This window comes from Mauremys reevesii, linkage group 6 (genome assembly GCF_016161935.1).
Source record: "Mauremys reevesii isolate NIE-2019 linkage group 6, ASM1616193v1, whole genome shotgun sequence".
NCBI classification, from domain to species: domain Eukaryota; kingdom Metazoa; phylum Chordata; order Testudines; family Geoemydidae; genus Mauremys; species Mauremys reevesii.
Genome location: NC_052628.1, coordinates 90,952,157 through 91,192,511, shown reverse-complemented (window position 1 = coordinate 91,192,511; position 240,355 = coordinate 90,952,157). Strand labels below are relative to the sequence as shown.

Here is a 240,355-nt window from a genome sequence, read left to right as displayed (position 1 = left end):
CATATGACTCCCATGATACATTGTGTCAGTTCAACCTATGGGAGTCCATGATGCATCATGGGAGATGGGCCATGCTCCCTGCCCAGCCTATAGAGAAGAACAGGAGCCTGAAGCACCCAAACTACAATGCCCATGAGGCACTGCAGCAGCTGATGCAGGCACAGATTAATATGGAACTGACCCAAAACTAAATATTTCAATTTGGATTCAGCTGACTGACCCAAATGGAGAAATATTGCATTTTGAGTCAGGGAAACAATCATCTAGGCAAAAATCTTTGATTTTGCAGAAACATGCATTTTCCGTTGAAAAAAAATATTTTGATGGAAAATCCCTACCAGATTTAAGTACCTGGCACACAGCCAGCCAGCAAGCCCACGGCTGAGCTGATGAAGCACAGGAGAGGCAAGAGCTAATGCAACTTGGTATGCTACCCTTTTACACAGAAGGTGCCAGGCCCAGCATTCTGGGGCTGCAGAGGAGATGCTGGGAAGACAGCATCCCACTTACCTCCCCAAAACAGGCCCCTGGGACAGGTTGTATTGCCCCCTCAGCCCATTCCCAGAAGCATAGTTGCCCTCTCAGGAGCAGTTTCTCACCCAGCAATACATTTTTAAAAATTAAATACAAATTAAATAATCTAAAACAGCTCCCAGTTTAGCTTTTACACTAAAAAATTAGTTGCAAATGGTGTAAAGGTGTGACACTGCAGCATGGAGACTTTGTAGGGAGAACCGCAGTGCCCTTTTCCCTTCCTCAGTTGGGTGTTCCATCTTGATCTCCAAGGGATGTCTTACTATCTTTTACAAATTAAGAGTGAGTTGGGAGAATTTAGAGTATTTTATTTCATTAGTGCTGTCCATGCCCAGTAGCCTATGCCAGGAGTTTCCTGGATAATCACCCAATTTTGAATACAATCTATGTGAAAGCTTTTCTTTTTCTGTTTCTCCAACTTTGCTTCCTTGCCCTGTAAGATAACAAAGTAACAAAGCTCTATGGAATACTGTTTCCAGTCCCCTAGTGACGAAACATGGAATGACCTTCCCAAAACCCGAAGGTGGAAGGGGATCTCAAGCACCACTTCTATTTGAAATGAATGGAAAAAAATAAACAGCACTCTTTTTTGAAAGTAGGTTCCATTTTCTGTCAAAAATGAAGGGCTATTTGAACTCCCTTCCATTTCTGGTTTGTGAGGGGTACTTTATTAAGCAGTATTAAAGCCTACATATTACCTGCAAATATATTTATCTAATATTCTCTTTGTCCTCTCTGATCCCTCCACCCCCAAAAACACAACTACATTTACAATGAATTGCAAAGGTTTTCACAGCACTTCAGTCCCTAAAGTTGCTGGTCAGCAGGAGGGGAGAGGCGAAAAGGTTGCTGGTGGATAGGGAAGAAGATGGTTAGAAGTGTAACTGCCTCTGCAGCTAAAACTTGTATAAATGAAATAAATTATAAAGCAAAGGTAGTGAGAGGGCAATGGTGGGTTTTGCCTTTTTTTTTCTTTCAGATTTTGAGTGATAGTTTCAATGGTGAAGTGTGGCTGCGAGACCAAAAACACCCAACCTTCCAGAGAGAATGCAGCTTTAGACAGACTATATTCCTAACCATAATAGAAAGAATAAATACCAGGAATTAGTTGTTCAGGAGTTACTCTGCAAATGTTCACTTGTGGTATGCACCCACTTACTCCTGCCCTCTACCATTGAGCTTTAGAAATGTTCTGGAAATCAATATTGATTTGGGCTATACAAGCACATTCCCAGTAGATGCTACAAAAGCACTCAAAAGTCCTCAGTTCCTTCCACTTAACCAGGTACCAAGTCCCACAAGGCTAGAACTCAGAAGAGGGAAAGCTGGGTGGTTAGCCTGAATAGACAGAGACAACACTATCTAAAAGACACAATTATTACTAATCTTTCTTCTTGTAGGTAGCATCTGCATATTCTTTACTTATGCTGCTTTCTAATACCCAGGAAGATGGGCAGTGAACTTCTGGAACAAGTTTTGCAGAACTGCTCTCCAAAAATGAGAAACAGAGATAGATGCCAAGTTGAGGGATATGCTGTGTAAGTGTGAGAACAGGACTCCAAGTAGAAGCCCTGCAGATTTCTAAGATTAAGACATCACAAATACAGACTATCAATTGTTGCCATAGTCCTAAAAGAATAAACCTCAAGCCCTTCAGCTTCTGTCACCCTAATGTATGTATAACGTCTCAATGTGCAGCTTAATCCACATAGGCACTGAGTAGAAATGGCATCCCTCTTACAATGATCTTCAAAGGGTAAGCAAGATTGCACATTTGTTTTTAAGCAAGTAAATTCAATATTTGGGGAAAGTCAACTCAGTCCTGGGGAGACAGACCATTTGTAACGACCAAAGGTTAAGCTTAAAAGCCTGATCTTCTGATGAGGTGCACGGACAGAACCGTATGCCCATACAGAGCCCCACTGAAGTCAATGGGAGGCTTCCTGCATATACCACTGCAGGAGTATACTGCACATAATGAGTCTCCATACTCATTCAGTCCCTCTGCCAAATATTATTTCTATTATATGGACACTGGTCCTCAAGGAATTGACTAATTCCAAGAATTCATTTCACATTCAGGTTGATGTCTGTTGATTACTTTTGATCCACAATGACCAGGATTCAAGCCAGTTATCTAGAGGTGTACAGTTCTCTATTCCTTTACCAACTCCCTCAGTCCCACCCTTCTTATTAAAAGGGACTCTCCAGTCAAAAGGTGTTATTTTTAAAAATTATGGACATTTTAGAACTGAATTTTTCAGAATCTAGTTTATGTTTTGCTGTTTATGCTATTAATTTTTTTACATTGCTCTCATTTGGGAGAATTAAAATAGTTATGTGAGCTTCACTTTCAGGTTCTCATTTGCTTAGGACAACAGTGCAAACACTTAAGTGGAAAGGATGTCTGTTTTAAACAGTACGCTACTGAAAAAAAACTTTTCTTTGGCATTTAGCTTTATAAAAGTTTTATGCAAAACCTACATCCAGGGCTAAATTTGACCTGACAGTGGCCTGTTAAATAAGGCTTTAATTTCTAAAATGTGACTTTTGTCACATTGCAAATTAAGTAGATGCCAGTCAAACTAATACCATCCTTCAAATGGCTCCTTCAGTGGTGAAAATAAAGATGTTACATATTGCTGTAGATTTTCAGAGAACATATGGGAATGGCTCATTTTCCTAAAGATTAGTTGGAAAAGGTAACTGACAGCAGTCTTCCAATTTTATACAAATCTGTACCTTTTACAATTTTGTATCACAGATTAGTTAAGCAGAGAAGAATTTCAACCAGCTGACATATTCGATTTCAGGAGTTCACAATTACTGTTGACAGCTGTAACTATTAAACATTTATACTTAAACAGATATGGCCAAAACCCCACCAAGAAGCCAGCAAATTTAACAGCTATGTCATCAGAGATCTATCCTTCACTGGGAGTACAAAACCATGCCAAAGAAACTAGAGCTGTTAAGAATAGATGAGTTCAAGTGTAAAAACCTACAGGAATAATTTCCATACCCACCACCAAAAACAAATGACATTTAGCTTGATGTTACTTCCAGAAGCTATCCTTTTTGTAGCTCTCCAGAAGAGAGAACACAACTGTTTTTGAAGAGAAATACAAACAAGGCTACTGGCCCAAGTACAATTTTTGTTTAAAAAGCTAAAATTTGTATTTGTCCATATGGAGAGGGGAGGAAGGGAAGAGGTAGTGGTGTGGGTGTGGTGTGTGAGTAAAGGTTTTGGGATTAGGAATCCACTCCACCCTGCTGAAATAGAGTTTAAGGGGAAATGTTAATATACATAATACTATAACGTCTAGTTACATAGTGTATGCTATTTTATATTTAATAACCACAAGAAAAAACTGTGATACAAGGCTACACCACACTAATTGAGAGTCTGGTGACATCACATACCCTTCTGCCTCACTCATGTAGTTACCATCTCAATAGAACCACTTCAAAGCTATCCACTGTAACTTTATCTTCAAGTTACCTGTGCAATGTATTAACCTAATATACATCACAACTTTAGAAAACTTCAACAAAAGTGGATTTGACCAAACGTAACTCATTTGGAAGAAATAAACTGACAGCTAAAATTTCCTGATGTGGTATGTTGGATATAGCAAAGTGCAAAAGATCCAGGTTTCTAGGGGCCCTCCCATTAAGACAGCCAGTGCGAGTTAAAAATGAGATTTTCTTTGAAGGAATAGATGTCTAGAATAGATCTAAGAAAATATTACATATATTTGAAGGTAAGTTTCTAAAAAAAGAAGCCCAGCTCTTCATTGTCAGTTCTCTGCAGGTTTCCCTCTCAGATTCAACCACTCTGTTTTCATAAATACAGTCTCACAGACCAGTAGCTCCAAAAGACTCTATGGAATTCACTACTGATCCATTTGCTCAACTTGTCGACGTCGCCTACGGAATGCCTTTAAGTTCCATTTGGTTGGTTCTAGCATAAAAGGTCCATTGTAGACAAACAACACTGTCATTTTTTCAGCATAGGTGAGATTCTGCAGGAGCTGTGAAAAATGAAAAAAAAAAAAAAAAAAGTCACACTGAGCAACACCTCTTATACCAAGCATCGCTTTTGTATTAGTTAAAATAGATTAACATTTCCCCCAAAAAACCTTTGCATGGTGCTTTTACCATTGTTTGCCACTGACCACATATGCATGTCTCCCAGTGCCTGGAGAATCTGGGATAAGGAAATGAAAGGGTAGAAATAACAAACACCACCACCATTTTTCCACTCTAAGGCCACGTCTACACCACAGAGACTACAGTGGCAAAGCTAAAGCACCATAGCTACTCCAGTATAATCCTGTAGTGTAGATGCAGCCTAAATCAACGGAAGGGGTTTTCCATTGCTGTAGGAACATCATCTCCCCGAGTGACGGTAGCCAGGTCGACAGAAGCATTATTCCGTCAACACAGCTGCATCTACACCAAGGGTTAGGCCATCATAGCTACATGGCTCAATTTTTCAGACCCCTGAGCATCGCAGTTATGTCATTCAAAGTTTTAAGTGTAGACCAATCTTAAGTTATGCCAGACACTGAAGTTTAGGTGACCAATGAAAAAAAGTTGGTTTTTGGTAGATCCCTTGACTGCCATATAATCAGATAATTGGTTCACATCAGCTAACATCTAAATAAATTAAGTTTTGGGATGTAGGAGAATGTTACCTTAATACCTTAACTGGTGATCAAGCAATTTACCCTATAATCTCTCCTAATTTCCTGTAGTGAACAGTGTAGGTACTTGCTGAGACTGCATTAAAGAAGACAACCCCATTGGTCCTTTCAAACCAAACCTCCCAATTCTGCCAAAGTACTACAGATAAACAAACTTGTAAATAATGTTCCTTCTTGGGGCTGTTGTTTGGGTCAGAACAAATGTAAACCATTCAGCTGGCTGCCACAGGCACAGACAGTATGTTCCCTGGTCAGTTAGTTCTCCGCAGCCCTCCTTCCAGAGAGTGCAGCACAATCCCCTTTCAGGCTCGGTAAGCCATCAGCCTTGTGCTCAGGCTTGAATAGTCTTTCCTCCCTAGGTGCAGGGTTGTCTGCAGCCCTCCTTCCTAGGACTGCAGCACTGGCCTTCCTAAGCTCTCCCTAAGCCCTCAGCCTGACTGTTAAGGTAAGTTGTCTCACCTTTATCTTTCTCCTTGTTTGGGCTACATAATTGCCTTTTAATCCTTATCCCTGTCTCTTGAGGGTCCCCTAGTTCCCAGCAGTGTGTACTTCAGCTTGTTTGTACAATCGATCCTTCCAGGGAACCACAAGTCCCAGAATGCCTGTTCTTAAAGAGGCTGAGCCTTGGAACAGAGTTGGTTGAGCCCAGGCCACAACTATCCTTAAAGGAGACAAACTGCCCTGTTATAGTATTTTTATTTCATCCCTATCATAGTCTCAAACGAACAAACCAGAAGACATTTATATAGCACCTATATCAATACTATTTATTCTTTTATCAAAGAAGTTGAGAGAGTCTCTCTCTCTCTCTCTCACACACACACACACACACACAAATGACTCTTTTTGTTTAGTTTTCAGTTACCCACCTTTGGTGTAATAAAGAAATACTGAGAAGTGCTCTCTTTACAAGCAGTCTTCACAACCATTTCAAAAACTCTCCTCTCATTGACTGGGTCCATTCCCTTAAAAAAAAAAAAAAACATATATACTTTTACAGTCCCTCTGGTCACTCTATGAACTGTGGAATGAAGTCTTGTTTCACGCACTAGCAACCTTACCTGATTTATTTCATCTACAACCCTGAAAGGACATCTGTTGAGTTCCTGCAGAGCCATCAAGTACAGCATAGTCGAAACACTTCTCTCACCTCCACTCTGATGGTGAGGAGTCAGTTCATGCAGTTGGGTATTACTACGGAATTTAACTCTAATTCGAATCCCATATTTGTCATACTCCTCCTGTGAGAGTAGGCAGGAAATGTTAGACATCTATAGCTTCCTATAGTGTATCCTATTTGACAATGCAGCAAAAGTGAAAGGAAACCATTTTATATATGTCTTACATTAGGAGAACGAAGTGTTCAGGATCAGTTATATATAAACTCTTTCATTCTGTTTTAAACTATGGTTTCTCTCTTAGCATTGATCTATTCTTTTTACAGATAGAACTTTTCTCTAACCTATTCCCCAGCTAACCGATTTGATGTGTAATTTTAAAAAGGGCAAGTTACTAGAATTTTTGTTCTTATAATTACTTTTTTCCCCTACACCCTTGTTAGTAAATTATTGTATAGCAAACAAAATATTGGCAGCAAGGTGCTTTATAAATAAAACCATAATTGAATACAAAAGTTAGTGTTTCATGAGAGGTTCTGTTGTAATAATTGGTCCTAGAAATTTACCCTAATTGTGAGCTCAACAGGAAAAAGTGACTGAACGTTTATAAAATGTCACAAAAACCTGTAATAATAAATGTTGATGGGAAAAGGTGCAAAAAGGAGACAGCAGAATTGAATTAGTTTAAACAAAAAGGCCTCCTGATTTAACTCAAGGACTGCATTAAGATTATACCTAGTAAACATTCAAGTGTGGAACTGAAAATCAATTGCCCAAAATTGTTGTGTCGGAAATTAGACCTACTAAGTGAACAAAATAACGAAGGGTAGGCTATTCTGCCCATCACTTCTTTCTGGGGTTCTTGAAAAGAAAAGAGTTTTGGGGAAAAATTAGCTGAAGAAGCTGTCTGCCAACAACTGCTCTAGCGAGCCTCACCATCATGGCTGCCACCCTAACCATTTCTTGGGGTCCACTGTAACAACGCTGAGCTTTTGTCACCCTAATCCCAAGACATGTCCTGACTAGACTGGGCCAGAAAGAAGGACCCACATGAAATCACCTCCACCGGCTTTGGCTGAACCCCAACCACTACCTGTGACGTGAGACTTTGTTGCCCCTCCCCATGTGTCCCTTTCCCTTCTCCTTCCCCATCTTATTTCATCTCTTCTCTACCCCTTTCATTTTGCCTTCTGTTTTAAAAGAGTATGGCTTAGCTACCCCAAACTGTATATCAGGGGTAGGCAACCTACGGCACGGGTACTGAAGGCGGCATGCGAGCTGATTTTCAGTGGCACTCACACTGCCTGGGTCCTGGCCACCGGTCCGGAGGGCTCTGCATTTTATTTAATTTTAAATGAAGCTTCTTAAACATTTTTAAAACCTAATTTACTTTACATACAACAATAGTTTAATTATATATTATAGACTTATAGAAAGAGACCTTCTAAGAACGTTAAAATGTATTACTGGCACGTGAAACCTTAAATTAGAGTGAATGAATGAAGACTAAGCACACCACTTCTGAAAGGTTGCCGACCCCTGCTGTATATTTTGCAATTCTCCTGTAAGCCAGTGACCAAAAAGGCAGTCAAAAGCAATGACCTAAACAGCCCCAGCTAATAATGTGTTTTTCCAGCAGTGAGAGTCAACACCAGAAACAGAAGCTGCATTTTCTATTTTTGCTGATCTTTTCTTTCCCTCTGGTGTGTGTGTCTTCTTTTGTCTTCTAGGAAACAACGGCTTTAGCAACAGCAACAATAATACCAGCTACAAACCATCTCAATTTTTTCTCCTTTCCCCCTAAAAGGAGTTACCACCATCTAAGAGACTGTCAAACAAGGGAGGTTTCCTTTCTAAAAATCTCTCTACACCTATGATACTAAGCATTTGTGAGGTTGCTGTATATACCAAACCCCAAAAGTTCTTTTAAACTGTTCAATGTTGGGCAGTTTCAGGGTCATGTCAACACCTTTGACTCTTTGGAACCATGTATTTCATTGGAATTAATACAACAGTTCCCAACTTACCCACAGAGAAGACCCTATTTATTGTACCTGACTGATCACACCAAGCCACAATCATTAGTCAATGGTTTTCACATACTGCATTGATACACTGTGATCTGCAAATCTGGGCTGGTGATTTCTGTTCATCTAAATGGATTTTAGGATAAGATGGACTTGAAGCTGTTCATTTAGGTACTATTAGAAAAATAATTCTACTTCATAAGGTTTTTTTATGTCCGCTTGTCCAAGAGTCCATGTACTCAATTAACACAATTCTGTGTTTCTCATTCTTCATTTCTCTGTCAAGAGCCATGATCTTTTTTCAGAAGATTCTATTAATATCATAATGGGTTTTACGTGATTATACGTTTAAAAGCAATTTTTAAATTATGCCTCTTCCTCTTTTTTTGAGCCTTTTTTTTAGAATGGTACCAGCTGAACGTAAACATGATTTCATATTTGTGCATACTCATTTCTGTTCCTCGGCAGTTTTACTGTTGTTGCAGACAAAAGATAATTGTTAATCGTGTATTATACCATGCTGACTTTTGCACAATAAGAAGTTCTGTAAAAAAATTTAAATGAATGGAAAACTTCTTAAGGATAATTTCCTTTCTGTTAGCAGTGTCTCCCACAGTTCTGGAATCAGGATTGCTCTTCTCTGTGCAGCTCAGAGGCGGATCAAGCGTTTTGGCGCTGCACAGTTTGGCCACACACCTTTTGCTCCTGCTTACTTCCAGATAAGTTATTCCTAAACTTGCATATCATTAAAAAATATTCCAGAGATCATGAAATAACTATGTACATTAGACCAAGAGGAGGATCATGTGGTAATGATTCTACTTAATATCTGATCCTTGACTCATGACTAAGGCTGAGAGTTTGTCACGGAGGTCACAGATTCTGTGACTTTCCGTGACCTCTGCAGTGGCCGGTGTGCCTGGCTCGGGGGCCGCCTGAGCAGCTCAGGCAGCCCCTAGGCCAGTCACACTGGCCACTGCTGGGGCAGTCTGGGGTCACTGCGTCCCCCCCCCCCCCGCCACTGCCCAGCAGCGGGAGTTTGGCTGTAGGAAGGGGCAGAGGCACAGGATGGGGTGAGGCAGGCTCTGGCCGGCGACATTTCCCCTCCCTCAGCTCCTAGGTGGAGGCATGGCCAGGCAGCTCTGCGCATTGCTACCACCCCTGCAGCTCCCATTGGCCACGGTTCCTGGAGCTGAGGAAGGGGGAATGTTGCTGCTTCCAGGAAGGTGTGGAGCCATGTAGGGAGCCTGCCAGCTCCCCCCGATCCAGCAGTGCCCCCGGACCACCCCCCCAGCACCCGGGGCACTCTTAGGCCGCGCCCCCACCCCCAGATTTAGTCAGGGGTATATAGTAGAAATCATGGATAGGTCATGGGCCATGAATTTTTGTTTACTGCCCCTGACCTGTCCATGACTTTTACTAAAAATACCTGTGACTAAAAACAGCCTTACTCATGAGCCGTCCAGGGTGGGTAGAATTGTGGAAGATGCTGCAAGCAGAAAGGAAATTATTGGTAATAAATTTTCTATTCTGCAGCCCTCATTCCACCCAGGAGGTTGCTAACAATTTTGTGGAGTGTGCCTTGATCCATTTTGGGATAGGAATCTCTGATGATTTGTAGGTTTCCACAATACGGAGTCTAATCCACCTAGTGATGGAGGACTTGGAAGTTCTGAGTCCCTTGCATGTCAGGTGAAAAGACACAAATAGGGAGCCCTATCTCCTCATGGATTCTCTACACTTGAGATAGATTTTTCAATGCTCTTCTGACATCTAAGGTGTGCCACGTTGTTTCAGTTGGATGCTGTGGTTTTGGACAGAATGAAGGAAGCACAACCTTTTTGGAGGCATGAAAGGAAGAATTTACTTTAAGTAGAAAGGAATCAGGTGCCCTGAACACCACCTTGTCCTCATAGAAAAGGCAGTAAGTCTCCTTGTCTGGCAGACATGACAGCTACTAAGAAACAAGTCTTAATGGATAAATAAAATGCTGAAACTGAAGTCAGAGGCTCAGAAGGATGACTTGTCAGGGCCCTCAAAACTTCCCATTTTGGGAAGAGTGGCCTGACCACTGGTCTGGCTAATCGGATTGCTTAAGGGAATCTGGCTGTCTGTGAATTGTCTGCTAGGGATCCCAAGGATCCTGTGAACAGCATGCTATTAAAGGCAGACAGCTGATGCCCAATGGTACTGTCCTGAAGGCCTCTGTCTATACCAGGGGTATATAGTGGTGTGCCAAGTCTTCATTTATTCACTCTAATTTAAGGTTTTGCGTGCCAGTAATACATGTCAACGTTTTAAAAGATCTCTTTCTATAAGTCTATAATATATAACTAAATTATTGTTGTATGTAAAGTAAATAAGGTTTTTAAAATGTTTAAGAAGCTTCATTTAAAATTAGATTAACATGCAAATCGCCCTGGATCGGTGGCCAGGACCCGCGCAGTGTGAGTGCCACGGAAAATCAGCTCTTGACTAGCAATTAAGCTGCAGCATCATCCTGTAATACAGAATAACTAAGTCGATACAATTTTTTAATGCTAAACAGCAAGCAACCATGAGCTGTTAACTAACTACTAGAACTAAAAGGACGAGGAAGAGCCAAGGTTTCTGTTTCCATCTACTGCAGTGATCAAAAAGGAACTTGGGGTAAGATCAAGGCTGTGGTTCCTTGTATCCCCTTGGTTCTTGTGATGAAGCATGTGGGTGGCTCCAACAGTCATTGCTCTTTCCAGAAGGTTCTGCTTTGACAGAGAGGGTACATGCACATCCAGAAAGTTGGGATCTAGAAAGGTTTAGACATCCTTAAGAAGAATCCGATAGACAAACTAATCTTTGAAATAAGTGGATTACTCAGCTCCATCTGGCTTTGAAAACTTCTGATAAGACTGACTGTTATACAGCTGGTGGTCCTACTTTCATTTGGTTGAGACACAAATTAGTTAGTTCTGGTATTTAAAGAGAAGTTCGATTTTCATGTATTATTAGTTATTATTCATAGATATGGAAATGTAATCATACCTCATTTTCTGTATGAAGATCAACTTCACCAGCACACTGCATAGAACTAAAAAAACTACTGAACTTTTCATTAATTTGTTCAACCAGCTGTTTCAAAGGTGTTAGCCACCTTTCTTTAACCTAAAAATAAAGAGACTAATGTAAAACAACCTCTGAAAGAATTTACATTTGAAGCTATAATTAACAAAATACCAAATTTAACGATTACTGTAAAATTTACATTAAAAATTGCCCACAAATCTCCATACCTACCTTCATAGATCAAGTAACCACCCAAAACAGACCAAGAAAACTGTTATATGCAGCCAGGCACTCAGATACCACAGAATATGGTCTGAAGAGAAAGTCTGGGATATACACCTTAACACATTCAAAACTTTCACCAAACAAGGACACTCCACCAGAGGAGTAGATCGCATCACTTGGGCCACCCAAATACTCCAAGAGATCCTGCTTCAATACAGAAATAAAACCCACTCCAAATGTACACCTCTAGTTGTTACCTACCACCCCATATTGGAACCCACACAAGATATCATCGCACAACTACAACTCATGTGGCCGTTAAAAAAGCTAATGCGGTCTTGGGATGCATTAGGCGAGGTATTTCTAGTAGAGATAAGGAGGTGCTAGTCCCGTTATATAAGGCATTGGTGAGACCTCATTTGGAGTATTGTGTGCAGTTTTGGTCTCCCATGTTTAAGAAGGATGAACTCAAACTGGAATGGGTACAAAGAAGGGTCACTAGAATGATCCGAGGAATGGAAAGCCTGTCATATGAAAGGAGACTTGAGGAGCTCGGTTTGTTTTCCTTAACCAAAAGAAGGATAAGAGGAGATATGATTGCACTCTTTAAATATATCAGAGGGATAAATACCAGGGAAGGAGAGGAATTATTTCAGCTCAGTGCTAATGTGGACACAAGGACAAATGGATACAAATTGTCAGTCAGGAAATTTAGGCTTGAAATTAGACGAAGGTTTCTAACCATCAGAGGAGTGCAATTCTGGAACAGCCTACCGAGGGAAACAGTGGGGGCGAAGGACCTCCATGACTTTAAGATTAAGCTGGATAAGTTTATGGAGGAGATAGTATGATAGGATAACGGGCTTAGTCAATAGGTCAATTAAGTGCCACATTGGTAATTAGTACAATGGGTCAATGATAGGATATTGTTAGCCTTTTTCCAGAGGGTATAGCTGGAGAGTCTTGCCCGCATGCTCGGGGTTCAGCTGACCGCCATATTTGGGGTCGGGAAGGAATTTTCCTCCAGGGTAGATTGGCAGTGGCCCTGGAGGTTTTTCGCCTTCCTCCGAAGCATGGGGCAGGGGTCGCTTGCTTAAGGAGTGGGTGGATTGGCTTATGTGGCCTGCATCTTGCAGGAGGTCAGACTAGATGATCATAATGGTCCCTTCTGATCTTGAATTCTATGATTCTATGAACTACAACTCATACTCGATGGCATGGGCGGCGTGGAGCCCCATTTCAGGGAGGCTAGACCCTGGCTCCGCCCCTCAAATCCCCCTCCCACCTCCCAGCTGGAGACCCCCACTCCCCCCGTGACCAGAGTGCCCCAAGACTCCCTTACCCCACCCCACAGGGCCCAAGCCCCGAAACCTATTCCCCCATCTGTGGCCAGAGGAGCCCCAGGCCAGCCAGAGCCCTGAGCACCCTCCCAAACCTGCTCGGAGGAGTCCCTGAGCAGCTGGAACCCCCTGCACCTGTGCCTCCCCTCTGCAGACCCCAAGCTGCCCCACAAAAATTCAAAAGCTCTTCTCTTCTTCTCTCTTCTGGAAGGAAGAAGAGCTTTTGCTATGCCCCATGCAGGTTCTGGGGTGGCTGAGGAGGCGGTATGTGTTACTCAGACAGCATCCCGGGTTCATCAGTAATCCCCCTAGAGTCCAGTGAAAGTACTAATAAACCCAGGAGCACATACTGCTGCCTCAGTTGCCCCGGAATCCGCATGGGGCATAATAAAAAGCAAAAATTTCACCCGCTAAACCTGCAGCCGGGGTTCTGAAGCAGCGGCTGCGCTAGGGGAGGCAGAGCCTCCCCTGACATATTATACCCGCTGCCCATGCTCAATGGGGACCCCATCCTGAAAAATCTTTCCTGAACCCCCTCTTCTGGCCTTCAAACAACCCACACAACTTCTCCAAGCTCATCATCAAAAGCAATCTCCCCACAGATCAGGCCACACTAACTCAAAGCAGCACCAGACCTTGCCAGAATAGATGCAAAACCTGCACATACATCTGCACTGCTACAATGATCAACACCCCTACAAAACATCTTTCAAGAACCCTGGGTCCTACACACGTGGAAAACCTCATCCAGTATACTAAAATACCCCAATAGCAACTATTTGGGTGAAACCAGACAATCAATACGCTCTGTAATGAACTCACACAGGCAAATGATAAAAGATAAAAACACCCTATCATTTGTGGGTGAACACTTTTCACAAAGCAATCACTCTGTATCTCACCTATCAGTCCTCATCATCAAAGGAAACCTGCATAACACTTTGAAAAGATGAGCCTGGGACCTTACATTCATAAAACTTTGCTAGATACTAAAAATCATGGAATGAACTGAGACACTTGATTTATGGCTTATTATAACAATCTGTAATCCACTAACACCTGCCACCCCCAGCTACTTCCCCGACTTCCTTTCCTCCCTATGACTGGAGGGGTGTTAACAGGCACTTTATCTTGAATGGTCCCTTGAAATGTGTTAACTACTTATGCTAAATTAACAATCTGTTCCACCTTGTATTTAACAGTGACACTCTGAGTTAGGGCTTGTCTACACTGGCAATGTTAAAGCGCTGCTACAGCAGCGCTTTAACGTGGCTTGTGTATTCGCAGCAGAGCGCTGGGAGAGAGCTTTCCCGGCGCTCTAAAACAAACACCTCCAAGAGGGACGTAGCTCCCAGAGCTGTCTACACTGGCACTTTACAGCGCCGAAACTTGCTGCGCTCGGAGGGGGGAGGGGTGTGTTTTTTCACACCCCTGAGCGAGAAAGTTGCAGTGCTGTAACCTGCCAGTGTAAACAAGCCCTTAGTTTCCCAGATCTGAAGAGCTTTGTATAAGCTTGAAAGCTTGTCTCTTTCACCAACAGAAGTTGGTCCAATAAAAGATATTACCTCATCCACCTTGTCTCTCCAACATCCTGGGACCAACATGGCTATAACACTACTGCATACAGCGGTTGCCAACATTTCATTTTTCCTAGCATCAAAACTTGAAATGTCTTTTAAAATGAATATGGTGCATTTTAATAGAAGTATATGCCCATTTATGTTTCTCCTACATTCATTATACTACAGTAATGATTTCATATATTACCTGTGAAATGTTTTGCCTATAGCTCTCCAATTCGTTTTTCTTTTCCTCTAGTTCTTCCGTTACTTGCTGTATTTCTTGTGCCCTTCTATTATATTCTTCAACAACCTGTCAGGAAAAAGCATCATCCTTCAAAAATATAGTCTTTCAAATTGACAAAATAGATATTTATCAATTTAAATCTTAACACTTGTTTACATATAATTAAGTAGTGTATGCTTATACATTTATACATTAAACAGGACATACTGGTCTCTCTAAAGCAAAGAGCAACTAAGCCATGGCTGTATTTCAGGTTAACCCAACTATTTTTCTCTAAACAAAAGGCAGAGAACATGCTGTTCCTTTGGAAGAACCTACTTAAAATTCTAATAGATTCAGAATCTGGCATTTATAGCACATTGTTCCTGCTGTCTAGCTTATTATTACCAAGAGTTCTAGTACAGAGTGGGAAGCAAGTACAATACTGGAGGAAACATACTGAAGCATTTAGGCCTGTGAAGCAGGAGGCTCTTGATTTCTCTTCATTCAGTAAAGCATCAATTTCATCCAATGTGCTTGGAAGGTCCTGGAATGCCTACAAGAAGCAAAACAATCTATTCATTAGATAGTTTAATGTTGAGAGAGGCTTGAAATATGACTAAAAAGTAGCAAGAAATTGGACAATCAAGGACACGGCTAGTCACTAGATCACTTTTTTAAGACACAATCCATTTAAATTTAAGTGGCTAGATTATCTCCTGAGAAGTGCTTGCTGTGGGGGGATGAGGGAGGGTTGTTGGGAAGCTAACTATGGCTCCCTAATTCTCTGCCTGTGCAGGTATAGCCCCAACCCTGGTGCAACTGCTCTAACCTTGTCACCTGGCAATGGTCCATAAGAGCCCCACTACCTGAGAACTGTTGGAGTGCAATGGCACTCTAGTCATGCATCCAGAAAGGGGATGGTAGTATAGGAGCTGGCTATGCCAGATGAGAGCTTCCCCACACAGGAGGAATACTCAGCTGCCCAGATACATCCAGGATCTGGGCCTTTCATGTTGGAATAGGAAGGAGAATCTGGCCCAAATTTCTTTCCTGTAGAGTGGGAATTTTGATTAATTAATTAACCTGATAAATTCTCTCCCTCCCCTATTGTGTATACAGAATAACAAGAAAAAACCTTTTTGTGATCATGGGATATACCAGTTTTCAGAACAGTGTAAAAATGAACTAAACTTAAAATACTATTTAATTCCTGGGGGGAGTGGTAGTTAAGTTTATATAGCACCTGCTTTACAGACATGGTCCCTATTCTTGAGAAGATGACAATTTAAGGGCACAATGATCATGCAAATCGTTACATGAACAGTTCTTTATATTGAAATAAATGGCAATACTGATGCAAGCCTTATTTTAGAGATGCATAAACAAATGACGGGCAAAGGGGTTAAGTGGAAGACTGAATTAAAAATAAAGAAAAAGGGAAACTTCTTTTGAGAGAGGTGCTTTCCAGACAAACATTCACCTCCTGCCCAGAAGAGATCATAATGAATACATGACATAACAAGGGAAGACAAAACAGAAAGGCCGAGGTAGCGTGCAGGGTGGAGCGGTCAGAGACAAGATGAACATTCAAGAAAGTTTACTTGCATGTATTTTTTAAAGCATTTATAATCAGGATGATTTTAAAGTGAAGGAAAAGGCGGAGGTGGCATTAAGGCGGAATTGGAGGAAGGGGAAGAGTTAATAAGAGAAAAGAATGGAGGAAAGGACAGACAAAAAGAGGCAATAGGCCGATGGAGAGGAGATAGGGAAGGTAAAAACAAAGGGAGGGAAGACTGTAGAGGAACACCGTGGGCAGGAAAAGTGAGGGCAACAGCAGAGGGAGGAACTACAGCAGGGGTGGGCAAACTTTTTTGCCCGAGGGCCACATCTGGGTGGGGAAATTGCATGCAGGGCCATGAATGTAGGGCTGGATCAGGAGGTTGGGGTGCGGGCTCCATCCTGGCACTGCTTACCTGGAGCTCCCTGCCTGCCTTAGCCCCGCACCGCTCCCAGAAAGGGACGGCACCACATTCCTGCGGCCCCTCGGTGGTGGGGGGGGGAGGGAGGGAGGGAGGCAGAATGCTCCGTGCGCTGCCCTCGCCTGTGGGTACCTCCAAACCTCCCATTGGCTGTGGTTCCCCGTTCCTAGCCAATGGGAGCTTTGGGGGAGGTACCCACAGGCAAGGGCAGCACGCAGAGCCCTCTGCTGCGCCCCCTCCCTCAGGGGCTGCAGGGACGTGGTGCCAGCCACTTCCAGGAGCGGCACGGGGCCAGGGCAGGCAGGGAGCCTGCCTTAGCCCTGCTGCGCCACAGGTGTCGCAATCCTGTGGACCGGATCTGGCCCGTGGACCGTTGTTTGCCCACACCGGACTACAGCAACCGGAACAGGTGGAAATTAGTGCAAACAATCAATCAACAGAATGTCCAAAGTTCAGGTTATAGAAGGGTTCTAACTCTGTTCTGTGTCCAAAACTTCAATTGGAGCTGCTGGGTGCTTAACATTTTTGAAAATTGGACCACTTATTTAAGCACTCTTTTTGATTTTCCAGCCTATTACTCCCAATATCCCCCTAGAAAAACCTCATCATATTACGCACATAATCCCAGGATAGAATCTCTCTAACATTTTTCTGACTTTTAATACATTTTCAAGTTATGGTGTTTAAAATATTTTCCTGTCACAGAATGAAGTTTTCCCCAACATATTTTGCCTCAACATACTTCCAAAAGAACATGTCTTACAAACTCCAGATTTGTTTTATTGAGAAGTGGGTTTTGTTTGTTTTTAAAGGGGGTGGGCAGAATTACAAAGCTATATAACAAGGATCTTGAAAAAAGGGTGCACTTGCCCCTTATTAAAGTTGTCAGGAAAGAGATTAACCAGAGGATCAAAACAGGGATCTAGTGGCATGATCCAAAGCCCATTGACTTCAGTGGACTTTGGATCAGGCTGAAAAGCAGAAAGGCAGGGTAGAGCCCCTAAGGGGAAGAAGAAGTGCTTGCTCTGTCTTGCACTCCACAACTGTAAGAACCTGGGGCAGGAAGCAAGGAGAAATTGGGAACTCACCCTTCTGGCTTTCACAAACGGATTATTTTGCTTTAGGTGCAGGTGCACTAAAAGAGCATAGTTCTGAATATTATAAATGAACAGTCTTAGGTAGCGAAAGTATCTCTTCATGTTATACCATTACACCAGGGCCGGTGCAACCTATTAGGTGACCGCGCTAGGATTTGGGGGCATTTTCTTCATGGCGACTGTGGCAGTCGGATCTTTGGCTACCCTGGTCGCCGCCGGCATTTAGGCAGAGGGAGCTGGGGCAGGAGGGCGCGGGGAGGGCCGTCTGCAGCACGTAAGGGGGGGAGGGGCGGCACGCAGGGAAACTCCTCGCCCCAGCTCACCCCTGCTCCGCCGCCTCCGAGCACGCCGTCGCTGCTTCACTTCTCCCGCCTCCCAGGCTTGCGGCGCCAATCAGTTTAGGCACCGTAAGCCTGGAAGGCGGGAGCAGCGACGGCGTGCTCGTGGAGGAAGCGGAGCAGGGGTGAACTGGGGCGGGGAGCTGCAGCATGGCTCCCCGGGGGGTGGGGGGAGCTACCGCAGGGGGGTGCCTCAGGGCGGAGGGAGGTGTGAGGAGCTGCTGCAGGGGAGGTGCCTCAGGGTGGAGTATTGTTTTTAATACTTACAGTCTGAAAGTCTTTTGGAATTTCTTGATCAGGGCTGAGATTACACGCATGTCTAGCTTTCCTCATCAGTCCCTTGCACTTCTCCAAAAGAACACGCTTTTTTTCACCCAAGTCAGAAACTTGTTGCTAGTATAGAAGAAATAAAAAGATGTTTTATTTTAAAGAAAACTCCATTGCCTTCAGTTACAGTCAACTGATCTGTGACCCTGCATGAAGTTCAATTGTCAGAGAGAGAGAGAGAACTACAGAAGGAAGTTTAATGACAAAAATGATCAATTTCACACACTCCAACTCCACCATCTCCATTAGAACTAGCATACTGGATGTAATCATGTCAGATTCAGAGAGTTGGTTTGTGAAATCATAGCAGATTGTTTACAGGGGTTGAAAATAATCCCTCCCTTCAAAAACAACTATCTTCTGGCTTTTTTAAATTTTTGTTTTTTGTTTTTTTAACTAAAGGGATGGCAGAGCTGAGTGAATGAATCAAACTGAGCGCACAATTGTAAAATATATGAATGTGTTTTTCACAAAGAGAGCCACAGTTTTGATCTCTGCCTAGGTCCAGATGTAGATCTCTGCTTTAAAATCTGGTGGTGGAAGAGATGGACTATTGCAGCGTTCATAGAATCATAGAATCTCAGGGTTGGAAGGGACCTCAAGAGGTCATCTAGTCCAAACCCCTGCTCAAAGCAGGACCAAACCCAACTAAATCATCCCAGCCAGGGCTTTGTCAAGCCTGACCTTAAAAACCTCTAAGGAAGGAGATTCCACCACCTCCCTAGGTAACCCATTCCAGTGCTTCACCACCCTACTAGTGAAAAAGTTTTTCCTAATGTCCAACCTAAACCTCCCCCTCTGCAACTTGAGACCATTACTCCTTGTTCTGTCATCTCCTACCACTGAGAACAGTCTAGATCCATCCTCTTTGGAACCCCCTTTCAGGTAGCTGAAAGCAGCTATCAAATCCCCCCTCATTCTTCTCTTCTGCAGGCTAAACAATCTCAGTTGCCTCAGCCTCTCCTCGTAAGTCATGTGCTCCAGCCCCCTAATCATTTTTGTTGCCCTCCGCTGGACTCTCTCCAATATATCCACATCCCTCTTGTAGTGTGGGGCCCAAAACTGGACACAGTACTCCAAATGAGGCCTCACCAGTGCTGAATAGAGGGGAATGATCACATCCCTCGATCTGCTGGAAATGCCCCTACTTATACAGCCCAAAATGCCATTAGCCTTCTTGGCAACAAGAGCACACTGTTGACTCATATTCAGCTTTTCGCCCACTGTAACCCCTAGGTCCCTTTCTGCAGAACTGCTGCCCAGCCATTCGGTCCCTAGTCTATAGCAGTGCATGGGATTCTTCCGTCCTAAGTGCAGGACTCTGCACTTGTCCTTGTTGAACTTCATCATATTTCTTTTGGCCCAATCCTCTAATTTGTCTAGGTCCCTCTGTATCCTATCCCTACCCTCCAGCGTATCAACCACTCCTCCCAGTTTAGTGTCATCTGCAAACTTGCTAAGGGTGCAGTCCACACCATCCTCCAGATCGTTAATGAAGATATTGAACAAAACTGGCCCCAGCACCGACCCTTGGGGCACTCCACTTGATACTGGCTGCCAACTAGACATGGAACCATTGATCACTACCCGTTGAGCCCGACCATCTAGCCAGTTTTCTATCCACCTTACCGTCCATTCACCCAGCCCAGACTTCTTTAACTTGCTGGCAAGAATACTGTGGGAGACTGTATCAAAAGCTTTGCTAAAGTCCAGAAATAGCACATCCACTGCTTTCCCCTCATCCACAGAGCCGGTTATCTCATCATAGAAGGCAATTAGGTTAGTCAGGCATGACTTGCCCTTAGTGAATCCATGCTGACTGTTCCTGATCACTTTCCCCTCCTTTAAGTGGTTCAGAATTGATTCCTTGAGGACCTGTTCCATGATTTTTCTAGGGACTGAGGTGAGACTGACTGGCCTGTAGTTCCCTGGATCTTCCTTCTTCCCTTTTTTAAAGATGGGCACTACATTAGCTTTTTTCTAGTCATCCGGGACCTCCCCCGATCGCCATGATTTTTCAAAGATAATGGCCAATGGCTCTGCAATCTCATCGGCCAACTCCTTTAGCACCCTCGGATGCAGTGCATCCGGCCCCATGGACTTGTGCTCGTCCAGCTTTTCTAAATAGTCCCGAACTACTTCTTTCTCCACAGAGAGCTGGTCACCTCCTCCCCATACCGTGCCGCAGAGTGCAGCTGTCTGGGAGCTGACCTTGTCTGTGAAGACAGAGGCAAAAAAAGCATTGAGTACACTAGCTTTCGCCACATCCTCTGTCACTAGGTTCCCTCCCTCATTCAGCAAGGGGCCCACACTTTCCTTGACTTTCTTCTTGTTGCTAACATACCTGAAGAAACCCTTCTTGTTACTCCTAACATCTCTGGCTAGCTGCAACTCCAAGTGTGATTTGGCTTTCCTAATTTCACTCCTGCATGCCTGAGCAATACTTTTATACTCCTCCCTGGTTATCTGTCCAATCTTTCACTTCTTGTAAGCTGTTTTTTTGTGTTTAAGACGAGCAAGGATTTCACTGTTAAGCCAAGCTGGTCGCCTGCCATATTTAGTTTTCTTCCTACACAACGGGATGGTTTGTTCCTGCAACCTCAATAAGGATTCTTTAAAATACAGCCAGCTTTCCTCGACTCCTTTCCCCGTCATGTTATTCTCCCGGGGGACCTTGCCCATCAGTTCCCTGAGGGAGTCGAAGTCTGCTTTTCTGAAGTCCAGGGTCTCTGATCTACTGCTCTCCTTTCTTCCTTGTGTCAGGATCCTGAACTCAACCATCTCATGGTCACTGCCTCCCAGGTTCCCATCCACTATTGCTTCCTCTACTATTTCTTCCCTGTTTGTGAGCAGCAGGTCAAGAAGAGCTTTTCCCCTAGTTGGTTCCTCCAGCACTTGCACCAGGAAATTGTCCCCTACACTTTCCAGAAACTTCCTGGATTGTCTGTGCAAGCGTTTCTTTATTTTGCATCATGCCTCCCAACTAGCACTAGTTTTTCTACTAAACATGACAGAGCCATCTAGTAAATAGGATTTGCATTATGAGGAATATTTAAGTTGAAACTATACAGTACAAACAGATTAGCTGTATGTTAAATAGGAAATAATGTATTTTTCTTCATCTCTCATATGCTACCTTTACTATTACAGGCAAAAGATACTAAGTAACAGTTTCATAGTAATGACTAAGCAAATTTAGAAAAATAGTGCTACATGTGTCTGTCAATCAAAGCTAGAATCTCTTTACATTGTAAACTCCTCGGGGCAGGGACTAAGATCTTGTTTTCACTTTTGTTGAAAGCACAAATAGTCAATTATATCCAATTTTCATGTAATTTTCATACATTTACACTCCTACATAAACCAGGAATCACATGGGACAAAAATGGGACCAAAAATGTATTAAATGTATACAGTTAACTAAAGACTCAATATTGTGTATTCTACTGGATGAAGTGTCTGTTTCACATTTTAAAAATATACTGACAACCCTACCGAGAGGGTACTTACAATAAAACTTGTTTAAGTTACTCTCTGTCAATGTAATTAGATTAATTCATATCACTGTTCTAAATAACATAACACAAGTAGTAGTAACAGTTATACTTAAGACAAATGCAACCTCAATTCTTGCAGGTGTTCAAGAGTTTGGCATACATATTTTTGACTGACATTTTCTACACTAGGTATCAATCCAAAGGAGAAGTTTTTCTTCCCAAAGCATGTGTAATATACATTCAAACATTTAGGCTCTGCATATGGTGGGGGCAGGGAGGAGGTTGAGAGAGTCAGACAAAAACATATTCCATAAATCCTGAGCAGAAGTGTTCACCTGCATAGCTTGCAAACTTGGCTGTTTTACGGACAATAGTGGTTCAGTATTTCTGAAGTTAGACAAAGCTGGGCAAGTTAACCTCAATATGCTTGTTGTTTCACCCTCTGTAAAATGGAAATCATATTTCTCTATCGCCCTTAAAGAGGTGTTATGAGATTTAATAAATTTTTCTAAAGTGTTTTGATATCTTCAGAAAAAAGTGCAATAAAACCACAAAGTATAAAAATACCCACAGAGTTAGGGACCTTCCACTTAAGGACAAAATAAATGTTCATAAAATTAGTTCAACAGTTATAAAGTTATGAAAGTTTAAATCAGCATGTTAAAACATTCATGCTAGGCTTTTTAGATTAATTCAGTGCTAGTTTGGTTTGAGACTCTGAATCATATCAAGCTCTGTTGTTTGTATACTGAGGACCATGTAATAGCTACTGTCGAAGAAAAACTAAATTATTTCCTGGCCTCCACACTACCTTGAACGTTAGTCCATTCAGCTTTTAATAGTCAGAATTTTAAAATTTCTGTACTAATTTTCTAAAAACTAGGCTAGTTTTGTAGATCTCATTGCAACTTAAAAATCAAGCAAGGCATGACAACTATTTTGAAGTCTTGCGACTGAAAAAAAAATCAAGCAAGGCATTAAAGACTGCATATGTAAAGTTGTAAAGAACTACCCAGTCTGAACAGGTATTTTATAATGATATAAAAAGTTCCCCATTTTAAAGTAGAAGCATAGGAGAAAGTTAAGATGGAATTTTCAACCCTCTATGTAGGTATTTTTAAAGCACAAATTACTGCAAATTCTTGGCATTAATTCTACCTTTTTTTAGTTCTGAAAATTTGATTTCTCTAATGTTGTGTTAATGCTTTGGGGGGGGGGGCACTGTGTGCATATAGACAGAAAGGAAGAATTCATGATGGTGTGGTGTAGCATAAAACTTATGGTCATAAGTTGGGGATGGCCCAATTACTCACAAGCCAAAAGTGAGTTACACAGGTCACTCAAAATGAGTGTCAATGAAACCTACATCCCTCACCACATCTGCTCCACTATGTGTTTATTCATGCTATATGTTACAGAAAAATATTTAGGAACATTTTAGTGAGTTTTCAAAATGTAACCGGACTATTTTTTGTATCCCAATACTTTAAAAGCCAATTGCCTTCATTACCATGAGTCCAAACGTACGGGGTTCAAAAGAAGCCAAAAAGAACCTGTGAAAATGACATATCGTTTTTCTGTAAATAAAAATGTCAATTTTATAGTCTGTCATCTCTAGCAATTCCAAGGCTAGAAGCTCCCATTTATAACTCTGCAGGGCTGCATGGAACAGGCCTTAAAGCGATGTTTTTAGGCACATCACTGAATTTTGCCATCACTGAAACATATTGGGGCAGGCTGATTTTTTTAAAAAGAAAAAAAGTAGGTGTTTGAAGCTGTTCTGGGCTACGAGTGTTAGAATAAATACCAGGATAAATGGATTAGTAGGTAGGTGAGGCATTCAAATGTGTGTGATAAATTCATTTATCATATGACTGATATTTATTACCTGGCTATCACATGAGATGGGTATTTTCTCACACATGCGTAAGTATGTATATAAGTACATACATGTGGAACCTTCTATAGACCCATCCAGTTATGATGTGTTCGAATATTTCATGGAAATGCTAACATTTGGCAAGTACAGTTAGTTAATCCCACCCTGTATATAAGGGATGTGAGAGTGCCCCTCTGGGCACAGGGAATTACTGTCTGGAATAGATGGGTCCTAGAGGGAAATTCTAGCTTAAGGGAGAAGACTTAGGGTGAGCTATGTGTTACTGTTATTTCAGCTGACAATATAAGAACTAATTCAGGAAGAGAGGTTAGTTTGGGCAGTGAGGGAGAGAGTTCTATGCTAGAGTGGCGCTAAGGCATAGTTACTGAGAGGCATGCTACTGGATACTAGAACCCTCTGGCATTCTATTTTCATAAGCAATTTGTATTCTTTTATGTTCATAAGCAGTGCAATTGTTTTTTTGGGAAATGAGAAACTAGTCAAAGAAAATATAGTAACCAGTAGCCAATATTTTCCCATGCATGTGTGTTTGAATGCATTCTTAGTGACAGTATTTAAATAATTAAAGATGGGCAATTCATACAGAAGGAAAACAGAATTTGCATTTTCTTCAAACTTGGCCTAAAAGAAAAAACAACAACGTACATACTGAGTTTAATACCAATCATTTAAAAAAATTACACCAAATGAACCTAAAAATTAACGAGCTATCAAAGCAAGACAATTAACAAGTCTCTTTCAATCATCATAAACACAAAGGCGACTGTGCCAATTATCCAATGAGCAGATGGGGCTAACAATCCTCCCTACTGTTCAATATGGGTCATAAACACGCACTTGCTTCTCATGCTCATTAGACAAATTAAATACAAAAAGTTGTTAAAATAATACTAAGGTTCTGACTTGAGCTGCCATGACAAACAAAAAAACCCCACAAATCTGTTGCTACTAACGTGTCACATTCTGAAGCATACACTTTGGGAAGGAAAATGCATTTCAATCCAAGTGTCTAAAATATACTCAATGTGCTGCTATTCCCACGGAATCCCAGTGCTGACAACTCACACATGAACATATGCAGCCCTCTTTCCTCTGGAAGAGGGAATGAATTGGGTTTTATGGGCCATTCTGGTCTTATAACAATATTTTAAAGACTAACAACTTTTAGTAAAAGAAACATTATTAATAAATGCAATATTAGCAAGAGTTCCCCGGATTTCTCACAGGAGCGGCACCAGAAATTTTTCACATGGTATGCAGAACTGAACCACTCTCACTTTAACTCAGCACGGCGCCACTCAAGTTTGGCCCATCCACCCCTCCATCATGACCGGGACAAATCTCAGCCAGTGGCATTGTGAGTCACTGTGCAGTGTTCCAGTGTCACTCAGGTTGGGATGCCTGGCACCGGAGCAGCTCTACCCCACCAATGGTACGCACTATGTGTAATGTGCATATGGCTGCAGGCACCACTGGTTTGGATTTTTTTTTTATTGTCCCCTGCTCTAATCTTCACGAATGGCAGCAAGAGTAACATGTGATCTGTGGCTGTCTGTTGATTATTTGGCAATTAATTTGATGTTTAATCATAATGTGTAGGTTTTAATTTAGTTTCACTACATAATTTCTGTAATACCTCATACTAATTACTACTTTGTGCACCAGTCTCTGTACCTTTGCCTGCAGTTTCTTGAAAACTTTATATTATTTCAACTTTTCTGCTGCATGCAGTTGTCAAACAAGTGATATTGATTCAGGTCACAGGTGAACTGAAAATATGGGACCCCTCTTGCACACACAAATTCTCACTTTGTACTTGCAGGATCAGGTCAGAAATTATGAAAGTTCTCATGTCTACCATATATGCTAAATTCCTCCATACAATTAGTTTATGTGAAACATTTAGCGCATTACTTTTAAATGTTAGAAAGTCAGAGTGTAGGAGAAATGGCAATGGGGAAGAAACTTGCTCCCACTCATTCCGCTAGGCCTCCCCAAAGGTAGGAGTTTAATAAAAAGGATAAGGAAAACAGCTATGGAGAACTAGGGTCTCAACCCTATCCTATTTGAATGTGCTTTCCTCCAGATCTTCATCAGATCCCATTTGGGTCAGTCCACTACCAAGTGTCAGTTCTGGGAGGTTGGCCCCAACTGGAGCTACTCACTGGAGGAAGATGACATTTCTAAATGACAGATTGGGCCAAAGGGGCCCACTATGCAGGATATTATGCCAGTTCCACACTGTTTAAAATGTTTAGGGCACATCTTCACAGAAGAGGCAGCCATCTTGGTTAGCATGAGGATGCAAAGCTCCTTTTCACCTGGAAGGGAAAGGGACTGGAGAACTGATGCAAGCTTCAGAAAGCACAAAACCTTAGCAACAGGAGTAGAGATACCTATTACTAAGAAAGAGAACAGAAGCAGCCCATTCCTGAGTGCAGAGGCCTCCGGGCAAAAAGTATGTTTTCAAAGTTGATTTACCAATACATCAAGAAATAAAAAGCAAAGCTTACCTCTAAAGCTCTTAGTTGTACAGTTGCTGCTTTATAATCAGATTCTAGTCTATTCTTCTTGGAATTCACTGTAGTGCTCTGAAGAACCAAATCCACTTTGAGGATGTTCAGTGTTATGCAATTCTGCAGAGCAAAAAACCATAAATCGCCTTTGTCGTGAAACACTCGAAACTGATACATTGTCAGCAGCATCAGGCTTTGCAAACCAGCTTACAAGATATCAATTTTTATACAAAGTTTTGGACTCCAGATTCAGCTCTCCAACCCAATTTTGTTTTCAGTTTGTTTCTTGAAGCAGCAAGGTGCTTGTTTGTTTAAGAATTTCTTGTCTCTCCCACACAAGGAAGCTAAACTTCTAATTTATTTTGTAGCAAAAGCAGAGCTTTGCTGGTGTGCACGATGTGCAACTAAACATATATATTTGGTTTTTTTTAACATTACTTACAGCTGTGAAGGTTATGTAAACAACATCTAGGCAAATGCTCTGCTTCAAAAGTTACAAAAATTATGAAGTAATTTTTTTAAAAACCTAAGATTACATTATTTGAAAAAGCAGCAAAGAGTCTTGTGGAACCTTATAGAGTAAGAGACGTTTTGGAGCATGAGCTTTCGTGGGTGAATACATCCGACGTGGATGCATCCGACGAAGTGGGTATTCACCCACGAAAGCTTATGCTCCAAAACGTCTGTTAGTCTATAAGGTGCCACAAGACTCTTTGCTGCTTTTACAGATCCAGACTAACACGGCTACCCCTCTGATTATTTGAAAAAAGTGTGTAATTTTTAAAGGTTACAGCTATTTAAGGAAAAACAAGAGCTAGAGTTCTGTAACAAAAAGAGGGAAAAACAATTACTTGTTGTGTCACGCTTTGGGGTTCACCCAGGCCAACAAGGAGTTCACACTCACCACCTGCTTTGCAATTCTGGTTGCCTAGAATACTATGCTGCTGTGGCTCACAGCCCTGACACCAACAGCCAACATACAAGCATGCAGGCTTTCACCATCCAGTTACTCTTTGCAGAAGGACCTCAACAACCCTTCCAGCACCAAGTGCTCCCCCAAAACTTCTTTCTGCAATATCTAGTCCTTCTCACTTGAACGCTCACAAAATCTTATGAAGTTCACTGCTCCTTTAAAGAGACCGTACATAGCAGCAGCCTGTTAATTTGGTTGAGCATTTTACTTTTCAGTATGAAACACGGTACTGAGATGGTTGTGTAGCCTAGACTGTTGTATAATCGATATACATTCCTGTGACACATAATTAACAACTATCATTCTTCCATGCAGCTGGGCAATCAAATACCTTCCAATATGTATTGCTGAGGAATAGAAAGTATATTAGAGAGCCAGTTTGCTATGGGGTAGCGGGAAGAGAAAAATAAAAAATACTCCTCCACACAAGGGGTTCACAGGTCTATAACTGTACATGCCACTTTAGTTGTGCTGTTTATGAGAAGCAGAGGAACACTAACTACATGTTGACTGATAAACACAGTCATCCTAGAGTGTGCTGTTGTTCTTATAAACTGATATTTTTAAATTTAATTTAGAAAATTGTTCATAAAAATAATATTCCTTTTGAAAAATTAGTTGCTTAATAACAGCATATCACCTATAAAAAATACTTTTTAAAAGTAATTTACAAACCCTGGGAGCCCACCGTGCCTTAAAATTGGTTATCTTCTGCAATTCTCTGTGGTTTTCAAAGCTGCTTCAGCCAGATGATCCTACATGATCTGTGAAAGACTCCAACCACTGCCATTCAGGGCTTATCAATACACTCCAAAACAACTCATCTGTTTGACATGATAAGCAGAAACTTCTTTTAATGCTGGCTACTCAATGCAGTAGAACCAGCATTATTTCACAGGCAACACCCAAAAAAAAAAGGATTAGAGGGGTCGCCATGTTAGTCTGTATCCACAAAAACACTCACCCCCAAAGGTGGTAGGAAACAATTGAAGACTTTCACAGAACACGGAAGACCATTTAGCACAAGCAGCCCCCCCAAAGGTCCTGGGAATTGAAGAAGATAACTAAGGACACTAGGAAGTTCAGACTTGAAATTAGACGAAGGTTTCTAACCATTAGAGGAGTGAAGTTCTGGAACAGCCTTCCAAGGGGAGTAGTGGGGGCAAAAGACATACCTGGCTTCAAGACTAAGCTTGATAAGTTTATGGAGGGGATGGTATGATGGGATAGCCTAATTTTGGAAATTCATTTGGCAACTGATCTTTGATTATCAGCAGGTAAGTATGCCCAGTGGTCTGTGATGGGATGTTAGATGGGTTGGGATCTGAGTTACTACAGAGAATTCTTTCCTGGGTGCTGGCTGGTGAGTCTTGCCCACATGCTCAGGGTTTAACTGATCGCCATATTTGGGGTCGGGAAGGAATTTTCCTCCAGGGCAGATTGGCAGAGGCCCTGGAAGTTTTTCGCCTTCCTCTGCAGCATGGGGCACAGGTCACTTTCTGGAGGATTCTCTGCAGCTTGAGGTTTTCAAACCACAACTTGAGGACTTCAATAACTCAGACATAGGTTAGGGGTTTGTTATAGGAGTGGGTGGGTGAGATTCTGTGGCCTGCATTGTGCAGGAGGTCAGACTAGATGATCATGATGGTCCCTTCTGACCTTAAAGTCTATGAGGAGTGGGAAGAATATCTACTCTGATTATTAAAACTTAAGGATTTTATTTTATGGTTCTCTACCTTTCCCAAAGAAGTGGCTATTACCATTTATACAACAAAGGTGTACACAATATTTATAATATGTATGACTTATTTGCTATTCCAAGGAGTTTAAAATTATTGAAGGGCCACAGACAAATTGAAAACTAGTCAGTTCTTTAAAAACCCGAGTTCAAAGTAATTTCAGCTACTGCACCTGACCCCCCGTTGATTTTTGTGATTTTACAATTGCATTTTACAATTTGTAAAAAAAGGGCGGGATATGTCTCAGGTGCTGTGTGAAAAACCCACCTGAAGTAGACAAATTAACTATGCAGAGGAAACACAAATGAAACATGCACAAATGCTGTCAAAAAGACAAAAACAAACAAACTAGAAAAAATTACAGAAAAGATTTTTCTTTTTGAATTATCATAAACTGGGGTATTTCTTGTAGGACCAAGAAAATATGTTCATATAGAAGTAACAATAAGAAAGGGGTCTAAGGAAAATAAAATTAATTGAAAAATGTATATGGGGATAGAAGAAATTTGGTGAAAAGGTTATATACTGCACATATGTTTGCTAGGCAATTTCATGGGCTGGAAGCCTCTTTAGCCAGGAAGATGGCAGCTTTTATCCAAGTCAGTTTATAATATTTAAGTATCCATGTAGTAAACTGTGCACACCAACAACAGAAAGTGGAGTGAGTTTATACGGGCTATGTTCAAACAAAGCACATATTCATGTAGCAGAAGTACCGGTAAACGTAGCTCTTTTAACAATAAAAACCTACATTTCAAAACGCCTCCCACTATTGAGGCAGCTCCACTTCTCCCCCCCCCCCACCGCTTTTTTATTTTTAACGATACTAGCCCTTCACGACAAGGAAAATGTGTATAAAGCTAAGAAGGAGCCATACCTTTATGAGCTGCATTAATTCTGTAACAAGTTTTGCTTTTTGGACATTAATTTCTTTGATCCTAGCATTTGTTTGTTGAGACTCCTCTTCTAGATTGATGGCATCTTGCTCCATCTGTTTCAAACTATGAAAGAAACCAATTTATTATTAATACTGATTAAATCATGCTGAGATACCCAGGTTCTTAATCCCAAAGGATCCATCATAAATGAATACATTGAAAATTAGAAGAGGTCCAACTGCCCTTACTAAATAAAGAAAAAGGGGAAATGATTTTTCTGCCTCTTGACTTCCTCCCCCTCCCATCCTAAAGGATTCTGTAAAAAATTCAGCAGAAAATGTTATCTGTAAAAGGGATCTCATTCTTTACTATGGTTCTAAAACAAATCTTACATTCCTCCTCCATTTCCTTTTTCTATTGTCTGTAAGCAGACTAAATGCAGGTCAGCTTTCCAAAAAAGGTGATAATGTTGCTCTATGGATTAGAACACCATCTCAAACCCAAAACTGAATTTATCCTATTTCAGAACTTAGATTCTTCTACATGATAACGGTACAGCTATCAGATACTGTCTTTTGACTGTTAAGACAGAGTATGTATCACTAAGAGTATGTCTGCAGTACAGATGCTACAGTCACACAGCTATGGTGCTGCAGATGTGCTGCTGTAGCACTGTAGCGTAGACACTTCCTACACTGACAGAAGGAGTTTTTCTGTTGATGTAGGTAATCTACCTCTCTGAGAGGCAGTCGCTAGACTGATGCAAGAATTCTTCTGTCAACTTAGCTGTGTCTACAGTGGGGGTTAGGTCAACCTAACTATGTTGCACAGGATGCAAAAACTTTCAGACCTGAGTGATGAAGCTAGGTTGACCTAAGTTTTAAGTGTAGACTAAGCCTAATTTTAGAGTAAAGACTCTTCCAACATCCTTGTCATTATCCCCAAACCAAGCATTTTCAACCCAAGGAATTCAGAATTAAGATTACACCTATAAGAAATCTGAACGGGTTAAGGCAAGTAATGCACAATTAAGACACTTAAGTAATCCTAACTGTACCCTGTAATGTCGTTATTCAGTGAGCATATAATTACAATTAAGGCATTTTAGAGTGTGTTCCCAAAAAGATTAAACTGATTTTTTCCCCCTTCATCGCATCATTACAAGGCAGAGTTAAGGCTGTTTTCTTTCATTTCTGTTATATGTATTAATTTATGAAAAACAGCTACTTATCTTCTCTTATTGCACTCACTGCAGAAGAGAGTTTGGAAATTTTGGCCTATGTTTTTAAGCCTGGTTTCCCAAAGTTAAGCACTTAAATAACAGTGGCTTGATCTTCAGAGATGCTGAGTATCTGCACTCCCACTGACTTCAGAAAATTTAGCCACTTATTTAGGAGTCCAGTTTCAAAATTTTGGTCAAATATTTTAAGAGTTTTACACATTAGCACAAAGCTTCAAAAATCCTCTTTTTACTGACAAAAAATATTTTCTCCACTATATGATAAACCTTAAGAAAAAAAGTGACTGAGTTTTCTGGTACTGAAGCAGTGCAACATACAACTGATTAGGAGATCTGAATTAAAGAGAAACTTCAGGATTTTGTCTTCACTGGACTAATGGAGATTAAGCAACAGGATTAGTTTCTGGGAGGAAGGTTTAACTTGCTATAACCCATTCTGGCTGAACAACAAAGCAGAACTGAATCTGAATTTAGAAACCACTGTCTATACTTTATCCTCTAATGATGTCCTAGGAAAATGAAGCAACACTGTAACACTAAGATGCAAGGAGGCTACATGACCACATTTAAGTCAGTGCATTTATCTTTGTAGTACTTGCTATAATGTACTTTATTTCCCATCTCATCAGCAAAAAAAGAATATAATGGTGTTTCATGAGAGTACTAAGATAATATTTGAAGATGAACCCTTTTAGGGTTGAGGCTTCAGTTTGGTTTTTCAAGTGTTTATGAAACAAAGACCAGATAACATCTCTGTTGATCATGTAAAATTGTGTGATAATCTTGTAACAGACCAAAACACCCATGGGAAACTAGATTAAGGGTTTGTCTATACACAAAGGTTGTACTGCTTTAACTATATTGGTAGTTAAAGTGTACAACCACATAGTGCAGATGCATGTATACCAGTATAAAGGTGCTTATATCAGTATGCTTATTCCTATAAGGGAAAATAAATAAAACTATTAGGAGTATAAAGGTACCTTTATACTGGTATAACAACATCCAGTATAATTATTTTATTTTAATCATCCTCCTCCTCGCCCTTCTCATTTGTATCAGAAACTGTTTCACCAGTATACAAAACTGTGTGTAGACCAGGCTTAACAGAACTAATATATCCTCACTGGTGACCTCAATCACAGATGAACCTACCTATATTTCAAAAGTGAAAGGTGTGAGAATCAAGCCTCTGCATCACCTATACCACCCCATTTCTGAAGCCCAGCTGCCAACTAGTTCTTAAGAATAAATTATATCTTATCAGAATCAATGGGCTAGGGGTAGCCAAGACACATTTTAGGGATTGCTTGTTATTTCCATTTTGTTATTGAAATGGCCCTAGTCACCAACATACAAAATCATAACTGATGTTAATACTTCAGACTTATTTCTGTATCTTAATGCTGTCTCAGCAAGAGAAAATATTTGCAATCAAACAGGCTCATCAGAAGTCATACCTATCATGTTTCATACTAATTTTTGATTCCAGTTGTTTCCTTTTGTTTTTTCTCTCCAAACGTTCCTTCTTTTGCTGTCTCAGCTCATTATCTTTGCGTTCCAGACCCTTCTGCCTCTCAGATAATGTATGCAATTGAGAATCTCGTAACTGGAAAACTCTATTAATATCCTATAGTAAATAGTGACACAAAAAATCTTTAATATTCTCATTACAATCATACCAGATCCAGGCCAAATAATACAGTTTTATTGAACAAAAAATTGGCAGTATTTCAATCTATGTACTTCAGAATTTTTTTCTAAACACTAAAATAAAACAGCCTACCTTTAGTTGGTTTTCCAACTGCCTTCTTTCATCTGCATCTACTGTGACAGTGAGAAACTGCGCTGGTCTCAGGGATGTGTTACTAGAAATAGTTTGGTTTGTATAAGCAGACACTCTCACTGAATACCTTTCTTCTGCTGTGTAGATTTGCTTAAATTTGGTTTCTTGTATGACCTAAACATGAAAAACAAAGCCATTTGACAAAAATCTTATGTAAGGCTCACCTATTCTGAACAAGGAAGATTATTTTCAGAATAGGAAATAAACTAAATATGATTTGGAGTGGAGATACTAAAATTAGCCAAGTTTCTGGTGTATGAACATGCATTGCATAAAGGAGATTCAACAAGTTTGTTGCATCATTGAATTTGAAGTTTTTGCCGACTGAATTAAAGTAGCAATAAAAAAAAATACATCACACTCATTCTGTGTTGTCATACAAAGTAAAACAACTTCTGTGATGAGTGAATGACTCCTGGATAGACACAAAACTATATAGGTAGTTCTTTCAGATTTTTGGAGAAGAAAGATGCTATATAAATGTCTATTATGGTATTCCAAAGAGTTACCGTTTGAGGTAAGTCCCAAAGCAAAACTGAGACTTTGGTTAAGAACAGATACCTGAAAGGAGGTGTGGAATTTATCACTGAATTTATCATTATTCTTTTAAAATCTCATACCTTCCCTGATATCTGGTACTTCATGATTCACTGAAGACACTCAAGATGGAGACATCAGAAATAAGGGAAGCCTCATTACAACCCATGGTACTGCAATATTTCAGAAGGATTATGTGACATCGTCAATGAATCACGATGAATCAAGAAGTTCCCAGAATGGAAAATAATTAGAAAATTATTAATTAAAAATCTCTGTACAAAATTCTCCCCACAACCTGGATACTGTGAGGTTACTGAGTACTGAAATCTGTGCTTAACTAAGTCTTCATTTTGCTTTGCAGTTCACCTTAAGGTTGAGAGGGCAATTCCATTCTAACTCTTTTTTCTCCTTCAGGTCTATGAGTAAACCTTCCCATGCTTGGTCTGAGCTCAAAAATTAATTTGTTTGCAACATTTTAGTAAAATTAATTTAAGTATTAGAGTTATTATGAGAGCATGAGGAATATCACACATTTCACTGAAAAAAACAGTTGTGGTGCCCAAATAACTCAAAACAGCCAATATAAAATTCACATAACATCTCACATAACTGTGGTCCACACAGCAGAGGAAAGAAAATCAAGCCAAGTTTAAGTGAAGGAAAAAGTTTAAAATTATTAATGTTTGAAATTTCATGTTTGTGTAACCACAGTAGAAAAGTTATTAGCTCCTGTTCTAGGCTACAGAAAGTATCATTTATGACTTCAAGTTGTATAAAATATTAAAGTGCTACAAGAGGAGTTTTTGTTTCAAAATAAATAGCTGATCACATAATCAGTAGGTAAATTATTGTTGACATTTTGGAACTGGTGGGATTCTCTCACCTGCCACCATGAGTAATGAATTGGGAGTGTGACAGTTCCTTGTCGGGGTAGTGGGGAGAGAGAACCACTTGATACTTGAAAGCATTCCCTTCATAGATATTTTAAAACTGCTGTTCTACCCCAGGTATATCATGAACACATTAGGTTGGTGAACTGGGGGCTCCTTTTCATCCATACCCATAGGATGAGTTGCCAGAAGAGGAGAAAAAAAGTTTTTTGGACTTCTTTCACCTTCCAGTAAGTGCCCCCAGAGGATATGCAGAGAAGTGTCATTTCTCACATGGGAAGCACAATTCCCAGCAGAGTTGAGGAGCAGCTGCCAGCTCTCCTCGGCTAATGCACCCGAGATGTGTTTTGGACATAGACGTGCACTCCAGCAAATCTTAAGCACGTAACAAGTGAATCCTCTTTCCTCCCCATCAAAAGGATTGGCTTCAAGACCAGTAGATAGCTCCTTCGAAATAAGGAGGTGAAGGGGAATTTCTTATCTTCTGCCATCTCATCTACCCTGCTGTTCTCTCCCTAACATATGAGAGAGGAGAGAGAGAGAGATAACCCCTCTCCCACAAATAAGGGACTAGCTTCCCTGCCTGCAGACCTTATTCCTTGAATGAGCATTAATTTTCCCTTTCTCCCTATTGAGGAGAACAGGCTCCCTTAGAAAATGTGAATTTCCAACCATAACCCAGAAGAAAAAGCCATTTTTCACTTTGGAATTCCATTCTCTGTGCAAGGTGAAAAACAACTGTTCACCATAAACAGAACTACTGGTGCTGAAGGGAGTATTTCTTATTACAGTTGCAAGTGCAAATCTTAAATGCATAAGTCAGCACTGAGTGAGATATGGAGGGAAGGAGAGAGAGAGAGTGCGTGCGCAGGCTTCCCAGGAAGGTGACTCTTTCTGTCAGCCCATTTAAAACAAGTCTAAATTTCTTGTATCTCCTTTATCAAAACAAATAATACAATGAGGAGGTTACAAGACTATATTAGATACAAGACATTTCAAGCAGAAAGTACCTTCCAATTACTGCTCTCAATAGTTCACTGTTTCAAGCTGGGGTCATGAGATTTCCTAGCTCCAAAATGAAAACATTTATTTTAAAATTTGGAAAGCTAATAAATGTTTGTAATTTATTTTACTTTAAAAGTACCCAGAAACTTTCAGGCCTGGCCACCCAAAAAGCTTACTTGGTTACTACAAAACAGATTAATAGTTTTGACTTTTTACCATAATAAACCTCTGAGTTTTAGAGATTTGATTAGTGCATTACTAGGGTACGATGAACATTTAACTTCCTGTGAAGCACTGCAACCAATAGTTTGCTCCAATGTGTTAAAAATCTACTCATTATGTAAGCCACTGGTCTTGGTTTTCTCCCCACTAAGTAGGTGAAAAGTTTTATTTGTATCCAAAATGAACTTTTTTCATGTCGATTTTGCAGCAACTTTCTTAAATATGGTCTTCAGAAAATCATAGTCCTACTCATGTTATTTAGCACCTCTCACCCTTTCAATCATGCTTCTGGTCTTCTCAGTTCCCACAGGGACATCATGAACACGATACTGGGAACAAAGGTAACTCATCACAGGATGAGGAGCATCAAATAACTCTCGCAAATAAGAGAAAACACCATATTGGCTGAGGAAGAGAAAAGGTGAAAATCACAAATAGATCTTTAACCAGTTTTGTTTATGACAAGTTAGCACAAATATTCAGAAAGAAAAAAAACATTAGATCTTGAGGTAAGAGTTTGATTTGCAATAAAAAGCATGGTGCACAGCTACATCATTTTGCACTAAGACCAAAACATTCAATGTTGACAATAGTTTTAAAGTTAAGTATTTTATTACTTACTGCAATTCTTCAACTGATCTTGAAGGTCTATTTTCAGCACATGACACAGTGGGTGCACATACAGCATTAACTTTTAATTTCTGATGGTCACGCACCTAAATGTTACACCAAACAAGATATTCAGTAACAAAAAACAAGAGTTTTGAGTGAAATTAAAATGATACTAATGTATGAAAAAGATGTATTTCATAGAAGCAAACATTTCCTTTATATTGACTTAACCTCACAACCATGCATTTGAAATTATTCTGACTCCCACATGATAACCAAAGTTATTTACATCCACTGAGGCTTTCTTTCTCTCTACATTCAGTTAGCAGAAAACTGTGGTCAGTTGGCCAGTTGAAAGAAAGAAAAGAAGAGTCCTCCTTATGGTTTTTTCCCCCCCATTAATGATCAATCTCCTTTGCAATTTTGCGTTGGAGACCTTCAAAATCCTGGACAGAAATTAGTTACTGTAGCAAGATCTTTTCTGCGTCAGCATCTGGGAAATATGTAATATAGATGTGAACTAACCCCTCCAGAGGTTTAACTGATCTTTTTATCAATTCCTTAAATATATACATTTTCAATTTCAATTTACTAGACAAGACAAAATATCCAGTAAAAAAGGTGTCTCAACAAAAAGGTGAAAGGAACACAAACCACTAAAACATATGCAAGCATCCACAAAAACCCACAGCTGTGGTGCCCCAACCAGCTGAGTTCTCCAAAAGCCACTACCTAACTACTACCATGTAGGAAAAGCTTTTCAAGAAAATACATTAGTCAAATCAACAGCAGTCATTCAGAGCCCACTGTCCCACCTAAGTAGCTGAGCCAGGTATGAGTCAGATGCACAAGGATGCAAGAGCAAAAAATCCTCCTCTCTGGATTTTGAAAAATCTTGCTCTTTTATTTAAATTATGCAAGAGAAAAGTCAGGTGGGAGTCTGCATATCTGTGGTCTCAGTACAGTTTACAAAAAAAAACCAACCTGATCTTACCTAGCAAATGTATTATTACATAGTGCATAAATTACTTAGTGGTCATAATAAGTATGCGCTAAACTGGAGGGTTCCTGCATCAACATTATTTATTTTAAGCTACATTTTTAGCATGTTATATGACTGAGTACTTGCCTCCCGAAGAAATATTTCCATATCTTCTTGACTTTCAAAAACAAAGGCCCTCATATCATTTGCTGAAATGTGATTTTCAACATATTTAGCATGTCTATTGTCTTTCATGTTTATCTGCTCAGATAAAAAGACAAAGGAGGATCATGGAGTGATGTAATATAATTATAAAAGTAAAACACATTAAAAACAATAAATAACATAAGACAGGTAATATCCAAGCCAACATTTAATAAAACAAAGGCAATACTTTGTTCTAAGGCAGGGGTAGGCAACTTATGGCACGTGTACCAAAGGCAGCACGTGAGCAATTTTCAGTGACACTCACACTGCTTGGGTCCTGGCCACCAGTCCGGGGGGCTCTGCATTTTAATTTTAAATGAAGCTTCTTAAACATTTTAAAAACCTTATTTACTTTACATACAACAATAGTTTAGTTATATATTATAGACATATAGCAAGAGACCTTCTAAAAACGTTATAATGCATTACTGGAACACGAAACCTTAAATTAGAGTGAATAAATGAAGACTCAGCACACCACTTCTGAAAGGTTGCCGAACCCTGCTCTAAGGAAAGGTGGAAATATCAGAAAACTCCAGATTCATCGCTAGGATATTCATATGCAGTTCTCATTGATTTCACTAGTAGCCAGTGAGCACATCTAAACATAAATATAGAAACTCAAGGCCCTGTGAGGAGACAGATGATTTGGAATTTACTAGAAGTTAATCTGGTTTTCTCGAAAGAATTCTCAGACAAAACAAATCCATTGTTTAAGATGAAGGAAGGTTTTTGTACCTCGGTAAAATATGGTAATACTAGGAACATATCAATACACTAAAATTATATCATACTATTAGCTGTAAAAGGATCAAGATATGTTTGAGAAAACCAACACACACTACTATATAACTCTATTAAATACAGTGGCAATTGACCAAAGTTTGATTGCTTCCACTAGTGATTTCAGAACTGGTGAGCTAATTTTAATTGATTTTAAAGTTTCAGATGTTCCTAAAACTCTCAAAGAAACAGGATTAAATTGTACAGTAGAGATTAGGGGGGAAAGATTCAGATGTTCATGAACACTGTGAAGATTAACTAGCCTTGAAGGAGAAAGGTAATGGCCCTCAGATCAAGATATCTTTTTGATTAACTTGACCTGACAACGCTATATACAGTAGGAGCGAATGATCTGGAAAAGGCAAAAATAATATTTGATTCTGATAATGCAAAACCATTTCTGGCATTTCCAAAACTAGCACGAAGCAGCAAGTTTAGAAGGATTAGTTAAACTTAGTTACTGACTTCTGAGTACCTAAAACTATATAAAATGAACATTACTGACAACTATTAGCAATAATAGGAAAGTCTGGCCAAGAAACAAACCAAGACTGAGCACAGACTGAACGCCTCTATGCCTGCAGCTAGATGTAGAAAAGAAGCAAGTGAAGCAGGTGGGGAGCAAAAGTCCTCTTAAAACTTCTGTTCTGAATATTCAGAACTATGAGAAGGCTCGCATATAATCCCAACCACCACTGCTTTCTTAGAAGATTCCCAAATTTCAGAGGAATACAAGAGGGATATATCTCACCAGCTGGAATCTGTAGAGGCCACCTTGAAGGGCAGTTCCATTGGAAACCTATATGTTGGATGGCTGAAAGCACTCTGTGTTCATCCATGTAACAACATACCCAAGGTACAAAGGAGTCTAGTAAAACTTTCACACTTGTTATATTACTTGCATGAAAAAAATTACACATCTTAACCAGCTGCAGACTTTGATTTAAATGAACTCCAGTTTGCTAACTCATTGTAAAACAGTAGATAAGCTAGGGAGCCTCTAGATTTTAGGTTTATAATAGAAATAACAACCAATCCAAAATTTAATTTTTTTAAGACACACTATTAGCCACTAATTAGTATTATACTCAAGCGAATTTTCTTACTGCAAGCATCATGGGTTCACAGACACTTCTTTTAAATCGGTCTTTGTTCTCCCTTAGCCACAGAAGAGCATTGTGTGTGTCTCGGTATCTCCCTCTGAGCTTATCTTCCTTCAGATTCATCATATTGTTAAATTGTACAATGCGATCAGTTACTCCTGTAATTTTGTTTAAGAAAGTTATATTAAGTCAAGCCTACACATCACAACTAAAGATTTCTAATGTTTAATAATGATAGTGCTACAGTATTATGGTTAGGAAAGAGCGTTTCTTATTTTCATACACTTATGACCAGTATCTCATCCATTCTAAAGCATGTACACTATTAAAATTTTAAATCCCAGAGCTATGTGAAATAAACAGAAATGTGCTTCAAAACAGAGATTAACAATATCCAGGTATAAATATTAATATTCAAATTAATTTTTGCAATGGGCCTATTCTAGGTGCAGAGACATTCAAGTAAACAATTGCCAAATAATACAGCCAAAAATCCTGGACTGCCACTATCTTAAAAAAAAAACCCAAACCTTCTCCTCCAATACTAGAAAAAGGGAGAAGGAAGAGAATGAAATGTTATACTTGTGGGGGGTAGGGTGATAAGAAACTTCTATTTCAGTACTTTTCTATTTATTTATTTGGTGACAACAGAAGAATGTTGCTGTAATGCAAGAATGGTGTGGGAGGGTTCTTGCCACCCAAGAGAGGAAAGGGAGAACTCATTCTCCCTCTGAAGACACACAGAAGAAGCATTCTTCATGTCATCCCCTTTTGGGAGGGACCTTGAGGTTTCCACATGATAATAAGAAAAAAATACTACAAAATCTTCCAGGAACACACAGAATGTTTTCAATCTATAGTCTCCAACAATGGGGAAGGAGGACAGTCTTGTGCTTAAGACACTGGACTGGGATTCAGGAGACAGGGTTCAATTTCCTATTTTTCTAGACCTCACTAAGCAGGACAATCAGTCTCTCTGTGCCTCAGTTCTCTATTGGGGTACTGCAAGGATAAATCCATAAATACATGAGAGGTGTTTTGATACCATAGTGTTGGGGCCATACAGACAAAGAATGTGTGGAAGCAAGTTAATCAAGAAGAGCTCTAAAAAGATAAATTTTAATTCTAGCTCTCAAGTTACATCAAGACAGAACTAACACAAAAGGCCAGGCTAATATTAAAAAGTGCAGTGTAATTCGTTAAGGATAGGAAAGGCTGGCCTCCAAGTTCATCTAACAAAGGCAGAAGAAGAAACAGTCACTAAAATATTGCCATTTTACACACAGCATCTTGGCACCATGCCACATTTAATTCTTCTAGTTTAAATGAATACCATCAATTTAATAAAATGACCATTTCTGTCTGAAGTTTTTTTTAACTTAATGTTACAAGTAACATCTAAATTTACTATAATAAAGAAAAACCCTTCTGTATTTTGTTTACTTTATGCATCTGATGTGACTGAAAAGTCAGTTTCAGCATTTCTCCTGTACAGTCTATCAGTTTTCCTTTCGTTTGTATGGGGCTTTCACATAGTAAGAGAGAAAAAATAATTTACATAGAAAAATTCAATTGGAAAAACATACAGACTGGAACATCTGTGAGGAGCACGTTTATTGAAACTACGTGTAATCATTTCTTTTTGAAAGACTAGTTTTCAAGTTGATGGTGTCCCTTCAAAAACAAGCTATCCCTGTCACTTTTACAGGCCTTGAACAGATGAAAGCACTATAGAGATGTACTAAGGTTTGAAATGATCTAGTGTCTCAGTTAAGTCACTTCAACACAAAAAGATTGCATGTAGTAACCATTGTAGGGAAAGAATCAAGCAATCTCACTTTTCTTTTCCCTCTCTAGGTTCTCTCTCTCTCTTCGCAGATCACTCATTTCACCATCAATATTTGCCTTTTCTTCTTGCAACTGTCTCAGCTCATTGTTAATAGAATCAATTTGTGGTTGAAGATTCTCAGAGTTTCCTGTACTGTTGAGCTCATTCTGCCAGTCCTCTATCATCTTACGAGCGTTGTGTATTCTCTTCTGTCGATCCATTTCTTCATCGTTTTTTATTCTCAAAGCTTGCTGAATTTCTTCAATCTAAGAGAAACACAAATGTTTTCCCAGAATGGCATTTACAAATGAATTTTTGCATATACAACAAAAGGCAGATAATTACAAAAGATTGTTGTAACAGATACTGAAATGCTGATGTAGTCAAGCAGGTTTAAAAATATAAGATCTCATCCTTGCTCAAAAACCCACCTAACTCAAATTGGTGCCTTTTAAAGAACAAATGTATTACAATCCCAATGTTTAAACAGATTATTACAGATTCTTAGCCCTGGTCTACACTGGAAGGAGGGCTCGGGGTGGGGGGGGGGTGAGGGGGGGATCGACCTAAGATATGCAACTTCAGTCAGCGTAACTTAGGTAAACTTTACCTGGCTGTGAGGATGGCGGCAAGTCAACTGCTGCCGCTCCCCCGTCGACTCCACTTCCGTCTCTCGCGAGCTGGAGTTCTGGAGTCGACGGGGAGCGCGTTCGGGGATCAATTTATCCGCATCTAGATGAGACGCAATAAATTGATCCCTGATAGATCGATCTCTACCCATCAATCTGGCGGGTAGTGAAGACCTGCCCTCAGATATATGTTTATCTAAAATTATAGTAAAAGTTGCATGCTACTGGATATTTTGAGAATTAGTACAAGATCGAATAAATTCAACATAACAAAATGGAATATGCAACTTGAACTCTCCCCCTTATGTTTAATTTTCATATTCATTGACTGAGTGCTTAGATAAGGAACCTTAATGTTGCATTAACAACTTTTTGCATTTAATTTTTTTAAAACTGTATACATATAGAAGCTCTCTGATTAGCTAACACAAGCAACTATTCTGTTTCTTCATCTGGTTAGACTTAAGGCACCAGGGTACAGTGGATAACAGTAAGTGAGCATAAGAAAACATTCTAATGTAGCAAAAGTATTCAACAAAAGCAAAAATTTGTAATATGCATACTGTATACAAAAAGTACATTCCTTATAATAGAACATTGCATCTAACTTGAGAAGACAGCTGTTCCATGACAGTGCTCTGTTCTACTGATAAACTTCATTTTCCTCGGGGATAGCAATTTTAAGGAACTCCGCAAGTCTGAGTGCTGAGGGTGCTGGGAGATGCAATGAATCACTGCATCTCCTGGATACTCTGTCCCTGTTGCCTCCGAATTTGACTCTGTACACTTTGGAGGGGGCTGTACCAATCAGATGGGGGTCCTTGGAGGAGTGGAGGCTGCAGACAGCTTGCAACACTACATTTCATCTCCAGTTGAACTTTCCATCCTGAGTGGCTGAAATATGGGTGTCACTGATGGAATCCAAACAGTGACTCAGCCACAACAACACTAAATTCCACAATATTTACCTGAACACTTCATGTGATGTATTTAGTATTATATCAATGCTCCACAGCACCTGCAAACAAGAATTAAAAAAAAACCCACACACTTTAAGGTTTTCTTACTTGTTTGTCTTTCTTTTCCATAGCATCTTGTTTTTGTTTACATTTTTGAGAAGTGTCTTTGATTTCAGCAGTCTGCATACAACAAAATTAAACGAAAAAAAGCAGGAAATTAGCCATAATTATTTTGTATATGTAACTTTTTTTAAATAATAGGAAACATGCAAAAATCAGACTTTGGAAGGACATTCTGTTTGGAGCACCAAATATTTACCTACCATAAAATTTATTTTGACAAAAGCTGCACATTCATCAGAAGGAAATTGTTTCTAGACACTAACAGTTGTTTTATTTCATTGTAATTAGTCTAACAATGTTTACTACATTTATATTGTCTATAGTTTGTACAGAACTTATACTTGCAAGTGGTTTAGGAGCTACAGAGCTGCACATTTGGATATACTTGCCAATAAAGAAAGGCTCACAACATAATTCTGAAATTAAAATCACAATGCTCTTTAAGGATTGTAAATAAAAGAATTACATTTAGACTGTTATATTTTAAAAGGTGGCCTCCTTCTCTGTCTCCAAAACAACTTTCCCAAGGAAGATCTAATTGACTTAGTGCTCAACTGTTACAACAATCCCAGAGTAAGTGGCAGTGTATTGTTGCATTGTCCCAAGAGCAACCCAGGAGAGAATCTGGGACTCAGGGAATAAGTCTCACTCCCAGGTCTTCTGCAGCTCAAGGAAGAGATTAAACTGTACTGCATCTATATTCTGCACATCTATGCAAGCTGACATGCTTGAGAGTGAGATGGGGTATTGAGCCAATGTCTCTCCCCTGCCCCCACTTGTGAGAAGAAAGGGTGTGTGGCATGGCAGCTCTGTAATCTGTTCCCTGACTGAGATGCTATCTGTCACGTGGGTAACTAGTGAGGGGCCATAAGGAGGCAACTTGCGTTCTCTTAAGCCACTCCACCGCCATCCTAGACAGGCCACACTTTGGCTTCGTAAATCTTTCTTTTAAAAAGGCATTTAAAAGGGACCCCACCAATCTGAGATTTAATGAGGTTTTTTAAAAAAATATACTAAAGTAGTTTCAGGTACTATGCATGTCTGAGTCCTTCTGGCAAATTTTGTTATTTTAAATCACATTTTCCTACTTATTAATTTTTTAAAATGTGTCTAACACTCCCCTGCAACTGCATTCAAGACCCATGCAAACAAGAGAAGGAAGTAATTGACTATACAGGGAAAACAGTGAAAATGACTACACACAAAGGGCATAAACTCCATTGATCTCAATGAGTGTCTTGAATTCAATGAGAGTCCTTCCAGTGACTTCAATGGGCTTTGGATCAGAGTCAAAGTACTTTCAAATTCACAGAGTAAACAGGAAAAAAACCCTAGAAAAATACCTCCTCTACTTTTTTAACAATCAGTTATTGCACTTAGTAAGTGACGATAATCTGAGGAGTTGCTTGCACAACAGTTGGTAAAAAGTTTTCAGATGCAAAAGTGGATTTTTTTTTATGTTATGGTGCCCCTTTAAAAGAAATAGTAAGTGTTAAGTAAAACAGCTAAAGTAAGATGTATTTTGGATACCTGAACTTGTGAATTAATAACAGCACCTGTGTGACAACACCACTGTCTAGTGGAAGTATACTGCACTGACACACAAGGATTCATCTGTAATCCCCACCTCCCTGAGCCACCAGAGCGGGGAGGGGGAATCACACTGGCATATAGGGGAGTGATGAAAAAACTCCTGTGGCAACTGTTTGGTGAAACTCAAACCAATAAAAAGAGGGAAGAACAATTCAGAATTCTTTTGCCAGAAGGAAGATCTGACAAATGCAGGATGGTAGTGAGCATCAGCATACTGGGATCAGAAAGAACCTGGAAGGATGGCAATGGATCCAGAATTTAGAAAAATTGGGAAACACAATCAGAAGTAGGGTGTCCAGTTTTGAAAGGAGGAGGGAATCAGGAAGGAGAGATGCTCCTAAAGTATTGTATTTTTGGTTGTAGTTAGGGAAAGATGCACAAAAAAGTAGGAGGAGAATGAAATGGGTTTTGTCTTGTTTTAATGCATTTAATATATGCTCACGCAAAATAAGTTCTTCATCCCTCTGTGTTCTACTGGACTCTAAATTCTGACAGAGGTATCAAAAAACATTAAGGATGATTTATCAATATTTTACAGACAAACACAATTTCTCTAAAGAACCAGAAGAATGAAATATCTGCCTGGTATTATGAATGAAATGAAAGTACTGTATGGCTGCATATGGATGGGAGTTTAAAAATACTGTATTGGAGGCACATCACAACAGGAAGATACACTTCTACTTGGCTCCCTCAGCAACTGGTATCTAGCAAACTTAAGAGTTAAATCTTACCAATAACTTATTTATTTTGAAGATAATATTTAAGACTTCAGCCAATCCTACAATGCCAAAGATTAAGAAGAAAGCCAGCTATTAAGATTTCATGTGAAATTGCCCACTGCTGAGATGAAGGATCTACCATCTTACTGTGAAGCAATTACTGTTTCTGCTCCTGCTGAAAAGTGGACTAAATCAAAGAAAACCTGCCTTGAAACGTAATTGAAAACGTAATGCCTGTTTCCAAAATGTGCAAGAGGCAATAGCCATTATGGATGGGGAAAATGAATTCCATCAACTTCAGAGTACTGCAACTGGAAGCTGAATAGACAACAGTATTGAAATTAGACCCTTCAGTGCAGAAGCCACTACACGATAAATGACCAGAAAAATGACTTTTGGGGCTAACGTTTTAAACAGATCTCTCTACCTGGCTTTCACATGGAAATACTAGAAACGTATTGCCCTGAACTACAGTAGTTACCTACATGATAGATAGCATGTCAGTCAGGGAACAGGTTACAGAGTTGCCATGCCACACCCCCTTTCTTCTCACAGGTGGATGGAAGGAGAGAGAATGGAGGAGGTGGTGGGGGAGGGAAATTGGCGCCACACCGCATTTCACTCTCGGGTATTGCAGCTTGCACAGATGTGCAGGATATAGATGCAGTACAGTACAGGGACTACTACAGATGATAGAATCTTTATTGAAAGAACATAGTCCACTGCAGTAAGAGAAATACCAAAGAACCCCACCTATCAACTACAAAAGCTACTACACCTCTACCCCGATATAACGTGACCCAATATAACGCAGTAAAGCAGCACTGGAGGGGGGGGGCCTGCACGCTCCGGCGGATCAAGGCAAGTTTAATGTAACGCGGTTTCACCTATAACGCGGTAAGATTTTTTAGCTCCTGAGGACAGTGTTATATCGGGGTAAAGGTGTATTTTTAAAGCAGGGATAAGGATAGAATCTTATGTGAGATATGCGAGAAATTGTCTTTAGAAAGTCATATTGTGTTCTTCCCTAGACCTAAATCTCAGTATTCAGACAGAGAGAGGATTATTAGTACTAATTTAAGACCCCAATCCTGCAGCTGACTGTACACATTTGGTCCGAAGCACCTACACATAGTCATTCACAGGATCAGGGCTTATTACAATATTGAAAATATTGATGCCGTAATCCTCTTTCTCCCCACCCAAAAAACCCCTCAAGTAGGCATTCTAGAGAGAAATATTTCTCTTCTGAACAGTTAGCTGCAAGACTTTAAAAAAAAAAAAATCCAAACCCCTCAACATTTTCAAGGTCAGCACAGGGACACTTGATATCAACTGGAAAATTAATTCTAACTAGCTTATGACAGACATTGTTAAATCACATGTACATTTGATTTACATTCATATTTTATATATGTGAATAACCAACTTTTTTTTATCTGCCTTTCAATTTTTTATGACCGAGAAGAAATATATTTTGTATTAATTTGTCAAATTTTTTTTTTAAAAATAGGTCCAAACAGCCTCCTCCTGTGTAAAACCCTTTGAAGCTCTCCAAGGGGAGGAAGACTCAGCAAGGTTCCCCTCATGGATTTTTCCCAAACTGTTCTAGGGGGAAGGCTTTCTCTTAACTTGCAAAATTAGCAGGATTTTATTCCTCCAGATCCTGCGATTCCACCTAAGGCACAGGGTCTTCCCACGCATAGACAATCTGCTTTCATTCCAGCTCTCCAGTCTCTGATCCTTCCTCTAACTTCACCTTCCTTGTCACCCCCTTAGAATAGGATTCTTAGCCAGAGCAGAACCACAGAAAAGTTAATGTAACATCAGATGCATTAATTTTCCTACAGATTTGCTTTCAGACTTGCCTCCTTCGAACCAGAGATGTCCAATACTACACAGGGCTTTTTGCAGGCCTGGGTGGAGCAGTCGGGACACAGACATGAGCATGCAGAGCGAGATCTCAGGGAAACAGTCAAGCTTGTAAATGTTTGATACTGATGTCAGGCATAAATGGCCTGAAGAAAATCCTATTACACAACTGGTCATAACATGCCTGAAACTGAAATAGAACTTTAAAGTTGGACTGCTTCCACCCATCGCCAAACTGAGGATAAACAGAAGATCACACAGTTCTTGGACCAAAAGTATGGATTTATATTGCTTCCCATAACAAAAATAAGTGTCAATCCTTTGATTACAATTATGGAATAACAATGTTTTCTACACATAGATTGTTCATCTGAACATTGTAATTGAAAGGAAATTCAAAAAAGTTAGATACACTATATTGATATAGTGAAGAGATTTTAATCTTTAAGAATGTGTGCAGTTTCTCTGACATTTTAGGAGATGACAGCCATGTGAAGTAGCCTGTGTTAATGTGTACTATTAAACTGGCTGATTCTTTAACATAAAGCAAAAAAGAATGTGAGCATGGTCTTCCCATGATGGTACAAGCACTTTAGTTACTGCCCCCACATCTTCTTCTATTGATGCCAGTGAACATTCTCTGGCAACAAATCAAGGAGTTTTCACATGCCAAGAAAAGGCAGGGTGAGGGTAGAGTGAAAATCAATTACCAATCCCCAAAAGGGAACTACTGGCACAAACAAACAATCAGTAAAACAATATCAGTAGCTCTATGGCAATACTTACAAAATACTAATCCTGCAACTGTGTTATGACAATGAGAATTTAATTTGATGATCAGGAATTATTCAATTTGTGTGGTCCCCATTAATGTAATATATAACCCCTCCACACATACACTTTTCCTCACAACATAGCAACATTAATACCTCCCCCTTACAAATGGAGCACTGAAACAGAGATAATGAGGGTAAATTCCTGGCACCATTAAAGTCAATGGAATCTTTGCCATAGACTTTCGTGGAACCAGGATTTCATCCTAAGTGACTTGCCCAAGATCATACGGAAAGCGTATGGCACAATCAGGCACAGAACTAATCTCTCTTAAGTTCCAGTCTGTTGCCTTAACCACCAGACCATCCTTTCTTCCCCAGAATAGAACAGCGCTCCTCAATCTTGAAGAGCGCTGTCATCAAAGCGAGTCTTAGGCCTGGTCTACACTACGCATTTAAACCGGTTTTAGGAGCGTTAAACCGATTCAACGCCATACCCGTCCACACTAAGAGGCCCTTTATATCGATATAAAGGGCTCTTTAAACCGGTTTCTGTACTCCTCCCCAACGAGAGGAGTAGCGCTAATATCGGTATTGCCATATCGGATTAGGGTTAGTGTGGCCGCAAATCGATGGTATTGGCCTCCGGGCGGTATCCCACAGTGCACCACTGACCGCTCTGGACAGCAATCAGAACTCGGATGCAGTGGCCAGGTAGACAGGAAAAGCCCCGTGAACTTTTGAATATTATTTCCTGTTTGCCCAGCGTGGAGCTCCGATCAGCACGGGTGGCGATGCAGTCCGAAATCCAAATCCAAAAAGAGCTCCAGCATGGACCGTACGGATGTGATTGCTGTATGGGCAGGCAAATCTGTTCTATCAGAGCTCCATTACAGAAGACGAAATTCCAAAGCATTTTTTAAAAATCTCCAGACAGAGGCCACAGCAGGGACTCAGCTCACTGCTGCGAGACAAACGTAACGGAAAGCCAAAGAATCAAATGGACGCTCATGGAGGGAGGGAGTGGGGACTGAGGACTCAAACTATCCCACAGTTCCTACAGTCTCCGAAAAGCATTTGCATTCTTGGCTGAGCTCCAAATGGCTGTAGTGTCAAACACATTGTCTGCGGTGGTTCAGGGCATAGCTCGTCAATTTACCCCCTCACCCACCTCCAGAAGTAAAAGGGAAAAAAATCCTCTCTTGACTCTTTTAAATGTCACCCTATGTTTACTGAATGCTGCTGATAGACGCGATGCTGCAGCAGTCAACGGCAGCATCCTCGCCCTCCCCCCCCCCATGGGTGGCTGATGGTACAATATGGCTGATATCCATTCTCATCATCAGCCTTGTGGCAGATGGTGCAGTGCAGTAGGACTGCTATCCGTCCTCATCATCAGCCCGTGAGTGCTCCTGGCTGGCCTCCGGAGAGGTCAGCCGGGGGCGCCTGGGTAAAAAACTCCTGATCATTCCTGGTAGATGGTGCAGTACAACTGGTAACCATCTTCATCATAGCAACAGGGGGCTGAGCTCCATCAGCCCCCGCCCTTCATGTGTAAAGAAAAGATTCTGTTCTGCCTGGACTATCATAGCAGCGGGATGCTGGGCTCCTCTCCCCAACACTGCTTAATGTCCTGTCTGGACTATCATAGCAGCTGGAGGCTGCCTTCCCCTCATATCTCACTAACAAGTCACTGTTTCTTATTCCTGCATTCTTTATTACTTCATCACACAAATGGGGGGACACTGCAACGGTAGCCCAGGAAGGCTGGGGGAGGAGGGAATCAACAGGTGGGGTTGTTGCAGGGGCACTCCCTGTGAATGGCATACAGCTCATAATTTCTGCGGGATCTGACACGGAGCGGTTGTGCTCTCTGGTTCTCTGATACACTGGTTCTCTAGTACACTTGCCCCATATTCTAGGCAGGACTGATTCTACTTTTAGATACCGTAAAGGAGGGATTGACTCGGGGAGTCATTCCCATTTTTGTCTTTTGCGCCCCCGGCCAATCTCAGCCAGGGGCACCTATGACAGCAGCAGATGGTGCAGCACAAAAGGACTGGTAACCATCATCTCATTGCCAATTTACAAGGGCATGGTAGATGGTAAAGTACGGCTGATAACCATCTCTGCTATCATGCAAAAGCGAATGAATGCTGCTGTGTAGCGCTGCTGAATCGCCTCTGTCAGCGGCATCTAGTACACATACGGTGACAGTGACAAGAGGCAAAACAGGCTCCATGGTTGCCATGATATGGCGTCTGCCAGGGCAATCCAAGCAAAAAGGGCGCGAAATGATTGTCTGCCGTTGCTTCCCCGGAGGAAGAAATGACTGACGACATTTACCCAGAACCACCCGCGACAATGATTTTTGCCCCGTCAGGCACTGGGATCTCAACCCAGAATTCCAAGGGGCGAGGGAGACTGCGGGAACTATGGGATAGCTACGGAATAGCTACCCACAGTGCAACGCTCCAGAAATCGACACTAGCCTCGGACCATGGACGCACACCACCGATTTAATGTGCTTAGTGTGGCCGCGTGCACTCGATTTTATACAATCTGTTTTACTAAACCGGTTTATGTAAATTCGGAATAATCCCGTAGTGTAGACGTACCCTTAAACACACCAAATAATATCAGCACAAAATCCTGTGTTAAGGCAATATCACATCACAACACATAAATTGTAAATTAAATCAATCCAACCATAACAGAATTCTAAATTAAATCAACTGTAAAACAATGTTAGAATATCACAGTGAATATTCGATTACTCTCCCATTTGGAATAAATGATTTATTTCCTCTACCACCTCCTTACTTTTTTGCTGATAGGAACACAGATGGAGTACTACTGAACTACAGGCACAGTTTAGACCTACCTAATTTACACACACAGGCCTCGATCCCACAATGGAACTACTCACTTGCATAAAGATTAGCGAGTGTTTATAGAATCAGGGACTGGATTTGTTAATCTGACTTCAAAAACAGATGTACTGATTCAAGTATAAACAACGAGGAGTCCTTGTGGCACCTTAGAGACTAGCAAATTTATTTGGGCATAAGCTTTCGTGGATTAGAACCCACTTCATCAGATGCATGGAGTGGAAAATACAGTAACAGGTATAAATACACAGCACATGAAAAGATGGGAGTTGTCATATCAAGTGGGAGGTCAGTCTAATGAGACAATTCAATTAACAGCAGGATACCAAGGGGTCAGTAGGTTTTCGGTATAGGGTGCTGGTTATGTGACCATTGCTTATTAGCACTGTAGTGTCTAGGAAGTGGATCTCTTGTGTGGACTGGTCCAGGCTGAGGTTGATGGTGGGGTGGAAATTGTTGAAATCCTGGTGAAATTCCTCAAGGGCCTCCTTCCCATGGGTCCAGATGATGAAGATGTCATCAATGTAGCGCAAATAGAGTAGGGACGTTACGGGACGAGAGCTGAGGAAGCATTGTTCTAAGTCAGCCATAAAAATGTTGGCATACTGTGGGGCCATGCGGATACCCATAGCAGTCCCACTGACTTGAAGGTATAAATTGTCCCCAAATCCAAAATAGTTGTGGATGAGGACAAAGTTACAAAGTTCAGCCACCAGGTTTGCTGTGATAGTATTGGGGATGCTATTCCTGACAGCTTGTAGTCCATCTTTGTGTGGAAGAATGTTCATGTAGAGAGCTTCTATATCCATAGTGGCTAGGATGGTGTTTTCTGGAAGATCACCAAAAGATTGTAGTTTCCTCAGGAAGTCAGTGGTGTCTCAAAGACAGGTCAGAGTGCTGGTAGAGTAGGGCCTGAGGAGAGTTTACATAGCCAGATAATCCTGCGGTCAGGGTGCCAATGCCTGAGATGATGGGGCATTCAGGATTCCCAGAATAAATGAACACAAATCCGATATCAGGAATTATAACATTAAAAAACCAGTAGGAGAACACTTTAATCTCCCCGGTCACTCAATAACAGACCTAAAAGTGGCAATTCTTCAACAACAAAAATTCAAAAACAGACTCCAACGTGAAACTGCAGAACTGGAATTAATTTGCAAACTGGACACCATCAAATTAGGCCTGAATGAAGACTGGGAGTGGGTGGGTCATTACAAAACCTAATTTTTCCCATACTAATTTCCCCCTACTGTTACTGACACCTTCTTGTCGACTGTTTGAAATGGGCCATTCTCATTTCCACTACAAAAGTGATTTTTCCTCCGTTGGTATCCTACTGTTAATTGAATTATCTTGTTATACTGACCTTTCACTTGATTTGGCAACTCCCATCTTTTCATGTGCTGTGTATTTATATCTGCTACTGTATTTTCCACTTGATGCATCTGATGAAGTGGGTTATAGCCCATGAAAGCTTATGCCCAAATAAATTTGTTAGTCTCTAAGGTGCCACAAGGACTCCTGTTGTTTTTGCTGATACAGACTAACACAGACAGCTACCCCTCTGAAACCTAATTCAAGTATGTCGCTCAGTTAGCTGGTTTGACCCTTTTCCATCACTTTTATCATTTCTATCACCTCCTCAGCTTTGGCTCCCACATTTACATAGCACATAACCCATAATGAAGAATTTATTTTCTGTACAAGTTAAAACAAAGATGCTTAATATATTTTCCTGTGTTTTTCACACAGAGCATAACTTTTTCATTAATACAGCCCTATATTTCTAAGAATTATGGCAACAGTTGTTCACAGCAGAATTCCTTCCTGCTTTTAGAAATCAGTTAATTAATTAAAAATGAGAAAATGATTAAAACTTAGCAGGATAATACCAAGCTGTGCAAATGCAGCTTTGCATTTAACAGTATGGAGGACTGTACAGCATTATGAAAATTAATCTCAGGCTTCCAGCTGTTAAATTCCCTCTAAGGGAACACAAACTTTTACAATAAAATTGAAAATAGTTCAATTTGTTTTTAAAAAAAGTTAAGACATTTTGAACCACAGAAGCAAAAAAACAACAAAAACACTTAACCTTTCCCCCACCCCAAAGAAAAACAACAAACAAACAAACTTTGAGCAGTATTGTGGAGCATGAAATCCAAATATACTTGCATTTATTTATTTATTTGTAATGGACTAGTTTAGCAAAAATGTTTTTGTTGTCTTTGAAGTAATATAACAGTAGACTCAGCCTTTAACAGAAAATGATAGCATGCACTTATCTGTTAAAAACACATGATAAAAGAGTAGAGCTAATTAAACTTTGTTACAAATAATAGTTGTTAAAAACTTAGGTCCCAATTCTGCAAGTTCCCCCATGTGGGCAGACATCTTCAGGTGTGTGTTCATTCAGGCGGGAGTTGTAAGCAATCAAATAATTTGGACAAATAATTTTCATTATATCAGTTATTCATTAACTGTTTGCTTTGCCTATTTGTTATTCATAGACTCAAACTGTAAGGCCAGAAGGGACCACCATGATCATCTAATCTGACCTTGTGCATATTGCAGACCACTGAACCTCAGCCACCCAGTCCTCCCTTGTAATAGCTCTATAAACCTCTGGTGAGTAACTGACATCCTCAAATAATGATTTAATTTAAAGACTTCAAGTTACAGAAAATCCACCATTTAATCTAGTTTAAACCAGCAAGTGACCTGTGCCCCAATGGGCAGAGGAAGGTAAAAAAAAGTTCAGGGTCTCTGCCATTCTGACTTGGAGAAAAATTCCTTTGTGATCCCAAATATAGTGATCATTTGGACCCTGAGCATGTCAACAAAACCTACCAGCCAGACACTTGGGAAAGAATACACTGTAGTAACTCAGAGTCATTCCCCTCTAGTGTCTGAGCTCCTGCAGTTGGGGATATTTGCTACTAGCAGTTGCAGATGGGCCACAGGTATTTTAGACCAGGGGTCAGCAACCTTTCGCATGCTGCCCATCAGGGTAATCCTCTGGCGGGCTGAAGGAGCCTCATCCTGAGTCTGGCGTGACGGACCACGTACGTGCACACTGACATATGGCCCATGAGTTGCAGGAAAACCCTGGCTTTTGTAACTGGGAACCTCGTGACCGAGTTGATGAGACCCTTTAGGGTCTCGAACCTGTCTGGTAGGAGAGAGGCCCTGGCCGACACTGCATCCAGGAGCGCCCCAATAAACTTGATGCATTGGACAGGGACTAACGTGGACTTGGTATTGTTTACAAGCAGGCCAAAGGCGGTGCACGTTAACAGGAGGAGCGGTACATGATCCCTCACCTGCGACCGGGAGGTGCCCTTGACAAGCCAATCGACCAGATATAAGGAAATATCTGGACCCCCAGCATCTGAGGTAGGCCACTACCACCAACATGCATTTTGTAAACACCCTGGGGGCAGTGGACAGTCCAAACAGAAGACCATAAATTGGCAATGATTGTGTCCCACCACAAACCGGAGGAAGCGCCTGTGCCCCTCGAATATGTGGATGTGGAAGTACACGTCCTGTAGATCGAGGGCAGCGTACCTGTCCCTGGGATCCAGGGAGGGGATGAAGGAGGCCAGGGAGACCATGCGGAATTTGAGTTTCACCATGTGCTGATTTAGGCCCTGTATGTCCAGTATGGGTCTGAGCCCCGCCTTTAGCCTTCGGGATAAGGAAGTAATGGGAGTAGTACCCCTTGCCTGTGAACTCCTCGGGCACCGCCTCTATTGCTCCTAGTTCCACGAGCCGCCCCACCTCCTGCTCGAGCAGAGCTTTGTGAGAGGGGTCCCTCGGGGCGCATGGGGACGGAGGGTGGTTGGGCGGGGAGGACGTAAACTGGAGGGTGTAACCCTGGGAGATGGTGTTGAGGACCCATCCGTCCGAGGTGGTCCGCGACCATTCTGGGAGGAAAGCACATAACCGGTTGGAGAAGGGAAGCTTTATTGGGGTTGGATCCCTGATAAGGACTGGCGGGATGCCCCCAAGCGTCCCATCAAAACTACCTTTTCCTTGCCGGCTTGCCCTTAGAGGTTCCAGCCTACGAGGGCTTCTCTTATAGTCCCGCTGCTTCTCATGGGCGGCCTCGTACTTCAGGAGGGCAGCCAGGGTAGAAGTCTGCTGCGGCTTAAATTTAGGTTTTGCCGGCGCCAGGACATATAGGCCCAGTGTCTGGAGGGTCATGTGGGAGTCCTTCATGCCACGCAGCCTTGTATCTGTTTCCTCTGCAGACAGGGCTTTCCCATCAAACGGGAGGTCCTGCATGGAAGACTGCGCCTCGCTGGACAGCTCAGAGAGTAAGAGCCATGACGCCCGTCTCATGGACACCACTGAGGCCATTGATTGTGCGGCCGTGTCCACAGCATCTGAGGCAGCCTGTAGGGGAGCTCAAGCTGCCGTTGCCCCTTCCTCCATGAGCACCCTGAACTCCTTCTTATCATGCCCCTGGAGGGAGTCCTCAAATTTGGGCAGGAAGCCCCACAGACTGAATTTGTACCGGCCCAGGAGAGCCTGATGGTTCGCCACTCGTAACTGGAAACTCAAAGACAAATACATTTTTCTTCCGAAAGAGTCCAGTCTCCGAGAGTCTTTGTTCTTTGGGGTCGGGGCTGGCTAACCTTGTCGTTCCCTGATGACCAACTCGACCACCAGGGAGTTGGGTGCCAGGTGGGTATATAGGTACTCATGCCCCTTAGCGGGTACGAAGTACTTTCGCTCAGCCTTTTTTGATATAGGGGCCAACGAGGGCATTGTTTGCCACAGGACATTCAAAATCTTAGCCACCCCTTCATGGAGTGGCAAGGCCACCCTACCCGGTGCTGATGGGGACAGCACATTAAACAGGGAGTCCACAGGCTCTTCCACCTCCTCTGCCTGGAGGTGGAGGCTTGCTGCCACCCTCTTTAAGAGGTCTTGGTGGGCCCTAAAGTCCTCCTGCGGTATGGAGGGGGGCGGGGCCGCAATCGCCTCCTCCGGGTGGGGGCGAAGAGGCCAGGGCGGTGCTCTCAGTGTCAGCCAGCACCAGAGGATCCACCCCCTGGTCGGACTCCAGGCATGGTGCCGAGGACGTGCGTCCCACCAACCCCTTTGTCAGGGGTCTAGAGATGGATGCCGACAGAGCCTCCAAAGCTTTGGCCACCGAGCGAGCTCCCACCGGGGGCTACGTCGGAGGCCACGGTGCCCACTGGTACCACTCGGCTGGCCATGATGCTCGGTGCCCCTGCACTTGCTGTGGCACCGCCGGGGCTGGCTGTCCGGGTTGCCCGGTTTGGCTCGTCGAAGGGCGGCTATGAGCGGAGACCTGGCTGGCGTAGGATCCGCTGCTGTCTCTCAATCAAGAGGAGTGGCAGTACTGGGATCTTCAACGGTCACGGGACCGCAATCTTGACATGGAGGACCGGTACCAACGGTAATAGCTGCTCCACGAACGGCCTCGACAGGCGGACCCACGACAGCAAGACGACGGTGATCAACGCCCAGGGCTGCGATGTCTCGGCAGAGACTCGGAGTGGAAGTCCGAGTGGGAACGGCATCGACAACTGTGCCGTGACCAACTGTGGTACCTTTTTTGGGACGAGGACCGACAACAACATCTGCCGCAGTCCTGTCGATATCTGCTCTCTGAGGAGGACTGGTGCCACGAGTTCCGGATGGATGGAACTCAGCCCGACAGTCTAGCTGGCGTCGGGGCAATCCACGTGGACTCTGCCCCAAGTGGACACTGGGCAGTGATCAGCATCGGGAACGTTCCCTTGACTGAGACCGGTACTGAGCCAGGGGCAACTGTGGAGATCCCAGCGGCGGCTTGCCTCTGGAGCGCAGGATCGACATTGGCGGGGCTCCGGGCACCGGCATGAACATGACGTCCTGGGCCACTTGGAGGGCTTTGGATGTGGAAGGCATCCGGACATCTGGGGAGGCCTGTTCCGAAGAGGCTGGGCTACTCCACTTTACGTGAGTCGGAGGCCAGGGGATCGAGGACTGCCCGACATGGGCCTAGCCTCTTTCCCAGACTTCCCTCGGTGCCACTGCAAGGAAGGAGTCTTGGTCCTCTTGGCGTGTCCCGTGGATGGGGAGCAGTGCTTATTGGTCGAAGGCACCGGCTGATCGCCGCATACTGGCACCGCAGTGCCCAGTATCAGCTCAGAGCAGCGTGCCAGGGTCAGGGTCAGCGCCAACTCCATCAGAATGGCCCGGAGCCTAATGTCTCTTTCCCTTTTGGTCCGAAGCTTAAACGATTTGCAAATTTTGCACCTTTCGTTGATGTGGGTCTCTCCCACATCAATGAAAGGTGCAAACAGTCTGTGTGCAGGTCGCTCCTCGGCACAGAACACCGACAAGAACCACAAGACTTAAATCCTGGGCTCGGGGCATGCCCCAGCCTGGGCTCACTGACTAACTAAACCAGCTAACTAACTACAGGTACTAAATGAACGAACAGTTCTGGGGACAAGCTAGAGCGAAGCAGAGCAGTTCTGACGCACCTTCACTGATGGCAAGAAGGAACTGAGGGTGGGGGGAGTGCGCAGCTCCTCTTATACCACGCCAGGCAGGTGCCGTTCCAGGGGCCGTGGAGGGCGCTCCCCCCCTACGGGTAGTGCTAGGGGAAAAACTTCTGGCACCGGTGCACGTGGCGAGCATGCACACCTACTATGGAATACACATGAGCAATCACTCGAAGAAGTAGTTAACAAACACCAATTTTAGTGCAAAGGCAATATTTAGTTGCATACCATTATGTTTCAATAGTTACCAACTAAGGAGAATCAATCTTTCTTTCGGAAAATAACTAAAAAGTAAAAATGTAAAATGATTAAACCATCAGTTTTAATCAAGGTTTCCTGATCACTGATTTAAATTGTGATTAAAATTGGTGATTTAGAATGCTTTAAGTCAAACCACCCTGCTCACCACTTTTTAAAAGAACAAATAGCAAATAATGAATACAGTACATCTGATACTCGGGCTAAAATACATGGAGGAGGACCAGTTACTATCTGACAAACTCTATCATATAGGTATTCATAATAGGGTTAAATGTAGATGGAGTAGCAGCTAAGGAAATCAGTAAGGCCAAAATATTCAAAATTGGATGCATAAAGCTAGCTACCTAAACTAAATTGGCCTGATTTTCAGGAGGTGCTCATCAATCAGAGTTCCCAAATTAAGAAATGAAAGCGCTGCAGGTGCTTGGCACATCTAGAAAAAAAATCAGGCCAAATTAATTAGATCCCTAACTTTATGTACCTAGGTCTGTATATGTTGGCCTAAAGATTTTTAGTATAAGAAAACCATATGGCTGTGTCTATTCCTATGGTGCTTTTACAGTAGTGCACCAAATGTGATCATGGAAAGTGAACTAAGTAGTACCTAACTCCACACAGCCATATTTAATTTCCTTTTAGGGAGGAGAGGCACAAAGAACAGAGCAGGAAAAATGAGGGCAAAAATACTTTCATTAAAATCTCTTCTAAAAACATGCTCCTTCTACTATACAAAAATGAACATATTCTGATTGCTTCATATTCCATTTTCAGCTTTATTAAACACATGGAATGTCTAAATACTTTAAACCGAGAATCCAAAATACATACCTTCTCTTTGATTTTTATATCCAAATTCCTCCATTGCTTTTCAACTTCTTGGATTTGCTGTGTCATTGGAGACTTTGTTTGTTGTAGTTTTTTTAATTCTTCCTTTGCATGGTCACGGTTTTGTTTCACCTCCTCATGCTCTTGGCGAACGTTTTCATATTCCTTGCAAGAGTTTCAAGCAAAACAATGAAAGCCTTTTATCTTCTGAGTTTAGCTGGATACACATATTATGCCCTTGCAATGCTCATGTTTAATTCAACAAGAATCATGCAAAAAGTCTGTTTTACAGTGATGGAGTTCCAGTACTGGTTCAATTAACTTGCTAGATATGGATCAGCTTGACCCTGAGATACAATGACCAACCTATTTCCTGCTGATCAAAAGCATGCAATGGCATTTGAACAATTTTGCTTTAAAGTATGAGTGTAAACATCCAATTATTCTGTGAATATCCTGACTTGTGTGTGTGTCCTGGACAATACTGAACTTGGGGAGTTTGTCCTGGTTTCGGCATAGCCCAGCAGTTGACAACTTCAACCCATCATTCCACTGCAACTCCCAACACCAAGATGAACTTGGAAACTCTACTGGTATCTACAGGACCCTGAAATGTGAGTTCAAGAGCAAAAGAGTCTGAGGTACTCCAGACTCTGGGGCATACAAAAAATGGAAATGCTCATATTAGGATTTCAGACTATTATCTATTGCTTTTGCTGTATGTGTTGCTGCCTTTTCCCACCTGGATATTAATTTTTCTACTTGTAAACAGAGAACATTTTTGTATTGCTGCCCAAGTTACTTTGAAACATTCTTTGTCAACCCCTTCCAAAATGGTCAGTCTCAGAACAGCAACTTAATCCCCTGGTGACACTGACAGATAAACAGTTTGCTCTCCAGTTATTTTGTTGTTTAAGATTATTGCAGGGACAGATTCAAAGTCTTGGGATGCACCTCACAATGCCACATCCTTGCTGGAAACATCTAGATAGCCTTGGCCTATGGACAATGCAGCATCAAACGTTGAGACCCAAAGGGTATATAAAGGAGCCATGGGCCTGCCCTGCCCCTCAGTTTCTTTCACTATTTCAAAGTACACTAGGAAGGCTCAGAAATAGTTGGGAAGGAGGATTGATCATGTCAATTAACCTACACAAGCTAGCACCTCCAAGTTATTCAGTTATAGGTGAATATTGCTTTTTCAAATATTTTCTTAAGAGATCTATTCTCTGTGAATCTGATTAGCAAAGATTCTTGTAAAGGTGGGTAGGAGGACCTAACTAAACAAACAAACATTATTCTACCAAGTTGAGTGTCAGATCTTAAGATAAATCTAGAATGACATGTATATGTATGAACCACGTCATAGCTCTACAGATGCCAAGTATGGGAATGTTTCCAAGAGAAACTGTGGAGATTACAAATAAGCAATGGAATGTACATTAAGACTTTTGGGAATCATAACCCTCACAAGATCATAACACTTTGTAACTACACCGCCATCCCGCTATAACGCGACCCAATAGAACATGGGTTCGCATATAGCACAGTAGCAGCGGGGCTCCAGCGGTGCTTTAAAGGGTCCGAGGCTCTGGCTGCTGTGGGGAGCCCAGGGCCCTTTAAATCACCGCTGGAACCCTGCCGCCTCTACCCCAGGGCTACAGCAGCGGGGCTTGGGCAGCGCTTTAAAGGATCCAGGCTCCCCGCAGTGGCCAGAGCCCGGAGCTCTTTAAATCACTGCCAGAGCCCTGCCGCTGCTACCCCAGGGCTGCGGCAGTGGGGCTCGCTGGCGGGTTAAAGGGCTTGGGGCTCTGGTTGCTGCAGTTCCCCACGACCGCATTATATCAGGGTAGAGGTGTATATATATTCTCTATGTAGGTAATTTTATAAAGAATCTGTAGGACTACTTGATGGGTTTATTTCCACTGAAGGTAGTAGCTAAATGCTCTTTTTACACCTAGGCTATATAGTGAAGTTTTCCCCAGCAATTAATGTAGTTTTGGGGGGAAAAGAGGAGGAAAGTCAAACAGGTGGTTAATAAAGGGATATCAGAGTAGATCCATAGATTTCAAGAATGGGAGGGGCCATTATGATCATCTAGTCTGATCTCCTGCATAACAAAGGTCACAGTAATACCTGTACTGCACCCAATAATTTGTGGTTGACCTAAACCATGTCTTTTCTAAAGGTCATCCAAGCTCCACCACCACCACCACCAGCATTGCAGTGAGAGCTCATGTTCAGTTAGTTATGAATAATGACTGCCAGGTCATTTTCAAAGTCACTGACTTCCAACATAGTCCGGCAACCTGTAAGTATCTAAACTACCTTAGATAATCATTTGGACTACGTACAAAATCACCAGTGGATCTTTATAGAGAAACTTGATAAAGTGAAACAGTAGTCCAATAAACCGAGTTCAGCCTGATACTTGAGAGGTTTTTTTGTGTCAAAAGATAATCAAATATCATCAGAATAGTAGTAGATGTTGGGTTAATCTGGTTTTGGGCTGCCCACACAGAGAATCTCTTACATTTTGCAGCACGTTTATCTAGCAGAGTGTTTACAAATCTGCATCAGTATCAGCTGCACCTCCAAAACACACTAATGATTCTGTCCTGTTAAGATTTTAAAATCCAAACAGGAAGTTGCAAGGATTTTTAGTCCAAGTGTAGCATGCTGTCATTTTCTGTGAAAGAAGAGTGGGAATTAGTGAAAAAGAGGATGGAAGCTCCAGGTTAGCCCCCAGTTGGAGTTATTGATATTGGATATACCAGAAGCACCTTTTCTCCATCCTCTCCAATATTCTGTTATTCTCAGGATCAGCGGTATTGGAGTTAAGGCATAAAGAAAGGAAAGCATGAAAGGAGAAATAATGTCTTCCTCTTTTGAAGACAGTGTATGGCATCCTCTTTCATTGCCAATAGATCTATCTGTGGGATTTTTTCCATCTCAGAAACAAGGAACGAAGCACTTTGTACTTTCAAGACCATTTGTGCTAGAAGGTGAAATTTCTGCTGAGACTGTAGACTAATGTACTCTATATGCCTCACAGGCCAACAGTGTTAAGGACACGATTTTAAATGCACTACCTTCTCAAGGAATAGCTTTATTACAAGAAGCAGATCTGGCTCAACCCTGGTAGATGATATAGTTCATCTTCATGCTACTGCCTGCTAAATATTTGTATTACCTGATCCTGTATTTGACAGATAACAGCCTTGAGAGCCAACTAAACCACTTGTCCCAGTATAATGGTATGTAACCTGGCATCTGCCAAGTTACAGAATTTGAATTGTGACTTAACTAAGTGAGCATTCCAACCCATGGCAGAGACATTACTATACTGGGATTCAGTGGTTGGAAAGGTTCGGGTCTTCTCTGTTCAAATCCACTATGCAAGTGAGTTCAGTGTTCTGAGGGATAGCCACTAGCAGGTAGGGGTCAGGCTGACTGCTTCTTGTCCACCTTCAGACCCAAATATTCAGGATGGCAAAAGCATAGTCAATGCTTTCTACAGAGCTCTCAGGAAAATTTAAGTGTGCAGGTGTGTCTCAGCTGTGTGAATCTACAAAGGCATAACTCAAAGAACCATTTATTTCTAAACGTAAAAGTCAATTCAGAAATGTGTGTTATAACAAACAATTAGTTTTCCCCTTAGTCTCTATTGATTAGCCTTCAAAGTACTGCCCCAATAACAGTGATGTCAATGCTCTTTCCTGATTAACTGTGCACAGCCTGTAGCTGTCCTGTTTAAACAGATACTTTTTACGCCTTAACCGAGTTATCCCCTACCACTACAGGAGAAATTCACTTCACCCACATAAAAGAAAAGGACAAAGTTCATCCTCCACTGCCAGGTTGGAAGGCTATAGCCCATGTCCTTCAGTAGCTGTCCTTTCATAGCATTTGTACTGTGGGTTGGGACACCTGAGTCACATAACTATGAATCCTGTTGCCTTTCCTCAAGTGTACTCATCAATGGCTGGCATGGAGGCTTCTTCCTTAATGTACAGGGAGCTTCTCTGTGGTTGCTACACCTGCAACTCCCCTCATACAGCGCCACTACATGGCTAACCTACCGTAGAGGGCCAGGCTTTCTGCACCCTCTGTAAATTTCAATCACTGTAAATGAGATCCAAAAATTTGCCACATATACTTCATTAATTAAAGTTTCCTTTGTGGGCTTAAATGAATGGCATGAAAGCAGAGTAAATATAATAATGACATAATGCCTCAAAATTCTAAACAACCCCAGCTTAATTGATGGCTTTGATTCTCCAATTCTGAGTCAGTTTTGAAATATCACATTTTGTAATTCAAAATAATTCAGACTCTTGTGGACATAAGAAGGTGGCTATTAAAGCAAGCCAAAATGATTTACCTTTAACCCAGCACATCTCTTATTTATTTTGATTTCTTTAAAGCACTTATCTCCAGCTCTAGGCACTTGTATGACAAAACATTTTGTGAAACTCACTGCAAGACTTACTTCTGAAGCAACAAAAAGACCCATCATTCATTATGCTGTAGGGCACAAGGTGATCAGCTGCTTGGAAATACCACTACCCCATGATACAGTACTGAACGATTGGTCTAGCGGAGGGAGTCACTCTGCCTTCCTTTTAAAGCATGAAGTACAAGCCATTGCTGGAAGCAATAGGTGCAACTAGGCAAAAGCTAAGTGAGGCCAGGGGTAGAACACAATGTTTCAGGACAATTATATACTTTCTGTAATATTGGTAGTGCTTGGGCTATTCTGGGGTGGAAAAAACTTATTTCACTGCATAGTAACTCTCTCTTTTTAAAAAGATGGTGGGTTTATAATAGTTTTTCAGAAAAATTTGAAAAAAAAAACAAACTTACCATCCACGGTCTTTTTCTCTCAAGCATCTCTATTAAATCTAGATGACGCTTGCGTTCATAGTATCTCTCCACATCTTGCTTATACCGTTCATTTCTTTGCTTCATTTTCTCCAAGAAATTAGTTTTCTCTTGCAATGAATTCTGTCAGAAAATATATTTTACACTATTTACTTTGCTCTACTAAAATAACTAAATACAAAGGGGTATGCAGAAATTATGAAAAGTATGTCAACGAGAAGAAATTAAGAATTAGACAGAAGTGTAAGAACAGTAGCTTTTTGTGTTTTCATTGCAACTGAATTTCATTTTTCAAAAAAGGGAGAGTCAAACCACTAGTTATAGCCATCAGTACTGGAAGATGCACGAGAACTTTTCCCACATAATTGTGCCATGGAAACTCAAGTTTGATATAGGTAATGAGATGCAAGGTGAGTGAGCCAATAACTTTTATTGGACCAAGTTCTGTTGGTGAAAGAGAGACACTTTCTAGACTACAAACTCAAAAGCGTGTCTCTTTCACCACCAGAACCTGGTCCAATAGAAGATATTACCTCACCTGCCTTGCTTCTCTAATATCCTGGGCTCAACATAGCTACAACAATGATGCAAATAATAACAAGTAATAAGAGTAATTCAAACACAACTTAATCTTTAAAAAACAAACATTTTCTGATCAAACAAATTATTCTCTACTGGTCAACAGGAGAGGGGGGAAACTATTTTTCATTATTGCCTTACACATTTTGTTCTTTCTTGAATGAATTCTTAACTGAACAAAATATCTCTACTTTCACTACTAATTAGAAGAGATATTTTATAACTATTAGTTTTGCACCTCTATATAATTCCTTTATCTATCTTATTTAGTTAGATTAATAGGTTATCACAGAGACTATAAAGATATTATATGGCAAACAAAGTGACATTTAATTATTAGCTTGGTATCTCCATAGTACCTAGTCAATGTCACTGTTTGTCATATAATATTCTATCCCTTAAGTTAGGATCTGTGTGCATGCCCCCATTCAGCCCCATTTCCCTCACCATTTTTATTCTTTATAACTAGAAAATAAATTATGTAAACTTTATTCAGAGGACAGGGAGAGCTGAGATAGGGTACTGTTATGCTGTTAAGCATTAATGGGTGTAATTAATTAGTTGTTTGATCTACAGACAATGGCATAAGTGATTGAAGCTGTAGCTGTACTAATGAGATGGCAGAGGCTTCATGTGCACCCATTTTTTCCCTTTGAGTTTTCAAATTTTCCCCCAAATCAATAATGTTCTGGACACTTATGCCTAGAACATTCCCGGAAATTTTGGACATGACTGGATGTGGCGTTCAAATATTATTGTATTACATACAGAAGACAAATGCCACTGAATTGAGTTTAAGGCCTTTGCAACCGTGGCCAGTTAACTCTACATTGACAGGTTTCAGAGTAGCAGCCGTGTTCGTCTGTATCCGCAAAAAGAACAGGAGTACTGGTGGCACCTTAGAGACTAACAAATTTATTTGAGCATAAGCTTTTGTGGGCTACAGCCCACTTCATCAGATGCATAAACATACAGCAAGAAGATATTTATACATACAGAGAACATGAAAAGGTGGAAATAGCCATACCAACTGTAAGAGGTCAATCAAGATCTACTAGGTAGGTACTTACCTCAAGTTCTCTCTCTCTCTCTCTGAAGTTTTTTAGTTCACAGTGGAATTGGTACATTTCTGGTGGGCCAACTGATTTCTCTGTAGCTTCAAGAAGCTCAGTCTTGGACAGTTTTGCAAATTCCCCAACTTTGTCCTGCAAAGCAGAAACCAAAAACCAATGTCGTCACAGGTCTGTTATAATATTGCAAAAAAGTAATATTTTATTGCAATATATTGGCCTATCTCAAGCTAATATGCACATACAACATAGAGTTACATGTCAGACAGCTTTGGAAGTTAGTTAACAATTTTTTATTAAATGTGCACCTCAGTTATGTATTACAGCCAGCCCTGTAACTCTGTTATAGTTAGCATATGATCTATTCATATGCATATAGTTAGCATATGATTTAGTCATAGTTTTCCTTGCTGAAAAATCTAATTGTTATCAAATTTTGTCCATGGCTTTCTGAGAATCGCTTTGAACACTTCTCCAAACAAAAACAAAAACACCCTGGAAAATCTAAGTGCTCAAAATTTCACTCTGCCACATTCCCAGAATTTGTTCTAAGGTCATTTTCCTGCTAAGGTCTAGTCTACACTGAAAAACTGATTTTAAACAAATATTAGCTACTGCATTAATAAACATAGTTTAAAGACCACCTGATTAAAATATGTCGGCCAGCATGTTTTAAAAAAGACGGTTACTCACCGTTGTAACTGTTGTTCTTCGAGATGTGTTGCTCCTATCCATTCCAATTAGGTGTGCGCGCCGCACGTGCACGGCTCTTCGGAAGATTTTTACCCTAGCAACACCGGCGGGCAGGCTGGGCGCCCCCTGGAGTGGCACCGCTATAGCGCTAGATATATACCCCAGCCGGCCCGTCCGCTCCTCAGTTCCTTCTTGCCGGCTACTCCGACAGTGGGGAAGGAGGGCGGGTCTGGAATGGATAGGAGCAACACATCTCGAAGAACAACAGTTACAAGGGTGAGTAACCGTCTTTTCTTCTTCAAGTGATTGCTCCTATGCATTCCAGTTAGGTGATTCCCAAGCCTTACCGAAGCGGTGGGGTCGGAGTGAGACGTGGCAGAGTGTAAGATTGCTGAGCCGAAGGCTGCATCGTCTCTGGATTGCTGCACCAACGCGTAGTGGGAAGCGAAGGTGTGGACAGAAGACCAGGTGGCCGCTCTACAGATGTCCTGGATGGGGACATGGGCCAGAAAGGCAGCAGACGAGGCTTGAGCTCTCGTAGAGTGAGCGGTGAGATGGTTAGCTGGTATACCAGCAAGCTCGTAGCATGCTCGGATACATGCAGTGACCCAGGAGGAAATCCTCTGAGAGGAGACCGGCTTGCCTTTCATACGCTCCGCAACTGCTACGAATAGTTGGGGCGAACGCCGGAAGGATTTTGTTCGCTCTATGTAGAAAGCAAGGGCCCTGCGGACGTCCAGGGTGTGAAGCTGTTGTTCCCGACTCGAGGCGTGAGGCTTCGGGAAAAAAACAGGAAGAAAAATGTCCTGGTTTAATTGGAAGGCCGACACCACCTTAGGGAGAAAGGCCGGGTGTGGCCGAAGCTGAACCTTGTCTGCGTGAAAGATGGTGTACAGTGGACCAGCCGTCAGGGCATGAAGCTCGGAAACTCGCCTCGCTGAGGTTATGGCGACGAGGAACGCTGTTTTCCACGACAGATGGAGCAGGGAACACGTGGCCAAGGGCTCAAAGGGGGCTCTCATGAGCCTGGTCAAAACCAGATTCAGATCCCAGGACGGAGTAGGACGCCATACTGGCGGGAACAAGCGATCTAGGCCTTTGAGGAAGCGGGAAACCGTCGGATCGGAGAAGATGGACCGGTGACCGACGGGCGGCCGAAAGGCGGATATGGCCGCTAGGTGCACTTTCAACGATGAGACCACGAGACCTTGCTCCTTAAGTGACCAGAGGTAGTCCAGGATCGTTGGTATATGGACGACGAACGGATTCAGGTCTCTCTGATCGCACCAGATTGCGAATCGCTTCCATTTTGCGAGGTAAGTCGAGCGAGTGGAGGGCTTCCTGCTCTCTAGCAGGACTCGCTGGACCGCCACCGAACAGGCACGCTCCACGTGGGTCAACCACTCAGGCACCAGGCTGTAAGATGGAGGGACTGCAGGTCCGGGTGGCGGAGCCTGCCGAAGTCCTGCGTTATCAGATCCGGCCACAACGGGAGGGGAATGGGATCCCGAACGGAGAGCTCGAGCAGCAGCGTGTACCAGCGCTGCCTCGGCCAGGCCGGAGCAACGAGTACGAGGTGGGCCTTGTCCCTCCGAAGCTTCAGAAGCACCCGATGTACGAGCGGGAACAGAGGGAAGGCATATAGGAGGTGACCCGTCCAGGAGCAGAGGAGTGCGTCCGACAGGGAGCCCGGGGTGCGACGCTGGTAAGAACAGAACTGGTGGCACTTCCTGTTCTCTCTGGAGGCAAACAGGTCTACTTGGGGAAACCCCCACCTGCGGAAAATTGTGTACACCACATCTGGACGCAGCGACCACTCGTGTGAAAGGAACGACCTGCTGAGACGGTCGGCCAGCGTGTTCTGCACTCCTGGAAGATAGGACGCTACCAGGTGAATCGAGTGGGTTACGCAGAAGTCCCACAGGAGCATCGCTTCCGTGCAAAGTAGGGAGGATCGGGCCCCACCCTGCTTGTTGACATAAAACATCGCCGTTGTGTTGTCCGTCAACACCGCGACACAACGCCCTTGGAGACGGGAGCGGAAGGCTTGACACGCGAGGTGAATCGCCCGCAGTTCCCTGACATTGATATGTAAGGAGAGCTCTCGGGGCGACCAGAGACCTTGGGTGGGCAGGTCGGCTAGGTGTGCCCCCCACCCTAGCTCTGAAGCATCCGTGGTCAGGGTGACAGATGGTTGAGGAGGGCGGAATGGGACTCCGGCACACACCACTTCTGGGTCCAGCCACCAGGTGAGCGAAGCGAGGATCGGCTTCGTGGGCGTGACTACCATATCCATGGAGTCGCGGTGGGGCCGGTACACTGACGCAAGCCAAGTTTGAAACGGGCGAAGGTGCAACCTCGCGTACAGAGTGACGAACGTGCACGAAGCCATGTGGCCCAGGAGGCGAAGGCAGGAACGCACCGTTGTAGTTGGAAAGGATTGTAGGCCCCGAACTAGGGAGACCAGAGACTGATGCCAAGGTTGGGGCAGGCAGGCCCTGGCCAAATTGGAATCCAGGACCGCTCCGATGAACTCCACCCTTTGCGATGGAGTCAACATTGACTTCTCGGCATTTATCATAAGTCCTAGGCGCTGAAACAGGGCTAGGAGCGTGGTCATGTGACTCGCTACCAGTTGGCGGGATGGTCCACGGACCAGCCAATCGTCGAGATACGGGTAGACGTGTATCCGACGACGGCGGAGAGCCGCGGCAACCACTGCCATACACTTGGTGAAGACCCTCGGCGCTGTGGAGAGGCTGAAGGGGAGCACTGCAAACTGGTAGTGCATGCTGTTGACGACGAAACGCAGGTAGCGTCGATGAGGAGGGTAAATCGCAACATGGAAATATGCGTCCTTCGTGTCGAGGGCGGAAAACCAGTCTCCTGGATCCAGGGAGGGGATGATAGTCCCCAGGGTCACCATGCGAAACTTGAGCTTGAGCAGGTACCTGTTGAGCTCTCGGAGGTCGAGTATGGGTCGTAGACCTCCCTTCGCCTTGGGGATTAGGAAATATCGGGAATAAAATCCCTTGCCTCGCATATCGCTCGGCACCTCCTCTATGACACCCAAGCTCAGCAGAGACTCGACCTCTTGTAAGAGGACTTGCTCGTGAGAGGGGTCCCTAAAGAGGGACGGGGCGAAACGAACTGAAGACGGTAACCGGACTCTACCGTGCGTAGCACCCAGTTGTCCGTTGTAATCTGGGACCACGCCGGGAGGAAGTGGGAAAGACGGTTGAAAAATAACGGGGAAGGATCCGGTGAAGAGACTGATGGGCCGTCCTCGGGCGTCCCATCAAAATGCCTGTTTCGGCCCTTGAGGGGCTTTAGAGGGCGCCTGGGACTGGGTACGCCGATTGCCCGATGGTCTATGGCGGTTCAGTCTGCCTCTGCGTCCATTATCAGGCCTCGACCTGGACTGATTAAATGGCCGATAGGGCTGCTGCCTGAAGGACCTCCGCTGGGTAGCAGGCGTGTTCATGCCCAGGGTGCAGATGGCAATACGGCCATCCTTAAGGGTCTGGATTCTGCAGTCTGTTTTCTCTGAGAATAGGCCCTTGGTACTGAAGGGCAGGTCCTGCAAGGTATACTGGACTTCTGGCGGCAAGGTAGACGACTGCAGCCAGGAGATCCTCCTCATGGTCACTCCTGATGCCAAAGTCCTGGCTCCGGAATCTGCAGAGTCCAGTGAGGCCTGGATGGAGGACCTGGAGGCTTTCTTGCCCTCTTCTAGCAGGGCAGAGAACTCCTGCCTGGAGGATGTGGGAATCAACTCCGTAAACTTAGAGAGGGCCACGAAGTTGTCGTAGGCATAGCGGCTAAGGAGAGCCAACTGATTGGATATCCGTAGTTGAAGGCCGCCAGCCGAATAGACCTTCCGGCCCAACAGGTCCATCCTGCGCGCGTCCTTGGACTTCGACGCTGGCGCGGGCTGTCCATTTCTTTCCCGGTCATTCACCGACTGCACAACGAGGGAGTCTGGGGCCGGGTGTGTATACAGGTACTCGTACCCGGTCGGGGGCACTGAGTACTTTCGCTCCACGCCTCGAGCAGTGTGAGGGATGGACGCAGGTGATTGCCAGATTGTAGTGGCATTTTTCTGAATCGTGCGAATGAAGGGCAGGGCCACTCGCATCGGGGCCTCAGCTCCAATCACATTAGTAACCAGATCCTCGTCCTCAGTGACCTCTGCGACCGGGAGGTTGATGGCTTGTGCCACCCGACGGAGGAGGTCCTGATGGGCACGCAAGTCAATCGGTGGGGGATCCGATGATGAGGACCCCGCCACTGCCTCGTCCGGCAAAGAAGACGAGGAATGGCCCTGACCCATGGCTTGTAACTGTGGTTCGCCCATGGGGTGCGAAGCCTCCGCCTCTACGGGATGTTCCGCCGGTACAGGTGGCGGCGGAACCTCAACCGGAGGTGATGGAGGGGGCCTGCTGACAGTGGCTTCCGGCACCCTGTGGTCGGAGGGCCTGGGTCGCTGGAGGGAGGGGGCGCCTTGAGCCTCGTGAAAGGCCCAGGTGGTCCAGAAGCCCCATTGCTGTGGACCGTGGTCCTGTCCTTGGGGATCTGCCCGGTGATCTCCACCACTGCCCTCGTGCGAGGCGACCGACGGTTGGCGGGAAGGCCACGGGGGGGCAGAGGCGCTCAGGGACTGCGCCGTCGATGCCACTAGTCTGTCCGTGGACAGTGCTGGGGACCGGTGCCGATCGTCGCGGTACCGGGAGCGAGAGCGGGACCGTCAACCGCGTGAGTACCGGGAGGTCGACCGCGATCTCGACCGTCGTCGACGGGAGCGGCTCCGAGAACGGTGACGGGATCCGGACCTTCTTCGGTGCTGACGTCCGGAGACCGGGACCGGGATCGCCTCCGGGAGTGCGACCGGTACTGCGATGAGGAGCGGTACCGGGACTGCGACCAGCGCCGAGACGGAGAGCGGTACCGTGATGGTGACCGCTGGAGCGCTCCGTGCTGAGGACGACGGCGGAGCTGATGGTGTCGACACCGCAGGGGTAAGCGCCAATTCCATTAGGAGCTGCCTTAATCTAATGTCCCGCTCCTTTTTCGTTCTAGGCTTGAACAATCTGCAAATAGGGCACTTATCTGGTCGATGGGCCTCACCAAGACAACGCAGGCAGGAGTCGTGAGGGTCCCCAATAGGCATGTGCCGCTGGCAAGCCGCACAGGGCTTAAACCCCGGTGTCTTGGGCATACGCCCGCACCGGACGGGAAAAGAGGGGCTAAGCCCCCCTAATTCCCCTTAATCTACCTAATAACTTACTTAACTAACTACTACTATATACACTAACTACAAAACTAGAACCGAGGTGAGCTAGGGATGTGGAGGACAAACAAGCACTCCACTGTTCCAACGGCCGTCACGGGCGGGAAGAAGGAACTGAGGAGCGGACGGGCCGGCTGGGGTATATATCTAGCGCTATAGCGGCGCCACTCCAGGGGGCGCCCAGCCGGCCCGCTGGTGTTGCTAGGGTAAAAATCTTCCGAAGAGCACGGCGCGCACACCTAACTGGAATGCATAGGAGCAATCACTCGAAGAAGAATGACTTTTTACCCCTAGTCTAGATAGCGTCTAATTAAACTTGTCTGTTCTCAAGTTCAGACATGCTAGGAGGCCAACTACCTAGATGATGGAGCTCTCTGCTACTTTTCTTTTCCCAAACATACTCAGGTTCCCCTTGGCTTTGTTCTGAGAATGTATCATATATTTAAAGATACTTAATACTTTAGATTATTTTTCATCCATAGACTCAAGGCACTTTCCAAACTAGGGCAAATATCATGACCCCCAATTCAATGAGATACAGGGGGGGAAAGTAATTTGCCCAAGATCACATAACAAGCCTAGTGCAGGCCTCCAGCCTCCTAAACTTGATCCCTATCCATTGGACCATGCCGTCTCCAACACATGCTCTCTTTTTTATGGAAGATTACCTAATTTGACAAAATCAGTGAGCCTTAAAACATTATGCATGCCATACACACCCGCACACACACAAAAATATTAAAAATCATTCATGATGCAATGGTTAAAATTGGGGTTTTTTTTGTTTTTACCCTTTCTGGCCTTCCAAAGAGCTACCTCTAGTCCCTCTACTGAAAGGCCACATTTAAAAAGTCACAATCCCCTTCTCCCCACCCCCATCCCCAATAAATTAGTACTCAATTTGTATCTATTATTGTCTTTCCTACCTGAGGAAGAAACTGGCACAGATTGCCCACTTGGATATTTAAGGCTGCAATCTGCTCCTCTACTATTTTCAGGGTTGAAGGCTTTTTATTGACAAACCACACTGATGCATTGTTTGCTACATGAATCTCACGTGTGATAATGAGATTTTTAGGAGTCTTAAACCTGATTAATAGAAAAAAAAGATGTTAAGTGTTTACACTTATAGCAACTTTGGAAATATACATACAGACTGCACTGGTAACACATCTTGTTGCTTTAAATAAGAAAGCTCCAAAATTTCTGATGGCAATGACTCTATCACTAGCAAGTGAATAATAGGTTTCAAATGTTAAAACAAAAATTACTGGATACTAGAGATAGCCAAATTCAGGAATGTAATAGGAACTGCTGCATATTATCTAATGGTACAAGGTGCCGAGTTAATCCTACAAGCCATTACTCACAAAAATAATCCCTGATCACATGACTAGATCCATTAGTTCCTGAAAAATCTTCACTCAACTGAAGCCAATGAGATCATTCATGTGAGTATACTACTCATGTGAATGTATCAGTGTAACTGTTTCAAAAACATGTGTGAACAGTAGCAATATTAACAAGTTCTAAAGTATAGTAAATGGATTTTTTAAAAACACACAGCTATAGTTTAAAACATCTGAAATGTCTCTGTTACTGCATAGTACAGATCTAGATGTGTATGTATATTCCATATGTACTGTACTCATTCCTGAGGAAAACAATAATCTTATACTACTAAACTAACAATTATTACTTAGTTTTTATTTTCTGTTTAATACACTAAAAGTACAGTATACCAGATACCTCACAAATAAATATGCAAACAAGATCCCTGTACTGAAATGCTTACCATCTAATTAGCAAAACAGGGGGGATGAGATGTATCAGCAAGCAAATAAGCAGTGAAGTCAGCATTCGATCTTGAAATTGCCATTAGTTTGGTTTAGTTTATTTTTCTACTGTCTATTCAGTTAACACTTCTTTAAAAGGGGAGAATTAGGTTTATAAGGCCTTTTGGAAAAAGTTTATTTTAAGCAGGGACTTAAAGGAGCAGAGCTTGAAAGAGAAGGTGGGATTCCAAGCTTGAGGGGCTGCATGGAAAGCAGCACTAAGATGTGAGTGGGATAAGGATGTGAATACCTTTTTCGTGAAGCCTATGCCTTTCCTTGTAAATGCCTACCATGTCATTAATGATATTCCATTACCGTCACAGTCAAGAATGCTTCACCACTGTATACATGATTATTTTGATTTTAGTTATGATCCTAGAGTCAAATTCACCCAAGCTGGCACAGAGGGGTACACATTTCAAGTTCTAAAGGGCATTAGGTGTCCCATCAGTAAGTAGTCCCATATTTGATCACTTCCTCATTCTAATCTTTCATCTGAAAACTTCCCTGTTAAACAAAGTACTGAATTAGATTTAGACTTCTGCAGCTAACACAGCTAACGGTCTCCATAGATCATTAGACCCTCTCCATACTTCAAGTGAGATATGATTGGGTTACTTAATCTATCTCCTTTGACCTGCCTTACTACTTCCCAGAGAATAGTGTGACCTGGAGACCCATTGCAGCACCAACTGCCCCAGATTGTCTCACTTTGGCCCTTTTCACAAGACTGAATGTCCAATAATATAGCTTTGTATTTGGGAGCCTAATCCCATTTTATCTTGATCACTGTATTGGACAGGGCTCATGAAAGGTCTGTCCTCTGTCCCACTTCTTATCAAAACAGCATCTTTAAATACTATGCTGAGATTCACAAAAGGTTATATGCTGCAATACAGTTAATTTGTAAGACAGGTAGTATCTTTATTAGATTGATCTTTTCTAAAAGATTTAGGCTAGATTTTCAGATGTGCTCAGCACCCACAACTGGGATCAGGATTTCAAAAGAGCGTGGCTCCCATTTAGGCATCTGTATGAACTGGCCAGGTTTCCTAACAGGCTTAGCCCTGGGTGTTGTCAAATTTTCAGAAATCTTCCTCCATGGTGGGTGAGCATTTGAGAACTCAGTCAGCCACTTCATTTGGGTGTTAAATGGGAACTAAACAAGTTTTGAAGATTTGAGCCTGGAAAAGCATTAAGGGGATCTCTTTAAGGCTTACAGGCATCCTTTGACTTTGGCAGTATAGTCAATGTGTGTCCAAGATCACCTCTTCATTGTGTGTTTTGAAAATCCTCTCCCCTCCATTAAGTAAAAGATTATCCTTGGCCACAAAGGTGGTCTAAGTAATTCATTTCGGCAGAATTTAAGTTATTTTGAAGATCTAGCCATTGAAGCTGATCATTGCCCTAGTTAACCTTCAGAAAGCTGTCTTCACAAGTCCACAAACAACATTAGTATCCTCGTGCTACTGACAACCTTGCTGAACAGAATGACCAAATTCGTTAATGGGTCAGAAATTACTATTAAGATCCCTGGAGGAGAGTAATTAAATTGTCAAGAATCACTTTTACTCTGCTACTTGGGAGCACTAAGAACAAGCACAATAGCTATTTGGGATAAGGGTAAGGTGGGAGAGAGAACTCAGAAACTGAAGAGCTAGTCTTCACTTCCCGCACTATGCTCTCACAACAGCCAGGAAGCTCCAGGACTGCCCGGGGGGGGAGGCAAGTGGGGCAATTTGCCCTAGGCCCCACAGGGCCCCCCATGAGAATATAGTATTCTATAGTATTGCAACTTTTTTTTAAATGGAAGGGGCCCCCGAAATTGCCCCAGGCCTCCTGAATCCTCTGGGTGGCCCTGGGAAGCTCTGGGTGAAGGAAGATAATTCCTTCTCCCTTGCAGCCTACAAGGGGAGATACATCATGGAGAACAATGAAGGAATTCCAATTGATCAGAAACTCCTAGCCACAGACAGATGTAAAAGGTGGAGTTCCACCACCAATTTCTGGGAACAGCACCCTCTCCGTTTATAGAAGAGGGGAAGGAAGGAAGGAAAGATTTTTACTAGTGCTTTGCTGGTTCATCCCCATACCTATATTTTATATTAGCCTTTGGCTATTAGATAATCCTCTGGATAGTAGGCGTCTAAAATGTCTCAAGCCCTGTATGCACCATTTAACCTGATATCTGGTTCTCTGCATTTGATCTTAGATAGATTTTTCCTACACTTTTGTTAAATCAAGAACATTACAGAAATGTATAACTTTCACAGAGTAAACTGGATATAATCTACAAAAGATACTATTCTGGACTCCAGTGATCCTATTCATCCTTTCGCTGATATTTCACTTTGTGCTCTAATTGTGGTATGCCATTAGCCTGTCCCTTCCTCTCCCCATTCATAAAATAGCATTTTACTCTAATGGGTAAGTAGCAATTCTACAAAAAAGGTCATTTTTTTTGGAGATAAATGCACCCAACCTACACATACCTCTCTCATTTGGAAGCTTATTTTACATATGTTTAGATGAGGTATAATCTGGAGCTGCCAAGTAATGCTATAGATCTACAGGTGAGATGAAACAGTGGTTCCCAGAATGAGGAAAGTGTCAATTTTTTTTGCACAGTTCCAGAAACACTGCAACATGACTATAACTAAAGTTTTAGTTTAAGTTAATTTCAACGCCTTAGTGTGGTGTTTACTGATCAAAGGTACCAAAGGAAAGTGTACAGAGATTTTTTATTGGTTTTGCATGGGCAAGTATTTTTTTTCCCAAATGAAGCTGTCTAGATGTGGCAAAAATCAACATTCTGCAACATAACGTGAAATGTTTTCACATTGCATCTTCTTAATTGTCAAAATACATATCACACGTAATAACAATATTTCTATACTTTCAATTAATTTGCTGACCATCTCAATCTCACACTGACAATTGCATGCCATTAGTTTGTACCAGGTAATGGGCACATATAAACATACATGAATTCCTAATTTAATGCTTCTCCATTGTAAGTTTTACTACATACAATGTATCATCTAGTCTGCCCAATGGAAGATGTTAATTTGTAATTGCCTTTGCATGTACCACTAGCCTTTGAAATATTCTATAAACTAGCTTTTTAATTCAGTGACACTTATACACAGGTCAGTATTACTGTTAGATGACAATACACAGCTTCATACAAGGCTTCAGTCAAAGTGCTCACTAAACAAAAATGGTAATTTTGATAGTAACATTTAGAACTAATTCACATCTAATTTAGCACACGTCTGTATACTTGTACAAAATGAAAAATGGTGGCAATGTTAACAATATACTTTGGGAATTTTATTTCTATAGGAAAATTACAGTATATGAAGACATGGAAGTACAAGCCCCTTTAAGCGTCCATCAAAGATGATGTGCCACCAATGCTCTGTCACAGGGGCTGCTTTCAGAAATATGCAAGCAAGTTGAATTTGGCATGTCAGAGTTATACTGAACCAAGGAAAGAAAAACAGACTGAATCTGATCAAAGACCATCACGTTCACCTGCTTCTATTGCCACCACAGCAAGCACGTCCTGCAGCAATTGGTCCTGTTGCACTGTTTGCTTGAGAAAAACCATGCAAGATAGACAAGAGAGCAACAAATCTAATGGAGGCAGCATTTCAAAGAGGAGATGACGTTCTGCAGAATATCTGTGGAAGACTTAATTGCTAAGGATGCAGTTTATCACTCAACATGCCTTTCTTCCTATTTGAGTAAAATGAATTAAAGCAAAACCATCTAGTTACACTGCATCAATATTCACCTTCCGACATTGCATTTCATCACCTGATTGAAGAGATAGACAATAATCTTATGTACCAGAAGGCTCTTCTTTTGTTTAAGCTGCTAAAAAGATATTAAGCTCTGCCTTCTTCAGATGTAGAAACTGCAAGCTATTCTAGTAGCAAATTACAGACAAAATTAGAAAAACACTATGGTTCTGTAATTTCATTCCATGCACAGCATGGACAAGGCAAGTCTACCATTGCTCTGTGGAGAACAGTAACATTAGCTGATACTATTCAAGCTGCTAATAATCTGAAGCAGGAATTCAAGTCATCCAAAGATTTTGGGGATGTTCTTTTGGTGAGTGAGCCTGATGAACTACTTTCAAACGTACAAGTGGTTTTGCATAATGCTGCTTCAATCCTTTGGTCTGAAATAGCTGAAATGAAAGCCTCAGAATATTATCCAAAGCCAGATGATTGTCATTTACCGAGGTCAGCTACTTTTGTGCCCCAATTGGTATAGGAGTTTGTCCTTTGGTTGATAAAGAGGTATTTAATTCAGCCAGCAATGAATATCATCCTTCAGAAGATACTCAAAGGTGCTTCTCAATTGCAGAGTGCATATATTTAACAGTTCCACAATTATCACACCATGAATTTGGGTCATCCAATTAACTGATATACTACAGCTTCATAATTGATGCAGAATCCATGATGAGCTGAGGTGGTCTATCACTGGTGCTCCAAAAACTGAAGGAGAAAAACTCCAGGTGGTGTGTTCATTCCAAATGGAGTTGTACCACTTGATGCCACTGTAATTCTCATCCATTAAGGAGACGATAATATAGGGAAGGGGTGGCCAACCTGTGGCTCCGGAGCCACATGCGGCTCTTCAGACATTAATATGAGGCTCCTTCTATAGGCACCAACTCCTGGGCTGAAGCTACAGGCGCAAACTTTCCAATGTGCTGGGGGGTGCTCAATGCTCAACTCCTGGCTCTGCCCCCACTCCACCCCTTCCTGCCCCCTCCCCAAGCCTGCCGTGCCCTTGCTCTTTCCCCCTCCCAACCCCGAGCCTCCTGCACAGCTCAAAACAGCTGATCAGGAGGCACGGGGAGGGAGAGGGAGGCACTGGCAAGGCTGCTGGGGGGCTGCTGACATATTACTGTGGCTCTTTGGCAACGTACATTGGTAAATTCTGGCTCCCTCTCAGGCTCAGGTTGGCCACCCCTGATATAGGTATGTCTACACTGATGGAAAGAAGGCCTTCTACTCAATGGCTAGAGTGGTATTTGAAGAACAGTCTGCAGATATCTCTTATGATGCTGGACTACCATTGAACCATGGGAAAGAAAAGACACTTTCTCCAGGCAATCAGAATTTCTTATGCAATCTGAAACATTTGAAAAACCTAGAACACCTCCAGAACAGAATACGCATGAAAAAGTATTTGAGAAAAACTCATTACCTACAAATGAACACTGGCTGAGATCTCTCCTGTGGTCTTTTAAGACTACTACCTCGTGATGTCCTACCAATACCAAATGACAATGATATTGTGAGAGAGACAAGGTGGGTGAGGTAATATCTTTTATTGAAGCAACTTCTGTTGGTGCGAAACTTTCAAGCTTACACAGAGCTCTTCTTCAGATCTGGGAAACAATCAACTAACTAATGAACGCATATTTCAAGGGATCATTAGTGTAAGCTTGAAAGTTTGTCTCTCTCACCAACAGAAGTTGGTCCAATAAAAGATACTACCTCACTCACCTTGTCTCTCTAATATCCTGGGACCAACATGGCTATAACACCACCGCATACAACAATGGGTGATACAATCACTTGAATGTGAACAGTATTTTGGACTGGTTTCAACCACAAGCTTGCACCAAAGAGCACCTACACGGCTGGTGCATATGCACTAACTCTAGCTCCAAAGAGCAAAATATGCCACATTTATAGGCAAGCGGCAGATATGATTGATTTGGTTGACTTAACGTACTACTGTGGATGCCAAACCAGCTGCCATGGCCACAGTCTACACCAAAAAAAATACTGAAATGTAAAGAAATGTCAGCAGCTCTAGGACAACAGCATTCTGTTCAGACCAGGGATTCAGACCACTTATGTTGTTGCTCAGCAAGTGAAATGGACCTTCCTAAATGAACTTGGTACCAATGTGATTCGCTTATGTGTTTTCACACCCTGTACTGCTTTATTGCATGTCCTGGAAAATTTTGAGGAGACTCAGGATTGCTAGACCTTGTTGATTCTGATGTACATATAGTTTGCACTGCAGATCAAATGCTTGCTGGCAAGCAATTCAGCCATGCTCTATGTGGCTTGACTCTAGCATCTGAGGCCTGGAGCATGCTGTATAAATGTATTATTAGATTTTGTTTTATCCTTTAGATGGTTATTGTAAGGCTGTGAGGTCAAAGAAATCCAATTTTATGGCCTGAAATATACAGAGTCATTAAACTAACAGAAAAGAATGCAAATATTTTGCAGTGGTCATTTTAACATGTTGATGGTGTCACTGTTTACCCCCATTTCTATGATAACAGAAATGCCATATCTCTCCTTAAAGTAGACACAAGCTTTCAGATAATGTATGACTTCAAGTTAAGCATGTAGACAAGTGTTTGCAGCAGAAGTTAACATTTTTATTATAAACTATTTCTAGTGACAAAATCTTACTTCCAAAACAAAACGTATAAGTATAGTTTAATTGTTAAGTGATTAAAAATAAATAAATACTGGCCAAGTTTTTCAAAAACAGGATGTTAAAGTTATGCTTCTAAATGTTTAGGCACCATATTTAGGGTGGTATTTTCAAAAGCATGAAAAGTAACTTTGGAGCACAATTCCCAATGACTTCAAACCCTGATGAAGGAGTATAGCCTACTCAAAAGCTCCTGAGCTGTTTTAACTTGCGGAAGTTCAATGTATCAGATGGCAGAGTTGGTTTCAATGATCATACAAGGGCTCTTTGTATCAAATTTTGCATTTGATTGAATTGTTCCCCCAGTAAGGATGTTACTCAGACCCTATACTTGTCATTTTCAGCACAAATTTTTGTAATGTCAGATTTTTCAGTAAAAGAAGTCTCCGTAAATAACTTGCTTTAGGAAGGGCAGTACTATCTGTCCCTGAGATTTTATTACATTTAAGCCATTTGACAGGCTATTTTTATCACATATAGCATCTGCATACCTTGTTCAAATAAACATAACTATGCGGAGAATAAACTAATTGAGGTTTATTCTTCCAAGAAGATTCACTTATCCCATCAGTAATGCACAGGGTTTGCAGTCTACTTTTTGACTAGCCTCAAATGTCTCAAGTCCACTTCCACTGTATATATGCATGTCCCAATTGTGCCACTTTCCTCTGCCTTTCTTTACCTTCTTGTACTAAGATCTACCTTGATTAATTTTGATATGGTGCTATTATTCCTTGTTCTTTTCTTACCACTTTCTGCCTCTATTTACAATATTTTGTATCATCAGAAGCTGGGGATCTATCATATTCAGTTTCTTTCTCTTCCTCTTGTCTATGTATTCCTTGAATAGCCTCCTGGATTTTGCTAATTCACTCTTCCTGTACTACCCACACTGTGATAGGCCTCTCTCTGAGACAGCATTCTCTGCATGACAGCAAAATTCTCATTCTCTGATGTGTTTGGAGAGACTTCTGTTTACACCTGCATTGGTGACTGCATTCGTTTCTTCTCACCTGTCGGGTTTTAAGAAGAGAGTGTCCCTAAACTATGCTGTACTAAGTGTCCGCCTTTCATTCATTTGCCTGTGTAACAGGGTAGTCTGACTCCTTTAAGGGAAGTTTTGTTCCAGGAAAAGCCAGTTCTGTTCTAAAACTTGGAATTGTGGGATCTGCATTTCCCCAGAAGGAGACTGAAAGAAGTATTATGATAGAGGCTGCTCCATAGTAGCTTACCAGTGAGAGACTGGCTACTCAGTCTTCCTGCTTACTTGAGTCTATCACTTGACTGAACTACATATTTTGTTACCAATAAGTGACATGGCAGGCAGAATTGTAGAAAAGAGATCTTTATTGCATATGCTGAATGGCCAGAGTTAAATGTTGAGGCTCTAGAGTTTCTGGGCAAACAGCTTAACCCCACCTTGCCTTCTTGAGCCTGGTGCACACGCAAGTAGGTCTTTGACCCTCTTCACCAAGTTCCATACACCCCTTGCATTTTCCCCATGTTATGAGCAAATTAACATACATAATTAACTTCCAGTTCCACTTATACTATACTGCCTGTTCTTAAAGGGGTTAATCCTTAGAACACGGTTGGCTAGCTCCATTCCACAAGAAAACATAATGCTCATCTCTGTTATAAAACCACAGTATCTTGTCTTTAAACTGTATGTTACAACATGTAAATCCTCAAACACACCAGAAGAGGAAACTAAGACATACAAAGAAGAAAATCTCAAAAAAAATCTACTTCACCCCAGTAGATCTTTTAAGTCCCACCTTTTCCTATTATTGTTCATTCACCTAAGGTGTTGTCTGGTATTATATTGTCCAGGTGAAAGACTGTTGCACCATCTTTAACAAACAAAACACACATCTACACCACCCCACACCTTGTTTCTGGTAATGCAGTCCTTGCTATCTTCCTTTTATATTATCCTACAAATTACTCATGGAATCTTGTTATTAGGATGATGGTTGTACTCTGTTTCCATGCTCAGGAGAAAACAACAGATTCCCTTTCATTAGCCATGATTTCCCCCATTACAGTTTCTCTCCTTTGATTTAAAAAGGAGAGCAACAGAACCTCATCTTGAGCTAAGGAAGCAATCATTCCATATTTCTTCTTTCTTTCTTTCTCCAACTCTGCAACAAGATTCCCACCCATCACCAAGCCATGCAGATGTTGGCAGGTCAGTTATTCCTTGTCCTAGAACCAACTTCTCTACCAAGGTTCACTGTTTCCTCAAGATCTAGGATAACCTCCTTCAGTTCCCCGCTCCCACTAGCCTCACAGCTGTCACCTTGGCATCTCTTTCCCACCCAAGCAATGTTTTTACTAGTTTATCAGCTTCTAATATCACCTCCTGTGCTTGGTTTCAAAGAAGTCTCTTCGGAATGGATCAGTCTTTGTTCAGCCATCCCATCCAGGTTTGAGGCCAACTGTTTGGTCCCTTTTAGTCTACAGGAAATGTTATGCTACCTTTTATTACTTTACCCTGCCTCTCCTCCCTCCCTATTCTTCTGTCTGTTATCTTTTCTGTTTGTTTGATGCAGTCTAAGTTCTTTGGGGCAAAGACCCAACAAGTACTATGCAAAGATATGTTGCAAGGTAAGGTTGGAGAAAGGTTCCTGGAGAGTTTTACTTTTATTTTTTATTAAATATAGAACAATTTGGATATAATTACATGTTATATTAATGGTTATAAGTGTTTACATAAAACAGCATTTGCATCACAACATTAAATACACCAAAATCTAACATGATTAATCAAGGCACTTGCTTTCTATATACAACTTTTCTTTCCTTTTCTGCATGCCGGGAGCCTCCCTTAAAGATTAGGCAAGCTGCAGCAGAAAATGACAAATTGTTAGCTAGCTAATGGATCATCTCTTACAAACCAGTTATCTGACACTTTAAAATTTATTATACTAAGCTTGTGCTTCAAGAAAGTACTCTTTACACACCACAAATCACCAGTGCCTCAACAGATGCTGTCTACAAAACTTTTTACAAATCTGTTTATTAAAACAAAAACACAAGATAAAGTCAGCAAAAAATGGTTTTAGTACTTACAGTTCAATTTCAACCAAGCCTTTTGAGCACCCTCGCTTTACATACAGACCAACCTGCAGAGCAAAAGTTACAGGAACCAGTATTTTAAAATATTAAATAAAAAATGTATCTATTAAAAATATATTTAAAAATCAGACATAAAAATTTAGATTTAATGACTGATTTGGAATAGGTATGCCAATAACTAGTACCAATTTACAATGCTGTCATGCATACAATTCCCTCATACGCAGTTACAAAAAAGATTATGGCTGGGCAATCACTAGAGAAATCCTGTTACGAGGAAATTAGAATTTTATACAAAACTACTGCCTCCCTCCCTCCCTAAAGCGTCAGTTTCTTCTACAGGGGAAAGAGAGAGTATGGCTCTTTTTTGTCTAAAGAGCTCTACAACAGTTTTTTGTACTTCATGATCTGCTCCAAGACTGATGCCTTATAATACACTGGCCCTTGAATCAAGTTACACAGAAGAAGGAATTTCAGACTAAGTCATATTGCCTACTGCTAGAAAATACAAATGAATGTGATTAAGAGATGAGTACACTGATTTGGCCCCAAGCCCATCTATTTTTACAAAAAACTGAACCCCTTGGGCATGGGGAGGAAAAAGTCATTAAGACGTCTGGAACACGTAAAGGGATTCAGCCAATTCCTGACAGCTGTATAAGCCATCCATTATCACTAAACCAACTTTAAATATACCCTCTTAATTTTCAAAAACACACATAAAAAGGTCAAACCAACAAATAAGTAGATTAGAAAACCCTACTGCCTATTCAAAAGGTCCACTTTCAATATATCATAAATACACTACACCTTTATAAAGGAGAAGTGTATTATTAAAGAAAAAAATGAAATTGTATTCACCTGTAACCAAAGTTCTTAAAGATGGACTCTACATATTCATATTCATGGAATACGCTGACAGTGCAGCTCTGATGGTGGAACCTTCTTTTAGCAGTGCTCATTGGAGCATTTTATTATCAGGGCTGCAATGTCACTGCAACATATGAACAGGATGAGCAGAGCCCACCCAAAGAAATACATTTAGGGATTCTCTACACATGGAGTTGTTCCCAATTAACCCCATATGTTGACATTCTTACTCCGGAATAAGAATTGTTCCTGCTTAGTTGAACATATATCTAAAATGCATTAAGATAAACAGGTACAAGGCACTCTTTCTGGATTAAGAGTGTTCATATTGCCAATAATGCTGTCAATAACACATTTCAACACTCTATAAGGCTCTACACCAAAAGCATTATGTACCCCAAAATCATCTAATTTGCTCTCTAACACAACACCATTTGATATCAACCATCAACAGATAAGCACCTCAGACTTTCACAGATTCCATGCATTTTGGAAGTTCTGATGAAAAAAAATACTTAAGTGATTAAAGTAGTAAAGTGAAACACTAAAAAGTTAGAAAATGTAGTAATTAATACTATTCCTACATGCTTCAATTTCTCTAAGTAGGCTGTGTTAGTTGGAAAATTTAAAGAGGTCCCAACAAGAATCAAGTGCTTCCAGACTGAACACAAAAGCTCAGTCAGGTTGATAAGCAGAAGACCAACGTTACAGCTGCAGAGCTCTTTGTAGAGCTACAGCAGAGCTGGACAATTAAGAGAGGTTTTGTTTCTGCAGCAGATTGACCTGCTGAGGTATTATTATCCACTTGGAGTTTACAAACCACCAGGATTACGGTTATTCCTGCTGGACTGGGCCCTAAATTATTAAATTAAATGTCTAGATCTCAAAAATTCGCACTCACCTTGTCCGCACGCCCTATGAAAGAAGGTTTTCCTGCCAATCCCAGACAAATGGCACAAACAATGCTTGACTTTCCTGTTCCATTAGCTCCTACTATCATGTTTAAATGGGGTCCTGGAGATACTTCACAATTATCATATGTTCTGAAAGAAACCATCATTTTAGGCTAATAGACAGCGATATAGACCAGAAAAATCAATCACAGTTTCATGCAAAACAAGCATATTTGCCTCAGCGCCATTCTGACATTGTTTAAAATATGATAAAGCAATACTTCTAAGATTGAAGTCTTTTCTAAATATGGTTTTCTAGAAAAGCTCAACACATGGCAAAAAAAACCTAATCCCATATCATTTAACACGGTGTAATGAAAATATACCAGCTGCAGCACATATCTATCCTTTACCATGATGACTGGGGAGAATGAAAAGCTTAGAGTAAAATCCTGGCTCCACTGAATCAACTGCATAGCCCCCTCCCCCTTAACATCAATGGAACCAAGATGACATCCTTAATATTTCACCCGTCAAAATAAAAAGCAAAAAAAAAGGTTAGTCTTTTAGGGAAAACATACAAGTTGTGGGGAGGGATAGCTCAGTGGTTTGAGCATTAGCCTGCTAAACCGAGGGTTGTGAGTTCAATCCTTGAGGAGACCATTTAGGGATCTGGGACAAAAATCTGTCTGGGGATTGGCCCTGCTTTGAACAGGCAGTTAGAGTAGATGACCTCCTGAGGTCCCTTCCAACCCTGATCTATGAATTCTGCAAGGCTGATTTAAACACTTTTTGTTCAGTTGATTGTTTCTAAGTCTGTCAGATTCAACTCAGGTAGGCAGAGGGCTGCCTCCTGTAGTTGCAGCTCTTAGAAGGCATAATCTGTACTAAAGGCCTGTGTGATACCACAGCAAGCCAGATCTAATATCTGCAGCATAGTTCCCAGCTTCTGTCAGTAGACTGAAATTTCCAGTCCAATATGAAATTTGTGATACATTCATTTAGTTACATCTGAGAATTGTAATGAAAACTAATATTAAAGAGCTCTTTGGGGTAGAGACAATGGTTTTGTTACATGTTTGTACAGTGCCTAGCACAGTGAAGTCATGATCTATTACTGGAGTTCCTAAGCGCTAATGCACTACAAATAATTAATACACTTAGTACGATCAGTACTGTACCTCCTGTGCCATTTATTTTTACATTAAACTCAATACCTTCTACTGTCCGTTCATTTTCAGTTTTCCAAACGCCAAAGAGATTTTACTGACAACACTTAGCCACACTGTAGAAGAGCTCAGGGATAAGTAATGGCTTTTCTTCATGTATAGTGCTACAGCTACACCACTGTACCACTTCACTGCAGATGCTACTATGTCATCGGGAGAGCTTATCTTGTTGGTGTAGTTTGTCCACCTCCCCGAGGGGCAGCAGCTATGTCCTGGGAGAAGCTCTCCTGTCAACACAGCACTGTCTACCCAAGGGGCGGGGGGTTAGATTGCAACAGTTATACTGACAGTAGTCTGTAAAGCAGAGGTTGCCTAAAGGATTTGGCTGCTGGGGCTTTTGGCACCTGAAGAGGAGTGGGAGACAGGCTGTGGAGCAGACAAATAGTCTAAATAGTTCTTCTTTAAATGATCAGCAGTTGACTACTTCAGGCTGAGGCTTAAACTGCCATACTTTAGGTGTCAGTTTCAGGCCCCAGCCATAATGCTAAACAGTTTTTCCCGGAGGTGTGGAACACGAAAGGCCTGGGAAGGACACAGCGGAAGCTAGCCAGTACACGGCACTTTGCCCAAGCTGTTTGTGAATGACGGCCAAGTGCTGTCCAACACTGAAGGTACAGCCAGTGACACACACGCTGCCCCAGTCTTATAAGACGGCCAACACCCAGCCACTCTAGTCTCATGACGCCACTAGTGCAGGGGTAGGCACCCTGCGGCACATGAGCTGATTTTCAGTGGCACTCACACTGGCCAGGTCCTGGCAACTGGAACCAGGGGCTCCGCATTTTAACTGAATTTTAAATGAAACTTCTTAAACATTTTAAAAACTTTATTTACTTTACATCCAACGATAGTTTAGTTAAACATTATAGACGTATAGAAAAGGACCTTCTAAAAACGTTAAAATGTATTACTGGCACGCAGAACCTTAAATTAGAGGGACTAAATGAAGACTCAGCACACCACTCCTGAAAGGTTGCTGACCCCCTGCGCTAGTGCGAGGAACTAGGCCGGCCCCAGTAGCCAGAGCCCCAGCAGTTAGAGCCCCCCCCCCCGGGGGGGGAGGCAGAAGCCGCAACGGCCAGCGAGCTCTGCCCACACGTCTGGGGGTGGCAGGCCCCCGCGTCCCCACACCGGAGCCGGGCTCCCTCCCACTATCGCACGTGACAGCAGGGGCGGCGGGACGGCGTCGCCAGCGCCCAGAGTCCCGTTTACAACCCAGGCCGGACCGGGCGAGCCTGGCGTGATCCCCTGACTCCCGGAGCTGGGCCCTCAGCCGAGGGCCAAATACCCCCGTCCTCACGGCCCAGCCCCACGGCCGCAGTCCCCCAGCACGAGCCGCCTCCCCTCGCCCCGGCAGCAGAGGACGCCGCACTCACAAGAAATTCTCCATAGTGACCCTGACTATAGAGCCCTCCACGAAGGGCGACCGCGGCTGCCCCCGGCCGCTTCCCTCTGGCCCGGCAGCCCCCGAGCCTCGCTTACTCCACCCGGCGCCGCTGTCGCTAGTGGCGGCCCCGAGTTTCCGTTTGCCCGGGGCCGCCATCTTTGCGCCAACCTGAAGCGCCGCCCACCACCTGAAACTTTTGTCATCCGCCGTTAAGATGAAAACGAGTCCGACACGCGCGCCCTATTCCCATTGGTCGATAGAGTGGGACGGAAGGGGAGAGGCATAGTCCATTGGCTAATGAAACACCAGGCGTCACGTGAAACGTCACTGGTTGAGAGATGGCGGGGTGGGGCCAATTCATGACTTTCAGTTCAGTATGAAGGGTCCGTTCGCGCGAGATCGATGGGAGGAGCCTTCCCGCAAGCCGGCTTGGGCACGTGGTGCATTTGTGACGTTGATTGTTGCGGGCTCTCTGATAGGGCTTCTCTTTTAGGATTTTATATGGCGGGGGGGGGTAATAGCGTCCCAACTTGAACCCTTGTCTGTGCGTAGACAGCGCGCCTCATTTGCATACGACGGAATCACGGAGGTTTGTCCCCCACCTTACAAGCAAACTGCCTACGCCTCGCAGCCTGCTGTGCAGCCATCAAAGACTACACTGCCCAGCACGCAGCGCGGCAAGGGCGCACCGCCGTTCCCTGTGACCGGCGGAGCATTGCATGCTGGGAGGCGTAGTTCTCTCGAGCCTCCTGCCCCTCCCCTACTCTGAGGGCTGCTGCTCTCTGGTTTGGGGTGAGAGGCGGTCTCTGTTTTCCCTGGCGGGGATGACTGCCCCATGCGCTAAGCAGGCTCAGCCTTTCGGGCTGGGGAAGGAGGGCAATTGCTCACCCCAGCAGCTGCCTTTACCCAGGGGCACGAGGCAAGCCTGAAACTGCCTAGACCGGTCTCCGACACTGGGTTTCTGGATTAAAGTGGTGACAGCAGCAGCCCTTGCTGCTGTGCAATGTGCCAGGGCAGGCCCCAGCAGGCTGCTGCACCGCTTGTCCGATGCTGCTTCGGTGGAGGTGGTCAGTTACGCTCACGTCACGGCGCTGACACCTGTGGGCAAGGTTATAAGTGTTGTATAAAAATGCTAGACTTCTAAAGACTATGATGGGTGAACTGGAGTGCCTGGTAGTATTAGGTGAGAATATTGATGTAAATGAAACGTGGTGGACTTCTGATAATCCATGGGACACTAATACCACTGTATAAAATATATAGGAATGACAGACTAGGTTGCACCAGGGGAGAAGTGGCACTATACACGAAAGAAAGAAGAGAGTCAAATATAGTAAAAATCTTAAATGAATTAAACTGTATGCTAGAATCTCTATGGATATAAATTCCATACTTGAATAATAAGAGTATAGCAGTAAGAATATACTACCACCCAGCTGACCAAGATGGTGATTATAACATGCTCTGGGAGATTAGAGAGTCTATCAGAATAGAAAACAGTAATAATAGGGGATTTTAACTAGCCCCATATTGACTGGGCACATGTCACCTCAGGACAGGATGCTGAAATAAAGTTTTTGACACCATAAATGACTGCTTCTTGGAGCAGCTAGTCCTGGAACCCACAAGGGGAGAGGCAATACTTGATTTAGTCCTATTAATTTCATTAAGGCAGTCCTGTCGTACCATGTGCCAGCAAGAGGATCTTCAGGAGGGAAGGTGATCTTATATTTGGAGAAGCAAGGGGCAGGAGAGAAGCTAGGAGCAGGGCTCAGATGATTTAGGGTTAGTCAGATGAAGAGTTCCTCGCATGGAGATAGGCTATCAGCTGGTCTCTTAGTATTGTTTGCTGACATCATATCCGTTTACATTTTGAATATAGCTCAAAGTGCCATTTTTAATTCACTCCTCTATCCCCTCCCTGATATTTGAAATTGGGAAGCGTAAAAAGTATTGCTATTACAAAAAAAACATATTAAGGTGATTTCAAACTGAGGATGGTGTTATTGTCTTTTCCACAAGATGGCAGCATAATCTAGCAATTCTTCCACAGAGAAAGAATTTTAAAGGCATAGGGGATATACAGTAATTAATAAACAACTCCTTCAGGAATATGCATGATTTAGCTATTTGCAGTCAACTAGGGAACAGGGGCAGAGATAACCAGCTTCCATTTTGAAGGCTAATTGTATGGAAAATTAGTCATAGGGATTGTTCCTAAAAGTCATTGGTTATTCAACATCCTTTCCCCCACTTTTGAGGAGGACCCTCAATAGATTCATGTTAGGGATGGGTACGGGTATTCCACCATCACTATTGGAACTGGCAGGATTTCCACCAATGGCATTAGGGTTTCTGGAAGTTCCTTTCCTTACAGCTGAGCTGACACTCTCAGCTGCCAGTGTAGCTTCCAGCCATAAAGAGTGGGGCAACTAGATTAATGAGTTACATGAAAGTAAAACTGGAGTAAGAGTGGTGAACCAGGCCCTTATGTTAAACCAAGATTAATCTAATACTGGGCCAGGATCTGGTATCATTTACACTAGTGTAAACCCAAAATAACTGTATTAAATTTGATATAAACTGGATTTACACCAGTGTAACTGATAAGAATTTGTCCCTCTTAAGTAATAAAAATATGCAAAAAGATGAGGTAATAGAACATACACATACAAACAGCAAAATAAAGAAGACAATATTACAAACAAAGGGACAATGGAAAGGTCTGTCCTGCTCTCAGGACAATGCCAGTTTTACTGCAATACAATTTGTTTCCAGAACAACCAAATATAAACCATTGAGTGTTTGGGATCCCGTAGTTGCTTTTGAGGGCTGTTTACAAAGGTATACTGGAATAGTCCACAGAACTGGGCTCATAGCAGTTCCATGCGGATTTATTTTTAAGGCTTCTGAAGAGATTTTTATATGTCTGATTTATATGACATCACAGTTTACATATCAGCCTCAATTCTTTGCTTTGCTGTGGTCCAGTTATGCTGCTCCAGTGATGCAAGGTGCCATATAATAGATGAAACTGGCCTCCAGGTCCAGGATATTCCCCTGGTGTACGTGGTTTCCTACTTGGCAGAGACTGATGGAATGACTATACTGTCTCCCTCCCCTATCACAGCATAGAGACTCGCCAGTTGGGGGAGTATTGTGCATGCTGCCTCTATTCTTAATTGGCCATGGCCATCAAAGGGTCATGTGCTGCCCTGAGGCTGTGAATTCAGGAGGCACAAAGTGGCTTAACGGCACCTTTTCTCTTCCCAGTGCAGTGGTTTTCAATCTTTTTTCATTTGTGGACCCCTAAACAATTTCAAATGGAGGTATGGCCCCCTTTGGAAATCTTAAGACGTAGTCTGCCGACCACCCACTGTTCTATGGTAACAACAACATTTTGTGGACCCCTTTGACATAGTCTATGGACCCCATGTTTAAAATCACAGGAAGGATTGGTTAATTAACACATCTTAAGATTTTTGTTTAATGTATATATTGTATTCAACAAAATCAAATCCTTTGATTGTGCCTCCAATGTTAAAAAAAAATACACCAAAAACCCAGCTGACTGGAGGCATAAGGTAAATCTACACAGCAAAAATAAAAACCCTGCAGCAGCGATTCTAAGAGCCTGAGTAAACTAACTCAGTCTTGCATTATGGGGTAAAAATAGCAGCATAGATGACTTTTGGGCTCGGGCCGGAGCCCAGGCTCTGAGACCCACCCCTATCACCAGGTTTCAGAGTCTGGGCACCATCCCAAGCCCAAACATCTACACTGCAATTTTGAGCCCTGTAGCGCGAGCCCCACGAGCCCGAGTCAGCTGACGCAGGCTATGAGATTTGCTGCCTCAAGTCTTTTGTGCAGTGTAGACTGATAGAGGGCCGTATCTTCAGATGTGGCCAAGGAATGTTCAGTGCATGTTGTGGAGGTGGGGGTAGTGGATTGGACTCTAGATGCAAATTAGAGCAGCCTGAAGGTTATTCCAATATGCACCAGGTGCCAGCAGTCCCAAAGGACCGTTACAGCAGCTGGGGATCACGGGTGTACAAGAGAGCATTGGCCACTCCTGTTTCCTGGGCCACATACCCTGTTTCAGCAGCCAGAATGGGGATTGGAATAGGAACTGTTACAGTGTCTACATACAGAATCCTCCTGTAGCTGGTTACATTGGCTTTTGGGCTGCTCTGGGCTCCTGCAGTGCCAAATGTACTGGAGAATCCAGCCCATAATTTGTTCTGAAAATTCTAAGCTTGTTTGCATATTATCATGGCAATAACTAGAGAACATAGTGTTTGAAGTAGAGCAATAAAATAAGACATTATTCAAAATTACATTTTATTAGATAGTTTGGTAATTTTAAAACAACCATATTGTAATACAAACACACATATGTCTTAAGAGTTAACAGATTATGTGAATTAAGTTTCTTTTTAACATAAATGCAAAACATCTGTGGTTGGGTAAAGTATATAAAAAGTGTGAGTGTAGAAACTGACATTTAAAAAATGAGGCCTGCAGTCCAAACAAAGAGTGCCTCCTCTATTGCATACAAACCAATAGCAGTGTATTTTAATATAGTATTAACTTACACTGAATCACACTGGAACATTGATGGAAGTCCTTTTGTTATGCACATGGATGGCAAATAGATTCATTATAGTAATTAGTCTGGCAAAGAATAGTGAAAAATCCATTCATATGGAACATTTAAAGTATTACCAGTAAGAGACTACATTTTCCCAAAGAGATTTGTCATCATGAATAATTGCTTTCAATGTGTAGGATATTATTAATATCCAATATTATTTACTTATTTCAAAATATTTATGTCTTGAAATAAAAACAAAACCCACTTTCTACCCAACACAAAACATTCATTGAATGCAGATTTAAGATAACACAATATCTGATTTTAATTGTGCCCTTTTTACCTTCTTCTCTTTACCTATGCGACAAAAAAGATTTACCAAAAAGCATTAGTATTTTATTGCTTGATCTGTGCAAAATGGGAAGCCTTTATATAATAACTAATATCACATGCAAAAGAGAAAAAATCCAATAAGAACAGTCTAAGAAGCCCTGAGTCAGTAACTTTGTTACAAAGGCCAAGGACAGGAGTGTGCCGAGTTCTTCCTATACATTGGTGACATATTCAAAATAGTCCAGTATTTATCGTTTTATACAAAATGGGGGAGGGAGAATTGTGTAGTTTCTCACATATAACTTACATGGTGCTTCATTCATTTCAGCAGAACTTACTTAATACTCAATTTCATTTAAGTCATCAGAATCCCCGGATGAATGCTGAGTAATTTCTCCCATTTCTAGAACAGAAAAGAGGGAAGAGTATTAAATGTTTGTTTATCACTTTTACATACACAGAATTGAATTGCCGTGTTGGACTTTGAGCAAGAAACTGGGCTTACACCCATGTGCCATGGGATCTTTACTTACCACAAGCTATCAGGACTCTGGTTTTACATCTCATCCAAAAAATGGCTCCTCCAGCAGCACAGTGGTTCTTAACACCACACTACTGTGGAACTGATTCAGTGTTGACTCAGAAAAATAGCACCGACTCACTAAAACCACTACCTGTAGTACCTAGGTGTCTCCTAAGAGAATTATAAGTATAAAATTTACCGTTACAGGGTCCAGCCTGGAACAGAATATCATCTATAGCAATGTCACTTCTTATTGACACTCCACGAACTGCTTCAATAATAATCTGTAAAAACAACCCATATGGTTTTCATAAATATCACAGCTAGAAAAAAGTAAATCTTTTTAAAAATGCAAAACCCTGATGCAGGCTATTTTAAGATATAATGCAACCCTAATGCTGTTCTAAGAAAAACTTATATGTTCAGTGATTAGCATATTTTAATATACTTCATTCTAATTGGTTAGAGAACTGGGATGCATGTGACACCCAGAAAAGGCCAATCAAATCTCAGAATATGGTATGGAACTGTTTTGTCCTAAGGATGACTGATAAATAATCAGTTAGTTTTAATGATATAATGCTTCTCTTGTTTTTTCATTGCCTGAGTGTTGTCCTTATCACCAGGCAAGTTGTGAGGGCAGAATTTTTTGATAAACCAGCAAGTTCTTCTTCTTACTCCTGTAGTTGAATTTAGCTCTTAATAAAAAGCAAAAATTTTTCTAATTAATCTCTAGATATTTAAGACAAAATGAACCCACCAGTATACGTTTTCTATTAATAGTTAATGCATTTTGGGGCTAATCTTGCCTCCAATAGACATTAGAAATGTTACCACTGACTTTAATAGTAGCAGATGCAGGTTCTTATTGTACACACCAGAGTTAAAATCCTGGCCTCATTTAAGTCAATTGCAAAGCTCCATTGACTTCAACAGGGCCAAGATTTCACTCCAGAATTACTGAGGCACAGCCACAAGAGGAAACACAGCAAAAGGGGTCTCTGTGCATTGTTACAAATGTTTTTGATAACAAATAAAAAAAATTTGTTGTTTAAGTTCTAAGTGTATGAGGGATTTTTTTTTTATAAACCAAATATAAGCTCTAATACCCTTGGGTAGCTAAATTCTTCTAAGCAGCCTATCAACAGAGAATTCTTGTCAGCAAAAGTATGAGTTCTCCTTGATAATAAGCAATTGTCTCTATTCTGGATAGTTTACAAATTGAATTAAGCATTGCAAAGGAATACAAGGTGGGCATATTTCGTTTGGTTGTGTGTATGCATCTTCTTGTTTGTTTCATTTACACAAGGGCCAAGATGGAGCAATTCTGGTGAAAGCCAGGAGGTCCTGAATAGTAAGAGAGAGTGATAGGATAGTCTATTTTTCATCCAAGTTACATAGTTTTAGAGGTCCCTCTAAGAAGGCTGTTGGTTAAGGAGTGTGGAATAACTGAATCTAAAGATGAGTTGCCAGATGAGGTCACATAATAGATGACCAATGGTTGGACAGATGAAATTGTAAACTAAGGGATGTGCTCCGAGACCCATAGAATGTGCATCTTAACCAAGAGAGATGCATCATTAATGAGTCTAAATTTCAATGAATTGAGAGTTTATTGATCTATAGTGACGGTGAAAGAGAAATCTAAAACCAGCTGTGGAGAAGAAATACAAGCAAAGATTAACAGAAATAGTAAAAAGGGACTGAAAGATTTTCCTCCTTTAAGATTTGTATGGGCATATCTATGCAATCAAGGTATTTGGGTCAATAAGGGTCTAAGTCATTTTTGTTGTCATCTTCTGTAAATCAACATACAATTAGATTTAATAATCATTAGTAGTAAAATATTCCAAGTAGCACAACCTTGTCTATTACATCATCTTCCAGTTGTTTCACTTCCTGTTATAACTTGCACCAGTTCATTTCTAACCTTCATATCTGGATATTCAAAACTGGGGTTTGGTTCAAATACATCTCTAAATTTAATGTCAGTGGGGCCCAGACTTTCATAATTATGCACACACTTTCATGGCCCACTTGCACATGCAATGTAACTGTATGAGCAAATGAGCAGTTGGACTTGCACAATCAATTAATGTAATTACATGGGCAATCATGGTAATTTTGGCTTCAAAAAAGGCATGCAAATATGCCTGCAATGGAAAATGTGCAGTTCAGAAAATCTACATCTATCAAGAATGAATATTATTAGGGTCCGGTCCCATGAGGTGCTGAGGGTCCTCAAATTGCACTGAAATTAACCTGGAGTTTAGGGCAGATGGCGCCTCTCAGGACTTGGCCCCTAATTGGCAGTTACATCTTCAGCTCAAGCTTTGTGCCAAACTCAGAAAGCCACATCCTTGAAGAGGCCTTGAGAATTGTACCGTAGAGTTTTGCAATTATGCCAACTCCAGAGAAGGTTGTTTTGCAGTTGGAGAAAATAAAACATTTATGAGCTTGAGATAAAAATGAGATCTAGAAGATATAGCTAAGACCACTCGCAAGAAAGGGTGGAACAATATCATTTAAATTAATATATACAAAAACAGACATGATCAGTAATATAAATTGAGACATTCATGTTTGCAACCCACTTATGACTGTATCTGGTATAGTCCCTCCCTCTTATAAACTGGGAAAAGTTCTCCAGTATTTCACCTTGCTCAAATGAAATGCCACATGCAGCACCAGTCAGTGATCCTGAACAAGAAGCATCTCAACACTTCCTCTGTCATGGACAGAAGAGGACTCAAGCTCTGAATAGACTCATGAATTTGATTTCCTCCCTCCTCTAAAATCTCCAGATCTCATTGAAACCCCACCTATGTCAGTTTTTAATCCTGAGTTCAAGTGGAGCCCAGTCTCTGAGCTAAAAAATGAATCCCAGAGAACAGTGCAATTTAATCTTCCATGTGGCTCAGTCTTTTGCTTACCTGATGGTATTTATCACATTCATATTCTATCAGTCCCCTTAGCCATGTGATGCTCTGTTCACCTCTCCTCCTCCATAAGAGGGTTTCTTCACTATCACTTTCCTTTTTCACATAAACATTTAACAATCCAGTCCCAGCTCCATGCATGTGATAGAAAAATGTCAAGCACTGCTTTCCGGAGATCCCTCTTAGTGACCTTGAAGTCAGCCGTGCTTTCTGTCCATAGATCATATTGGATGCCTCTATGTACATGTAGTATCCTTAAAAAGATACAAGACCAAATAGTAGTAAAACAAAATGGTTCTTTCTCTCAGTATGTTCAATAATAAGCCTGTGTGTGAAACCTGTTTAATAAATGTACGCTCTTGCTCACAATACAGTTCAGAAGTGGATGACTCTGTGTTAGTTATCTAGTAAAGCAGAGTATATGAATGATTAATGAAAAATAATTTTAAATTAATATATACTAAATGAAAAAAGTGTACACAAAGAAATAATCTAACATGAATGGTGATAAAGGGATAACACTGGAAATAATAAAGGCCTGAAGTATATAAATATGGAAATATATATTTAAAATATACACTTTAAAATTTTTGCTTATGCAGTAGAGTCGTACTGGTGGAACTGAGCGGAGATTTTTTACCTTGGTGTATAGTACTTGAGTATAGTAAGAAATACTGATTTAGATCAACCTCTAATAATTCAAATAATGCCATGAATTTAACAGAAGTAGAGATTTAATTATGTTAATATATGGACCAAATTCTGCCTTCAGATGAATGAACAGGGATCTTTCTGACTGCAACTGTTCTTAACCCAGGGGTATGGCATGAGAGAGGCAGAATTTCACTGATCTGAGAGTTTATTGATCTCCTGGAGTACAATGGGAGTTGTGTACATGCATCAGAGGTCAAAATTTGGCCTATATTTAGAATTGCTGCTTTTGATAAATCTAACGCATAAAAATAAGTCTTTGCCACAGAAGACATCAATCATGTGTCTGTTTCAGTGAACAAGATGTAAAGATACAAGTTGAGAGAACTTATTAGCCAGAGTGCATAAAGGATTATGCTCTGAAGTCTGAATTGTGGGAAAATTGGTTATTAATTGGCAGAAGACAAACGATTTTTCCTCTGAGGGCCATCACACAGCTATTTCAAGCTGGAGCATACTGATATATCAGAATACTGGGAAGCTTCCCAATGTCCCATCTGTTATGCATGCAACTATATTGCATGTTGAGGCACACACTCCACCAGTAACTGGTAAGTTAAAATTTTGCAGCAGCTGTTCCTGTGGTCCCACTGCTCCCTTCTTGTCATGTTGGCAAGGAAAAGCTGCCATTCCACCCCTATGAATAATAGAGTTTACAACACTTTTGGGGAGACAGGGAATTCTTAAGGATCAGTGAGACAGGAGGAGAGCACAGAATGGCAGGAACAGCTGGTAGATGCTCTGAATGTCTTTGATGATATTCAGAGTCATATTATCTAAAATCATTCTGAAGAGGTCCTCTGTGGCCAAGATTTTTTTTCTTTTTTTTTTTTTTTTTTTGGTGGTGAGTGGCAGCAGGAGAGAGGAGAGAAGATGAGCAGGGGTGGAAGAGTAGAAGAATATCTACAGCTGCGGATCTTCAAACAAAAGCACATTCCCTGTAATCTGTCAGAGGAAATTCCCAGGGCTATTATACAGAACTGAATGCATGCTGGTTACAGAAATTTTAACTATTGTTTTGCTTAAAAATTATTCTTGAAGTAAAAATCCATCCAAACTCAGAACTAGTGTCATTAGAGTAAGTTAATATAACAAAGCAATGAAGTCCTTGGTTTCAGTTTTGAGAGCCAAATCAAGTTATAAACTAGCTGGAATGTCTAGATCAGATCTAGATTTCATTATCCCGTGTTTGTAAAGTTCCCAGTATATTTGGGTGAGCTAAATAAGTGAAACAATGATCATCATTTTGAAAAATATTTTTATGTGACAGAATTAAGACTGACAGACCAAAATTACTCTCTTTCAGCCCCTTTGAAAATCAGGACACCATCCTCTTGGCTGTCTCAATGGTTAGTGGTTTATACAACCAGACAATAGAGCTGAGTTCAATTTCTGCTTCAAAGATCATGAGCACTTTGAAAGAGCACACTCATTTCCTAGGGTGGAGAATCTCTCTACAATGTCTCCTTCAGCAAGTCGATGGGCTTCAGTCTTGGGAAATATGGGGCCTGGAATATGTACTAGAAAGGGGATAATAGATGACACCATGTAGAAAATCCGGCTGGGGGAAAAACAGTAAACAAATCTGCACCCTACATTTCTTTATGACAGTGGTTTTCAACCAGTAGTCCACAGACCCCTAGGGGTCCAGAGACTATGTCTAAGATTTCCAAGTGTCCACACCTCCATTCAAAATTTGTAGGGGGTCCACAAATGAAAAAAAGATGGAAAACCACAGCTTTATGACAATACAGCCTGGTTATGAAACAAAACAAAGCTGGCAAAGCTGATTTAGTGTAGATTACTATATATAGAAAAGGAAGGCTGTCTAGTACAGTGATAGTCTACACATACCTATACAGGTACCACAACCACATTTAAAAAATATTCAGTCAAATGGGATTTATAAAAAACACTCGGAAAAATATTTACCCTGTCTTTCTGGCTGAATTCATGCAAATCTAGTTTATGCAAAAGAATTGGGTGTTAAAGATGGCAAAGACCTACTGGTATTAGGTCATTAGTTCATAGCCTGCCAGAGTAGGATTGTTTCCTATGCTACATTTTCTAGCATTTTTCCCAATTTTAAATGGACCAAGAAATAAGGCTTCTGTCATTTCCTTTTGGAAACTATTTCACCGTATTGAAGGCATCATCATTAAGACATTTTTTCCTGTTATTCAGCCTAAATTTTCCCTTTGCATAATTTAACCATAACAACTGCATCAAATATGCTCAAACTTATAACCAATTTGGTTGCTTCCATTTTTCATTTCTAATATCATAGCAGGAGTTTGATTTGAGCTTTGGCATTCCTGAAATGTATTAATACTTCTGCCTACATGTAGCACTGGCTAGCATTGATTGTGGGAGAACATAATTGCTTTGAAGACTGAAAACTACAAGTGAGGTTAAAACTCTTCCATGTATATTCTCAGTTCAATGCTCAGGGCTTTGGCCATGTAGTCTACATTGACATGAAGGGAAATTGTGTAGCTGAAGCTCTGTAAACAATCAAGAATATTCTCCTCCTCCATTAGCATCTCTTTCCTTTCCTGCATTAACACAGAATTTTCCAATCCTGCCCAGGATGTAGCTACTGGAAGGGCTTTATTAGGAAGTGGAAAACTGATGCTCTGCTGAGTATACATTTCTTCTATGCACAAATATCCCTCTAGATAGAGTGTGATTAGAGAGAAGGCAAGGCTCTTATTCTTTTGTTAACTAGAAACAAAATAGTTTTGCAGGTGCTCTTGAATGCAGCTGTATAATACTCTACCTACTCAATTGAAACAACTATGTTTAACAATGTTAGTATGGTTTAAATTCAGCTGTACACAGACTGAGTTATAACCATGTTTGGCAAGTCATTTTGGACAATCCCAAGCTGTGTTATAATCAGGCTAAAAATATGTTCATCATAGCATCAGAATTGTTATAATTCAACTCAGCTACTGAGTTTAAGCTTTATTGCACGCATTTCAGCCCTGTGCAAGAGGCCCAACAGAAGGCACCACTTAAGTCTGCTAAAGTATTCGGAGAGTTTAAGCAGTTATGAGCTGGGTGAAACCTTATTAAGGGTTGAACTTATCCTTCAGTTGATATATCTGTAAGCAAAAACCCTACCAAAGACAAAAGGTGTGCATGAAGCTGCCCAGGAGTTTTTGGCTGAGGCAGGGATGGGAAAACGTTTTGGCCCAAGGGCCACATCTGGGTGGGGAAATTGTATGCAGGGCCATGAATGTAGGGCTGGGGCAGGTGGTTGAGATGCAGGAGTAAGTGTGGGGTGTGGGAGGGGGTGAGGTTTGCAGGAAAGGGCTCAGGGCAAGGGGTTGGGGTACAGGAGGGGGCTCAGGACAGGGGGTTGGGGTGCAGGAGGGGTACAGAGTGCAGGAGGGGGCTCAGGGCAGAGGTCTGGGGGCTTGGGTGCAGGAGGGATGCGGCAGGAAGCTCAAGGCAGGGAGTTAAGGGACTCAGGGTAGGGGGTTGGGGTGCAGGACAGGGGCCTCATGGCAGGGGGTTAGGGGTTCAGGGCAGGGGATTGAGGTGCAGGAGGGGTTTGGGGTGTGGGCTCCAACCTGGTGCCACTTACCTTGAGTGGCTCCAGGGTGGCAGCAGTGCGCAGCAGGGCTAAGGCAGGTTCCCTGCCTGCCCTAGCCCTGTGCTGTTCCCAGAAGTGGCCAGCATGTCCGGTAGCAGCTCCTGGGGGAGGGGTGGGGCAGCCAGCTCTGCTGCGCATTGCCCTTACCTGCAGGTACCATCCCTGAAGCTCCCATTGGCTGCGGTTCCCCATTCCCAGCCAATGGGAGCTGTAGGAGGTGGTGCCTGCAGGTGAGGGTAGTGCACAGAACCCTCTGCTCTCCCCCAGGGCCCACAGGGACGTGGTGCCAGCCTCTTCTGTGAGCGGCACGGGGCCAGGGCAGGTAGGGAGTCGGCCTTAGCCCTGCTCCGCCATGGGGCTGGCGATCCCATGGGCCGGATTAAAAGCCCTGACAGGCCGGATCCAGCCTGTAGGCCATATTTTGCCCTCCCCTGGGCTGAGGGATGTGTTTGTGCACACACACGTGTAGAGATTATATAGAAACTGAGGTTAGACAAAAAAAGAGCAGCCTGAAGGAGCAGCTGAAAGCACAGTGGCTGACCCTGGAAGAAACCTCAAAAGAGGATTTGGGATCAAGGGTGCAGGCTAAAGAATGCTCTTAGTGCTGCGAGTGAAGGAAGCTGTGTCCTGCTATTTGATTCCCTCTGCGGTTCAGGGACACAGGACTTTGTACATTCTTTGTAAATAAACAAAGCTGCATCAAACAAATACCTATCAACAATTTCCACTCCCAACCAGAACACCTACAGGGCCCAAACTTTGATGAGCTGCTTAGGTCAAAAGGGGGCCACATAGTACATAGGCCTTAGGCTGGCCTTCGGCACAGTGATGAATTTAATCCATTATGCTGCAGACAGCAGAATTACTTTTAAAGACTTACACTGGTGTAAGTGAGCCATAACCCATACTATATTAAAGCAGCCAGGTGACAGCAAGCACATGAAAAGTCCTGCTAATTAGATTGCTCCTGGTGAATTGATGTAAAAGGCAATGTGAGGTGGAATTCTCTTCTTCAGGACAAGCAAGCTTTAACTTAGACACAAGGCAAACTGCTTTATAATTTAGGTCTGGTTAGGGTTGCCATAATCTTTTTCATGTTTTTGTGAATCCTTGAATATTTTAAAAAGTAAAAGGACACTATGAGTCCACTCTCTCCTGTTTGAAATTACTTCTCTATAATTAATAAGCTAGTTAAGGGCAAAAATTCTAGTGCCTGCACCTTTGTTCTCTGAGGTAAACAGCTATTCTGTGTATTTTATAAACAGCTATTCTGTGTACTTTATAAACAGCTATTCTGTGTACTTTATAAACAGCTATTCGGTGTACTTTATAAACATAAACATAAGGCATCCTTCAGATCAAGCAGGGAGACAATATATTGGAAAGTTTTATACTACTAATTTTCTGACTCATGGAAAATACTAATATGCATCCTGTTTAATATAGCCAGTTAGTTATCTGATTGTTTTGGGTGGAGAACATGCAGTAACCATTTAGGTTGGTCCTTTTAGTCTCTTGTTTTAGTCTTCTGAGATCTAGGAGGGTAGAATCCTTCAGATTTTGGAAGTATAGAAAAGGAAATAAAAACACTTCAGATGAAAACAGAGTTGCCAGCCATGGAGGATGGACTTGTTGGGGCTGAAATTTCTCCCCTGTCAGGGCAATTGGGGGTCAAGAGATACAGAACAGCTCCCTTGATTCCCCAGGCCCAAATATCCATAGGGTATTTTTTTGTTCCTCATCTCTGGTCTCTTCTCTCGTCCTTGAAGCAAGGAGTTCATGCAAAAGGGCTGAGTGCCCACCCCTTTATCTTGCCTCTTTCCCCCCTGTGGAGGCCTCACAGAATCTACTGCAGATCTTTAGTGACTGTGGAATTGGGTCAGAGTCTAGGCTTAGTGTGAAGTATAGACATACCCTGTAACTCCCACATAGCTGCTATATCTTCAGAATCTGTGAAACTAGTGCTAAGCCCCATATGAAGGGATAAGGGGCTCCTTTCTCTTATATAAGACAGGGCCAGGATTTGGCATTTACGGTCAAATTCTTACTTTGTCTGCACGTATGTGTCTATCACTGAAATCAGCATAGCCCTGGCATACACATACAAGTTCTAAATTTTCACTTAGCTTTTACAGCTTTCAGTCACACCCTGGATCAAATCATTAGCTTGCCTAAAGCAGCATAGCTCTACTGAAGTAATATAAAATAGCTGTTTTGAAATCAGTGGAGGTATGCTGATTTACAGCAGCTGAGATTTTCACCCTCTGTGCATATCCAAAGCCTGTTGCAGAAAGAAGAAAAATAAATTAATAGAAAAAAAAAAAGCAAAACCTACTTTATTTGCATTTTGAAAACACCACGTTTTGTCTAGCATTTATGTGAACATTTATTATAGTAACTAGAAAGTGTGTTTAATACTGACAGACCAGAAAGCCAAGCTCTGTTTAGCCACAGAAAATTTAGAGCACAGACACTGGTAGTTTGCACTTCCTCATCGATATACCCAAACACTGTTCTGACGGACTACTGCAAGACGGGAAGGGTCCGTTTCTGCATTTCCATTCAATCACTGATCTCTCTATTACAAACACCAACTAACAAAGGTTGGAACTCTGATGCTATTTGTGTTGTGAACACCTTTCGCCTCTGACAGCCAACTCATTTCACACAATCCAAATAAAGATGAGAAAGAGAATAAGAAACAGAGCCTATCATCTGATCCTTCAGTCCCATGGTTGATACTGTCCAAGAAGTTGCCTCAGTCTCTATATTATAAAATCTTATGTTGAGAGATTTAAAAATACTTTGTATCATTCACTTAAAATTAATTTCCTTTTTAAACTAAAGTCTGCAGTAACATCCCACCCCAGCACAGAGAACAGGCAAGTCAAAAAGGTAATCTCTCAATGTGCATGCATTAGCTATCATTAATGGAATATATGCAAGAACATCCAGAGAAAGACAGATGCCCGAGTTCAAAAATGAAGGGAAAGACTATGCTCATCACATGGTGTTAGAAGCACCCTTGACTAAGCTGTGTTAAAAGTGGCAATGATGGCTGCCCTAAAGCAGACTGTATGTTCAAGAATGAGGAAAGGTGCTATCTAGTCCCATGTAATCCAGAGTAAAAGAGGCAAACCAACAAGTAAAGAAGTGGCCCAGAAAGAAGAGGCTGATACTGCATTACTCTGCACTAAATTCCAAGGGGTCACTTACCAGCAATATCCCAGATGCTGTAAGTGCACCCATATGCTATCCATGTCTCCCATGTTCACTATTATACGATTTCATTTGACTTTACCTTAAAATTTGTAGTGCAATTAAACTGCAGCAATCATCATCACACATATTGATAAAGGGATGAGGGCTGTTAGCAACGGGTACTTGATTTGTAAGAATAAGTCAAATGATGAGTGAAATTAAAAATAATTTGCCTACCACTGAGAAGTCTCTATGAATGGGCACATAACAGAGATTAAAACATTATCTTCCCAAACATAGCTTATCTGAAAGATCCTACTATGAATATAACAGATTTCTTGCTTGTTTGTTTTTTCAGATTTTTGTTCTGAATAACTATTTTGGATATGAAGGGTAAAAACCTTTTTACTTTCCTCTAGAATATCATTTCAAAGGACATTCATTTAACTGTCACTCTGCTCTGAAAGTTCAATGTGAAGTTTAACTCACCTACCCCAGTAGTGTGGTCTCCTTTTGGTCCAGTGTAAGAAGTGGGAGTTTGACCCCTCCTCCTATGCCAACTGCTTCGGTTTCTTCTCTCCTGGGTAAATGCACACTCATCCTTTTCAAAAGTACATTCTCCAGGAAAAGATGACCACATCTCTGCAGTGAAAGAACACTGAGTTACATCTGAAACTGTATGGTTGGATACATTACTTATATAATCTATTTTATCCATCCATTTACAATGTCTCTTTATGCATAGCGATATTTATGATATACACACAGTGTACGGGAGAGAGCGAGCTCCAAATTGGACCACCAGGTAAACCCTCTATTTTCACAGCTTTGATCCTACTCTGGATCTGAATTTCACAATTTGGACCCTTCTCTAACATCTATTAATATTCTTTTAAACAACCCTGCTGTTCACCTGATAGGTCATCCGCTTGCTGTGGCCCTGATCCTGCAATGGGATCTGCTGGTGTCAGGGCCGGCTCTAGGTTTTTTGCTGCCCCAAGCAAAAAACAAACAAACAAACAAAGAAACTTTGAGAGCGCAAGAATGCCAGAATGCCGCCCCTGAAATTGTGCCGCCCCAATCATCTGGAATGCCGCCCCGGGAATTCGGCCACCCCAACCACCCAGAATGCTGCTCCGGGAATTCGGCCGCCCCAAGAACATGCTTGGTTTGCTGGTGCCTAGAGCCAGCCCTGGCTAGTGTAGGCCCTTCCACCAGTGTGACAACCCAATGAGTTTAATGGGATCTGGGCATACATAAGGGACTGCACTAGTAGATCCTACCATACGATCAGGGCCTATGTTATCTGAAGTCAAATGGAAAAGATTTAGCCTGCTGAGACCACAGTATAGGATTCTATGTTTCCTTTATTTCAGCTGATAATATCACAACAACATGCATTCCCTAAACTACTTTAGCTGTTTGGAATATTATTGCATGATGCAGAAGAAACAGACAACCCAGAATTCAGATCCTGGCAGGAATGTAAAAGGAGGAACTGCCTTTCAGCTATTCTGTTTTAATTTATTCATGAATAGTTTAACTTGCTTTTACCCTAGACTCTCCCTTTATTCCTCAACCACTCTGGCCTGTTGGGATATTGCAGACGTTTTTGCTTGTATCAGCCATGAGTCCCTACATGTGAAGTAAATAATCCATATAGGAATATCAGTTTAAGTATGTAAGCAACATGATAGTGTCTGTGAAAATTCTGTCTAAAGTACAGTATAAGAAACATGTATTTAGTCATATACTGATTGGATTTTACTGCTCCTTCTCCAAGCCACTTTTCCCCTTTTTATTCAGCCTGCAGTGGTGGGAAATGGGAGTAGTACCCACTCCTAGTCTCTCCAAACTGCCCCTTATATCCTAATCAAAATAGCTCAGGATTAAAGTAAAATCATCATAAATACCAGTACAAAGGTTGATTCTGATTTTTATTGTAAAGCAGACTTTTAGGACCAAATTTAGCTCTGGATTACGCACATACAGCATCCACTGGAGACAATGGAGTTAATCAGGATTTACTCTGGTGCCAAAATTTGGCTCTCACAGTACATCAGTGAAAGCAGCTTTACTTCAGTACTTGACTGACATCCACGAACACCAGTGTTAAAGCTAGCTATGGAATGAGAACTTAATATAATTTTGTTAGGAAAATGGACACAAAAGAAGGCTTTTTATAGCAAGGGCTGAGATTGGACAGTGGCTGTAGCAGAACAAAAACGTATCAGATTTCAAATGCACATTGTCTTACCAGTGGTTTGGCAGCTTCCCAGGCTCACTGATATGTCATCGAGTGCCACCAGCCCACAGTCCCAAAAGCTTTTGCACCAGCTCAAAAACACCACCTGCAATTTATGAAGAACATGGGTCTCAGGTTTATTTAGTGAAACCTGGCATTGTAAGCAGTCCTGAAATTTTAGACTTTTCTTGGTGCATTAATAATTTAAGTGCTGAAAATTTTTTCCCAATAATTTTTGTCATGTCAATGTGATTAAAACATTTAAATTAACTGATTTTTAGACATAAAAATATCTGTCAGTACCAATAGAATAATTTTTCTCCATTTAATTTTTTTAAGCTAATGATCTCTGTCTAAAAATAGATGCCACTAATTTAAGTTCTCTCCACACACAGTTATCATTTTATTAAGGCACACATCTTTATTAATATAGGAGAAAGAAAATCTCTACACTTGGATCTCACTTCATTAAATTTCCTCTGCAAGAAAAAAAAACAGCACAATTTTAGATTGTTTTCTATTAAACTAAAAGAAAATTTTCACCCCAAGAATGGTTAGAGTTGAATCAAAATATGGGCAAAAAGGCATATTACAGGTTTGACAAGATCCATGTTATTCTACAATTTCTGAAAATGAGGAAATATAATATAGCCAAGAACAGAAGGTTTTTATGATTACATTCAACTCTGATAAACTGAAAAATTACATACCGTATTCTGGTTTTACAGTCTAAAAGTCTAGCATTCAGTGTGGTTTCATGCAAACCACAATATTATAGTGACTGTACACATCACTCTAGAGCACTGGGATTTTGAGTTCTCTGGGTCATGTACACAATGCTCTGGTGCATTTAGCCAGCAATTCAGGGGCAGACGCAGGCCTCAATGCAGGGAAACTGGTGTTTCCAGAAGGTTGCTGTAGAGCAGGCAGAGAAGGGGACTCCACATCCCTCTGAATGGACTCTCCACTTACTTCTCACAGGCCAGTGCAGAGTGAGGGTTAGATGGGGAAAGAGGTATGACTAGTTGGTCTATAATTACATAAATCCAATGATCACCAACTATCAACTAAGAGGGGTTGCAGCTCTTATTACAAACAACTCAGGGACCATAATAGCAACTGTAGAAATGCTGACTGGCTGTTTCACACCATGCCTGTGCATTGTGAGGATGGATACAATCCTTCACAACTCCTGCATATCAGTAGATTCCATGCACAAAGCCTGTTTACTTGTGTAACAAGTTTCAAACATTAAAGGGACATTTTCTCCTAAAGAGAAACATGATTCTGGGGGAATATCCTGAATGACATGTGCTGCTGCGATACATTAACATTCCATTAGTGTAATGGATGTACTTGGTACATTCAACAACTTAGCAACAGTCTTCATATGCTATTACACAAGAGGGACTCCTCAGATGAAAATGTTTTAGTGCCAGCTCTTTCATACTGTGGGGACAGTCCCCACTCCTAGGGTCTAAAACTCTTCTCTTACTTTTTTATTTATAGTCTTGAAAATAAGAAAATATAAACTGCTGCATGGGATTTTCTGTTAGTCTTTGTATGCTTCTTCCAGCACCAACTAAAGTTGCTCTCACACACGCATCGCAGCAGCAAGCACAGAGCCGGGTTTCTCCTCCACTAACTTCTCCTGACCATCGGGGGCTGCTGTGGTGTCAGCACTGAGGGCAGGGAGATTTCTTCTCCACTCTCAGAGCTGCAGGTGCCTGGCTAGGATGGTGCCAGTGTGTGAGGAGGAAGTGGCAGCAGCTGGGATGGAGTTAAGAGAATGGAACGGGAGACAAAATGGGCGAAGCAGTCTGGGAGGGACAGTGTACTGCTGTGTCTTTGCTCTCTGAACAACATGGATCAAAAGGGAAAAGCTTGGGGGCAGAATAAGAGAATGGGGGATTGGAGCAACAAGCTAGGGGAACAGGGTCCCTTCTGAGCCCTTGTAGCCCCATTCTACAGCCTTCCCCCCACCCCTCCCTCTCTCTCTCTCACACACACACACGCACACACACACAGTTGCACCTTGCACCCATGCTGAATGTTCCAGTGAGAATGCTGCTTGAGGACAATACAAAATGGCACTGGCATGATTGGCAAAAATAAAGCCATTGGGAATTAAAAAAAATGTTATGGATGCACCAGGGATGTAAAATGTTAACAGGTTAATCGATAAGGATGAGTCTTATTGGTAAGGTATTCCAGTTAACATTTAAACTCTGCTGCAGGATCCCAGCTGTCACGCTGCCCCACACCCCCGCCCAGGGTCCCAGCTGCTGCACCCTCCCCCCCACCCCCTGGGTCCCAGCTGGTGGCCACAGGTCCCGACTGCCGGCCCCACCCCCAGGGTCCTGGCTGCTGACCCGTGCCCAAGATCCCGGCTGCCGGCCCTGTGCCCTGGTATGGGGCAGCAATGGAGTCCCCAGCGTGGGGCCGGCAGATGGGACTCCAGGTGCCGGGCCAGCAGCGGAGTCCCCGGTTTGGGGTGGCAGGAGAGCCCCAGACACACACGATGGCAGCCGGGACCCCAGATGCACAGGGCAGCAGTGGAGCCTAATGGTTAAACATTTAACCGGTACCATTTTAACAGTTTAAACGTTTACTTTTTTTAAACGCTATGGGATGGCCACCAGAAAAGGCCCAGGTATGCTTCAAAAATAAAGACATACAGTACTGGGCTTATAGAAATTAAATTGCTCCATAAAATGGGATTCTCTACAAACCAGATCATATTACTATGCAGCCTGAGGTTGAAAATGCTAAGCATGCTCCATAGTGCCCATCTGGGTACTGAGAAGTGTAAGAGGAGTCCAAGATGTCCTATTTTGGCCAGGCACGAATTCTTCCATGAAAAATAAAGTATTCAAGTATGTAATCTGCAATCAATCCAGCAAACAGAATGCAAAAGAACCACTGAAACCATGTGAGATTCCTGATTCCTCGGATCAAGGTTGGTGCAGAACTATTTGAATTAATCAAAAAAATACAAAGCTTATTTGCTGTACATATTGCTGCAAAGCAGTAGATGGGCAAATACTAAAAATTGTGTATCTGACCGTAACAGAAGTAATTTGCTGCCATCGTTTTTGGGAAACTTTTCAAAGCTATTCCACTGCAGGGGTCAGGACGAATTTTTCCCCCAATGCACAATTGGCCAGATGTATTCTGAGGAAGGAGTAGGGGTGGGCTTTGCCTTCCTCTGAAGTGGCAGAGCATGGCCACACCTAGAGATGGATGATCGGGCAAGTGTTCTGAGATGATACAGAAAATCCTCTTCCTAGACGCCTGGCTCTTTTGTCTTGCTGACATGCTCAGCATCATACTCATCAGCAGATTTGGGGTCAGGAAGGAATCCTGCTCTGATTGAAGTCAATGGAAAAATGTAATTGGCCGCAGCTTTAGGCCCAAAGTGTTGAAACATTGTTTCACTGTTAAGAATTGTAAAATCTGGACTCATCCATTCACATGCCACTTTCTTGAAGTTGGAGCTTGGGGGTTTTATGAAAACCATCTCTGTAGCCAAAAGTCATCCACACTGAACTTTTTATTTTATAGTGATAGATGTTAACATATGCCATAGTGGTTATATATGTCATTGTGTCAATTATTCCAAGGCACTGCATTTTTAATGAATAGATTGTTCTTGTTTCTTGATAATTGTCTTATCATTTGTTTAATCATATTAGGATGAAAACTTTCTCTCTCCATAGCAAAAGGTTTCAAAAGCAGGATTGGAAAGAGATTGGAACCCTGCTCTAGTCCACTATGCATTGAGCTGTTGTGACCCCTTGTGATGAGGCCATGACTTAGTGGCTAGGTATGTTTCTCATGGCTGATTCACACTCCAGTACAAACTGTTAATGCCTCAGCTGCACATTTGAAGTTCCCTGCTCACTTACAATTTTTGGCTTATGCTGAAAATTAGTTGTTATAAAAAACCATGTATATACTTTTAATCACTTTTCACTGTTTTTAACAGGACCTGTGGTGCCTGCTAATATAGTAGTTAAACAGGGTAGTGCCAAGTTGCTTAACTATGTAATACTTATTAAAACCTGCAAATGCATTATGAACAGTCAAATAACCACACTTAAATCTTTAAAGAATACATGAATTCAATTGCCTGGCATTGAGCAATTTTTACTGTTCAAAAGCATTTTATATTCAAACACCCGTAGTCCCAGCACTACAGATTGTTTATTTTGTGAAACATATAGTTGTGGGGCATCACAAGGGGTCACAACAGCTCAATGCATAGTGGACTAGAGCAGGGTTCCAATCTCTTTCCAATCCTGCTTTTGAAACCTTTTGCTATGGAGAGAGAAAGTTTTCATCCTAATATGATTAAACAAATGATAAGACAATTATCAAGAAACAAGAACAATCTATTCATTAAAAATGCAGTGCCTTGGAATAATTGACACAATGACATATATAACCACTATGGCATATGTTAACATCTATCACTATAAAATAAAAAGTTCAGTGTGGATGACTTTTGGCTACAGAGATGGTTTTCATAAAACCCCCAAGCTCCAACTTCAAGAAAGTGGCATGTGAATGGATGAGTCCAGATTTTACAATTCTTAACAGTGAAACAATGTTTCAACACTTTGGGCCTAAAGCTGCGACCAATTACATTTTTCCATTGACTTCAATCAGAGCAGGATTCCTTCCTGACCCCAAATCTGCTGATGAGTATGATGCTGAGCATGTCAGCAAGACAAAAGAGCCAGGCGTCTAGGAAGAGGATTTTCTGTATCACCTCAGAACACTTGCCCGATCATCCATCTCTAGGTGTGGCCATGCTCTGCCACTTCAGAGGAAGGCAAAGCCCACCCCTACTCCTTCCTCAGAATACATCTGGCCAATTGTGCATTGGGGGGAAAATTCGTCCTGACCCCTGCAGTGGAATAGCTTTGAAAAGTTTCCCAAAAACGATGGCAGCAAATTACTTCTGTTACGGTCAGATACACAATTTTTAGTATTTGCCTGACCCCTGCAGGCAACAGGCTAATGCCCTGAAGTGTGAGATTTGATTATAATCATTGTCTTAATACAGAGCTGCAAGTGTTAAGAGAATGATGAGGGCAATGCAAGCAATCCTGTTCTCCCCATGGCCCATAAAACAAGGGGATAAACAGAGGGACTCTTAGATTCAGACTCTCAAGGCCAGAAGGGATCATCCAGCCTACTCCCCACCCCACATACATAGTCTGTACAATTTCTCCCAGAAGATGAATGAAGGTGTATCTTTTTTTAAAAAGCGTAATCTTGTTTTAAAGATTCCAAGCAATGGTGAGTCCACCACCTTCCCTGGTAAACTGTTTCAAAGTTTGATTCCCTTCCAAAGGATGCTACAAAGTTGCATCTTATTTCAAGGCTAAATTTATTTAACTTCAACTTCCAGCTATCAGATCTCGTTATGCTTTAGTCATCAAGGTTGAAATCCCCACCCAAACTCTTATGCTCAGATCTCTTTTCTGTGTGTAAGCACCTATACACAGCAATCAAGTCCCCACGCTACCTTTTCTTTGATAAGCTGAATACGGGGAGCTTCTTAAGCCTGACTGCATCAGGTTTGTTTTCCAGGATCTGACTCACTTTTGTGGCCCTCCTTTAAACTGACTAGTATTTCCACATCCCTCTTCAACTGCAGACACAATAACTGGACACAGTACTCTAGCAGTGGTCTTACCAATGCTTTGTAGAGAGGCAAGATCACCTCCCTTGGTAGTCCCCTTTTTTACATCCACAATTAACCCTTTTTGCCACAGCATTGCATTGAGAGCTCATATTAAGATGCTTTTCTTTGACGATCCCCAAGTCCTTCCCTGAGTCACTGTTTTCCAAGATAGAGTCATGTCCTACAGGTATAACCTGCATTCTTGATTCCCAGATGTATTACTTTGCATTTGGCTCTTTTAAGAGACATTTTGTTGGACTGTGACCACTTAACCGGGCAATTCAGATTACTCTGAAAGAGTAACCCATCTTCCTCATTATTTACTACCCCACCAATCTTTGTGTCGTCTGCAAATTTTACCAGCAAAGATTTTCTATCGTCATCTAGGTCATTAATAAAAATATTAAATAGTACTGGACCAAGAACTGATCCTCGGGGAACCCATTAGAAACAGCCCTGCTCGTCGATATCCTTCAGTAACAACTACATTTTAATATCTGTCAGTGAGCCGGTTTTTAATCTATCTAATGTGTGCCCTGTTAATTCCATATAAATGCAAATTTTTAATCAAAATGTCATGTGGTATTAGCTCAAATGCCTTGGAGAAATCTAATTATCCTGAATCAAAACAGTTGCCTTTATCAACCAAACCTGTAATCCTGTCAAAAAGAGACAACAGGTTTGTTTGACAAGACCTACCTTCCATGAAACCATGCTGACTGGCATTAATTATATTTTTCGATATACAGTTACCCATTAGATCTCACAGAAAGCAGTATGATGTAGTGCTTTTACAATAGGTATTGGCCAGTCAAGGATTTAACTGAGTAAGTGCTCAACAATTCCCCCAAAAGATCCATTTATTTTAGTTCAGCCTTTTAGCTTTACCCAGCAACAAAGACTATCAAATGTGCAGTTCTGTCCCAGTGTCTGTATGTGTACCTTTAACCTTGCTAAATTCTACCCTTGGTTTCTGAAGTAGTGAGTGACATGCTGCTGCCACGTGGCTTAATGTTTCCATGGCTACTTTGCTGGCTTATGCTCAGGAAAAGTGGATTTTCCAACACAGAAGTGGCATAATGCAGTGTGTGCAGTTGTGTGGTGTTCTCTTGACTAATTCTGTGTTTCTGAAACCTTTCATTAGTTACATTCCTTGTGACATTGTGAGGAATGGGGTAGAAGACATTTTTCTTTAGCAGACCAAATATATACACCCCTTACTTGTCCCTAACGTCTTTAATTGTAATTTTGCCCATTTAAGCATGCTTGCAGCTCACCTGTCAGTTGGATGGTATCAGACGTTTTTCAGTCTTTTGCTTATTTTAATTTCAGGTTTGGCCTCTAAATCTGTCCTTCATACTGCACCTAGATCAGTGGTCACCAATCGGTCGTCACGATCGACTAGCCGATCCTAGAGGATCTCCCAGTCAATCACGATCTCCAGCGGTGCAGTGTGGTCGCCCCTAAGGCAGATTCCCTGCCTACCCCGGCCCCATGCTGTTCCCGGAAGCGTCCAGCACAGCCCCTCGGCCCCGGGGGTGGGAGGGCGGGAGGTCTCCCTCTGCGCGCTGCTCCTGCCTGCAAGCACTGCCCCCCGCAGCTCCCATTGGCCGGGAGAGCTGCAGGGGTGATCCTTGCAGAGAGGGGCAGTGCACGGAGCCACCTGCTCCCGCCCCACGGGCGCATTGGCCCCTTCCAGGAGCGGTGTGGGGCCAGGGTAGGCAGGGAGCCTGCCTTAGCCTCACTGCACCTGCCAATGACTGGGAGCCGCTGGAGGTAAGTGCTGCCCGGCGGGAGGCTGCACCCCAACCCTCATCCCTGAGCCCCCTCCCAGAGCCAGCACCGTGTACCCCTTCCTGCACCCCTACACTCTGCCCCAGTCCAGAGCCCCCTCCGGCACGCAAACTCCCTCCTAGAGCTTGCACCCCTCACCCACTCCTGCACCCCAACCCCCCATCTAGGCTCAGCCCAGAGCCCTCTCCCACACTGCAAACCCCTCAGCCATAGGTGCTAACTTTGTGGGTGCTCTGGGGCTGAAGCACCCATGGGGAAAAATTAGTGGGTGCTCTGCACCCACTGGCAGAGAAGCTCCCCCCTCCCAAGGGCACTGTGTCCCCGCTCCTCCACCTACCTCCCAGCGCTTCCCACCCAGCCACCGCCAAACAGCTCTTTGGCGATGTGCTGGGAGGGAGGGAGGAGGAGGGGGAACCTGGCACGCTCAGGGGAGGAGGCAGGGCCAGGGCACAGATTTAGAAAAGGAGTTGGAATAGGGGCAGGGAAGGGGCAGATTTGGGGTGGGGGCAGGGGGGGAGTCAAGCACCCACCAGCAGGAGCAGAAGTCGGCGCCTATGCCCTCGGCCCCAGCCCAGAGCCTGCACCCCCTCCGGAATGCCAACCCCCTGCCCAGCCTGGTAAAAGTGAGTGAGGGTGCGGAAAAGTGAGCAATGGAGAGAGGGGGGTGATGGAGTGAGCAGGGTGGGGGTTTGGGAAAGGGGCAGTGCCTTAGGGAAACCCACGATCTACCCCGCCCCTTCCCCTAGATTCAAAAAGTGATCTTGGGCATAAAAAGGTTGGAGACCACTGACCTAGATGATGACTGACTGTGATCAAATTTGAGCCTTGCAATATTTACATTTATATTAATTTTGACTTAATTTCTTTTCACAGGGTAATTCTTCCCTACACAATCCCCAATGAATTAATGCATGCCATAGAGGAGAGAAAGAGGGCAGAGTGCTCAGCTCATGTTTTCTTTATTTAACATGACAGAGGATGAATATATTTATTATTTCAGTCTAGAATTATTAAAATACCTCGAGTTTGTCTGATATCCTGGCAGTTAAATTAGGAAACATTACTGGATGCAGTCAGTCGTTGTCGTCAATATTCTTGAAGTTAAAAAGTGCTTTCCTCCTTTACCTCTGCTTTTTGCAGTGAGTAATGGGAGAGGCCCAGGACATTATTCAAGCATCTGTTTACAAATCTTTGCATCAGTTTCTCAAAGCATGTTTGATTTATGTTCCAGTGCTTACTTAATTTCCTTGGTCTACAGCATCAACAAAAAAATCAATGATCAAGTCTTGTAATTTATCAGCCACGTAACAGTAATTGGTACAGAAGACGACAAGTATCAGAGGGGTAGCCGTGTTAGTCTGGATCTGTAAAAGCAACAAAGAATCCTGTGGCACCTTATAGACTAACAGACGTTCTGCAGCATGAGCTTTCGTGGGTGAATACCCACTTCTTCAGATGCAAGTGGTGGAAATTTCCAGGGGCAGGTTTATATATGCAAGCAAGAAGCAAGCTAGAGATAACGAGGTTAGTTCAATCAGGGAGGATGAGGCCCTGTTCTAGCAGTTGAGGTGTGAAAACCAAGGGAGGAGAAACTGGTTCTGTAATTGGCAAGCCATTCACAGTCTTTGTTTAATCCTGAGCTGATGGTGTCAAATTTGCAGATGAACTGGAGCTCAGCAGTTTCTCTTTGAAGTCTGGTCCTGAAGTTTTTTTGCTGCAGGATGGCCACCTTAAGATCTGCTATTGTGTGGCCAGGGAGGTTGAAGTGTTCTCCTACAGGTTTTTGTATATTGCCATTCCTAATATCTGATTTGTGTCCATTTATCCTTTTCCTTAGAGACTGTCCAGTTTGGCCGATGTACATAGCAGAGGGGCATTGCTGGCATATGATGGCATATATTACATTGGTGGACGTGCAGGTGAATGAACCGGTGATGGTGTGGCTGATCTGGTTAGGTCCTGTGATGGTGTTACTGGTGTAGATGTGTGGGCAGAGTTGGCATCGAGGTTTGTTGCATGGGTTGGTTCCTGAGCTAGAGTTACTATGGTGCGGTGTGCAGTTACTGGTGAGAATATGCTTCAGGTTGGCAGGTTGTCTGTGGGCGAGGACTGGCCTGCCACCCAAGGCCTGTGAAAGTGTGGGATCATTCTCCAGGATGGGTTGTAGATCACTGATGATGCGCTGGAGGGGTTTTAGCTGGGGACTGTATGTGATGGCCAGTGGAGTCCTGTTGGTTTCTTTCTTGAGTTTGTCTTGCAGTAGGAGGCTTCTGGGTACACGTCTGGCTCTGTTGATCTGTCTCCTTATTTCCTCGTGCGGGTACTGTAGTTTTGAGAATGCTTGGTGGAGATTTTGTAGGTGTTGGTCTCTGTCTGTGGGGTTAGAGCAGATGCGGTTGTACCTCAGTGCTTGGCTGTAGACAATGGATCCTGTGGTGTGCCCGGGATGGAAGCTGGAGGCATGAAGGTAGGCATAGCGGTCGGTAGGTTTTCGGTATAGGGTGGTGTTAATGTGTCCATCAATTATTTGCACCGTAGTGTCTAGGAAGTGGACCTCCCGTGTAGATTGGTCCAGGCTGAGGCTGATGGTGGGGTGGAAGCTGTTGAAATCGTGGTGGAATTTTTCCAGAGTCTCTTTCCCATGGGTCCAGATGATGAAGATGTCATCAATGTAGCGTAGGTAGAGAAGGGGCGTGAGTGGACGGGAGCTGAGGAAGCGTTGTTCCAGGTCAGCCATAAAAATATTGGCATATTGTGGGGCCATGCGGGTGCCCATGAGCGGTGCCACTGATCTGGAGATATATATTGTCATCAAATTTGAAATAGTTGTGTCTGAGGATAAAGGCACAGAGCTCAGCACCCCGTTGTGCTGGGGCATCATCAGGATACTGTTCCTGACAGCTTGTATTCCATCAGCGTGTGGGATGTTGGTGTAGAGAGCCTCTACATCCATGGTGGCCAGGATGGTGTTTTCTGGAAGGTCACCAATGCATTGTAGTTTCCTCAGGAAATCAGTGGTGTCACGGAGATAGCTGGGAGTGCTGGTGGCATAGGGTCTCAGTAGAGAGTCCACATATCCAGACAGTCCTTCAGTGAGAGTTCCAATGTCCGAGATGATGGGGCGTCCAGGATTTCCAGGTTTGTGGATTTTGGGCAGTAGATAGAATAGCCCTGGTCGGGCTCTAAGGGTATGTTGATTTGTTCCGGTGTTAGTGTAGGGAGTGTCCTGAGTAGATGGTTCAGTTCCTTAGTGTATTCCTCAGTGGGATCTGAGGGCAGTGGCCTGTAGAATTTGGTGTTGGAGAGTTGTCTGGCGGCCTCCTTTTGGTAGTCAGACCTGTTCATGATGACAACAGCACCTCCTTTATCAGCCTCTTTGATTATAATGTCAGGATGGTTTCTGAGGCTGTGGATGGCATTGCGTTCTGCACGACTTAGGTTATGAGGCAAGCGATGTTGTTTTTCCACAATTTCTGCCTGTGCACGTCGGCGGAAGCATTCAATGTATAGGTCCAGGCTGTCATTTCGACCCTCAGGAGGAGTCCATGTGGAGTTCTTCTTTTTGTGCTGTTGGTGGGAGGGTAACTGTGTATCAGTGCGCTGTTCAGTGTTGTCCTGAAAGTATTCTTTGAGTCGGAGACGGCGAAAGTAGGCTTCCAGATCGCCGCAGAACTGTATCATGTTGGTGGGGGTGGCAGGGCAAAAAGAGAGTCCCCGAGATAGGACAGACGTTTCTTCTGGGCTGAGTGTGTGGTTGGATAGATTGACGATATTGCTGGGTGGGTTAGGGGTACCACGGTTGTGGCCCCATGTGGCAGGTAGGAGTTTAGACAGCTTACAGTTGAAGAAGACAACATATTTATATTTAATAGAAACACAAGCATGCAAGTAATTTGCAATGATGATTCAAAACTCATCTCTGCCATGATATAGAGTTGGGTTTTAGTTCACAGGTAATATTGAGTTAGGTTGAATGATTCCCTGTTCTCTTTTTCTGTACCTGTACCAGGAGGATTGAGGGTGAAATCTGTATATATGAAGTCTACCTGCTCCTAGAGGGGGAGAGGAAATGGTAGGACCTGCTGTAAGTCTCTTTGCCAAGGAGGAAACAGGCAGTAACCCTGATCTTTCAAAAGCACCTGACATAGAAGCCTGCAAAAGAAGCCTTAAGCCTAAGAAGCGCTAGGCAAAGGACCGTTCGGGAACCCTCCATGAAAAAGGCAAAGCTCTGAGAAACAGGAAGAAAATCCAGCCAGATCATGATGTAGCAGAGGAAGCTGGGTTTTTCCTTTTGCACTGTTTGTTTACCTCAGAAAGGAGAGCTTTGGTTCAGGTAAAGAGCTAGACCACCCAATCAGGCAGGAAAGTGAGGCACACTGGCCCAATCTGAGGATGGGATGGTAAAACTGTGCCCTGGAAGCAGGTTATGTTGCCAGAGACTGACATGCAGTTTAACCTGCAGTAGAGCTGACTATTTGATCAGAGCCTAACAAAACCAGAAATTTTTGTGCTGTAAAATGCAATTGTACTATACACTACTGTACACTTTTGTGAATTTGAAAATAACTTTCAGATAATGTTTTCAATTATGTTGCTGCTGAGCACTCCCTCTCACTACCCAGCAATAAGTTTCCCTAGTGTCAGTGGCTGTCCCCCAAGCTGATGACTTTGTCACTGACCACTGCTTAGACTTTGGAAAACACACTGCTGTGCAATGTACTCTAAAAATAATGGCATGTGAATGGCTGGTAAACTCAAATCCATCAAAGAAATCTGAACCAAGGATTTCAAAAATTATCAGGGATTTTTAAAATAAATATATTGTAAACCTCAAGACTATGAGCAAGAAAAAGATGTTTTTGTTTTAAAACTTAAAGTATGAAGAATTTAAAAATATTTGGCATTTAGTCTCAATTTTTAAAACAGAACCTCCAAGTGCTGAAAAAATGTTAAATTAGCAAAGAAGGTCTGAACTATTTCATTCTGCTGAAGGGCCCAGTGCTGAGAAGTGCTGAGCACATTCTGGAGAGTGCAGAATGCCCTTAATTCCCACTGAAGTCTAGATGAGGCAGTTCAGCCCCTCACCGCACACACTCAACATCTTGCATGATTAGGTCCCTTAAGCTCAATTCTACTGAAGTCAATGGAAAGCCTGCCATTGACTATGAGGAGAGTTGGGATGGGCCTTACATTAGTAGGAAAAATTATCAATATCTCTTTGCACTATGTCAAGTTTATAATCTTGCCAAATCCAAATATTGCATTCTGATACAAATAAAAATGTGCTAAGGTGTAATGAGCCAGTTCATAATGTTTTCACAAAACAAAAGGTTGGGCCTGATTCTTCACTCTATTACACTTGTGTAAAACCAGTGTAACTATGTTAAGATAAAGTTTCACTAGTATAAAACTGGTCTAGCAAAGGGGAGAATCAGGCTAATTGGCTCAAGGCTTGTCTACACTGAGAAAGTTGTGTCAGTTTAACTTTAATAGGTTTTTAATCGAACTGGTGCAAATAGCTGTATGGACATTTATTTCAGTTTAGCCCAGGTTTATTTTGGTTAGCTAAAATGATAGAAATTGATATATGCTTAACTGAAATAAGTCACTCAAACCACAATAAGAATGTCCACACAGTTTAACCAAGTTGTCTTTAAAAAAATCACACTAAGTTGAATCAGTGCAACTTTCTCACATTACAGATTACTCAGATAAACTGTGTATGCAAATGCTATGGATTGTAAAGAGCAAAATAAATTGATCTGAAAAGCTGGTGCATATTGACTTGGGAAAGCCTGGTAACATCAGCTAGTAACATTTGGACAAATATTTCTGAAATGCACTTCTGTCCAAGTACAAATAGATTGCAGAAATGAAGAAGGAAAATGGGAAGCTCACAGAACAAATTAAAGCCACATCTATATTCAATGGATTACATTATCCAGCAGAGAATGCTGTCTGTAAGGAAAAGTAAATAGACTAGTGATACGTTATGAGTCCCCCAGAGCCCTGCTAGATTTCCCATGTCCTAATATTATGAGTTTGTTCCCTCTTTAATAAAACTGTTTGGTTCTTAGATTTTTGTGGGGGTAGGGGGTGCACAGGGGGAGGTTTTGCCCTTGAACAGAAGAGTACTGTCCTATATTAACATGATAATATCACAAGCTGTGTTAGACACACAGAACCTCTTGGAAAGCAATATTAAGTGCAGAGAACAAAACTGAGCAAGCAAATAAATGTCAGTTAAGTAGTGCAGAACAACTAGGTTGGCATAATGGAGATAAAATATTCAATCTTCATCTAGCTGCTGTGATGAGTGTAGGAGGATTTATATTTCCTAAGTTTTTAAATGATTATTTTCTCTAACAGTTTTTCTAAGGTGTTATTTTCAAAAAAAGTGTACATCAAATGTCACAGAAAAGTGGATATCAAATACTGATAACCATATTTTGAGAAATCTTACGTTAATTGAAATTGTAACCATGGATTCTCAGAATGGGATTTTCAATGGCTGACGTTTTAGGGTCATTTTCTTTGTTTTTGGGGTGAGGTTAGTTTCCCTGCTGCTTTAAGTTGAACATCCACAAGGTCTCATGAAACAGCCATCACCCTTCCAGCTCAGAGACTGCGTGGGAGTTACATGTTAGGTAGTCATAAGGCTTTATGCCCTTTTTCACTTGATGTTGGCTGGAAAACTGCCCTTTATAAATGGTGACTTGGCTGTGATTGTCCATGCTTTCATGACTTGCAAGATGGGATTATTTCAACTCTCCATATTTAGGTATACAAAGACATTGACAAACTTTGTTAACCCAGAATGCAACAGTCCAGCCGATCAGCAACACCAGCCACCAAGTGAGCATCAGCTTGATGCTGTGTGTTCTACACTGGCTCCCTACAGCATACCAGATCAGGTTTAAAATCTCAGTTCCAGTCTTCAAACACATCTGTGGAACTGGTCCAAGGTATGCAAGGTTTTGCCCTTGAACAGAAGACTACTGTCATATATTAACATGATAATATCACAAGCTCTCTTTTTCCGTGTTAATGATCTCCCCTGGTGGTTGTGTTTCTAAGGAACTAAGAATTAATCTATATTCCCATCAACTTAAAGGGTGAAGCTCATGAAAGCGGGAGACAGGGATTTCAGTGAAACAGTGTGGCTTGCCCCTTAAGGACTAGACGTCTGGGGCCAACCAACCATAGTTACCAAGGCAGCACACCTGAGCAGGGATCTGCTGATTCCCTTATAAATGGGTAGCAAAAAGGGGCAGAGGAAGAGTTCTCAGGGAGAACAGAATGAAGTACAGAGGCTGCTGGAAGTGACTAGGCTCCAGCAGGGCTGCCCAGAGGATTCAGGGGACCTGGGGCAAAGCAGTTTTGGGGGTCCCTTCCATAAAAAAAGTTACAATATTATAGAATACTATATTCTCGTGGGGGCCCCCTGTGGGGCCCGGGGCAAATTGCCCCACTCCCCCCCACCTTCTGGGCAGCCCTGGGCTCCAGTGGAGAAACCTGGAACTCGGGACTGAGACTACCAGCAGGAAAGACCTGGAACAGACCTGATAAGGAGGTAAATAGATGGACTTGAGAATTTTGGTTTGAATGTTTGTTAAATTAATAAAGTAGAATCTGAGAAGGGCTGTGAATGGACAAAAGGGTTTGAGAGTTATTGAAGAAACACCTTGAAAGAGAAAACAGATGGGGGGGGGACTGCTTGCAGGGCTGCCCTGAGGGGGTGCCCTTGAGATGGCAGGCCTGTTGAAACTCAGCAATAAGGACAAGGTTTTAGAATTCATTCCTGGAGAATAGAATGATGGCTAAATTCACTGCCCTCACAATGGTGTGTGAAACTTACTTGTTTGATTTTGCTTTCCCACAACTATAACTAAAACCAACTATGATGAGGCGTGAAGAAGGAAGAAGAGCAGAAATGAAGACAAGAAAGAAGAGGGAGGGGGGAAGGAAAGGTGAGAAGAAGAAAATAAAAACTCAAAGTGACCTCTGCTATGCTGGAGGGAGGGGGAGAATTAGGTCACTGTTCGGTGAGTTTGGTTTTAAATCCATGGAACACACTCAGATACTACAGGGATGGGTACTATGATAAAACCCTGTGTGAATGGCTAGATAATATTAAAATGTTAGCTTTCAAAAGCTGCTCAGAGGTTTGGAATGTTCTATCAGTCCTAGCAGCACTGCTTTAACTGGGCAGAATTGAGGTGAGTAGGTTAACTTGAGTTCAAAAGTTTCAACTTAATCTAGGGATGTAGAGTTTATTCTATGTTAAATAAAATATTCTTTCCATGGTTACATGCACACAAATGTAAATTCAAGCTGTGTTGTGCATGTTTGGAACACATTTGTTTTAAGTGGATTTACCCACTGTGGTGGGGTGGCTGTCCCACCCCTATGTGAGAGGGGGCTAGAGTAGGCCAGAGAGGCCGTGCAGGCTGGCAGCATTCAGGAGAGGGCTTACTGAGAGCCAATCAGGGCCAAGACTGGAGACAGCCAATCAGGGCTCAGCTGGGCCATACATAAATGCTGCCCAGAAGAGCAGGAGGCAGTCTGTCCCAGACTTTCATGGGGGGAAGGTCTGTCTCCAGAGCAGGAGACCAGCACCTGGGACATCTGAGTGCTGGGCAGGCTCGGGGGAGTAGAAGGGAATTCCAGCCGCTACCTGCCAGGCTGCAAGCCCTGAGGGAAGGGCCTAGCTGGTGCAAAGGGGCCAAAGGTGAAGTGGTCCAGGGACAGATGGACAAGGGGAGAGAAGGAGAGCAGGGAGGCTGCCACTAAAGGGTCCCTGGGTTGGGACCCAGAGTAGTGGGTGGCCCTGGGTCCCCCCCACTTCCCCCTTGTACTGCACCTGACCATGCAGTAGGGTGGCTAAAACAAACGGCAACTGGCCCTTGAGACAAGGGGCTAGACTTTGGAGGTTGTGGTTAGTCAGAGGCCAGTGCAAGGACTGTTGCTAAAACACACACATCCCCAGAAGGGGGTGGGGATGGACTAGGGGGCACTGCTGGAGGGCCGCCAAGCAGGGAGCAACAACACGGGTCCAGACAATGGACAGAACACCAACAGCAGAGGGTGCTCCCCATGAACTGAGCTAATTCCCGGAGATAACCAGTAGAAGCACCACGGTGGTGAGTCCCAACCCCGTCACACCCCCGCACATCCCACCACATTTAATCCACCCTGTCACATTAATACTGAGATAACAGATTTGGAGTCAATTTCACTAAAATGAAATGCATTTCAAAGAATCCAAACAGCTCAATGTCATTTTTCATGCTACCATAAACAAAACCTTAATAAGATGATGGGTTTGATTCATGCCCATAAATGCCAGGATCTCCCCTCTGACCTCCTCATCCTCACATTTGTTCATAAGCATTGCAAAATTTGAAAATGGTAGTTTTTATGTACAGAACCATATGCACTTACACCACGAGCTAAGGACAGAGTAAGAAAGGGCAACTGAAGTTCCTTCCTTTTCTGAGGTTAAGTCCATCTGTTAACATTATTCAATGTAAGCTTTGTGTTCTATTTGAAGTATGTATATTAAAATTTATGACTTGCTTGGGTGATTCATATCCATCTAACATTTGGCATGATACTTTCAAAATGCCTTCTGGACAGCGGCAAGCTTCCTGCTCATGGAATTCAAGCCAGCAAACCACTCCCAGACTCCAGTTTGCTAATTCAAAAAGAACCGTTAAAATTATACAAACCAGGATCCTCAAAAGTAGAGAGCCTTTTATTAGGCTGAGACAAGTGCTAGCTTCAACAGACAAATACCACTTTGTCCCCAAAATTCATCAGAAAAATCTCAAAACATACCTTAAGTTTTGGGGAGTAATGTTTGAACCCTACATCATTCCTTATAGTGAGGAGAAAGATGAAGGAAATATGCAATCAGAAGTTTTGTAACTATCATTTTCTGGCAATAGGAGTTTTATAACTTTCAATATTCTCTGGCCAAAGAAAGGAACAGCATAAAGATCTGAGTCTCTGACCTTATTTGCCATTAAGGGGCATCCAAGAGATTACATCACCAGAGGCTGTTTGCTATTTCCACAGACACTTACTTAGCCAACCTATTAAGTAACATCCATCAACCAAAAGCTTGATCAAGCAAATTACCATGCACATTTAAAAGTTCTTAACTTTTCAGTCTAGACCTGTTCTGTCTCAAAAACATACATGCATCAACTATATTTTATAAATAAAATATGCAGAGCTAGTCACAGTGCCTATTAAGATTGCCCATCTCCCATAAGACAAGACCTTGTTTTCAGTTACTTATATCTTTGCCAAACTCTAACCATTTGGGCTGAAATTTTCCCTGCCAGGTTTTGGGGACTGGCTGGGCAAGAAGACTGGGTCTGGGAGAGAAGGAAAGATTGAGACGGGGAGTCTGGGACTAGAATGAGAAGCCTGTGGAGTGGAGGCTGGTCCAAGGACTTATGGATGAGGAAGAGAAAACTGAGATGTGACAGGCTGGAGGGGATGAGGCAGAAGGGATCACATACTGGGGGGAGGGGAGGGCCAAAAAAAAAAAAAAAAAAAAAAGAGAGAGTCTATACCTCACAAAGTACTTTCCTCCATAGCCTGGAATGGAACCCAAGATTCCTGTGTCTCACCATTCCCCTGATGTCAGCAAATATCTGATGATGTACTAGCAAAGTCTGTGCCTAATCCTCCTCTAGAGCTGGTCCACACAGAAGATAACCATCTATTGTTATCAGTTAAATCTGTTAGTTCAAATGGCAGAGGTCTGTGTGATGGATCTAAAAATTCCATCCCTGCTGATGACCCATGTGTCCATATGATGCTACATAAAGGAGTTTTTCTTCAGTTTGCTTTAAAAACAAACAAACTAGGAAATTACACACAAATTGTGTAAAAAGAGCAGTAAAAGGTTTCAAAGCCTACCACTCACAAGTTAGGAAATGCCAGAATTAAGGTTGCCTATACCACCTTAATTGAGCCTTCTTTGTGTGTCTGCATTATGGTAGTCTTTAATTACTTGATGACACATTGGGTGACCCCTGCATCATCCAGTGCATCGAATGGAGTTGCTCTGGGAATGAATCGGGATTGTATAGTAAAAGAAAATGTCTGTGGGGCCCCTGCTTGGTTTGTTGCAGAAGCTAGAAGGTGCGTGGGTAAGGCAGTTGAATACTGCCCTGGAGAACTGGATTCTATTCTTGCCTCTAACACAGAGTTCCTGTGTGATGTTGAGGAATCACTTAAACCAGACATATCGTAGGCGGTCACTAATTGTGTGTTCCTCATTTTCTGGATACCTAACTTGTAGAAGTGCTGAGCACTCACAGAGGCAACTGAAGTCAATTGGAACTGTGCTTTGAATACATAACATGCTGTGTAATGTAAGTACTCTGAAAAAATCAAGTCCTAGGTGTCTCAGATTGGGCACCCAAATTTAATGGATACATTTGACCTTAATCTCTTGGTGCCTTAGTTTACCATCTATGAAATGGTGATAATAATAGCCCATCATCTCACGAGGGTGTTATGAAAATAAAGTCATTAATGTTTGTGAAGAACTCAGATGCTATAGTTATGAGCACCATAGAAAAACCCATGAGGAAATTAATAATTCTGTCTTCATAGCAGGCTTTGAATAGTTTCCAGTAAATGAGGCCTGGGGCCATCCACTGAATAATAAAGAACAAAATATTGAATAGCTACTCAGTAAATGAGCACCATCCATCGTGTGTCCTGAGTGAGGCAGAGGTCCTGTCAAAAGAAATAGTATGTGATTGTGTAATTAAAGACTCTAATACATATGCATAAGGAGACCAAATTAAGCTTGCAGAGGCAACCTTAATTCTGGCATTTTCTAACTTTTGGAGTATTTGACTTTGCAACCTTAAAGTTCTTTTAATATAGTTGTGTGTGTGTGTGTAATATTTATACACATGTATACATATGCCTTGTGAAGGCATTATAGATATTGTCTTCAATAGGCTATTTGTCTAATCAAGAATTTGTAAAACTAAACTATATATGGCCATAGAGAAAGCTGTAAAGCAGTGGATTCATTTTACAATTAAGATATTCCGTTTGTTACTTATACAGCAATGACAACTACTGCATCATTAAGATTGGGCTTACAGTGGAAATTAAGTTGCAATTTTGCCTTCCAGTCAACAAAAAAGTCATATCAGCCTTAAAATGAGTAGGCTGAGTCTACACTCAGGTAGGATTTTTTTTTGCAATTTTAAGTAAATTGGATAAAGAGTGCCTAAATTATGAAACCCTCAGGATAGGTATTCTCCACAGCTCAGAAAATCTTGTGAGAGGAAGACAGAAATAAACCTTAAGTTCACAGGACTAACATTGCTAAGGCCTACTGCACAGAATAAAAATTTAGCTGATTGCAAGTCTAGTTTCAGAAGTCATTAACTTCTGAACATGTAATACTGCTCTACTGAGCTGAATACAGAACATCAAAGAACTGCTGAAGACCCAAGGTTTTGTTTAAAAAAAAAGTAAGCCTCTAGTCCTTTCTCTTGCAGATAGATGTGTCCCTATGTAAATCTATCAATGGGAAAAGGAATACTTTCCCACCCAAAAACTTCTCTGGGCAGTGACTGAGACTCCTAAGACTTGCCAGGAGGCCAAGGAGCCTGAGCCTTCAATTGCACTTTGGGTTTCTCCCACCCCCTGCAGGTTTCAGGAGATCCAATGGAAGATAGGAATACTCCCTTGATCGCTTCTGAGCCAGTCTAACCCTGTCTACAGACATCCTGGAAATTATACATGCAAACTGTATTTTGGTTATTTATTTGCTAATCAAGTTTTTAAAAGGTTTTTAAATGCATTAAACAATTTTCCAAACAATTTTAAAAAAATCAAAACGAGTTTCTAAAGATTTTCCAGATAAGTCATATTAAAAGAAATCGAACTGGGAATATATTTCTTCCATTGTCCTAGGAAAATTATCGGAGCCATTTTCCCATCACACCATTTGAAATATATCATGGAATTTTTGCATTGTTTTCCATATTAATCTGAAAATGCATAGAAGAATCTCATTACTATTTATTGTGACTTTGCAATTATAGCAGTCATCTGACAGAGCCTGATACTCTGTAGTTAAGGTTGAGACTTTCAGTACAAAAACCACTTTTCACATGTTCATAAGATTATTATTTTTAAATTCTTCTTTTGGGGTGTGCTTGGTCTCAGCCCAAGGAGAAATTTTTCCTAGAAAGTTTAAACAAAATAAATACCTTTAGCCATTTAACTATAGGAAGGTGAAAAAAAAAACATTTTCCCATTGTAGGAATGTTTTAAGATGCTGTTAGCTTACGCACAACTCAAATGGCTGAGTTTCAAAATCTACCCTGTGTATGTTTTTGTTGGGTTTCACACATGCACAGTAGTAATTTTTAGCTCTCATTTGAAGTGATTGTACTAACAGCACTACAGAATCAAATCTGCACTTTTTTACTCACATAAATAGTTGAAGTAGTCCCATGCAAGTGGTTAATGGGACTGTTCGCAGAGGAAGGAACTACTCAGGTAAAGATTTACTAACCAGACCCTTTGTTAGTATCATAGCTAAAAACCTATGTAGAAAGTTTCACAATAGGCAGATTTCAAGGCAGAAGATTCCTTTATGCTTTTGTAGAGCTTGTGCTCTCTCCAGGAGGGAAGCCATTGTACACTAAGAACATAAGAACATAAGAAAGGCCGTACCGGGTCAGACCAAAGGTCCATCTAGCCCAGTATCTGTCTGACAGTGGCCAATGCCAGGTGCCCCTGAGGGAGTGAACCTAACAGGCAATGATCAAGTGATCTCTCTCCTGCCATCCATCTCCATCCTCTGACGAACAGAGGCTAGGGACACCATTCTTACCCATCCTGGCTAATAGCCATTTATGGACTTAGCCACCATGAATTTATCCAGTCCCCACTGTGTCTGATAATATGGATAGTGCATTGCAGTACTCAACTCTCAGGGGAGCAAAGACAGAAATGAGTAGCAAGATCTGCATCTAAAAGATGGGCATACCCCTAATCTAGTGCAGACTGAATAAAAATATGCTGGCCTCACCTGTCAGAAGACCCTTGCACTGCAAACCTACATAACAAATGGCAGCTTGCTCCCTCAGTTAAGAACATTAATATAACCCACACCAAATCTTACAGTTTCTTCCCGTCATCTAATGTCACCTTAGTCTTGTCTGCTTGAAGCCTCAGCCAGTTAGCCTTAATCCAGGCCCCAGTTACATACATACCATTCTATCACACTAGCCTGGTCATTTGCCTCCTGGCAAATGTCATCAACATATTGAAGGAACTATAACCCATGTCTCCTCACAGACACTTTTTACAGCCTGGTATGTACCTTGAACAAGAGTAGTAGCAAAAACACATCCGCTCAATACTCAGCACTTATGCCCCGCGGGGTCTCTTATGCAGTTACACAAAGCTACTCCACAGTATTACTCAAAGAAAGGATCAGAGCCAATCACAGAAAGCAATGGAGCCAATCACAGGCAAGTCTATCTGCTACTTGTCAGGAGAATGGACATATTAGCACACTGACAGATCTACTGGTGCCAGGCAGCAGGGTACTGTTCTCATCTATTGCATGGGGAGTGGTGTCCTAAACCTATATCACCACTGTGGTTTCTATAAACTTCCCAGACCTAAAATTAGACTGGCTGGAGTCAAGGAAATCTGAGGCCTCAAAATATCAGCAAAGTTAGCCCATGAAATCCTGCATTTGGGCACTAAAACTGATATTTAGTAGGTGCATAAAGCAGACGTCTATCTGGGTGCCTGTCTGGGATTGGAGTCCACATATGAAATTGGGCATACAGTCATTGTGTATACACACACCACACAGCTTCCCCCCCACCCCCCCACACACGTATTCAGGGCTATATGGAATTAAATTGACTGTTTGCTAAAAAGAATGGCAATACCATGTGGCAGACTTGTAAAGACAGGACCATTTTAGGGTTCAACCAGCAGCATCTCATCTTGTCAAATTTTCATGTCTGTACCACAACCTCTTAAAGTTTTAAGGAGCACTGTAAAAGTATTAATGTAGGTCAGGATCTATGACTGCCTGTCTCCTTCTGCATTATCATACTGTTCCTGAAGTTCAATTCCCTTCTACTACTGGTTAGTTGTAGAAGCATCAGGAAGGCATTAACATTGTTTAAGTTTACTATCAAACTCTCAAAATCTAAAATAGTGTCATCCATCTTTTTCATACCATGATCCAACATTCAGCTGCTCACAACTGGTTCTCCTGAAGTGTCCCAAAATCCTTTGCACCATTTGCAATGATGTTCCAAGGGTATGTCTACACTACAGCTGGGAGATGTGATTCAGAGCTTGGGCAGACATATGCTGGCTCTGTTTGAGCTAGCTCTCTAAATATAGCAGGGCAGCTCTGGCAGCATGGTCAGTAACTTGAGCTAGTCACCTGAGTAGAATCCCACCTGACCCTCTGTGTACACACTCAGGTGGCTATCCCAAGCTGTCACCATGGCCACATTGCTATTTAACATGCTAGCTTGAGCAGAGCTAGTGTGTGTATGCCTCCCAGTGCTGGAAATCACACCTCCCTGATATTGTGTAGACAAACCCCAAGAGAGGAACAGTGATAACTGATGCAATGACTTCTAGGCTGAATTTGATGTGAGGATTCTCTAAGTCAAATTAACGTTGGGGGAAAAAGAGAAAAGTAGGAGTGTGATGACCTGCTTGAGGGTTGGTGTGGATGGGTCTGAGTAAAACTTTGTTAATTCACCTATTTTTGGTACAAACTCCAACCAGATTCCACAAAACCTTCACCAATGTCTGAACTTGGACTGACTTCTGAGTTCAGGTTGAAACTTGGTAGTTTTGACTAAGAAACTAAGAAATTCAGCAGTTTGAGCAGAAATTTTTGCTTTTGAGGTTTTGGGCTTGTTAAATCTTGAAAATGAGAATGGCAGCTGCAAATCCCCTTGTAGCGGGGTGGTCACCCTGCTCCGGCCCTGAAGGGGTTAAAGCAGCCCTGGAGAGGGCTGTGGCTGGAAAAAGCAGCCACAGTTGGGGACCATGTCCCAATCAGGCCACAGCTGGCCCTATAAAAAGGGCTGTGGGCCAGGTGCTCAGAAGAGAATCTCTCTCTAGCTTCTGAGAGAGAAGGACCTGGCTGCCAGGGAGTTGAAGGGTACCTGAGGTGGAGCAGTGCTGGGGAAGGGCAGAGGGAGCTGGGGAGCTCCAGCCTGGCAAAACCCCAGGCTGTAGGCCTTGCTGAAAGGGGCCTATGAAAGGTACTGGGACTACAAAAGTCTAGCCTGGGAATAGGCAGAGGCAGCTGGTCTAACCCCCCTTGCCGATGATGAATGGTTTACAGACTGCAGTCTGCCCCAGAGAGCAGGGGCTAGATGGAGACTGGCATTAGCCACTGGGGCAAGGTGGGGATAGAGGGTGGGGGTTCCCCTGAGAGGGGGGACCCAGAATGTGGGGCACTGCCAGGGGGGCATGTAGAGGGGTTCAGCCGGGGCTTGTCCCCTTCTGGGGCGGCTGGGAACCAGGCCGCCTTGCAATAGGGCAGCACCCCAAGATAAAGGGGCCCTGGGGTCTGGGTGGGACATGGGGGCCTGCGGTAGGTGAGACACCGGCCTGCAGAGGGCGCTCCATGCTGGAAGAGCTAATTCCCAGGACGACCAGCAGGAGGCACCATGCTAGTGAGGCGTTGCCCTGCCACATCCCTGTGAAGCAAAACTAAAATGATATGTACATGGAGCCCATGAGAATCAAATCCACCGAGTTGCACACAGCTATAGCTGTAACTCAGACTAATATCCTCTGGAATAAAGTGAGCACCAGGATTACTCAGATGGCAAACTTCTTGGGGCAAGGATTCTCTCTTCATTATCCGTATGTAACGTGCCTAACATAATAGGGCACTGATCTTTGATTGATGGCCTGGAGGCACAACCTCAATACAAACAAATAGTAGGATAAACCTGCTAACAAGTGCCCTAAGATTCTGACCATCTGCTGCAAGCTGATTGCCCTCCACTCCATCATTGACTTCACTGGAAGCGAACGACTCTCTCAGCACCTTGCAGTGTTGGGCCAAAGATGATTAACATTCCCTCTAGAAAGGAAGTGAATCAAAAATCTCCATCTACACCTTTGAGAAAAACACACACAAGAAATGCTGGTTGTTACCTTGCAAGGCATAGGCTTTTTGAAGGTGATTTCAGCTTGAGTCCAGACTCCCTTTGGGGATTCCAAGACAGACCAGATTTTCTCTTGAACCACATGATTCTCCTCAAAGATATAAACAGCCAGGGTGTCGCTCATTTTGAAAAATCCATATACGGCATAATAAAACCGCAGACAATACTGCAAGTTTCCTGGCAGCGAGGGGCCATACAGACGTCCAATGTACCCAGGCTGTGAGGTAAACTTTGTATTCGCCAATAAGTAATAACCTGTGAAACAGTGCAATTATTGAGTCTTTCTAATAAACAATTCACAAAGCCTATTCACAGGTAAAAGAAGCTTTAGTCATTTCAGCAGATTTTGGTGCTAATGAGAGTTTCCACTAGCAGGTTAATAAATTATATAAAACCCCTGTTTGTAGTGCTCAAATCAAAATCCTAAATAAACTCCCTGCCGTTACAAATTTAAGACTGCACATGGCCAGATTCCAGTCTTCACTGGAGATTAACACTTTGCAGAATTACCTTAAAAAACCCTCAATTTTATAGTATCCTGCTGACTCAATTTCAGGGCTACCACTCCCTTATCAGAGGAGGTAATGCTAGGGCACTTGGCACGTTATTCACTGCCAGGTCCTCACTAGATAGTTCATACAGAAGATGCAAGCCTCTCTGGTAGCTGTGGTTGAATGGTGGTGAATGCTACACAAAAAGGTGCTATATGAGCAATGTCAGAAACCACAATGTAAAAAGGATATTCCCCAAACAACCATATATCCCGAGCCCCTGCCTTGGAGAGGTAAGAGCACTACTGGTATGCAATTCTTGCTTTTTGAATCAGTAGGATGCTTGAATAGAGTATATATTCACGTGCCTAACACCTCTCCTTATTAAAAAAAAGTTACACAATTCCTATTATAAATTCCTACAAGTAGTTCATTGCATGCTTTGAAAAATAGTATGGGACAGATCCTCATTGGGCATACATTTGTGTTGACTACCTTCTGTCTAAATAAATTTCTCACCCCAAAGGTCCTTTGCAGCATTTTCCACCAAGTCTGGTTGAGATCCCATTTTTATGAATGTAATCACACTGCCTGATTACTTCCTAGATGCAGGATAAAGGGGTGTCTTCCTTGCCTCCTGCATATACTCCCACCCCAAGTCCATTTTCTTTGCACACAGCTAGGCTAACCCCCATAGCTTGTTTTTCCCCCCTTGTTGCTCCTTTTCCGTTGACTCTCTATGTAAATGGGTCTTCTATTGTGTTGGCTTACAATGCTTAATTTACATTTCGACAGATATGCATCTTATCTCCACTCTGGAAGAAAACCTGTTTTCCTCTTTGGTTGTGACAGATGTTAAAATATATTTTCAGTACATATACACAACTCTTTAACTATCATCTGTACAGACATCTTGCAACAATTCTGAGGATCAGTATGACAACTGTTTATTAAAGGATGCACATGACACTCTCTGGTGAAACAGAATGTACATGACAAACTCGGGAGACACCTGTACTCTGAATGCACCCACTCTGTGGCCCTTTGCCAGCTGGCACTAACAGGTTCTTGGGTTACAGAACTGCCCCTGGGGCAGCATCTCTCTGCCCTACTCCCAATGCAGAGCAGTATGTCAACTGCATAGCCTGTTCTGGAATGAAGAGTAATTTAACGTTCAGATCCCGTTGGACTTTTCCAGTTAAATGAACTTTTGATTTACCTAATCCAGTAGTGTGATCTCCTGTCCTATACGCATTAGGCTTTACTTTCACTCTGCTCCAGCCAGGGCCATCCTTGTGATCCTGATAAAAATGACACAGATCTTCCTCAAAATTGCAGCTTGCCTCAGCAGGATTGAAAGAAAATCCTGCAAAAAGATAAACATACTGTAGTATGCATAAGTATTTGAAGAACAAGAATGCCAAAATGTATTCTAACTCTGTTTGTTCATGACTAGTAATTGTCTTCTGCAATACACTCAAGCAGATACACACACACACTTTATACATATGGCACATAGTCAGGCTGACATCAAACTATCATTTTTGTATGACAAATGGATCCTATTTTCTTATCTTTTGCCAATGGGGGAATATACCTCTTTCATAGTCCCCATAAAAATAAATAGGCAAAAGATGGAGAAATTTTATTTTCTTTTGACTTCAGGATGTAATGCATAAAGACATCCAGACATTTTTTCTGTCCTACTCTATTCAAAAGATATCCAGATAAAAAGTGTGTGTATAATATTTAGATTTCCAGTGTGATAAATCTTAAATATTTGTCTTAGAAGGTTATTCATTCATTTTAACAAACCCTCCTTTCCTAAAGGTAAGTGTGTGTGTGTGTGGGGGGGTTTAATATTTTTTATTTATGGCTACTGACATCTGGAGCTTTGCTCAATTCACATTAGTATTGCATGTTTGACTGCACAAAGGAAAACATCACTATAAATGGTGTAATTTATTAAAGAGTTGAGCTAATCTCTTCAGCCACGTTGACGGCTTTTTGGTTTTCCTGCTGTGTGGAATTCAAAGGCCAGAATTTTAATCTAAAAATATCCCCACCCAGCAGGCTGCTTCTAAGAAAAATGCTTCTCTCTCAAAGATATTCACAGATCATTTTTACAAGTTATTGGGGGGGGGGGGGAAATCAACATGTGGCAATCAGGTGATGTTCCTATAGGTGGTAGGTCATGTCTATGTGAGCTCGGTGGTGGCCTGGCTCAGTCCTCCCTAGCATTACAGTACAGTAGCTAATACAGAGATTGAAAAGTTTGCTTGCTACTGCCAAGTAGGAGCTTTCCCATAGTAAGTGTGGGGATCCATGCTATCAATTTCTGCTGAATCTAAGCTTTAGTTTAGCAAAAAGGAAAAAAGGGTTCTAGCCCTTGTAGTTGTAAAGATAACCTTCTGAATGTGAACCACATGTAAAGTAATGCAGTTCTATCATCCGGAGTCTTCAGACATATAGTTTCCATGCCTCTACTACTGCTCATGGTTTTCCCAAGCTACAGAAGACTGAAAACAGACCAGCCCTATCAGCAACCAACCCTATTGCAGCAGCTAGGAGGGCGAGGGAAGATTAATGTTTTGGAGATACTACTCCTTACAACAGCTGGAAGACCCTGAGTAGAAAGGAAAAACAGAAAGCAAGTGCTCCTCCTCCTTTCCAGCAGACAAACAGGGCTGTGGTGGCTTTAAATTTAACAGATACCTACAAGCCAGCTGTGAAAGATGGAGGTGTCAAACAAGGTACAAGAACAGCACTTGGAAAGAATCCCTGCACCCTGACTCTGGATGCTGATTTAACTCAGCTTTTCATTAGGGCATTGGCCTGAAGAGCAAGGCCCCATCTTTTGAATCAGCCTGTGGCTAGTAAGTTTAGTCCTCTGACTAATGGGTGGCTGGTAGATTTTTGAAGACCTGAGGTAATATTTGTGCACTTTTGAATTAGGACTCCTAGAAAAAAAAAATCAAACTTAATGTCACTATTGTACAACAAAGGATTTCAGATGGAGCTGACACATACAGTCCCCTGGACAGCTGGAGGCAGAGAACCACTAAAGCCAAGCAGGAAGAGAAAGCAATTTCAGAAGTACTCAAAGCAACTAAAGATGGAAATATGGGAACTGGTGACAAGACTGAAGTGTTAAAATGTAACTGAACATATTTCAACAAAACACCAAGGAAATTACTGGCATGAATTTCTCACACAGAAAAACTTAATAGGCCAAAATCAGACCTGGCGTAAGTGGATGTACGTCCACTGACAACCTAGAGTTCCATGCACTTACAATGGATAAGAATTTGCATCAGGATATTTAGAATAAACTGTTTGTGGTGTTCTAAAAGGTAACAGACTGTATTTAGCCCATCAAGTAAACAACATCTGAAAGTTAAAATAGAAAAGGACAATACATTACAGCATAAGTAATAAATGCATCAAAGCGCAACATTATTGCAAACATAATCAAGAAATCAAAATACATAAATCCCAAGCATAGACTGTTACAAAAATGAGTAAAACCAGAACAGGAGGAGAGAAGATAGTGATACAAAAAACTACATTCAATAAACCAAGACTGATAGATTAGCAACACATCTGGGACCTCAGTCTCATGCCCTCCGCAGAACACATCTTTAAGCTGTGCAGATAAAGTCTGCAAAGACCATGTACAGATGTAAAAAAGGAAGAAACTGTTTTCCACTAGATCAGTACAAAATGTTTTTTTTTTCCTTCCCATTTCAAAATAAGTCAAAATTGTGACCAAAGGTTTGATAGGAAATCGTTAATCATTTTGTTAGAATGTTACTTAGCAATGAAAAGCAACATTCAAACTAAACAGTATTTGGCTAGTCCAGGGACAGACACTGTATCTGCCAAGGGCTGAATCCTGGCCCTAACTGCCCCGCAACAACAATCATTCGGATCCAGCTTAGTTCTGTTGTTGTGGAAACCTAATAAAATCCTGACAGAACTCCCCTCTCAGAGGCAACTAGTCACTCCATCAACTGAGGGAAGTGAGTAGGCCACATGACCCCAAAAGGTATCTTCCAATTTACAACTCTGAAATGGCATACCAGGCACGTAGAAGGATAGGACATGTCCCAGTGTTAATCATTGTGGGAAGGATACAGCCCTTGCCAGTCACCTGTGGCCTCCTCCCACATAGCACCTTGTTTATTTAATTTTGGGCACCTGTCCCAGTCCCATGCTCCCTCAGAGGCATGCTGTACCAGCTTCAACCTCTGTGGTAATTTGTTTAACCTCGGAGATAGAATCGCAGCATTCTAACTAGTATTCCTGTTGCAGCATGGAGCATGCAACTTGTCTGGGAGGAAGGGCAGACCATTCTATTTTGGATCAATTGCCCAAATGAATGACATTCTGTAAATATGTTGTAAAAACATTCATAGATTCCAAGGCCAGAAGTCTGACCTAGAAGTCTGTCATAGAAATTCCTCTAAATAATTCCTGTCTGAACTAGATCATATCTTTTAGAAAAACATCCAATCTTGATTTCAAAATAGTGGTGGATTCTCCATCACTGACAACTGTTAGTAAATGGTTCCAATGGTAATTACCCTCACTGATAAACATTTATTTCCAGTCTGAATTTGTCTAGCTTCAACTTTCAGTCATTATCTTGTTATATTTTTGTCTGCTAGATAGAAGAGCCCATTATCAAATATTTGTTCCCTTTGAAGGCACTTGCAGACTGTGGTCAAGTTACCCGTTAACCTCTTTAAACTAAATAGACTCAACGAGCTCAGTCTATCACTAGAAGCATGTTTTCCAATCCCTTAATCATTCTTGTGGCTCTTCCCTGAACCTTTTCTAGATTTATCAACATCCTGCTTGAAGTGTTGACACAGTGTTCCAGCAGTGGTCACACCGGTGCCAAATACAGAGGTAAAATAATCTTTATTCCTACTCAAAATGTTGTGCTTTAGTTTTGAAGCACTGGTGATCTACAGATTCACAGATTTTAAAGTCAGAAGGGACTACTATGATAATCTAGTCTGACTTCCTGCATAACTCAGGTCATAAAACCCAACCTAGTAATTTCTTCATCAAGCCCATCACTTCTATTTGAGTTATAACACACCTTTTAGAACAATATCCAGTCCTGAATTCAAAACTTCGTATGATGGACAATCCACCATATCCCTAAGTATGTTGTTTCAATGGCTAATAATAAATAATAATAATAATAATACCTAGTTCATATATAGTGCTTTTCATCATCAGATCTCAAAGCGCTCTACAAAAGGTAAATTACCCTCACTTCTGATCTGCATGTATCATTTATTCTACAATCCCATTTTATTTCTTAAAAGGAGGAGGAGCCCAGCGGCATTGCTAAATTGCATGTCACTAGTATATTCCAAGACTGACAAAAGGAGGCAGAGAAAGGGAGAAAAGCTATGGAAAGTAAATACCCAAAAGAATTCATACCTGTCTGATTGCTGCAATAATCTGGAGAGAAAGAAATGTCATCAAGAGCAACGTAGCCTCCCTTGGCACTATTGAAAGCAACTTCAAAAATAACCTGAAAAAAATAAATGGCAATTTATTACTTATCTATTGTGTATGTCATTACAATGTGTTAACACAGCTTCACCATCTGGAATTCTGATCAGATTACTTAGAAAAACTACCAAACCTCTTTGAGAGGATAGTGCAGGTATTGGGATTAATTTAGTTATATCACAGAACACTGCGAGTCAAATCCTGGTCCATGCACATGAACAGGGGGGAAGTCAGGAATGGAATCTTCTTCTCATTCTGTGAAGCATCAAGAGTCAGCAAAGAATAAACACCTTCTACTTGATATTTCTTTTGGATATCCTTGAGATTTAGAATAAATAATAGAGCTCAATTTTAGCTTTGAGAGACAGTTCTGTTAAGGGGGGTTGAGGAGGAGTAAGATCTATGCTGTGGTTGCTAGAGGCATCCTATCTGAACAGGGGAAAGGAATAATGCACCCCAGAGAGTACACTCAGGTGCATTAGCTACCACAACTTTTAAAAGTGCATTTATTTTCAAATGAGATTGCAACGGGGTAGGCCACGATAGAGGGCAACTGTGCCTATTAGTCACCCCTACCACTTGGCTTGGCCATTTAAATGTTCAGAAGAGTTCAAAAGATACATATAGAGACCTAAGAGTCCTGGGAATAAATGGTGCTTAGGGAAGGAATCAGAAGACTGTACCTTTAAAGGCCCAAATCCTGCAGAGAGGGCAGGGCAAGGAAGGGGTTAGAAGAAGGGGAGCAGTATAAAGACTTCCTCCTCCATCACAGCAGGCAGATGCTGACAGCAGAAGTCTAGCCTGACGAACCCTCCAGACTGAAAGGAGTACCAGGAAAGGTGTTCAGCTGAGGGGAGCTGGCACAAGGCCTTGCAACTGACTAATCTTAGGCAAGAGGCGTGAGGCACACCCCCAGCTCCAAGGAGAGGGCTGAGGGGGAACTCCTGTTCATAGGAGAGAGCTACTGACTGCCTTGAAGAAAGGGGCAAAGAATTGCTAGCAGTACAGTCCGTCTGCTGCAGAGAGGAACTGAGACTGGCCTGTAGGAGATGCCTCCCGAGCTAGTCCCAGGAGAAGCTGTGAGGAATCAGAGTCAATGCAGGTACAACAGAGCCTGCTGATCTTATGAGGATGCTGATGTGTGAAGTAAAGGGAAAATGGTGGTGGGATTGAAGGAACAGTCCTTAACTGCCTAAATAAATGTCCCCAGGCTGGAATCCAGAGGGGAGGGCAGACAGGGTTCCCAGACCAAGAGGGGAAACTCAGGCAAAGATAAAAGAAGCCAAGAATATCAAGCACCAGATAGAGGTCAGGAGATGGACTTTGAGTTTCCTATTTTGGGGACTGTTCTATTAACCCTAGAAGGGAAATGAACTGAACAGAGACCTGGTAGGAGGACTAGGCCATACATAACAAACCAACAAAAAGGGGGTGCTAGACTGAGACACTGCCTGCAATGCCACACCTGGACACTAGGAGGCCCTCTGAAGGTAAGAGACATGATGACAGGGATACACATGTTCTATTTCAGTGGCTCTCAATCTTTTACTGGTGACCCCTTTCATAAAGCAAGCCTCTGAGTGTGACCCCCCCCTTTATAAATTAAAAACACACTTTAACATATTTAACACCATTATAAATGCTGGAGGCAATGCAGGGTTTGGGGTGGAGGCTGACAGCTCACGACTCCCCATATAATAACCTTGTGGCCCCCTGAGGGGTCCTGAGTCCCAGTTCTATTTGATTTTATGACATAGTAGAGAAGAAGCGGTACATCGGCAGCACTGACATATGGAGCTGAAATGCAAACTGTGAAAGATATAGCTATACTGCACAGGTATTTGATTGTCTTACCTCCATTGGGTATGGTGCATCAAAATTAACCTCTGCTAAACTCCAGTCTGTATTCATTGTACTGTCTATTTTCCAGATCTCTTCATAAAAGCCATTTATATCTCTCATATAGAGAGTAAAAACAATGCCGCTCTCCTGCTGAAGTTGGTAATAAAATGATAAGCAGCCAGACATGGGGGTTGTTGTCTTAGGTGAAACCAGCTGGGCCACTTCTTGGAAATGCTTGACATAAATAGAGTCCACATACATGTAGTGACCTAAAATATATATATAAAAACTCTTGAATATACATAATGGTGAAAGTGACAATTAAATAGATGTATCAATAGATGTGCAGAAATTTGATATGCTGCTCATCTACATCATACACATTGGATAACTACTATGATGGCCCCCTTAGAAATGCTAATAGTAATACTCTCTTCACTTGAGAGATTACAAATGTTGCTTCCTTTTCTCTTCTCTCCTCCTCTTCTGCATAGTCCTATGAATGGCATATTGGTGGGTTGTGATTTTGAGAGACTGGGATTCCAGAGGTAAATAAACCAATCACAACCCTTACCTGTTGCCATCTCGAGTCATTTAAGCCTTCAGTTTTACCTTAGATTGAAAAAACATCTGCTCTCCAAACTCACAAATGAAAAGATTAATAAAACAGACACTTACCATGTCCCAGTCAGATTAGAATGGAAAAAGTAGGTTACTTCCTGCACATACACATGATGAGAGATTCTCAATTAGTGTAAATTGATGTATCTACATTGACTTCAGTGGATTTATGCTGATTTACACCAGCTGAGAATTTGACCCTTTATATGTATTTCTGTTTATCTGAACTGCATGTGCGTATGCCTACATGTATATTTACATTCTCTTTCTCTGATGTACACCCAGAGTTGGCACAGTTATAGGACATAAAATAATATAAACCTCATCTCTAATCAGTATATAATGGAAAAATTTTGCTCAGCAGGTTGAAAATATATACAACAGTGGAGTAAAATGCCACAGCCACAGAGTTAAAATTTTAAGGGTTTTGTGTTGGTTTGTATAAACTTGTTTGGTTTGTATAAACTTCATCTTGGACTATGAAAAGGGCTAACTTGGCCATCACTGCCTCTTTTAATAGTCTGGCAAGTTCATGCCTCGCCACCATCCTCCCAACCTAGGTTTCATTTCGACTGCAGTTGGCTTAGAGCATTATTGATGCTTCATTGTTTCCAGGCAGTGTTACAAGTTGTCACAGCTTAACTTTCACAGTTTGTGGCAAGCTCATCCACAAATGGTGAAAGATTCTCAACAATGAGTCACCAAATGTAGGCTACTGAAAGTGTAACATATTAAACTCAAGTTAAATTGGTTACCAATTGTTTAGCTGTCTGGGGGCCGAGCAGTATTAGACTGATACTCTGTACTCAACTCATACAATTGTGGGAGTGGAGGGTGAAAGGTACAGTGACATGAGTTAAGGAAGTGTCATCCATCACTTAATTTCCTGGTTTTTTGTTCTGTCGCACACTTCACATTGTTTAGGATCTGAATTATAAGTCTTGCCTATTGCTTCCCTTAGAATGCCCTCAACTTCTTTCTTGTAACATCAACAAGGAACTACAAAGTCTGCCCTGTCTTTGCTATTATAGTGTAAAAGAGGCACTTCGAACACAGTGGTGAGCAAAGTTTTATGTGCAGGGAGAGATCTGAAGGATCCTCTAAGCCTTTAAAGTGCTTTGTGTTCTATGACCTACAAGAACAGAACCCTAGTTAAGTTAAAGAAATAAAAGCCTTCTAACCCCATCTAAGTCGATGTCATAAATGAGTTGTGTTTCATCCCCTATGCTTTCTGCTCACTGAATTCTTCCATTCAGTTTCAATGATAAGCAAATGCTTGGAATATGTATGGGTCAGCATTACAAGGATGAAAATGTTTCTATAACTGGCAGCACGTTGTCATATACCATAATTTTAAAATCCAGACAATGAGTTTTTACTATCTGTAAACGTATAACAGTTGTCCTAGATATAATTGTGGGTGGTTTCTTTTTTCTTAAACTGACTACAGAGAACAACAATCATGTATAAAGATTTCAGAACATTTCTTAACTTTTTCAAGTTAACTGAATCACTGATGAGTTTTAATCTCTTCTTTCATGTCTTTTTTCTCTACAAATGACAGTCAGAACAGGATCCCAATATAAGATTTTTAATGTGTGAGTTTTACACAGATTTTATACCTGAATCATAGTCACTGCTCTAAATATAACAGCATTACTTTCTTTTGTTGTACTATCAAAATCAGTAGATCACATGAAAAATCAATAAAGTCTGTTAAAACGGCAAAAGTAACAGATTTCAGAGTAGCAGCCATGTTAGTCTATATCCGCAAAAAGAACAGGAGTACTTGTGGCACCTTAAAGACTAACAAAATTTATTTTAGCATGAGCTTTCGTGGGTCCATGGGCCCATCTTAATTATCACTTCAAAAAGTTTTTTTCCTCCTGCTGATGATAGCTCATCTCAATTGATTAGACTTTTCCTGTTGTTATGCATACTTCTACCTTTTCATGTTCTCTGTATGTATAAATATCTCCTGTCTGTGTTCCATTCTATGCATCCGAAGAAGTGAGCTGTAGCTCACGAAAGCTCATGCTAAAATAAAAGTAACAGACTGCACTATGATTTGAATACGACACCTGCTCTATTTTTAGAGCACAAGTTAGAGTTTAACTAGCTTTTGCATTCGTGTTCCTTCATTCAAGTTACACGGGTACTTTTTAATTTTCAGAATCTACAGCCAAAATTTGTAGAAGAGTTTGCTAATTTTGTGTGCCCCAGTTTTTCAATGCTCAAGTCAAGATACCTTGTGCCTGATTTTCAGAAGTGCTGAAGACCTGCAAATCTCATTGGGGTTGCATCTTAAATTCATCCAGAGACTAAAGCTGTTGCAAAATGCAGCAGTCTCCTCTAGTCTAATGTTACAACCTATAAAAGTGGTGACAGATATCTTGGTCTTGTTTCCCTTGTAAGGGGGGGGTATTTATTTAGAGCAGGACCCATTTACCAGGATACCAGTTCTTGGAGCAATGTATAAGACATTCACTTGCCTTCTGAATTTTGGGCCAAATCCATATGGAAAATACATATGAATATGTTCAACACAGCCCACTTAGAAATGGCCACTCAGCCTGGTATAATTCCTAATACCTGCTGAACAGAGCTTTTGGTAATACATACGGCTTTAAGGAGAATTAGATCTTTTAGTCTCTCTTACCATTAAGGGAGGAAAGTCAACTTTTTCCCCCATGCCAAGTTCCTTGTATATTTAAAAAGGAAAACACATCTGTTATATGTCTGAGGCAACTGCTTCACAAAATATCTCTAATATTTACAAAGCAGTGTCCAAGTAGAAGCTTTTTTCATATCAAAAGCAACTCAGACTTCTAACTTTTCATTAAAAAAAGTTTGTAGCAATTTGCTGTTCTTTCAGTAAGCTATAAGGCCCTTACATCTTCTCAAGTCTGGAGTGGATGAAGAGCGGAATGTAAAATATGAACAGAACATGAGACTAGAGTAAAAGAGCACAATACAAAATGAGGAAAAGTTGCCATGAGAGCGATACTTAAGGCCTAATCTTTCAAAGACTTACACACATGCTTAGTTCTACACACTGAGCAGACTGCTCTTAAACAGTGGCGGATTTAGAGTTAGTGGGGCCCTGTGCTCAGCTTCATTTTTGGGGTTCCCCCCTTGGGACCCAGCCATGAAAAAGAACATTCTCTTATCCCACCCCCACCCCCCATTTTTCTTCGTCCTCATATTATAAGTAATGGGAAGTAAATTAAAATAAAGTGAGGTACCTTGATTGGGGAAGGGGGTTGTGGTTCAGGAGGGGGTGCTGTGGGTGGGCTCTTGGAGGAAGTTTGGGTGTGGGGTGCAGGCTCTGGGCTGGGGCAGGGGGTTGGGATGGGATGTGGGAGGGGCTGACGTGTGCGGGCTCTAGGAGGAAGTTTGGGTGCAGGCTCTGGGCTGGGTCAGGGGCTGGGGTGCAGGAGAGGGGGCAGGGTGGCAGCACTTACCTCAGACAGCACAGCTCTCAAAGTGACCAGGACACCCCCCCCCTCCGGCAGTACCTCCTAGGCGGGGGGAGGGGCAGGGGGTCTCTGCGCACTGCTGCCCACAGGCACCATCCCTGCAGCTCCCATTGGCCACAGTTCCTGGCCAATGGGAGCTGTGGAGTCTATGCTCGGGGAGGGGGCAGCGTGATGAGACACACACACACACACACACAGGCCACTTCTGGGAGCAAAGCTGTGTGGAGGAAGGGAGGCAGAGTGGGCAAGGAGCTGCCTTAGCCCTGCTCCACTGCTGCAGAGCCACCGCCTCCACCCCAGCCAGGGGTGTGCAGAGACATGCCAACAGTCGGACGTTTTCCGGGAGCAGTGTGGGGCCATCGGCCACGGCATGCAGGCAGCCAGGACTCGGGGGCAGGTTGTCAGATATTTGTCTTGCATTTTTGGGGGGGGGGGCCCTGTGCCACCGCACAGTTTGTTTCATGGTAAATCCGCTCCTGCTCTTAAAGCAGACTGCTCACAGTGCACAAAGTTAAGTATGTGCCTAAAAATCTTTGTAGGATCAGGGCTTAAATCACTGAACAGACGAAAGGGTTTTAGTCTCCTATTAATGCTGCAGATACAATTGATTACAGAACACATCAGTGATAATAGGACTTACATATGAAAGTTACCTGACCACTGAAAGTAAAACAGACCCAAAAGAATGATGGGAATGAAAGAAAATGAAGACAAGAACTTAATGAGAAAGAAACAGGATCAAAACTTTTAGAATCATAGATGTTAGTGATAGAAAATGCCTATTAAGTTATCTAGTCCATTCTCCATCTGCCAATGCAGGATTGTTCCTTACGGTATTTTCTCCAATACTTTGTCCATTCTTGTTTTAAATATCTCAAGCCATGTGATCCCACATTCCAATGTGAGAAACTTAGAACAGGAAAATGTTGGAATGAAAAATAAATGGACTTTTTTCCAGTCACATACAATATTAAGAAGTAGATGAGGGGAAATACCTCAGAGAGTACGTGAAACACAACCTAGGAAAGGAATGGAGAATAGCTGGCCTTTACACCACCTTTCTGTCCCCCTCAGCCTAGATCTGAAGGAAGTAGCCTCAGGAGGAGTGGCAAAAAGGGGAATTATGAGTAGCAAGGACCTGGCCTCCTAACTTTCTCTTAAAGCACAGACCTTCCTTTGCAGCATATTTTCCACAATATTATTTGCCAACCATTTATTTTATTTTTCATTGACAAAATGGTAAGCAAAAGTAAAGAAGTCTTAGTTTATCTTTTGATCATGTGACCTGGTTGGGTCCTTTAGATGCTACTGCAAGCTAAAAGTTAGATGCTTTTGTGGGCAAAGATTATTATTAGTTTAGATAATCTACTTGTTGCTTACCCAATTCGCTGTTAAGCGTGTGGTCTCTGGGAAAGATGGATTGCGAATTTCGAATATTGCCTCCACCAACAAACCAGTTTACATTGGGGTTCCATTGGTTCATGAAGCCACAAAGATGATTTTCTTCAAAGTCACATTCTGCAATTGCAGATAACATCAAGATCACATATGTTCATTACAGAAGCAGCAAGAAAGGCTATTGTTAAGCATCCACTTTATTGTCTTAGTAGAGACCACATATTAGCCTTCTGTAATCTAAGAAAAAAAACAGCTACAGGGCTTACTAGCTAGCCAAAGGAAGCAATGTAAAGTGCTATGCTACCACAGCCACTGACCCTTGATGTGTGCTATGAAGCAGTGTGTCACATCCTGTTCAATCCCACTTGTTCTTTTGACATTTGCTAAGGTATCTCGCTAATTGCTGAAAGTTAGCACCAATTAAAATATTGCAAATGCCAAAACAGGGACTCAGTGTACTACTTTCAGGGCTGTCAGACCAGAGCTCCCACTGGTGAACCACAGTGGGTCCAAGAGAGACTGGAATGGAGCTCAATTAAATGGGGTGTATGTGCAGGGAGCTACAGTGAGGGGCTGGCTGGGGTCTGTAGTCACATAGCCAGGTAGACAGGCTAGGAAGGGCAGCTGGATAGCTGAGATTTATAGCAGTGACTGTTGTAACTGGAGCTGGGCTGGCACTGTAAAACGGAAAGGCCCACTGTCTATTGAATGTTCATTGCAGAGCCAAACAGATGTAATGATTATTTTTAAACTTCATGTTTAAAAAGTAGCCTGCCCAAAGAAGAGTAAAGTATGTGTGAATTATCAAGCATGTGAGGCTTGTGATAAGTAAGTTACTAGGAGCACAATAAAATGTTACACTAAAAGATAACATTTCAAAGTAAGCGTTATTTATACACACAAGAATGGAAAAATGCTGATTCATCCACCACTACATTTACCTAAAAATTTAAATATTTCCTGCTCATTGCAATTGTATTACTTTGGTAGGGATCTCTGGGAAATATCATGGGGAATTAAGGGATTTAAATTCCTACTTTAAGTACAATAATCAACACAACTGTAACTATGGAACTGCTCGGACATCTCCATAACGAAGCATGAATGGACAGTTAGTCATGGGATTGCAGCTGTTATGTCCAATATTTGCAGCTGTCTAGCTTTCTGAGTCCTACAGTAGATCTTGAATGTGCAATAGCCCAGAAATATATAAATTTAAGTGAAGCTCTGTGTACATCTGTAGGTCTGTATGACACACACAGTTTAAATATAGTGAACATTTTACATGGACTATGATAGACTATTCTCTATTAAAAATATGTTTTGTTTTCATCTATGCACATGGGGGGGGGGGGAAGGATGGTACTTACCAATACAATATCCACTAGTTATTTTAATTTCAAAAACTGCTATACTGGCAGAATTATCTTGTCCCAGTACACCTTCCAGTACAATCTGGAAAATATAAATACAATAGTATAATTGGGTGCTAATATTTGTTACTATATCAGATCTCTAAACTTTAAAATTTGGATATTAGAGTAGCTAAATAAATGTAGTGGTCTCGTCCTGTGTTTAATCACTAGAGGTGCCCTTGCTGGCAGCCCAACAGAGAGACCAAGGATGGAATGGGCACGGAGACTGTATTGCTCTCTTTCCTCTAAGTCAGTGCTAAAGCACATTGATTGGTAGTGAGAGGAAGCCTACATTTTACCCACTATGTTATACCTGTTTTGCAGATTAACAGACTTCAGACCCATCTGCTGTTGAAATGGCACCTTCAGATGCACATTAAATTTAACTATAAAGAGATAAAACACCCACAGATCCTCTCTCTCTCTCAAAACTTCACACAATTATGGCTACTCTTAAGTAGGATGGGCTGAGCAGGCCCAGGCAGAAGACTCCTGCTTCCCCTGCTCTAATACTCCTGCATGGGAGGCAGCTATGGCTGCAACTGCTCCAGAAGCAAATGTCCAAAAGAGACGTCTGATCAGAATGGGAACAAGGCCATGGCTCCAGCCCCTGGGCCCCAGCTAATGCTGGCAAGGCAAACTCTTAGGGGTTCTGCGTACTACTGCTGGTATATGGCTGTATCAATGTGCCTCCCATTCCCCCTGGAGGCTATTGGGGAAAAATTCAACTCTTAGGTGACTTGAACAGCATTTCATCACAGATGAATTTAACCTACACAAGCATGGAACCTGCTCCTGCTTCCACTAAAATCAATAGAACATTTCTCATTTACTTTCCTGGGGACAGGCTCAGATATAGAACTACCACTGCTGGAGCAGAGCACCTCCCTCCAACCTCAGGCTCTTATGCATGTGTGTATGCACAGTTTGGGGACATTAACGGGGAATGACCATCCTTATCATTCCATCACCAGGTCTTTATTGTTCCCAAGAGCCCTGTGACAAAGACAAGGTCAAAAGCAGGGGCCTAGTGTAGCTACTGCCACCATTCAAGGCAATGACTTTTTCAGGGGTACTTGCTGAAGTTTTCTAAGCTCGTATGTCAGGGTACATCTTCACTACCCACCGTATCGGCGGGTAGCAATCGATTTCTCGGGGATCGATATATCGCATCTCATCTAGACGCGATATATCGATCCCCGAACACGCTCCTGTCGACGTCAGAACTCCACCAACCCGAACGGCGGTAGCGGAGTCGACATGGGGAGCCGCAGACATCGATCCCACACCGTGAGGATGGTAGGTAATTCGATATAAGATACTTCGACTTCAGCTACGTTATTCACGTTATTCACGTAGCTGAAGTTGTGTATCTTAGATCGATTTTCCTCCGTAGTGTAGACCAGCCCTCAATATAAATGGAGCCTGCAGATGGTTCTCATGCAGTCACTCAGAGAGGTAGTGATATCACAGGGACCTGGAGAAAAAATGCTTCTAGATGGTTCAGTGAGAGTTGGAGGCAGCTAGTGAGGTAGTGTCGGAGCTAGCAATAAGCTGGGAGCTTTGAGACCAGACTGTAAAGTGAAGAAAGCTATTGCCAGATACTCTATGGAAAGGAGCTTGGTTTTTGGTACAGCCCTCTAACCCTCTGCTCCTTTGAGGGTAGGGGAGCAGAAGCAAGAACCAGTGAGCATGAGTGTAACAAAAGCTAAGCAGCTCTCTAAAGAAGAGTGGTGACTGGGAACTAATTACTGATCTGAGGACATAGCTGATTTATCCAAGTGGGGTAAGAATTGATTAATTTGGGGAGGTTACTAATTGATTTCATTGGTGGGGGACAGCATTAATTATTTGATTTTAGGGACTGAACATATATGGAGGTCAGCATTAACTACTGGATTTTAGGGATAGAATTAATTGATTCGGGATAGCAATCTATCTCCAAATCAATCAGTTTTAAAATGCCTAGATGCCCTGGAACCAGCAGCTAACAGGTTACAGGAAGGATTAATTCTTTCATCCCCTGGCAGTTACATAAACTGAGTATCACGCACTCTATAGGAGTTTTTCGAAAGACCTTAAAAAGTGAGGTCCTATTTGCACCAAAGACACCTTTTGTGAAGTAGAGACCTGTTTACATACATGCAGTTCTATGCCTACTCTTTCTGTCCAATTACCATGCGTGCTCAGATCAGATATTTGCATACCACTCTGGCAGGTCCCCAGCTTGATCCCAGGCTTATTTGGAAAATTGTCCCTGACAATTATTCAGCAATGATGTATTAATCCAAGGGTAGGCAACCTATGGCATGCGTGCTGAAGGCAGCACATGAGCTGATTTTCAGTGGCACTCAGGTCTGGGGGCTCTACATTTTAGTTTAATTTTAAATGAAGCTTCTTAAACATTTTAAAAACCTTATTTACTTTACATACACCAATAGTGTAGTTATATATATTATACACATACAGACCTTCTAAAAAAATTTAGAATGTATTATTGGCATGCAAAACCTTAAATCAGAGTGAATAAATGTAGACTCGGCACACCACTTCTGAAAGGTTGCCAACCCCTGTATTAATCTGAAATCCTTTGTGCATCTAACTTCCACTGAATTCAATGGGAGTTTTGCATACATCAGGCCTGCATGTTCAGGTCCCTGAACATGTAGCATAGGAAAGTGGGTGAAAACTACAGTCTGGATTCCAGTGAAAAAGCTTTCATTTTCCACCAAGTTCTCCTTCTGTGTTCTTACTACTCAGGGATTCTCCTACTGAAAACAATGAAAACCAAGAAAAACATCAATGTTGTTTGCAGTGTTGTTGTAGCTGCGCTGGTCCCACGACATTAGAAAGACAAGGTAAGTGAGGTAATCTTAGTGGACTGACTTCTGTTCATGAAAGAGACAAGTTTATGAGCTACACAGAACTCTTCTTCAGATCTATGACAGTTTGTTGAATAATACTGATTACTTTTTCCAGACCTGAAGAGCTCTGTGCAGCAAAAAAGCTGGTCTCTTCCACCAGAAGAAGCTGGTCCATTAAAAGGTATTATCTCACCCACCTCATCTCTCTGGTTAACAGTCAGTACATTCCAGCACATGCACAGTAAATCCAGTACTATCTTCTACAATTGTGCTTACTTTGTACTTTTTTGTGGTGTTTCTTAAATCAAGACTGGCTATGAGCCAGCTATCTGAAGGCTCCTTGGCTGACCACAGTAAATGATCAAAGCTCTCTCCTTGTAACCTCAGATACAGATTTAGCCTGGTAGGATCAAATGAAGTCTCTGAAGCTGTTGCAATCTGATATATAAGCCTGATGCAGCTCCACTCTTCAGAATGTAGTTCAGGACTGGTAAGTACTGCTTTTTCACCCTGAGTTCCCCAGGAAGTATCCACAGAAATGTAATGGCCTAGGAACACAAACACACACACAAAAAATAGGACAATAAATGTCAGATACTTTACTTGTACATCACTAGATAAAAGTATTCATTTTAGGGAAGAAATGTTGTATAGAGGTTAGACCAGGACACTGAGCCAGGACTCCGACATTTAATTTCCAGCTCCTCCACTGACTTACTGTGAAAGACATTTAATCTCTCCGAGACCAATTTACTCATCTGTAGACAAGATATAATCTACCTTACAGGTACTGAGAATCTTAATTAAAAGTTTGTAAAATGCTTTGAGATCCTCAGATAAAAGATGCTACAAGTGCAAAGAATTATTTTTTTTTAAACAAATTTTGGTTATTTTACTCAAGTATTGTCCTTTAAACCTATAGTTTTATGGAGTCATTATTTATATAGATAATAAAATTGATAACCTACAGGAACATTCAATCATTTTCTGGACAGAAACATCTCTAACTTCATTTTATAATTCAATTTTTTTTTAAATAAAAATATAGTTTAACTGACACTTAGTGAAATCTAAGCACGTCTCGTAGTTTTGCAGTAGAACTTGAAATAAGCTGTTGGCAGTTCTTTCTAAGGTTACTACTGAAAATATACACTAATATGTACAAGTATCCTGATTCAAAAGTAATCCCCAAAGAGCCAAGGGAACTAGACTTGTACTTAAAACTAACTACATGCTTAAGTGTCGTTGTTTGTTTGTTTGGAATGGGACCTAAGACACTAACCTAACATCAGGAATAAAGATCCACAAGGCTACATGTGGAAGCTGAAAAGCGATAAAAAACAAACATAAGGGAAAAGAAAAGGAGATAAATCTGATGCAAACTAGAAACCCAATCCTGCAGACTTTATTTACATAAAAGTAAGACTAAGATTTGGAGACTACAAAGGAATAAAAAACCAAAGCAAAGAAAGCTAGTAGTTAGCAAAACAGAGAAACAAATTAAGAAAACTTCAAGGAAAAGCCAGTGTTAGAGAGTCTGTTTCTACAATATTATCTGGCCAAAACGAGTAGATAGCACAAGATCCCATGAAACTACCCTGTGGCCAGTCTGATGCCATCTTCTATATTTGCATATCACCTAGACCGCCTGTAAAATGATCTTAGGCAATTTACTGGGAGCACATAAGGGACAAATCTTATTCCCGTCACCCACTCCAAATGGTTAGGCTGGGAGCCAGGGCTCTTTCTGGGGGCAGGGCTGGGAAAAGTTCTGACAGAGTGAGTGGCTCTTCAGAGCTGCTGCCTCTTCACTCCCTTCTGTCCGTTTTTTCGCTCAGTGGCTCCACATAGCTACAAATTCAGGACCCCATTCAGCAAGGTATCTAAAGGAGTGCTTAACTTCAAGCCCATGAGTAGTGTTGAACTTAAGCACATATCTAAATACTTTGCTAAGCTGGGATCTGAGTGAGCACAGCCCAATTCCCAAGATCCTGACTGTGCAATGACAGGGGAAAAATTAATCCATCTCACATTCAGAAGGCTTTGGCCCTTTGTACAGCAAATAACCTAGAAACACAGAGCTCAAGTCACTGCCCCGCCATCTTCTTTGTTCCACTCCTGTAGCCCAAAGGGGATGGAACGTGGTGGTCCTGTGACCCCAGCAGGTGTAGAGCTGGCATACACAGCTCCTAACTTACCCTTCCCTAAATGCCTGGCACAGGCTACACATCAGGGGCAGAGGTTGGTGAGTAAGTGTGGCTGAAGTATAGTGTGCTCCAGCTATCCTCTGCCAGCAAATAATCCATTGGTCACTGTTACCACTGGTGCACATTACAGCATCCACCAGGCAGCTCCCTGACACCCTCTGCGGCTCTGAGTGGCAACTCTGGACAAGAGAAATTCTGGCCTATAATGTATATGCTTGCACTGTACGCTATTTGGGAGTTGCTTACAAATGTTGGCTGTTTGCCTGCCTTCAAATAGCTCCTCAATACTGCCATTTATTTTGGTCAAACATGTGGCTGCTGCTCACACATCCAAAGCACAACCTATTGAAAAAATCTTTGTTGTATTTTTAGGAATGGATTTTTCACATCTTGCCATGATCTCTCCTTGCAAGACAGATATCTACAGTATACAGTTTTAGTCCCTAGGCCTTGGAATATGTTCATTATGGCATGTTAATCACGGGTGACTTGCTAATGCAACAATATGTAAAAGAAAAACAAATCAAGGGCCACATATTTAAAAATGGACAACACTTGTGCTTGCCATATAGTGTGTGCAGCTAAACAGGGAACTGCATATTGTAACAAAGCTTCAAGCCTGTATTGGTGGGTCCCGCGCTTCCTAGCAGATTCAGTGGCCTCAGAAGCCCGCTAAGGCCCTCAATATGACCTCCCTTTCCCAGTATGGTGGCAAAGATTACAGCTTATTGAACTACTTTTCATCACAGGCCAGTACAGGAGGTGGGAAGGTGGAATACCCACAGTCTCTGTTGCTCCTTAGAGCTCAGTAGGCACAGTTTGGTCTCCTGCCTAGACCAAAGTCTGTTTCTCCTCTCAAAGGGATCTCTGTAGAGCATGGTGGGGATAAGGGGGGGAACCCAGGCCCACCCTCTACTCCAGGCTCCAGCCCAGGGACCCTAATGGTAGCAGCTGTTGGCAGCTTTCCTCCTCCACTGATGCCACTTTGATTCCCTGGGCCACTTTCCCATGGTCCCCTTTTCCAAGCTTCACCCTTACCTCAGGATTCAGTAATGCTTCCTCTCCTCCAGCTCCTTTCACCTGGGCTCCTCTCAAGAGAGCTGGACAGGAGAGTTTTCAAAGCAGTATAAGTGGGACCGTAATTGGTTCCAGCTGTCTCCATTAGCCTAACAGCCTTAACTGACCTTTTGTCAGATAATTGAGGTCAAGTGCCAGCATTAGCCTAATGACCTTAACTGGTTAAACTAGCATCAGGCATCTTGATTGGCCTAGAGTAGCCCTTGTTTGGCTATCCAGGGAACAGAGCTCTACTCCCTCTGAGGCTGCTCTACCTGCCTTCCACTCTCGTGAGGCTGGTTTGCTGTCTGGTTGCCCCCCCCCCCCCCGGCTGCTGTTGCTGCTGTGGGGAGGACCCTGCTGGGAGTGCAAGGCCCCACTTTTTCCATTGTTTTTGGGGCCCCCCAGCTGGGTTGCTGCTGCCTTTGCCGCTGCTGCTGGGGAGCTGTTACTGCTGCTGGAGCTGAGGAGGGAGTAGAGGAGGCTTTGCTTTGTGGAGGGGGGTTTGTTACATCCCTGCTTCTCTGGTAGTAGGTGCCCTTGCTGTGGGGAGCTGGGGGAGTGGCCTGGAGCCCTCCCCCTAGTCCGTCCGCTCCTTTACTGCCACCACCACTGCCCCCTCCACATTTCCACCTGCCTTCTGGCTCTGTTCTCCGCTCTCCAGCCTAGCGGTTTGCTCTGCCCCTCTAACCATCCAGAGGACATGGCGGCAGCAAACAGGCATTTGTTTTTCAGATACCTGTGGGTGCTCGTTTTCCCTCCCTTCCTTTGGTCTTCTCCTCCCTCCCCTGCTCTGTTTGGCCGGTGGGCACCCTTTCCCTCTGCCTCACCCACTGCCTTGTTCTTGCAGCTGCTTGCCCCCTCTCTCCTTGCTGCCTGCCCCACCCGCCCCCATTTTGGCTGCCCTGTTTGCTCTGGTTTGTCCCGGTTTGCTTTCTGATCTTTGCTTAGTTTGTTTGCCCCACCCTTGTCCCGTGGTGCAGGCCTGGTTGCCAGCCCCATTCCTCCCCCTTTTTTGGTTTGGTTGTTTTTGACCCCACCCTGTTCTTTGCTCCATGCCTGAGGCACACCCGCTTTAGCCCTCCCCTGCATTCCGCCCCCTTGCTTCTTGCCCTCCCTCCGGGTCAGCCCTTATTGCCTGTGTGCCCACGTTCCGCTGTTGGCGTTTGAGATTCCCCCCTTCTCCTCTTTTTTCATTGGTTCCTTCACTGATGCACTCTCCTCCATGATATCTTAGTTTTCCCTTCTTTCCCTTAGTGCAGCCAGGGGAGCCGGTTTCTTTTTCATCTTGTGCTGGAGTTGTGTTCCTTGTTTCCCTTTGTTCCTTTCTATTGGTGCCCCCCCTGCCCTGCTTTCAGCCTAGCGGGCAGGGTGTGGTAGCCACTGTTCCCCTCCCTCCCCTTCCTTCCATCCCCCTGCTCTAGTGGTTGTCCCCTTCCCTCCCTTTCTGTGGTGGGTGATTCAGGGGGTGGGACTTCCCTGGACGCCCCTGCAGTTCCCTTTCGGTCCCCCTCCCTATACCCTCCCTTGCGATGGCCACCTCGACTGCTGCTGCTGGGCTGCCCGCCATTGCTACCATTGAGGCACTAGTGGGCACGGATAGGGGCTCCCAAGACTCTGCTGTTGCTGCCGCGGCCTCGGCTGCCTCCACCTCTGAGACCACTCCCTTGGCCGGTGGGAAAGGCCGGGGGATGCAGAAGGGCAAGAGCCCTGCCCGGAAGGTGAACCCCCCCGTGGCAGTGGTTCCTTCTCCTGCTGCGGCCCCGTCACCGGCCACAGCTCCCTCTTTCCCTTTACCCATTGTTCCCTCCACCAGCTCCGGGGGTGCCGCTCTCTCGGCCCCCAGGGCGTATGCCCAGGTGGCTGCGACCCCTCCACTCGCTGCCTCGCCGTCTGCTCCAGCCGCCTCCCAGAATACCATTCCTGGCAGCCGGGGCCCCTTTTCCACTTTCACCAGGGAACATGGGGTGCATTGCTCCTGGTGCCGGCCTTGCCCCACGTGGAAACCTACGTGCAGGCGTTGGCGCGGGTGGTGGAGCCCACGGCCGTGGTGGCGGCCTCTAAGATGTTTGGGAAGGTGGTGTTCTTCCTGGTGTCAGAGGCCGCTGCCCAGGAGGCGGTGGAGAGGGGCTTGGCGGTGGGGGGCGTTCACGTCCCCCTTAAGCCTTTGGAGGACCTGTGCCTTTGGGTGGTTCTCTCTTCTCTCTTCCTCCCCAATGCCGCCCTTTTGCCGTTCCTCTCCACCCTGGGGAGGCCCCTGTCCGTCCCTCAGCCCCCTTTCGTTGGGCTGTAAGGACCCCGCCCTCCGCCACGTTTTGTCATTCCGCTGGCAGGTGCAGGTTCAAGTTCCGCCGGCGGCACGTGACGGGGAGGCGCTGGAGGGGTCCTTTCTGGTGCCCCATCGCGAGGCCCAGTACTGGGTTTATTATTTGTCGGGGGTGGCCCGGTGCTTTCTCTGCCGGGTGGCGGGGCACGTCCAGAGGGACTGCCCCCTGGCCCGGCCTGGAGGGGCATAGGGGACCCCCGATACCCGGAAGGGCGTCGGCTCTATCATCGCCGGTGGCCCTGATCGCCTGGTCCCTGGGGTCACACCTCCTCCATCCATGACCGTTGTCATCTCCGCTCGGGTCTTGGGGGAGGCCCCCCCCCCGACGTGCCCAGATGAGCATGCGGGCCCCGCCACTGAGGCAGGTAGTAGACCACGGCCCGCGGAGGAGAGGGTGGCAGGGCCGGTAGCAGGACTTGAGCGGGGCTTGCTCAGGGGGAGTTTGTTTCTTTCCCTGTTGTCCAGCCCTTGTCTTCCCTTGCCCTCGCTCCCTGGCCCTGATCCAGCTGGCCAGCCCCCCTCTTGGGGAGCTGGGAGCTTGTGCGGGAGAGATGCCGCAAGCGGGGAGCACGGGCCCAGCACCCCCTCCTCGTTGGCGAGCGGGAAGGGACCCCCTGTAAAACTATGAAGGGGGTCGCTGGTGCTGGGTGTTCCGTTGACTCCCCTGCTGACGTTCATTGTTTGGAGTCAGCCGAGGTCGCTGCAGCTGCGGAGGCGGGTAGTACCATCTCTCCTATGGACTCCCTCCCTGAGGGGGTTCCAGGCAGTGCCCCCACTGCCCCGATGCCATCTGTGCCCCCTGTCAGCGCCGCAATGGCTACTGCCCCGGCTGCTGTCGAGGGGGAAGCTGTAGCGGCGGGTGGGGACTTTGCCTCTATTTTTGCCGAGATTGAGGCCCTGGGCTTGACCCCAACCACCGAGGGAGTAGATGCTCCCCCTGTTGGAGGGCCTCGGTACAGGCGATTGCTATCTGGCGCCCACACTCCTCCCTTTCCCTCCGTCTCAGGTGGTTGCCCCTGATTTGGCCTCTGCAATGCCCCAAGCCCTGACCACCTGCCTGGCCGCGACTGGTAATCTGGCTGATGCTGCCATGCTCATTGTGGCGGCGGCCGATGCTGAGCGGCCGGGCTCTAAGCCCATGGGTGCCCTGCCCCATGAGATGGGACCAGAGTTTTCGCCTCCCCTCAACGCTGTAACTGAGGGTGCCTCGTTTAGTGAGGCACCTGAGGCTAGCGCTGTGGAGGCACTCCATTCCCTTGCTGTCCCTTCACCTGCCGTGTCGGGTCAAGAGGCATCATGCTCCAGTAGCTCTACCGCCCAGGCCCTAGATGTTGCCCCCGTTCCCTGCCCCGACCCTATTCCCATCCTGGATCTGTGTCCTGTCCCTGCCCCTGACCCTGTTCCCGCCCTTGTTCCTGTCCTTGACCTCTCTTCCCTCCCTCCTTCTGTTGTTGCCGCCCCCAAGATTACCTCCTTTTCTTTTTATACAGGCCCTCAGGAGGCGGTTTTTGTTTTTCCTTCTCCCAGCCTATCTGGGGCTGCAGTTCTCCCACTGCCATTGTCCTTGGGGCCGAGTGTTGTGTCAGGTGGCGCGGTGCCAGACGGACGGGCACTGCGACGGAGCTTTGATCCCTGCGTGCCCGTCTCTATAGACCATAGGGCTGGCAGGGGGGGTCCAATCGGGAGATGCCCCAGGGTCCATGACCCCGGTCCCTGTCACGCAGAGGAGCGAGATGCACTCTTTCTTGGAGGACACTCGTGGCTCCACGAACAGAGTGCATCTTGCTCTTCAGCGCTGGGGCAATTTCCATCTTGTTCTCCAGACCGTGAGGGCCATTACGGGGGAGGGCAAAGGGACCGGGAAGTGGGATGCTGCGGCTTACCAACGGACCCACTGCTTCCATGACGCCCTGCTAGCTTTCAGGGTTGGTCACGGTTTGCTGTGGGGTCCAATGGGCGCCGCTAGCGCCCCAGACCGCGAGGATCATCCCCAGCCCTCTTTATGTTACCGTCCATCTTTGCCACTTTGAACACCTGCGGCTGTAGGTCGGGTCTCCGCAGGTGTCAGGTGCTCTCCTTCCTTCAGGAGAGGGGGGTACTCGGTTATTTTCCTGAAGGAGACCCACATGGACCCAGCCGCCAAGGCGAGCTGGCAGCTGGAGTCGGGGGACGGGGTCTATTTTAGCCACCTTTCAGCCCGTCAGGGTGGGGTGGCGACCGTGTTCTCCCCGCACCTACAGCCCGAGGTGCTGGGGTTTACCGAGGTCGCGCTAGGTCACCTGCTGCACCTCTGGGTTTGGATGGAGGGGCTAACGTTGAATCTTGTCAATGTCTATGCCCCAGCATCCGGCCCGGTGAGAGCGTGCTTTTTTTGGCAGGCGTCCGCCTTCCTCAGTACCTTGGATCCTCGCGAGTGCCTGGTCCTGGGTGGAGACTTCAACTGCACCCTCGAGGAGCGGGACCGCACGGGGATCGAGCCGAGCCCGGCCGTTGCAGACGTCCTCGGGGAGATTGTAGTCCATCACTCCCTGGTAGACATCTGGCGCGACCACCACCCGGACGATGACTCTATATTCACTTGTGTCCTGTGGAGGAACACCGGTCGAGCCACTCCCGGTTAGATCGCATTTACTTTTCTCAATGTCATCTCTCGCAGGCCCACTCCTCCAGCATTTGTCCGGCCCTGTTCTCGGACCACCATTTGGTGGCCGTGATGGCCTCTCTTTCTTTGGAGAGGCCGGGGCCGGCCTATTGGCATTTCAATAACAGCCTGCTGGAGGATGTGGGGTTTGTGGCATCCTTCCGGGAGTTTTGGCTGGCCTGGCGGGAACAGAGGCGTGCCTTTCCCTCAGCGCGGCAGTGGTGGGATGTGGGGAAGGTGCGCACCCGGCTCTTCTGCTGTAGCCACACCCGGGGCGCCAGCCGGCGGAGGGATGTGGTTATAGAGCAGTTGGAGCGGGAGGTATTGGAGCTGGAGAGGCATCTGGCCGCCAGCCCCGGAGATCCACTCCTCTGTGGAGCACACTGGGAGAAGCGGGAGGAGCTCTGGGCCCTTGACAATCTTTGGGCCCGCGGTGCTTTTGTATGATCCCTCATCCACCTCCTGCAGGAGATGGATCGTGGCTCCCGCTTCTTTTACGCCCTGGAGAAGAAGAGGGGGGCGAAAAAGCACATCCTCCGTCTCTTGGCAGAGGACGGCGCCCCCCTCATGGATCCGGTGGAGATGCGCAAGGGGGCCAAGGCCTTCTATGCTGGCCTTTTCTCCCCGGATCCAACCGACGCCGATGCCTGCGGAGTGCTTTGGGACGGACTCCCGACGGTCAGCATGGGCGACCGAGACCAGCTGGAGCTGCCTCTCACTCTGGCCGAATTCTCGGAAGCCCTCCGTCTCATGCCCACTAATAAATCTCCGGGCATGGACAGGCTGACCGTGGTGTTCTAACGCATGTTCTGGGACGTTCTCGGCCAGGATCTTGCCATCGTCTGGGCCGAGTCCTTGGAGAGCGGGGTCCTCCCTCTTTCGTGGTGCTTGCTTTATTGCCGAAGAAGGGGGACCTTTGAGATCTCCGGAATTGGCGTCCCGTCTCGCTCCTCAGCACGGACTATAAGGTCATGGCAAAGGCCATCTCGCTGCAGCTGCGGTCCATCCAGACCAGACCTACACCGTCCCGGGCCGTACCATCTTTGACAATCTTTATCTAGTCCGGGATCTCTTGGAGCTTGGGTGCAGGGATGGTCTGTCATTCGCCCTCCTGTCCCTGGATCAGGAGAAGGCGTTTGACAGGAGACGGGTATCTCCCGGGCACTCTGCAGGCTTTTGGCTTCAGACCCCGGTTTGTGGAGTTTCTCCATGTGCTGTATGCCTCCGCAGAGTGTTTGGTCAAGCTCAATTGGACCCTGACTGCACCTGTCAGCTGCGGGCGAGGGGTGCGTCAAGGCTGCCTGCTGTCGGGTCAGCTGTACACTCCGGCCATGGAGCCCTTCCTTTGTCTCCTTCGCAAGAGGTTGACGGGGTTGGTGCTCCGTGAGCCGGATGTGCGGCTGGTTCTGGCAGCATATGCCGATGATGTGCTCCTCGTGGTCCAGGACCCAGACGACCTGGTGCGGGTGGAGGCTTGTCAAGCTGTTTATTCGGCGGCCTCCTCCGCCTGGGTCAACTGGGTCAAGAGCTCTGGCCTGGGGGTCGGGGCCAGGTGGCAGGCGAGCCCCCTCCCATCCGCGCTTCAAGCCATTCGGTGGGGCGCAAGTCCACTGCTCTATCTTGGTGTTTATTTCTCAGCCACGCATCCGTCTCCGCTGGAGAACTGGCACGGTTTAGAGAGCAGGGTGACTGGGCGGTTGCGGAGCTGGGCGGGACTGCTCCGGTGCCTCTCCCTCCAGGGGAGAGCACTGGTGCTTAACCAACTGGTCCTGTCCATGCTCTGGCACCGACTCAACACCCTGTGCCCGCCCCCGGTGTTCCTGGCCAATCTCCAGAGGTTGGTTCTGGGGTTTTTTTGCCTGGGACTGCACTGGGTCTCAGCAGGGGTTCTCCATCTCCCCTTGGAGGAAGGCGGACAGGGCCTGACGTGCATGCGCACGCAGGTCCATGTCTTCCGCCTCCAGGCTCTGCAGAGACTCCTTTTATAGTGCAGGTGGCTCAGCGTGCAGCACATTGGCGCACGCCTTCCTCCGCTGCCTGTGAGGGCTCAGATACAACTGGCAGCTCTTCTTTCTCCATCCGAGAGGTCTTCCACGAGACCTCTCCAAGCTGCCGGTCTTCTACCAGGACCTCCTCCAGACCTGGAGGCTGGTTTCAGCAACCAGGTCCTTTGCGGCCACCGAGGGGGTAGATCTCCTCACAGAGCCCGTTACACAATCTCCATCTTCATGTGCAGGTGGCGGAATCCTCCTCGGTGTGCCGGAGGTTGGTCCTGGCGGGAGTCACCAAGATCGGAGACCTCCTGGACTATGACCTGGGGAGTTGGGTGGATCCCCAGGTGCTCGGTCGACGCATGGGGGGCTTTCCACCCTTACAACCCCCTGGCGCGTACTCCAGGAGATGGAAGTAGCCCTGCCTCCCACGGCTCGGTTCTTCCTCAAGCAGGTCCTGCAAGAGGGTGAGCCCCGCCCGTCCCTCACTCCGGGCCCTCCGGACCTTTCCATCGGCCCCCTGCACCGTGCGCCTTTCCACCCGCATACCTTTAGCCAGCTGTATGTCATGCAGCTGGTTCGTTTCCAAACCACGCCACAGGACCATCTGTACACGCTCGTGCTGCACATGCTTCACTACCCCACCCTCGTGTCCTGCCCAGACACCAAGTGGTGGGACCTTTTACCAGCAACGGCGGGTGGGGAACCCCGGTGGGACAGTTTCTATTCCACCTTAGTCCTGCGGCCCGCCGGGGATATCAGCTGGCGGCTCTTGCATGGAGCTGTGAGCACGGGCGTGTACTTGGTGCGGTTTACCACTGTCCCTGACGCCTGTCCCTTCTGTGGCATGAGGGAGACCCTGGCGCACACGTACCTTCAGTGCGCCAGGCTGCAGCCTCTTTTCCGGCTCCTCCAGAACCTCTTATTGAGGTTCTGGCTGCACTTCTCCCCACATTTATTTCTCTATGCATACCCAATCCGAGGCCCCACGAAGTCGCGGGACCACCTTGTCAACCTCCTCCTCGCTTTGGCCAAGGGTGGCCATTCGTAACACCAGAGAGGGGAGGTTGGCAGAGGGGGAGGCCTGCGACTGTGGGGCCATTTTCCGTTCTTTCATCCGTTCACGTATCCGGGCAGAGTTCCTCTGGTTAACATCCGCTGGCTCCCTTGACATCTTTGAGGAGCAGTGGGCGTTGTCCGGGGTTCTCTGCTCGGTGTCCCCATCAGGTTCCCTTCATTTAGCCGTATGACCTCACTCCCGATCCTGTTTTTTTCATTGGTTGTCCCCCGTACTTATTTGGTATCACAGACCTGTGGATCCTCCCCTTAGGTTGTGGGGAGGCCCTTTAACAGTGGATGGGCTTTGCCCACCTACTTCCTGGATACCAACAGGACTACCCTCGTATATCCTTCTGGCCTAAGTCCGTCACACTATATAAAAGATGCAGTTGCGTGTGTGTGTTTGTTTTTATCTCTTCTTACCAAGATCTAGAACAGTATTATGAAATGTTTATCTAAATGATTTTTAAAAAGACAGAAATTCTATAATTAATATACCCTCTGAAAAATATTATCATCTTATCTCCAGCAGGTTTGTCCTTACTCTAATCCATTCTATAAGAGAGATTGTAGTTCATACACAAGAAAGTTATTAAATACAATCCTGCTTGTGAAATGTGAATTGTTTTAATCAGGGTGTTTCCTTTAGTATACAGTTTGCCCACTGTCCTTCAAACTGCAGGAAGAAATTTGGTATAAAAATATATTCATGGATTTTTACCTGGTTTGAATGACCAGCTTGCATGTATGTAAAAACCTGTTTTTACATGTACAAAAAGAAAACTTTAGGTCTGACTCTGATCTCGCACTAGATTTACATCATTGTAACTCCACATATTTCAGTGGAGTGACTCCTGATTTACAGTGATAGTTGACATTAGTAGGCTCCACATTCAGAAAATGCATGTAATTTTTTTAAAAATTTGAACAGAATGATGCAGAAACATTGCTAGGGGTTTTGCTTTGTATTGAGTTAACCAGCAATATCCAGATCAGGCACGGAATTTGATTTTCAAGATGGTCCTACTTTTGCCCAGTTTTAACACATGGATACAAAGAAACATATAATTCAGAGTCCAGACATTGCAATTGCTGTTTAGATTTCAGTCCTATTTTAGTCTAGAATTTGTGAGAAACCCCAAAGGAAACACAACCTCCCTACGGCTGCAAACCATAATACTCACTATTTTGTGTTTTTCAAAAATAGATTAGTATAAAGAGAGGGAAAAATACATTCAAATAGAGACCTCAAATTACCAGCTACATGGCTCAACTGCCTTTCTAACTTGAAAACTTACTTATAAGTAGACGAGGGTCTACTTTTCTCTCATAAATGGTAATTTGTTTTAAAATGTCCTCTAGAGACACCAGTCTAGATGTTTATGCTACCATAAATTTGATTCTGCTCCCTAAATACATGATACACTTGTTCTCATTTGCTCTAGACTCTGCGAAAGTGAACGGCATATTTGATCACAAAGCTGGAAAGACTGTCTCTTGAGTCAGGTCTCTTTCAGAGTAATTTGGCCAGTTCATTGTTATATGCTAAAGCCCTTTTGCAGCAGAGGTGATGAGACTATGAGAAGCTCGGTTCTATAAGATGCTGAGCACTCTGAGTTCAGTCCAGCAAAGCACTTCAGAACATACTTAATTTTAAGCATTTTAAACATTGCAGGATTAAGCTCAGACACAGATAAAATTCTAAACCTCTTACAAATGAATGGTGGCACTGACTAATATGCTGCCATTGCAGCATAAGGACACTGTCCAGCAGAAAGGACTACAAGGACTTGGTCCAGAGCCATGGTGGGAGAGAAGTTAAGGGGTGTTCATGAGGGAAAATACTCCCCCCAAGAAAAGAGGGGTGCATATGCAGAGTTGTCCTTCCTCCAGCCAAAAAAGAAGAAAAATGTTGCCGCCCGAAGTTCACTTCTGTTTGGGGAAACCTTTGGAAGCGGCTGAACTTGGTAGATCTCTTGTTAAAGGCTTATTGCGGAGACAACTTTTAAGGCAGAGTTCTCATTGAACCTAATTTTATTTTCTAGCATATTATATATACAAATATTCCTCAAAATCCCCTTCCCTTCAACCGTACAGAACATTTCACTTACTAGTAATCAGAGAGAGTTATCAGCATGGGCCAGACTGTAACAACCATATGTCCTAAATAGCTGCTTCATCCCATGCACAGACCAGAGAACAATGACCCAGTCACAATTCCTCACCCCTTGCTCTGGGTGGGGAATATGGTATTTCAACTATTTTCTTGGAGCAGTTACTCCCCATTGTGCCATTCAGCCAGCTACTATGGCTGCCAAGTTGGTGGGAGGTAGCAGAGCGAGAGGTCCTCCAACTCTCCATCCTCTCCCCACCCACTTGCAGGGGGGGGGAATATCAGGCAAATAATTCCCCTTTTTCACTTGTGGCTGGAAGACAGTCTAACAGGGGAGAAAGTTCATCTTACCCTCTGTATGTCCAAGCAAGGGCAGTGACAATCTAGACCTACAGCTGTAGAAATAAATCCTGCAAACCCAATTGATGTCAGTGGGACTGCTCACGTCAGCAAAGTTTGAAGGACGAGGCCTTACTCACTCACGGGAATTTAATGTCTCTGACCTTGCTTCTCTAATAATCAGTTTCTTAAAGACTGACATTCAGTTTAAATTGATTAGGCCAAGGGTAGGCAACCTATGGCACGCGTGCTGAACGCGGCACGTGAGCTGATTTTCAGTGGCACTCACACTGTCTGGGTCCTGGCCACCAATCCAGGGGGCTCTGCATTTTAATTTAATTTTAAATGAAGCTGCTTAAACATTTTAAAAATATTATTTACTTTACATACAACAATAGTTTAGTTATATATTATAGACTTATAGAAAGAGATCGTCTAAAAATGTTGACATGTATTACTGGCAGGCGAAACCTTAAATTAGAGTGAATAAATGAAGACTCGGCACACAACTTCTGAAAGGTTGCTGACCCCTGGATTAGGCCATAACCTTGCCATTTTTTCACACAAACACTGCACTTCTAGATCACAATGATTTTATCTTTACTTAGCAAATTTCAGTGTTTCAGTGCTATTATATTGATGCCCTTTAGATTTTACTATATCACTAAGCACTGGTTATAGCAGCATTTTTTTTGCAGCATTTGTTCCTCAAAACAGTAAGAAAATTACACTGATTGCACATTCTGTGAGTAACATGAAAGGCAGGAAGCCAGATATTGTGGCTAACAAACTAAACTACAGGCCATTAAAAAAGAGATTACAAAGCATTTGTAGGAACTAAAAATTACCAATTCTACTGATGTAACAGGGTGTAAACATTTGGAACTATAACCACAGATATGTTCCACCCTTCACAGGCGTTTATGTCTGGTGCAGCTGTTCATTCAACCTAGCAACAAGAGAGTTTTAGGGGGGAGGAAAAAAGTCATGTGACTGTTTCCTCTGTTCCTTCCATACAAAAATTAGAAGAGGTATAATTCATCAAAGTTTCTAGGATCAAAAATTTGCTCTATGGATATCTCCTTTGGCATAACAATATCTAGGGTGGTTTTTTTTTTAACATACCATTCTATGGCCAAGAATAAAAGAACAAAGTAGATACCGTTTCTGTAGATGTCTACACCATTTTACAAAATATGTATTGAGCTTTGCTCTTCCTGCAACAATGGTTAGCTAACAAACACTATTTCCCACAGCCATTCAGACATCATTTTGCACAATGAAGTTTGCACTGTGAAGACAGTGTTTAGATCTGGTTTAGGTTAAGGTTCAGGTTTGATTTGATAGCACTGAAGTCTTACTGGCTGTTCTCATGAGATTTTGGCTGAAAAGAGCAGAAGTTTCATGAGATTAGATTTAAGGTGTTCAGCTTCAAGATTCCATATTTGGTCCAACCTTTTTTCAAGGAAAAACTGGGTTTTCGCCTAAATTAAACTGTTTGCTGAAGTTGTCTGCCTTCCACAAATATTTTCAATATTTCCACCAGAAAACTGAACACCTGAAAACCAAATACTTCTGGCTGAAAACTGAAAGTGTTTTGGTTTTCAGCTTTCCAACAAAAAGTTGAAATTTTCTGCAGGAAAAAAAAAACACACACCCCTATTTTCCAAGCAGCTTTACTTATTTTAAGACACTTTACCTGTAGTTTTTCATTTTACAAAGTGAAAGGACTCAGCATATTAGCACAAAAGTAGAGCCCAATAGTTAAACAAAATGACTATCCTGGGAGAAGACAAATATCTGTGTGTACATTGCATTAATATTGATCTTCTCTGAGGAAAATAATTTATACCATACAAATCCAATAAGAAAAGGGGGCTAGAGTGAGGAGAATCATCCAGTAGATTCAAAGGCAAACCATCTATATATTATTTTCACATGCACCCAGACTTTCATGCCAAGGTTAGAGAATCAAATTTAAATTGTAACTATAGCAATCTCAGCGTGCCCATTCAAGGTTTGACTCCACTGTGCACTGCCCTTTATATACAGAAGCATGCCTATAAGCAAACGCTAGCCCTAACGTAATGAAGGTGAAACCTACATTCCAAAAAGTCCACAAATTATAGTGTTACTGTTACTACTGCAATGCAATTTGACTGCATTTTGCATATGTAGTATTTTCTATTCTTGTAAATTGTGGCTGAGTGTATTTCTGTTTAGGTTGTCACATTTATACCATAAAATGTGCATGATGTGCAGGGTGGTCAAATTAACATTGTGGCAGGAACCTTAATTGTCACTTGTACTGACTTCTTTGTCTCTTAATTGTTTATCCTTAAAAGTGACTATGAAAAGAACTTCGTGGGGTTCCATGTTTATTGTCTTTCAGTGACTGAAACATTTTGGATGAAGCGCCTACTGCACCATTCTGACTGCGGTGTATTGAGTTCCTGCCTGCCCACAATGGTGAGTCACTGTCCTGGGTGCAGTGGTACAAGTAGAAAAGGTTTAAGGCAGAGGTGGGCAAACTAGGGGCCGTGGGCCACATCCGACCTGCGGGACCCTCCTGCCCAGCCCCTGAGCTCCTGGCCCGGGAGGCTAGCCCCCAGCCCCTCCCTTGCTGTTCCCCCTCCCCCACAGCCTCAGCTCACTGCACTGCCATCGCAATGCTCTGGGCAGCCGGGCAGCGCAGCTGCAGAGCCCATGGCCTGACCTGGTGCTCTGTGCTGCACAGTGGCATGGCTGGCTCCAGGCTCCAGCCAGGCAGCACAGCTGCCTGTCTTGGTGCTCTGGGTGGCACAGCTGGAGCGGCGCCAGCCACCAGTGCTCCAGGCAGCGCGGTAAGGGGGCAGAGAGCAGCTGGGGTTGGATAGAGGGCAGGGGAGTCCAGGATGGTGGTCTGGGGGAGAGGGTGTGGATTGGGGGTGGGGCGGTCAGAGGGCGGGGAACAAGGGGGTTGAATGGGGGCAGGGGTCCTGGGGGAGCAGTCAGAAATGAGAGGAGGGGTTGGATGGGGCAGCGAGGGGCTGTCAGGGGTAGGGGTTCCTGGGGTCATCAGGGGACAGGGAGCAGGGGTGGTTGGATGGGGCAGGGGGGGCAGTCAGGAATGAGAGGAGGGGCTGGATGGGGTGGCAGGGGGCAGTCAGGGGCGGGGGGTCCAGAGGCAGTCAGGAGACAGGAAACGGGGGGTTGGATGGGGTAGGAGTCCCGGGGGGGGCAAGAAGCAGGGAGGGAGTTGGATAGGGGGCAGGGGCTAGGCCATGCCTGGCTGTTTGCGGAGGCACAGCCTCCCCTAACCAGCCCTCCATACAATTTTGGAAACCCGATGTGGCCCTCAGGCCAAAAAGTTTGCCTGCCCCTGGTTTAAGGCCTTCCTCTGAAGAGATGTGCTCCTACTACTGCTAGTAGTAACTGGTATATTTACTGCTTTTTGTGCGTGGGCACAAGGCACTTTTGAAGCATTGCTACTACCAGCGATGGTAATGCCTTTTTGCCTTGATCTATCAGCCCAACTGTAACAATCTGGCAAATTCAGTATATGCTGCTGTTTTCTGATTTAAAACATCTGCTCCGCTACAATGGTCTCATTGGTGATACTTAATTGTAGAATGTTCGGCAACAATTGTGACCTCTCTTTGCTCTCCCTCTAGATGTCCGAAGATTCTTACATCATGTGCAGATTATACCAGATTCTCTGTTTGTTCCAAATGCAAGCATATGGGTTTGTTTTCTTTTATAACAGCCTCATATACTGTTATATTCGTCTCAAGTTTTCCTTTGTTGTTGTGTTTTTCAGCTGTTACATCAGCTTCAGGGGCCTGGTGTTCAAAGCATTCAAAAGTCCTTTTAAGTTGCTCATGTGTGTATTTTGTTTGTCAAATCGGTTATCTACTGCAGTAAAAGCCTCCAGATATGTTGAATTTTCCAATTTATTGCTTCCAATAGCTCTTTCAAGAAGCCATCCCTGTGATTTTTTGTTAGTACATTTGAACAGGATGGGGGTCAGATTCTGAGACCCCTCTGTGATAAGGGTTTTTGAATTGGAAGGGAAATGGTTTAGTAAAGTATTTCCTTTATTCTTTGGCATCTTAGAAAAGTTTCCATTATCTTATATGCTTAAAAATATTTAAAAATTAAAAAGCAGCTAAAAAGGAAACATCCATGCATTCATTTGTTCATAGTGCAGTTCTCTCAGGTGCTGAACTCCACTTCTTCTTTGAATTGTGTTTTTGACAAGGTGTCCTGGGCGTTCTTACTAGACAATTGTTTGTTCTGCCATATACCAGTACAGGATAGCCCTAACACCTCTGTGAGAAATGTTAAATGTTTCTCTTTCATCTATTGTATTTCAGTTGATTGTTTCCCTCTTTTATTTACACAGATGCACACCATGACTGAGTCGGATATGTATGTATGAAATTATGAACTCCATCTTGTATTATGTGTTGAACACATCTAAACTTGCCCAAGGCACTCCTACTCAACTGCATTCCAGACAGCGACCCTGCCTAGGAAGGGTACATAATACCTCGCTGACTAACTCCAAGAAGCCATAAAAGCTGCAATCTGGGGCCATTAACTTTGATCATACGTCAGCTGTTGTGCCCCGCCCTCCCCAACAATGAGCTCCTGTGGAGAAAAAACATGTAAGGTGCAGGTGGGGGAGCATAACTGTGGGATCTGTGGCTTCGCAGTTGGGACACCTGGAGCAGGGGCGGCTCCAGGCCCCAGCACGCCAAGTGCGTGCTTGGGGCCGCTTGCTGCGGGGGGCGCTCTGCCGGTCGCCGGGAGGGCGGCAGGCGGCTCCGGTGGACCTCCTGCAGGCATGCCTGCGGAGGGTCCGCTGGTCCCGCGGCTCCGGTGGACCTCCTGCAGGCACGCCTGCGGGAGGTCCACGGGAGCCGCGGGACCAGCGGACCCTCCGCAGGGAGGTCTGCGGGAGGTCCACTAGAGCCGTGGGACCGGCAACCGGCAGAGCGCCCCCCACGGCGTGCCGCCCTGCTTGGGGCGGCGAAATGGCTAGAGGCGCCGCTGACCTGGAGCAGAGACAGGGCCCCCCTACTTAAGAGCAGGAGTGAGATCAGATATGAATGTCATAGGTTTATTCCCCACTTTGAACTTTAGTGTCCAAAGATGGGGACCTGCATGGATCCTTCTAAGCTTAAATCCTAGCTTAGATCTGGTACTGCTGCCACCAACCAAAAATTAGTGTCTGGCACACTCTCTGTTCCCCCAAAACTTTCCCTGGGGAACACAGATCAAAACTCCTTGGATCTTAACACAAAGGGAAATAAACCATTCCCCCACCTTTCTCCCTCCCTTAGTTGTTGGGAGAGATTATCTTGATTCAAACTCCTTGAATCTAAAACAAAGAGGGATTCACCTCCCCCTCCTCCTTTCTTTCTCCCACCTATCCCTGGTGAGTCAGACTAATCCCCTGGGGTCTCAAACAAGGGAAAAATCAAACAGGTTCTTAAAAAGAAAAAAGTAAAAAACCATCTCTGTAACATCAGGATGGAAGTTTACAGGGTACAGCTTATAAAAACTAGAGGGACTCTAGCATAAATACAAGTACAGAAAAGAGGTAAAATATTGGTCCAGCAAACACACATTTGCAAATACAGAAATTAATCAAAGGACTAATTCGCCTTTCTAATACTCACTATACTGCATAGAAGAGAATATTTCAGGAAGCTTGGAGAGCCTGGATATACGTCTGGCCCCTCTTAGATCCAAAGAGAGAACAGCCCCCAAAACAAAGAACACAAACAAAGACTTCCCTCCACAGAGATTTGAAATTATCTTCTCCCTTGATTGGTCCTCTGGTCAGGTGTCCGTCAGGTTTACTGAGCTTGTTAACCCTTTACAGGTAAAAGAGACATTAACCCTTAACTATCTGTTTATGACAATGAAGGAAGGTATGCCTCAGGACTTTTGTTGTTTTCAAAAATCTGTAACTCTAGAGTGCTTTGAGATTAAAGGGACTATGGTTAAGAAATTCCTTTGCTAAGCTTGGGTTCCTTGATTTCTTGCCACATTGTCCCCAAAAGGGTTAAATTAGAACTAGAGTACATAGGCTAGGTGGAATTTTGAGGGAGCATGTGTAAGCAACTGGAGAAGGGGGACTCATGAGGTTTGAGGCACTGATTTCCAGGGTTTAGGGCAGATAGATGGAGCCATTCCACATCCTAAGGCGGGAGGGATAGTTCAATGATTTGAGCATTGGTCTGCTTAAACCCAGGGTTGTGAATTCAATCCTTCAGGGGGACACTTAGGGATCTGGGGCAAAAATCAGTACTTTGGTCCTCCTAGTGAAGGCAGGGGGCTGGACTCCATGACCTTTCAGGGTCCTTTCCAGTTCTATGAGATATACCTATCTCCATATATTATATTATTAAAAAGGAGTAGAAGCAGGTGGCTTGGAAACACATTGGACCCAGTGATTGGTGGGCAGCAGATTAGTGACTTTACAGTGGGGTACTAGCCCAGATTGTAAAACATGCTGCTTGTCTCTTTGCCCCACCACCACTCATAGTACTCTTGATTTTAGTTAGGAAGGGTTTTAAAAAAAGACACTAAAAATTAGGCTTTGTTACCACACTTATCTTCCAGGTCACATGCGTAGTTAGGACCTGCTGTGTTGTATGGCTGTCACTGTCATATGTAACTGCTTTTCATGTACCAGAGACAGTGTTAATACAATTATGTAATTCTTCCCTTCAGGTTCAACGATGTAAGGAATGATAGTTACCCATTAAAGTTTACTTGCTCTGCATGAATAAAATTGTTCTTATACCTACACATAAACAACTCACATCAGCCCCAGTCCAGCAAAGTGCTTAAAGCATGTAGCTAACATTAAGCAAGTGAGTTGTCCCATTGACTTCAATGGAACTACTCATGTACTTAGAGTTAAGAATGTTCAGAGGCAGCTAGGCTGCATATAAACACTGAAACCCAAAACTGATTTTAGGAGGAAAAGACTTTTTACTCTGACCCAGTTAAAGTGTAATCTCACCCAGAATGTGTGTGTCAAAAATATGCTGTTCAAAATGGGCTTTCTGCATATCAAAATATAAAGGGGGAGTTATAAGCATCTGTCTATGAAACAGGAACTAACCCTTCTTGTGCATGTCTGAGTGAATGTATGATTCATGTATTCTCAGGATTTCAGTTCCAAAATTTTGCGAGCTTTGTATTTTTTTAATTATTTTTTTGAGCTAGGACTTTTTAGGATGGTTGAGATAATGCCTGTGGATTGACCCATGACCTCAATGTCTCAAAATACCTATGGATCTGCTGATTGATTGGGTATATTTTTGGATCCATGGAAATCCAAGCCTGAAGTTACTGGAATGGGGAAGTTCTTCATTTGCAGAAAGTTGACCTAATCAAACCACATCTGGTGATGCCAGTGACTTCAGAAGGAGTGTCCCATTCTGATTCACCAAGAGGAATGAATCAGCCAAGCCACCATCTTCAAAAACTGAATGAAAAGAAACAACCCGACTGCTGTGACTACTGGCATACCTGTTTCTGGAACTGATTGCTAGCCACTGGCTGTGCAATTCCACCAGGCCTGACAAAGAGGTCTGTGCTTGCTCCATCGTCCCACCCAGACAGCCAAGGGTAGGAGCCCAGTATAATTTCATTTAAGTATAGTGGATCCAGTGCCTTACCTGTTCCCTCCAAGAAGAAGATATTCTTTAAACAGCTCACACTCATGCTTTAGCTCCGTGGTAGATTAGACCCAGGGGAAACTGAGCAGCAGGGTTTTGGTCTTGATCCCACTCCTGTCAGTGATTTTATAGTTCTTTCTAAAGGAGAGGAGTAAGGACTGATGGCTGAGTATGGTTAAGTAGAAAATGATAAAACTAGCAAACCTAGAGCCAGAGCTGGCCTCTGGAGCCTGGGAAACCTATGGCCGCAGGGCCCCTTGATTTCAGGATTTTATACATATCAAGGCTTATCCTACTCTTCTTTCTTTCAAGTTAACTCCACTCCGTTTTGGTAAGGAGATGGCTTGCAAAATATAAAAATTGGAATTCAATAGCTAGGATGAAAAGTTTGTCACTGTGAATTTATTCCAGAAACTCACATGATTCCCCAGACAGTTTTCCAAAATTGGCCCAAGGACTCATTCAATTAAGCCCTTAGATTTTTCAGGAACTCCAGCCACATTTGCAGCTATGGGATTACTAGGGGTCACCCTGAGACCTGGAGAATCCTTAGCATTCCACCGGAGTGTAGAACCATCTATGAAGAGGCTCTGTGCCCCAGTGGCTTCCCCCCCAGTAGTGGCTGTCCCTGGTATACCCCATGAAGGGGCATCCCAACTGCCAAGGAGGGCTCTGTGGAACAGGTAATACAGATCTTGAGAAGACAATGTGGCCCAGGATTTATATTCATGGGGCTCTATCAATTAATTATAAGGTCCTTACTTGGGCAAATTCGCATGGAAGAGCAGGGAGAAGAAAAAGCAGGTGGAAGGTGAATTCTGTCCATTACACATGAATTTGTGATCATGGATGGCCTTAATCCATAACATTGTTAAACTTTTGTTTTCTTTTTCCTAACACAGCCAGGCTGATCCTCCTCTAGCAACCAAACATAAATTTAGTGAATTAACTAACTAATGTGCTAGCCCTTAAATGTAAACAAAAGTTTAACTGATGCTGAAGATGCTTTTACAGTTTCACATGCATGTCAAGATTATCCTTTAAGAAACAGCTTTGCTGTATATGCCAAACTTTGTGTGGTCTTTCAATAAAAATACTGCATTAAGTTCTATTCTGAAATCACTCCTTAGGGCAAGAGTTATATTTGTCTATGAAATCATTGCAATAATGTGTACTTCAAGAGTTATTCAGGATAAGGCCAATAATTAAATTATATCACTTTTAGAGTCAAAGTTTAGTAAATGTGCTGCAAACAAATACTTTATAAACTAAGTCCTCACATATCCTATATAGTCTTGCAACTTCCACAAGCGCAGTGGACTTGGTACTGAAAAACTTTGGCCTATAATGTGCAGATTGGTTTAATTAACGTTGTGATGGGAAATGGAATATGCCAGAATGTTGACTTGCAGGTTCATTATCTTCTGCACTTGACAACTCTGGCTGGAGCCCTGGCATGTCTGACTGGATCACTGACAATGACTCATCCTTTCTTTCTGGTGTCAAGAAACAGATTTTCAGTTCTCTAACTATGCTGTCAATTCATCTTGATAGGCAAAGAAAACCTGCCTGCAGCTTTCCATTGGCCTGATGAGTCAGATATTTCTGTTTTATTAACAGCAATCTTTTTCAAAGAAACTTGCAGTATTGTTTGCCTGGGGTGATCTGAAGATAATCTGAACACACATGGATGTTTGATATTCAGCTCATTCCACCCATCAGTGTGTGTTTTCAGATTATCTCCATAATCTATAGTTAAGATGCAATTTACACACACACCCACACACACGCCTGCACGTAGCCTACCCCTCAACCTGTAAATTAGGGTGCAGAGCTGTAATGCAGCTCCTCCACAATCTCTATTCTAGCCTACAGACTGGAAGAGCAACAGCCGCCCATCTGTGCCCTGATGTAGAAGATTCCTGCCACTAGATCCACATAAGCACAGCTCTCATTCCCTCTCCCCTAATGTGTGTGCAATGCCCCCTTCCTACAGCAGCCTCTTTGGGGATGGAGCAGAAACCACAGCATCCAGTGGCCATTTCACCCTGTCACAAGGCTCAAGCAGCATGAATGATTCTGTACGGGCCCACCATAAATGGTTATCAACTGAGAATAGAGCAACAATCTGGCAGCTAGCTGCTTAACTGGAAAAAGAGAAAGGGGCGCAAAGCCAACCAGAGGAGCCCGAGAGCATGAGAACAGAATGTCAAACTGGACACTGAGTTTTCTGGTTTTTTGTCAGGTTGGGTCCTAGCCTTAACACTGATTCAATTTTCTTGCCCTTTTACATTGTTGTTTCCCACTTCCTCCTCCTCTTGAGCTCAAAGCCATGAGTAAATCAGATCATGGGCTAGTTGCCTGCCAAATTTCATCTTTGAAAAAAAATCAAAGCAAGTTTTCATGACTGTTAGAAGCCCCAAAAACATGTTTTCAATGTGTAATATGGACATAACCTTAACTACTGAAGCACATAATCATCAACCATTATAATCTAAAGGGGGAAAAGGCAGTGACCTGTATACCAGTCTTCAAAGCCTCCAGACCATAACATTACCAAGATGCTGACTCAAGCTGACAATATGTACTGCAGTATTCCAGATCTCGTGCCTTTCACCACCATGGCTAAGCTCATATGCTCACTGAATTGTCTTAGTTATAATACAGATTTTAACAAAACAAGCTATTTTGGTGAAGGAAGGAATAAGAGACACTATCAAATACTTCAAGAATGCACCTTTGCTGAATATTAGTTATTTATGTAGTGCCAATAGCATGCTAGGCTTTCAGAGAGAAATAGCATATAGATCAGAGATGCAACACAAAGCAAGAGGTTGAACTGGGTTACTTAGCATATCCTGTTAGTATTTTTTTAATCACTTCTTTGACAAGAGGACTAGAGTTTATAGGCCTCTTACAAACTTAGGGGGAAAAAAAAAAAAGCCCAGTCCTCTCTTACACTCTGGCAGCATAAAGGGGCCCTACGGGGGTGGAACTGGCAACAGGTGTTCCCTAAGCAGCATAAAGCTGGTGGAATGTTTCTAAGCTGGCTGTCCTTGCAATCTCCAGCATAGGCAAGATGTGCTCTAGCTATTTTCAGCTGCAGGGACACCCATGTATGCCATCACAGAAGAGAATAAGTTGACCCCTGGCAGAACAAACAGAAAAGTGACTGTGGCAAAGTTGCTGCCCCACTACATCCCAGTGCTGTATATGGCATTGCAACAGATGTGCCTCAGTTTCCCCCATGCCTTCTTCGGCCTATTTCAGCCTTTTGGTATGACCTTGCCATCCAGCCAAGCCAAGCAACAGGGGTCCAAAGATCTGCAGGCTCTCAAATTGTTTAACTTAAGTCTAACAGAAAATAGGAAAACAATAGAATCTTCAATACAGCTAGGCTCAGCTAGTAGCCTTCTTTTCAGGCTAGCCCTGCTTCAAACCATCCCAAAAACTGATCCATATTCCTGCCTTCCACTCCTAATGCCCAAGGGAGGGTGGGGCAAGTAGAACTCATCCTTCCCTCAGCCTACAGGAGGAAAACTCCCAACTACCTCTCACTTGGGTCTTGTTCCTAACCCTTCCTCCAGCAACACTTTGATCCTTCCTTTATGAAGGCCCAGCCCCTCCCTAATTGGGTTTGATCACCAGTTATGCCTAATGTCCCTCCAGGTGCAGCCCAGTCAGTTAATTGGCCTCTCAGGCCACTTTAACCCTTTCATTGTGTGTGTGTGTGTGTGTGTGTGTGCGTGCGCGCCATCACAGTGACTTTATGTCTATATCATTGGGGGTCAGGCTGCAGGTCTGTTTAATTGTGGTGCAGACTTTCAGGCTTGGGCTGGAGCCCTGGTTCTGGGGCAATTCCCCATCCTGGGGTCCCAGAGCCCAGGCTCCAGCCCGAGCCTGAATGTCTACACAGTGATTAAACAGTCCCATAGCCCAAAGCAGCTGACATGGGCTAGCCATGAGTGTTTAAGTGCAGTGTAAACATACCCACAGAAACTTTTGTCCTCCCCCATCCATGTGCCAAGCACAGCTCAATCAGAAGAGAGAAACCAACCCCAAATGTCTTTATCGGTTTTATCTTCTATTTGATAAATGTAGTTTCACACATATGAGAACATGTTTGTATTTACTCCTTTGTGTCCTAATATTACCTGAATATCAGCAATATGCTGGGGATAATGTATATTCAAATCCTGCATCACAGCCAGTCATGGGAAGATAAGGGTATAAAAAACAAATTAATGACTTTTTTGCTTAATTCCTTTGTGATGGAATACTGCATGAAAACTCTCTCATGTGAGACAAAGGTTGTGTCTAGCTCTTTGATAGTTCCATAGTAAACATCTCTGAGCACAGAACTCCAGAGTTCAGAGTAACTGTCATGCTAAAAATATGACATATTGGCTATGTGCTTAGCTTGCTGTTTTACTGACAAAATACATCTACTGGAACCTGAATGCATTGTAGGGTGTCTCTTCTGGTGTTCAGCTTTTTGTTACTTGGCAGGGAGGAAGTGCTTTTGTTATAGAGTTGTGTCTGAATATATCAGATGTTAGTCAGCGAGATGATTGCTGTTCTAGTTGCTATGTTGGCATCACTGGCTGGATATAACTACATTGCCTAGAAACTACTGTGTTTCTAACAATACGTACAACAGTGAGAACACCATTTCAGACAACTTTGGAGAATTACAGCAGAATTGATACACAGGGTGAGAGCCTCGTCCTCCAACTGCCCCCTTTACATTAGGTAAAAGGGCCAAAATTGCATAAATGGAACTTAAAAGCCCCACTTCTGGCCAGGTAAGAATTCCCCCAGTGCAGGAATTAAAGCAGACAGCCACAGTCCCTATGGATTAATCTCTAATTGTTTAGATTATGCTCACTACTGGGATTTCTGACTGCATTCCCCATTATCCACACACCTGCTCCTATACTGTGTATAAGCTTTCTTCTGTTGATGTAAGATGCTGACATATACTAACTACCCTTTCTGCACTGCAGAGATGTGATCTCTCACATCAGAGTTGATTACTTTCATAATTTATCTGTTGGACCTCCAGGAGTCATAAATGAGGGTGCTTTTACATCAGTAAAGTAATCACTACCCTTTTCTTCTATGGCATATCTGCTCTCACTGAAAGCTGTACCTATCTTTACACTGAAAATCTGTGTGAATTTGATGGGGCAACAGGGTATAAATTATGCTTCCTTATTTAGAAGCAATCCTTGGAGTATTCCTCTTGCTGCCGCCCCTGCTTTTTTTTTTTTTTTTTAAACCCACACACTCTAGAGAAGACAAGATGGCTAATGCTCACCACAGTACTTTCCCAATTAAATTATAACTAACCTGAGATGCATCACATTGTGCATGCAAGAGTTTTGACAGCATCAATTCAAATATTGTCCTTTTTCCTGCTGAAACCAAACTGTAGGAGTATCTCATTATCAACCTGCCTTGAAAGTTTTCCCAGAAAAATCAGAATTTTACTTTTATGCTTGCCCTTTTATAATTACTTCAATAGTGCTGGGAGCTATAATACAATGAATTTATACCAAGGGTGGCCTTTTAATAAAGATTCACCATGAAGGAAAAATATACTTTCTACTCCAGGATATTTACAAGCTTTTCTTTTAGTTTGCATTTAGTTATCTTATGTGTTAATACAAGCTCTGCCAGCTAATTACTAAGACTATGTCTACACTATACCCGATGTTGGCAAAACTTATGCCACTCAGGGGTATGAAGATCCCCCACACACACCGCCCGAGCAACATAAGCTATACCAAGATAAGTGCTCAGGTGCACAGTGCTATGTCAGTAGGAGAGCTTCTCTTGTCAACATAGCTCCTGGTGCTCTCAGAGGTGGGGTTTTATATAGCAGCAGGAGAGCTCTCTCCCATTGGCATCGAGCATCTTCACCACATGCGCTCAGCAGCACAGCTGTATCGGTACAGCTGTGTTGCTGCAGCGCTGTATGTATAGACATACCTTTATTGGCAATGGAACATGGAAGCCCAGGTGACAGACCACACAAACAGACAATAATCCTAATAATGAAACATGTAAACAAATAGAAAACAATTTCCACTGGAACCAAACAGCATCCACCATTCTTGCTGTACAATTTTTTTTTGCCAAGTAAAATAAACCTAGTTGAATCATTCAATATAAAAAAAAATCGAACGTTACAATATTAAGAACCTGATAATGATGAAAAATCTCCATTGTGAATTTCAAGTTTAAGACCAATAATTGATTTTAAAAGAGGTACAAATAATATTAGATTGTGACTGTACAGGTAATTGTATAATAAGCCTTTTTATTGGGGAGGAAATGGGGAGTCCTAGCCAATTATTCTAACACCCAGCAGTCACAGCCCACTGAGCTGAGATAGGAATGATGCACTGACTTTCCTTAAGCTATTCGGACGTGTCAAAGAAATAAAAATGTCCATGTTTATACAGCATTTCAGAACACCGTAATTTTAGACCAGAAATGTATTTGCAATGGCTGTAGGCAACATCAGAATCAATTAGTTTTTACATATGGGTGATCACTTTGTCTTGATTAGGATCAAGTGGGTTGTGCTTAATTCCTCACTGTTTAAAATAACAATTTGTCGGTCCACTAGATACAACTTATTTTACCCCTCTTCTCTGTTGCTTACTGGAGTAGCCATATAGTAGTTGCAGCCTACTGCTCTTTGTCTCCCTCTGCCTCCAGCCATCTTGCTGCTACCAGACTGAATTCTCGGCTGCAGATGAGCTGTGGCTGGGGAAGCTGGGATGAGATGAGGGCACGGAAGTTAGGTTTCTTCACCCTTATGCTCCTCCCCCGAATCCTGCAGCCAACTGTAAGTTTCACTGGTTGACTATTTGCTGACACTATTTTGAGAGGCCCAAATGAGGAGCCAGGATCTGTGTGAACAAAGAGAAGTTTGATGTTGCATTCTGTTTTGTATTCCAACGGGACTGCTCTTCCGGACATCTCTCTGACAACAAGTCAGCTGTGGATGAGCTAACTAAAGCCTTGTAGGTTTGAGACTCTCTATTGCTCTGGACTTCTGACTGAGCACTCCAATAGGGCTGTGTCTACACTGAGAATTGTAGGTGAGTCTCCCACCATTGGTTTAGCATCAGGGCAACTCCAGGAGTGCTAGCAATGGTGCAAGCACCAATGGAGAGTCCACAGACACTTTTATCACCATGCCATTCAACACTGCTCTGGGCAGGTCTGGACTCTGTGACTGGAAAAATGCCTGTTGCCTTCCTCCACTGCTGTTTATACCATTGCTAGCACAAGTGAAACTGCACTGGTGCTAGAGCAACGGTGGAAAAATTGCCTGTAAGTCTATGTACAACATGGCTTAGGAAACTTTCACCTGCCAGCAGCAGTGAGCACTGCATTACTATGGGCACTCTGCACACTGCCACTTTCCCTTTCAGGAAGAGCTTTTCATGGTTCAGTGAAGGGCTGTTTTATGCACACACTGCAGCCTGTGATGGCAGAGCCCCCAAGTTAGAAGGGGCCCCACAAGGGAGATATAGTTATTAGAGCTGTCTAGAGGACAACAATTCCCTTTTGCGGCAATTTTCAAAGTTTCAAGATTTGGTTTCGCTCTTCACTGGAATGAAAACAAAGCTTTTTGAATGTTTTACCAAGACAGAATTGTGTCAAGACTTCTGGTTTTGGATGGAAAAGCTCATGTTTTCAGTTTGAGTCTCTCTCATGTCAGAAGTGACCAGAGAGCCCTGGTCCTCAGAAATCTTTCAAATGAAAACTTAATCAAAACTGATACATCTCAGCTTTGAGGATACAGCATGTTTCCATGAAATTTCATTTCATGAGAAACATCCTGACCAACTCTGATAATTATATATAGGATTCTCACTCCTCCTCCAGGTCATAAAAGGAATGACTAAGAAAACTGTGCTACACATTTCCTTGGGTTCACTGGAGAGATTGCTGACCACCCCAGATCCAATCAGGCAGGACTTTTTGCAGCCAGTCAGTGGCATTTAAGATGTGATAGAGCTACTAATCGGGGAACTACTTCGTCAGCCCCTCCCCACTACATTCCCCTTTCTCCTGACCAGGTAGGGAAAGATCCTGAGCCAGGAAATGGCTGGGCTCTGTTGCGAAGCAGCAACTGCATGGCTAGCCAGGAGCTGCAGAGAAGCTAGATGCAGAGGAATCCCCAGGATATGTATGCATAGCTGCATGTAGAACAGGCTGCGACTGCTGGACATTATAGCCAGGTGCAGGTCTGCGTGGACTTACGGGAGAGCAGCAGCAGCTGGGTAGGGAACCAATACAGAGGGGCCCCAAAGTGAAACACTAACTGAGCCTGGCTTGGAATCATGCAAAGCATCTATATGCTTGACTGGAGAGGGCAGCCCAAGCCCTGAAGAGTTCAGACTCTCAGTTGGACTACCCAAGGGACTTAAACAAGAACCACTATTGCTCACTTTGAACTCTGTTTAAGCCTCTGTACCTAGGGTATTTGCAACCTTTCCCTTTTCTGCCAGTCCTAGTAAAATACCTTTGCCCTTATTCATGTGTCTAAGTGGTTATCAGGACCCCCCAAGGCTAGCACCTACATGGCCTAGCTACTGAAGCACCTCCAGCACTTGTCTCCAAGTTAAAAGAACAGGAGTACTTGTGGCACCTTAGAGACTAACACATTTATTTGAGCATAAGCTTTCGTGGGCTACAGCCCACTTCATCGGAAGCATGCAGTGGAAAATACAGTAAGAAGATATAGATACACACACACACCCACACCATGAAGCAATGGGTGTTACCATACACAGTATAAGGAGAGTGATCAGTTGAGGTGAGCTATTACCAGCAGGAGAGAAAAAAACTTTTTGTAGTGGTAATCAACTGCTGCAAATGGACCATTTTGATTACCACTACAAATTTTTTTTCTCTCCTGCTGGTAATAGCTCACTGTAACTGATCACTCTCCTTATAGTGTGTATGGTAACACCCATTGTTTCATGGTGTGTGTGTGTGTGTGTGTGTGTGTGTGTGTGTGTGTGTGTGTGTGTGTGTGTGTGTGTGTGTGTGTGTGTGTGTGTGTGTGTGTGTGTGTGTGTGTGTGTGTGTGTGTGTGTCTTCCTACTGTGTTTTCCACTGCATGCATCCAATGAAGTGGGCTGTACCCCACGAAAGCTTATGCTCAAATAAATGTGTTAGTCTCTAGCTACTAAGGCAACACAAGTACTCCTGTTCTTTTTGTGGATACAGACTAACACAGCTGCTACTCTGAAACCTGTCTCTGAGTTGCGGAACACCTGGCATGCTACTGCCACCCTAGGAATCTGTTAGACCAGTGGTTCTCAAACTTTTTTTTTCACGGACCACTTGAAAATTGCTGAGGGTCTTGGCAGAAGACTTGATCTTTCCAAATGTCGTTTGTACCGTTAGTTAACAGTTGTAAAGCACTTTGGATAAAAGCGCTATATATAAAAAAAAAAAAAAATTAACTTTTTTTGGTTCTGCAAATAAAAGCACACAACTCATATTTTAGTATCAGTAGTCTTACCTTTCTAATGTGATGGATGTGCCTTGTCTCTCCTGCCACAGCAGCCCCCGAGGTGGGGCTGGGAAGGAGGGGGATCTCTCCCCCACCACAGCAGCAACAGAGCTGAGGCTGGGAAGGAGGGCTGTCTTCCCTGGCAGCCGCAACCCTGGAGCTGGGGAAAGTCGCCTCTTTCTCTAGCCACCACAGCTCTGCACGTCCCAAATTCCCCCCATCCCCTCTTCTCACCCCACTGCCCCCTCCCACCTACCCCTTATTACCCCCAAGGCCACCACCTCACCTTACATGTGCGTCTTCTCCAGGGTCCACGCCTTTGCAGCTCCACTAATTAGGTGGGTGGCCCTTCATTCTCTCATGTGCAGCCACTCGGCGCACACCTTAGAGGGAACTATCCGCGGACCACCTGAATGGAGCTTGTGGACCACAGTTTGAGAACTTCTGTGTTAGACAACAAACACCCATAGCTTCCAGTCAGATACTTGATGTTTAGATTGGGGGTCAAGGCCCTCTGCCTTCTTGCCTTACCTGCTTCTCCCACCACTGGCAGCTCCTCTAGGGCCTTCTTGATAAAGCAGCCTGGGTGCTGCCCAATACCCCAGGCCTGAATCTGTTCTAGGAACCCCTGGCCACTGCTGCCTGAGGCCCAGATGCTCCCCATTCTCCTTAACTGGGAGCTGCTCTTGGGCCTCTCTCCAGACACTGCTCACTATGTCTGCCTCTCCACTGCACTCCTCTCTATTGCCCTACTCTGACTTTGCAGCATTCTCCCTCATAAGAAGGGGCCAAAAATGGAGACTCCAACAAAATGAGTCCACAGAGGACTTGCATGTGTCTGAACTAGCCATGGTACAAGGAACTCCACATCACAGCCCTTCACTCTTCTGCTCAGAGAGTGTGAGCTTGCCATTTTCACCTCCCCAGGTGGTCCCCTATTCATGGAGTGCCCACCCTCTCCAGGTCTTTTCAAACCCCCACATCTCACAAAACTAAAGAATGAGTGAGCCAAACCGGAGGAGTACACACTGAGAGCAGTCGGGTTAAAAGTGAAGGATTGTGGAGGACCTCTTCTTCTAAGAATGCTGGACTGTTTTCAGATTGGCCAAAGTGGAATTTGGCCTGGAAGTGGAATTTCCTGTCAGAGACATAGCTAAAAGGAAGGATCCTCGCTTACATGTGCTGAGCAAAAACATCTGTCCTAATGCAAGGCAGATACGCCATTGCTTGCACATTATGGACTCATACAAAAACTATGCCCTTCAGCTTTCAGAGGTGGACAAAACCCTCTGAAAACCACTGGAGTTCCCCAATTTGGACTTCATCAGCCAGTCCTATGCCAGGAAGATCAAAATGACAGGATCATCCCCCAATCTATGGTTGGAATGATCATCCCCAATCTCATCAGACAGGATCCTGGAAAGCCTTGGTCCTAGACTCAGAATTGATTATTCACTTACCAGTACCAGCCTCGCTTCATCCTGTATCAGGACTCTTCCACTTCCGCCCCACTAATCCAGTAGAGGCAAGCAATTACCTTTTAATCCCGACTCCAAAAGGCACAAATTCTCTCTGGCCTTTTGAACAAGTCACTTGAGAATTCCTAACAGGTGGCTTCAGCCTGCCTATCCCTGACAACCACAGGTGCATTCATACAATACACAATGATAAGGTCTGGATAAGTCTGAACCATTATCCCCTGAAGGGAGTTTCAGAGTAGCTTAAGTTCTGCTGTCCCTTTGATACAAATCCATGGCAAGATGGCCTCCTTTTAAACCTGTTCTACCCCCTGAGCAGTAGGGGAAGAAAGACAACGCCTTCATTCTTGGGTCTATAGAAGTGGTACCACAAAACAACATTCTGGGAGGCTTAGCAAACTCCATATCTGCAGTTCCGGAGCTGAATAGGGGTTGCCAACCAGAGGAGCCAACTTTTCCCAGCACTGGTGGGTGCTCGACCACCCCCTCGCCAACTCTACCTCTGCCCCACGCCCTCCCGCCCCTTCCCCGCTCCCATTCCAACCCCTTCCCCAAAGTCCCCACCCCAACTCTGCCCCCTCCCTGCCCCTATTGGACTCCTTCCCCAAATCCCTGTCCTGGCCCCACTTCTTCCCCAAGCACACTGCGTTCCCGCTCCTCCCCCCTCCCTCCCAGCGCTTGCTGTGCGGAAGAGTTGTTTTGCAGCAGCAAGTGCTGGGAGCTAGGGGGAGAAGCAGGGACATGGCGCACTCAGAGGAGGTGGAGTGGAGGCAGAGGTAAGGTGGGGGGGAGCTGCTGGTGGGTGCAAAGCACCCGCCAATTTTTCCCCGTGGGAGCTCCAGCTAGGGTGACCGATGTCCCGATTTTATAGGGACAGTCCTGGTTTTGGGGTCTTTTTCTTATATAAGCTCCTATTACCCCCACACACACCCTTTCCCGATTTTTCACATTTGCTGTCTGGTCACCTTAGCTCCAGCCCCGGAGCCCCCATGGAGTTGGCGCCTATGTTGCCAACAATCAAATTTGAAACCCCTAAATCAGTTCATAACCACACAGCCATTTTGGATAGATGGCTTAAGAAGCTGAGGGTCACATAACACAAAGGGAGTTAACTAACACAAACAGATCTGGCCAAGCCCAAATTATGAGAGATAATGAGTAGAAGACTCATTTATTTTGGAAATGAGTCTTCTACTAAAGGAGGGTGATTGTTTTCATAGTGTGATCTTATAACCCTCTTTTGGCTTTTACAGCTCTGCAACTGTGTAGTCTACTCCCAGTTAATCAGCCCTCTGTTTTTAGTAAGAGAAAAAATGTTGACACTTACATTTGACTTTTACTTACCCCTACTTGTATGGAGATCCAAGCTACACCTCCCTCTAACATCACTGCCATATATGACAGCCTCCCAGTGAAAAGTTCCCTGTTCTTTTTCAAAAAAAGTGCAATTACTTCCATAATAACTCCCTAGCTTGACACTTAGTTTATAATAAGCACTGAAGTGGCTATATTTAGAAAACTATTGATATAAAACCTCTCCTGTTTCCTCTCAAGTGCATAAATGTATTCTTAGGAAAGAAATCCCTCTGGAAATCTCTCACACACTTAAAGATCAGAACAATGAACCTGAATAATACACCCTCAGTAATATATCTGCATATGAACAGGTTAAAATATATGTATTCAAACTAAGCCTGTTAATTCCAAAACTTCAAGTAGCAAACAAAACAGCTTGGACTGGCACATATGAATCTGCAAGCTCCATACAACAGATCAAGGGTCAGCAACCTTTCAGAAGTGGTGTGCTGAGTCTTCATTTATTCACTCTAATTTAAGGTTTCGTGTGCCAGTCATACATTTTAACATTTTTAGGTCTCTTTCTAGAAGTCTATAATATATAACTAAAGTATAGTTGTATGTAAAGTAAATAATGTTTTTAAAATGTTTAAGAAGCTTCATTTAAAATTAAATTAAAATGCAGAGCCCCCTGGATTGGTGGCCAGGACCCAGACAGTGTGAGTGCCACTGAAAATCAGCTCATGTGCCACATGCCGCGTTTGGCACGCATGCCATAGGTTATCATAGTCCCCTCAAAGACACTCGGGGCTGGTCTTTGGGGTCCAGGACAACCATAGGTCCAATGATTTTTGTGAGGACTCAAAATCAATTCACAGCTTTGGGGATTAGTGCTGATGGCACCATGGATGCTGCAACCTCCTTACAAACCCACTGCCTGTGATGAGCTAGCTCCTCTACTGAATAGTCAACAGGGCCTGAGGCCACAAGGATCCATAACATGAGAGGAAGTGTAGTCTAGCATACTAAGCAAGGGACTAATCCCAGCTCTGAAACTAACTTTTCATCAAGTTATATAGGCCAAAATTGTCAGTCACCTACAGTTCTAGTAAGGAGATTTTACTGGAGTGTAGGGGCAGTTTGGTACCTATTGGAGAGCAAGGTTATTTTACACATTCTTATTAAGCAATATGTAGCAATGGGACTATATTTGTAATTCTCTCTCCCCTATTGTTTAGAGCTTTCAAGTTGTCACAACTTGCCCACTGCTAGATTGCAAGTGATGCAGGGCAGAGAATTTGCCTGTCTATACATTCTATAAGGCAGCTAACACTCGGGGCGGGGGGAAAGGAGGGAATAGTAGTCATATACATGAACTGCAAGTGTTTGCCAATTTAGGGTTTGATGGCCCTAGAAACTTAAGTCCTATTTATTTACAGAACAGATGCACCACAGAGAGCAGAAATGCTGCATCTGCTTCACCAATGTGCCTCCAATCTCTCTTGAAGGATTGAGAGGATAGTTCAGAGACTATCCCCATTTATTCATCAGCCTCTCTGCTAAACAACCAAGCCAATTAATGTCAAATATGACAGTGATGTTGGTCATGTGACTTGAGATGAAAACGCCTCAGTTTGGCTAAACAGCTATTAGATCAGAGGTGGACAAACTACGGCCCGCGGGCCAGACCATTGAGCTCCCAGCTGGGGAGGCTATCCCCTGGCCCCTCCCACACAGTCCTCCCTCCCCCACAGCCATGCTGCCACGTGGGCAGCACTCTGGATGGTGGAGCAGCGCGCTCCTGCCAAGCAGAGCGGCAGCGTGTCTAGCTGCGACTGGGCGGTGCGGCTGCCAGACATGCTGCTCTAAGCAGCATGGTAAGGAGGCCGGGGGGTTGGATAAGGGGCGGGGGATTCTGGGGGAAGTCAGGGGACGATTGGATGAGGTGGAGGTTCTGCGGGTGGGGTGGTCAGGGGACGGGGAACAGGGCGGGGAGGTTGGATAAGCATGGGACTCCCAGGGGACCTGTCAAGGGGTGGGGCTGTGGATAGGGGTCAGGAGATGGGAAACGGGGGGAGGTTGGATAGGCATGGGGTTCCAGGGGGGCCTGTCTGGGGCAGGGGTGTGGATAGGAGTCAGGGGACTGGGAGCAGGGAGGTTGGATAGGGGGTGGGGTCCTGGAAGGGGGTGGTTAAGGGTAGGGGGGTCCCAGAAGGGGGCAGTTAGGGGACAAGGAGCAGGGGGGTTGGATGGGCTGTGGGCTCTGAGGGGGGCAGTCAGGGAGCGGGAAGTGGGAGGAAGTGTATAGGGGGTGGGGGCCAGGCTGTTTGGGGAGGCACAGCCTTCTTTACCCGGTCCTCCATACAGTTTTGCAACCCCAATGTGGCCCTCAGGCCAAAAAGATTGCCCACCCCTGTATTAGATGGTGTCTCAGTCAAGGAGGCTTATTTATGGAATGAGCCGCCAGGGAGATTAAACAGAGCAGATTTATTTTCTAAAGGTTTCCCATTATAACTGCAGTGTGTAAATCACCATACACAAAAAGACATCCCCAAGTAGAGGTTACTAGGATCTTGGAAGGGTTCACAGCAGAATCCTCTAAGAAGTCCATTATGGAGAATTCCACATAGACTTACCTATGTCACACCTGGGGCATATCTACACTGCAATTAATCAATCCCAGTTATTTTACATGTCTCTATGAAAACCAAGAGGTCATAATCTCCTGAGGTTTGTGCAGCACAGAAGAAACACCAGAACCTGCCTAGAAGTGCCAACCAAAACCTCCTGCTTGAGGTGCTGCCACATCAAATTATACCAAGGAGATGGTGCCACACAAGACCTGCAAACATCCAAAATGGGAGATGTGGCCCACTGAAATACGGAAGGACTCAGGGAAACACCAAAGTGTTATTTTTATTACCTAGCAAAGTCAACATTTCTTATTACAGAAAAAATACCCCAAGGACCAAATTATCACCTGTGCAAAAACATACAGAAGGGGAAAGTTCAGGCAAAAACTCCGTAAGAATTAATTTGCAAAGGTTCAGACACATTCTCCCCTCTCAGAGCAAGATTGCTGGCTCCAAGGAAGCTGAATGGTATGGCCTCTTACCCACATGGATCCCTGAATACACCTGCAATTTCACTGTGTGGAGATCCAGCTTAACCATAGTGCTCCCTAAGACACAACTCTCCCTCCCCTTGCAGCATAGAAGCTGTGCTGCCATTGGTTCCCTGGCTGCACACTATCTCACTGAGGGGACAATAGCTACAAATGGTAACTTAATGATGCTATTAGCTTTAAGTTACATGGGTCGTTCCATATGAAAATCCCCAGGGACAACAGGAGATATCACAGAACAGCTGCTCTCCATTTCTGCCCTTCTAGAAACTCCATCCAAAAGTATGTGACACGCCAGCTATGGAGATTTTACATGGAAGGGTGTTAGTGGATTTATGAACATGGGCAAACTGTGCAGGTTCTCCTCCCCCCTTGTTCATTATTTGCATTATAGTGGAGCCTAGAAACCTTATTGGAAGACTCAAGACCCATCACAGTGTGGGGCACCATACAGATAAGTAATACTGCCCCTTTTTGACCCAAGCAGCTAGTCAAATTTCAGGGCCCTAGGGATGTTCTAGTTGGAAATAGTAATTGATGGAATCTGGAATTCTCTTTGACACATCTTGTTTATTTACAAGGATTTCACAAAGTTCTGCTTCTCCAAGTGTGGGAAGAACTAAGAACAAGAGGAGCGGTTTCAGCCCCCAAGCCTCTTTAGCCAACAGACCTTGGCCAAAAATTCACTCTAGCTTTTCTCAGGGTCACATTGTGCTCACAGGCTACTGCCTGGCTTTCTTGCTTTTTGCCTTTGCCTCCTCTGTTCTTGCCTCTTCTCAGTTTCTGTGTGTTCTGTTCTCTCACACCCCTGGCAACAGAACCAACCCTGGCAACTTCCCATCTCCAACCCCCACATGGGGCTAGCTTCTGCGCAGACTCTAATAGGCCTGTTTTAGGTGTAGTGCCTTAACCTTACAATCGTTTTAAATGAAGAGCATGTTCACACATCAGTTTGAATGAGGTTTTAGCTCAATCCATAACAAGGTTTCACTCAGCTCATAATCACAACTCCACCTCAGCTTCACTCATCCTCCTGATGAGGCCTTAAATGGTGGCACAATTTCCTGGGAGAGAATCATAGAGCAGCTCTGCTTAGTGCAGCACAGAGAACCATGGGATATGCCCCCAGAAGTCCTCATGACACACAGGGGAATGCAGCAGCACCAGTGAGGGCACAGTAACTCAGGTAGGGCTTTGCAATGTGGCTGCTCACAGCCAGGCCAGGCTAACCTGGATATCTATCACCCAGGCTAACTTCACCACAAACATACTCACAGACTGCAAAGGTACAAAATAAAATAGGATCCCCAGTTCCAGACAGAGTAGCATCCTATCTGCTGAACTTGGCCCTTTACGATACTACTCTACTGACTACAAATGTTTTAGCTCCTAAATGGCATGGTCCATGCTGGGAGACAGCAAGGTTCAGCAAGTGGAATACTGGTCTGAATCAAGAGACTTGGTTCTATTCCAAGCTCTACCAGTGGGGGTATCATTGGGCAAGTTTCTTGACTAATCTGCATGTCTGCTCTCCAGCTGTAAAAACAGGGATAGTTCTAGATCTCTGTAAAGTACTTTGAGATCTGTGGATGAAGAGTATTTATATGGTAACCTTAACTCTTCCCCATGTTCAGGCTTCAAAAAAGAATGAGACAGCACTTCCCTGTGTACCACCTTCAGGCACAACCCTGCTTCATTCCTTGTCTAGCCTGCACACTAAATGAGGAAGCAGTTCGGCATACAAAATAAGATGTAATAAAATCTTTAAAGATCATATTGTAATATAAAAAAGTGAAAATTTGAGACAATAATAAAAAAGTTCATTTGAAAGACCAAAATAAAAATGGCATATAGAACGAAAATGCTTGGGCAACCTTAAATATAGGTATCACTGTGCAGTCACCTTTGCACAACCTATTTTTGTAGACCTCTGGCCTTTCCACATATTTTGATTGAAAAGGGTAGACTATCACCCTGAGAGTCTAAAGGAACTCAAAGGCATTACACAGTGCCGTAACGTATTTTTAATTGCTCAATAATTGGATATTTTACAGTCCAAATTCTCTGAAAGACTTTAGATTTCCATTTGAAACACCAGTTAATCACTGTGATTCATGGATTTCCTGATATTAAAAGTTGCAAGTCTTCCAGTACTGAACAAAGCATTAGTAACATGTGTAGATTACACTTTATCTAGGAACACATCTATTTAAAACATGTTCAAAGTGAGCCAATGTAGTTACTCTACCTACCAGAGTAATACATCCCTTCACTCTTGATTTATGTTTGCCAAAATAAACATGTTGAGAAAATAACTATACGCTGTATAAGAATTACCGGGTATGTTGTGGATGAGGGAAAAAAATCACCCATAAGTGGTGCTTTAAAGTTACAGGATTCTTTAGTTTGATTCTTAGGTAGACACTACAATAATGTGAGTGATGGTAGCAACCAGACTCGAAAATGTTGGTATGCATAAAAACAGGAGAGTATTAAGATACAAAAAATACTGTGTCCTCTAAAAAGATATAATAAACTACGCTCAAATTGCACTGATGTTGCTAAGCAACCAAAGATGACAGCATGCATTTAAAGGGTCAGTCAATCACACTTCTGTCTAAAACATCTTTATTTACTATTATTACAATACCTAAGATATCTAAAACTGAAAATATACATTTCTTTATTTTTTTCAATTTGTTTACTTGGAGCGTTTGACAGCATTTCGGGTTTGCTTTGATATAAGTCAGCCAGTTAGTCAATTTTCAGTGTTGTTTACACTGGTCTTTCACACAGCAGTCAGGAGAGAAAAACATTTAAAATAATAGTGAAATGTGACAGTAAAAACACAAACATTGGCAGGAGGCCTCAAGGGGAGAGAGCTGAACTACTTTTAACTTATTTTTTGAATCTGTCAAGATTTCAAGTTGACAGTGGCCCTTTAAGATCAATAGGACACCTTCAGTTTAGTTCAGCTAAGCCTACAAATCACAGCCTCTAAGATCCGCAATGACTGCAAAAAGCAAGAGTCCTGTGGAACCTTATAGACGAACAGAAGTATTGGAGCATAAGCTTTCGTGAGTGAATACCCACTTCATCAGACTCAGACACAAGGCAAAGACAGCAAATAAATTCTGATTAAGTAACAGCAATAATAATGTTTGTTACCTGTGTAATGTAACATGTTTCACATTTTCAGGATCTGGTATTACCAATAAGGGTTCAAACTGATTACTCTCAAAGCTGTAAGCACTTGTTTCTTCCCCACAAATCCTGGCCTAGATGAGCTCCAGGATTACACGGTGGAGACCCACAGCACTGGAAATGCCACTCAGGTATTAGGCCGCAGCAATGCAACCTCCCCTAAGCTGACATGGCTTTTAGAGAGTATAAGCAAAACCCAAAATGTGTGCGACGCTGGCTGGCAAGGCTGTGCGGCTAGAGCAGTCAGGAAGTACACTAACTCAGCAACTTGTTTCTAAAGATCCTACCAGCACAGCTACTGGCACCAGTTTTACTGAATACCCTACATCCCAAAGTTCCTAAATATAAAGTCTAGCTGTTTGATTAATTTATGTTCCTCGTTTATTGGGAAAATTCAAAATATTTCTACTATTTAAAAACAAATGTGTTTGCATGTTTATAAATTTTAAACCAATAGGTTTTAGTGAGTTTCAACAATATTTTCAAGTTTAGCACAGTTTTTATGTATTTTATATATAATTTAACTTATTTTTTAAAAGTAGAACAATAGCTATATGTCACAGAGCTAAAATTGTTTTCTGACAATGGAACCTATTCATCTCCACTGGAGTCAGTGGTGCAGTTAGTACTCAAAGTCCTATGTCTCAGTCCCCATAGTCTATCCATAACTCCTCAACCCTTTTACTGCAAAAAACATACACGTCTTTGTTTTTACCCATGTACACAAAAATGTGCCTCACAAAAAAAAAAAAAGTCAACAGGCATCTACTATGTGGTAGAGAAAGAATACTTGTATTAGTTTTATATGTTTAATAAGAGGATGTTTTGCAACATTGTGGCATTTTGCAAGGTATTTGCATTAAGATTTACAGTGTCATGAGACAATGGTAAAAAAATAAATCAGAGAAGAAGCTGCTTTGTTCTAATATTTAACAAGGAACTTCATTAGAATAAGAAAAACAGTTTTACTTATCTAAGAAGCCTCTCTCTCTCCTTTACTATAATACTTTGGCCTCTAGTACCTTTCCCCAGCCCTCTTTTAGGCAATTTCCTAGTACAGATTTAAAGAAGCAATACACACATCCTCACATTATACTATTAATTATAATCAATGATAACCTTTCCAGTTACTTGAATACTCCAAATCAATGTATATGGCCATATTAACCCATTTTCGTTGTTTTGTTACAAATAAAGTCACAAGAGAGGCAAGGTGAATGAGGTAATCTCTCTAATTGGACCAACTTCTGTTGGTGAAAGAGACGAGCTTTTGAGCTTACATACAGCTCTCCTTAAATAAAGTCAAACATTTTGGCACATGCTTCAGGGATATTTAATAAACAAGAACTTTAAAAACAGCTGTCACACTTATCTTGCAGTCATCCTCACTGTTTCAGTGTGAACAAGCTAAAATAGGTTGTTGACTCCCAAAAATACTTAATTTGTGACAACTGTAAAAGACAACATGATCCTGATAACTGTATTATATTGAGGAGGAGAAGGAATGCTTTGAAACTTGTCTCTCATATTGTGATGTACTGATAGCAATCTGGGATTGGTTTATTCATCCTAGAACAGATGGAAAGCCAGCCTTACCAAAGGTTTCACACATTGCCTGTTGTTGATGCTGAGAGTCTCTTGTGAATGTAAATAGTACTTTGTTTTTGTTGATGTTTTTCTGGGAATTGTATCTGAAGCTGAGCTAATAGTAAATTAAAAATTCTATTGCACAGAAGCCTAGGTCAACAAGTGATATCTGGGCAAGTAAAAGTTAGATTTGTTGCACATCAGATAAGGACAACAGAAGAGGCTGCAAACAAGACTGAGGGGCATCAGGCACAGCTGTACTGAGGGTATGTCTACTTTGCAATTAGACACCCACAGCTGACCCATGTCAGTTGACTTGGGCTCCTGGGTCTTGGGCTCGGCGCTGATGTTTAATTGTGCTGTAGATGTTCAGGCACGGGCTGCAGCCTGAGCTCTGGCACCCTCCCACCTCACAGGGTCCTAGAGCCAGGGTGCAGCCCGAGCTGGAATGTCTACACCACAATTAAATAGCCCCTTAGCCTGAGCCCCTTTGCCCAAATCAGCTGGAATGAGCCAGCCTTGGATTTTTAAATGCAATGTAGACATACCTTGAGCTGCCAGTCAGAGGGGAATGTGTGAGACTGAGGGCTTGGCTACACTTGTGAGTTAGAACACATTAAAGCAGCCCCGGGCGCCCTAACTCCTGACATGTCTACAATGGCAAGGCACATAGAGCGCCCGGACTCCGTGGCTGGAGCGCCCCTGGTAATCCACCTCCATGAGAAGCATAATGCTTGCTGCACTGCTAGTGTGGATGTGCTGGTTTATTAATGTGCTCTGACTGGCTTCCAGAAGTATCAACAACATATAGAGATATACCTAGCTCATAGAGCTGGAAGGGACCTTGAAAGGTCATCAAGTCCAGTCCCCTGCCTTCATTAGCAGGACCAAGTACTGTCCCTGACAGGGTTTTTTTTGTTTGGGGGGGGGGGTTGGTTTGCCCCAGATCCTAAATGGACCCCTCAAGGATTGAACTCACAACCCCAGGTTTAGCAGGCCCATGCTCAAACCACTGAGCTATCCCTCCCTGTCCTACAATACCTATTCCAGCCACTCTGGTAATCACTTTGAACTCTACTGTCCTGTCCTCAGGTGACCAACTGTCAGACCCACCTTTTAAAGTTTCTGGGAATTTTGAAATTCCCCTTCCTGTTTGCTCAGCAATGTGTGGAGTGCTCTCAGCGCATCTTTCCAGGTGACCATGCCTCCAGGTGATCCCCAGTACGAAGCAATGGCAAGGTGCTGGACCTCATCAGTGTTTCGGGGGAGGAAGCTGTCCAGTCCCAGCTGCGCTCCAGCCATAGGAATTACAATACCTTCGGGCAGATAGCCAGGGACATGATGGAAAGGGGCTATGACTGGGTTAAAGTGAAGGAGCTGCAGAATGCCTACCACAAAGCGTGGGAAGCAAACTGCCGCTCCGGTGCTGCCCCCATGACCTGCCATTTCTATAAAGAGTTGGATGCGATACTTGGGGGTGACCCCACCTCCACTCTGAAGACCGCTACAGACACTTCAGAGCCTAGTTCAACAATGCAGGAGGAGGAGGAGGAGGAGGAGGAAAGTGGGAGTGAGGGTGCTGAGGAGGAGGGGGGACAGCCCGGCATCCCTAGATGCATGCAGCCAAGAGCTGTTTTCAAGCCAGAAGGAAGGTAACCAGTCCCCTTAATGTCAGTGAAATGCCCACGGTGATCCACAAGCGCCTGGAGAACCATAGAGAAATACCCCTTCTGATTTATGTACTCTGAGGCCAGGTGGGCTGGTGCCAGAATTGGAATATGCGTCCCATCTATCACCCCTCCACAGTTAGGGAAACAAATTTGTGCAAAGTCAGCCACAATGTCATGCACATTACCCAGAGTCATGGTTCTTCTGAGCAGAATGCAATTAATGGCCCTGCAAACTTGCATCAACACGATTCCAACAGTCAACTTTCCCACTCCGAACTGGTTAGCAACCGATTGGTAGCTGTCTAGAGTTGCCAGCTTCCAAACTGCAACATCCACCCACTTCACTGGCAGGGCAGCTTTCAATCTCGTGTCCCTGCACCTCAGGGTGAGGACGAGCTCCTCACACAGTCCCATGAAAGTGGCTTTTCACATCCGAAAGTTCTGCAGCCACTGCTCGTCATCCCAGTCTTGCATGACGATGTGATCCCACCACTCAGTGCTTGTTTCCCGAGCCCAAAAGCGGCGTTCCAGTGTTGAGCATGTTTGTGAATGCCACAAGCAATCTCATGTCGTATGCGTTATGCGAGTCAAGATCGTCAGACTCCCCACTGTCAGTTTGTAGCTTAAGAAGTAACTCTACTGCAATTCGTGACATGCTGGCAGCAGTTCCTCAGCAGTTCGGGATCCATTCCCGCAGACTGAAAGGGCACGCAGTACAAAAAACATTGAAAGATGGCACCAAAAGTGGATGGAAGCACAGGAATTGCTGGGATATGAAGTGATGCATCATGGGGCATTGAGACAGGACCCAGAATGTCCTGCACCCACCCGCCCCCTTCCCACAAGCCACAGCGCCAGAATGGGAAGAGGTGCTCTGTGGGATAGCTGCCCATAATGCACCGCTCCCAATGCCGCTGCAAGTGCTGCAAATGTGGCCACACCAGTGCACTTGCAGCTGACAGTGTGAACACACTGCAGCACTTTCCCTGCTGTGGTCTGGTTTAACTCACAGTGCTCTATATCTGCAAGTGTAGCCATGCCCTGAGTGACAGAAGAGAAGAGGAGTGAGCTGCCTCAGGGCGAGGAGGAGGAGGAGGTGGAGCAGAGCAGACCAAAGAACTGAACTGCTAGTCAGAGGGGAGTGCACAAAGAAAAGAGAAGTTGAGCAAAGCAATTTAGGCCAAATTGGCAATCAGAGGGGACAGGGATGTCAGACACATAAACTATATCTAGGAGAAGGAGGTGGACTCAGGAAGGAATATACAGCTGTGCACATGTGAGGATGGACCTCAGTTTGAATGTTATGTTTTTTTCTGCTGCTGTTCTGCTCATAGGTCTGTGGTGACTGGGAAGGCAGAGATTGGGTCTGGGCTTTTCAGCTACAGTCAGGTAGTCCAAATGCAATTATTTTTGCCAAAAAGGCAAGCAACCGTTTAATTTTCCAACCAAGTCAGTGGTGGCTGTGTTGCAACTCTTAGAGTTTTATAAACTTGGTTGCTTTAATCTTGGATTAAGCTTTCCACTCTCTGAGTAGCATTACAGATTTTTTTATAGAGAGGGTTGCATAGTATGGTAAAAATGTCCCATAGTATGTCCCAGAAATGTACTACAGACAGCTAAAATTACTACTGTGCTAACAGATCTGCAACTCAGCAAGAGAATGAATATATCAGATTTGAACTGCCTTTGCTGACATAGCAGACTCAGAGTCTGGGACAGCTAGAGGTAACATACAGGGTAGCAAAACAGCTGAAGATGTTGTGGTGACCAAGGTGGAAGAACTCAGATCAACACACATAGGCCTGAATTTAAATGGTGGAGCTGTGAATATGGGCTACTCAAATGGTGTGCAGGTCAAGTTTAGACCAGATGTTGCATATGAATGAACATAAGAATGATGATATTGGGTTATATTGGACCAATGGTCCATCTAGCCCAGTATTCTGTCTTCTGACAGTGGCCAGTGCCAAGTGCTTCAGAGGGAATGAACAGAACGGGTAATCATTGAATGATCCATCCCCAGTCATTCACTCCCAGCTTCTGGCAAACAGAGGCTAGGGACACTTGGAGCATGGGGTTGCATCCCTGACCATGTTGGCTAATAGGTTCATCAATGGCTATCTCCCATGAACTTACCTAGTTCTTTTTTGAAACCCTGTTATAGTTTTGGTCTTCACAGCATCCTCTGCCAAAAAGTGCCAAGGTTGCCATACGTTGTGTGAAAAAAGTACTTCTTTTTGTTTGTTATAAACTTGCTGCCTATTAATTTCATTGGGTGACCCCTGGTTCATTTCTTGTGTTATGTGAAGGGGTAAACAACACCTCCCTATTCACTTTCTCCACACCTGTCACGATTTTACAGACCTCTATCATATCCCCTCTTAGTCATCTCTCTTCCAAACTTAAAAGTCCCAGTGTTTTTAATCTCTCCTAATATGGAAGCTGTTCCATTCTGCTATTCATTTTTGTTTCTCTTCTCTGTACCTTTTCCAATTCAAATATACCTTTTGTGAGATGGACTGACCAGAACTGCACACAGTATTCAAGGCGTGGGTATACCACGGATTTATATAGTGGCACTATGATATTTTCTGTCTTATTATCTATCCCCTTCCTAATGGTTCTTAACATTCTGTTGGCTTTTTTGACTGTTGCTGAACATTGAGCACATTTTCAGAGAACTATCCACAATAACTCCAAGATCTCTTTTTTGATGGTAACAGCTAATTTAGAAACCATAATTCTCTATTTTTACATGGGATTATGTTTTCCAATGTGCATTACTTTGCATTTGTCAACACTGAATTTCATCTGCCATGTTCTTCATGTTGGTGCGTACTATCTCGTCCACAGCCTTGTGCTTGCTATTCTGGTTCTCAAAAAGATTATCCTCATCTTAAAAAGTTTAAATTTTGAAAAACATTTTCAACTGTTATTATTTAAATGACACATGACAACAGCAACTTTAGCTCTCTGGGACAACTATGATCTATTTCAGACATATCTGCTGGGCATGCTGATTTACTAATCAAGCCAATGTTCAAATATGGTCATCTGACGGTCAGCCATTTGGAACATACTACAGAAACTGAGTCTTGGACTGATGTAGCTCAAGTTGTAGCATTCGTAAGGGGATCAAAACAGGAAAATTGATGTGCACATTGTAATTCAGTATGTACTTAATCTCTATTCTGACTGAAGTCTCTCTTTTCAAAGACAGAGTCTCTTGTGTGAATTTTTGCAAAAAAAACTAGAAAGTTCAATTCTGGAACTCACAGCAGCTAAAACCAATCCTGTCTTTATGTCCAAAAATTTACCCTTAGAGATGACCAACGTGATGGGGTAAACATTTCTGGATCTGTAGAGGAAAAGCAGCAGATCAATCAAATCTAGATGCTTGAAGCTGCATTGACCATACAAATGCCAGATTCCCCAGACTACAGCAAGCACCATTCACGTAGCTCTAATAGTTTGGCTCCACTCAATTCATTATGGAAAAGTACTAACTGAAAGTCTACTAGCAAACATTACACAGGTAAGTGTAGAGGAGATCCCTACATCAGTAGTTGCCTTTAAAATTGCTGCTAAATACCACTAAATCCACAAATGATGCCTGTGTGCGCACACATTTAACAAAGCGTTCAACCACCAGACTACTTGCCTTTCAGAATATATTGCTGTGAATGGAAACAATGTTCTCATTGTCTTGGAGCTCTGCAATGGTAACACAATGGTGATCAAAACAAGCCCACACCAATATATGCAACACAGCACAGTCCAGGACTAGGTGCAGATATGAGTCAAAGGCCCAAGTGTGGATGCTTTTCAGCTCTATTAAGTTGTTTCCTGCTGATTTGAAGGGACACCAGAACAAAACACACTCATTGACACAGGCAAATTGAACACAACAGCAGTAACAGGTAGTGCCTATGATAGATTAAACTAGAGCTATTCTCGACAAAAGTATCAACAAATAAAGTAGCTCACAGGCATAACAAGGATGGACCCTGATTCTTGAGTCTAAGGAAACTATGATTTATAATTTTGCTATGAACATGCTGTGCTTAGGGCCAGATTACAGCTGGCCCTTGTGAAGGTTAGGTTGCGGGGGAGGGAGGCAAAAGAAGGCCAGAAAGCTTACTCCATTGCACCATCTATGCAATGCAGCTACAATTGCAGTCCTTGCACTCTTCTGATTGCAGAGACTGTTCCCTTCCTTCATTCCAGGTGGACCTATATCCCTGTCTCTACTGTTCCAACCACAATTGCTGTCTGGCCATGAACAGGAGCACTCCCTGAACCTTCCTAAGCCACAATGTCTCTTGGAGACATCCCACACAGTCAACACAACTCTGCACCACCCCTAACAAGATCCTGTGATGTTGAGTCACAGAGGATTCTGGACAGTAAGGAGATAAAACTTTCTTCTACTAACAAAAAAAAATTGTATTTCAGAAAAAGCATGTTCTTTAATAAACTTCCCCTTCTGCCAAAGAGTTAATTGTAAGCCTAAGTTATTTGTAAAATCCTACTACACTACCTTTAAGGATTTGTAATATAGGTAACAGTACCCCTTATTGTAGAGAAGTCTGATTTCATCAGTTCTGTTAACATTATAAACCATAAGAGTAAAGCTCAAGTGATTTGATCATATTATCAGAACCTCAGCATGGAATTACAGCCTAGGTCAGAGCTGGCCTTCAGGGGTCTGCAAAGCCAATGTCCACGAGGTATCTGAATATAAACCTGGGCTGAATTTGCCCCAGAATGCTATTAGTGACAAATATTACCGCAATAGTGAATTCTAATTCTGACTAAATATCACTTGTATTGGTGAATATGGACTTGCCTTCTGTCTCTCTCATAAACTAATAAGGAGAATGATATTTGTCTCATACTCCTGAAAAGGAGTTTTATATGCAAATACCTGTTCAGAGACAAAGTGCATTCAAGGATATTTATGGTAAAATGGAAGTAGATCCCTTGCAGACTTTTTTAAAGTTACTGAAGGTCACTACTAGCATGTTGGCTGATGCATGCAATTGAATAATAATATTTAACACTCACATAGCTCATTACATCTTCAAAGCACTGTACAGACATTAGCTAATCTTTTGGTCACCAGTTTATGTTTTCAAACAATACATTGTGTAATGCAGCCTCTTTGCCATGCAACAAATTCACAACTGTTTTCTTTTTCGCATTCTTAACAATATAGAAACATTAAGCACACAGTGGAGTCCTCCATTATTCATACACATTACATTGCAAACTGAACTGGAACACTGGGAACTGTGTTGCTGGACATATAATGTTATATTTACTCAGCTGGGGTTCAGTTCTCTAGGGCTTGCACATTACTGAACACTGTACACTCTCCTCTGTACTGGGTAGACACTTTTAGAGAGAGGGTTTGTAATATTTTGAGCCAATTTTAGTTTTTATATTATTCTTTACCAAGTGATTTTTAGCAATACATGATAACAGTTTGTGGCATTTACATTTGGGAATGTAAAATTTTAGTAGTAAATGACCTCCCCAGAACAGCTATCAGATAGAAAGGGAACGTTGCTGTTTATAATATTAGGCCCCAATCCTACATTTAGATCCACCTGTGCAGAATTTTAGTCCCACACAGAGTACCACTGAAGTCAATGCAGGTTCATTTGGGCACAAGAATCCATCCCATTAATCCTATTGCAGGACTGGGGCCTTAAAGCCCAATTTTACAGTCCTTTCTCAGGCACAACTCCTGTTGACTTTAACACTGAATATTTCTGTTTGATTTTCCAGTGGGACTTTTGCTAAAATTAGGACTGCAGCACCACTCAAGCTCACTTGTCAAAAGATCAGGTAAAAAGTTAGACTTATTTAAATGGTAAAACTGTATGGTACTCAACTTATTTTCCAACTATCCCAATGTGATCCTTATCTAACTGACCCACCTCAGAACTCTTAGCTAGTTAAAGAGAAGTCATAAGCATTTCAAAGGGCAGTTGCATCCATGCCTTCCCACTGATCTAATTGGGAATACACAGGTATAAACCAGAGCAAAATTTGGCCCCTTATGTCCAATCTGGGTCTGGCTCTTAAGTACACATTGGCTTCATTGGCAGTTGAGCAAAAGGCTTTCAAGTATGGAGTGGAAATTTCTCAGTGGGATTTAACTATGCACATATCACCTAAACTGCTTGGCATGATACCATATTACTGAGAGATTTATAGGATGAAAGAGCTGAAAGATTTTAAACAGCTAGTCAAGTAGTCCCTATAAGGGTATGTACTCCAAATAGTAAATGCTACTTTAAAACAATAAAAGATTTTAAACAACCGAAAATAAATGAAACAAGTCACAGTTAAAGTTGCCAGTCCCATCCTTAACTTCCTCTGTCGTGCCAGTAAACACACAACTTATTCACACTCTGATCAGACACACCTGGGTTAGTCTGCAAATATCAGCTCCCAGTACTGTATCATGGAGCAAAACAGTATCTGAGACAAATTGGTTATGTACACCTGAAAGCAAAAGTTGGATGAAACATTTTAAACTAGTTTTGGTTACAATACAGAATAAATTTCAGACAGGCTAATACCCTATATGCCAAATGTCAGCCTGGAATGTCTTACTACCACTGAGTTACAAACTCCTGGAAAAAGGATTTATAACGGAAATATTGACAGAGCCCTACCTATTAAAAGCATTACTACCCCAGCTGTCCCCTCCCAGAGTGAACTTTACAATCCAGTTATATATTCCTTAATAAAAATAGTGATTTCCAGTGACAGAAGCTTAGCTGTAACTGCAATGTTCAGGTAAAATAAAGAGTGTTGCAACCAATCAAATGAGTGCTCTATGAGCAGGGCCAGTGCAACCATTTAGGTGACCTAAGCAGTCGCCTAGGGCGCTGGCATTTGGGGGGCGCCATTTTCTTTGGCAGCGACCGTGGCAGCCAGATCTTCGGCCGCCCCGGTCGCCACCGGCAGTTAGGCGGAGGGAGCTGGGGCACGGGGGGTGCGGGGAGGGCCGCCTGCAGCAAGTAAAGTGGGGGGCAGCATGCAGGGGAACTCCCCGCCCCAGCTCACCCCTGCCCCGCCTCCTCCCCGAGCACGCCGTGGCCACTTAGCTTAGGCGCCGCAAGCCTGGGAGGCGGGAGAAGTGAAGTAGCCACGGCGTGCTTGGGGGAAGAGGCGGGGCAGGGGTGAGCTGCTTCACTTCTCCCGCCTCCCAGGCTTGCGGCGCCAATCAGCTTAGGTGCCGCAAGCCTGGGAGGCAGGAGAAGTGAAGCAGCCACAGCGTGCTCGGGGTGCTCGTGCTCATGGGCGGAGCAGGGGTGAGCCAGGGCACTGTGGCTGTTTGTGCTCCAATTTGGTTTCTTTTTTTCTTTCAAGCACCATAACAGTTACTCTTCATCTCATACTGTTGTCCCTGCAGGGGTTGCTGCCAATGTCTCACTGCTACTCTGGGCTGAATCATCAAAACTTTACACAGGGCTTCCTGTCAATCACAAAGAGGAAGTGCTGCTTCCAAAAGAGCCAATTCAATGAGTGATGCTAACAGACAGAGTAGTGGTAGCAGAGACTGTTAACATTGCTTCCATTTGGCTCTTAGGAGCGGCATTGTTTTGTACTGTTATTTTAAATAGTTAGAGAGAGGGATTGGAAATACAAAGAGAAAATCTTCTAGTAGTTGGAAGGCTGAAAGGAGAGCAGACGAGAGGATTTATCTATAGGTATCTATACTCACCACTTTATTATACCTGGACCCTGTTTTGGGGATTTATGTCGCCACCATAACCACAGCTAATAGGGCTTCCTTTTATTATGTGAATCCAAATTTAATCCTATGTATGGCATGGTACCCACTGCCATACCCCAATATAAATATTTTCACTTCTCAGTTATACCCAAATTGTGTTTATTACATAGAGCACGACAAATTCTGCAATCATTACTCTGGCAACACTGCCTGTGAAATCCATGGGAATTTGGACTGTCACATACTTTCCCAATATAGCTCAGTAATACAATGTCAAAAATAGTGACTTGCAATTTTTCCTATTCAATTGTAGGTACCAGACAATGGACCAAAAAGAATATCGGAACACCAACAATACTTGGCAATCATGTATTACTTTTCATCCAGGGATCTCAAAACATTTAACAAACATTGCTAAATACACCTCACAACAACCCTATGAGGTATGCATAGTAATGATAACATATACAAACATCACTTCTCCTGCCATAGAAATGCAGTCACTTCTGGGATGGAAGAAAGCATGTGTTTAATATAAACAGCAATATTTCATAGAGGTTTAAGACACAATGCTTCATATATAAAGGTAGAGAAAGAGAGTAGGCAGAGCCACAACTTTAAGGAGATGACTTAAATTAGGTCTGAAATACTGATTTTGTAAAAATGAGTTTTTCCTCAATAGAGAAACCAAAAATAGTTAAACCAATAGAAAGTTACCATGATTTCTGTAAGATTCCCATGGAAACAGGTATTTTAAAACAAATTAATCTCTCTCTGTAGTGCCTGTAAACTAAACATTACAAGACTGAGAACCAATGAAACTATAAACAAAAGTGAACAGACCTCAGTGGTATTCATGTAAAAGAGTTAAACAGCATCAATCATGAAAAGTACATTGGAAATTTAAGATTCTTGCATTCTTGATACTTTTAGTTTATTGTAGCCTAGGTATAGAAATGTATTTGTTCATTTTTAAGCACAGTGCATCCCTGTAAATACCAAAAAGCCATCCTTACCTTCTTCATTTAAAATCCATGGCAAAAATATATAGTCTGATTCATAGCCACAAGTGCTGTCTTCAAAGGCACAAGACCCAGCAGAGAGCTCAACAGCTCCAGCAAACAGCAAAACTGTAGGGACAAAGAAAGCTCTGTTCACACAGATAGCATTGCATTGCACTCAGAATGAAAAGAATGGTGAGGGAAACTACATGCTTCTCTGCAACTTGGGCAAGCAGGTCTCATGCTCATTCACTCATGGAAGCACCAGGAATAAGGACAGCATATGGAACCTGTTGAATTCAACACTCCTTTTTCACTTTGATATCACAGGTTACATTATAGCCCCCAACAGAAAGATGCTGCCTCACTCACACCTTCCAAAGTGAGGCTGCACACACAGGACCTTTACAAGCACTTCACTGCTTTCACAAGCAAACAGCCCACAAAGGCAAGAAAGAGATTAACAGCAGCAGGGACTAAGTTTGCTGGTCCCTCCACCCAACTTCTCCCCATATCTGGGCCCCCTTACCTTGCACAGTGAGGAGATACAGCAGAAGCATAGTCGCCCGTCCAGTGAGGAAAATAATACAGCTCTTTGGGATTGTACTAATAGAGGGGAGAAGGGGTGGGGGGAATAAATGAACCCTCTAGGGACTATGGCAAATAAAACTTCCAAAGCAGCAGACAAGTTCCTTCAGTGTATGTGTGTTTGCACCAAGCCTCCTTATGTGCTCAGGACAAGACACCAGAATAGAAGCAGGCACAGCGGCAAAGATGAGCTGAGCCTGGAGAGGGAAACCTACCAGCTACACAGCTGGTCCTTGGCTCAAACGAGGATAGGGAGGGGCTACTCCAGGGCTCTGTGTTCCTCAGGCACTGCAGCTTATAACAGAGTTCATCTCCACAGCCACTCATTTCTGGAATAGAAAGGAAGAGTGAAGGAAAGACTGAACATAATACATGCAATTTAGGAAGTCTGCAAAACAGAAAGGGGGACGAGGGGTTCTCCATGGGTGCTATGGTCATTTTACAAGTAGGTAAGTTGCACCATGCACACAGACCAACTTCCCACAGCTGCGTTTTGTCCTTCACTAACATTATTCCGATGTCCCCATATCTAGTTAAAATGGGATCTGTCATGTATGCTTTTTTTTCTTAACATTAACAGTACTGGAAGATGGAATTTCCTTAAATTAGATTGCTTGAAACTCTGTAAATTTATAGCAGAAGGGAAAGATTTTCCTATTCAGCACTATTGAATGTTTCCATCTGTCTGTAATGCTTACATCACATATGCAGATATGCCAAGCAGTTCCATGCACACGTTCATAGCATGTTTAGTCACTAATAAGACTTTTATGGTGTCACATTGAAGGTTTTGTTTTTAAATGATGTTTTCCATATAGAAATAATACAAGCCATGCAGTTGAATAGATCATAAGCAAACATTATATCAGAAAGATATGAACCATCAGACATAATGGTTAATTGTGACTGTTTGTTTGTTACAGAATTTTTGGATGTCTGTCAGACACAGGAGCATTCTGGGAACTATAGTTCAATAACCAAGCCAGTATAACGTGGCTCAAAATCCCTTTATTTCTATTTTAATCATTTTCCATTATACAATCTTTGTTGCATCAACAGTTGTTTTGAAACACAGTTTTTCTATTAAAAGGTTTGGGAAAACATCAATTTTAAATTATCAGTTGTAAGGATTTCTCAGGTTGTTGCTAGGAAATTTAACTTCAGTGGTGCGTTTAATTAAGTGATTTGAATAATTTGAACAACATAAAGAATTAGTATACTCTGAACCACAATTTGTGCTGACTTACATACTGTGCAATTCCATGGGCCTCAGTGGAGTTGCACAGTATGTAAGTCAGGTTACATTGTTAATCTGTATATGTGGGAGAGGAGGTGTTACTGAAACAAGAGGAAAATGCGGAGGTAATGGAGAGGATATGTGAAATGCACTTGCAAACCAAATTCTGCCAAGACTTAGGTAATGGCACAAGTTATATACAAAGCTGGTTTGGGAACATGACCTTTGTCTAGATCAGTGGTCTCCAACCTTTTTATGCACAAGATCAATTTTTGAATTTAAGTGCAACCCAGGATCTACCCTGCCCCTTCCCAGAGGTTGTGCCTTGCTCACTCCACCCCCCTTCGCTTCGTTGCTCACTCTCCCCCACCCTCACTCGCTTTCACCGGGCTAGGGCAGGAGGCTGGGGTGAGGCAGAGTATTGGGGTGCAGGAGGGGGTTTGGGGTGCACAAGGGGGCTCAGGGCTGGGGCATGGGGTTGGAGTTCTTACCTTGGGTGGCTCCTAGTTGGTGGTGCAGCAGGGCTAAGGCAGGCTCCCTGCCTGCCCTAGCCCCACGCCACTCCCAGAAGCGGCCAACATGTCCCTGAGGCCCCTGGGGGGGCATGTGGTTCTGCGCACTATCCCGTCCCTGCAAGCGCCGCCCCCATAGCTCCCATTGGCCGCAGTTCCCCCTTCCCAGCCAATGGGAGCTGCTGGGGTGGTGCATGCAGGCAGGAGAAGCACGCAGAGATCCCCTGCCCTCCCCCCACCAGGGGCTGCAGGGACGTGCTGGCCGCTTCTGGGAATGGCGTGGAGCCAGGAAGGCACGGAGTCTGAGCCACCAGACTTTTAGTGGCTGGAGATCGCAATCAATTTTCAGGGGCTCCAGGATCGACCAATCAATCACAATCTACCGGTTGGTGACCCCTGATCTAGATTAATCCTTTCAAATGGAGTCTACAGTGTTTCCAAGTCTCACAAATTTGTCATAAGTATTGCAATATTTGATGCTTTTCTTAAAGTCCCAAAGTCCGAGAGGCATGTAATTGGCTGGAACTCTTGGCTTTCATTTGGGGAGGAGAAAAAAAAGAAAAAAAAAGTACGATTTTAGCCCTCATAGTTGTGAAGAAAAGCCTGGAAATCTGAACTCCAAAGGTACAACACCAGAAGCACCTCAGAATTGTTATTTCTAAAACTTTCAGGATTTTAAAGACAATCTCATTATTTTTAGCGTCTGATTCATGATTTTTGAGCATTTGGACTTGGCAATACTGAGTCTACTATATCAGATGTAAAGATAGACACACAGATGCACACATTTCTTCCTGAGTTTCTTAAAGGTGATATACAAGTATATGGGAAAAATATGTAAAATGACATTTATGTATTAAACACCTCAAATACCAAGAGGTAAGAGGGGGGCTTTTAGAACAAAATGCAAATGACAGCTCATCTGCTCCGGATGGTGTCCTAAGTTCTTCATAACCACCATGTAACCTTGATGGACCAGGCACCCAGTCTACGAGATTAAGGTAAATGGTGATTAGTTTGTTTTTTGCAGTATGGGGCTGTGCACACAAATCGTAATTCCATCCCTCCTGCTGACTGTATCCAGGGGCGGCTCTAGGAATCCCGCCGCCCCAAGCAGGGCGGCGCGCCGCAGGGCACGCTCTGGCGGTCGCCGGTCCCACGGCTCCGGGGGACCTCTTGCAGACGTGCCTGCGGAGGTTCCGCTGGTCCCACGGCTCTGGTGGAGCATCTGCTGGCATGCCTGCGGGAGGTCCACCCGAGTCGCGGTACCAGCGGACCCTCCGCAGTCATGCCTGCGGGAGGTCCGCCGGAGCTGCCTGCCGCCCTGCCGGCAAAATGCCGCCCCAAGCGCGCGCTTGGCGCGCTGGGGTCTGGAGCCGGCCCTGACTGTATCATCAACTGCTTCTTTTATATTTTTCAGTCTTTGGCTTCTTAGAAATTTGTGAAACTGAAAACAGACATCTGCCTAGAAATATCCCTCACTGGTGCAATACATTGGATATTTTAACTATAAAATGAACAAATGTGCAATTCTGCCATCTTCATGCTGGAAATTGGATATGACTTGTATGGCAGACTGACAATGTCCTGTAATATTAGGGTGACCAGATAGAAAGTGTGACAAATTGGGACATGGGGTGGGGAGTAATAGGCGCCTATATAAGAAAAAGCCCCGAATATCATGACTGTCCCTATAAAATCGGGACATCTGGTCACCCTATGTAATATTCTGAACAAATCTTATGAAATTAACAAACTTTATGGCAGAGGTCAGCAACCTTTCAGAAGCGGTGAGCCGAGTCTTCATTTATTCACTCTGATTTAAGGTTTCGTGTGCCAGTCATACATTTTAACATTTGTAGAAGTCTGTAATATATAACTAAACTATTGTTGTATGTAAAGTAAATAAGGTTTTTTAAATGTTTAAGAAGCTTCATTTAAAATTAAATTAAAATGCAGAGCCCCCCGGACCAGTGGCTAGGACCGCAGGTTGCCTACCCCTGCTTTATTGAATTAAATTAAACTTTATGGAATGAGGGTTAATGCCTTTTGGGCACATTGTATTAAAATGTAGGTTTGTATGTGCTACTGTGGCTTTGTATGTATCTTCTCTAGTGGAGGTGCTAGTGTACTTCTTCTGTGATCGGCCCTTTGAAGCCACTCCCCCGCAAGAGGTTTGGAAATACTAGTTCAAACTGGATTCTCCAGGGACCAACAGACAAAGAAAGAGTTTTTGGATAAACAGCCTGGTTTTAAACTGGCTCGGGGGTTCTTCCTGATCCAGCAAATGGCGAGGACACCTGGTCCACGGAAGGCCTCAATCCTTAGGGTAGGGTTGGAAGGACTGCGTATTTGTCCTGAGCTGAAGCTGTAATGAACTTTAAAAGCAGCAAAGAGTCTTGTGGCACCTTATAAACTAACAGACGTTTTCGAGCATGAGCTTTCGTGGGTGAATACCCACTTCGTCAGATGCATGTAGTGGAAATTTCCAGGGGCAGGTATATATAAGCAAGCAAGAAGCAGACTAGAGAACTTGTAATGAGCTTGTCACCAGAAGGAATCCCTTTGGTGGGAAACTGAAGGGACTGCTCCCACCAGAGTCCATGTTAGGGTGATCTCTGGTAAGCTTGTTAGCATGTGTGTAGGTTCTTTTATGGTTTTTAATATGTTTTCTCTGTACCACTTTTTTCCTCCTTTCCTCTGGAGGAAACATAAACAAATTTCAGACAAATCATTATGAAATCAGACAAATCAGAAATTAGACAAATGCAGGGGCGGGTTTTTGTTTTTTTGGGCGCTTCGGCGCCCAGCGCGCGCCGGCGAGGCGAGCCACAGGACAGGGGCGGACCGCGCGGCATGACTGCAGAGGGGACTGCTGGCTGGCGTGGCTCGGCGGGGCTGGCCGGACAGCGCGCCGGCGCGGGCGGGCGGCGGGCGGCGCTGCCGCGCATGTGCGCGCTGAGGGGAGGAGCCGAGCCAGCGAGCAGCGCCGCCCGCGCGCATCATCATGCGGCAGGGCCGGCCGCCCCCCGCGCCAGCCCCCCCCCCCCCCCCCCCGGGGATGCCCCCTAGATTTTGCCGCCCTAGGCACCAGCTTGTTTTGCTGGTGCCTAGAGCCGCCCCTGGACAAATGAGAACATAAATCAGACAAATCACTATGAAAACTTCTATTAGAGGGAAATTTCAAACAGAGAACAACCCAAATGAGGCAGTGGTTTAATTATTAGAATTCCCATGGAAACAAGTGCTGGATTGGACCATAAATCTTTGGAGGTGGAGGTTGACCCTTAGATAAAGCACAGGACTGGGACTAGGAGACCTGAGTATTATTTCTGTATTTGGCACAAATTTCCTGTGTGACATTGAGTAAGTCATGTACAGGCCCTGTGACTCAGTTTCTCTATCTGTAAAAAGGAGATAATATATACCCTTACTAACACTGGTATTGTGAGGGTTTATTCATTAATGTTAGCAAAGTACATTGAGTTCATCAGACAAAAGGTGCTATAAAAGTGCAAAATATCCTTGGGGTTACACAGTTTTAGTCTTTTGTGAATCTAATTCCTTCTCTGAAAACTGATGTAAAGTAGAGATGGGCCGAACCCACCAGATCTTGCATCCGAGCCACCAAACCACCCTCCCCAAAATTGGGGTTCAGGGTGCAAAATCTGAACCCAGATCTGGATCTATCTTTTGTAGCTGGACTAGTTCTCTATAATGGGGTGAACCTAAGTCCTACTCACAAAAATACACAAACTTAAGGGGGAGGGAGGAATAATTCAGAAATAAGATGGGCACACATCACAGTCTCTTTGAGAATTAATTTGCTTAATGTACAGGGTTATATTAATCATTTGTTTGCTTAGATCATCTCACAAATAAGGCGAATTTGAGATCTTGGAGTCATTGTGGCTAGTTCTCTGAAATCATCCACTTAATGTGCAGCGGCAGTCAAAAAAGCAAACAGAATGTTGGGCATCATCAAGATAGGGATAGATAATAAGACAGAAAATATCATATTGCCTCTATATAAATCCATGGTATGCCCACACCTTGAATACTGTGTGCAGATGTGGTCACCCCATCTCAAAAAAGACATATGGGAATTGGAAATAGTTCAGAAAAGGGCAACAAACATAATTAGGGGTATAGAATGGCTTCCGTATGAGGAGAGATTAATAAGACTGAGACTTTTCAGCTTGGAAAAGAGGCGACTAAGGGGGGATCTGATAGATATCATCTATAAAATCATGAGTGGTATAGAGAAAGTAAATAAGGAAGTGTTATTTACTCCTTCTCATAATACAAGAACAAGGGGCCACCAAATGAAATTAATAGGTAACAGGTTTAAAACAAACACAAGAAAGTATTTTTTTCACGCAATGCACTGTCAACCTCTGGAACTCCATGCCAGAGAGTGTTGTGAAGGCCAATACTATAACGGGGTTCAAAAGGGAGCTAAATAGATTCATGGAAGATAGGTCCATCAATGGCTATTAGCCAGGATGGGCAGAAATGGTGTCCCTAGCCTCTGTTTGCCAGAAACTGGGATTGGGGGACAGGGCATGGATCACTTGATGATAACTTGTCTGTTTATTCCCTTTGGGGCACCTGCATTGGCCACTGTCAGAGGACAGGATACTGGGCTTGATGGACCTTTGGTCTGACCCAGTATGGCTGTTCTTATGTTCTTATGAATTTCAAACTGATCTATCAGAAAGAAAATGCTTCTCTTTTGACTGGAGTCTCTTTGCCTGCCGTCTCTAGAGTTGAACACCTAGGCAACAGCTTGGTTTGCTGGTGCCTAGAGCCGCCCCTGGTGCTGACAAATTCAAAACAACTGTTCTGAGTAAAGCACAGGGAAACTCCAAAGTTAAGTGAAGTAATAGTATTGAAAGGAAAATACCGTTTTTTCCTAAAGGTTTTTGGATTCTTTCTCTCTCTCTTTTTTAAGTGCTTACCCTCTTTTCTGCCAGGCTTATTTACTAACAGTTAAATCATAAAAAGGATCCTTGCAGTTTTATACAAATATTTAGAGCCTCCATTACAGAAATGGTATCACAAAATATTTCTACAGGAGATTTTTTCAAGTCATCCGGCATGGAGGGTGTGGGCTTACATAGAAGGTTTGGTACAAAAATGTAATGGAAACTGGTTACCCAGCTGGTTCTCAACTTTATTTACTTTTGTTTCCATCACAATAACCTCTGAAGTGCTATCCATCCTTAAACAGCCTGGATGCTTAGGATATATCCAAAGGCTAGGTGTGTGCCCATCAGACCAATGGCTCTGCAGTCGTGATTGGTGAATCACACTTTCTAGTTGTCTGAGGAGCTCCTTCAGTGACAAGGATGAAGAATCTGTCCAAGCAGTGACACTTCCTGATACTTTCAGTCCAATCCAGAATTATTTTAGAGTTCACACAGACTTTTTAGACAAAATAAACTAAACAAACAAAACCAAGCACCTGTCTGTATCTTGTGTGGCTGCTTTCCCTCTCTCATTGTCTGCTGTCTCTATGGTATAACTATAATTTTATGTGCTGACTACACCAAAGTTGGAGGGTTAGCAAACCCAAGATCAAACTGCAAAATGCAAGAAAGATTAGAGTAGTGGGGATAGCAGGCAGAGAATGAAAGGCATCTCATTAAAGCAAGTTTATTTTAATCTTGTCTGCTTAAATCCTGTGTTATATTTTACCCCTTCTACTGTTTGTGTAGAAGGGGTAAAATACACACACACACACACACAGGAGTAGAGTTTCTACTATGAATAAAATGTGTATGATTAGGATTGAGAGACTAAAAGCAGCAGCTCTCCATACAAATTGCTCTATCTTAAGAGCTGGCCTATAGTAAGAGGTCCACTGTCTTAGTGTAGGGGTTTTATACACCTTTGGGCAACTACACATCATGCTACTCAACTCGAACCTGTGTCTTACTTAAAATAATGTAGTAGTACTATATAGCCTTCAGTGTACGTATTCTTTAACATTCTACAGTTTGATTCACATGGTCCTAATCATATGCACCATGGATTCTGGATTTTCTGATGATCACAAAACCCTTCAGAGCTAAACTCTTCAGAGCCCTACACTATCTTCTTTCAGGAGATATCTGCAGTGAATCATTTTAGACAGTTGACTGGCTAAAGTATCTCTTACTAATCTTTGAAATAGATAGATTTGTTCTCCTTGTTTTGAAGAGCCAAAATTAAAAAAAGGATAATTAGTTCTTTTGGCATATAATTTATCGACTTGGGCAGAGATATCCAAAGTTATCTTTAGGATTCAGAGGCCCAACGTACATACATTTTAATTTTATGGGAACTGGACATCCAAATAGCTTGGACGGTGTTGGAAAAATTGCATCCTTTCAGGGTATTTTTATTTACACACACACACACACACACACACACACACACACACACACACACACACACACACACACACACACACACACACAGAGTCAAGTATTGTATCTTTCTGCCTTAAATCCTCTGAAGTCACAGCTCCTACCTCTTAATGCTAATAAACTAATGAGGTTGTCTACTTCATGTCAGGGAGCAACATAGCCACACTTGAGTTATCTTAGCTCTTTTCACAAGTGAAAGCAAATGTCAAAAGACTTATTATGCAGTATATATGAGCTTCTCATGTGCACTAATGTGTTCTACTAATGGTAGGGTTCCCATGGTTATTTCTTCATGGACTGTAAATGGTTAGGCCTCACATACATTTTCTCCCATTTAGGAGAGAGAACATGGGAAATCTAAATTAAACCCACAGGGACAAATTAATCTTTGTTATAATTCCATTGATTTCAGAGGGCTTGGTCCAAAGATAAATTTGGTCCATAGGCCCTGATTTGCCTCCTGTTACATTCTTTCATTATTTCTGATTTAGTCCAGTAGAAGAGAATCAGGAGCATGATGATTAAATCCTGAACTTCTCCAAGCTTCATCCTGAACTTCTCCATATTGATTCCTAGCTACTGATGTTTGTTTTGAAGTGGAAAATACATTTTAGAAAAGATCTCGCTGCATGCACGGGCCAGAACTTTCTGCTTGTGCTCAGAGCTTGGACATCAGTATTATTCTGAGCTGGAAATGCATGTTGGGTATCTGTGTGCAAATTAGCATGGTTCATTATTTTGTGTCAGCATCCCTTTGTCTAATATTAACATTATAACTATGCATTATTTATTTTTACAATACCATGGATGTGCACGGCACTTTACAAGCAAAATTAGGCAAATGGCCAAGACAGATTACTTACAATTTTTTTTTAAAAAGAACAGTTTGAGTTAAGACCATCTCATTGTGCACATAGCTAGACTATGTAACAAATCTTCCTATCACCGGAACTCTTATCCTCCCCTTTACAGTCCCTCCATTTATTTGCTACGCCCATTTATTGCTTCTCATCTTAATTTAGGGACATATTCTGCCCACCCCCACCTCCACTCCGTCAACCACTCTGTAGTAGTACCTCACTCTGAGCAATCCCACTGATTTTAATGGAGCTACTTGCCGAGTAAGTACAACTCCATGTAAGGATGACAGGTTCTGGCTTTAGGACATGTATGGATTACTGTTACACTGATTATATTTAACTCATGTTAGTCAGCCTGATTGTTCCAACTGTCTCTTTACTATATAGCTCACAGCACAATGGGGGCCTTAATCTTCAGTGGGGCCTCTGGGTGGTACTATTATACAAATATCCAGAGCTGTGCGTCACTGTAAACAGGATACAACTCGATAGGAGCGCTCTTAAGGAAAACAAGCACTTCTCTTTTGTTTCAGTAACTAGTAGAGCTAAAACTTCCCTATTAGGAGTTCCTTATAAACAGGCCCCATTATATTTATTCACTGTTTACTTGTCACATTACCTTGGAGTTAAATTCATTCCGAGGAAACAAGAGAGAGGCTTAACAGTAGTCACTAATAACCAGTGATTGTGCTTATTATATTTGTTGCCATTATCTTATTTGCAGTTATTTTGGAAGGAGGCAAGAGAGGCAAATAGATATAAGCAGTACTATGGAGAAAAGGTTTTGGCAATGTAGCTCTATTTTCTATGATCACTATCATGTCATACTACTTGCAGCAAACTGCAGTCACCTATTGAAGCATACTGACAGCTGCCACTGCTGTTAGTAGCATCTGGTGCAGGTGTATGTCATTATTGTGGCAACATCTGGATGCTTTTTATAGCAGCTTTTTAAAGGAAATTTTATCCATTCTATTGGCCTGATTCTGAACTAGGTTTTAAAGGCACATCTACCCTGAACAGCCTGTTACTGTTTAGTACTAACAAAGTACATGTGTCTGGCATGTTAACTCAACATAGTGTATCCTGCTTTAGCACATTTGCTCATTTTTCCCTCTCTGGTGATTTGCACTCATGACACTGAAGTGAGAACGGAGCTCTCTGCTATTGCTAATTTGCTAACGGGTTGTTGGTAGGAGCAGCTAAAGAAGAGGAAAAGGGACCTTGAGCTCTCTGACAGAATTTGCAATGAGTCTGTTTCTGATTCACCAGCAAACATTGCCAGATATCAGTCATGGGGAACCATGCAGCTGCTGCACTTGACAAGATTACTCAGTATCAAGATTAGTCATACAAAGCACCTCAAAGCCTGTGATAAAACTGGAGTAAATCTACCCTTTTAAACTGGAACACTATCTAGAAATACTGCTGTAAGCCTCAATAAGAATTTTATTTGTGGCATAACTGTACAATCTATACTCCAAGTTTTTTATATTTATACACACACACACACACAGCTATGATCATAGTGTAGAAAAGGCCATGAGGGACAAGCTCATAAATGGCAAAGTCACACAAGAAATCACAACCTATAAAGCTGTCTCTCACTGACATAGAAAAAGGTTCCTGGGGCCCATGTTTACATTAAAAACATCAGCCTTCCTTATTTAATCAGTTTTCCAGACCTTGTTTAGATCTTCAATAAAAGAGTGCCAACAGCTTGCAGCCTGGAAGGAGAAGGATTCTGCAGCATATCATGATGTCACTTCTTTAAACAGAAGTAAAGGAAACAATCAAAAAGGATGTTCAGAAGAGGAATTATTTAAATAACTTGAAACCCAATGATCTGATTGCTTCTTTGTTTGTTTGTCATAACTCTACTGGCACCAAAACTGGCAAGTTAAACAAGAAACAACTGCTTCCTGAGTGGAAAACCAAACTGACTCCAGATAAATATTTAAGTAAAAAAGCTCCTGATTCAGTTTTAAAACAAATTAACATTTCCGAAAAGACACAATATTTGACTTTCATGGATTGTTGTTTTTTAAACCAGACATGAAGTACCTCAGCATTGGCTAGGGGCCTTGACTACTCCCAGCTATTCAGGTATTGGCCTGTATAAGTGACTTGAGCATTTAATGCTATTTTTTTAGGGGCAAGTTCTCCCTTTCCTCTGTGGTCACAGAGGGTCCCTGAGGCTGCAGGACCATTGCAGTTTCTCTGTGTGGGATGCAAGGGGCAGGAGTTGAAGAGTCTGTACCGGGGATCCTTGCCTTCTTCATGCCACCAAATCAAACTCTGCAGGATGTTCCATACATCCACATGCACTGGGGTTTGCAGACCAGAGGCACCAGTGGATCTGCAGCCTACTGAGGCTCTGGGGGATGGGCAGTTGCACTGACATCTAATGGCTCGCCCCACAGCCTAAGGGGAACAGTCACCAGTCTCAAGCATCAAATGATCATGGGGGACAACAAATGAAAAATCAGGGACAGAAGTCAGGGTCACAGGGTCAAAAGCAGGGAGCCAGAGCGGGAGACCAAGCAGAAAATCCCAGACAGCACCCACTGCTCCTTGAAGGCGTCCAGGGAGCCAGAGGATGCAGCCTAGATGAACTTTGCCCGGAGACATGACCTCATGGAGGAGCAGAAATAGGCCCTATAGTCACAGAGCATCTCCATGTCTAGCATCCTCCTCCTGGTATGGTGGATGGGCACCTTGGCCAGTACCAGGAGCAGGTTGACAAGTTGGTTTCATGACTCCGTGGAGCCACAGATGGGTGTGCAAATAGGAGGAGGTGTGGGAAAAAGTGCAGCCAGAACCTGAGAAGGTTCTGGAGGCGTCGAAAAAGGGGCTGCAACCTGGCACACCCGAGACTGATGTGCTTCCAGGGTCTCCTTCACACCACAGAAGGGGCAAGTGTCAGGAAGGGGAGTGAACTGTGCAAGGTACACGTCCATGCTCACAGCTTCATGAAGGAGCCACAAACTAATATCCCCAGCAAGCTGGTACCAGTAGCTGCAGAAGCAGCCAAAGCTTTGGCCATTCAAAGAACTTTCTACAGTTTTGACTGGATTTTCTCTGCCCAGTGCTGATTGGCTGTTTGCTCCAACCCTGCCCCCTCCTTCACAATCTCATCACCTCAGCTTCACTCCACATCTGTCCCTCTTACCCTTTTCTCTCCTGCCCTGTCCCTCTCAACGTTCAATGTTTCCTTTCCCACCACCTTTCTTTCTATTTAGCTAATCCCCTACTAACTAACCCCCCTCCTCACCCCTCCCAAAAACTTAATGTGGAACCAACATGACAATTACTGCCATCACACTGTTTGCGCTGCTTGTGAGTTGTATCCCTTTCCCCCAACCTGTGTCTGTCGGTCTATTTATATTGTAAGCTCTTCAGGGCAGGGACTGTCTGCCCACTGTTTGTACAGCCCCTAGTATAAGAAGGTATCTGCTCTTGGTTGGTTCATAGGTCCTACAATAATAAACATGAGAATGATTAATAACAACACCAGCATGAATGCCCCCACAGAATGGGAGCACAGGAATGGCAGGGGCTATTGCAATCTCAAGGCTGTGGTAGCTGCTGCAAGGAGGATCCTCTGCTGCCCATGATCGCCAAGGATGGATTCCTTTCCCCCTCAGTTCCCAAGGATTCTCCTTGAACAAACCCCTGCTACTTGTACAGAAGAGGAGGAAGACATTAACAATTAAAACTCCAGTTTGGTATTTTTGGCTCCGTTTCTAAACAGGTCTAGTTCCCACACCAAACCACAGAGCATGCTTTCATTTTTAAACCAGTCACTGTACCAGGAGCTCCATTCTTACAGAGTCCCATACTTGATGAACATTGGTTAAAAGGATCAAGTGTTCCAGACCAAACTCTTCCCTTCAGCCTAGGGAGGGATAGCTCAGTGGTTTGAGCATTGGCCTGCTAAACCAAGGGTTCTGATCTCAATCCTTGAGGGGGCCATTTAGGGAACTGAGGTAAAAATCTGTCTGGGGCTTGGTCCTGTTTTGAGCAGGGGGTTGGACTAGATGACCTCCTGAGGTCCCTTCCAACCCTAATATTCTATAACCTACTCTACATCTGGATTCTCCATAAGCACTTTGGAATTCAGAAATGTTACCCCTGACCAGCCATTTTTGGTCATGCAACCCAGTTACTCTACTTTATAGTTATTTGTTTATATGTGCAATGGCAAATCTACTATGGTAAATCTTCCGTATAGTCTGTGACTTCTCTGTCACTTAAGACAAAACCATGGGGAAAATGTTGATTCTTCCACACCACCACAGTTATTAACAACCTTGTAGCCTATTGTTATTTATATAGTGGTAGTGCCTAGGAGTCCCAGTCATGTACCAGGACACCATTGTGCTAGGTGCTGTACAAATGCAAAACAAAAAGACAGTCCCTGCCCCCAAAGAGTGTACAGTCTAAGGAAGGGACAGGCAATAATAAAAAAACAGTATGGAATCTTCAAAGAGAAGATAGGGCTTTTATGAAAGACAGAAGAATGAAGAAGAATCAAAACAAAGTACTGGTTCAACTCCTGAAGTCCTTGTTCAAGTCAGTGGAACTTACATTGGCCTCAACTAGAATTTTGTCTGAGTAAAAGTTTCACTTATAGACACATTATTATTAAGTAGTAGTGATGCATAAACCTTTCACATTTGAAGGGTTTGGTTCAGAGAAGCTTATCCAACCCTAACTTGGTTAAGAATTTAGGCTGAAAATATTTTTGAGAACTGACTCTCTCAAATGATTTCCAGTTCTTCCAGGTTTAGAATGGATCAGAAACATTGCAAGATTACATTCGTTTTCGTCACATTATTTTTTGTATTTCTGCTTCTGACTCCAGCTGGAACTAAAGAGTACAGTAGACAGTCATGAAATTTCAGATTAACTTTTTGGTTCATCAAACTTTGTCAAAACCCATAAAAATTGTTTTGGTTTGATTTTAAGTGAATCTTCAGTTTTATTTTATCCAAATATGTTCATCTATCTCTAATAAGATGATTTATATTAACCTATGTTCTTGCCACCTCTAATATTATATTAATTATATATTCATTTATTCAAATAAAAACAATAATAAACACATTGATCACTGACCTGTTTTTAAGGGCTTCTTTAAATGTTTACTGGGTTGTTTACATGGGGAAGTTATATCGGTATAACCTAACGTGAAATTAAACTGATATAGTTATACAAGTTAACCCTATTCACCCCCCCACCCCCATTCATGTAGACATGCTTGTCCCAGGATGAGTGCCTTTTTTCAGTTTAACTTATGTTGCCTGGGAAGAGGTTTTGGTTTTTAAAAATTGTTTGTTTCACCACTACTGAGAGTCACCACCACCACTGGATATCAGAGTATGAGTCAAATGAGAAGATATGGTTATTTTTGTTTCTAATAATCTAAAAAGAACAAAATATGCTGGGCCAAATTCTGTGCTGATTTACATCCCATGCAACTCTGATAAAGATATCGCAGGGCTGTGTGAGTATAAATTTGTACCTTGATAGCAAAATAACATAATCAAATATTTTACAAAATAACTAACTCCTGTTTCCAGGTGTGACCAAACTAGTAATCTGTACATCTGAAACACATCTTGTCCAAGGAACAGCCCACCTTTTCTCTCTTCTGGAGTCCATGTAACAACCTCTATTATGGAGGCTTTCATTCATATACCAACAGCAGAAGAACAGACTAGAGCCACTTTCTGGACAATAGCAACTTCACAGCTGAGAAAACTGTATAGTGAAAACAAGAGTTGCCATAGTGAACAAATGTGTATAAACGCATAGCCCACGGTTAGTTTCTTCTTTAGATAGAGTGACCAGATGTCCCAATTTTATAGGGACAGTCCTGATTTTTGGGTCTTTTTCTTATATAGGCTCCTATTAGCCCCCCCACCCCCATCCCGATTTTTCATACTTGCTGTCTGGTCCCCCTATCTTCAGATGACACTGCTTTGGCGATCTTGAAAGGAAACAAAAGAAAAAAGCAAAAAAGAGGGGATAAGTGCAGAGATGAAAGACAAAGAGAGATCATGAAGATGGGGAGAAAGTAAAAAGAGGACGGTATGGAGAAAGCTATGAGGAAAATGAAATAGGGGTGAAAAGAGAGACTGAGCATTGACCATTTTTCAGGTTTGTAGGAAGGTGTATCTAGAAATCCAGGGAGAGATCCTCAGTCCTGCTCCAGCCCCCACACTGGTTAAAAGTTACAGATGCCTAAAGTGTCTCCGAAGCCCCATACTGGCTGCAGGAGGGGGAAGGCACTGTAGAAACAGCTGTAAGCCTTACTTCCAAGGACCCCTTCTCAAGGCCTGGAGCAGGGGGCAAGCTGCCTGGAGCAGGTGGGACTGGGGCCAGGAGGTATGTGTCAGATTCAAAGCTGCATCTGTAAGGTTGTGGCACTACTGTCACCCATAGAGCAGCCTCATGAGGCTACTCACTGTAAATTAGACATGGCCGGGGTTGGGAGCCACTACACACACTCTGCCCAGAATCTCACGCCCAAGATGTTGTCCGTTTCTTCGTCAGCGCACTCTCTCCTCTTTTTCATATCCTTCATTTGCCAAGGGTCTCAGTTTTTCCTCTTGAAATAATTATTTCTTTCCAAATAAATAGAAAATGAGGAATACACTGTGGGGGCCTACATAAAAGTAGATGATGTTTTATAGCAATAGCAGTTCTAGAAATCTGAAAATACACATCTCTGAAATAGAGATGAGCCTGCAGCTGAGATCTTTGCTTCTGCTTTATACTGGCTTATGCATAATCTGTTTATTTCAATATATTTTAGGTGACCAATACTTCTTGAGGCAATCTTCACTATGGAGGAGCATCCAAAAATGCATGAATCAGAAAATCCTAAAATACAACAATATTGCTGAGATTTATATAGCACTTCTATCCAGAGAAACTAAAAATGAAAATACAAACTCACTGCAAAGCAAAGAATATCCCATCCTGCTCACGCTATAAAGAGAAATTCATAGAGAAGCAGCTGAAGGCTAACCTCCCTACTCCTGCACATACCAGGAGATTTTTAATTATCACAAGCAATGAGAACCTTATCTTTACATCACATCCATGCTACAACACCTCCAGTAGCTCCCAGCATGGCATTCTAGTAAATGGACAGAACTTAAGGCAAATTTATATCAATAGGAACTGTTTAGGAAAGCATTGACACAAGGCTTTTACAGCCTGTTCATACTAAAAGTCAGCATTTAATAGGCTTTGTAAAACAAAGAAAACCTCTCTAATGCAGCATCTGCCTTAACCGGGTCCACTTATTTCAGTGTTGGGTTTCTTTTTTTTAGTTGTTTTTTTTTTTGTCCTGACATTACACTTATTTTGTTTCCACTGATGAAATGTTGCAGCATTCAAGAGGTGTGAAGGATCATAAGTGAGGTGATTATTTAGTGGTTAAAGGAGATTATAAAAGCAAGGAAGGATAAGGATGCCAATGGTGGTGGTTATAGGTATACTTATGTTTTGTGCAGGAAAAACCATGTTGTATTAAAAGATGAAGGAGCTTGTATTTTATATTTTGTTTCATCATTTAAGGCCTGATTCTGCTGTCCTTTACCCCAATTTTACACTCGTGAAACTTCATTGACTTACACCAAATTAGGATTAATTCTATTTAAGTGTGAGAAGAATCACCCCGGTCTATGCTTACAAATTAGAGCAAAGTTTCTCAAACAGGGGTCACCGCTTGTGTAGGGAAAGCCCCTGGTGGGCCGGGCCGGTGTGTTTACCTGCCCCATCCACAGGTCCGGCCGATCACTCCTCTGGGCCAATGGGAGCTGCTGGAAGCGGCACGGGCCGAGGGACTTACTGGCCGTCCTTCCCACAGCCCCCATTGGCCTGGAGCAGCGATCCACAGCCAGTGGGAGCTGCAATCGGCCAGACCTGCGGCCAGGGCAGGTAAACACACTGGCCTGGCCCACCAGGGGCTTTCCCTACACAAGTGGCAACCCCTGTTTGAGAAACCCTGAATTAGAGTGATCTACCTACATCGCTCAGAGCTGTGAAAAATGTCACACTTTGTGCCATAGGTAGGTTGACCTAACCCCCACTATAGATGCAGCTAGGTTGAGGGAAGAACTCTTCCATTCATTTAGCTACTGCCTCTTGGAGAGATGAATCAACTACTTTGCTGGAGAAACACCTTCCATCAATGGAGGAAGTGTCTACACTCCAGCAGCATAGCTGCAGCTGTGCTGCTGTGGCGCTTGTAGTGTAGATATAGCCTCAGGTTGCTTACATAGAAAAACTGTATAGCCAGAGGTGAGGGAGGTTGGGACTCAAAAGAAGGAGTTACATGCTTCAAATTTTAGAGGCAAACAAATATTGCCACCTACTCTGATTGCTGAGTGTCAGGTTGGGTCCATGAAACACACGTGTTCACAGAACGCTTTCGTTATCACAAATTAATTGTTTTTTAAAAGTACTTCTTTATAAGTCAGTGATGACAGCAACATGTTCATGCAGGTTTAAGTGTTTAATCATCCAGAATTGCCTAGTGTTAACTGTAGTCTCATGAACCATATGGCACCTCTTCTTCCATCCATTTTCCAAAGGCATGACTGAGGCACAAGACAGAGACTGTCAAGACAAATACAGAATCTGGAATTTCAGAAGCCCTCATTCCTGCTTTTTAAGGCTAGTCACCAGACCAGACTGCCTCTTCTAATTATTTTTATTTAGACAAAAATCAAGAAATAGATATATGTCTTGTGGTTGTGGTTTGCACTGTCAGCTGAATTGATGCATGTCTGAAAACAGTGACGCTCCTATGTGTTGGGCAACTCACAACAAGCCAAAAATATCTAACATGCAAGTAACGATCATTGTACCAGACACAGTATTTATGTTTTTGCTTTTGTGATGAGTAAAACAAATTGAAGTCATAAAAAGAAAAAAAAAAGACAGGTCTGTGGTTTCTTTGAATAGCTTGAAAAAGAAAATCCACCGACCGATGATGACAGCAGTTGATAAAGTAGAGGAAGCGATTAATTATTGATAGAAATTGCCACGTCAGAAGATTTCAATGCCATGAAGTTTTTCTTATATGGTTGATTAATATGAGTAGCATACAAATACAGGAATGCCAATATGAATTGTGCTTTGCTCTGTTTGGAATGTACTTTATTTTTAATTCTAGCATAATGTTCTCATTACAAGATGTACCCTGTAACCACAAGCTGTCAAATTCTGCACCAAGTGTCAGGTTCCAGACAGATTTCTATAGTTGCTAAATTATCATCTCTAGCAGCTAGGAATCCAGCCAGCCTCCTTGTCTGCACATGTGGCCTACAAATGACAGACAAACCCCTTTGTTAAGAGATGGCAATGTTACTTATAGCCGCTCTTCTGGTTGCTTCCCCCCTACCAACCAACATCAGAGTGAGAGTGAGCCATCCAACTCTCATCCAGGCCCCCTGCTATCCCAAAACTGGGCTAGGAAATCCACTATTCTAGTTGGATCATATGATCTGGAGATACAGAGCTGGGTGTCATCAGCATACCGAAAGCATAGCCACCCCCATATCCTAACAAATATTTTCAGGTGATGGAGCAGTAGAGTCGCTGAAAGCCATTGCCATCTGGTTGTTTACACAGTATGAATTAGTGGTGCCAATCCATGTCATAGTGGACAGCAGACTACATCACACAAACTGCTATCATAATCAGAACGAACAGGCAGTGAAGCCAAGGATTGAATGGACATTCAGAGACTGTACTGCTCCATCACCGTAGAAATGTTCCCATCAGGTCAGGTTTGAGGCGCGTTGGAGAGGTCAGTAAGAGGGAGCTGGTGCAGCATGTACTGTTCCTGTTCAGTGGATAAAAGACAGAATGGAAACTCACCTACTATATCAGGAGCATTAAATTCACTCCTCCCCATCTGACCTTCTCTCCCCAATCCATGTCCCCTCTCTGTTCTCCTGCCTAATTCCTCTCTCACCTCTATTGCCAGATTGTGAGAAGACCAAAGATCCTTTGATGACTGGGGGTAGGATTTACTGATGCTATACCTCTTGTCAGTGCTTCAGATCAGGCCACTCAGACTGCTACACCTGGATCTAAAAATACTTAGCAACCAGAATAGAAGATAATCGCAGGGTTTCTCAAACAGGGGTCGCCGCTTGTGTTTACCTGCCCCATCTGCAGGTCCGGCTGATCGTAGCTCCCACTGGCCGCAGATTGCTGCTCCGGGCCAATGGGAGCTGCGGGAAGCGGCGCAGGCCGAGGGACTTACTGGCCACCCTTCCCACAGTCCCCATTGGCCCGGAGCAGCGATCCGCGGCCAGTGGGAGCCACAATCGGCCGGACCTGCGGACGGGGCAGGTAACACACTGGCCCGGCCCACCAGGGGCTTTCCCTACACAAGCGGCGACCCCTGTTTGAGAAATCCTGAGATAATGTAGCCTATAACAGTCAAATGCAAATGTTAACTGGGACACTTTGGCTGCAGGGGCTTTTCTCCCAGGTTTAAAGGGACAGCTACCAGACAAAATGCCGGGAAAGGCTCATAGGAGGGTGTCAGTCTAAACTGGAGCGGTCAGTAGTGACAGAGTATTTACAAAGAATGTAGTTTGTAGGCCAGGGGCTCAGAGCCCAAACTTTGCGAAGCAGCGATGTGGGGGGGAAAGCATTCTGAGATTTCCAGAACTAATATCTGATGTGCTTTATCACAGTGGTAGTTATGTTCTTCAATTATCTATGACATATATTTATACAGTTCAATATTAAACTAGGTGCTTGTGGGACATCAATTGTTTCCTGTGCTCAGGGCCGCCTGCGGAAGGGAAAGTGGGGCAATTTGCCCCGGCCCCCGCAGAGGCCCCACGAGCCTGGCCCGGCAGTGGTACGGGTCTTTGGCGGCAGGGGACCCTTCAGTCACTCTGGGTCTTCGGCAGCGGGGGGCCCTTCAGTGCTGCCGAAGACATGGAGCGACTGAAGGACCCCACTCCCCGCCGCCAAAATGCCACCGAAGACCCGGACCTCCGCCGGGTGAGTACAAGCGCCGCAGCTCCCCCGCTTTGCCCCAGGCCCCCTGAATCCTCTGGGTAGCCCTGCCTGTGCTTACAGTTCACTACTACCTCATCACAACATCATTTACAACACTGCAGAGTTTGGTCCTCAAAAAAAAGTATTTTACATTAGACTTAAGAATAAACTTGTTTTATTCTAACTTTTGCATCTGTCAGGGATTTTTAAAAGGGTCTTGTAGGTAATCTAGGAAGATGAAAGTGACTGGAAATAAAGGTGGGAAAAGTCTAGGTCTTCCTTGATACAGCTAGTGAAACAAAATTATGATACAGTAAACTAATGATGTTAACATCTGAATTTCTTTTGTTGGGCATTACTACTTCCATATTGTTTACGACTAACTTACATATTATTGAAGAGACAAGTATATCTTTTTCTAATATGATGATGCTATAAAATATTGCTCTCAGAACAGTTAAAGAAAGGAAGATCCAAGAGATGATAATAGAAATGGTGCTGAGGGAGATATACTGTGATGGTATATTTCTGAAATTTAAGTAGTTAAGAATGTCTTTTTATGGCTATGCTTAAACTTCCTTATAAAATACCATACATATTTATATGCCAATAGCATAAATTGTGAGAGCTGAGTGTTTGCTTGTTAAACTAACTGATTATTTAGGCCCTGGCCCTGAAAGCTGATCTCTGCAGAGCCCCATTTAAGTCAATGGGTATGGATCAAAACATAACCCATCACATGTAGTATGTTGTTCTTTTCCTTTATACAGATAACTCCGAGTTTCTCTGTTATCTCCCTTAACATGGGCAAAGGGTAAATCATAAAATACTTACAAAAACCTCTCCCTGGGGTATCTCAGAAATATTGCTAAGTGAGCTGCTGATTGTCCAGGAGATTAATAAATGTTTTTTCTTCTGTCACAGAGAGCAGTCATAAAATCATTAAGAGAAACACCCCACTTGCCTTGCAAACCATCTGGATAAGACTCCCCCCTGAAGTTAATGGGCGAAGGGTTTCGTGCATGTAGCACATGTTAGGAATTATGCAACTTGAATCTGCTTTTTGCACTCAGCAAGGCATTGGAGGCAGTGCAGAGGAGCTGCAGAGCAGTGTCTTCAGGAGGAATTTTGACTGACTCCCTCAAGGAGCACACAGTGAAGCAGGAAGCATCACCACTCTGGGACCCTCATGCCGCCACACAGGCCGCTGTCAGAGAGCAAGGCCTGCACTCTCCAAGCATACTGGACAGCTGGATGGAGGCTTCTGACATCTCACACTCCCTACACGTCCTACTGTGTACCTGCTCAGAGGCTCAGAATGAATTAATACAATATATATCTTATCTCTTTTCATTAAAACTTGGACTAATTACATCCCCTTCGTTCCTCAAACTACTTCCTAAGAGTGTCTTATTTTAGCAGTAACAATATTGCAGCTCCTGCATTTCCTAGAGCTTTAAGCACCTCATTACAATGGGCTATTCTTTAGATAGCCATAATACACATATTCATCTTTCAGCAGCTGTTGCTAGAATTTTAAACATAACCTTCTTTAGAATTGCTCAATTCAGCTAGGCTGTCTCTCAGTAATGGAGTACTCTATTAAATAGCCTGTGAAGTGTGTTTTTAATTTTATCATGGATTTGGTGCCAGAATAATTCATTTTTAACATCCCCAAAATACAAAATACATAGGTGATTTTCAGTATGATTGTATATTCTCCAGAAGAGGTCTGAACAGTTAGAAAAATTGCATCTAAAATTATAGAAGAATTTAAAAAAGAGTTATCACTTGCCACTGGAATCCCTTCCAAGAAGCGGAGAAAGGAGTTGCATGTGCAGTGAATATTATATCAACTCAGCTTTTATGTCCCTAAACTGCTGCTGTATTCTTTCACCAGCCTTTCTGCAGAGCACAGAGGAAATCAACTCTCTTTCCTTTTCCCACCCCCTAATATTTAAGAGGCGCGGTGGATAACTGAATGGTAAAGCATGTTTGCAGCTCAAAAAAGGTTGTTTCCCATCCCAGTAACAAAGAAAAATCTCAGTTTAACCTGTCTTTTGTCCTCCTTATTTTCAGTCCTTTGATGTAAATATGACTGTAACCGATAAGCAGACAGCTATGGTTTTCTCTCCCAGCTTGATCCAAAGAGTTGGGATTTATGAGGCAGATATAATAAGAATGAATCATATTATTTGCTCAATTTAGATTGATAACCCCTATTTGGTAAATCAACAAATTTTGTTTTTCAAATTAGCTTAAAAGCAAATGACATGCACATTATCCAAAACATTATGGGCTGGATTCTGGCTGGTCCTTACAGAGATGCACAGTGGGGGGTACAGAATAAAGAGCCTCTACCTCTCCTTGTGTGATCGGTATCAAGGCCAGGAAGAATTGTTCTACTTCCTAACCACTGCTCTGAGAGTTCATGGTGCCCAAAGGGATGATGGCATGGTGAGATGAGATACTTCTTAAGGGGTGTATCAGTGTGTGTATCCCCTGCCCCCGTGCACCCTGGAGACTCATGGCTTGATTCTGAACTCAGTTACACAAGTGTAAAATGAGTGTCACTCTATTGGCTTCAATGAAGTTACTCCTGACTTACACCAGTGTAACTGGGGAAGAATCAGTCCCTCGGTATCTATAATGCATTTCAATGTGTTATTGGTAGACTAGAATCAGTATGAAGTCCAAGCAAAGCAGCCCTACCAGGCCAGAATTGATTATCAGCCCAGGAACTGGGCCAGGATCAAAAGTGCAAGGGAAAAAAATGAAAAAAATAACAAAGAATAACAGAAGAAGCAGAATTTCCATGAAATTCCATGAAAGTCTATGTAATCATAAACCCAAATGAATACTTTAACCCAAAATAAAATGCTTGCTCATCCTCTTACTTACATCAGTGTAAATCACAACTCTATTGATATGAATGGAGGTGCACTGGTGTAAAACTAGTGCAAGTGAGAGATTCTAGTTCATAGACTTTAGTAAAAGTTATTGGTACTAAAGCATAAAGGTACTGTCTTCCTGGTAGATAGGCTGAAGGTTGTGTGTTCAAACTGAATGAATAACTGTAGGCACTCTAGTCATTACTTCAAGTATGGAAAAAGATATTATCATGCGGCCTTTGTGTTTATCAAACTCTGGGACTATTGCCCTTCCCTGAAATCATGTACCTTTTAAAAAAAAAGCCATGGAGTGGATAGGTATTATGCTATATTATTACATTTTTGTTCAGTGAATTAAAGGAGACACTCAGAAAATTATTAGTCATCAAGATTAAAATCCTGAAAGATTAATATAAGAACACATAGTATGCACCATTGAAAACTATAAATTCAGAGATAACATTTCCAGTAAGAAATAAAATAAGTTAAAAGTAAATGAGATGTTGTTAGGAATAAGGAAATAGAAAAAAATTTGAAAGTTTGAATTATAGTGAAGAGTTCAAAAGAATGACGACCAGTTCATAACTGCCATACTCAACCTGCTCACTAAACTAAAACTATTCTGAAAAGCCTTCTTAGACTCCTGCCAAAATAGACTATGTCACTCTGAACAAGCCAGCCCTCCAATGGAAAAGACCTGTCTAGAAGCTATGCCATGATCAACAGTCTTCTTGCCTAAAGACCTAGCATTTAACAGTGCCAGGCTAAGAAGTTATTTACTTTTTGTCCTGTTGCAGACAGCTACTGTTTAGGAGTACAATCTTTTACAAGACATGGAATACAAGCAATATCCATTATTTTCTAGAGAAGATCAGATACAGGATCTGTTGGCATACAATATAATTGACTTTTGCAAAGAGTCTTTCATACAAAAGTATCCCAAAATACTTCACTGAAATTATGTGCCCACAGAAGCCACTTGCTGCATCTTTCATAAGTAGAAAAGTTCTCCAAGTAACTGCCAAAAGGCAAGGGAGCTACATGGAGTGAAAGAGTGGTCCAAGAAGGAAGAGTTTAAAATTCTTTCAAGTCCAAAGAACAGAAAGGAGGTACAACAAACAATGGAAAGATAAAATTTCACAAATGTACTGTACTAAAAGTACAAACCACATGTGGACTCTGGTCCTGATTTCAGGTATATTGGTGTAAATCAGGAGGAGTAAGTCAACTGAAGACAGTCAAATTACAATGTGTAAAACTGGTGGGAGGAGAATCAGGCCCAGTAAAGTTACATTGGTACAAAACAACTGTAAGTAAGATGAGAATCAGGCCCATTTTGTTTAGATTACAAGTCCCTTGAAGCAGGGTCTTTGTGTCTTGTACAGCTTAACAATGAATAATAATAATAATGTAACATGTTAAGGACACAGGATGAAACATAGAATCATAGAGTGTGAGAACTTTTTAAATCAAAGCAAATCTCACCTATGATATGCCCTAATTTAGAAGCCACAGACAGTGACATGGATTTAAATAAGGAACTCCACAGAGTACTACCAACTGTCTGCCCCCCAAAGGGTGCCTAACCTAGCACTTAGGTGAGCTGGGTGAAACATGAAGAAATCAATGTGATACTTTTAGGCAACCCCATGGAACCTGCAGCCAGCACCCTAGTGAATCACAGATATCAGCTAGTACTTAAGAACCCAGAAAGGAAAGGATAAATTAATAATAAACAAAGTTAAAGACTGAATTACACAATTCTATAAAACTTCAAAAAGGCCTGATAAGACTGCATGGGGTATTATAAGAATGTTGGCATAAGGCAGAATTAAGTACCAAGCCTTTTCAAGTCTGTCTCATGGTGATGTATTTCTCCTATTTTGTTCACAATTCAGCTCTGAATATTAACTAAGTTTTTCCATTGCTAGCTACAGAATGATGAAACAACAAATCCAGTGGAGTAAATGAAAAATCAAGGGAGTCAAAGATCAGGTAATAATAGAGAATTACTGTAATTCTTAAGTTTGAGGGGAGGGTGGGAAGAGGAAGCAAAACCAGACCAGGATCAGAAGACAGTTCCTTGCAGAAAATGTATTAATGAATGACCAAAGCTTGCTCCCACTAAATTTGAGACTGTAACAGAGGCAGGATAGGGCCTTTGGCCCCTTAGAAATACAGCTAATGTAAATGAAGCACATTCATAAAAATCAGGGGCAAAGTAACAGAAAATTCTATTTTCTGGTGTTATCTGGGGCTAGAAATGAGAAGGCAGTGTTATAGCACCAGAAGAAGTTCAACAAACCTTGAGAGCATCCAACCCCAATAATCAAACTGCTTAGCAATTTTTACCATGATAGCCAAGAGTCATTTCTCAAGAGATGGAAGCAAGGATCTCTGACTGGCTCAGTGAGTTATTCACCACAGCTCTGATAGAAAAGCTTACTACCAGGATTCAGGAAGGAATAATTGCAGGAGGGTAAGTGGGGAGGAATACAAAAATTGGATACCCACAAAGAAACCACCCTTCTTTTCAGCTACATGAACCTAATTCTCAAATACACCCCATTGGCCAAATTCATTCTTTTTGTAATGTGGGGAAGAACTTGGCTCTATGTTTTGCTTGTTCAGTGTCTCAAGAGCTGTTCTGAATCTAAATTAATGGAATTAATGACTAATCTAGGGGATATTTATTCTGAAAACACTTGTCTCTGCACCTCTTTTATAATTTATGCTTATTTCTTTACATATCATGGACCAAATTCTGATCTCAATCCCATCTGGGATAATTCAGTTAGCCCATATTGTCCTGTCTCATAGCAAAAGCCAGTCCTTGGGATCATAGGACTCTTCTTGGCAGTAGTGGCTCTGGGAATCCCAAGGGAGTTTGGGAAAACCATGTAAAAGATAATACAGTTTAGGACAGGGGTGGGCAAACTTTTTGGGCCGAGGGCCACATCTGGGTGGGGAAAATGTATGCAGGGCCGGGGCAGGGGGTTGGGGTGTGGGAGGGAGTGTGGTGTGCAGGAAGCGGCTCAGGGCAAGGGATTGGGGCAGAGGAAGGGTGCAGAGTGTATGAGGGGGCTCAGGGAAGGAGGTTGGGGTGAAGGAGGGGTGCAAAGTGCAGGAGGGGGCTCAGGGCAGGGGTGCAGGAGGGTTCGGACTGCAGGAGGGGGCTCAGGGCAGGGGTTGGGGTGCGGGACGGGTGCGGGGTATGGCAGGGGGCTCAGGGCAGGGGGTTGGGGTGCAGGACGGGTGCGGGGTGCATGAGGGGGCTCAGGGCAGGGATTTGGGGTGCAGGAGGGGTGCAAGGTGCAGGCAGGGGGCTTAGGGCAGGGAGTTGGGGGGCGGGGTGCAGGAAGGGTTCAGGCTCTGGCCCGGCGCTGCTTACCTAAAGCGGCTCTGGGGTGGCAGCGGTGCGCACCGGGGCCAGGGCAGGCTCCCTGCCTGCCTGCCCTGTCCGCAGCCCTGCGCCACTCCAGGAAGTGCTGCAGCCCCTGGGGAAGGAGTGGCGAAGGGCTCCGCGTGCGCTGCCCTTGCAGTGCCTCCAGGTACCTCCTCCGAAGCTCCCATTGGTCGCAGTTCCCCATTCCTGGCAAATGGGAGCTGTGGGGGGCAGTGCCTAGAGGCAAGGGCAACGCCAGAGCCATCTGCCCCCCAGCCTGGGGGCCACAGGGATGTGGTGCCAGCTGCTTCTGAGAGCGGCGCGGGGCCCACGGCTCCACTGGGGGCAATCCCACAGGCCAGATCCAAAGCCCTGAGGGGCCGGATCTGGCCCGCGGGCCATAGCTTGCCCACCCCTGGTTTAGGATGTCCATTTTTAATGTAAGTTTTGCCAAAGTGTAAGGGTAAAAACTGCTCACCCTCATCCTCTGGACCATCGTAGCAGATCTTCATCACTTACCCCAGCATAAATCAGGAGTAATGGCACTGAAGTCAATGGAGTTCCATGATGAAAAACGAATATGAGATCAGAATAAGGCCCATTAGCTTCAATAGATTCACTCTGACTTGAACTAGTTTAACTAAGGGCAGGATATGTACATATACCATCGATATGAAGTCATTAAAAACAAAACAAAACAAGGCAGGTGGCTCCTATTTAAACACATTTCACACACTGAACAGCATGTGGGGGAACTGCTTGCAAAGAAACACATTCCTGGGTATGAGTTGGGAAGGAATCCATAATGGTTATTGAAAGCATCCTGCCTCACCACATCCATAGCACCATAAAGGCAGATAAAGATTCCCACCCTGGTGGTGGCCTACTGTGATTTATAGCTGAAACAAGCTGGGACTAATTAAATCTACTGTTCCATGAATAGGCCATTTTCATTACCTCAGGATACATTTTTACAGGCTCAAGCTCTAGATCTTCTAATGCACTTTAAACGCCATGAAGCTAGAATTAAGCAAAGGATTTTTCTTTCTTCCTTCATCAGCCATGAATAAAGTTGTGCAAGGTCAGAAAGGATACAGCAAATTCACTCAGAATATCACCTCAGCTATAGATAAGGTGAATGCAACTTCACTGGAATGGAACCTTAAATAACTGCTAATGAACATGTTGCGTCTGCGTGTTTCTCTTTGTGATATGTTGGCTTTCATCAGAGACAATGGGCCAAATTCTCTGAGCTACTCTAATATAAATCCACAGTAATTCCACTGATATTAAAAGGAGGAGAACAAGCTGCAGAAGGAGCTGGTTTCTTTCAGCAGGTGCACTATTATGAAACTTTAAATTGTTTTCCTTTAGTTTTCATTCAATTTACATAAAACAATTGTGGTTAACCTTAGCAATCTTGTACTGTTTCTGCAACTGCTAATCAGGAGCTGCACAGTGTAGGGCTGCAAAGAACCAATTTCCTACACCAGCCAAAAGCTCAGGTGCTATTGTAGTGTCCAGTCCAACTTCCACTGAAGTCAATTCGAGTTGGATCAAGTCCTTGGAGAACAGTTCCTTTAAAAGTGTTTTTCCATAGGCTGATTTGCATTTGAAAAAAGGTTTCTGTGTTAAAATATTTTTTAGAGCCTTCAATTAGCACACAGAAGAGTCCTATCAAGGGGGCATCTGCAGTGTCGGTTTCAGACCAAGATTTAATATTGGGGGTTTTATGGGCCTTTGAAACTGACCCCAGAACAATTGTCCATGTTTACAGTAGTGAGCTTTAACATGCCACTGGGGGTTGTTTCATAGTCACAAAGAAAAGAAAAGAAACTACAAAATTCAGAATTCTGCCAGAAAAATAAGTAGGTTAAATCAGGCAGATGTTTAATATTAACCAAAAGAATGGCCAGATTCATGATTTTCTTTTTCCTTAACAGCAATATCAACAAACAAGTTTAACCTCACTGGAAAAAAATCATCCTCTACCCACTTAACTATTCAAGTGCTGGATCTGTTAATCAGTTCCACTTCTGTGGTTATTAACAGCTTCAGTTCTGTGCCTCTTTATCATGTCAATAACAGTGGGGCAAAGCACATCTCCCATGCTGCTCCCTATACCTAGAGAATCCGTATGCATTCATCTTTTTTACTGCAGCATCTACTGAACATGTATTTAAAGCCCTCTGCAAAGTCTTTCTTCTCCATTAATAGTGTATGTAACAAATATTCAGTGTATGTGGTTGGGTTTCAAAGGTTTGGTAATTTTTAGATATTAATCTAACATCAGAGGACATGCAGGGATGCTTTATTCATTTTTATCCAGTTGTGTTTTTTAAAAGAAATGCAATGGGCCAAACACAATCTAAAATTACCATGTTTGGTATAAAAATAGAAACAGTTATGTAAATACAGAGACAATAGGTAATGAGAGAAATGTGGCTATGTTTAATCATCTCAGCAAAGCAAAGCAAAGCAAAGACAAAGGACACAAAATAAACTCTTTAGTTTAATAAATGGAAAAATTTATGTTCAGCACATAAAAAGCTCTTACTATAAAGCTTTATTCTTTTTACCTAGTTTTTCAGAAAAGACGAAGCTTTGTTATGTCTTTATAATGAAGACCTGTTTCCCAGGTTACTTCCTGTTTGGATTACTTAAAGGCTGATGATGCCACATTATACATTTTTAAAGACTGATGATACTATCCTTAAATCTGTTTTGACTAGTAAAAATTCTGCTTTTAATTGGAATCAAGGTTTGGGAAGAGAAAATAGTCTGCTGTTTCTAGTATCTGATAGGGTAGATTTGGTACATTCCAGTGGGGCTTGTGTCACTGTTTGGGCAGACCAGCCTTGCTATCAGTGTGTAATTAAATAACCCACAAATGAAGCCTTTAAGACTGTTCTACTCTATTATTTATTTATATTGCAGTAGTGGCTGGGAGCACCAAACTAACAAGGCCCCACTGAGTGAGGCACTCTACAGACGGCAATACAAAGACAGCTCCTGTGCCAGGGAGCTCCCAGTCTAGCCAGACTCAAGAGCTGTACCTCACTTTCAGACTTTCCTAACTAAGCTATCAATGTCCTCGCTTCATAGGTTTGGCTCTGAACAGTAGCTTACAGCTGTTTTCTTATCATTTTGTTATCGTTCTGTCTAACGTGAAATTCTGGTTTCTGCTTATTAGGTGGAATGGTAAATTAATGTGTTAGGATCGGATCTTCCTTGCTGTTACACAGTAAGTTCACTGGAGTTACTCTAGATTTACAAAAACATAAGAGAGATCAGAATCTGGCTGCTGGGTTCAAATCCTGAGTAAGTTACAAATGAAATGAGTTTGGTGGCCTCATCCAGCTTTATGAATATTTATTATTTGGATTACAGTAACACCGAGAGGATTGGGCCCTGTTGCACTGTGCAAACACATAGTAAGAGTAGTCCCTGCTCCAGACAGCTTAAAACCTATATAGTCAAAGAAAACAAAGGATAGGAAGGGGGGGAGGTACAGAGAGGGGAATTGATCTATTCAAAATCACGTGACATATCAGTGACAGAGCCAGGATTAGACCCTGGTCTCCTGAGTCCAGCAATTTATCGACTAGAACTCACTGTCTGTCCCAAGATTTGATTTTAGTGTTGTTGCACTGATGTCAGGATATAATGTAAACAATTGCCATGATTCACTGTCTGTGCTCAAGAGAGGCCCAGAATTCTCATAACAAGGGTGATGCAATAAGGATTGCGATGCACTGCCAGAGCTCTGTAGAAAAGCTTTGTGCACCTGCCTGCTTTACGCATGTCTTAATCCAGGGCTATTAGACCTTTGGCATTCATAAACACAAAGGTACCCAATAGATTTTATAGGGGGTTTTTAACCTCCCTTTAGCACTTGCTTTTACGGCAGTCTTTTTTGTACTGCTTTACATGCTTAAGAGTCCGCGTACCTGCTTTTATATACACTGCAGGAAGATAAATTCACCAAAACACTTTACAATGTTCAGGAACATGAACAATTCAGACAATACTGTCTTATAGCACCAGATGGCTGGATTTCTGCTGATAGTGAATTACAGTGTTTCATAAGAGATGATAGAAGTTTTCTAATTTTCCACTATGCAAATACAAGAGCAGGAAAAGAGACACTACTTTCTCTCCTGAACTAGCTTTATGGAATCATCTGTGACTCTTCTTCCCACAGATAGTAGCACATCATGTCAGCTAGACATGATATGAAGTGATCTAATGACTGAACAAAAGCCAGTATAAGAACTGATTGTTCATCTTAATTCTTCATACACTAGTGTGTCAGATAAAAGTGACTGGCATTGCTTTCCAAGTATTTTTGTTATCAGGCACTGATATTTCTGCATTTACACCAACAAAAATGCTCTGTTGCAGCCTATGAACTTAAGTCATCAGCTCACGAAAGCTGATTCAGCTATACAGTAGAACCTCAGAGTTACGAACACCAGAGTTACGAACTGACCAGTCAACCACACACCTCATTTGGAACCGGAAGTACACGATCAGGCATCAGCAGAGGAGAAAAAAAAAAAAAAAAGCAAATACATTACAGCAGGGGTTCTCAACCTTTTTCCTCCTGAGGCTCCCAACATGCTATAAAAATACCTCGGCCCGCCTGTACCACAACTGTTTCTCTGCATATCCAGTAGTTAAAAGCCAGGACTGGCATTAGGGGATAACAAGCAGGGCAACTGCCCAGGGCCCCACGCCACAGGAGGGCTTGGGCTTCAGCTTTCTGCCCTAGGCCTCAGCAAGTCCAACGCCAGCCCTGCTCTCTAGTTTATTTTGGCAGACCCCCTGAAACCTGCTTGCGGACCCCCAGGAGGCCCCAGATCCCTGGTTGAGACCCACTGCAGTACAGCACTGTATTAAACATAAACTACTAAAAATATAAAGGGAAAGGAGAATTTTTCTTCCGCATAGTACAGTTTCGAAGCTGTATTAAGTGAATGTTCAGTTGTAAACTTGAAAGAACAACCACAACGTTTTGTTCAGAATTACAAATAGTTCAGAGTTACGAACAACCTCCATTCCCAATGTGTTTGTAACTCTGAGGTTTTATTGTACTGTAGGAAAGATTACATGCTTCTGGAAACTTAAACCATGCACTTTTAACCAAATAAGAATTGGTATGAGTGTATGCATCCCCAGATGGCTTAATGCAAGGTTGGATCCTTTCCTGATTGAGCTGGGGAAGAATTTTAGAGGTCTTTGATCAGAAACTGGGGTATCTATGAGGCCAACAGTTCTGTTAAGGAGCACCGTTAGGGAGAAAGCAAGACTATAAGGCCTTATCTTCATAACACCTAGGTAAAGGGGGGAGAACTCCACTACAGGACTTCTGTTGGGGGTATCCCCTAATTATAGAACAATGAGGTGAACAGGATAGCAAGCTCCTTCACATCCTCTTCTTTGAGAAGAATGGGTGTGGGGCTAATGTTTCCAACCATACTCCCCACCTGAGGATTTGTGTATATACCCTGTCCTTGAATTCATTTTATTTCCCCGCTTAGGGACCTATATGCATTCTCAATTCGCATAAGAAGCTAATTTATGCACTCTACTTCCCTCCACTCCAGGCTTTTCTGCAGCTTGCTCCTGCAGAGTTGTTCCTTTCTCTTTTTGGTCAGCCCTCTGCAACAAAGCCAGAATCCTTGGCCTTCTGGGTGTTGCATGGCTCAGAACACCGTGGATATTTTCTTCTTGGATTATATTTTACAGTTGCATAGTCTTAGCAATAACAACTATGGATTTCTTTCCTATAAGGAACAGCTGCTTTTCATGATTTATTTCTGTCTCTCGGGCCAGTACACCAGAAGATTCAGACGTCTGCATCCCCAACATGGATCTAATTCTTACAAACAAAATGGGAATGTTTCAGCAGATAGGATTTCTTTGGAAGAATTCCTACTATACACTGTAAGCAATAATGTGGGTAAAATGTGTCATTAGGAAGTCACTACAGGGTCAAGGGAAACTCACTGAAAATCTTAGGTTAATCTGCATGGGTTTCTTTTTAAAAACATATATTAATGACATTTTAATAGTTTATAGGCAGAACAACAAATATAAAGACTAGTTAAACACACATCTGGAGCCAGATACTCCATTTTTTGTGCACCAAGTTTGCAGTGTGTAAGGCAAGGTGATTCAGACTCATACAATCCAAACTAGTGAAATATTCCAGAAATTACAGCCTCATAGAATCATATTTTGTTGGATTTACCCAATCCACTTTGCAAAACTACATAATGAAACTATCTGTTGCATAGGAGGTGCAGAAGGACCACAGTTCAGTCCAGAACTTGGAGTAGCAGCCACGAAGGGGATGTGCTGCCAGGGGCGGCTCTAGGAATTTGGCCGCCCCAAGCACGCCGGTCCCGCGGCTCCGGGGGACCTCTTGCAGACGTGCCTGCGGAGGGTCCGCTGGTCCCGCGGCTCCTGTGCACCTCCCGCAGGCATGACTGCGGAAGGTCCGCCGGAGCCGCCTGCCGCCCTCCCGGCAAAATGCCGCCCCAAGCGTGCGCTGGGGTCTGGAGCCGGCCCTGTGTGCTGCACCCCATGACTTGTCTGGTGATTGTGTGGGATGAGTTCTAGACTACCAGATCCTGCTGCTTTCTCCTAACAAAACCTGAATAGCGGCACTCTGCATGGAAGGCTGGAGCTCTTCCTTAATATTGTTTCTAGGTGCAGCACACACCCATAACCAACCAATGAAACTGAATAATTGGGGTGCACAGGTATACCCCATCTTTCTTATTGAATTCTAAATCCCATAACTCTTGTATTCATTGCATATTGGCTCTTCATATTTTCCTGTTTTGTGTTGCACATGCACACTGCGGTTCAATAGTATGAGTACAACCTTCTCAGCCCTAGTATCACCATGCTAGGCAGCTTGTCCCTTATCCTATTGTGCTCCATTGGAGGGGCTATTCCTAGGCAGTAGCCTCTCTAGCAATGGGGATTAGTAATTCAACTGCATACTCACAAGTGGGGAAATCCATCTGCACATGCTTTAAAACTGACCTTCATTTTTAATTGATCAGCAGTGCAACCAGTTGCTGGTGAAAGTGGGAACAGGCTAAAGTTTGGGGTAGAGCTTTCTCTCCCTTCGCAGAGGCATCCACAGGAGATAATTCAGTTAGAAGATTTATCTACTTATTATCATGCATGCAATGGGAGATGGTTGTATCCTTTGGTGCGCCGGAAGATGGTCCTGGCTGGTACCACCAGTTTTGGAGACCTCCTGGACTACGATCAGAGGGACTGGGTGGACCCCATGGCACTCAGCCAGCACATGGAGCTGCCCACCCTCTCATGTGCTCCAGGAATGAGGGCAACCTTGCCTCCTGCTTCTCCCACTTTCCTCAAGCAGGTCAATCTCCCTGCCCATCCCTCTCCTCTGGGCCTCCGGAACTCATTCAGCCAATCCACCTCCAAACTGCACCCAGAGAACATCTGTACACACTTGTGCATCCCACCATCCACTTCCTCATGTCCTGCTCCAACACCTGCTGCCACCTGAGAAGTGCGAGAAACCCCAGTGGGCCAGCCTGTAATCCACTCTGGTCCCATGATCTGCCAGGGATATTAGTTGACGACTCCCCATCAAGTCATGAGAATGGGCTCACAAATTCCACTGAGGGGACAGGCCTTTAGTTCTGGGCAGGACTAGACCCACTTAATCCAGTCCTGCAAATAATACAAGAGAGATGTAAAGAGCATACAGGGTAAAACAATGAAGTTAGCTTTGAGAGAGAGTATCCCAACCCCTACCACACTAATTGATGCAGCCTTTAATAATACGATGTATTTACATTTTGAAATCATTATTCTTCATGAGTATTTTTTAAATGTCAAAGTAAATATTAGATAAGATACTAGACACACTTAAGGAGGTGCCTGTTGTCCAATAATTCTCTATTAAGGTTATGCTGACACCTATAAAATGTCTTAGGACACATTTCTGTGATTTATGACATCAGCTGAGCCCTATTAACAGATAACTATTGCATTTGGTAACTGTTTATTGGTTTCTAATTATACCAGCAACTTTAGCAAAAGAATCTACAAAACCTTGACTTCTACCCTGACCTAAGAGAACAATAGAAATACACATATGCTACTTTGAATTAAAGAAACATTTTGAGGATGAAAATGTTCTATTACGTTTTAAAACTGCCAATTCAAAATTGTCATTTTCTAGATTTGATTATTCCACCAGTAAAAAGGATTTCTATTATGTTTGTTCTAAAAAAGCAATAATTCATCTAAATGACAGAATCCTAAATCTCAGGACCAACCCTACTACAATAAACTAAGGTGGGTACACAGAGTAGAGGGGGAAAATCGTTAACCACTTCAGTGTTTCCTAATTTACCACCTACAGTGTGCACAAGTGCTGCCCATTAGCCTTGGCATATCCACTTTGACAATGGAGCACTAGCTTTTAAAGTAAAATTTCTAGTCTGAAAAGTAACTCTAATAATAGGATTGTGGGGTGCAAGGCTGGTTGTCTCAATTATTTCCATATCAAATGCACTCAGTTTATGAGTAAAAAGATGCTTTGCTACCTTCTGGCCTTGGAAACGCAATAGGGGTGCTGTGAGTCAAGTTAGGTTTACTCTGTTGCATCGTCACCAGCAATAAATGTTCGGCAGGCCAAATTAGTCCTTTGGCTACATCTGCCAATCCAGTTATCTTCAAATTGTGCCGTCGCTCACACCTCTGCAAACCCTCTGAACAGATATAACTGACTGGAACTTAATAAACAAGATACTGGCACAGAAAGAAATGTGGCTTATCTGTGGCTCAAGAGTGCTGGGCACAGAGGAAGAGACAGAGAGAATGGATGCAAAGATGACTTGGAATCCTAATCTATGAATACACACAGGGTCAGATTTTAAATAGTACCATAGTCCTCTGGGACTACTCACGGGGGAAGGTATTACTCAGAGTAGGGCTGACAGAACTGGAGCTATAGCGAGCAAATCGAGTAAACATTGGCTTTTTTTCTCTCTCCTCATTATCTCTTTTCAAAGTAGAACCATACTTTAAAAGATTACAAACACATCATACTCCGGCAGAGACAGCAATAACACAAGTACGTAGAGACAAAATTAGAAAGACCAAGGCATAAAATGAGATTAAACTAGCTAGAGACAAAAAGAGTAAAAAGAAAACATTCTACAGATACATTAGAAGCAAGGGGAAGACCAAGGACAGGGTAGGCCTGTTACTCAATGGGGGGCGGGAGGGAGGGGAGTGGGACACGACGGACAATAACAAACACTGTGGAAATGGCAAAAGTGCAAAATGACTTTTGTTTCAGTTTTCACCAAAAAGTTTAGTAGCAATTGAACATATAACTTAATGAATGTCAGTGAAAATAAGGTAGGATCAGAGGCTACAATAGGGAAAGAACAAGTTAAAAATGTCTTAGACAAGTCAGTCTTCAAGTCACTGGGGCCTGATGAAATACATCCTAGAATACTCAAGGAGCTGACTGAGGAGATATCTGAGCCATTAGCAATTATCTTCAAAAAAGTCATGGAAGACAGATGAGATTCCAGAGGACTGGAAAAGGACAAATATAGTGCCAATCTATAAAAATGGGACTGAGGACACCCCAGGGAATTACAGACCAGTCATCTTAACATCAGTACCGGAAAGATAAGGGAGCAAATAATTAAGCAATCAATTTGCAGACACCTAAAAGAAAATATAGTGATTAATAGTCAGCATGGATTTGTTAGGAACAAATCGTGTCACACCAACCTAATAGCTTTCTTTGACTGGGTAACAAGCCTGGTGGATAGGGGGAAAGTGGTAGATGTGGTATATCTTGACTTTAGTAAGGCTTTTGATGCTGTCTCACATGACCTTCTCATTAACAAACTAGGGAAATACAACCTAGATGGAGTTACTAAAGGTGGGTGCATAACTGGTTGGAAAACCATTCCCAGAGAGGAGTTATAAGTGGTTCACAGTCAAGCTAAAAGGGCATATCAAGTGCGGTCCTGCAGAGATCAGTTATGGGTCTGGTTCTGTTCAATATCTTCATCAATGATTTAGATAATGTCATAGAGTGTACAGTTATAAAGTTTGCAAATGATACCAAATTGGGAGAGGGTGCAAGTGTTTTTGAGGATAGGATTAAATTTCAAAATGATCTGGACAAACCGGAGAAATGGTCAATAAGGACAAATGCGAAGTTCTCCACTTAGGAAGGAACAATCAGTTTCACACATACAAAATGGGAAATGACTGCCTGGGAAGGAGTACTGCAGAAATGGATCAGCCAGGGTGTGTGTGTGTGTGTCATAGTGGATCACAAACTAAATGAGAGTCAACAGTGTAACATTTATGATGTTGCACCCCATAATGCTTTATAGAAATTTGCTTGTGAGTGAAAATATGACATAACTGAAATATGTTTTATGCTAGATGTGCCATGTAACATGTCTTTGCAAAGGTTATGATCTACTGAATATATTCATCCTGTTTGTATGCATGTATCATTTTTATATCTGAAATTATGAGTGTTGGCTCTATGTTTGTATTTAAAGTGTTTACTGTAGGAAGCACATAAGGCAGATTTTGTCAACACAGTGTGAAGGGGTTATTCAAGTAATTGGGAGTACTTAACTAACAGTGGACTTTGGAAGCTGCCAATCCACATCTGAGCTTTCCTGGGAACATTCAAACTAACATGTAAACAATGGTGTCGGCCTGCAAAAAGCTGAATCATCCATAGACATGTGACTTGCCCAGGTGGCTACAGACTCCATCTTGCTGCTGTAATTTTGCACAGGAGAACAAAGAGGTTTCCACCCACAAGAGAGAGAATATAAAAGGCCCTGGAAACCCCTCCATTTTGTCTTCAGCTGTATCAAAAGATAGCCTCACCACCCCAAAGAGATGCCTGAAAGAAACTGGAACAAAGGACCCAGACTAGGAAGGAATCTAGTCTGTGAAAGAAGCTTATTGGAACATCTCTAAGGGTGAGATTTACCTGCATTTAGTTTCCTACTGTATTAGGCTTAGACTTGCATGTTTTTGTTTTATTTTGCTTGGTAATTTACTTTTTACTGTCTGTTATTACTTGGAACGACTTAAATCCTACTTTTTATACATAATAAAATCACTTTTTCCTTATTAATTAACCCAGAGCAAGTAATTAATACCTGGGGGAGCAAACAGCCATGCATATTTCACTATCAGTGTTATAGAGGGTGAACAATTTATGAGTTTACTCTGTATAAGCTTTATACAGAGTAAAATGGATTTATTCGGGGTTTGTACCATTGGGAACGGAGTATCTGGGTGCTGGAGACAAGAGCACTTCTTAAGCTGCTTTCAGTTAAGCCTGCAGCTTTTGGGGACATGGTTCAGACCTGGGTCAGTGTTTGCAGCAGGCAAGCGTGTCTGGCTTAACAAGACAGGGTACTGAAGTCTCAAACTGGCAGGGAAAATGGGCTCAGAAGTAATCTCAGCACATCAGGTGGCAATCCCAAGGGGGTCTCTGTGACCCAACCCATCACAACATTGTTGCAAAAAAAAGCAAACATCATTCTGAGATGTATTAGCAGGAGTGTTGTGAGCAAGACACGAGAAGTGATTCTTCTGCTGTACTCTGTTCTGATTAGGCCTCAGCTGGAGTATTGTGTCCAGTTCTGGGCACCACATTTCAGGAAAGATGTGGACAATTGGAGAAATTCTAGAGGAGAGCAACAAATATTATTAAAAGTCTAGAAAACATAACCAATGAAGGAAGATTGAAAACAATGGTTTTGTTTAGCCTGGAGAAGAGAAGACTGAGAGGGGACATGATAATAGTTTTCAAGTACATAAAAGGTTGTTACAAGGAGGAAGGAGAAAAAATGTTCTCTTAACCTCTGAGGATAGGACAAGAAGCAATGGGCTTAAATTGCAACAAGGGAGGTTTAGGTCAGACATTAGGAAAATCTTCCTCACTGTCAGGGTGGTTAAGCACTGGAATAAATTGCCTAGGGAGGTTGTGGAACATCCATCATTGGAGATTTTTAAGAGCAGGTTAGACAAACAACTGTCCAGGATGGTCTAGATCAGGCAACCTCTGGCACGTGGCTTGCCAAGGTAAGCACCCTGGTGGGCCGAGCCAGTTTGTTTACCTACCGTGTCTGCAGGTTCGGCCGATCGCAGCTCCCACTGGCCGCGGTTCGCTGTCCCAGGCCAATCAGGGCTGCGTGAAGCCACGGCCAGCACATCCCTCGGCCCGCGTCGCTTCCCGCAGCCCCCATTGGCCTGGGGCGGTGAACCGCAGCCAGTGGGAGCTGCGATCGGCCGAACCTGTGGACACGGCAGGTAAACAAACTGGCCCGGCCCACCAGGGTGCTTACCCTGGAAAGCTGCGTGCCAGAGGTTGCCAACCCCTGGACTAGATAAAACTTAGTCCTGCCTTCGGTGCAGGGGACAGGACTAGAAGACCTCTCGAGGTCCCTTCCAGTCCTACAATTCTATGAATGGGTTAAGGAAACAGACTCAGTTTCAAGCTTTCAAGGAAATATGGAAAACATAAGGGAGGAAAAAACTTTTAAAATTACAAAAATGTTTGTGTCTCCTTAGCTGCATTTTGACTAGTTGAGCTGTCAATATTTCTACTTCCCAGCTTAATAGCAGTCATTTCAGCTGGTTATTTTTCTTAAGGTGTTCATTTTGCATCGCAGAAATGAAGTATATGCAAAAGCGGATTATGGATGACAACTCCTACAAGTTAAACAAACAACTTGGCTTTTCTTCTGTGTTCATTTTCAGCTCCAGTGCTCTGGATAGCAGAAATATTTACTTATAAAAATTTTCCACTCTCCTCCTTCATAAAGATTAACAATAATAATAAATAATAACACAGACCACTGTAATTGATAGAACTCAGAGCAGGATTTGACCCTGCTTCTTTGGCCATCTGTAGCACTCTTCTTCTGTATATTTGTACAACGAAGTACCAACCTGTTTAGATAAGATAGTAATTCCTAGAGAAAAGAGTTAGATTAACATACGATTTTGGCATCATTACTTGGAAAGAGCAAGTGATGGGGATCTATTTCAGGTAAGGAAAGCTTATGTTCATCATAGCAATTAGAGCCACTTTGAAAATAAGCATTTTTCCTGCACTCTAGCTATTATGGGATATAAGATGATCCCTTAGGGGCCATTACAGCAAGCCCCAGAATTTATTGAAAGCCACGTTTGACCTTATGCTCTTGGGCTGCATTGAGCTCAGCACAGCTGTAGCCCAGAATCAGGGCAAGCAGGTGCACCCAGAGAGCACACCTCCTGGGCTACTGAATACCTTAGGAATATCTTCGTGTTCCATTTGAATCTGTGTTGTGTTGCCAAAAAATGTCCTAAAAACTGCACTAAATCTTACTTGTGAACTATGGGCCATATGCTCCTGCTCATGCAGCATGGAGGGAATGGAAAGGACCAAGTATCACAAAGAAGAGTCCTCACATGAGGATTCATGGTATTTTCTTCTCCACTGAGAGCTACCTGCCTTCCCTTAGCAGTTACTTTAATCATTTCTGGTCTGCTCAAGAAATGGAGGGGTTGGTACTGGTGCCATAGGAAGGCAAAGTCTAGGAATGACCCATTGTTCATGGTGTATTGCCCTTCAAATCCTTTAAAAGTAACAATGCATAAAACATCTTAAGTTACTATTGACTGGAGCAGTAACTCCCTGGTCATGGATCTGGCCCTGGTAAAGGGGCACGTTCTTATGGAGAGACCCTGCATGACATGTAGCCAGGATGATGGCAGGGAAATCTGTGGAAGCTTGGGCCTACATGGGATTCTTCTCTGTGGATGGCAGCATGCAGCCTTTTGTTTGCTATTCCCCATCCCACAATTGTTAGGTAACCATATGTCCCATTTTAAGCCCTGTCCTGGCCGGCCTGACTTTTTTGGAAAAAGTGGGCATTTGTCCCATTTGCTCTTTGGGAAATATGGTCACCCTAACAATTGTGCATCTGCTATCTAAGCATCCAAAAGGGGTTGA

General features: G+C 43.1%; 2 protein-coding genes across 6 annotated transcripts; both read right to left on the bottom strand.

The window, feature by feature from the left end:
• Nucleotides 1-3,865: 3,865 nt before the first annotated feature.
• On the bottom strand, nucleotides 3,866-87,028 carry SMC5 (structural maintenance of chromosomes 5). Of its 3 annotated transcripts, none has more exons than XM_039544669.1 (24): nucleotides 86,935-87,028; nucleotides 84,159-84,300; nucleotides 82,382-82,434; nucleotides 71,909-72,071; nucleotides 65,000-65,134; nucleotides 63,333-63,473; nucleotides 58,470-58,631; nucleotides 42,982-43,053; nucleotides 41,296-41,551; nucleotides 39,461-39,615; nucleotides 37,512-37,625; nucleotides 36,392-36,486; nucleotides 36,043-36,175; nucleotides 33,054-33,227; nucleotides 32,728-32,897; nucleotides 30,027-30,150; nucleotides 26,435-26,557; nucleotides 18,465-18,590; nucleotides 15,241-15,336; nucleotides 14,763-14,867; nucleotides 11,410-11,529; nucleotides 6,305-6,484; nucleotides 6,113-6,208; nucleotides 3,866-4,568 (listed from the first exon to the last, which is right to left on the bottom strand). In XM_039544669.1, exons 1-24 carry the CDS (start codon nucleotides 86,967-86,969, stop codon nucleotides 4,431-4,433), a joined length of 3,108 nt encoding a protein of 1,035 aa, XP_039400603.1. In that variant the 5' UTR covers nucleotides 86,970-87,028; the 3' UTR covers nucleotides 3,866-4,430. The 3 variants fall into 3 exon arrangements, with proteins under 3 accessions (XP_039400603.1, XP_039400604.1, XP_039400602.1); XM_039544670.1 differs by having other exon boundaries at nucleotides 86,954-86,978; XM_039544668.1 differs by lacking the exon at nucleotides 86,935-87,028 and adding an exon at nucleotides 86,756-86,928.
• A 4,098-nt stretch (nucleotides 87,029-91,126) lies between these two features.
• MAMDC2 (MAM domain containing 2) lies at nucleotides 91,127-201,718 on the bottom strand. 3 transcript variants are annotated; one of them, XM_039545769.1, is made up of 15 exons: nucleotides 201,672-201,718; nucleotides 200,159-200,272; nucleotides 199,371-199,484; nucleotides 147,555-147,826; nucleotides 144,370-144,454; nucleotides 142,982-143,119; nucleotides 137,514-137,770; nucleotides 135,585-135,678; nucleotides 131,344-131,490; nucleotides 129,623-129,888; nucleotides 104,926-105,019; nucleotides 103,158-103,310; nucleotides 95,150-95,409; nucleotides 92,416-92,500; nucleotides 91,127-92,096 (listed from the first exon to the last, which is right to left on the bottom strand). In XM_039545769.1, the coding sequence occupies exons 2-15, from the start codon at nucleotides 200,268-200,270 to the stop codon at nucleotides 92,032-92,034; spliced, it is 2,142 nt and encodes a 713-aa protein (XP_039401703.1). In that variant the 5' UTR covers nucleotides 200,271-200,272; nucleotides 201,672-201,718; the 3' UTR covers nucleotides 91,127-92,031. The 3 variants fall into 3 exon arrangements, with proteins under 3 accessions (XP_039401703.1, XP_039401704.1, XP_039401705.1); XM_039545770.1 differs by lacking the exons at nucleotides 200,159-200,272; nucleotides 201,672-201,718 and adding an exon at nucleotides 199,885-200,148; XM_039545771.1 differs by lacking the exons at nucleotides 91,127-92,096; nucleotides 92,416-92,500; nucleotides 201,672-201,718 and having other exon boundaries at nucleotides 95,241-95,409; nucleotides 103,162-103,310.
• Nucleotides 201,719-240,355: the final 38,637 nt, after the last annotated feature.

Coding starts and splice junctions, on each gene's coding strand:
- SMC5 (XM_039544668.1), bottom strand. CDS start 86,922: ATGGCGGCCCCGGGCAAACGGAAACTCGGGGCCGCCACTAGCGACAGC. Junction 30,151..32,727: donor ATTAGTATGAAACATGATAG/GTATGACTTCTG, acceptor TTTCTTTCATAG/TTTGAAACAGATGGAGCAAG. Junction 11,530..14,762: donor ATAGGCAAAACATTTCACAG/GTAATATATGAA, acceptor CTTTATTTTTAG/GTTAAAGAAAGGTGGCTAAC.
- MAMDC2 (XM_039545769.1), bottom strand. CDS start 200,270: ATGAGTGGCTGTGGAGATGAACTCTGTTATAAGCTGCAGTGCCTGAGG. Junction 199,485..200,158: donor AAGGACCAGCTGTGTAGCTG/GTAGGTTTCCCT, acceptor TTGTCCCTACAG/TTTTGCTGTTTGCTGGAGCT. Junction 92,501..95,149: donor AATGTGATAAATACCATCAG/GTAAGCAAAAGA, acceptor TTGTTTTTACAG/ATTATTATTGAAGCAGTTCG.